The sequence below is a fragment of the Molossus molossus genome, unplaced genomic scaffold, assembly GCF_014108415.1.
Source record: "Molossus molossus isolate mMolMol1 unplaced genomic scaffold, mMolMol1.p scaffold_m16_p_9, whole genome shotgun sequence".
Lineage (NCBI taxonomy): Eukaryota > Metazoa > Chordata > Mammalia > Chiroptera > Molossidae > Molossus > Molossus molossus.
The window spans coordinates 31,362,758-31,609,784 of record NW_023425403.1 but is presented as its reverse complement, the minus strand read 5'-3'; the positions used below and the strand labels follow the sequence as shown (position 1 = coordinate 31,609,784).

The 247,027-nt window shown below is 38.5% G+C and overlaps 2 protein-coding genes, 1 long non-coding RNA gene and 1 pseudogene across 10 annotated transcripts; 1 reads left to right on the top strand and 3 right to left on the bottom strand.

Moving 5' to 3' along the window:
- Positions 1-5,469: 5,469 nt before the first annotated feature.
- Positions 5,470-9,405, bottom strand: LOC118622339 (annotated as a pseudogene).
- A 22,697-nt stretch (positions 9,406-32,102) lies between these two features.
- SLAIN1 (SLAIN motif family member 1) lies at positions 32,103-96,027 on the bottom strand. Of its 8 annotated transcripts, none has more exons than XM_036250191.1 (9): positions 79,877-79,989; positions 77,262-77,329; positions 73,248-73,317; positions 71,092-71,261; positions 48,126-48,275; positions 45,714-46,055; positions 41,302-41,457; positions 34,791-35,073; positions 32,103-33,188 (listed from the first exon to the last, which is right to left on the bottom strand). In XM_036250191.1, exons 3-9 carry the CDS (start codon positions 73,292-73,294, stop codon positions 33,113-33,115), a joined length of 1,224 nt encoding a protein of 407 aa, XP_036106084.1. In that variant the 5' UTR covers positions 73,295-73,317; positions 77,262-77,329; positions 79,877-79,989; the 3' UTR covers positions 32,103-33,112. The 8 variants fall into 8 exon arrangements, with proteins under 8 accessions (XP_036106084.1, XP_036106085.1, XP_036106083.1 ...); XM_036250192.1 differs by having other exon boundaries at positions 77,262-77,322; XM_036250190.1 differs by having other exon boundaries at positions 77,262-77,282.
- A 3,430-nt stretch (positions 96,028-99,457) lies between these two features.
- On the top strand, positions 99,458-104,547 carry LOC118622242. The gene is made up of 3 exons (XR_004958009.1): positions 99,458-99,522; positions 102,357-102,521; positions 104,440-104,547. It is a non-coding gene; the product is annotated as an uncharacterized LOC118622242 (long non-coding RNA).
- A 13,814-nt stretch (positions 104,548-118,361) lies between these two features.
- Positions 118,362-232,519, bottom strand: SCEL (sciellin). Its single transcript, XM_036249981.1, has 33 exons — positions 232,406-232,519; positions 209,795-209,856; positions 208,778-208,895; positions 205,512-205,571; positions 201,721-201,789; positions 197,116-197,184; positions 196,499-196,537; positions 195,155-195,235; positions 190,562-190,627; positions 172,975-173,052; positions 170,649-170,714; positions 169,140-169,199; positions 164,903-164,947; positions 163,669-163,728; positions 163,310-163,369; positions 162,626-162,685; positions 161,246-161,305; positions 158,281-158,340; positions 154,801-154,860; positions 153,927-153,986; positions 152,845-152,904; positions 149,876-149,926; positions 148,711-148,773; positions 144,803-144,862; positions 144,601-144,660; positions 144,402-144,458; positions 135,804-135,866; positions 129,543-129,635; positions 128,786-128,857; positions 126,819-126,893; positions 123,417-123,525; positions 121,292-121,394; positions 118,362-119,359 (listed from the first exon to the last, which is right to left on the bottom strand). The coding sequence occupies exons 2-33, from the start codon at positions 209,835-209,837 to the stop codon at positions 119,343-119,345; spliced, it is 2,097 nt and encodes a 698-aa protein (XP_036105874.1). The 5' UTR covers positions 209,838-209,856; positions 232,406-232,519; the 3' UTR covers positions 118,362-119,342.
- Between the last annotated feature and the right edge of the window lie 14,508 nt (positions 232,520-247,027).

Below are 247,027 nucleotides of genomic sequence, written 5' to 3'. Positions count from 1 at the left end.
ACTAAGAGTGACGTTATAGTGAGTAAAATGTTTGTGACTACCGCTGCCCCAGGGCCCGTGGCTATTTGGCCTTACATGGACTACCTGTGGGAGAACTAGGCCTGTGATGGACAGAAAGGACAAAAACGAAAAAGTAGGGTAAAAGAAAATAGGTGAAAGAAATACAAAAGGAGAGAAGGGAGGAAGGAATAAAAGAATTCAACTGATTCTCCTAGGTCAGACAAAAATAAATCATAGCTCTTTTGTTTTTTGTTTGCTTGTTTTTTATTGTTGAAAGATGTCCCCCTTTTTTCCCCATTGACCCCCTTCTTCCCACTCCCACCCCCCTCCTGCTTTCCCCAACATAATGTCTTTGTTGATTGGTTGTGCATATATGCATATAACTTATCTGGTTTATCTCTTCCCACTCCTCCCACACCCCATCCCTCTGAGGTTTGTTAGTCTACTTACTTCCATGACTCTGGATCTCTTTTGCTCAACAGCTTATTTTGTTTATTATGTTCCATAAATAAGTGAGAACATGTGGTACTGTCTTTCTCTGACTGGCTTATTTCACTCAGCATAACACTCTCTAGATCCCTCCATGTCGTCTCCAAGGGTAAGAGATCTCTCTTTCTTACAGCTGCATAGTACTCCATTGTGTAAATGTACCACAGCTTTTTTATCCACTCATCTACTGATGGGCACTTGGACTGTTTCCAGATCTTAGCTATTGTATATAGTGCTGCTATGAACATGGGGGTGCATATATTCTTTCTGATTGATGTTTCAGGCTTCTTAGGATATATTCTTAGAAGTGGGATCACTGGATCAAATGGAAGTTACATTTTTAATTTTTTGAGGAAACAACATATTGTTTTCCATAGTGGCTGTACCCGTCTGCATTCCCACAAGCAGTGTACTAGAGTCCCCTTTTCTCTACACCCTCTCCAGTGCTTGTTTGATGATTTGTTGATGGCAACCATTCTGGCAAGTGTGAGATGATACCTCATAGTGACATTGGCATTTTTTCATATGTCTCCTGGCCATTTGTATGTCCTGTTTAGAGAAGTGTCTATTCGGGTCCTTTTTCCATATTTTAATTGGATTGTGTGTCTTCCTTTTGTTGAGTTGTATGAGTACTCTATATATTTTGGATGTCTTTTGGTTTTGACAGGCTGATTCACAATTATCAAGCATAAAAAGTTTTTGTTTATAGTAGCACACAATAAATAATACCCTTACGAGAATTCCTGCTCACTTGAAGGTAAGGCTAAAATATACCTAGAGCAGATGCTGCCCTCCTGTGGACTAAAATGATATTGTTAACTGTCCTGTAATAATTTTAAGTAAACTTTTGAAGATTATGTATTTGTGGTGGATCCGCCACATCTATAATTTAGTCCATATTAATTTATTCTGAAATAATTATTTTGTATAAATATATTTGAGTAATCTTATTTATAAAAATTGTTTTCAGATTACTAATTAAAATAAAATTTGTCCCTTAAGACCTTGTTTATTAAATCATGGATCATGAAATCCATTTTGTGAAATTTATTTTGCGAGTCATGATCAGCTTTTAAAAAAAAAAAAAAGTTTTAAAACAGAACAGAAAAGAACAAATAGAAAATATTAGAGAGGATTGCACAGATCCGTAGTAAGGACCCCTGCACACTGAGAAATGGTCACTGTGAAGTTAAGTGGTATAAGACCCAACTGATGGGAATGTGATAAATGTACGTCTTAGCTAGGGAAGCCCTTTGATCTTTTCTCACTGGTATCTCACTTGATTTTCTGGCCTGTGATAGTTAATTTGACTACGTAATGAACCAATGAGGTAGGCGGCATTCTAAGGTACCTCCCCCCAACATTGCTGCCCCCTCGCGCACACTTTGTATAATTCCCTCTTGGGTGCCTTCTGAACACCTGTGTAAAATGGAGTATCCACTTCCCTGATGAGATTACTCACCTGTTACCTTCTGAGCTAATCAAAAGGAAGATTATCCAGGTAAACCCAATCCAATTAAGCCAACCCTTAAAAGCATTCGGGCTGCCCTTGAAAGAGGTTTGAGGCATGAGGAAGGAGTAAGCCGCATGACGAATTAGGACAGTTAGGAACTGAGCCGGCCCCAAACTGACAGCCTGCAGAGCAGGGCCCCAGTCCTACAGCTGCAAGGAAGCAAAGTCAGCCAACAGCACGAATGGGCACGGAGGAAGACCCCAAGATTCAGAAAGGAAGGCCGGCCATGGACATCTTCATTTCAACCTTGAGAAACCCTGAGCAGAGAACCCCGACTTCTGACCTATACAAATGGTGAGATAATAAACTTGGGTTGTTCTAAGCCCCTAAATTTATAGTAATTTTTTTAGGCAGCAATTGAAAACGAATGCAGTGAATATTCCACAATCTAATTTTCTAGTTTACAATTAACTGTGAAGCAAAGAGCAGCAAAGCTTTACCCTCCGGCTGCAAAAAACAAAAACAAAAAAAACCCATCAGGACTTTCTTTCCACTCAGTTTGGTTATGAACTTTCAGGGTACTTATTACAACATGTCCCAAGTTCTTAATGATTTTATGTGCTTTGTGATAGTAGTTCCGTTGTCTTTCAAATTGATAGCTTGTTAATAGAAGGTATGAAGAACATGCAAAATACAGAGATATGATCAAGTTCAGATTTAACTGCTGGTTCTAAACTATAAAAGCTGTATTCTAAGAAAAATGTTGATTCTAATCAGAAAACTGATTTTGAGTCTCATTGTAAAAAGCAAGAAAGGGTAGGATTTTAAAATCTCGTATTTGTTTATTTTTGCATTGTTTCCTTTGCTTTTGGTATCAAATCCAAAAATCATTGCCAAGACCTAACGCTTAAGTTTTCTTCTAGGAGTTTTATGGTTCCAGATCTTACATTCAAGTCTTTAATCCAGTTTGAGCTCATTTTTCTGTGTGGTATAAGAAAGTGCTCCAGTTTCATTCTTCTGCATTGACTGTCCAGTTTTCTCAACACTGTTAGACAATTTTTTCCCATGGCATACAAGGTGAGGCAAACGTAGGTTTACAGTTGTGAGTACAAAAAACAGTTTATTCTTGTGTTATTATTTATTACTTATTGTATTATGTTTCATATGAACATGAGTAACCTAGTTTCCCCCACCCTGTATTCTGGGCTCCTTTGTTATAAGTTAATTGAACATACATATATGGGTTTATTTCTGGGCTCTCTATTCTGTTTCATTGATCCATGTGCCTGTTCTTATGCTGATGGCACTATAACTTTGTAATATAGTTCTGTTTATTTTTAATCTTCACCTGGGAATATGTTTTTATTGATTTCAGAGAAAGAAGGAGAGAGAGAGAGAGAGAGAGAGAGAGAGAGAGAGATCAGTTGCCTCCCTTATGATCAGTTGCCTTCTGTACACAACCCAACCGACTGGGGATTGAACTCAAAACCTAGGTATGTGCCCTGACCAGGAATCGGACCCCCAGCCTTTTGGTGTATGGGATGATGCTCCAACTAACTGAGCTACCTGGCCAGGGTTGTTAATATAGTTTAAATCAGGGAGCAAGATATCTCTAGCTTTGTTCTTCTCAAAATTGCTTTGACTGTTTTGGGTCTTTTGTGGTTCCATACAAATTTTAGGATTGTTTGTTGTATTTCTGAGGAAAATGCCATGAAATTTTTATAGAACCTGCATTGAATCTGTAGATTGCTTTGAGTACTATGGATAATTTAACAATATTAATTCTTCTAATCCATAAGCCTGTAATATCTTGTCATTTATTTGTGTCTTCTTCACTGTAGTTCATTAATGTTTTATTAGTTCAACAGGTATTATTTTTGAAGCACTTGTATATGGGATTTTCTTAATATCTCTTGTTATTAGTATATGAAAATACAACAGGTTTTTGTATATTGATTTTTTTATTCTCCAATTTACTGGATTCATTTATTCTAAGAGTTTTGAAGTAGTCTTTAGGGTCTTCTATATATAATATCATGTCATCTGCAAATGGTGGCAGTTTTACTTTCCAATTTAAAGGCCATTTATTTATTTACTGCCTAATTAACTCTGACTAAGACTTTCAATATTGTGTTGAATAACAATGGCAAGATTAAGCATCATGCATTTTTTCCTGATCTTGGAGGAAAAGGTTGAGTATGATGTTAGCTGTGAGTTTATCATATAAAGCCTTAATTGTTTTATGGTACATTCCCTCTATACCCACTTGGTTGAGAGTTTTATCATAAGTGGATGTTGAATTTTTTCAGATGCTTTTCTTCATCTGTTAAGATTATCATATGATTTTTATCATATGATATGATGGTTATGGTTAATGTGGTATTTCGAATTGACTGCGAATCTTGCATCTCTGAAATAAACCCCACTTTATTATCATGTGTTATCCTTTTAACGTATGACTGAAATTGATTTACTTATATTTTGATGAAAATTTTGGCATCTATGTTCATCAGGAATATTGGCCTACAATTTTCTTTTCTTGGAGTATCCTTGTCTGGTTTTGGTAGCAAGAGAATTCTGGCCTAATAAAATGTGTTTGGAAGTGTTTCATCCTCTTCTATTTTTTTTAGAGGAATTTGAGAAGGATTGGTATTAATTCTTCTTTAAATGTTTGGTAGACTTTATGAGTAAAGCCATCTAGTTCAGGACTTTTGTTTGTTGGGAAGTTTTTGATTATTGATTCAGATTTTCTATTCATGTTTCAGACTTCTGAGGTTGTATTTTTCTAGGAATTTATCCATTTCTTCTTTTTGTCATACAGTTGTTTATAGTAGTCTCTTATAATCCTATGTATTTCTGTGGTATCAGTTGAAATGTTTCCTCTCTCATTTTGATTTTGAGTACTTTCTCTTTCTTCTTGATGAGTCTATCTAAAGGTTTGTCGTTTTCTTTTCACAGAACCAGCAAATTCATTGATCTTTTCTATTGTATTTTCAGTCTTACTTTTATTTATTTTTGCTTTTACTTTCTTCTAACTTTGAGTTTTATTTGTTCTTTTCCTAGTTCTTTGTGGGGTAATTTTAGTTTTTTTTACATTTGAGACCTTCTTTATTTTTTTGATGTAGGTATTTATTTCTGTGAACTCTCTTCTTAGAACTGCTTTTGCTGCATTCCATAAGTTCTGGTATGTTGTATTTTCACTTCACTTGTTTCAAGGTATTTTTTTTATTTCTCTTTTGATTTGTTCTTTGATTCACTGGTTGTTTAGTAGCATGTTGCTTACTCTCCACATATTTGTGAATTTTCCAGTTTTCTTCATGTAAGTGATTTCTACTTTTATAACATTGTGGTCAGAAAAGATGCTTGATATGATTTCAATCTTTTTTATATTATTACGACTTATCTTGTGTCTTGACAAGTGATCTATACTGGAAATTTTTCTGTGTGCGCTTGAGAAGACTGTGTATTTTATTTATTTGGGATGCAATATTCCGTATATAGTTGTTAAATTCGTCTGTATAATGTGTTCAGGCCTCCTCTGAATGGTGGTCCAACAGTGCAAAAAAAAGGGGTTGCAGTTTGGGAGTAGGGTGTGGTTCTGGGGAACAGAGGTTAGAGCCCTTCCTGGGAGGTCCACACCCAAGATTGTTAGGTGGGCTAGGGGCATGGGGGTTCCTGATAGGGGAGGGCTGTAGGGGTATGAGAGCCAGGGATAGCAGCGCCCCCTGGAGCCTAGGGTTACTCTGATGGAGGAAGGACGCCGAGGCCTCTAGTTTACAGAGGAAAGAGCTATAACCACCGGGAAGGTAGAATGTTGAGTAGTTGGGGGGTGGGAGACTGGTCCCTAAAGCCTCTGCTCCTATGGGTGGTCCTGTCCTTGGGCTCCCAGCTGCCAGTCACACCGCCGCAGCTTCCCTGGCCAAAGTGGGCAATCGGTGCCCACGCTTTTGGTCTTGCACCATTGCCCGCACTTGTAATCGGGGCAGTCGCTCAGGTGCCAGGCCCTCAGCCACTTGGCCTCCTCCGCGAAGGGCCGCTTCCCGCCCACGGCACGCCCAGACACTTGGACATCTCCGAGTTGTGCATCTTTGGGCTTCCCTGCTCCATCTGGCGGAGCTGAGCCGAGCCCCACACCACGAACATGTTCGTGGGAGGACGAGGAGGCAGGGGGCGTGGGAATGAGAGGTTCCAGGCTCCAGGCCTGGCATTGTGAGGGGCAGGTGCACAATAGGGATGAAGGGAAGCCTTAAGAGGGCGCCTACAGGCCCTCTCCTCCAAAGCGAAACATTGATCCCTGAACCCTTGAAATGAAAGTGTTTTCCTAGTATTGAGTCGTTCCAGAGAAACTCGTGTCCTTAAAAAGTATATAACGTTCCCAAATTCAGAGTCCTTATTCTGGAGCCTCTGCTCATTAACAATTGTGCACTTTGGGAGAGTGGAGAGCAAGGCTGTCTGGTGGACGGCATAGCACAGGTTGCTTTCGCCTTTCCTCGTCGAGGTGCATTGCCAGACCCGGTCCTGCTCCTCCTGCCTGTGGCTGCCTACCTGCCGCTCCCAGCGGAGGCCGGAAACTTCCCACTCTGTCCAGAGCCTTGTACTGCCAGCTGGCAGCGCAGGTACCACAGCACCCTCACCTGGCCTCTGCCCCGTTGGTCGGCGGGGTCAGGGATAGTTGTTCCTTTGTTTGTTTGTTTGTTTGTTTGTTTGTTTGTTTGTTTGTTTGTTTGTTTGTTTTCAGATGTTTTATCATTAGTGTAAAGAAATACAACTGATTTCTGTATGTTGATTTTTTTTTTAATCCTGCCGCCTTACTGAAATTGTTTTTAAGTTCCAACAGTTTTTGTCAGCGTCTTTAGGATTTTCTAGAAGTAAAATCATGTCATCAGCAAATAGTGACAGTGTTATTTATGCTTCTCCAATGTGGATACCTTTTATTTCTTTGTCTTGCCTAATCATTCTAACTAGGACTTCCAGTTGTTCAATATAGTTATTGAATAGCAGTAGTAGTGAGAGTGGGTATCTTGTCTTGTTCCTGATCATAAAGGAAAAGCTTTCAATTTTTCTCCATTGAGTATAATGTGTGCTGTGGTTTTGTTGTATATGGCCTTTCGTATGTGATTATGTTTCTTCTATACCCAGTCTGTTTCAAGAATTTTTATCATGAAGGGATGCTGTATTTTGTCAAATGTTTTTCCATGTCTATTAGAATGATCGTGAGATCCTCTTTATCTTTAATTATATTGATGGGATATATTACATTTATTGACTTGCAAATGTTGAACCATCCTTGCATTCCAAGGGTAAATCCTACTTACTCATGATGTATAATCCTTTTAATAGGTTCTTGAATTCAGTTTGCTAATATTTTGTTGAGGATTTCTGCATCTATAACAGGGATATTGGTCTATAATGTCTATTTTTGTAGTATCTTTATCTGGTTTGGGTAATTATAGCCTCATAGAGTGAGTTTGGAAGTGTTTCCTCCTCCCAGTGTTTTGGAAGAATTTGAGGAGAACTCGTGTCAATTTTTATTTAAATGTATAAAAGAATCACTAGGGAAACTATCTATTCCTGGGATTTTCTGAGTTGGGAGGTTGTTAACAATTCACTCTCTTTATTCATTATTTATATGTTTAGATGTTTTCTTTCTTCCTGATTCAGTTTTGGTAGGCTGTATGTTTTAGAAATGTATCCATTTTTTCTAGTTTTTGTAACTTGTTGGCATTTAATTGTCATAGTAGTCTCTTATGTTTCCATGTATTTCTGTAGAACCAGTTGTTGATTTCTGGTTTCATACCATTGTGGTAAAGATGATAGATAGATAGATAGATAGATAGATAGATAGATAGATAGATAGATGATAGATAGATATAGAGATATATAGTTGGTATAATTTTAGTTTTCTTAGTTTTGTTTTATATTCTATTATCTATCCTGGAAAATATTTTATGTACACTTCAAAAGAATGTATATTCTAATGCTATTGGATGTAATCTTGTATATATGTCTATCAAGTCCTTTTGTTCTAAAGTATGGTTCAATTCTTTTATATTGTTGCTTTTCTGTCTAGACAACATATCCATTGCTGATAATGGGGTATTGGAGTCCCCTACTATGATTGTCATGTTGTCTATTTCTCCCTTCAGGTCTGTTAGTATTTGCATAATATATTTAGGTGATCTGATGATGAGTGCATATATACTTATGATTATTATATTTTCTTGATGTATTGACCTCTTTATCAAAATGTAATTACATTGTTTATCATTTTGGCTTGAAGTCTATTTTATCTGCTATAAGTATGACTATACCCACTTTCTTTTGGTTTTGGCTTGCTTGAAATATTATATTCCATGCCCTCACTTTTACCCTGTGTACATCTTTAGTGCTGAAATGATTCCCTTATCAATAGCATATATTTAATTGAGTCTTACTTTTTGAGTCATCCAGCCATTCTATGCCTTTTGATTGATGAGATCTATCCATTTACAGTTAGGGTAGCTATTACCGTGTAAAGATTTGGTACTACCATTTTATGTTTTGCCTTCTAGTTATTTTGTATCTCCTTTGTTTTGTTTTTTCTTCTGTTTCTGTCTACCTTTGTATATTGGTGGTTATCCCTGGTGATTTGCTCAGTATTCCCTTTTTTATGTTTCATGTCTCTATTCTAGATTTTTGTTTAGTGATTAACATAAGGCTTACTTAAAATATCTCATAGATAAAACAGTTTTTTGCTTCTGTTGATAGCAACATATCTTCTTTGTTCTATAAAGTTTCTACTCTTTACTCCTTGATTTTTATATTTTATGTCCCAAATCATATATTTTATGTTGCAGAGTTTAACAAATTATAGTAGTTATAGTTATTTTTAATGCTACCCCAGCTTTTGTTTGTCTTGGTAATTCTTTACTTCTCCTTCATATTTGAAGGATAACTTTGCTAGACAGTATATTCTTGGATGGCAGTTTTCTCTCTTAATATTTTGAATATGTTATTCCACTCTCTCCCAGCCTATGGAGTTTCTGTTGAGAAATCTGCTGATAGCCTCATGGGGGTTCCTTTGTAGTTTACTTCCTTTATATTGCTGACTGCATTTAAGATTTTTTTAAGTCATTGACTTTTGACAGTTGCATTATAGTGTGTCCTGGAGAAAATTTTTTTGCATTGAGATAATAAAGTGTTCCATTAGCTTTGTGGATTTGTATGTAGAGTTCTTTTCCCAGGTTTGGGATGTTCTCGGCTTTATTTTCCCCTTCTCCTTTTCTTCTCTTTCTGTTATATTCGTTATTATGTTGAATTTCCTGATAGAATCTGATAATGCTTGTGGTTTCTTCACTTTTTAAAAATCTTAATTGTCTCTCCTCTTCCACCTGAATCACTTCTTTATTACCATCCTCCAGCTCACTTATTCTCTCTTTTATCTGATCTGCTTCATTTCCAATGCTTTTTAATGCATTCTTCATCTCATTCAATAAATAATTCTTCAACTCCAGAATCTCTGTTTGGTTCTTGTATATAATTTTAATCTCTTTAGTAAAGTACTTTGTCTGTTCATTGACTTTATTCCTGAGTTCATTTAAATGTCTTTAAGAGTTTCTTGTAGCTCACTGAATTTTTTTCATAATGGCTATTTTTAACTGTCTATTAGATAGTAATTTCATGTCTTTGAGTTCTGTTGCTAAAGATTTTTCCTTTTCTCTTTGAGATATTGAATTACCCTGGTTTTTCACAGTGTTGGATGAAATGTGCTCTGCCATTACATTTGAATCAGCAAACACCATTCTTATTTAGAGATGGTTTTGTTTACTTTGATTCTAACATTTCATCAGGTTGGCAATTAGAAACCTTTCTTTTGCTTTCCAGAAGGTGGCACTATAGAACAAGTTTTTGGCTTGTGTACCAGAGCTGGCTGGCTGCTAAAATTGGGAGTGTGTGTGTTGGCATTTAAAAGAAAACAAAAGAAGGCTGGCAGCAGAGGGAAGTACGGGTTTAGCACTTGAAGTTTTGGGTGTGCCCACAGCCCAGGAGAGGGATCCTCAAGTGAGAGGAATTCCAGAGGTTAATTGGCAGACCTGTTGAAATCCCAGGACAGACGGCAGGAAACATGGTCCTTCAGTTCCCTGTCTGCCTTCTTCCCTTTCCCTCCCTTCCCTGTAGTCATGAAGGTCCCTCCTCAGGAAGAGCAATGGATTTCTCCCTGCCCCTGTCCCCCAAGCTGCAGTCAGAACAGCCCGGTATGTTTTCACTCACCACAGTCACTTTCTACCTCCTCTGTTAGAGTTTGCTACTGCTGCCAGCTGACCACAGCTCCCTTGGCTCTGTAACCTCCTCCAAGTTCCAATCCACCCATTCTGGGCTGCACAAATGACTGGATCTCTCAGGTGTCCTGGTGCGCTGTGCAGAGGCCTTTTTTTTTAATTATTATGGTGTCTGATTAATTAAAAATGGAGGAGACAGAAAAAAAGGAAAGGGAGAAAAAAGGAATATCTCATGACACCATGGTGCTGACATAACCTATAGTTTTTGTTTTAAAGTCTATTTCGTCTGATATGAGTAGAGCCACCCCAGCTTCTTTTGGCTCTCATTGGCATGGAATATCTTTTTCTAACCCTTCGCTTTCTGTCTGTGTGTGTCCTTACATCTGAAGAAAGTCTCTCATAGGCAGCATATAGATGGCTGTTGTTGTTTTTTTTAACCTATTTAATCACTTTGTCTTTTGATTGAAGCATTTAGTTCATTTATATATAAAGTAATTATTGGTAGTTATGTACTAATTGGCATTTTGTTCATTGTTTTCTGGCTGTTTTGTACTTTCTCTGCTTTTTCTTCTTGTCTTCATTTGTGATTTTATGATTTTTCTTTAGTGGTATTAGATTCCTTTCTCTTTCTCTTTTGTGTATTTACTATAGGTTTTTGTTTTGTGGTTACCATGAGTCTTATATATAATAATATATTTATAATAGTCTATTGAGAGTTAATAACAACATAGTTTTGAATAATTACTAAAGCTCTACATTTTTAATCCCCAACCCCCCTCCCCAATGTTTTATGGTTCTATATGGCATTTCACACCTGTTTTTACATATTAGTAAAATTATATTTGATATAAACTGTTTTTTTTATTTATTGCATTTACTAATCATTAGCTTTGTTTCATATAATTATATGGTGGAAAGGTGTACCAAGTGGAGATATTAAGTATTATTCCAGGTCCAAAAATTTTACAAATTAGAGCTCTGAGTAATTTATTGTATAAATATTAGTTATTTGTAGTAAGTAGTAGTGTAAGTTTTTAGTCAGAAGAAATGATCAAAATTTGACAAAGTAAGATTTTTGTTTCCTCAGATAATGGAATAAAAACATTTTCACCCCCTTCTCTTCTAAAAACCCTCCCCAAATTAGCAGAGAGAACAGAAAGAGAAAACAAAACAAAACTCTATCTTCAATGAAATTGAGAGACATCCCGAATCCAAATCACAGGATTTGAAAACAGCAAGTGTGCAGACACGTCAGAGGACCTAGGTGACTAGAAGAAGGTTTGTGTCCTGCAGACACAGCAGCAAGCAAGAAGACTGGGCGAGCAGATCCCAGATCCAGAGGGCAGCGCGAGGAGGGAGCAGCTTCTGAAAACAGGAAGATTGTTTACAACGTAACAGAAGAATCCGTTAGAGCCCCAGGTCCTACCCTCACCATACGCAGTCAACAGACTAACCATAACCAGAACGTTTGAGAGGAAGTTTCATTTTGGAGAAAATGAATAATAATTTATGTCCAGGGCCACCAGGCTCAGAGGAGGTAGGTGGTGAGAGGCTGTCCTGAAGCTGAGGATGCAATAAGATTCAGCATCCATCTCTAACTCAGTGGAGGACTAACCATCAAGTGTAGGACCAAGGCTAGAGGTTTGAGGGTTCCTCTCTGGAGTGACCAAACCACCCTAGAGTTTGGAAACTAAAGGGTCACCATCCAAAATGCTTCTGGCCGACCACTCATCTTTCAGAGAAGCCACCATTCAATTAGCCACTTCCACACATAAAAACCTTCCTGTCAGCTTACGTGGTTCACTGCTAAATATTAAAGTCAGTCTCCATCATGCTAGAGAAAGACCAAATAAAAAGAAACTCTGCCAGGAATAAACTGCTAAATTGGCTCAGACTTGAAACGAAAGTCTTTCTAGGAAGCCACCCAAGCCCTGTCTATTTTACCTTCTCTCTGTCCTTCATATCTTTTCCTCCCAGTCTATGCACTGTCCATGTGGCAAATACAATCATCTCCCTACACTGCAGAGGACAGAAAGGTGAAATCCTCCTCTATCAGACTTTCTTGCTACATGGAGTCCAAATGTGATTGAGGGCCCACTGATCAGATGTTCTTACAGTGAGAGATGACAGTGCAGGAGCATCAGATGTTTTATTGGCCAGCAGACCATGCAGACATTGGTTTATTCTGTGGAATCATTAACAGAGGTCCCCTTATCTGGTACTATATTCGATGGGGGACACATGGAACCTGTGGCCTGTCCACGTTTAGTTGGTACACCTGGAGGGCACGGTGACACAGCCTGGAGGCAGCGTCCTAATCCCTGGACTACAGCCAGGGCAGTATGTTAGTGGAGCCAAGGGTTCCCGTGGCAGCTTTCCACCCTCCACTTCCTTGTATCTGGCAACTTGAGCAGGTCTCCTGGTCAGCGATGAGATATGAGGAGCCGTTCACAGGGGCCCAGCCTGGCCCACCTGTCCTTCCAGTAATCTTGTAGGCACTAATTTCCTCCGTTCAGTTCTTTCTCCTTCAAAATAGAACTGTATGTGCTCCCTGCAGTGAATCCTGGCAACACAGTCGGACATGGCCTTCTTGCCTTCAGGTCTTCCCTCGGAGAAATCTAGTTCCCAGTAGTTACGTTGCATGGGCTGCAAGGCCTTTTCAAAATTAGATCCTTCCCATTCCAGTCCTTCAGTTTGCCTTTTTTTTTTTTTAATCCTTACCCAAGGATATGTTTTTATTGATTTCAGAGAGAGAGGAAGAGGGAGAGAGAGGCAGAGACAGAGAGAGAGAGACAGAAATATCCACATGAGAGAAAAAAGTCAATCCTCTGCCTCCCACACACACCCCAACCTGGGATCGAACCTACGAATTTTTGATGTATAGGACAATGCTGCAATCAGCTGAGTCACCCAGCCAGGGCTCAGTTTATGTTCTTACAGCACTTCCTTGCACCCTGCAATGCAGCTAAATGAAACAACCCTGACTCACCAAGCAGTTTCACTTCTGTTCTTACACCTACTGTTTCCTTGTATGTACTGCTCCCTCCACAAGGAAACCCACCCACCTTGTGTTTCCTTCCACCCTTGACTTTCTTTAATCCATTCTCCATATAAAGTGTATTTTAAATTCGCATTAGTTCAAGTTACTGTTTTTTGGTTAAAGCCTGACTTCAATTCCAAGTTCTGTCACTTACTCGCTCTGTGGCCTTGGGCAAATTGTTTAACCTCTCTGCTCCTGAGTTTCCTCTTCTCTAAAATGGGGATAACAGAGACTGGAAATGGCGGCAGAGTGAATGGAAGCTACACAGACCATCTCCCAGGTCCAAACTGGAATTACAACAAAAATAAAGACAAATCGTCAGGAAAAGGCAACCGAAAAGCAGCTTGGAGGACCACATAACCAGGGACACTGATTCAATCCTGGTAGGCTTGTGAGGATGCGAGAGGGGGCCGGGAGCCCACGGCCCGCAGCAGACTGGGCTGGGACCTGCGGCAGCCTCGGCCGGGAGCTACGATGCCCTCGGCTGGGAGCTGAGCCCTCGGCTGGGACCTGTGACCTTAGCTGGGAGCTGCGGCGGCCTCGGCCAGGAGCGACTGCCTTAGCTGGGAGCGGCGCCCTTACCTGGGAGCGGTGCCCACGGGTTACACTCCCAAACGGTTCCACAGTGCAGAGCCAGGACAGAGGCTAAAATAGCAGCAGCCACTCACCTTGGGCCCTGGCAGAGGGAGGGCAGACTGGAAAGGAACTGTATGGGGACACTCAGGATTTGGAGGGCTCTCAGAGCTTTTGCTGAGTTGCAGCCACGCAGGACTCTGGTCATCTTACTCCTTCCCAGGGCCCTGGGGAGAGGCGGTGACCGCACCCTCGAAGATTCAACCCCACCCAGTGGCCATTGAATGCTAATTGAGACCCATTAACAACCAGCATCTGCCCCACACTCGGGAAATCCTCTTACACTGAGCACCTGAGGGAGTTTTTCATTCAACTCAGAAACCAAAGTTCTTCAGGTGACCTCTACTAATAGCCTCCAGGCAAAAAAGCTAGAGGATAACTACCATTCCCTGGGCTAGCAACTCTATCCAGGAAAGTAAGACTTGACAGTGGTGATTAACTTGGGTCCTCTCTGCCTCAACCAAACCCAGGAGAGGGAGCCACAAACAGCAGAACACCTACACCCACAGGGAAAATTTGGCAGACTCCAAAGCCCACTGTGATAGCCAAAACAGTGAAACACAGAAACAAAAGCCAAATGAATGAACAAGAGACTTCTACTAAAGATGAGATAAATGAGGTGCAGTTAAGCAAGTTAACAGAACTAGAATTCAGAGCCATGATCTTGAGGAAGCTCAACAGCATGTGTAAGGACATGAGCACCATGAGTAAAGACAGAAATGTTGAAAATCAACCAGTTGGAAATTTAAAACCACCAAGAAGAAATGAAAAATGACATATCAGAAATAAAGAACACATTGGAAAACTAAATAGCAAAGGAGAGGAAGCTGAGGACCGGATCAGTGAATTAGAAGATAGGATAGAAAAAATCACCAATCAGAAAACCAAAAGGAAAAAATAATTTTAAAAAAAGGAAAACAGCTTAAGAGAACTGTGGGACAACTGGAAACGTAATAACATTCGCATCATAGGACTCCCCAAAGAAGAAGAAAATGAACAAGGGTTAGAGAATATATTTAAAGAAATAGTGACAGAAAACTTCCCTAATTTGGTAAAGGAAGAAGGCATTCAAGTTCAAGAAGCACAGACAGCCCCAAGTAAGAAGAACCCAAACAGGCCCACACCAAGACACATAGTAATCAAACTGCCAAAAATTAAAGACAAAGAGAGAATCCTAAAAGCAGCAAGAGATAAGCAACAGGTTAACTACAAAGGAAACCCCATAAGGCTCTCAGCTGACTTCTCAACAAAAACACTGCAGGCCAGAAGAGAATGGCATGAGGTAATCAAGGTCATGAAAAAACAGGATCTGAATCCAAGACTACTCTACCCAGCAAGGCTATCATTCAAAATAGAAGGTCAAATAAAGAGCTTCCCAGAAAAAAAGAGGCTAAGGGAATACATTAGCACCAAACCAGCACTGCAAGAAATGTTAAAAGGACTGCTGTAATTAGCAGGAGAAATAGGAAGAAAAATAGAACCACACTAAACAAAAATGGCAATAAATAAGTAGATATCAATAATCACCTTAAATGTAAATAAATTGAATGCTCCCATAAAAAGACACAGAGTAGCTGATTGGAAAAGAAAGGATGACTCATCTATATGTTGTTTACAAGAGACCCACCTCACAACAAAAGACTCACATAGGTTGAAAGTGAAGGGGTGGAAAAAAAATCTTCCAAGCAAATTGAAGGGGAGAAAAACCTGGGGTAGCAATACTCATATCTGATAAAATAGATTTCAAAATGAAGGCCATAACTAGAGACAAAGAAGGCCACTACATAATATTGAAAGGATCTATCCAACAGGAAGATATAACTTTGATAAACATATATGCACCCAATATAGGAGCACCAAATTATATTAAAAATCTTCTGGAGGACTTCAAAGGAGAAATCGATAGCAATACAATCTTAAGAGGGGACTTCAACACCCCGCTAACATCACTGGATAGATCCTCTAGAAAAAAAATTAGCAAGGAAACAGAGACTCTAAATGAAGCACTAGACCAAATGGATTTAATAGATATCTACAGAGAATTACACCCCAAAACTACAGAATACACATTCTTCTCAAGTGCACATGGGACATTCTCAAAGATAGACCACATGATAGGACACAAACTAAATCTCTACAAGTTCAAGAAGACTGAAATCATATCAAGCTTCTTCTCAGATCACAATGGCATGAAACTAGAAATCAATTGCAACAAGAACACGCGAAGACATTTGAACATATGGAAGCTAAATAGCATGTTATTAAACAATGAATGGGTTACCGAGGAGATCAAGGAAGAAATTAAAAACTTCCTGGATACCAATGAAAATGAAGACACAACAACACAAAATCTATGGGATGCAGCGAAAGCAGTTCTGAGAGGGGAGGTACTAGCACTACAGGCCTACATCAAAAAACAAGAAAAATCTCTAATAGACTATCTGACCTCACAACTTAAAGAACTACAGAGCAAACAAAGAGAAAACCCCAGGGCAAGTAGAAGGAAGGAAATAGTAAAGATCAGAGCAGAAATAAACGACATAGAGTCCAAAAAAACAATTCAAAGGTTCAATGAAACAAAGAGTTGGTTTTTCGAAAAGATAAACAAGATTGATGGACCCTTAGCTAGACTCACCAAGAAACAAAGAGAGAGAACCCAAATACACAAAATCAGAAATGAAAGAGGAGAAGTAACAACTGATACCACAGAAATACAAAAGATCGTTAACAACTACTATGAACAATTATATGGCAATAAATTCGACAATCTAAGCGAAATGGACAAATTTCTAGAAACACATAGTCTCCCAAAACTGGACCAGGAAGAGATAGAAAACTTGAACAGACCAATAACAACAAAGGAAATTGAAGATGTAGTCAAGACTCTCCCAGCAAACAAAAACCCAGGCCCGGATGGCTTCACGGGGGAGTTCTACCGAACATTCAAAGAAGAACTAACACCCATTCTCCTCAAACTATTTCAAAAAATTCAAGAAGAAGGAAGACTTTCAAACTCATTTTATGCAGTTAGCATAATTCTAATTCCAAAACCAGGAAAAGACACTACAAGGAAAGAAAACTACAGGCCAATATCCCTGATGAACATAGATGCCAAAATCCTGAACAAAATAGTAGCAAATCGGATCCAGCAATACAACAAAAAAATTATTCACCATTACCAAGTGGGATTCATCCCAGGGATGCAAGGCTGGTACAATATTTGCAAATCAATAAACGTGATACACCACATAAATAAAATGAAGAATCAAAACTACAGATCATATCAATAGATGCTGAAAAAGCCTTTTACAAAATCCAGCATCCATTTCTGATAAAAACTCTCAGCAATGTGGGAATAGAGAGATCATATCTTGACATAATAAAGGCCATATATGAAAGACATACACCCAACATCATACTCAATGGGAAAAAACTAAAAGTATTTCCCTTAAGAACAGGAACAAGACAAAGATGCCCAGTTTCGCCACTCTTATTTAACATAGTACTGGAAGTCTTAGCCACAGAAATCAGACAGAAAGAAAAAATAAAAGAGATTCAAATTGGAAAGGAGAAAGTGAAACTGTCATTATTCACAGATGGCATGATATTATATGTAGAAAACCCAAAAGTCTCCATCAAAAATCTACTAGACTTAATAAATGAATTTGGCAAAATAGCAGGATACAAAATTAACGTCAAGAAATCGATGGCATCTTTTACACCAATGATGAACTCACAGAAAGAGACACTAAGAAAACAATCCATTTATCATTGCAGCAAAAAAATTAAGATACCTAGGAATAAGCTTAACCAAAGAAATAAAGGACCTATTCACAGAAAATTACAGGTCATTGAAAAAATAAATAGAGGAAGATATAAAAAAGTGGAAGCACATACCCTGTGCTTGGATTGGAAGAATTAACATCATTAAAATGTCCATAATACCGAAAGCAATCTATAGATTAAATGCAAACCCTATCAAAATACCAACGACATACTTCACAGAATTAGAACAAATACTTCAAAAGTTCATATAAAACCAAAAAACCTCAAATAGCCACAGCAATCTTGAAAAAGAAGAACAAAGTTGGAGGGATCACATTTCCAGATTTCAGGTTATACTACAAAGCCACTGTAATCAAAACAACCTGGTACTGGCACAAGAACAGGCATATAGACCAGTGGAACAGAACAGAGAACCCAGAAATGGACCCAAGCCAATATGCTCAATTAATATTTGACAAAGGTGACAAGACCATAAAGTGGAGTAAGGACAGCCTCTTTAATAAACAGTGTTGGGAAAATTGGACAGCTACATGCAAAAAAATGAAACTAGACCATCAACTTACACCCTACACAAGAATAAACTCAAAATGGATAAAAGGCTTAAATGTGACTTATGAATCCATAAAATCCTAGAAGAAACTGTAGGCAACCAAATTTCAGACATCATACGCAGCAGAATTTTCACTGATACCATCATCTAAGGCAATAGAAACAAAGGAGAAAATGAACAATTGGGACTACATCAAACTAAAAAGCTTCTGCACAGCGAAAGAAGCAATCATCAAAACGGAAAGGCTACCCATTGTATGGGAGAGCATAATTGTCAATGATATATCAGATAATGGGTTAATTTCCAATATATATAGAGTGCTCATACAACTCAACAAAAGGAAGACAAAGAACCCAATAAAAAAAATGGGCAGAGGAACTAAATAGACACCTCTCCAAACAGGACATACAAATGGCTAAGAGACAAATGAAGAAATGCTCAACATCACTAATCATCAGAGAGATGCAAATTAAAACAACAATGAGGTATCACCTCACACCTGTCAGAATGGCCGCCATCAACAAATCATCAAACAACAAGTGTTGGCGAGGGTGTGGAGAAAAGGGGACTCTAGTACACTGCTTGTGGGAATGTAGACTGGTGCAGCCACTATGGAAAACAATATGGTGTTTCCTCAAAAAATTAAAAATTGAACTTCCATATGACCCAGTGATCCCACTTCTAGGAATATACCCTAAAAAGCCTGAAACAACAATCAGAAAGAATATATGTACCCCCATGTTTATAGCAACACTATTTACAATAGCTAAGATCTGGAAATAGCCCAAGTGTCCATCAGTAGACGAATAGATAACAAAGATGTGGTACATGTACACAATGGAGTACTACGCAGCTATAAGAAAGAAAGATCTCTTATCCTTTATGACTACAAGGAGGCACCTGGAAACTATTATCCTAAGCAAAACAAGCCAAACAGAGAAAGACAAGTATCATATGATCTCATTTATTTGTGGAATATAATGAACATAACAGTCTGAGGAATAGGATAGTCCCAGAGATGTGGAAGTGGGGTACAGACTGACAATCCCCAGAAGAGGGAGTGGTGGGGGAGAGATAAACCACAGAACTTATATGCATGTATGCATGAGCAATGGACACAGACAACAAAGTTGGGGGCAGGACAGGGAGGGAGGAGGAGGGGGGAATCAGTGGGGGGAAAAGGAGAAACATCTGTAACAAAAATAAATTAATTAATTAAAAAAAATAAAATGGGGATAACAGAGAAAAAGACAAATATGTATTCACTCATATGTGTAATATAAAAACAAAACCCAACCAACCAAACAACAAAAAACTAGATGTTTAGAGGCAGATAGCAGATCTGTGGTTACCAGAGGAGAATGGGGGTTGAAGGAGGGCAAAATGGGTAAAGAGGTCAATTGCATGGTGATGGGTGAAAAGTGGACTTTTGGTGGTGAGCATGCTATAGTACATACAGATGTCAAATTATAATGTTGCATAACTGACACATATAATGTTATGAAATATTGCCTCAATAAAAAATTCACAATTTAGCCCTAGCTGGTTTGGCTCAGCAGTTAAGAGAGTCAGCCTGAGGTCCAGAGAGATCAGGGTTCGGTTCCTGCTAAGGGCATGTACCTCGGTTGCAGTTTTTCCCTGGCCCTGGTTGGGTCATGAGGGTGACAGCCACTCAATGTGTCCCTTTCACATCGATGTTTCTCTCTCTCTCTTCCTCTCTCTCCCTCTTGCTCTAACTGAACAAAGAATGGAAAAATGTCCTTCAGTGAGGATAAAAAAAAAATAAGTAAAGTAAGCAAATGGGGATAACTGAAAAATAATTACCATGTGATCTCACTTCTATGTTGAATTAAAAAAAATCACACAAGTTCACAGATACAGAGAACAGATTTGTACTCACCAGAGGTGAAGGGGGGGGGGGGCAAATGGTAAAGGAGGTGAAAAATTACAAATGTATGGTTTATAAAATAAGTCATGGGGATATAAAAATAGAACAAAATGGGCCCTGGCCAAACAGTGGGTAGAGCGTTGGCCTGCGGTCCAGAGGGACCTGGGTTCAGTTCCCACTAAGGGCATGTACCTCAGTTGCAGTTTGTCCCCAGCCCTAGTTGGGTCGTGCAGGAGGCAGCTATTCATTGTGTCCCTTTCACATTGATGTCTCTCTCTCTCTCTCTCTCTCTCTCCCTTTCTCTTCCTCCCACTCTATCTGAACAAACAATGGAAAAATGTCCTCAGGTGAGGAAAAAAAATAGAACAAAATGGGAATAATAATAATAATACTTTCCTCAGTAGGTGTTCTAACCATGCTTTCTTAGATTCATTGTCTATTTGGCATCCATTTATCACGAAACCAAACTATTGACCAAAGTGTTGACCTCTCTACTGAAGGTCAGCATGCTTGTGCGGACCAGTCTATCCAAGACTGAGCCCCAACCCACCTCCTTATCCATTTCTCACACCCAACCAATATTTCCTCCGCCCTAAGTCATGCCAGGGCCAAGTACCAGGCAACTAAAGACCATTCCTGTAGCCCAAAGCCTGCCTGAATTATTCAAACTAACCAATCCTAAACTGTGTATTTACTGTCTGTCTTTGCCTTTCCTGCAAAAATACCTTGACTTTCCCCTCGCTCCCACTTCTGCCTCCTAACCAAGACCTGATGCTTCTCCTGCGGCCTGTGTGGTGTGACCTGCCCCTACCTCTCAGGAAATGTAAGTAATAAAAATCTCCTTTCAATGGCATTGATCGCTCTAGGTCATCACTCAGTCACCTCCATAAATTAAAATCCCACAGGTATAATTTTAGAACAATAAAGTTGTTTGGGGATTAAATTAGTAAAATCTAAAGGGTTTAGCAGTGTTTGGTCCATAGGAAGAGCATTATGAGTGTTAGTATTGCTGTTAATGAATGGCTGCCCTTTGAACTTGGAATGAAATTCCATCCTTACTCACTTGAGGCTTAGGATCCTGCCGGTGCCCCTTCCTCCAATAGTGCTCACTGCTCCCCCTCTGGCCAGGGCCGGCCCCGTGCACAGAAGGCCTCACAATTGGTTTGATGCTTTACTCTTGCCATCCAGATATTCCTATTGCACTTTTCAACATTCATTGTGCATTTTAATAATGAATTTTCCATTTTCATTTTGTATTTTCTTTTGGTCCTGGGCCCCATAAACTGCGGCCAGTCCTGCCACTGGCACACGGAAGTCCAGCCCCAGCAGCCTTCTGTTGGCCCTTTATAGACTCCAATTCTTTCCCATCTCTGCTTGAGGTCATCTTTCCTTTTCTCTTCCTGTGATACACTGCTATCCATCCTCAGCTTAAACATGTCCTTCTTACAGAGGCCTTCCTGGAGCTACCTTGTCCCCTTGCTCTTGCCCTGGACTGTTCTATATCTTAGCCCCTTGCTTATGTCTTTATAGGAAGTACATGCTGTTTTCTTTTATTTGAACCTAGAATTAGAATAATTCGCTAGAATTAGGAATGTAACTCCCATGAGGGCAGGAACCAGATCTTACTTATTGACTGTGGTATTCTCAGCATCTAGCACAAAGGCTGACAAATAAGCTCTCAACAAGAATTTGTTGGGTGAGGGAACTTGAAGCCTGGTTTATGATAAAAACAGTTGCAGCAGCTGGGATACTTGCTGACCTCACAGAAGCTGATCATTTCTTTGGTCCCACTGCTACTCTGTGTACCTTTCCCTAAATATCTTTTATGATACAGTGTTGTGTTGTTTATAAGGCTAACTCTGTTTCCTCTGAACTTCAGAGAGCCCAAAAATCTGTGTACGTATGGTCTCTCTCCCTAATCCCAGGCTAAGTCTTGAATTGCATGTACACCGATTAGATGTAAGGAGATTAAGGGTCCTTCTGTTGCCTAGAAGGATGGTAAAGATAAAAATTAACATTATTCTTTGATAGGTTAAGGATGCAAATTGTAATTACTTGGGTAACCACTAAAAGAATAGCAAAGTAGGATTAAGGTATAGTTGTCAAACTAATAGGATAGAAAAGTAGAATGATAAAACCACCTAAAGAAAGACCAAAAATGAGGAGAAAAGGAACAGATATAACAAGCAGAAAGCCCATAAGATGGTGATAGATTTATAGCTAAATATGTCAGTAATTATTTTGTATAATACTGACTTATCTGCTCAAGTTGAAGGGCAAAATATCTCGTATAAAACTAAAAAAATTGAACTAAAAACTGTTAAACATCAAAATGATAAAGGTGTAAAAGTAAAGTTTAAAAATGTGTATTAGAAACACTAAAAGAAATCTGATGAAGCTACTTAAATCAGAAAAATCTATCTTTCAAAAGTTTGGTTTTAGGGTATAAATTCAACCAACTTCTGAATATTAATTTTGTATCCTGATACTTCACTGAATTCATTTTTTAATTCTAGTAGTTTTTTTAGTGGATTTTTTAGTGTTCTCTATATGTAGTCATGTGATCTGTAAATATTGACAGTTTTACTTTTTCCTTTCCAATTTGAATGCCTTTTATTTACTTATCTTGTCTGGTTACTGTGGTTAGGACTTCCAATACCATTGAATAAAAGTGGTGACAGTGGACATCCTTGCCTTGTTCCTGATCCTAAAAAAAAAAAAAAATGAAAAAAAGCTTTCAGCTTTTTAACCATTGAGTAGGATATTAGCTATGGGTTTGTCATACATGGCCTTTATTAAATTAAGATATCTTCCCTCTAACTCCACTTTGCTGAGAGTTTTTATCACAAATGATGTTGGATTTTGTTAAATGCTTTTTTCCTGCATATTGATATTATCCCATGATTTATATCCTTCATTTTGTTTATGTGATGTATCATATTAATTGACTTGTGGATACCAGCGATGCATCTCAGAAATAAATGCTTCTTGGTTGTGCTGTATGATCTATTTAAATGCATTGCTGAATTCAGTTTGCTAATATTTTGTTGAGGATTTTTATATCTATGTTCATCAGGGATATTGGTCTATAATTTCCATTTATAGTGGTGCCTTTGTTGGATTTTGGTATCAGGGTAATACTGGCCTCATAAAACGAGTTTGAGGGCCTTCCTTCTTTAATTTTTTGGAATGGTTTGAGAAGAATAGATATTAATTCTTCTTTGAATGTTTGGTAAAATTCACCTGTGAAGTCATCTGGTCTAAGACTTTCTTTTTTGGGAGTGTTTTGATTACTGATTCAAATTCTTTAGTAGTTATTAGTCTGTTCAGATTTTTTGTTTCTTCCTCATTCAGCCTTGGAAGATTGTACGTTTCTAGGAATTTATTCTTTTTTTTTCCCAAGTTGTCCAATTTGTTGGTATATAATTGTTCATAGTATTTTCTTATAATCCCTTGTATTTCTATGGTGTCTGTTGTCATTTCTATTTAATTTCTGATTTTATTTATTTGGGCCCTCTCTCTTTTTTTCTTCACGAGTCTGGCAAAAGGTTTATCAATTTTGTTTATCTTGTCAAAGAACCAGCTCTGGGTTTCATTGATCTTTTCTATTGTTTTCTTTTTCTAGACTCTATTTTGTTTATTTATGCTCTAAACTTTATTAATTCCTTACTTGTATTCACTTTGGACTGTCTTTGTTCTTCTTTTTATAGTTCCTTTGGGTATAAAGTTAGATTATTTGAGATCTTTCTTGTTTCTAGAGGTAGGTCAGTATTGCTCCAAATTTCCCTCTTAGAACTGCTCTGGTTGTGTACCATAGATTTTCGGGGCATTATGTTTTCATTTTTATTTGTCTTAGGGTATCTTTTGATTTATTTGTTGATCTCCTTGTTTCGAATGTTATTTAGCCTGAAAGTTTTTGAGTGTTACTCAGTTTTCTTCTTCTAACTGATTTCTAGTTTCATACCATGTGATCAGAGAAGATACTTTATATGATTGCAATCTTCTTAAATTTATTGAGCCTTGTTTTGTGCCCTAATATGTCAGCTATCCTGGAAATTTTTCTATGTACCCTTGAAAGGAGAGTATATTCTGCTGCTTTTGGGCGAATGTCCTAAAATATCAATTAAGTTTATCTGGTCTAATGTGTCATTTAAGACCATGTTTCCTTGTTGATTTTGTCTGGATGATCTATTCATTGATGGCAATGGGGTATTCAAGTCCCCTACTATAATCATATTATGGTCGATCTCTCCTTTCATGAATGTCAGTATTTGCTTTATATATTTAGATGCCCCTTTGTTGGGTTCATATATGTTAAGGAGAGTTATATCCTCTTGTTAGGTTGATTCCTTTATCATTATGAAATACCCATCTCTGTTTCTTATTACAGTCCTTGTTTTAAAATCTATTTGGGGGCCTAATATATGGTGATGGAAGATGATTTGACTTTAGATGGTGGACACTCAGTATAATATATAGATCTTGTATCATAGAAATTTACACCTAAAACCTATGTGATCCTATTAACCAATGTCACCCCAATAATGTAAATAAAAATAAAATCTATTTTGTCTGATATAAGTATTGCTACTCCAGCTTTTATCCCCCATTTGCATTAAATATTTTTTTTCCATCCCTTTGCTATTAGTCTACATTTATCTTTCTATCTTAAGTAGGTTCTTGTAGACAGCATATGTACAGGTCTTGTTTTTATTATCCATTCAGCCACCGTGTGTCTTTTGTTTGGAGCACTTAGTCCATTTATATCTAAAGTAATTATTGATAGGTATGTAGTTATTGCCATTTCACTAATAGATTTCTGATTGTTTTTGTAATTCTTCTCTGTTCCTTTCTTATTTTTATCCTCACCCGAGGACAATTTTGCATTCATCTTCAGATAGAATGAGAGGGAGAGAGGGAGGAAGAGAGAGAAACATCAATGTGAAAGAGACACATTGGCTGGCTGCCACCCACATAACCCCAACCAGGGCCGGGGACAAACTTCAACCAAGGTACATGCCCTTAGCTGGAACCGAACCCGGGTCTCTCTGGACCGGGGGCCAACGCTCTAACTGCTGAGCCAAACCAGCCAGGGCTCTGTTCCTCTCTTATTCTCTTGCTCTCTTTCTTTGTATGTTGATGCTTTCTATAGGGTTATGTTTGGATTCTTTTTGTCTTTTATTTCTTGCTATATCTTGTAGATGACTGGTTTGTGGTTACCGTGTGCTTCTTATATATCAAGCTATTTTTATAGCAGTCTATTTTAAATTAATCACTTAAGTTCAAACACATTCTAAAATCAATACAAATTTTACTCACCTCCTCCAATTTATTGTCTTTTTTTTTACATCTTTTGTGTGTGTCCTTTAATTTATTGTTATTATACATTATCTTCCTACTTTTGCCTAGCAACGTCTGTGATTCTCGTCTTTTATTGTTTGCCTTTGTCAGTAAGCATTTTTTTTCTTTTCTATTTTCTTATTCATATTTTTTATCCTTTTATTTTTTCTAGTTAAATCACTTTAACATGTGTAATACTGGTTTAGTGGTAATTAACCTCTTTAGCATTTTCTGGTCTAGAAAACACATTCTCTCTCTTTTGATTCTAAATGAGAACTTTGCTGTGTAGTATAATCTTGGTTGTAGGTCCTTGCTTTTCATTACTTTGAATATTTCACGCCAATCCCTTCTGGTCTGAAAAGTTTCTGTTGAAAAGTCAGCTGACAGTCTTATGAGAGCCTCTTTGTATATAACTTGCTTTTCTCTTGCTGCTTTAAGAATCTCTTTTTTTCTTTAATCTTTGGCATTTTCATTATGATGTATCATGGTGTGGGCCTCTTTGGGCTTATCTTGCTTGGGACTCAACACTTCCTGGGCCTTGTATGTCTATTTCCTCCACCAGGTTAAGGAAGTTTTCAGTCATTATTTCTTCAAATAGGTTTTTAATCCCTTGCTCTCCCTCATCTCTTTCTGGTACTCCCATGATGCCAAATGTTATTTATGCTTGATGTCCCAGAGGTCTCTTAGACTATCATTATTTTTTATTTTTGCTGTTCCAATTGGGCGGTATCTGTTTCCTTGTCTTCCAGATTGCTGATTTAATCTTCTGCTTCATCTAACCTGCTGTTGATTCCATCTAATGTATTCTTTATTTCTGTTATCGTATTATTCACTTAGACTGTTTGTTTTTTTATGGCTTCTCTTTGTGCAAGTTCTCACTGAATTCATCTATTCTTCCTTTAAGTTCATTGAGCATCCTTAAACCTGTTTTGAACTCTACGTCTGATAGATTGGTTGTCTCTATTTTGTTTAGTTCTTGTTTGGGAGTTTGGTCCTATTCTTTCATTTGGGGCATGTTCCTTTGTTTCTGCATTTTGGCTGCCTCTCTATATTTGTTTCTTTGTATTAGGTAGATTTGCTAAATCCCCCCGTCTTGGCAAAGTGACATTATTTAGTACATGTTCTGTGAGGCCCAGTCATGCTGTCTCCCTGTTCACCTGAGCTGGGTGTTGCAGAAGTATCCCTTGTGTGGGTTGTGTGTGCTCTCCTTGATTGCTGTTGGCATGTCAGTTGGTGGGATTGACCCTCAGGCTCACTGGTTGAGAGGCTTATCCTCTACTGTTGTGGTCATGTTGGTGTGTGGGGGCTGGCACCCTGGAGCAGAGCTCTGGAGGGGCTACCCCAAAGCTTCCTTCCAGGTGCTCGAGTGGGGTAGGTGCTGCCTTGGAATGGCTCTGGGGCCCCTGCTGGGTGTTATGGAGTGGGATGGCCTTGGAGTGACCTAGGGGTGTGCTGGCCAGGAGGGGAAGGTTAAGTTTGGTGGGTCCTCAGAAGAAGTCCAGAGTGGGGAAAACTAAGTTAATGTTGAGTATCAGAAATGGCATCTACCAGTATGAGATCTGCTCGGTGGGTGGAAAGCAAAATAAACCAAATCAGAAGAAAATGGCACCCCCCACCCAATGCCTCCATTCCCAGAGAAAGCTCTGACAGATTCCTGCCCCTCCAACATGCATTGTTAAGTCAGTCAGTATGTGTGCTTTAGGTATGACCCAGACACTTTTCAAACAGCTACCTCTGCACTGGGACTCAGAGTGAGTGAGTCTGTGTGTGGGCCCTTTAAGAACAGAGATTTGGTTTCCTGTAGGCCCAGGGCTCTGGCAGATGTTAGCCTTATTGCTCCTCAAAACCAGATATTATGTGGGCTCCTCTTCTTGGTGCTGGTCCACTGGGCTGGGAAGCCTGTTGTGGGTCTCAGATCCTTCACTCCTCAGGGGGGAATCTCGTCAGCCATAATATTCTTCCCACCCATGGGATCCTACACTGAGTGTGGGTCCTGAGCAGACCAGGTCTCTGCCCCTCCTACCCATCTCGATGTGGCTTTTTCTTTATATCCTCAGTTGTAGAGAATCTGTTCCATTAGTCTTCAGGTTGTTCTCAGAGATAGTTGTTCTATATGTAGCTATAGTTTTGGTGTCATGGGAAGTGAGCCCAGGATCTTTCTACTTGATCAGAATCCATACCCTCTATTCATTTCATAAGTCTAATACTATTGTGATTTCAATACTTAATAGGGACAGTCCCAGATAGAAAAATTATAGACTAATTTTTTCAAAAATTGAACCAAATAAACTAAATAAAATATTAATAAATCAAACCCATCTGTCTTTTAAAAAATTACACATGATCAACTTGGAAGTATCTCAATAATTCAAGGTTGATTCAACATTTAAAAAAAATCTATCATTGAGTCAACAAATTAACAGCTTAAATGAGATCCTATTTTAATAGATGCAGTAAAAGCTTAAAATTCACATTCCTTTACAATATAAAGTACTCTTACAAACTTCAAATTTAATGTCAAAAGATAGAAAGCTTTCCTTTTGAAATTAGCAAAGAGAAAAAGTTACTTATTATCACCTTTATATTAAATACTGCATAGAAGAGCATAGGCAAGAAAAAGAAGAACTGTAAGAATAGGAAAGATAAGAATCTAACATTCATATATTTGACTGTGTAGACTTTAAACATAAATTTCTATAACTAACATAAATTTAAGGCTATTGAATAAAACATTCAAACCACTGAAAATAAAATTTTTAAAAATGGAATTTACAATTGTATAAAAATATCAAATACCTACAAATTAATCTGACGAAAAGGTATGCAAGTCTCTATGGAGAACCTGCATAATTTATTGAGATTAAAGAACATCTCAATCAATAGGATAGGTACAAAATGTTCATCGTAGATTGTAAGACTCAATGAGATGTTTTTCTGGAACTTGACCAGCTTGTTAAGAAATGTATGTGGAGGTGTGAAGGAACTAGGATAGCCAAGACACTCTCGAGGGAAAACAAGACAGCAGGACTGCTCTGCAACTGAGCAAAAATGAATTATAAGGCTACAGTGATTAAAACAGCATAAAAATCGTTCTGAAATAGACACAGACATACATAAAGACATTTGCTTTATGACAAAGAGAAACAGGATAAGGATGAAGTTTTCAATAAGTATTACCAAGACAACCAGAGATCCACACGGACAACATAAAATGCACTTCTAACCCTATCTAATACTATACCCAAAAATCAAATCCAGATGGATTATAAACTAATGTGAAAAGCAAATAAAACTTTGATTCCAACTTTGATTCCAGGTTAGGGAAATATTCTTTAAAGATATACAATGACCTTAAAAAATGATAAAATTACTAATTTTAATAAAGTACAATGTATCAAAACACCCCATACACATAAATGTCGAATTACAATCTTGTACACCTGAAAACTGTTATCCAATACTAACCCAATAAATTAAGTTTTTGAAAAAACCATAAAGAGGATTAACAGGCAACCTACACAATGTGAAGATATGTTTATGATACATACAACTGACAAAAGCCTTATAGCTGGACTGCATAAAGTACTACTATGTATTAAGAAAACCTCAGTAAGAAAACAGACAAAAGACCTAAACAGGAATCCATAAAAGAGCATATGCAAATGTTCAATAAACAAATGAAATGTCTTCAATCTCACTAGCAAAGAAGAAAATGCAAATTAAAACCACCAGACACTACTACACACCCAAGAGTGTGTAGCAACAGGAATTCTCATAAACTTCTCACAGACATGTCCAGAGGTACAACCATTTCAGAAATTAAGTTAGCATTATCCAGTAAAATTGATGGGAAGGCTTTGCAGGCAGCTTCTAAGATGGCCCCAAGGACTCTTTCTCCTGCTATTAACATTCTTGTGTAATAGTCCCATTGAACAAGTGCTGGACCTAATGAGTTGCTTTCAGTGAATAGAATATGGCAAAAGTGATGGGATATCACATCCAAGATTAGGTAATAAGACGTGATTTCCATATTGCAGGCACCTGCTCTCATTCTTCTCTTTTGCTCATTCTGATGAAATGAGTCATGATATTTTGTAAGTGCTCAAGGAGAGGTCCATTGAGAGCAGCTTCCAGTCAATGGCACACAAGGAAATAAATCCTGCCGGCAGCCCTGTGAGTGGGGTTGGATACAGATTCTTTCCTGGGCGAGTCTCTGATGTCCTGGCCAACACATTGACTGCAGCTTGTGGGAGACTGAGCCAGAGGATCCAGCTAGGCTGTGGCCAGATTCCAGACCCACAGAAACTGTGAGATAATATTGCTTTAAGCCTCTAATTTTGTGGTGGTGGTATGAAGTAGTAGCTAACTAGTACAAATGTAAACTACACTAGGTTGTCTTTGTTAACCCAGCAGCACAGCTCCCTTCCTTTGGCGAGAACTAAGTTTCTCGGGGGGAACTAACATAAGCTAGAAAGCATTAGCGTCCCAGGTCTCAGTCCTTAGCCTTTTGTATCTGTCTGAACTCACTTGGTGATCTCAGCCAGAATCATGGCTTTCCAATCTTCTCCACCACAGCCTTCCCCATCTGTTGGAGAAACTCCATCCTTCTAGTTGCCAGCCCAAAGTGCTTGGAGTTTTCTTTTGATTTTGAACACAGTATATCCAATCCATAAGGAAATCTTCTTTAGAATATGTCTTGAGGCCCACCATTTTTTATGATCTCAGTAGCTTTTCTTCAGTTTCAATTCCTCATCTCTTGCCTATATTACTTAATTTACATTTACCATCTTATTGTCTCTTCTCACCGAATTCCAGGTGATAAAAATAAGTCAAATCATGAACGGTGCTGATCAAAACCATGAATAGCTCCCATCCCAGAATAAAATCAGTTCTTACTGTGACCCCCAGTGCCCTACATGATCCTGCCCGCTTCTGATCTCATCCCTTCTACTTCCTCGTTCTCTCCGCTTACAGCCACACTGGCCTCTTTGCTCTTCCTCAAACGCACCTGGCATGCTTGTGCTGAGCCTTTGCATAGGTTCTTGCTCCTTCCCAGCAGCTTTCTCAAGGGGGTTCTGCAAATCGCCTAGAGGGCTGCTTTAGTAGGTCTAGGGAGGGCTTGAGAATCTGCATTTCTAGTAAGTTCCCAAGAGATGATGTTGCTGATGTGGGGACCCCACTTGGAGAACCACTACCCTAGGGCATTGGTTGTACACAACATTTTAAATTCTCTCCTATGCATCTGGAATAACTGTTAAATACCACGCTAGGAAGAATTGTGAAAATATTCACTAACACCATCTGTGTTCTGTAGGACTCGATACAAGAGGCTGTGGAAAAGCTTCAGGGCTCCCCCGCTCTGGCTCCAAGTCTTTGTTCAAGTCAGCTCATGTTTTTGCATAGCATTTAGGACCTAACATACTGTGGTTTACTTGTTTATGGTTTACTGTCTCTCTCTGACCAATTAGACTGTAAAATCTAAACTGGGGGGATTTTTTTTTTTTTATTCCAAGGGCTGGACAGATTTTTTTTTTTAATCCTCACCAGAGGACATTTTTCTATTTATCTTCAGACAGAGTGGGAGGGAAGGAGAGAAAGAGAAACACTGACATGAGAGGGACACATCAACGGGTTGCTTCCCACATGACCCGGACCAGGGCCAGGGCCGAAGCACAACGGAGGTGCCTGCCCTTGGCCAGAATCGAACCTGCAACTCATTGGTCCTCAGGCTGATGCTCTAACCGCTGAGCAAAACTGGCCAGGGCAGCAGATTTTTCTTGAATATAAATGAAACATGGGAATTGAAACTCAATTCAATCCTTTCATTTCCTCAGCAGAATATAAACTCTTTTTTTTTTTTTTTAATGTACTAATTTAACTACCCATGTTCATAGGGAGAGAACATAGTAGCGGGAAAAAGACTTGAGATCAGGTAAACCTGTTTCCTAGCTAATATGTCCACAAGGTTAATGTCCATTTCGTGAGCGCAGTGTCTCTATTGTTAAACTGGTGAAAACAGATGATTGTTAGAATTAGCCAAATGTAAACAAAATATCTAGCAGTCTTGTCACTAAAGATGTTTCATAAATTCCACTTCCCTTTGGTATCTCTCCTCCTCTAGCTCACATTTCATTTGCAGTACAAGCTACTTTAAAGCCAGTCTTTTAGTTTTAGATAGAGAATTATATATAAAGGGACATTTAAGAAGAATAATCTCCAATGACTTTAGGTAGAACTCTATTTTTAAACTTGACATTAAAACCTTTGTATAACCTTTCCATAATTGTACCTTCAGGTGAAAAGTTTTCCAACAAATATCATGTGGAATAATGATAAGAGTTTGCTATTTTACTGATACTGAGGAAGTATTTCGAGTTCAACTGCCACAAAATATTAAAATCTCCCCTGACAGTGTTCATCCATAAATGTGTTTCCAGGCAACAGGCTACTTGAGTTCCAGTAGTCCTTCTAAATGAGACTAAAAACTAAACCTTCCAAGTATTTTAGGGCAAGAAATAAGTTTTACAATTGTGGGTACTCTGTCTACCTGTTTTAGATATAAATGCCCTGCATGAGAACATAGCAACAATGACCACTTTCACGACTGCAGTGAAAAGTACATGGTATTCATACATTTACGCTGCACATTCATGCATGACCTGATATTGCTGAAATAGTCTTTATTTCTGAACATTCCAAAACAGCAGTGTACACAGTAACAAATATTAAGTCATATACCATAAGAAAAGCATTCATTAGTGCAAATGGGTTTTGTAAAAGGTCTATCAAAAAGATTTATTTGCTTTAAAATGCATTCATTTCCAGAAGCATTGTTAATAAAACATTACAGTTTCATCCTCTGTAATAAAGTATTGAAAATCAGTGGTGGTACAGTAGCAAACATTGCGGTATTAAGTGCAATGAGCTTGTGATGCCTTTATAAATATGAAACCCATGTATGACAATAAATTAACAATGAAAAAGATGAGACCATTTCACTTGCTGTCTGGCTATCCCCTTGCAATGCTTCAGATTACACTGTGCTCATTCAACACAAAATGATGTCTCTGAAACTGTATGATGGGTTTTTGCTGATATATCCCTAGAGCTAAAAAAATAGTACCTTACCACAAAAATATTTTTATGGCACAAAATTTAAGTTGTTCCATAGTGGTTCACGTAGGTGTAAAAAGAAATAGGCACAAAAAATAAAATTCCTGTAAACTATAAAAAAGTAAATTTCAAAGCATACATTGATCGAACATATCTGTAAATATGTAATGTATTAAAATACAGAACATGTAATGGGAAGATGTTTAGAACACATAAATAAATGGAACAAGTTCCTTTAAAAACTCATATGGCAAAGCATTATTGATACATCTCAGTTCTCTCAAAAAGTGTTCAGGTACGTAGCAGTTCTACCAAAACTTCTAGATCTAAGTGTCACGATACTGCAACCACGGATTTGAGAACACTGCAGTATCTCAGGCAAATATTTAAGTGCAATAATTAGTCTCTGGTGATTGGTCCATAAAAACAATGCAGTAAGTATGTTAAAACGCAAAGGGGAAAGAAAGAATATCCTGACATCCACTGTTACCCAGCCAGCTAGGTAATACAACCCTCATTTCCACTTCTTTCTTCCCATTCTTCAAGGGTACATAAAACTGCATCAGTAGCAGCCATCTCTCCAGTTTCCATCCCTCAGAGTGCTGAGTGAAGACAGAGGCTTTGGGGGCTGAAGGAAACTGTAAAGGTGAGAAGAGAGGAAACAGACTGTTAGTAACCCTGTGGGTCACACCACTTCCTCTGCTCCAGTAACCGTAGCCTGCTGGCACTCGGCCAGGTAAACCTTGTGTTTCACACTCTGCAGCTTGGCAACCTGCTCATCTGCTAGAAACCCAGTTAGTTCTCAGCACAGCACCTTGCACATTTTTTAATGTATAAAAAATATTTTTTTAATCCGAAAGAAAAAGTTAAACTCAACTTGAAGAAATTTTAAAGCTTATGAATAATCAAAGATTTGCCTATCAGATTGGCAAAGAATTTTAAGAATAATTCCCATGTTTGCCTACATTTGGGAAAACCTATCCTCTCAGAGTGTGGCAGCGGCAACCTTTCCAGGAGGCCCATTTGGAGATGTATATCCAAGGACAAATAGATGGTCCTATTTACCTATACAGCATATGTCAGATAACCTAGGTATGTTCTATTTAGCCACAAACACATCACAGCTCTGCATTTGCTGAAATAAACCAGAATTTACTGAACAAATATGCACCAAAGTTATTTCTATCTGGGTAGTAGGATTATAAATCCACCTTTATTTTCTGTGTTTTTCAATAGTTTCTGAATTTGTTTCTGATATGAGCACCGATTACTTCTAATCTGAAAATAAAGCAAGGCTATTTATACATACCAATGCATGAAGAAAAATTACTTGTTCCCACATCTCTTTCCAACTTTTACTGACTCCCTGCCTCTCTTCCTTCATATCTTGTAATAGTTGTCTAAATTTACTGCCTGCATTATCTCCTCTTTCAAACTCTCAACCCACTTTTATAGAATTTGTTTTTAATTATAAAACAGTCCAGGATATCTAAGTTCAAGCACGGTACTTCAGGACCATGAACTCATCTAAAATGTGCCCTGCAAGGAATCTAGAACTTTGTTGGGGGGTGTTACTTGGACCATAACGAACTTACCAACACAAGAGAACAAAACTCAGCTAAGTATCACAAAGATGCTTTTTAAACCATGAATGTCATGGGAGGGTGTGTGTGCACACATGCCTATCACAGTTGGGCTCATTTTGATAGAAAAAGTATAGATTCAGAAAACATCCACAGTCCTACTCTGTGCTGGACACAGCTCTTGGCATTAGGGACATATAGCAATGAAGCAAAGATCAACTACCCCTTCAGGAAGCTTGCGCTTGCATTCCAGTGAGGAGAGCCAGACCACATAAACTAATACCTAAGCAGACTGAACAGTCCCACAGACGATAACTGCTGCCAGAAGAATGGAAATTAGGAAGGAGTTATAACTCTCACAGATGATGCAATTTTGAACAAAGGAGGGAGAGACGGGGTGCAGGCCATGCAAATAACTTGGGGGAAGGAAAATGCAAGAGTTCTGGAGGTGAAGCTTCCCTGGTAAATTAAAGCAAACAGGGCATCAGGAGTGAAGTGATGAGGGAGGAAGAAGATGAGATCAGAGAGAGAGGTACCTGACCACACAGGGGCACTCACCCCTTTCCAGAGGAAGGGGGGACACAAGCCAGGCCACAGAGGGTAGTGTGACCTACTATTAGGGTAAGAATGAGACCAAGGAAAAGGCAAGATTCTTACCTTCTAACAGGTTGTGCAATTTTGCTTCGAGGCAGGTTACTCCCGTTTATTGCCAATGAAGGTCTTGGAAGTGCACTGCGGCCCATTATCCCAGAAGTGGCTGCTTTGTTTGGTGTGGGGATGCCAGTGTTGGAATATAACTGTAAGCCATTGGATAAAGGCGTGTTACTGCTGCCTTGAACGGTTGGGCTCACATAGGCTGTAGCTTTGAGAGGCTGTCGGACAGACACAGGGAAATGTCCCACGCTGTGGATTCTGTGTTGTAGCTGTCCTGGTGATGGAACTAGAAGAGAAAATGACGTTCACATGAGAGAAAAATTCTATCGCTCCCCAATTTCGGAAATGTTATATTTTAAAAAGCCTATATTGTCTGCAAGATATATGTATATATAAAATGAAATTTCTAATATATGTTAAATGTCATTGTATTTCATTATACAGTGTTGCCAGTTGACAGAGACTCTATTAGTATTGGAACTCAAATTGATTGATTTTTAGAGAGAGAGAGAGACAGAGAAAGAAACATCAATGTGTTGTTCTATTTATGTATGTATTTATTGGTCGATTACTGTTAAGTGCCCCGACCAAGGATGGAACCTGCAATCATGGCTTATGGGGACGATGCTCTAACCAACTGAGCTACCTGGCCAGGGCAGAAAAATTCTAATTCTTGACAAGAGAGTCTTCTATTCTGTCAATTAGCAACATTTGTGTGCCTAACTATATTATAGTATTATAACAAATTACTATATTCTAAGAACAACCTCCTTTCCTTTAACAAATTTGAGTTCTCTCAGGACAATTCCTTCCTTTCTTGCTTGCAAGACCTTAGGATTTCCTGATGGTTACTTTGGGGATAATTTCATGGGAAAAAAAAATAAAGGGACAATTTAGCTGTAATTATCAGCTAGGAAGACATTTTAAAACTTTATAATCTTTTCCTCCAAGGGAAGAATTCAATCACAAGTTTAACGGAAACTTACATACAAAACTCTGCCTGTTATTTGCTAAGTATTCCAACCTTTGCGGCCTAGTACTTACCATTCAGTTAAACAGGGACATACCCTGTTTTCTAAAATATTTTGATTTTGAACTTAAGCATACAATATACAATAAATAATCTTTTAAAAATAAAAACAGAGGAAAAGATATCTATAGTTTAATACCTCTTGAAAATATTTTCTTAATATTTTCTTAATATGAGTTTTGCTCATGTATACAGTAGTTGAAATCTGTAACTAGTAATGCTGATGTACATGTTTAATAGTCAAATTCAATAAAAAATAAAATCTATGTAAGATTCTGCTACAGTTCTGTTCCCATCAAGTTTTTGGGATACAGTAATCTTGTGTTAGTTGACAGATCATCTCTAACATCCTTTCCAACCAATTCTACAATTCCTTAATTTAGTAGCTTCCAAACATAAATATTTCAATACAGTGGCTTATCATTGTAACAAATATACCATACTAATGTGAGATATTAATAATAGGAAAACCGGCAGGGTAAGGGGGGCATGTGAAGATATATGGGAACTCTATACTTCCGCTCACTTTTTCTATAAAACTAAAACTGCTAAAAAAAAAAAAAAAAAAAAAAAGTCTTAATATTTAAGACATTCAATATATAAATGTGTCCCAATTTCTTAGGAAACAAAATATATAGTACATAAATGTTAAGTACATAAGTACAATAAAATTTCAAAGTGAACACACTCATGTAACCACTATCCATAAAGATATAAAACATTACCAGCACTTCAAAAGGCTCTCTCATGCTCTTTCCCAATTATCCTCCCCCAAAGGTAACTATTATTGTCACTTGCATCACCACAGATTGGATGTTGCTATTTTGAACTTCATATAAATGAAATTATATAGTATGTTCTCTTTTGCATCTGGCTTCTCTCCAAATGCTTTTGAGACTCATCCGTGCTGTTGCATTGTTACAATCTATTCTTTGATGATGAAAAGCTGGGTTATTTCTGGTTTGGAGTTTTATGAACATTCATGAATATGTGTTGGTGTTTGTATGCACTCATTATGTTGGGTATATTCCAAATTTGATACGATTGAATAAATGAAGTTAGCAAAGTCACTGGATACAATATCAAAATGCAAAAAGCAACTGTATTGCCCTGGGGACCAGAGAGTCCTGGGTTCGGTTCCCGCTAAGGGCACCTACCTCGGTTGCAGTTTGTCCCCAGCCCGGTTGGGGTTGTGTGGGTGGCAACCACTCAATGTGTGTCTCTCACATCATTGTTTCTCTCTATATAAATCTGAAGATAAATGCACACACAAAAAAAGCAACTGTATTTTTAATATCAGCAAACTAGTAGAAACTAAAATTTGAAAAAAACATTTAAAAAATCAAATCCTTAGGAATAAATTTAACTATAGATTTATAAAACCTCTACACAGAAAGCCATAAGACATTGCTAAGCCATGAAAGAAGATCAAAATAAATGAAGGTATTCATTTTAATGAATTATAAGACTTAGTACTGTTAAGGCATCAATTCTCCTGAAATTTATCTACAAATTCAATGAAATTTCAATCACTATCATTTGAAATGAAATGATACTATAACAGTTATTCAGCAAAATAGCTCTAATAATCCTATTAACTCTCCAATACACAATAACCACCCACCTTGATTTTAAAAAGGAAGAACCTTTACTCTAAAACTCTAAGACCTTGAAGAAAGAAACTGAAGATCCAAATAAATGAAAGGCTATATCATATTCACAGATAGGAAGAATTCACATCATTATAGTGCATACTACCCAAAGCAATCTATAGATTCAATGTAATCCCTATCAAAATACTAAGGGCATTTTTCACAAACTAGAATAAACCTAAAATTTATATAGAACCATAAAGACCTCGAATAGCCAAAGCAATCTTGAGAAAAAAAGAACAAAGTTGGAGGGATCATGCTACCTGATATTAAACTATACTAAAAGGCTATCATTATCAAAACAGCTGATACTGGCATAAAAACAGACATATAAAACAGGCAACCAGTCACTGTGTCCCTCTCACATCGATATTTCTCTCTCTACCCCACACCCCCACTCTATCTGAAGATATTTGAAAAAATATGTCCTTGGGTGAGGATTTAAAAAATAAAATCAACAAACAAGTATTGTTGGCAAGGATGTAGAGAAAAGGGAACTTCGTGTACTGTTAGTAGGATTGCAAACTGGTGCAGCCATTATGGAAAACAGTATGGAGGTTCCTCAAAAAATTAAAAATAGAACTACCTTATGAGCCAGAAATTCCACTTCTGGGTCTTTATCCAAAAAAATATAAAACACTAATTTAAAAATGTGCACCCCTATGTTCTTTGAAGCATTATTTACATTAGCAAAGATATGGAAGCAACCTGAATGTCCATCACTTAAACAAATGGATAAAGAAGATGGTACATATATACAATGGAATATTAGCCATGAAAAAGAATGAACCATTATTCATGTGGCAATTTGTGACAATGTGGATGGGCATAGAGGGTATTATGCTAAGTGAAATAAATCAGAGAAAAACAAGAACCATATGAGTTCACTTATTTGTGGAATCTAAATAATAAAACAAATAAAACAAAAACAAACTTATAAAGAATAAATTGATGGTTGCCAGATGGGAGGGGGTGGGGGTATGAGTGACAAATGTGAAGGGATTAAGAAGTCAATTGCCAATTATAAATATAGTCATGGGGATGTAAAGAACAGCATAGGGAATACAGTCAATAATATTGTAATATCTATGTATGGTATCAGATGGGTACCAAGACTTATTAGGGGAATCACTTCCTAAATTATATAAATGTCTAATCACTATGTTGTACACTTGAAACTATGTATGTCAACTGTAATAAAAACTGAAATAATTAAAATGAAATATAGAGAAACTAAATTAATAGACAGAATCCTAATTTTACAAGTGCGAAACAAGAATCGGGAAGAATACATAACCTGCCCAAGAGTTTAGGATTAAGATCCAAACTCAAACAATGAACACTACAAATCCTGTGCCATTCCTTCTATATCATGCTGCCTTTCCAGATTTCTCTGTCCTACTTTGTTCTTTCCAGAAAGTAAAATAGTCCAGAACTAGGAATCTTCATTATGTAAACTTAGAATGTGTAAAGAATATCTGCTTTGAATGCTTAGGAATAAAAATAATGCTTAGGAATCCTAAGATTTGAATCAAGTTTATGACTGACCTTCTATTACACATTAACACTCAGGTTTTTTCTCTCATTACAATGCTTGGCTACAAACAATGATTTTCCTATTTTCTTCATTTCTATTACCCTTTCATAAAAAAAAAAAAAAAAAATGTTTTTAAAATTGATCTTTTGAGAGAGAGAGAGAGGAAGGGAGAGGGAGAGAATCATCCAACAGCTGCCTCCTGCACGCCCCCTACTGGGGATCGAGCCTGCAACCCGAGCAGGTGCCCAGACTGGGAATCCAACTGGTGACCTCTCGGTCCATGGGCAACACTCAATCCACTGAGCCACACAGGCTGGGGTCTTTTACCGTTATTAATAGGAATTCTAACATAAAGAAGAATTTCCCCTATTCTCTATTTATTTATTCAAGTAAATAGAGACCTATGATTATTTAATCTGTGGGTTATAATCCTTTAATATAATTACTTATTCTGTGGCTCAAATTGTCCCAGATTTCATCATTGGAAGCTGCTTCAAATTGTTTCCTATATTCTTTTGACATGTTCTCATTATTTTTTGAGGCCTTCCATCAAAACTGGCCATTCTTTGTTATTCTCTTTTGGTTTACATACATTTCTCTGGCACTCAAATCATGCCATTAACCCACAAGTGAGAGTTAACAAACATCCCTAAACATCATCATATTTACTACTGTCAAACCATATTTTCTCATTCTGCGTTTATACAATTTACTTTTGCATTGAAGTACAGAACTGTGTATTTATGTCAGATATAATCATGGTCTATTTGGCCCATTGTCCTAAACTCCTGACCTAAAATTCATTAGTAGTCCTTTTTGTTTCCCACAATTAGTAAATTTCATAGACTGTCTTCACCCAAGTTATTAATTCAAATATTAATAAATCAAGCCCCCAAATGCAACCCTACAGCCTTCATTTATTCATTCATTCAAACATGTACTAAGAGCTCATTATGTACCAGGCACTGGGAACAGAAAATCAGATAAACTATGGTCCAAGCCCTGAGGGAAGTGACAATCAGTATAAAAGATAAAAATACTGACATTAAAGAATGACACACTCAATAACAGAGGTAAACACCAGATATCTAATACAATCTAGATATGTTGTAGGGGCACATGGGACAGTCTATTAAGGGTCATCAATGGGACCTTTTCAAAGGGAGAGGTATTGGGCTGTATTATAAAGGCAGATAGGAGGAAACTGGCTAATGAAGGGGAGAGAAGAACAGTGTGTGGGAGTCAGAATACCACGGTAGTTAAACTCTGAGGTAATCAGAACTGGTAATAAGAACTGTTTCCATCTCCATTTCTTCACCTGCGTGGCCTTGGGAAAACTGTTACTGAACCTCATCTGCAAATCGGAACTCAAACTACCTCATACGGTCGGCAGAACTAAATAAAATAATGAATATGAACCAGTTAGCACAGTTCCTATGCAGAGTAAATGTTATTTTGTCTTAAAAAATTAGGACAAAGAAATAAAAAACCATCACATGTTGGGGAAACACCACTTGAGCCCCAAAACTGGATACGAGGGAGAAGGGCGCGAACCACTCTGGGTGCAGACTTAACACATCTGGTTGGTGATGCTGCCAGCCCACTCTGAGCACACTCAGAACTCCCAGGCATGGGCACATCAATACTGCAACTGAGTCCGCTTCCCAGGGCTCAGGCTCAGACTAACCGCAACTACCCATATAGACAGCATGTGCAGGAATGGTGAGGGGCACCTGGAACCATCACACCCCTTGAAAAAGTAAAACCATGAACACCAGACTGAACACTCATTGCACTATTTGTTGCTGGGTAAAACACAGAAAATGAATGACAGACTGTGTGGTAAGCTACAATGGAGTAGGTAAATACTACTTTAGACACACTAAAATATAACTGCTTTTGGGGGGAAGCCGTGAACTGGTGAAAAACAATAGACAAAAGAAGAAGTGTGTTTTCGTCAGAGTAAAGGTATCGAGTTGACAGAAAGAGGCAGATCTATAAAGAAAATAGATTTTATATGATAAGTAGGCAAATTAATCACCATTTAATGCTTCTACTGCTATCCTTGGATATAAAGGACTACATATAATTTACTGACTTTTAATTGTTAACATAGGCACCGGTAAAAATACTACTCAACTTTAATGTGGGGGGAGGGGGGAGTCACAAGACAAGGAGAAAAGTTTCCTGTAGTATTTCCAAGAGAAAAAGAAGAAGAAATGGAATAGTAAGATACTTGTCTAATGGTTTACAACTAATTAAAAATTACCAAAAAACTAAAATTGTTGGACTTACTACAAGACTGTATTCTTGAAATCCCATTTGCAGCCCCGTGCAGGCTGGAGTCGAAGCTCTGACTGGTCCGCACGGTGACCGGAGAACTGACGTTGCTGCTGACAGCCGTCGTACTCGGCATCCGAGCCAGGTTGGGCATACTTCTTCGGAGCTTGTCTGGAAGGGAAAACATCTTTACTGGGTTCAAAATCACAAATTTTATGCCTACTACAATACTAGCTTTCAAAAGTACATTCAAACATAAATCATAGTTTGCTCAATGACAAATAAAAATTATCATGTACATTATGAATTATAAAACATTAATGGAATTAACTTTCTGTATAGGAAAACACACTCAGTATCTCCAGAAAGGTTCCACCAAATAAACTATTTTTTAAAAAAATGAGTTCTGTAAAAAGAGGTAGGGATTAAACAATTATCTATTGGTTCATATGCAGTAAGTGAATAAAATTGTGTCTAAGTGAGGTTAGAACATATTCTCACAGCCATTTGGTTTTTAAAAACTCTAGAAATTGTTACGTGTTAATAAAAACACTGGATCTTTTGCTAGCACATCATAATGGAAGAAATTATTAAAATTAAAACTTGAGATGTTTTGAGAAATCCACTGATCACATCAACGTGACCATATAACTTCTGAAAAGTTTTAGTTATCATGAGTATGCCACCAAACCTTTGGAGGTTTGAAAAGGAGAATGCTTCCATTTCTTTCCCCCTGCTAAGTACATCTTCTGCCACTTAGGGGCAGCAGAGTGTCAGGCAAAGATCTCAGTGTTGCAAGATTGCAACTGCCTAGTTTTCTCTTTATCAATACACCCTCTACACACCAAAATAAAGGAAAAAGAAAAGAAACACTAAAATATGTATATTCAGGTCACTCAAGCTCAGGAAACAAAGGCTATATTTAAATACTAAGCCAAAACCCATGCAAGTACAAAAAGGACTCATTTCTTTGTGTTTCACACACAGGTCCTTCTATATTACTTAGATCTGTTCATTGTAGCTCCGTCCAGAAAGCCACCTAATCCAGAAATCTACCGAATTTCCTAAAATTCACCTGTGTTTTTCACCCTTGACTCCAATTCCTCCTAATTCTGCCTCATAAATATCCACTCCTTCGGACATCATTATCACTCACATTTTCACAAAATCCTCTTAATTGATCACCTATGCACCCCATCTTGTTCCTCCAACCCATCTTCCATATAGCCAGTTCCATTCTTCCTATTACTCTCCCCCACCTTCATCTGAAAGTTCACGCTCCCAAGCATGGCCTAGAAGAGACTCTTCAAGGTATCAGCCCTATATACATACTTCTCCAGCCTTACCTCCTGCTGCCCTTGTCTCTCAGCCCACTGTCCAACCACTGTGGACAAAGGAAGCCCCAAATACTCCACACTCCCGTACCTGTGAGCATGCTGGTCCCCCACTAGGACACCATCCCCACTCTGAACGACCAAGGGAACAAGGACGTATTGTGTATACACTACATGTCAGGTGCTCTGGAAGATGCTGGGGATACCACAGTGTGTTAGACAGATACAGTCCTCAGCTTGCACTGAGTTTATAGTATAGACCATGTTTCTCAATCTATTTTTCCATATCCATCCTAAGGAGGAAAATTTAACATTAAATTTAATTTCTCTCAAATAAGACATTAAATATATTTTTTTAAAATAGCATTTTAAAAGATTGGGTTGAACTTTGGAGAACCACAAATAACTATGGGTTTTTTTTCACACATTCCAACTCTATTTGATTTTTTTTCCCTCACCCAAGGACACTTTTGCATTTATCCTAAGATAGAGCAGGAGGGAGAGAGAAAGGAAGAGAGAAACAACGATGTGAGAGAGACACATCAACTGATTGCCACCCACACTACCGCAACCGAGGCCGGGAACAAACTACAACTGAGGTACATGGCCTTAGTGGGAACTGAACCCGAGACTCTTTGGTCCGTGGGCCAACGTTATAACCACTGAGCCAAACTGGCCAGGGCTCTATTTGATATATTAATCTTTATTAATATATACCGTAAAACACTAATCAGAACTCACCACTCTGTAAGATTTAGTCATTTTTATATCTGGCAAATTACTCCAAATGTGCTTCTTTTCATTCTAAGATCCCTAGAAATATTACAACTTTTAAGAGCTGTCTCTTTTCAACCTAGGTTACCAAAGCAATAAACATAAGTAACACACTTCTGGTTTATTTTTAATTATTTTAAAGTGCATCAATGATTTAACAATTATTTTCTCCTATCTATATTATTTTGGTACTTTAGAAAACTCTTTGATAGGTAAGTTTCAGTTACCATTCTTATTTCACAATTTTGTTCAAATAATATCCCATGGTAACAAATGAAGGCTCTGATATCCAAGTCATATGTCAATAAAAGCTTTTTGTTTTTTTTATTTTTTTTTTTATTTATTTTTTTTTTTTTTATCCTCACTCGAGGATATTTTTCCATTTTTTGTACAGATAGCATGGGAGGGAGAGAGAGGAAGGGAGAGAGAGAGAGAAACATCGACGTGAAGGGACACATCAAGTGGCTGCCACCCGCACGACCAACCAGGGCCGGGGACAAACTGCAACCGAAGTACATGCCCTTAGCGGGAACCGAACCCGGGTCTCTCCGGACCGCAGGCCAACGCTCTAACCGCTGAGCCAAACTGGCCAGGGCGCTTTTTGTTTTTTTTAAAGGCAGTGGTTGGGGCGAGACAACCTTTATTCGCTGTCTTCACCACTTTTACTCTTGCCAATGTAACAGTCATCATTTCCTTAGTTTGGGAGAATATAGACCAGATGGTGTGGTGAAATCATACCTAAGTTTTCTAAAAGAGAGATATTTTGTTCACAGTTTATGGCCAGTAAAGTCGATGGTTAGAGCCATGAGAAACCTGTATAAGCCCTGGGTGGCAGGCAGGACTGGAACGCAGGGTCTCCTGGTGCATTAGAAGTCAATGCAGCAAATTGTGATTGTATCCCATTTCCTTTGTAGGGAACCAGACCTTTTAGGAACCATACAACTACCAGCCAGACACTAGGCGGTGATGGGCTCCCCTTTCCTTACACGGAGTCAGCACAGGTTCAGGGACATCTGATCCTTTTCACAATGGTATTTAATGTACGTTAAAACCACTTTTCTAAGGTCGGACAGTGATCCCATTTGACAATACTAATCAAGATGCAGAGCTAGCATCTGCTTGACGACTGGGATGTGATGTTCTCCGACACCTGACAACAAGCCCTTCAGAGGAAGGACATTGGGTGCTCCCTCCCTCAACTGTAAAATAAGGCTGTGACTGTCACTGGGCATATGGGATATGTTGTCTGATATTATTATAAGGCTCTATAAATTAGTCATTAGGACATTCTTTAGCTGCCACTATTTTCTTTCAAATCTGAAGGTACAAAAAGAAATTATGACTAAAATTTTCAATATTTTCAAATTACCTCTCAGTTAGCATTAATGACACACATACACAAAAAGAAAGGGTAAAAACTAAATACATGGTGACAGATGATCACAAATATGATTTATATTTAGCTTTGCAATGTTATAAAAGTACCTCCTCGAGCACTTCTGTCCCCAGCTTGGAGATATGATGCTACATCATCAAAAGCTATACTGTATAAATATGGTTTGCTTGTCCGTATTACATGGATTTGTGTGTCACTGGTCATTAATACAAAAACATACCAGGCATAGAATATTACATGACTGTTCTCCCTATAGTTTGTTGGAAGTCAAGGAGTGTAACTCCTGAGAGCGGATGAAGGAAGACAAATGAAGAGAAAGACAGAAAAATACACAAGAGGAGGATACATACTCCAACCACGTTGACATTAGGGCAGATCAACTTCCCATTAACATGCCAAATATCAGCCTCCATTGTCCTACTGCTACACAGATCTTAATTCTAAATGTCAGGATCAGAGGGAAAGACACATCCCAACTTCCCCTAAACTGGATGTGACAAACAGCATCCTCTCCAAGCAGCACTGTCCCCACCCCGCTACCCATCCACCACTCTGTGCTAAGAGCACGTAGTCAGAGGCTGAGGCTGGGGGAAAGGTGAGAAAAGGTGAATTAGTGCCCCGGGCTCCACGGAGGTCCACCAAGAGCCCCCAGCTGGCACAACCTTGCCCATCCCACAGCTGAAGGAGCAACATCAGGATGCTCCCATTTATGGCTCATCCTGTGCCAGCTACCTTACGTGGTGTTCTTGAAGCCCTAAGTCTATAAATCTGGGACATGTCATCAGAAGTCGGCCAATGACAGATTTAAATTTAGACCAAACTGACAAAATCTTGACAATGTACTTAATAAATCTGAGAAATGTTTACCTACTATTCACGTTGATCTTGAGGCCATTTAATACCAAAAGGGCACCGTCACCTACCTCCATTGGTCCTGTTTGGTTGCTGGTCTGGAGTCTGGGTTTGAGGTGAATAACACTGTTGCTGCTGGTAATTATTTGAAGGGAAATACTGGGAACTGGGGCTCCTCCGACATTCCCGAATGCTGGAGAAAGTCTGTGAATGGGGAATCCCTCTTTGGAAAGGTAAACATCTTGGAAGACGAGGCTGAGGTGGTGGCAAATGATCAAATTCTTCCTCATCCTCTAGACTGAATCGATCATATTCTTGGTCACTACATGTCCCCTTTTTTCCTGAACTCAGTGACACACTGGAACTGTGTCTTGACACAGATGCTGAAGTGGAAGCATAATCTTGCCTGAGACCTATAAAACAGCAAGAAATAGTACTATCTTAAGAGACTTTTCAATCTATCAAAAATTAAGTTCAAATATTAGAGGAAAATCTGTGCCCTATGACGTAAACCGGAGACCCATGATCTTGTTTAGTTTATTAAATCCCAATGTAAGAGATACATTTATCTATCAAACAGACATCCTGTTTTGCAAAAAGATTGCCCCAATTGCAGTGAAGATTATAGTACACACTACTATCATTCATCAATGTCTGCCAGTTTCCCCAAATGATCCCTTCTGAACTCCGAGGAGAGGTACTTAGGAAGGCTGCTTGAGAAATACTATTCATCATCATGATAAATCATTTGCTAGGAGGTAGACAATTGGCATAATCAAAGCTCTGCCCAAGTAGGAACTCCTGAGGCTCCTCACCCCGACTCTCAAGGTCAAAGTCAAGTCCAAAGCCAGTGGTACAAATATTTTCTAACAAGGTCACCTCTCTTTTATTCTTTTTGTCATGTATATTATTTTTTTCAAAGCATACTGACACTTCAATAACGCAATGGTTTTGGGTCATCCTAAATGATAACCATCTAAAAACAGTCAAACTGTAAGTTTCTAGTTATTCATCTCATTGTACTACCACAATTTTTTTTTAAAGTAGTCTATCCTTAACTACTTCACTTCTGAAAACTGACATCCAGTCTTTTAGACATAGAGATGTAGAGTTACTGTTAGTTTACTGTGACTAAAAATGACCAAAAAACTCACTTTTACCCTCAAAATGTATCTTATTAAATTCTGCATAAGTATTACCATGTTTCTCATAGTAGCCTTGACTAATTCTGAAAGCAGGAAACTGTGATGCTTAAATGATACTTGGCTGTTGCTACTTTTGTTGGCCTAAAAGATAAGTGCGAAACAGCCTCGCCCAGCTCCGTGATCCACAGCTTGTTGTGCCTTTTTATGCCATGAATATCCTCGAAGTGCTCACTCCCGGATAATTTATTGTAACTTGATTGCAGAACCAGGGATAAACTGCCCCATTTTCAATGATCTTCTCTTCCATAATTATTTATTCTGAGAAGTATATCAATGCATTTTAACTGAATTTTCATTAAGAAAACTATAGACCCACATGCAGTTCTAAGAAATAATACAGAGAGAGTTCCTTTGTGCACTTTGCCCAGTTTCCCCCAATGATAATAGTTTGCAAAATTATAGAATAAAATGACAACCAGAATACTGGCAGTGATACAAACCCAGTTTTACTCATGTATGTATGTGTGTATGTATCAGAATGAGTTTTATATAGGTTTATCACCTGTAGGATCAAGTGCCGACCACCAGTGTCAAAATACTGAACAAATAGTTCCAAACCCCCAGCAATCCCTTGTGCTGCCCTTCTATAACCATATCCACCTCCCTCCTGAGACCCCACACCCTATCCCTAACCCAGAAAAATCACTAATCTGTCCATTTCTAAGATTTTGTCATTCCAAAATGTTATATATATGAAACTATATAGTATACAATCTCTTGGGATGATCTTTTTTCACTGAGCATAATTCCTTGGAAATTCATCCAAAACACTGTATGAATCAATGGTCGTTCCTTTTTGCTGGTGAGTAGTGCTCCACAATGTGGAGGCACCACTGTGGGATTAAGCATTCACCTACTGAGATGTTGAAGTTCAGTCCAGGCTTTGGCTATTAGAAATAAAGTTGCTGTAAACACTCAGTACAGGTTCTGTGTGAACACAAACTCCCACTGCTCTGTGAAAAAACACCCGAGAGAAACGTGCTGGGCTTGTGGAAATCACGTCTGGTTTTTAAGAAACGGACACACTGTTTCTGCAGTGGCGATCGGGCAACGGTCTTCATATCCCTGCATTTCGATCAGACCTTGTCCTAACACCTAACAATGCTCGTGAGAATGTGAGAAGCAGTAACTGCCCCCCTACCAAGTAGGACAGTATCACAGAAAGAATCTAATTGTTTGCCCACTACCTGGGAAGAAATACCTGCAAACTCCCCATGTCCTTATGTTTCAAGTAGAAGCCTCTAGTTCAAAAAGTTTTCTAGTCTAAAAAGAACGTACTTTCTTCTTGCAGACGAGCCATGATCTGCACGTCAGTGAGGTCCTGTAACTTATATCCCATGGAGATAGAGTCATCCTCCAGTTCTGAAGTACTCAGCTCACTGTCTATAGATGACTGGGGACTGAGCGGGGAGCCCCTGGAAGTGTAACCTAAAAAAAAAAAAGACATACTTTTATTTAGTCTAAAGAACAGATATTTATGTTTTATAATTCATGTTATCAACAATCAGCAGATTTTGTCCTGTTTTTATGTCACCAAAAAGTGACCAATATAAACTGTAAAGAAGATAGATTTCCTTTTTTACCACAAAGAAAGAAAATCATTAATGCTAAAATCTGCATCTCATTAGATAAGAATATATCTAAAGGCATTGTATAAGAATACATATCTATGTTCACTTCTAATTAGTAATCAGATATGCTTGTCTCATGAGTAATTAGTATATATTTTAAAATTAAATTTTAATCTGGTCTGGGTGTTTTTTTTTAACAGGTACAAACGATAGTGCTACAAATGAGTAAGAATACCGCAAGTAAAAGGAACACATAACACACAGAAGCATCTACACCGCCTTCGAAACTGAGAGCAGAGCAGTTGGGAGACTGGCAGTGGCTCGTGAAAGTGAAAAGGCAAAACGGCCCGAGACACGAGGACCAAGGAAGAATGGACCACGGGGGGAGCTGCGGGAACGGAATCACACCAGTGCTGAGACAGACAGGGAAATGGTGACACCTTCATCCCACAAAAAGCTACCAGGTCTATTTTCTGTGTAGCCCTGGCTGCATAAAAAGCTACCAGAAAAAATAAAACTTAGAACAAGATATAAAATCCTTATATTCTTGGCTCATAATAAAAATGCCTGAACTGTGTTTGACATTTCATGTTAAGAGCACACCAGGCACCTGGAAACACGTGGACTATGCACATATACTTTGGCTGACTAGGAAGACCACCGCCTACACTCAGTGGAGAGCAGGTTCATGGTGTTCAGGTACAAATTAACCTTTTTTGCACCCAAAGTAAGTGTGCAGTGCAAACTCTCCATTGTGATATGATTACCCTCAGGCTTTTCCATGAAAGATGGATACTTAAGCTGTGTTTAGTAACTGAATGACAAAGCAAGCAGCTAGTCAAGAAGTTGAAACATTACCTGTTCTTTCAGGTGTTAGTATTGCTTTATTTGAGGTTTTAGAGAAGCTGGGAGTATTAATGCCATTGCTATAAGGGCTGAGTCTTGCAACAGGACTATAAGGAAAAGCCAGTGAGACATTTGAAGAGAAGAGACTCCGCCATCGGCTAGCTGTCACAGAAGCAGAAAATAAACAGCAGCAGTTAGCGACAGGGAAGCAGATGTTGACTTGTCAGGGGGAGAAAGGGAAGAGGTTACAAAAACAAAAACATGAAAAGACAAAGCAACTTTTCATAAGAATATTTTAACTTCCATTTCTCTTGGGGAAAATATGTTTAAAAAGGCATTTGTGAATTAGGGTCACATTTACACCTCCTTTAAGAAAAAGTAAATCAGTCTCACCTCAATTAAAGCCAATATGCTTGTATAACAATGAAAATTTGCTTTGAAAAATTCAAAGACACTTATAATCTTTAGAAATTGTGGGAAATGTTCTTGATGTTAACTATACCCAATCCTATAATTTTCCTAAAATCTTCAATTAATATCAGAAAACATTGATCAAAAAATGTTACAGAAACTTGTTCTTTAATTATGGAAGAAACTTAAAGTGACTATTGTGTTTCTGAATGGCCTTGAGTCCAAAACAAGATTTACACAAAAAAAGGATACAAAATCACAGAAGGGTATATACAGCAAAATTTATGCCAAAATTTTTATGGCAGTATAGAAACTAATTGGTGATCTACTGTTTTTTTTTCTTTTTATAAAAATATTTTCCAAATTTCCATTTGAACATACACTCTTCCTACAACATTTAAAGGTAGACCTTATACATATTACTACTTTAATACTATAAGATAAGGAACAAACCAGAATTTTACCTGCAATGGGCAGATAATCTCATTCTAACATTATCTCACCTGGCTAAGTAATGTATTCCTCTCCTCCAAAATTACTCAGCCCTTGCTATTTCTAAGTTCTTGGGATCATGAAAAAGATCACAGACTATAAAAACTTGAGCAAGTCACACCAACATCACTTCCTCTTCTTTCAAGGGATACAAATTACTGCACTAGTCAAAATCCGCTTTCCTAAAAAGCAATCTTTTAGACATATACTCAACAGGATGAGAAGAAATAAATAAAAAATATAAATGAGGGTAAACTTCACATTTAAGCAATAGATAGGTTTTTATTTGCTGGAAATTTGATAAAACCTGAAGAAAAACATAAAAAGGATTGCTTTGAAATGTATTCCCCAAATCACTTTTAATGAGCAATGCTAATGAACACACAGTTGAAAGTGTTTAAAAATGAGCAGCAGGGTGGAAAGAAAGAAACTATGGGATGTAGTTTGTCAAGAAAATAATCAGCTCTAAAACTGGGATTTCTAAGATCCTTGCAAAATATCACCAAGGTTATTTAAAAGAGCAAAATGTTTCCTTTTACTTCAGCAAGCTTCGAGATTTAAGTACCATCCCTTTACAACAACTACATAAAAAAATATCTTTTCCTCACGTAGGTAAAAGAACTAGACAAGGGGCGTCTACATTCACAATGATTACGCTTTCGGCATTTGGAAGCTGCATGAAGGGGACACTGCCAGGAAGCCTAAGTCCTAATTGACCCCAGTCATGTCACTTATTCAGTATGTCATTAACTGTGGTTAAGCAGCTCTTCCCAACCTGAGCCAGAGCAGAGCCATGCAGAGTGACACTCTCAGCTCCGTAATTCCTAGATATGTAAATCCAATCCCTAAATACATTGAAATAGGGCTTACTAGGCAACACACACTTGGTAGCTGTTGTCACATCGTCCATCTCTATTACTCGAAGTTTCTCATTAAAAATTCTGTGTGAAAAGAAATCAATAGTTCTTTGTGACTGTTAACTTGCTTAACAGATAATGTTATTTTATACCAGTTTGATCCTTCGCCAGGCAAATTACAGTGACTGCGTGTTCTCACCCACAGATGCCGGCAACAACGCATCCCAAGTAAACAGCATTCATTACCCTGCACAATAACTACTGTGACCCAGCCTCCCTGCACAATAGCACAGTGATTGTGGCTATGACAGCAAGATCCCAACTAAGCACACAATTACCATCTATTGCAAGAAAGAATGCTCTGCATTGTCCTTTGGTGTGAGGCTTTTAAGAGGGAGGAGGATTATTGTGGAGGCGAGCTATCAAAGCAGCCACGCTACATTAGTGCCCAAGGTTGCAGTGGAGGAGAGAAGGAAGCGGAAGCCCTCACATCCTACTTATTCTTCGCTATGTAGCTGAAGATTGTAACAGAAAGCACGTTTATCGAAAATAAAACAAAAACAACTTTTCATAAGGCAATTTATGTTTTGCAATCAATTAATTTAATGTATTTTTTAATATATATATATATAAGGATGTTAAATTTTTTGAGAGGTTCCATGATGATCAGAATGACCACAAGAAAGAAAACTTTGCTAAAAGAGAAAATGGATGATGAACTCCTGAGCAACAGTTATGTTTCCCTATACTCCTACTCCAAAGTTCTAGCTATAAAATAAAGAGCTTCTCATATTTGGAAGTGGTATGGGCTATATATATGTATTTTTCATTTAACTGCAACCCCTACAATAGATATAATGATACACTGATTAAACGTCATATTATACTTGGCAAGGTTTTCTTTCCCACATGCCATAATTTTTTTTTTTTAATCCTCACCAGAGGATATTTTTCCATTGATTTTCAGATAGAGTGGGAAGGAGGGAGTGGGGAGGGAAGAAGGGAGAAAGGGGGAGAGAGAGAGAGAAACATCGATGTGAGAGAGATACATCGATTAGTTGCCTCCTGCATGCCCCAACCAAGACCAGGGGTCGAGTCACAACCGAGGTACATGCCCTTGACCAGAATTAAACCCACGACTCTGGTCCGCAGGCCATCGCTCCAGTTGCTGAACCAAACCAGCCAGGGCCCATCTGCCTTAAATTAAACTGCCTCCCAGAACACTCCTTTCTGTACACTCTCCATAGTTCTACTGTAACTTCCCTAAGACACTTGCCACCTCCCACCAGATGACCGCAATCTGGTCCTCCGTGAACTCTCAACCACAGCACTGCCCTCACCAAGCCTTTTCTGAACACCACTGCCAAAGTTTTGTTAGTTGCATCCTATTTTAACTGTTATTGTCTTCCATTAAAGTTCTACAGTGGCTTTTCATCAAATACAAGATCTGAAAGGTACTGTAGATCACCTCACTAGCACCTTGATCCACTGCCACGTATCCCATGTCCACCCCTAGAGTGTTCCCGAAACTTCCCTGTTAAGAATTACACTCATAGCCCTGGCCGGTTTGGCTCAGCGGTTAGAGCGTCGGCCTGCGGTCCTGAGAGACCCGGGTTCGGTTCCCGCTAAGGGCACGTACCTCGGTTGCAGTTTGTCCCCGGCCCTGGTCGGTTGTGCGGGTGGCAGCCACTCGATGTGCACCTTCACGTCGATGTTTCTCTCTCTCTCTCTGTTCCTCTCTCTCCCTCCCACTCTACCTGAACAAAAAATGGAAAAATGTCCTCGGGTGAGGATAAAAAAATAAAATAAAATAAAAGAATTACACTCATATTGGTTAGACTTTCTACTTTGCTTCATTTGCCTAACGAGCATTTTCTAGTAAGATAAATGTTATAAATTACTAGGTTGTGCAATTATCTTAAAAAAAAAAAAAAAAACTGAGTCAAAGGTCTAATAATTTATTTTTTATACATCTTCAAAGTTGCATGCCTGAAAAATAGCAACATATCTATGTAGTTATTCTTGTACATCATTAAGTAAGGTATTACCCTCCAAAACTGATTTGATACATGCTCTGGTGATGATAATATCAAGGGATGAAAAAAATCACTTGTATGTTTAATAAAGAATCTAAATTTCTTTAATTCTCCACACTGAAAATTATTCTTTTGGCCACAAAAAAAGTTACAAGAAAATGATATCCCTACCATGTCTTGATCATCTTTGCCTAGACTCATAGTAAATACAATAAATATTCAAATGTTTAGCGTATCTAGGTTCCCACAGATGATCAAAATCAAATTTAAGAAAGCAGTATATAATTTACATACAAAGAAAGTAATTGATTTAATTAAAATTTTATCAAAAAGTCAGCAATGCATCAAGCTAAAAGAGTTCAAAAATAAAGCTACACTATAACATACTCTAAAAACAACTGTTTTCACTCTTCTCACTATAGAAACAGCCAGTTCGAAGGCTAAAGGAGTTCCAGGCCAGCAAACCAGCACTGCAAGAAACGCTAAAGGCACTTCCTTAAGAAGAAGAAATATAGAGAAAGGAACACAGACATAAAGAAAAAAATGGCATTAAATAAGTACATATCAATAATAACCTTAAACGTAAATGGATTAAATGATCCAATCAAAAGACACAGGCTAGCCAAATGGCTCAGAAAACACGACCCACATATATGCTCTCTACGAGAGACCCACCTCAAAACAAAAGATTCACACAGGACAAAAGTGAAGAGATGGAAAAAAATATCCCATGAAAATGGAAATTTAAAAAAACAAAAAACAGGGGTAACAATACTCATATCTGATAAAATAGATTTCAAAATGAAGGCCATAACAAGAGACAAAGAAGATCACTACATAATATTAAAAGGATTGATCCAACAAGAGGATATTACCCTGGTAAACATATATGCCCCCATTTAGGAGCACCAAATTATATTTTAAAACTTCTGGAAAACTTTAAGGGAGAGTTTAAAATCAGCAATAAAATCATAGTAGGGGACGTTAACACTCCATTAACATCACTGGATAGATCTTCTAGAAACAGAGTCCCTAAATGATGCACTGGATCAGGTGGATTTAATTGATATTTACAGAACATTTCACCCCAAAGTTGCAGAATATAGATGTTCTCAAGTGTATATGGAACATTCTCAACTATAGGCCACATGTTAGGACACAGACTAAGTCTCTAAAGTTCAAGAAGATTAAAATCATATCAAACATCTTCTCAGATCACAATGGCATGAAACGAGAGATCCGTTACAATAAAAACACTCAAAAACATTAAAATACCTGGAGGCTAAATAACATGTTATAAAAAAATAAATGGGTTACCTATAAGATCAATAAAGAAATCAAAAACTTCCAGAAACTAATGAAAGTGAACATACACCACCACAAAAATCTATGGGACACAGGAAAAGCAGTCCTGAGAGGAAAGTGCATACATAGCATTTCAAGCCCACCTCAAGAAATAACAACAAAACGTGTCTACTAAATTATCTAACCCTACAACTCAAAGAATTGGAAAGAGAACAAAAAGAAAAATCCAAAGTAGAAGGAAAATAATAATAAAGGTCAGAGTTAAAATAAATGACACAGAGACTAACAAGAAAAAAAAACAACAATACTAAAGATCAATGAAACCAAGAGTTGGTTCTTCGAAAAGTTAAGCAAGACTAATGAACCTTTATTTAGCCAGACTCACCAAGAAACAGAGAGGACCCAAATAAATAAAATCAGAAATGAAAGAAGTGAAGTAACAACTAACAGCCTAGAAATACAAAGGATTGTAAGAAAATACTATGAACAATTATATGCCAACAAATTCGACAACTTAGGCAAAATGCACAAAGTCCTAGAATCATACTATCTTCCAAAACGTGACCAGGAAGAGTCAGAAAACCTGAACAAACCAGTAACAACTAAGAAAATTGAAAGAGTAATCAATAAATTTCCATCAAACAAAGGCCCTGGTCCAGACAGCTCCACAGAGGAGTTTTACAAAACATTTAAAGAAGAACTAACACCTATTTTCCACAAACTGTTTAAAAAACTTCATAAGAAAGGAAGACTTCCAAGTTCTTTTTATGAGGACAACATAATCCTAATTCCAAAACCAGATAAACACACTACAAGAAAGAAAATTACAGGCCAATATTTCCCTGATGAACATAAATGCCAAAAATCCTCAACAAAATATTAGCAAATCAGATCCAGCAATATATTTAAAAAATTATTCATCACAACAAAGTGGGATTTATACCAGGGATGCAAGGCTTGTACAATATTCGCAAATCAATAAATGTAATATGACACATAAACAAAATGAAAGATAAAAATCATATGATCATATTAATAGATGCTGAAAAAGCTTTTGACAAAATCCAATACCCATTTTTTATAAATATTCTCTGAAAAGTGGGACTAGAGGCTCATACTTCAACATAATAAAGGCCATATATGACAAACTTACAGCCAACATCATATACAACGGGCAAAAGCTAAAAGCATTTCCCTTAAGAAAAGGAACAAGGCAGCTATGTCCGCTTTCGCCACTCTTATTCAACATAGTACTGGAAGTCTTAGCCACAGTGATCAGACAAGAAGAGAAAACAAAAGGCATCCAAATTGGAAAGGAGGAAGTGAAACTGTCATTATTCAGATAACAAGATACTATACATAGAAAACCCTAAAGAATCCACCAAAAACTACTAAATTTAATAAATGAATTTGGCAAAGTAGCAGAATACAAAATTAACATCCAGAAATCAATAGCATTTTTATACACCAATAATCCATACACAGAAAGAGAAACTAAAAAATCAATCCCATTTACCATTGCAACAAAAATAAAATAAAATACCTAAGAATAAACTTAACCAAGGAGGTAAAAGACCTGTTCTCAAAAAACTACAGGACATTGAAAAAAGAAATAGAGGAACATTTTAAAAAGTGGAAGCATATACCATGTTCATGAATTGGAAGAATCAATATCATTAAAATGTCCACACTACCCAAAGCAATCTATAAATTCAATGCAATCCCTATTAAACCACCAATGGCATATTTCACAAATCTAGAGCAAATACTCTCAAAGTTCATGTGGAACCAAAAAGACCCCATATAGCCACAGCAATCTTGAAAAAGAAGAATAAAGTTGGAGGGATCACAATACCGGATATCAGGTTACACTACAAAGTCATTGTAATCAAAACAGCCTGGTACTGGCACAGGAACAGGCATATAGATCAATGGAACAGAACAGAGATGCCAGAAATTAACCCAAGACATTATGCTCAATTAATATTTGATGAAGGTGGCAAGAGCATACAACGGAGTAAGTCAGTCTCTTCAATAAATGGTGTTGGGAAAATTGACAGGTACGTGCAAAAAAATGAAACTACACCACCAACTTACACCAGACACAAGAATAAACTCAAAATGGATATAAGACTTAAATGGCAGTTGTGAAGCCATAAAAATCCCAGAAGAAAATGTAGGCAGCAAAATCTCAGACATCACATGTAGCAGAATTTTCACTGATATATCACCAAGGGCAAGAGAAAGGAAAATAAACTCATAAATGAGACTACATCAAACTAAAAACATTCTGCTCAACAAAAGAAACCAGCATCAAAATGAAAAGGGAACCCAGTGTGTGGAAGAACATACTTACCAACAATATATCAGATAAGGGGTTAATTTCCAAAATATATAAAGTACCTATACAACTCAACAAATGAAGACAACAATCCAATTTAAACATGGGCATATATGTATAACACGGACAATAGTGTGGGGAAGGTGGGAGGGGCGCAGGATTGAAGAGGAAGGGGTCAATGGGGGGAAAAAAGGGGACATCTGTAATACATTCAACAATAAAGTTAAAAAAAAAAAAAAATGGGCAGAGGACCTGAGTAGACACTTCTCCCAAGAGTACATACAAATGGGCAAGAGACATAAAAAATTCTCAACATCACTAATCATCAGAGAGATGCAAAGTAAAACAACTATGACATATCACCTCACACCTGCCAGAATGGCTGCTATCAACAAATCATCAAACAAGTGTTGGCGAGGGTGTGGAGGAAAGAGGACTCCAGGACACTGCTGGTGGGAATGCAGACTGGTGCAGCCACTATGGGAAACAATATGGTGTTTCCTCAAAAAATTAAAAATTGAACTGCTATTTGACCCAGTGATCCCATTTCTTGGAATATATCCTAAGAAGCCTGAAACACCAATCAGAAAGAATATATGTACCCCTATGTTCATAGCAGCGTTATTTATAATAGCTAAAATCTGGAAACAGACCAAGTGTCCATCAGTAAATGAGTGGATAAAAAAGCTGTGGTAGCCCTGGCCGGTTTGGCTCAGCAGTTAGAGTGTCGGCCTGTAGTCCAGAGAGACCCAGGTTCGGTTCCTGCTAAGAGTGTTGGCCTGCAGTCCAGAGAGACCCAGGTTCGGTTCCTGCTAGGGGCATGTACCTCGGTTGCGGTTTGTCCCCAGCCCTGGTTGGTCGTGCAGGTGGCAGCCACTCGATGTGTCCCTTTCACATCGATGTTTCCCTCTCTCTCTCTCTCTCCCTCCCACTCAAAAAATGGAAAAATGTCCTCAGGTGAGGATAAATAAAAAAAAGCTGTGGTATGTCTACACAATGAAAATGCAGTTGTAAAAAAAGAAAGATTTCTTAACCTTTGAGATTACATGGAGGGACCTGGAGAGTATTTTGCTAAGCAAAATAAGCCAGTCAGAGAAAGACAAGTATCACATAATCTCACTTATTTATGGAATATAATGAACAAAATAAGCTGACGAACAAAACAGATCCAGAGTCATGGAAGTAGGAAACAGACTTGACAAATCTCAGAAGAAAGGGGACGGGGGGCAGATAAACCAAAGAACTTACATGCATATATGCAAAACCAATGTACAAAGATAACAGTGCGGTGAAGGCAAGGGGGGATGGGAGCTGAGAGGATGGTGTCAATGGGGAAAAAAGGAGAAACATCTGTAATATTTTCAACAATAAAGATAAATTTTTTAAAAAGACAGATTCCACATATAAGTGAGATCTTAACAAAAAATAAAACAAAAACAAAAACTAAGCTCACAGAAACAGAGAACAGATTGCTAGTGGGTGAAGGTGTCAAAATATACAAACTTCCAGTTATAAATAAGTCCTAGGTATGTAATGTACAGCATGGTGACTATAGTTAATAATACTGTTTGGTATATTTGGAAATTGTTGAGAGTAAATCTTAAAAGTTCATATCACAAGGAAAAAAATGGGTAACTATGCATGCTGATAAATGTTAACTAGACTTATCATGGTGACTGTTTCATAATATATACAAGTATCAAATTATTATGTTGTACACCTGAAAATAATTTTATGTTATATGTCAATTATTTCTCAATTAAAAATAAATAAATAATGATACCTATTCTGCAAAAACAACAAAATAGAAACAGCCAGTTCAGTACCTGATGCACACAATGTCTGGCACACCAGACATTGAATGTGGTAAAAATCTCAACGACCTTACTTCAAACCATTCTACCATTCCTACCTTGACATCTAAATGATTTTGCCCAATTTCTTAAACCTACTATAATTTAGTATAATATCTCTGAAGACAAAGGTTAGTCTAGACATTTCAGCCCAGCTAGAGGCTCAATGAAGAAATATACCTGTAGGAAGCACTTTATACTTCCTAGTAGTATTAAGTTGTTGACCTTCATGCGTGTGAATCTTCTGGCTTCTAGCTAAATAATTTTATATGTACTACTAATGACTAGGACCTGTGATTGGGGTAACTGAGGCACCAAGATTAGACAGGAGTCACCATCTAGGATGAGCTAGTTCCTACAATGCTGGGGTGCAGAGTTAAAGTGAAGGGCTATAACGAGAACACTAGTTGGCAGTAAACTTGCAGGAAGGCAATACATTTTCCTCAAAGTCTTGAAATGTTACCGTTTCTTATCATCAAAGAGATTGTTCACAAACAGCTGGAAGTGTGTTTAGCGAAATTTCTATTAACTTTACTTGTCAATAACAGAACACCTAAGTTGGTCTGAGTTGAGTAAGGAAGTCCTGGAGGCCAGCACTCTTACTCTTTCTAGTGGCTCCTAACACTACAACCACATTTCTATTCAGGGTGCTAAGGTCTGAAAGTTTGTGCCCCCCACTTGTATGTTAAAATGCTAATCCCCAAAAATGATGGTGGAACCCTCATGAACGGGATTAGCGTCCTTAGTAAAGAGGCTCCACAAAGATCCACAGGCCCTTCTGCCACATGAGGATACAGTAAATAGTCTACACCCTCGAAGAGGACCCCCACCAGGCCATAGTAGCACCCTGATTTCAGACGTCCGGCCTCCAGATCTGTGAACAATAAATTTCCACTTTTTTTAAGCCAACCAGTGGTATTTTGTTATGGCAGCCAAAATAGACTAACACAGGGAAGTTATTCTAGAAAACAAGCCATACTTTACTTCTATCCTTTTTCTCCTTTCTCACTTAAGAATAAGACTCTAAAAGGCAAAATCGCAGCTCGCAGAGACTGTGGCTTACTCTGATTTGCCACATTCTATTCCCTGTCTCTCACGCAGAGCGGGTGATTTGGAATGAGCCCTCCGGAGGGGTGGAACAATCGCAGCAATGAGAAGAAATCAGTCTAAGGCAGTCTTATAAATGTTTTCTTCTTCGGTTTTGATTAAGTCAGATGAAAACTCATTAACAACAAATTTTAGATTAGGTTTACTAAAATTCACAGAACTTTCTAGATAATTCATAGTTTTGTATTGCCTTGCTCATGTCTCTCTTTTTGGCTACCCAAATTCATAATCTCCTTCACCATGCCCTACCCCAGATTCTGCCTTGAGGAAGTGGCCAACTATCATTTAAATCTTTGAAGTACCCCTGAGCCAAAAATAAAAAAGTGAAATACTCCAGAATGATTCAGAAACCTTACAGACCACATGCAGCATCCATTCAACATTTACCAACAGATACCAAAACAATAAAAAAATTAAAAGTCAGTCTCTAGTAGTTATCCAAATATCTTCCATGGATACACACAACACAGTTATTTCCCCGCTCGGCAGTCATTCTGGGAAATCTACCTGGCCCTAGGCTCCCACTTGGTCTTTAAAATTCACGTCTCACCCAGCCAGTGTGGCTCAGTGGTTGAGCACTGACCCATGCACCAAGAGGTCGCAAGTTCGATTCCCAGTCAGGACACATGCCTAGGTTGTGGGCCAAATCCCCAGTGGGGGGCATGCAGGAGGTAGCCAATCGATGTTCTCTCCCATCAATGTTTCTATCACTCTCTCCCTTTCCCTTCCTCTCTCAAATCAATAAAGACAAAATAAACAAATAAAATAAAATTCATGTCTATTCATTTGAGTAAGCACCCACCACGGTGACTACAAAGTACCAGATATTGCAGATAGCCGAGATGTGTAACATATGGTTGCTTTTCTCCCTTTCTTCCCATTTCTAAAGACCAGCTAATACAGAAGACAGGCAAGTAAGATATGAGTGTGACATCATATGGTAAGTGTAACAAAAGCACCATGAGGTACTCTCAGAGTGAAGTGAAGACAATGATTCATTTGGAGGGGATCCCAAGACTCCACTAGAAGACATTGTTTAACATGGTTCTTGAGTGCTGAGGAGCCTATCTTGCAGGGTACAATGCCACGCTAGACAGAAATAACACAGGAGAAGCCATGGAGGCATGAACAAGCAGTGCCTATTTAGGAACATGCAAATGTAGTGAGGAATGAAGCACAGGGTGCACATGAAAAGGGTTAGGGCTGGAGAGGTTGATAGGCTCGATCTCTGCCCTGTCATATACAGTAAAATCTCTAACATTCAATCAACGTTTTGACCTGGAGGAAAAAGGTTTTTATGAAGATGTCATAAATAGCCATATAGACAATGAACTAAATGGGTGGAGACAGGTAACTGAGAAACCAGTTTGAGGCTTCATAGCAGAGCTGATGAGACATCACAAGATAGTGAACTCAAGTATCCGCAGATCATTTGGTAAGAACATGTTAAGCTACATCTGAGCTAACGTGGAGACATCTGCTGACCCAATGAATACAGGAAATAGAGAAAAGGAGGAATCCAAAGCTAACACCACGGTCTCTAAGACACTGACGCCATCCACTAGGACCAGGAACAGGAGATAAACATGCTTCAATGAAAGAAAAAGAGTTGAATTCAAGACAGTTGTAAAGCATGTCTACGTGCTGGTGTCCGGGAAGAGGGCTAGAGAGAAAGATCAGGGCACATCAACAAATAGGTGTCAGAAAAAGTCAGAGGCATCAGTGAAGTAACTCAAGGGGAATGTAAAGCAGGAAAGGAGAAGGGCCACAGGAAGAAACATACAAGAGTGGATAAAGGGAGGAATAGCAGACAGGTCACTGAGAGAATTCAGGAGGCTCAAGGATGGGTGGAGCGCACCCCCTTGCCCCTTGGCCAAAAAAAAAAAAAAAAGATAATAAAGAGTTTTGACATGAAAGCCATAGTTAATAGTGGGAATGACTACAGAGAAGTCCTATAGGATTGTTATCATCGTAATTAGCTAGTCACTATAATAAAGAGAATAAAAGGGAGGCCAGACATAATAAACATGGTCATCTGGGCAGCTCCACACATCCGAGGGAGCCACCGGTCCACTTCCTTCAGGTCACTGGGGAAAGGGATTGAACAAAGTGGGAGACAGAGCGCAGTAAAGTCAGGGCAGCATAGGAAAGGTGCCTGCCTGTCAATCTAGGCTAGGAGACAATGGCTTGGCTAGGGGTGGACCATCAAAAGTACGCAAAATCTTGGAAAATTAAAATCCCCAGTTTTTACGCTCTTGCTCTCTCGTTTGCTCTTGTGTGCATTTGCTCTCTTAATTTGTGACCCACACTCGCCCCTGTGCTGGCCTGTTCTCTCTCCTTAGCCACAGGGCCTTACGCAGCCACAGGGCCCATGACCATGCAGACCCCACATGCAATGGACTGCAGCTGGGAACACAAGCTAAGCTAGCCAGATGCTGGACTGGACTGGACTTTAAGATGGAACAAACTCTGGACACTGGTCTTTAGTCTGGCCCTGCAGAAGACAAGATTGGACATCTTCCATGGCAACTGGACAGAGATGGAACCTTTGAGAGGAACTCCTTTAATTTTACATCATCAATAACACTTTTCACAAAACCCCATCCTCCCATGGGGGCCTCAGGAAATTCTTTTCCTCACGGCACCCCAAGAGCTCTACTTCCACCAATAACAAGATGAAGACAAAAAAGAGACTATTGTCTAGATAGAACAACTAGGTCACTAAGAGCAGATTCAACAAAAAAGTTAAAGCAGAAACCAGTGTTAACAGGTCAAGCAGATATGAGGAAGAAGAAATTACTCTTTTTAGATAAGTGTGGTTATGAAAACTAAGAAGTAAGTTGCAGCTTGAGGAGTGTGAAATTTAAGGGAGGACAGTTTTAAGGACAAAGGAGACCTGCATATTTTTAGAATGAGAAGACTCTACAGAAAAGAGGAGGTAGAATCTGGGAGCTCAGAAGGAATGGGACAGAAAGATGGGGCAGAAGGAAGAGACAAGGTAGAGGGACAACCTTGGAAAACACAGGATTATTTCTTCTCTGAAACAAGCAAAGATAGCAGAGACTGCAGGAGATGGCGTGGGTTTCATGGCCTCTTATCTATAAATGAGCAGGCAATACTGTGCTGTGAAGGCGGGGCTGGAAGGCAGAACTGAGAACCACTGGGACAAGTAGGTGTGATTGCCCAGGTAAGTCTGGAGAGCATAGCTCTACCACAACACTAAACCTGAACAGAAATGTGACGATGTGAATTAGCAGTGTCTGTTCTATAATTCTGTAAAGGGCACTTATGTCTTATGGGTTTAGGTTTAGATGGTTCAAGTGTGGTGGTCAAACTGTTAACAGAGATGGCAAAGTGAACAACTTTGCCATAACTGATTTTTTTAAACACCCTAGTGACGGAAGGTTATTTGCCACTAGGGAATGTTAGAAATCTAGGATGAGAGCTTGGGTAAAAAGGGATAGATAGGGATCTGGAAGGGTTAGATGGCTGTATTCAATGCCAATGAAAAGCAAAGATCACAGCAACAGGCTAAAGCAGGAGTCTACACATGTTTCCTGTAAAGGAGCAGCTCGTAAATATTTCAGGTTTGCTGCTCACATGGGCTCTGTTGCAAGTGCTTAACTCTGTCATCACAGCATTAAAGCAACGCAGACAATACAGCAACGAATGAACATGGCTGTGCTCCAATAAACTTTATTTATACACAATGAGTTGAAATTCACAAAAATTATGGGCCATGAAATATTATTCTTTTGATTTTATGTTCAACCCCTTAAAAATGTGAAGGGGGCCATCTAAGAACAGGCAGAAGGCCAGATGTGGCCACAGTTTGCCAACGCCCGGGCTTATCGACAAGCCTGTTTTATAACATTCACTCTGAAACCTGCACAGGATTAGACTTTTATGGCAAGGGTATGCCAGGTGTTGAGACATTTCAAGGGTGGCCGATAGCATACTTCGTTGCTGCAGTTTTTCATGACATAGCGTAATCAAGATCATGGAAAGACTAAAAGGACAGTGGACTAAGAATCCAGACACCAGCGCTGCAGTCTCCACCCGCCACATCGCGCTGCGCGCTGGAGCCTGACAAGCCAAGGGCTCGGAGCTCCAGTGCGCCATCTGTCAGAGGGCAGTAAGCAGGGCTGTGGTGAACAGACAGGCTTGCAGAGGCCTTCTCAAACTGTAAAGCAATTTTTAAAAACTACTGACAATATACAGCAAGTGGTAGCAAAAACAGCTATAAAGTCTGAAGAAAATTGTTCTAGAAGTTAGGTGGGAGAAAGAGTGCAGAAATTTTCCACTCTTTCACTTTTCCTGATTCTTAGGTAGTTTAATCTGTTCTCTCAAAAGAAAGGGCATGCTTTTTCCATTATCTTTTTTTTTTTTTTCCAATTACAGCTGACCTGCAATATTAGTTTCAGGTGAACTACATAGTGGCTAGACATTTATATAATTCACAAAGTGAATCCCCTATAAGTCTACTACCCACCTGGCACCATACATAGTTATTACAATATATTACAACATATTCTCTCTCTATGCTGTACTTTACATCCCTGTGACTATTTTTATAATTCGCAGTTGTACTTCTTAATTCCTTCACCCTTTTTCACCCAGCCCCTCAACCCCTCTCCCATCTGGTAACCATTAGTTTGTTTTCTGTATCCATGAGTCTATTTCTGTTTTATTTGTTCTTTTATTTTGTTCTTTAGATTCCACATATAAGTGAAATGATACTTGTCTTTCTCTGACTTATTTCACTTAGCATAATACCCTCTAGGTTCATCCTTGTGGTCACAAATGATAAGATTTCATTTTTATGGCCAGGTAATGTTATGTGGTACATATGTACTACATCCTCTTTGTCCACTCATCTATTGATGGGCACTTATGTTGCTTCCGTATCTTGGCCACTGTAAATAATCCTGCAGTAAACATAGGAATGCAGATATCTCACCTAGACAATTTCATAGGCTGTCTTTCCTGTAATATTACCAGCTCAGAGACAAAGTACTGAACCTTGAATTTTCAACAGCTGATCAGACTAGGTCAATTGTTCTCACTAATTTACCCACAGACTATCTCAGAGGAAACAAATGTCCCAAATGTCACATTTTTAAGAAATGTGGTTTCTTCAAAACCACAGGCTAAGGTCATATCTTTGACTCTTTACCAGAGTCCTGAAAAGTAAAGAAAAAAAAAACAAGGAGAGAAGAACAAACTTTCAATCCTGCTTTTATTCTTTCCTTACACAACAGCCCTAAATTCTAATTCAACAAATTAGAGGAATTCAACTGTATGGCCCTTTACTAACACTAGTTGCAGAGTGGTCTGAGATCAGTGGAAGGATGGGAACGTCAGCTTTTTAAGTACTTTTATTCTCCCTTATATAGGCAGGAAGTTTAATTCAGACACAGCATTTCGGCCTAAACCTACAAACCACCAGGGCAGGAAGACCTTAATTTTCACAACCAGCCTTTCTAGTATAAAATTCTTAGGTGCTCATATTACTACATCGTTACATACCTAGATCCTACAGAAATGCTTGGCACACAGATGCACTAAGGCGTTTGGGCTAAACTTCAACAAAGGAATTATAGATCTCAGGCAAAAACAGTGTTTTACTACTTCACTCGTATAAATGCTTCACAGACTGAGGTCTACGTTTGTTGGAGAGGCTACACATTTTTATTAACTAAGCATGGCTGACTCGACTCTAACCTGAGCAAGCCCCCTGTGGTGGTAACATATGGCTTGCAGCTTATCTGATCCACTATTTTTATTGGGTAAACTTGAGTAGCATTAATTTCTCCACAGCTCTCTGTGACCTGATAAATAAGCATATGGGATCTAGGAAGTCCCACTATTACTTTGAAACAGGTATTCATAGCGTTCTTTCCCAGGCATACACAAAGTAAAGAGGATTTAACTAGTATGCATTTGCCAGTATATTCATATAAAGAGAATGGCTAAGGAACTAGTAGATGATATTCCTAATTGGTATATTTAGGGAGCATTTAATAATGCTAAATTAGTCATAATCCCAAATCTCTCAATCTTCAAATTATAGCTAGAAACATCTACTGGATTAATTTGAATCTTTTCCCACAGTTCTAGTTCATTCAACCTATGATGACAAATGTAATGATTTAAAATTAGTAACCATGACATATATTCACCTATAACCCCAGAACACTGTAGAAAATATTTCAACTTCATTTCATTCAAAATTTAATAATTTACAAAAATATGACTTCATACCACCTTTAAGAAACATCCAGCAAGAGTTCATATATCCATTTATATAATACCTAGAGCTAATCAAGAAAGTCACTTTCAACATTAGGATTAAGTTTCAAAATATATTAAGTTTGAAAGTTAACTAAGGGGTTATAGACCTCCAATGACTGGCAGATACATATCTAATGAATATTTATTCAATGAGAGTTACAAAATTTCACCAGGAAAAGTATTGCTTAATAACATTTATTCCACAGGGATAAGAGTTTTATCATAGTTCTTAATCTGAATTTAATAGGCCAACTGTGTCCTAGGTCTTAACAGTTGAAGTAATCTTACTGGCTGAAGTCTGCAGTCACCATCACTAAAGGATTAGATCTTTTTCTTCTTAGACCCAACCAGTGCCAAGACCCCATGTCACAGCACTTCTCTCACTGTCACCACTGGGTCTTTCTGTGGGTCTTCTTCGCCCTGGACATGGTCTAAGAGGGATGCTGACATGGGAGGGTTGGGAAGGGGAAGTCTATGGACTGGCAGCTTGTTTTCACGTAATCACTTGTCAAAATGAAGAAGAGCTTTAAGCGCACACGGACGGCCCAAGCACAGTGGCATCCAGGTCATCATCAGACTTCCCACCTGTAGTTAATAAGGGAGATTTTTTTTTTTTTAATCTCACTTTAGTAGTAATTACACTTCAAAGGCACATTTAAAAATTCCCTTTTATAGAAACCATTTTTCCCTTAGGCCTGACTACTAAGGCTTAAATCAAATTTAAGGACAGTGAAAATAGCCACAGAATGTGACAACAGGGAGTGTGTGCAAGTAATAACTTAACCTGCAAAGAATAAGGGAAAAGAGTGACCTAATAATCGGTCAACGATGTGATGTTGTCATGCAGATTTTAGACAGCTGCGTTCACTTAGACCACGGCCACAAGGCAGGCTGTGACAACCAGCTGGAACAACATCCAAGTTCTACAGTGCAATAATGGGGTGAGTTAAGAAAGATGCTACAGAATCTAATTCTATGAAGAAACAGGCCAGATTATCTCCTGTCTCAAAGTAGTGGGTCCCCCACCCCTAGAAACTAAGGATAGACTAGATAAGCAATATGTCTCCTGACCTTGACCACGTACAGTGTGGTAGGAAATCCAAGCCCAGTAGGCTATTAGGATGCACTAGAAGTTTCTGAACAGAGGAGTGGAAATGAAATTTGGACAATTCTTTCTTTTCAGCACCTCCTGGGCTAAATACTCTCCTTTCAGTGAAGGACACAACACATTGGCTTATATTCCACAGGCAGAAACGGCCTCTGACCCACTAACCTTGAGAGGTGGTAGCAAATAAACATAAATTTAAGAGTTGTGACCAAAAAAAAGACATGCTTTTTTGGGGGCCCGAAACTAATCACTTTCATGATTTTATTACAATATCTGCACATAGAAGAACACTAAAATATACATAAAAGTCTAAAACAGCCAGACCCACTTTCCAGGAGTTTTTCTTAGAATTGGGAGGCAATTATATAATTAGTGTCTATAAGTGTCACTTTAAGTAGACAAACAATAGCAGCTGGCACTCAGTGAAGAAGCTGGATGTCTAGTACACACACACTCTGACCAGCCACCTCCATCTCCAGATTGGACAGTTCTATTTTATACTGTCGAGGTTTATTCCATTTTCAGTCCATTCTCTCGTGATTAGGACAGCTGTAAAGTGATCATTAGATGGTAAACCATATACACGTGGCTTTTCAGTGTTTTGACGTAATGAGTATCACTTACTGAGACACTGAATATTGTAAAAGGACCAAGGGAAAGAAGAGCAATTGTTGGGTACTAGACTCTAACCACCAGGTGAAGAATATCACAAGCCTAGAGCCTCAACTCATTTTCTCATTTCATCTTTCTTGGCTTCTCCTAGGTCCCCTCAGTGGCCACTGTCCTCTCGACCTCAGGGATCCTTGTACTTTTCCACCATCAAAACAGGGTGTGCAAAGTAAAATTTTCTAAATCTTTGCAGAACTAAAACCCCCTTCCATTTGCCCCACAATTTATGTTTGTCTAGGTACAAAATTATAGTTTGAAAATAACTTCCCTTCCAAACTTGAAAGAAAATATTCTTTTTTTGTCTTGCATCCAATATTGCTTATGAAATGTTGGAGTTCGGTTACAATTGTAGATAACCTATTTCTCCCTTTGAACATTTTTAGGATTTTCTCTTTAAATTTAGAAAACTTGAAATTCAACCAGGAGATCTAGGTGCAGGTCTTTTTTTCTCTCTCCTAGTTCATGCTGAGGACTTGCATTTCTTCAGCTCCAAGAAATTTTCTTTTGTAATTTATTGGTACTTTCTTCCTCTCAACTACCTGTTCCTACTTCTAACACTATTTGAAATGAGAGGTTCTGGATCTGTCCTCCATGTCTCCTGACTTCTCTGTTTTGTTCTGTCTTTTGGGGAGATCCCTTTGACTACTTCGTGTGAGCAGCTCGGCTTTTAGTCTTGTTTGTTCTTTTTCCAGTATTCCCAAGAAATTAAAAATGACTTAAAAATGATTTGACTATTTCCCTAGCAACCTGTTCTTGTTTTAAAAGTGTATTACTGTCTTAAATCTAAGCAACTAATTTCTCTGTGCTCCTAAGGTACTCATTTCCTACAAAGTCAGTGGCTCTGCTTATTTTTTCTTGCTGTTAGTTTTCCAAGAGCACAAGCAAGACTTGTTGCTGGTTTATATTTATGAATAAAAACTAAGTTCATCTTAGAGGTAACTCATATGAGCTTCTTCTGCACCAATACAAGTATTACCCCAATGGGCTTCTCACTTGAGAAAACAGACAACAGGCACAATATAAAAGGTGGGTTATTCCCTGGCAAACTTTGCATACGGTGCTGGACATGCAACAGCAGAGTGGCTGAGGATCCTCACAATACAAAATGAGGAGGTCTTTATCCTAGTGGGGAGCTGCTCTAGAAGTCCCTCTACTCCTCCTCCCAGCCCCTGCTTAGGCTAATGTGGGCATCTGACGGCGGCTCGAGCTCTGCTCCTCAGTCAGCAGCAGAAAACCCACACTCAGATCTCTGCCTTCTTTGAGAACAGTATCTCATCTCATCCTGGAGACCAGACATCCCCAGCACTTGCAGTCACCACCCAGAGCACATGCTAGCGACTCCTACTGCTAGAGAATTCTTTCACGGATCCAACTTCCTTATCTAAAAATGCCATAAAAATGAAAGATCACAGACAATCATACAGCATGTACAACACACACACACACATGCTTATGAGTACACACACAATGTGACTATAAATCTGAATTTCAAAAGACACACACACACACACACTCCTTGAAATACAATCTTGCAGCTATGACAGTGGGAAAAAATTAAACTCCAAAGTAGAAACTAACAAGAGCTCCCAAACTCAAATACATGAAACTTGTTACTACATAAAAGTCTAAAGCTCCATATATTATAAATAAATGAGAATATCAAAGCCTCATGTTTTCAAAGTAAATTAAGTATCATGAAGAGGTTGGCCACATTTTAAACCACCACTTCTCACATGAAATCACGCAAGAAATCCAGATTAATGAGGGAAAAAAATAGAAGAAAGCATTTCCAAATGTATCTAAATTAAAGAATCCTCCTTTAAAAAAGGCTAAAGCCTAACTTGACTCACATTCCAAAAAATTTCTAAAACTACTATTTCACTCTCCACAGCTTTCCAGATTTCAAATAAGGCTCAGCCACATATTTCACTCTCCATAGCTTTCCTATCCAGAATTATGTCATTTCTTTGCTTAAAACTATTCAAAGGCCTCCTGACCATCTTAAGGTAGAGTCAAGGACCTTAACTGCCTTGAAAATCCTGCATACTTCTCTATTTTCATTTACAGCCACTCAGTTCAGGTCTTCTCCCTCTGCACCTCCCTCCATTCACCTCCCACCACATGGTCTGCCGGTTCGTCTCACATGAGTCTCATCCCATCTCGGGTCCCTTGCTCTGGGCTGTTCTGCTCCCCAAACCTCCTGTAGCAGTACCTGCTTATCTCTTGATGACTCCTCGACATGTCATGTCCTTGGGGAAAGTATTCCCTGGCCGTAGCCCTCAGACTCAGGTCCTTTAGCATCATCATACTTGTTTTAAAGGAAAGGAAGTAAAAAAGAGCAAGAGCTGCTATATTTATAATGTCTCCTGTACTAAACTGCATGCTCCAAAAGCCAGGTATTGAGTTCGTGTTGCCACTGCACCCTTGGTATCTAGCACCATTCCTGCACCGCCAAGTACTCAATATGTTTATTCCATGATCTAGCATTTGAATCATCTCTCTGATCAAGGCCCAGTATTTCAGAAAAGGAGAGTCTACAAATTCTTGCATGAACTAATTCTATTTTGTAGAGGTCCCAAATAACAGGCATGAACAGCTACCAAATAAATTTTCGCTGCCATGGAAGCAAATTTAATCAATTACCAAGGCAGTATGAAAACAGTAAACAACTACTTTGGGAGAATCTCTATTGTTTTATTTTCCCTTATTGAGGCAGGTAACAAAACAGCGTGTCAATTATATATTCATTATAGCAAACAGTATGTACACTGTCATAAGTTACTGCATTTTAAAAAGATTTTTTAGGGAGAGGGGAAGAGAGAGGGAGAGAGAGGAACATTGATGCGAGAGTGGAACACCGATCGGCTGCCTCCTGCATGCCCCTCTGCAAGAATCGCGCCTGCAATCTCACATGTGCCCTGACCAGGAATTGAACCAGCACCCTTTCGGTGCCCTGGACGGTTCCCAACCAACTGAGTCACACCAGCCAGGGCAAGGTATTGCTTATTTTAATAAACACCTTCCTAATCAAGGTAGAAAGGCAAAAACAAACAAACAAAAAACTACACAGAAACACGTGAAATAGAAACTGCAAATTTCACAGGAGCACAATCTCAATTATTTGTTATTCTGTACAAAATAACATTTCCAAAAGTGAAGCAAATGCATTTGGGGTTATTCTGAACATAAGAACAAAGAAAATATGTGACAGCAGCGCACAGCCATAAAATGTGCCTTCAATTTCCAGCACATGGGAATGTAGCAAATGTCAAGAGACCCTGTCTCTAGGCAAAAATTTCAGTATGGTTCCAGATTATTTTTCCGACAAGAAAGGGAGTCCTTTACAAAGCTTACCTAAAATGAACTGCACAGACCAAGTTTTAATTCTGTGTTCCAAATTTGACAGAGTACCTCGAGACTGGAAACATGAACTGATGGAGATAGCATCTTGGGCCACGCAAAGAGAGACTGGACAGGATCCAGGAGACAGACACTTAACAAGCTTCTTAAAGTCTTGGTTCAATCTGTGTGGTTTTTACAAATGAAAAGGCCACCTTCAGAGCACTGGATTAGTCGACAACTTTCTTCTTCATTGGCTAAATTTAGAGTAACACCCCTTCATAACAACCGAGACAAGAATGGGAACTGGTATCATATGAAGATAAAAGAAAAACTCAATAAATAAGTAATATCTATTCACACTTGCTTAGCATAATCCCAGAGGAAATAAGAGACAGTCATAGGGAAACATGACCCAAGATAGTAATTGTGCAGGGCTACACCACTCGTGAAAACTATACCCCTACTCCTCAAATGTGACCTGTCCTGATTCAATAGTTATGGACATTCAAGTATCTTAAGGCAAGATAAGCTTTTATTAACTGGCTCCAAATTAACTGAGCCACATATTGGGTGTTTCAAATTACTCAGATAAGCGTTTTGATCATTACTTGGTTATTTAACATCCTGCCTCATGACCTGGACTTAGCAAAGACTCTAGATTAGTCTTACTCCAATTTGGATATCATGTGAGTTAATGCTATCCATGAAAGTTCTATGGGTGTTTGTTATATTCTAAAGGGATCGGGGAAGTGGAGAAGAATATAGAAAAGCATGTCAGAAATGAAATACATATAGACCTAAAACAGAAGAAACAGACTAACAAGGTTGTCTTGAATTTTCTACTATTCTTGAATAAACCATACTCATAAAAGTTGTCCATTTGCGATTACTAAGTCTAACAAAGATTTTTATTTATAGATCGAGAAAACAGACACCCCAAAGGAAAAAAAAATGCTATTAGTTTTCTATAAAGTATAAATAGCTAAGTGACGAGGATTCCCTGTATTTTTTTATTCAGTTTCTGAATAAAGAAATGTGTCTCTATATTTATATAGCACTTTGTTTTTCAAAATAATTTCACCTTCAACATTGCCTTAAATCTTTCTAACAGCTCTGAAAAATCTGTTAAATGTCTCCCATAACTATGCAAAACCCTAGAAACAAGTGGCATGCCCTGACCATACAATTCAGTAGGGACGAGGCATTATAGGCCCTAAGTTTAACTACAAGACCAAAAACTCTCCACCATATCCATTCATTCTGTAATTAGCATTCAACACCTACAGTGTGATAGGAACTATTCGAGAGCACTGGGAGGGGGAGAGCAATGAACTAAACAGATCTAATCTCCACCCTCAGAACAAACACTTTAATGAACACCACCATATGTTTTTTCTTGGCTTGGCTACTCGGATACCATTTACAACAACAAATATTCAATTACTTTCTTTGCTCATCTAAGGAACTTAAATGTAGTCAAATAAATAAATCATAAAAACCAAACATTCAGAACTTAAAACAGATTGGAAAAGTTAAGCGTTTAATTCAGAACAAAATTGAGGAATAGGCCCCTATTCTCAGATGCTTCCAAATATAAAATAACAAGAGTTAGAACCATTTTCCAAAGAGGGAAAAACAACCAAGATATTCAGTTTTGTCTGATATTGCATATTCAAATCAGGGTTCTGTGTTTTTGGAAGGAAGGGGGTAAATCTCATTCTAGGCTTTCTACTCAATTTTATGCCAATAGACTGCAAATTTAGAAGTACCAAAAGATTTAACTTTTGACAATTAGTTATTTTACTTTTAACATTACTTTCTGTACATTACCCAAAAAAATCCATTTACATTATTCAAATATATTAGGAAAGAAATCTAAAAGTTAAGCCTTTACTATATCTGCTTTATAAACATTGTTATTTAATCCCTTACAACTCTATAAAATAAATATAAATGTAGAAGAGGCTGAGCAAGTTTAAGTAATTTTCCCATTTTGACTACTTGATAAATAAGACTTTATAAATTATAAAATTTTGGCATTAAAAAAACAGTTTGGAAAAAGAAAAATAAGTTTGGGTTCCACAATAAAAGTTTCAGTTAATTTAATTAATATTCAATTAATTTAACCTATGAGAATTTATCGGTTACCTGTAAGAATATATACATACCTTACACCAAAAACAATTCTCCTGTTGTAACTTACACATACACACATTTAACCAGTTGGCAGAATTGTAGCTGTGAAGACAAAGCACTTCTCTTAGCAATATCTTAAAACAGTCACAATACCCATGTTATCTCCCTAAAATATTAAGTCTTACAAAACATCACTGACTTTCCCTCATTTTCTTCAGAAAAGCAGACTTACAGAAGAGCAGGATTTCAATAAGCCTGTTCTCACAACCTCAAGACAAGACTTGAACATTTTCCATACATTCTCCCAGAACAGACCCACAGTCGCAAAGCTGTCAGATAGAGCATGAAGGCTAAGATCTCTCGAAGCAAAATTGGAGGCAGTAAAAAGAGTTAGAGGCCTTTTAAGAAGCTACAATCCAAATGAGCTCATCAGCAACTACACAATTAGAGACAATTTTGGGAGAAATGCTGTCTAATGTACCTACAGACAGCCTTACAAACCCTTGCTGAGATGTGTTCCTGGAGATGCTAATTTGTAAGCGAGAAAAGACCAGAAGCTAAGTTCCTAGGGTACAAGAGGGCATAAGAAAACAATAGAATGGGACATAAGAAACCGGAGGGCATATGAGGTCCCTCCACTAGATACACCTTGGCTCCTCATAGCTATGGCCCCTCTTCACATGTTCTACAGGGAATCATCTTTATGAGTAATTTTCTCCCCCAAAATGTCAGGGTCAAGAAATAGAAACCAAATATCTAAAATATTTGCTGTTTAAGCAGCAGCATCCTATCTGCAGCCCCAGGCTAACATTAAAGAAAATTTACCTATCCCTTGGAAAAAGGATGAGAGTGTGTGTAAAGAAAGACAGAGCCTGGCCAGAGTGGCTCAGCTGACTGGGCATCGTCCTGTGCACCAGAGGTTGCTGCTTCAATTCTCAGTCAGGGTGTATACTTGAATACTTGGGTTGCAGGTTCAATCCCCGGCTGGGGTGCATAAGGAAGGCAACAGATCAATGTTTCTCTCCTACATCGATGTTTCTCTCTCTCTCTCTCTCTCTCTCTCTCTCTCTCTCTCTCTCTCATTCTCTCTCAGCATATCCAAGATATATATAAAAGAGAGAGACAGAGATGGAGAGGATGACTTTGCCCTCTCTTCAAAGCTAATCCCTGGTCACTCCTTGTCACAGTACTAGATGGTTTTACTGAACAGTCTTTAAATGTCTTTAAATTCATGGAAATGTATAGAACCACTGATCATTTTGCAACAAAATGAGTAAAGTAAGTGAAAACTGATTATTTTAAATTAAACATGCTTATGAATGGGAAAACAATGCCTCAAGCTGATACTTCAACTGACGCCAGTCTTTCTTCTGTAAGACAGAGATGAGTAAGGAAGTGGTGAAAAAACTCCACCCCATCTTAAAATATCCAAAACCAAAACTGCAATTGTAATGGTAGTCATTGTGACGTTGAGTTCAAAAAGAAATAAAAATTCATTTATTTTAGCAACAGCATGTAGGATAGGTCAGGTTCCTTTCTAGCTGGTGTGATCAACAGAACAAAGGCCCTGTCCCTGAGCAATTTGAACTCAAATGAAGGGAAACAGGCCTGGTCTCAGAGAAAATGCTCAGTTATATCCATTACTTGAAAATGCTGATCGCTCAAGAGAGAAGTGAAGTCTAAATAAAAAGAGAAAATGCTTTATTAAGAGTTACTTAAAACTTCTAAAATATTGAATGTTCACATTATTTCAATTAAATATTTACACTATATTATGAATAAAGTTTACATTGAAACTATAATTTCTGGTATGTTAATTAGCTCTCATTGACAAAGAACCCCCTTAATTGGGAACCAGTTAGAATTCTTCGATATGAAGGACTAAGTATGAATTCTTATCTATTCTCTTGCAAACAATACTAGAAGGCAGCTAAAAACGTCAAGTCTTATAAACCCAGATGGAAGACTGAATAGGAAAGGAGACCCTATCAGACTAAGTAAAGGCATTTCATTTAGAAATGAGAAAACAGATGAACATTAAGTAACAGGCCTGGGTTTCAGCATTCATTGCTCTAAGGGCCCACAGTGGGGGATAATTCAACAAGGACCTAGAAGGTTCTAGAATTAAAGATGCAAAAGGTACCACAGAGGGTAAGGATCCTGGGGTGAAGCCAAAACAGGACGACTGTTTCAAAGTCTACTGGGAAGTAACGAAACCTTGGGCTCCCTCCCCTGCCCAAGCAGCTGCTCCTCTCCTGCTTTTCTCCAAGACGGGTTATTACTGAAACAGAAAGCTCTGGATTTAAGATACTTTACACAAATCAGGGTACCTTACACAAACACAGGAGGAGTAAGTGAAAAGTCAGTACATACTAGGACGAACCCTCGCAGGGACTTAACATCTGTTTTGATCACTTCTGGGCCCCATTATCCTCATCACCTACAGTGGTGCCTGGCACAGAGAAGGTCCTTAATAAATATGCAGCTAAAGAGTTTAGAAGAGGGCTTTTATAAATCTCCAAGGAAGTAGAACATTAAAAAAAAAAAAATCAAGGATAAAAAAACAGGGGAGAAAAATAAAAAGTGGGAGCAAGAAGCAGATTGGACATCTGATTACAAGGGGTGTATCTGGACAGACAGAATGGAAAAAGCTGGAAGGGAGAAGAGAATTACACAGAACTAATGCTTAAAATTTTGCAAAGCTACCATTTCTAGGTTGAATCACCCACTGACTGTCTAGCACAAAAATAAAATTTCAAAATACCAGGAAGAAAAGATTCTCAAATACCTGGGGTATTTTAAATAGAAAAGTCAAAAGAATCAGAAACAAGAATGGAACAGGACTTCAAAAGCAATCCTGAAGCTAAAATATAATGGAATAATGCCTTCTAAACTCGGTTGGAAAGCGTTTCTAACCTAGAATTCTATACCTAGCCCAAAAAACAATCCAATGTAAGAGTGAGGATACAATAAAGGCACTTCCAGACATATGGGGTTCTCAGAGTTTACCTTCCACATTTCCTCTTATCCTCTCCTACTCCCCCCAAAAGCAACAGGACAATGTATTCTGCTACAAGAGGGAATATATGGGCAAGGAAGTCTCTTGATCAAGGAAACAGGTGATACAACACTGAAGAGAGAGCAGGAGGATTCCCAGGATGGGGGCAGAAGAGCCACTGCGACAGCTGAGTGGAGGCTTGCAGAGAACCAGCTCAGCTGGAGTAAGAGAACAGAGGACACTACCAGGAGGGATGGTTAAAAAAAAACCTTGGTGACTTCATATGTCCAACTGTACCAAGGATGGTTCATTTGGAAAGTTTGGGGATAAATTAATAACAAAGATCAAATAAATAAGTAAGTGTCTTTTTACAATTAACTCTAGGAAAAACAAAAGGTAGATGAGAAAAGAAACGTAATGATAAAATACTGTATGGCTCAGATATGACTATTTCTATTATAATCAATTGATGTATCCTAAAATTAGTAAAAAGCTACATGGGAGAATATGTAAAGAAAAAGTATAAGAGGGTGGGAGGTTTTAAAAGAATTAAACCTTCACCATCCAAAACAGAAAGCCAATGGGTAATGTTTAAAATTAACAGCTCGAGCAATAGCCTTGTAGGCATGGAATTTATAAATAGAGGCAAACAACAAAATCAAAACAAATGGCTTTTGTTAAGTAATTTATATCTGGGTAATAAAATGAAAATGGAAGGATGGGTAGGAATTTGCTATTTTTCTTATAGTACCCATAAGACTAATATTTTCTAAACTACAGACATATTGCTTTCTAAAATACAAACTTCAAACAAAATTCATACAGTGAATAATCTACTGCATTACTTCTTATCTCACATGGAGAATATGGGTTTTTGGAACAAAAGCATTTGTCTCACAGCAAAAGATGATTCAGGTTTATATACAAATTTAGCAATAGACTGATTTTTGGCTTTGCAATGCTAATTCTCTACTTAACCTCTCATATAAAATTTAAATAAATTACATCATGAATAAAACTGCAGCTTGTCAATTCATTTGCTCCTTACCTCACAATTCTGCTTTAGCCGCTTGTCAATGAAAGAAAAATCAGATGATCAGGCACTTAGTCTAAAATCTCAAAAGCCACCAGCAATTAGGATTATTTACAACAAATTTGACAAAAGCCTCTCCCCTATTTTTTTTTTTTAAATCAGCCTTCTATGTCAACGTACCCTGTATGCCAATGAACGAAAGTAGGGGGTCAGCAAACTATGGCCCAGTGGCCCAAATCCAACCTGCCCGATTTTGTAATACCCACCAGCTAAGAGTGGTTTTTACATGTTTTAATGCTTTAAAAAATACAAAAAGAATATTATTTTGTGACACATGAAAAAACAAAGCATATGAAATTCAAATCTCAGTGTCTGCAGATAAAGATTTATTAGAACATGTCTGTGATCATTAACGTCTGCATCTATCCAAGGCTGCTGTCCGGTGACCAGAGATTGTGCGGCAGCAAAATCTAACCCGTTCCAACCGGTCTCTTTCAGAACAGTTTGTGAGCCCTGAGCTAAAGAAATATAGTTCTGAATTTCATTTGAATTTTATGTGAAATAAAATTAAAACAAAATTCATATATTTTTTTAAATGTACATATGAACAAAGTAAGCTGTTATCCAAAAGAGATTCAGAGTCAGGGAAGTAGGGAACAGACTGACAAACCTCAGAGGGGTGGGGTGGGAAGAGGTACATCGAAGAACTTCTATGCATATATGCACCACCAGACACAGATGTTAGGTCGGGGGAAAGCAGAAGGGGGTGGGAGCAGGGAGGAGGGGATCAATGGGGAAAAAAGAGGGATATCTGTAATACTTGCAACAATAAAAAAATTTAATTTAATTTAATTTAAAATGTACATTAAAAAAGTCCTCAAGCCCTGGCCGATTTGGCTCAGCGGTTAGAACGTCGGCCTGCGGTCCACAGAGACCCGGGTTCGGTTCCCACTAAGGGCACGTACCTCGGCTGCAGTTTGTCCCTGGCCCTGGTTGGGTCGTGCGGTGGCAGCCACTCGATGTGTCCCTTCACGTCGATGTTTCTCTCTCTCTCTCTCTTCCACTCTCTCCCTCCCACTCTATCTGAATAAAAAAATGGAAAAATGTCCTCAGGTGAGGATAAAAAAAAAAAAGTCCTCAAATCAAAGATAAGGAAACTTAGGCATGGTATAAACAACCTTGAGAGAGAAAAATCCAGAGGGATTAATTAAGTGGTTGCTTAGGGTCATCCAAGTTAAAGGGAACAGAATCAAAACTAGAGTCTCCTGACTCTGAGACAGTTGTTCTCTAAGATAAGCACCTGTTGCCAAAGTTTTAACCCCAATACTCCTTGGTTCCTGTTCCACACTTCAACTATTACTAATAACTTCATTTTAGTTAAAATGTTAATAAAGCATGCTTTTTAATTTGATTTTCCCCAAATATTTAAAAAGATTTCTCTTGAAATTTACTTGTGACTACACACACAAAAAAAGCAGTAGAGAATCCTGGTTAAGGACAGTCTCTGGCATCAGGGAGACCCAGGCTCTTGGCTCTGCCCCCGGGGTATCACTCTGGCCTCACAATCCTCTGAATTTCTCTAAACTTCACTTTTCTCTCCTCTAAAAGTGAGTGGAATACCTACGTCAGATGAGTGTTGTGAGACCGAATAAAATAAAGGATATGAAAAACTCACTGTATTGACTGTCACAGAATTAAGAGCTCAAGGAATGTTACCTATTATACTTTGCCTTATCACATCCAGACATTTTGTAACCATTCACTGTCCCTGAGTAGCTTCATAGTTAGGCGGTGGACTCAAACCTCAGGGCGCGGGAGAGCCCCACAGGGCACAGGCCGAGGCAGACTCCCTAGCCCTGCTCCCACCTCGCTGATGATTTCATCTACAAGGGGCAGGCATGTGCATTTTCAAACTCAAGTGACATTTGGATGCAGGTAGTCCATGGAACAGAAACAGTGTTCCTCGGTAATGAAACAGATACTGAGAGGTTAAGAGACCAGCAAAAGCTAAATAAGCACAGCTTTAATTAAGTAGTTGCCTTAATCAAAATAGCAAGGAGCTGAGTACTAATTCATCCCTTTGGCTGTTTTTCCTTTCACAACAAGTCCTAATTTTTTTTTTTTTTTTAAGTTTAAACTTGTGTTGGACTCCATAAGTTAACTAATATTACATACAATGCAAGATTATTTTCCAGTTTATAAAGGTGAGGACTTCCAATTATACAACCAACTAAACATTTAAGGACTCAAAATGGTCAGTACTCGGGTCCCAATGGAACCTCAGTTTTCTATCTTGGAATTCAGCCATATATCTCTGTTACCATCCCCAAAGAATTTAAGACTGACCCACTGTACTGTACTTATATTTGCACACAGAAAAAAAAAAAAACAGAAAAATAACACGTACTCTTACTTTATAATACAAGATAAAAAATCTGGCTGAAAACAAGCACAAAACTAGATATATTCTCTATTAAGAACAACCCCTGATGTGCATGTGATACAGGTAAAGTGAATTGCATGCAAAAGCCACACTCAGGGAAGGCTTTTCCTCCGTGTCTATTCCAGCGAGCAAACCCAGCCGCCAGCGGCAGCGGTCTGAGAGGGTGAACGCACAGGTCTGCAGTTACCTTGCTCCAGTCTATGGCACAGGGAGCGCCTTGCTGCTTCCATCTCCGGAGTCGGGTTATCTAGGACGTGTCTACACCACTGCAAAGGGCTCAGGGCTTTCTCTGATGACGAGAATGTCTTTGAAGAACCAACGTACAACCTTAAAAAGAAAAATCTACATTATAGGTATTATATAGGTTTATAGCGATTACCTGTCTTCTAGAGAAAATAACATTTAATAATTTTTACCAAAACTAAACTCCCATTTAAATAATTCCAATACCAAAATTACTTTTTAACAGGCAAACATTCCCAAATAGAATATGACACTCTGTAGCTTGGTGGGAAGAACCCCAAAAACTGAAAATATGTCTGAGAGTCAGATTGAAGGCTCTTATAATTGAACTAACTTGAACAGCTACCATGATAATCTGACTATCTCATTTACATTTCTAGAAATGAAATTTTCATCTTCTTCTTGGCAACAGAATCTTACATGAACTTGGGCTAATGCATGTAAACATGACATAAAAACACAAAAAAGATTTGGTTTGTTTGCTAATTAATCCTCACCCAAGGAGTATATGTTTTTTGTTTGTTTTTTATTGACATTAGAGAGAGAGGAAAGGAAGGAGAGGGGGGAGGGGGAGAGAAGGAGGGAGGGAGGGAAAGAGAGAGAGGTCAGTCGCCTCCCAAAACCTGGGTATGTGTGCCCTGACCAGGAATCGAACTCGAGACCTTTCTGTGCATGAGACAATGCTCAAACCAACTGAGCCACCCAGCCAGACACAAAGCAAATCTAATGTGCTTTTTAAAAGTGAATGTCAGTTGTTTGTTGATTCTCTAAACCTTCAAATAATCAGATATTTCTCTAGTCAAAGTCTATACTAAATGTGGTAAGTGCTTCTTATTAAAACCAAACAAACAGCTTTCTAAGGTATGTTAAGGAAGAGTTTACATACCATTACATAATAATGGGCAGGCCTCAAAATAACAAGGAGGCACTCTAAGTTAAAACAAGATTTCCTCTCAGGGATATACTGTGCTAAGGTAAATTTTAGAATTTCAGTGATAGGGTTATATAAAAAGGTTTATCGTGAGGGTTAAACAATAGTTAACTAAAAAACAGAAGAAAGAAAATTATAATCACTGACTCTAATAATTGACCTTACTTTATAAAGCTGTATTCTAATTATAAATCTCATTAAAGTAATATTCCTTTAAACAAAGTTACCATAATTACAATGTGTGTACTTTTTTGAAATAAAATACTTCATTAGTCACTCTTTCACTGTTTATAATCAGGAATCCTACCTATTAGAGTAATTTATCAGTTATCCAAGATGGTTGGGGAATGTATTCTTTGGTAAATTCTTCTTTTAAGTCAGGGGTTGACAAACTTTTTCTGTAAAGGGCCAGCTAGTAAGCATTTAGGCTTTGTCAGCCTGTCTCTGTCACAACCACTCAACTCTACTGCTGAAGCCCAAAACATCACAGATGATATGCAAATGAATAAGTCCCTATATACTTTATCTATAGACATTAAAAGCTGACTTTCCCTTAATTTTCACGTCATGAAATAGTATTCTTTTTATTTTTTCAATCATTTAATAATGTAACAAACAACAAGTGCTGGTAAGAGTGTGGAGAAAAGGGAACCTTTGTTACTGTTGGTGGGAATGCAGACTGGTGCAGCCCCTCAGCCCCTGTGGAAAACAGTATGGAGTTTCCTCAAAAAATTAGAAATGGAACTACCTTTTGACCAGTAATCCCTACTGTGTAGATATCCTAAGAATCCCGAAACACCAATCAGAAAGAATATATGCACCCCCATGTTCATAGCAGTGTTGTTTACAATAGACAAGATCTGTAAATAGCCCAAAATGCCTATCAGTAGATGAGTGGATAAAAAAGTTGTAGCCCTGGCCGGTTTTGCTCAGTGGTTAGAAAGTCGGCCTGTGGACCACAGAGTCCCAGGTTCAGTTCCTGCTAAGGGCACGTACCTCATTTGCAGTTTGTCCCTGCCCTGGCTGGGGTCGTGTGGGTGGCAACCAGTCAATGTGTCTCTCTCACATCGATGTTTCTCTTTCTCTCTTCCTCGTTCTCTCCCTCCCACTCTATCTGAAGATAAATGCAAAAAAAACAAAACAAAACTGTGGTACATTTACACAATGGAATACCACTCAGCTGTAAAACAAGAAGGTACTCTTACCCTTTGCGACACCATGGATAGACTTGGAGATTATCATGCTAAGTGAAATAAGCCAGTCAGAGAAAGACAAATACCATATGATCTCACACGTGAAATCTACTGAACAAAATAAACTGATGAACACAATAGAACCAGAGGCATGGATACATGGAACAGATTAATGAATGTCAGAGGGGAAAGGGCGGGGGTGGGGGGGCAGCTGGATAAATGAAAGTGAAGGGATTAGCTATGGAACACATATACATAGCCCATGGACATAGACAATTGGGGGATGAGGGCCAAGGGAGAGAGCATGGGGGCTGGGTGGAGGGAGGCAAAGGGAGAGAAATGGAGGACATCTGCAATAGTGTCAACAATAAAAATTGAAACTGAAAAAATAAAGTGAGTCTCTTGTGGACAGTATAAAAATAATAATAATAATGTAAAAATCTAGCTAACCAGCCACACAAACCAGGCAGCAGGCCCAATGTACCTGTAGGATACAATTTGCCAACTCCTATTACAGATGAAGATTCCAAAATATTTGTTTTAATCGATTTAATAGTCCTAATATATCATCATTACCTGAGAATGTGGACATAGTCCTGCCTTCATCAAGAGTGTATTGATTACTTTAAACCTTATATTCCTGGGTCCCACCTTGGACTACTAGGACAAGATTATCACCTACCTGTGTAAATCTATCCCATTCACCCTCCCCAGCTAACAGGCCCCTGAACTGTCCAGTACTAGGTAGCTCTATAGACCCAAGTAAAAGTTAGTCTAGACCAGTTGTTCTCAATCTTTAGCGCCTAGAAATTCTTAGAGGGCTTATTGAAACAAAAATTGCTAACACCTGATTGCAGGCAGGTCTAACCTGCCTGATTCAGTAGGTTTGGGATGGGGTAAAAGAATCTGAATGTCTAACAAGATCCCAGGTGATGCTGATATTGCTGTCTAAAGACCACACCTGAAGATGGATGCACTAGATTAAGCCAATCATATGAATCCATTATTCCTGTTTGCCCAGTGTCTGGTTTAGGCACAAGCCCTGGACACAATCCCAACCAATAAAAACAAAGGGGAAATATTCTGATAGGTATGTGCACAAGTGTCTCCTCATTTTCAAAGGGGTCACAAGCTTGGCTGGTGTGGCTCAGTGCTAAGCATCATCCCATGGACTGAGAGGTCCCGGTTCGATTCCTGGTCAGGGCACATGCCTGAGTTACAGTTTTGATCCCCAGTAGGGGGCCTGTAGGAGCCAGCCGATCGATGATTCTCTCACATTGATGTTTCTATTTTTCTCTCCCTTCTTCTCTCTTAAAAACAAACACACACACACACACACACACACACACACACACAAAACCAAACCTATTCGAAGGGGGTACAAAATATCCAATTATACGCTGCCAACAACATATACACTATATATAAACACACCGGTTAAAAGAATGGAAAATTACAAAAAACAACCCCCAAAAAAGTCCAGACTCAAAAGTTTTCACCACTGAATTCTACCAAATGTTTAAAGAATACAATTCTTCATAAAAAAACAGAAGAGGAAAAAACACATTCTATAATGCCTGTGTTACTGGCACCAAAAACCAGACACAGACCTTACAAGGACAGAAATTAAAGATCAATATCCCTCGTGAGCATAGAAGCAAAAATTTTAAGTATTTTAGCAAATTGAGTCCAACCGAATATCCCAGGAATGAACGTCTGGCTTACCATTCAAACATCAGTGTAACTTACCATAGGTACTAAAATAGAAAAACCATATAATCTCAATGGACAAAGACTAAAGCATAAAGCATCTATTCCTGATTTAAAACAAACAAACAAACAAAAAAACCCTCAGCAAATTAGAAATAGAAGCAATATCCTTGATCTACTTAAAAGCATCTACAAAAACAGCATCTGTAATGGTCAAACACCATGAATGCTTTTCCCTCAATATCAGTAACAAGTCAAGGACTGGAGGTTCTAGCCAGTGCATTCAGGCAATAAATATAAACAGTTACACTGAAAAGAAAGAACTAAAGCTGTCTCTATGTACAGATGACATATTGTGTATGTAAAAATCTAGGAATCTACAAAAAAAAGATACTATAACTAGTAAGGGAGCTTTCTAGCAAGATTGTAGGATACCAGATCAATGTATAAAAATCCATTGTATTTCTATATATTAGCAACAATCAGTATTTTTGAAATTTCACTTTCCACTTACAATAGCACTAAAATAAAAAACACACATAAAATGCCTAAGGATAAATCTGACAAAAGTTTTCAAGACCTATACACTGAAAACTACAAAATATTCTGAGATAAATGAGAGAAGATGTAAATAAATGGAGAGACAGTATCTATGGGTTGGGCCCTGGCCAGTGTGGTTCACTTGGCTGGGTGTCATGCCACACATCAATTGCAGGTTAGACTCCTTCAGGGCACATGCCCGGATTCAGCTCCATTCTTGGTGGCAGTGTGCAGGGAGCAGCCAATGGATATTTCGTTCCCACATCGATTGTTTCTCTCTCCCTTGACCTTCTCTCCCTCTAAAAATCAATTAGAAAGAAAATGTTTATGGGTCAAAAGATTAAACATTATTAAGATGTCACTTATTCCTAAATTGATCTGTTTCAAAAAAAAATCCCAATCAAAATCTAGGAAGGCTTTTTGCAGAAGGGTAACAGCTGATTCTACAACTCACATGGAAATAAAAGACCTAGAAGAGCCAACATAACCTTTAGAAAACAACAATGTTGGAGAGCTACTGCTGACTGATAACTCATTACAAAGCTATAGTAACAAAGACAGTTTCAATATGGCATAAAGATAAATAGATCAATGGGGGAAAAAAAAAAGAGATGGTCTAGAAACAGAACTGCACATATATAGAATAATGATGCTAGGCAAATTACAAAGACAATTCAATGAAGAAAAGATAATCTTTTGAACAAATGGTGCTGCAACAAATGGATATCCATATGCAAAAACAAGCTTTGATCCATACTTCCCATAATATCTAAAGTTAACATAAAACAGATGACAAACAGAAATATAAAGCCTGAAACTACAAAATTTTTAGAAGAAACCACAGGCAAATGTCTTTGTATCCTTGAGTTGGCAATTACTTCTTAGATACAACTTCTTATACCAAAAGCATAATCCATAAAAGAAAAAAAAAAAGATCAATTGAACTTCAAAGTTACAACTTTGCTCTTTGAAAGACACCATTAAGAGAACAAATGATGAACTGCAGATTGGAAGAAAATATTTGCAAATAAAAGAACATGTATGTAGAATACATATAAAAACTCCACAAACTCAATAATAAGCAACCCAATTTTAAAAAATGGACAGAAGATTTGAACAAACATTTCACCAAAGAAAATCTATGGATGGCAAACAACATATAGAAAACATGCTTGTCATTAGTCATTAGGGAAATGCAAACTAGGACAATGAGATACTACACATCTACTGGGGTGGCTGAAATTTGAAAAAACGGCCACAGCAAATATTGGTGATGATGTGGAACACCTGAAACTGATCCACTGCTGGTAGAAATGTAAAATAGCATAACCACTTTGGAAAAGATTATGGCAGCTTCTTAAGAAGTTAACATATACCTACTCTGTCCCAGCCATTCAAAAGTCATTAAGTATTTACCATAAGTACATGAATGCATGTGTCCATAACAAAGACTGACTTGTAATTGCCAAAAATTGAAAACAATCCAAATGCTCATTAAAAGATAAACAGATAAACAAACCATTGTGTGTCCATACAATCGAACAGCACTCACAATGAAAAAGAATGAGCTATTGATTCATATAACACAGATGAATTTCAAAATAATTATCTTGATTATAAGACACCAGATCAAAACAAATAAATGAAAAAGTGTTTATATTAGATGATTTCATTGCTCTAAAAGTATAAAAAATGCAAAGTAATCCAGGCTGAAAATAAACAGACCACTGGTTGCCTGGGTTGGAGGCAGGCAGGATCAGGAGAGAGGGAACACAAAGGGCCACAAGGAGACTCGGAATGTGGGGATACAGCCACTATCTTGATTGTGGTGACAGCTTTATGGGTGGATCCAAATGTCAAAACCTATCAAATAGTACATTTTAAATATACGCAGTTTATATTTCACCTTAATAAAGCCTTAAAAAAAGAAGTCACAAGATAGGAACTGTTCCTCAACGTTCTTAAGACTTGAGATTCAAGTTGCCATCTACCACACAGGTGAATCAGACAGAAGCAGGTGCCACAGCCCTGACACAAATGAGCCACTAAATTAGTCAAGTGTTAAACTTCCTTATCTTTAGATTTTAAGTTAACAAAATTTCCTCACTGTTTAATACGCCTACAAACCATGTCACTGTCAGAGACTTTGGTTCTCAAATCCTTCGCAGCTGCCGTATGAAACTACTAACTGAAGCACTTTCTGCCCATTACTTCTAGCATCACAAGGGACACCTGCTCATATCTTCTGCTACTAGGAAGCTTCCACCAACCAGCTTGCCTCAGGATTTCAGATACGCACACCATTTTTTCTTTTTGGTAGAGGTTTGTTTGTTTGTTTATTTGTTTTTGGCTTGTAGGGGAACTGCACAGGAAGGTTTTCTTAATCTCTTAGGGCCTATGTGATCTACTTGTTTTATTTGACCACACAGCCTCACAGCATATTCAAAAGCAATGCCCACTTCTCACAGGCACATTTGACTACTAAAGTGACTCACTCTGCCATAGTTATTTATAGGGATTTCTCTCTTTCATACTCCATGTCCATCCATGCTATTTGGTACTTGTCCACCCCTACCCTGCAGTTCCGAACATGGGGATGATCATGCAACTGAAAGCAGAGAAATCAGCTGAAAGTCTGTATAAAGGAGCAACTGGAACCCCAGAGCCCTTCCTCTACCCTTTAACAGCCAGTTCCCACCACCCTTTCTCCATCACAATCTAAGACCAGAGGCTTACTAAGAGGATAGGCTGACTCAAAGAAGCTCTGACTTCAGGCACACCAAATTTAGTTCAAGGAGGGATAAAGAACCTGACTGAGTCAGAGAAATGAAGTAAAAGTCTACCTGCTGCTAGTTAGAACCCTAGCCCCATTTCACTCTTTACATTCCTAGAACTGACCACCTCACTTATAACTTCCAGGAGGACGGAAGGTTTATGTCTAGAAAAATAGATGAACCCAAGAGAAAATCCAAAGGATACTGAAACTTGAACTGCTACCAACCCAATCATTGAGTAAAGTATACCAACCAAAAAACTCTATCCATGCAGAATTTTAGATCAACTTCAATACCTCCTTTGGGTGTTAACAGACAACAAATGATACCAGATATTGGAAATATTCCTTTTGAATAAAACCCTGAGACTAAAAGTAGAGAGTGGGGGAAAGAACTGAGAAGAAAAACAATGCAGAGAACAGATAAAAAATACAAGACAACTATAAAATATTGTCTCAGAGAAAACATTGCATTCATAAAACAAAAACAGAATATTAAAAAAGAAACAATTTCTTCATTTTTGGAAAATGAAACTATTATAGCAAAAACAAAATAGTGAGTTTGGAAAATTAAGTTGAAGAAGTCTCCCAGAAGCAAAACAAAGAAATTTACAATGAGAAAGAAGAAAATTATAAATGGGTGCACCAGGTGGGCCTAGATCTGATGACAAGTTCTAACACACACACACACACACACACACACAGAGAGAGAGAGAGAGAGAGAGAGAGAGAGAGAGAGAGGTTTTCTTAGGAAAAAGAAAAAGGGGAAAATTTCTGAGAGTTAAAGACAGACCATTGAGTTCAATAGTGAAAGCACCCACAAATGTCCAATACAATAAATTAATAGAGCCCTGGCTGGCTTGGCTCAGTGGTTAGAGCATTGGCCCAGGGCCCAGAGGGTCCCAGGTTTGGTTCCCTCTAGGGGCACATACCTCGGTTGTGGTTTGTCCCCGGCCCCGGTTGGGGTCGTGTGGGTGGCAACCACTTGATGTGTCTCTGTCTCTTCCTCCCTCTCTCCCTCCCCCTCTATCTGAAGATAAATGCAAAAAACAAAAGTCCTCAGGTGAAGATAAAAAAGTAAAAAAATTAATTAATAGAAAGACCCATACCAAGCTACAATGTGACATTGTACACTAGGGATAAAGAAAGAAAGCTAAAGAAAAAGTTTGGAAGGGTTATATATCCAAACAACAGTGCACTCAATCTCTAAAAAAATAAATTAGAACAAAGTGGAACAATGGCTTCAAACATGAGGAAAAAAAGACTGACTTAGTCTTTTATACCCAGCCCAACTATGAATCTCATATGAGGAGAAAATAAAAACATTTTCAAATATGCAGGATTTCAAAGTATATTTCTCATACATGAGCCTTTTCTCAGAAACCTAATGAAAGCTGTGCCCCACCTAGGTATAAGAATAAATGAGGGGGGGGGGGATACACCAAAGAACTTACGCATATAAGCATAACCAATGGACATAGAAGACAACAATGCAGGGGTTGGGGGCGGGGGCAGGAACCGGAGGATGGTGTCAATGGGGGAAAAAGGAGAAACACCTGTAACATAAATAAATTAATTAAATAATAAAAGAATAAATAAAATAGGAAGACAAATAATTTAAGAAATAGATCCTACATAGGCAAGAAACCTAAAGAATTTCCATGACAACAGCACCAGGCGTCCAGTCTAAGGAGCAAACAGTATAAAGACCAGAGCAATGGCCTCGGCAGGTTTGGCTCAGTGGTTACAGAGGTTAGAGCATAGGCCCACAGTCCAGAGAGACCCAGGTTTGGTTCCCACTAAGGGCACGTACCTCAGTTGCAGTTTGTCCCCAGCCTTAGTTGGGGTCGTGTGGGTGGCAACCACTTGATGTGTCTTTCTCTCTCATGTTGCTGTTTCTCTCTCTCTCTTCCCCCCTCTCCCTCATTCTATCTGAAGATAGATGCAAAAATGTCCTTGGATGAGGATAAAAAAAACTTAAAAAAAAAAACTGGAGCAATGAGCTTAGGAGTTCCCAAAGGAATGGCACTACAAAATACATTGTTAAAGACCAGGTTAAAAGAATATCAAATGTATTTGGCTTAATTGAGAAATTTTATGGCTCCAGTAGTGTTTGGTAATCAGTAATAATAGATTAAAGAAAGTGAAGGGGGATAAGAGAGACCGTTATTAACTCTTGAAGGAACAAAGGGATTAGAAAAAATAGATGTAACATACAATTAACAGGGCTCAGCTAATAATAGCTATAATCATTATACAGGCATTACAATGATTTAATACAAAAATTATGAAAAACATGAAAAGAGAAAGGAGACATGGTGGTTTGCGGATGAGGGAAGAGAGCGTAGTCTTCACCTTGCAAAACAAGTCTACAGATGTCTAAGTTCATGTTATATGAAGACCACTGAGAAATGGAGAGCAATAGAAACAGTAGAGGAGTATAAAGCAATGCCTATGTGGAGGATGCAAATGTAGGAAAGAAAAGACTGACTGCAGCTGTCTATGGTGAGTTGTGCTATGGGTTTTTGAGCTATGTACATCCTATTTATTATATTACTTTGATAAAACTTTTGAAGCACTATGAAAATATATGGTATTAAGATGAGTGATTATTTTCAGAGTCAGTCTCCAAATGAGGGTACCCCAGATACCCTCGAGCCTACTATTTCTATGGCTAAGGCCTACAGCTGAATTTAAACAAAGAAGAAAAAAAGGCAGTTAGAGAGATCATGCAGCTACAAGCTCCTTGAGTACAATGTATTTCTAAAATTAGATAAGCAAAGAAAAACCTGTATTTCTCCTAAATGGTTCTAATCTTCTAAAAAGTCATTTTTTAAAAAAAGAATCACCTCACTAGTCGTTACAATTCCAGTAACATTTACAATATCCTATTTTACCATCATTACTGCAACATACATCCTATTCTTTCAACTTCTATACTTTAATTGATGGTGTATTTGAGTCTGGAAAAAATATTTGAATTGTCACACTCTAATTTTCATTTTGTCTTCAATAACTTCCAAAAGCACATGACTGAAAATGTATCCTTCTCATAGAATCTCTTCTTTTCCATATATTTACTATTCTGGACCCCTTGACTTAAAGTGTGTGCTAACACTGGCAGGTCAGAAGTAATACAAAGCCAACCATAGCCACCCTGAATGCTTCGAATGAAGTATTACAAGTGTCTAGGAAAAAAATCTCAATTATTCTTAAGTAAATGTTTGGTTCTAAAGTCATCCTTCTGCAGATAACACAAAAACAAATGGTTCAGCAATATCTATCTATCTATCTGTCTATCTATCTGTCTATCTATATCTATCCATCCATCTATCTCTATATTATACCCCACCCACCCACCATGCACACACCTGTCACTAAAAAGTAATATGCAGCAATTTTCAAAGTAATTTAAAGCAAAATCAATCAAGCTCTAGTCAAATTAAAGTGTTCAAGTAACAAGCACCTGGCTAGGGTCAGACTGATCAGCCACTGCCAAAGAAACTTACCACCACTAAGCTATTAAAAGGATATATGAAGTCCAAATTTTAGTTACTGAACTGTCCGAAAGCAAACTCTCCCCTCTCCCTTCACAGCTAGGTCTAAAGTTCTATTTCAGGGTCTCCCTACAGTGTTTCAAAGGTACTCATTTTAAAGATACATCAGCACATTCTTCAGTCAAGTCCTTTGGCTCCGAGAACACACTGCTGTTTTCAATTAGCATTGTCAGAAAGTGAAGTACCCTCTGGTCTTTTCACTGAAAATCAATTATGCAAAAAACAGTTTAGGTGGTCTAATTTAGCTGTGCCATATGTACAGTACAAGGTGTTCAACAGCTTTGATGAAGAATTGGCAAGGACTTTAGCCAGCTGTCTGAGGTCTTGGTGTTACACATGGAAGATGAATACTCATTCATTAAATTTTCTTTAATTTGTATACATAAAATTGCTCCCTTATATAATTATGAACTTTCCTCCTGCCCTTTCCAGTTGGACAAGTTTCAAATCCCTGCCACATCCCTTTACACAAGCCTCAATATTCTGCAAATTGCCACTCCACTAAAATAAAGGTCTCCTTACATGACTGTATTTTATATATTAGCTGGCATGTTTTTATCTCAGCATATTCTGAATATAGTCTTGTCTTCCTGGTAGAGGTGTGCAAGACCTGACTTTCCCCAGAGCTGTGCTTTCCAACCTGTTTTCTCCAAGTCCATTTTGCCTTCAAACGGTATAAATTGGAGTTTTTCTAACTTTGACCATAATGCACAAATGCATTTACTATTTCAACCCAGGTCACACACATGTAAAACTAGAATAAGTTTAATCCAAGACAAGTTTGCATTGTAAGGTATAGTGCACTCTGATTTCATATTCTACTGTACTTCATTTTTTAAAAAAGAAAATGCTGATCAATCCACTAAACTGACTTTATAGCCCACTAATGGGTCACATCAAAGCTGAAGGGAAATATCAATGGTGTAAACACTTCTGAATCTGTGTAAACAATCTGGAGTTTTGTCTTAATTCTTTCAGTAACTGGAGGGACTTACATAAGTCATTTCACTTAAGAACTTCAGTGCTTTAAGAGTGAAATAAGGGAGCTGAAATACTACTGGACTATAATAACTAGATTTACAATAACTAGACTTATAATAACTGGACTTACGAATGAAGGTTCTGGAACTGCAATCAACTTTACTTTTCTGAGACATTTAATTCTAGCAGTACTGTGCTAAGATAACCAGGTTATATTATAGCAAAGTTAAATACTTTAAATTCAACTGAGATAAATACTTGAATAAATAAGAATTATTTTGTTTCAAAGCTTTTCATCAAAATGAGAAGCAAAACACATCATTCTTCTTACATTAACAGTTTGTTTTCTTTTGGTATAGATAGAAGATACCTATAGGTTAAATAATTATTTGGAAAAAAGACCTAAGAGACCTGTTAGAACACTCACTAACCAATGAAGTATCATCAGGCAAATACGGACTCTACAAATTCACTGTTTCCCTTCTACACATTATTCTCTTTCTTTTTTAATTTTTTTCCTCTATTGATTTGAGAGAGAGAGGAAGTGAGAGGGAAAGAGAGATAGAAACATCAATGAGAGAGAACATGGACTGGCCGCCTCCTGCATGCCCCCCACTGGGGATTGGGCCCACAACCTGGGCATGTGTCCTGACTGGGAATCAAACCAGCGACCTCTTGGTGCATGGGTCGACGCTCAAACAGTGAGCCACACCGGCTGGACTACACATTATTCTTGAACCAAATGTTGTCTAGGTTGTTAACAAAAGGTAAACAGTAATACTCTAATATTTTATTTGAAAAAAAATAGACTTACATGGAAGAACTTCTAAAATGTTCAATGATTAATCTACATTTGTGAACTTTTTTTCCCCCAAGACAGAACATCTTAGCAGGAACTACTGTTCTAAATAAATTACCAAAGAGCAATTTTGTTTAACTCATTAGAATGACATGATAAAAGTACATGAAAAATTGTAGGTGATAGTTAATAGCAACTTGGTCCTTAGTATTTTTACTTTAACAATGACGTAACTGTTACAGGGGGACAAAGATATCTAAGACAGTTCTATAAAAAGTATTTTTTTAAAAACCTGATGTATATATTGGCATATTGATTTGTATAATTATGTTTTTATCTTAAAGGATCTAAACAATGATAACAGGGTTAACTCAGAGTCATTGTAGTAAATTGAGGATAAGAGAGAAAACTCGACTTTATACTCACTCTTGTGTTTTGTCTTTTTTTTTTTAAACAATAAAAATGTAGAACTTAAGTATTTTTTAAATAATCAGGTGCATATTATCCACTACAATTGTTTCTTAATAAACAGGAATAATAAAAATAAGCTGCCTTCCTGTAAACATGCCAGGGAACCCAAATGAAAAGTACCCTATTTGTGAGACCACAAAACAGGGACACACAATTTTCAGTGAGGAAGAACTTCAGAGGGCTTTGCAAGCATTAACAAGTGAGTTAAACCTGGTGATTATTTGTTCATCAATAGGCCAAAATATTGCAATACAAAAATATCTCAATGCATAAAATGCTATGATAGAAAGGTTTCTGAAATGAGGTGACCATCCCACTAAGATTAATGATCCCTCTCTGTTTTTCCACCTGGGATTTCTATTCCTAGGTTTGTTTTGAGGAAGATATAGTACTCTATAAATACTGTCCCATTTGTCTGTAAAAACATTTGTAAAGTGTCAAGGCAATGATTTATTTATTTACCTATATTCTGGATAAGTAAAATTAGTAGAACCTGCTACAATTTAGATTTGCTTTGAACCCTCTGAAGTGCTAATGGGCTAATCCAACTAAGTAACCAATTTTTTTAAAAGTTATTTCAATGCTATTGTGATTAAAAAATAAACTACAAAGGGAAAATCTGGATATCAAACACAATACTTGGATAACTAAATATGGTAGAAGTCCATTAAAAAATAAAACATTAAAAGTGTATTAGCTATGTATACACTATTACCAATCCAATATACTTATAAAAAAGTATCATCATAATTTTTAAAAGCTGATATTTTAGACCACAAAATTAACCCCCATCAACAAATACACACAAGTTTCCTTCCATTATTTAAGAACATATCTTCAGAAAAGACCAAATAGGGACTAAATCAATCTAAAATAATATGCGAGTGGCATAAGGGCTTATGATTAGTGATAACCCAAGAACCATCAAGACAGCATTTTTCAGTACCATCTTCAGGCTGAAACTGAGATTACAGGACAGCCTGGGTTCCACAAAAATAAAGGTGCAGCTTCTAAAAAGAATGGCTTAAAGTTCCAGAAAGTAGTTGTTTTGACTTTTACAACTTGAACTACCACAGAAGAGTCAAGTACTAACTTGAGGAGGATGAATACCTCAAATGTGAATATGCTTCATATGTTTTGATTCCTAGAATCAAACTAATTAGTTAATATTCTTCACAGAGTTCTCTCACAAGAGTTAAGGTAAAAGAAACAGGAAACCAGTAAGGTTCTCCATTTCCCTCCTGTGCAATCATGCAACAGGAACACAAAGAAAGTAAAAAGAGGGTCTGATAAAAGAGGGACAACTACTCTTCATGTCACTGCTCTGTGGAGGAGAGTGCTGTTCATTTTCCCAGGCAAGAACTAAGTTCCACCCCAGCTGAAGCTTCTACTCACCTGACCATATCCCACCACCTCTAGTGACGGAAGAAAGCATATTATTATTACTCCATGAGCAAGTAGCATGAAAAATAAGCAATAAAAGAATTAGAACCCCCTCCAAAGTTACTGATTGATGGAAAATAGAAAGAGCTAACCAGATTTCAATTGAATAAATGCTGCCAGCCTCAGATTTTCTGATAACTTAAGGTTTCTGAAAAATACTAAGTTCCTCTAATAACACTTTTCTTAAATCACCAGTTTGATTTTTAAGATTAAAGTTCCATGGTTCCTAGGCAATAGAGTACCTTCAAGCTGCCCACCCCATTCCCGGAAAAGTCCCCATTTTTGACAACATTACTGATAGGAAAGCCAGTAAGGTCAGCACATTAAAAACAAGTCAGTCTCTGAAATGAGAAGCTATAATGAAATGCTGGGAATGAGGACGTACGACTGCACAACTCAAAGTGCCAGAACGAAATCTCTAAGAAGAGATCCATCGCAAGGCAGCGTGTTATGCCACGGGAGAAGGGACACACGCAAATGCCATCCAGCGTTTGTTTGGGAGGGAAGAACAGAAGCAGTCGTAGGCTGAGGCCAACCCCTACCCATCCGCCGTCACTACCAAAAAAGACTGGGGAAAAAGAGCAACACTGAGTAACAAAAAGATAAGACAGCATGGATTATTCAGTTAATGCTAAGGAGGAGCTTGGGACCCAATAATCAGCAAAGAGATCAGCCAGAGCTATTAGAAGAAGGTTTCCGCCCGCATGTTAAACCTCCATTCAGAGCCCCACTTGGCACCTGCCAGGCCACCACGTCCGGGGGCACTGGCAAGCACCCCCCCCCCTTCCTGCCCACGCCCGCCCCGCCGTCCCAGGGCCTCCGAGGCCAGGGTCCTCGGGCAGGGAGCGGAGCTCGGCAATACCAGGTGTAGTCGTCCTCGTCCTGCCAGGCGGCCAGGCTCTCCAGGTCCAGCGGTTCCACCTCGTCCAGCAGCGTGGGGGGCGGCGAGGGCGGTGCGGGGGATCCCCCCGGAGGTGTTCCCGCGCCCCCCGGCTCCGGCCCGCCGCCGCCCGCGCCGAAGAAGCCCGCGGCCGGCTTGAAGTAGACGAAAGGCGCCTCGGGGGGCTGCGCCAGGCTGCAGAGCAGGGGGGGCGCCGGGCTGGGCAGACAGTAGGTCCCCGGGAACGCGGGGCTGGTGCCGCCGCTGCCACCGCCGCCGCCACCAGCGCCCAGCGCCAGGCCGAGCCCCAGGCCCCCCGAGGCGGCGGCGGTGGCCGGGGGGCTCCGCGGACCCAAGGGGCTGCAGGCCCCAGCGGGGGGCGGCGCGGCAGGCTGCGGCGGCGGCAGCAGCAGCAGGTGCGGGGCGGCGGCCGCGCTGGCCGCCCGGCTCCGCAACTGCTCGTTCTGCTTCTCCAGCTTGCGCACCAGTTCCTGCAGCTTCTTCACCTCCAGCTCCGCGTTCACCACCGGCCCGGAGCCCGCTCCGGAGCCGCCCCCCGCCGAGGCGCATTTCACCTGCTCCGCCATCATCGTGAGCCCCCCGGGCGCTGCGGCCGCCGGGGGTGAGCACCGCCGTAGCGGCTCCTCTGGCCGCAGGGAGGTCTACGGTTCCTTTCCCGCTTTCCCTGCCTGGAGGGCCGACCACGCTGGCGCTGAGGCTGAGTCGGATGCTCGCATCAGCACCGGGCCCCAGCCTCGGGCCGAGGAAGCCACCGCCGACCAGCTCTGCACATGCTCAGAGCGTCTCTCCAGTCCCCTGGGCGCCGAGGCGGCTCCGGGTTTTAGCCGCGGCCCCGGGGCGGGGCGGGGCGCGGGCGCCGGGTGGGCGGGGCCTGGGCGGAGGACAGGCCTAGGGGTGCGTTACTTCCAAGGGGCGGGGTGGACGCCCCGCCCATGCTACCTAATCCCAGGTGCCTGATTGGACCTTGCCGGAACTTTCCCGCCATAGACACATCCTCCCACCCCTGTAGGGAGTGAGAATTTCGTGCACTGTAGAGCCAGGGGTCCGGTTCCAAAGGAGCCGCTGATGCAGGTGCGAGCCTTAGGGGAGTGCACCTAGCGCCCACTAGTTTACCTTCCAAGAACATTGTTAGGCTCAGTGACATTGTCTGCTAGCCACTGGCTAATGAAACCCGCGGAAAACCAAAGGACAAGGGAATGTTATTCTACGAACGAAAAGTAAATACAGAGAACAGAAAGGCTTTGAAACGATGCTCTCAATCCACTACTTGGTGATACAGAAACAAAATGGTGGGAGAGAGGAGGCCAAGGAGAAAACAGATATCCCCCTCACTAAGAGAGGGAGAGTGGCCAGCTGCTAAAGAGCCAAATGCTAACTTACATTTACTCCAAATTAATTTAATTTGAACTATTGAACTATTACCATCTGTGTTTGCCTCGATAAAACGCTCATTTTTTCATACTATATATATTCATATGTTCATTAAACAAAAGACTGAGCACCGAACTCTGTGCCTGACACCTTTCTGAGACTTGGCCATGCAAGCAGTGAATACAACGGATTGAAAGTCATTATGGGAGACACATGAGTAAAATTGTGTAGTGATCCACCTGTTAAATAATTAACAAGCTAGTAAGATCAGATCTACTGGGGGACAAAAGAAAAACAGAAAACCTCATAACTCTACCCCCAAACTCCTAATCTCACCTGCAAACCTGTTTCTTATATCTTGTGGAAAACATCAGTAAATCTGCTTTAAAATGGGGGTGGTGGGGGGAAGGGGCTTTAAGCAGAAGAATTGAATGAAGTTTTCCTCAATTACTGTTGAATTAGCATTTTAAACGTTTACCACAACCAGATGGAAGTATCAGACTTTATTCTGACAAAAAAACAAACAACTGGTTCTCATCCTGTGATACACATCAGGTTGGGCTGGGCTCAGGGACTTTGCATATCAATCTTCAAGACAATGTACAGAATAGCTCTGGAACTGCAAACACACTTACCAGTTGGTTTTAGATATGGCTCAGTGCCTACCAGCTCAGAAACACTTGTGTCTTCTCAGTTGTCAGTCTATACCTCTAACTTCTGTGTGAAGCGGGTGTTCTGTACTTAACTTGCTTGGTGAGAGCTTCAATAAATTAGATAAGCAAGTGTGATAACTACCCCCAAACTTTCCTCCCAGCTTGCTAGACCACCACCTAACCACCTGTATCACCCATCACCTTTCCAAGTTTCGGTTTAACTTCTGGATATTCTGGTTATGACTAAAACCTGGAGAAGTGGAATAAGACTACAGAAAAGTCCTAAGTAAAGAATCTATTGAAGGATTTTTTTCCGCATGCTCAGTGGCAGATGCGGGTAGCAGTATCCCTGCAACACAAAGAAAGGGAGACGACAGGCACAATGAGAACAAAGAGCTGCTGGGTTCCACATTAGAAAAGAAATTGGGTATAGGCACAGGCTAGTGAAGACAACAAGAATTAAGATGTAAAGAAAAGTAGTCACTTCGCTGCAAAATTTATACACTGTAGAGAAGGAGAGGAATAAACAGCCGGTTCCTCCCCCACTTACCCAATAGGGTCTATAGAATACATCCAAGCAACCAGTAGTCACGCTTTAGAACTGTGTTTTCAAAGTAACACTTATAAAAATCTTTGTTTCTTGAAAAGAAAGTATCCATTGAAATTTATACATAAAAGAGAGATGAAACATTCTGGCCTAAATTTCTGTTCTGCATTCTTCTGAAAAGACAGATTTGCCCTCTTTCTGTTTTAAAAGTGTGAACTGATTCATATCTAGAGAAATTTTAAATAATTTCTTTCCTTTCTATTAAAGCACCTCTTCTTTATCTCTTCTGTGAATTACACATGTACACACACCAAAGACACCCAAAATGGCACACAGAATGACTTTAAGTTGGTCTTCCCAGGATGCCAGTCTCTTTAACACATAATTTAAAAGGTTGATGGTGTCAAGGTTTGAATTAAGCAGTCTTGATTTTTTATGTTGATGCAAATGTGTAGGCTTTGTGTATTGAAAGAATTTCTATGCATAGTAGCTTAATTTTATTTAATTTTTTATTTTAAATGAGATACACAAGGTGATTTCAGAGGTTTACAAAGAAGATATGGGGGGGGGGGAGTACATGTCTCATTAAAAACTTCATGCTTTATGGATACATTTGAAATACCATAAGCTGATGAGAAACATCCATATGCCACACATTTTTTAGAGAGAAAGCAAATGTATTTTGATTTGTTGTTTTCACATATACTTCTAGTAGATGTATGGACATCAAATTGATGCAGCCACAGAACTGCAAAGCAGCGTCGTTTTTTCTTGAATTTGTAAATCTAATTCTCCAAGGAAATCTAGGAACAGCTTGTTATTATCCCAGTTTTATAGATGACCTAACAAGGGTAGATTACTTGTCCAAGTTCAGTCATGAGAATGATAGTTCTCAGAAGAGTTTCTAATGGCCCACCTACCCCTTTCCTATACCTTGGTCTTAGAGTACAGTTCCTCTAAGAGTAAGCCCCACGTGTTTGAAATGTAAATTTTCAATCAGTGCAGTGGGCATACCTTAATATGAGCACTACATTCATTCAAGTTGATAGATCCGATTACTGCCAGAGAAAATCACCTAATGTGTTAAACTGAGATCAAAGATCCCCAACTGTGTTTTCATGTTGATTCAGCCCATACTGCAGTATTTCTTTATTTGAGGGCATCTTGATGGAGCTTCCTGTTTATCCACACAGAATAGACTAGAACACTGCGGGTCCCCACTGTCCTTGTGTAGTGCCTAGCACAGTGTTTAGCACATAGCAAAGAAACATTAAAATTGATTTTTAAAGAATAAATGAATAAATAAATAAATCTCCAAGTTCTAGCTGAAATTAAGACAAGAACCTAATTATTTCCATAAACCTCATTTATCAACTTGTAACACACAGGGGGATCAGAAGGCTTTTTGCAGACCCCATAATTATCAATTATTTCTCATCTCACCCAATTAATAGCTTAAAAAATACTTGAATCTAATGTGCATATTTTTATGTAAAGGGATAATGCAGAGGGAAAACAAAAATATATGAAGCCGAAATTTTGCAAATACAGACATTCCTCATTTTATATGCTTCTCTTTATTGCACTCCACAGATGCTGCTTTTTTTTTTTTTTTTTTTTTTTTTTTTTACAAATTAAAGGCAAGACCCTACCAGCAAGAAGGTTGCATACATTTAGCTTCATTGTTGTGGTGTGGAACTGAACCTGCAATATCTCTGGGGTAAACCTCTAATCCTTGTGTGGGGTGCTCCATTCTGACCCCACCCAACTCTACCACTCCAGTTCATGCCAACAACCAATGTAATTATGCCCTGCAAAGTCACATAGTAGTATTTATAATAAGAAAAATAGTAATAATAATAGTAATAATTGTGTTTATGTGACAAGCTATACTTGTCAGAGCTCTTTATAATAAACAGTTATTACATGTCTGTTCAAATCACAATGGTAGCTGCTATTTTAGAAGTGAGTAAGAGTGTCTCCGCCACCAAGACCTTATCTAGGAGGAGAAAAAGAGCACATAAAAAAAAAAAACTAACTCTAGTACAAGACTTAGTGCGGTCAGCATCATGATGAAAATAACAGAACAGACTGACAGCTTGCAGAGGGGATGGGGTTGTGGGACTGGGCAGAAAAAGGTGAAGGGATTAAGCAAAAGAAAGAAAAAAGCAACAGACAATAGTATGATAGCCAGAGGGAAGGTAGGTGGGAGGAGGTGGACGAGGGCAAAGTGGGGATAAATGGTGGCAAAAAGAGACTTGACTTTGGATAGTGAGAGCACAATGCGGTGTGTAGATGTTGTGTTATAGAAATGCACACTTGGAACCTGTATGATTTTATTAACCAATGTCACCCCAATAAATTCAACTTTTAAAAAAAGAAAATACAAATCAGTGGCATAGAGAGTGCTCAAAAAAGAGCAATTGATTTTGGCTAATAATGTGGGGAAGACTTCATGTAGAAAGCATTATTTCATTTGGATCTTCTTACAAAGCTGCGAGGCAGAAGGGCAAGTATGATAGTCACTGTTAGACAGACTAGACTATATTAAAGCATCAATAGAACTGGGACACCGCATCCAGCTCTAGTTCCTAAGTTAGTATTATTGCCTCTGTGGTCAATTCACTTTGTTTTTATGAAGAGCTCTCATATCTAATATTCCCATTACAATAAAACTTTTTACAATTTATGTTAATAGTAGCTATTGATGCTCAGTAAATGCTAGCAATTATTCTAAGCCCTTTACTTGTATTAGCTTGTTCAATCATTGATCAACCTGTAGAGGTAGTTACTATTGTTATTCTTATTTTATAAATGAGGAAATTGAGGCAGAGAGGGGTCAAATAATCTGCCCAAAGTTACCTAGCCAGTAAGTGGCAGAGCTTGGATTCAGGGTTCAAGCTCATAAATTGCAATATCTCTTTTCTGGTCTTAGGCTGTACCCAGCAAAATATCTTCCTCTGGTCTTAGTAGCTTATCAATAAAAACTATTGACTAATGCAAAATCAATAGTCAGGAATGCCTGGAACAAAGTGTGATTCATTAGCAGGCAAATATTACTGAAACTTTAAAAGTCACCAAGCACATATTGGAAAACAGTAGGTTTCCAAGATCAACAAAGTTGCCAGGGCTGGTACAACCTTACAATGGCTATTCATTCAATATTTATTTCTGCTCAGGTAACAAAAGAGCATAAACCACCACTGCTTTGTTTTCCATTTCTAGCCATTTGGATTCTTCAAATGTCAACCTCTCTCACAACCCATGCCGGGCCTGAACAGATCCCCAAATGGCTTTGGAGGTATTTTAAAATTCAAAAATGTAATAAATAAATTCAGAAACTTTTTTCAAAATTTAAAACTTTTTTACCCAAAACAGATAAACATTTTTGAACAATAAGCATGTAAGATTCCTTAAACCATGCAGAATAACCTCATATTCAAAAGCATCTTTAATAAGTTTTTTAATTTCTTCAAAGAGAAAAGTGAATCTGGTATGACTTGAGTCCTGATAGCAAAAATTGGCAATTTAAACTACCATCACACTTGGTGTCCCCTAAATGTTTTATCATAAATGTCAATGTGGTAGAGTGCTCTTTCTTTGATTCAAAATAATTTTCTTTGATCCTTTCCAGAGCTTTTATAACACTCCCTTGCAAAAAAAAAAATTGCAATCACAATGGAGTGCTTACAAACAAAAGTCAGAAATCATCTGAAAGTCTGTATGGCACAACAGTGCAAAGAGCCCTCCTAGGATAGTGGACCCTTTAGTTCTCCTTCTAGGGACCAGCACAGCTGTGCGGCCATAACTGCTGGAATCGAAGTTCACGGCAGTGGAAGGCAGCGTACAGAAATAGTACAGTTTTCTCATGGGCAGATCATCACATTCTACAAGTTGTAAGCCAGCGAAATGGCTGCAAGTTTATTCAAAACAAATCATCAGTGAGTACCTAATCATAGTCTGTGCACATAATTAATTTTCAGAAAAGAATAATAATTATAACATAAAGCAGTGATCTGTGTTTCAACTATAAGAGCATGTTCTAGATCCTTACAGAAACTATGATTATAATGGTGTCACAAAAGAATTTGTCATAATGACAGATACGTTCTTATTTATCTTCAGAAATATTTTTGTTTATTTTCTGAAAGAAAGATGTGCATCAATTAGCAGGAAATAATTTTATTAAAGACATGGTTGCTTTCACCAAAACAGAATGCCAAAAGCTCCAAAGGTGAATGTACTCTGGTAACCAAGGGTAGAATGGGGGGATTAATGGCTGGGACAGTTTTTCAGCTTTGTAACTAGCTTAAAGCCTGTTTTCAGACACAGGGCTTTATTTGATTGTATTTTTAAGTACTTTTTATTAGTCTGTGGAAAACAGTGTCTGAAAGCTCCCAGATGCTACTAAAAAACTGGAAATAGAAAAAACAACAAATAATAAAACAAGATTTTAAAAGATCAGGCTCATTCGATGATTAGGCCAACAGCTTTCAACCTCAAGTCCCCCACACACCCCCAAAAAACTAAAATAATTTTGCTTGTGAAAGACAGAAATCCAGATAATAACTGTGGAAACCTAACTTGGAAATGAGGTGGTGGCAATCTGTCACCATGACGCTGTTGCAGTGCCCATGTGGACAAGCAGGAAGACTGGCGACCTCACTCAGGTACCTAGGCTACAGGAGGCTCCAACTCCATGCTTCCCTAATTGCCAAGGTAAGGACAAAGGATCTGGCCAACTGTTTACCAGTTTATAAAGTCCCTGCCTAAAACTGGCACAAAATTCCTTCCACTGATTTCATTGACCAAAGCAAGTCACTGGTTACACATAACTTCAAGGCAACAGTGTATGCACTTGTACCATATGACCAGAAGAACAAGACATATTTAGTGTAGGGACTGCCTACTAAATATTCTTCTATTTAAATTATTTCTGCTACTAAATAAAAGCTAAGATTTACTTTAAAGATTTTGGTTGATCCCCATAAATTTTGGAATCTCCTGCTTCTTGGTTGTTTGGCTGTAATTTTATTATTATTATATATTTGGTTCATTTGTAATTTTAAAAATATAATTTTATTTACTTGTGTGTATATATTTTTCATCATCTTTTACTACATAAATCTGATTCATTCAAATTTGATGAGACATCCTTCATGCCCTAGTACACTGTCAATATTTTAACATGTCCCATGTGTACCTGAATAGTATGTATATATTCTGTCTATTAAGTGTATGTTACATGCACACACATAATTTATATAAATAGAAATATGTAACACTTATCTAAATTTACAATATTTATAAAAATATGCATGTTTGAAACCATGTTGCATATATATGTTATTGAAATCTTGATTATCCCTGTATAGAGTTTATTCATTTTACTGAATTTTAAAAATTATCTTTTTCACATAATTTTTTATCTCTTTGGAATTATGCTCTTCCTTTTTGTATCTCCTTGATAACTCTAAACATACTAATCTTAAAGTCTTTTCAAGATGGCACATTTATTTTCATTTTGTCTAGGATGATTTCATTTCCCAATATTTTATATTTCTTGCTATCTTTTGTTGTAACCCAGGAGAGTCATCCTCACTCAGACATCAAGTAATTTTGAATATTAGGAACTTTATTACCTGCGCAGGGACTGCAGCCAACCTACACAGAGGAGAACTGCAGCCCCGAGCTCAGGGGGAGGGTTGCTTATATAGGACAGGGGTTACTCAAGAGTTTAGCAGAGCAAGCAAGCTACGTGTACAGAAGCAAATATCAGCAGTTAGTAGCTGTAAAAGTTGTTTATTTTATATTTCTTAACATTTACTAAGCCCTAGCCTTGAATGCCTCATCGTCCCGTCTGGCATCTCCTGATTAGTTAAGCTCATGGTCATGGCTGATCCATCTCTTCAAGAATTTTTGCAAAAACAACTTGGGCTCAAGGAACCCGGGAGAGGTTCCTTCTTCTAACAGATGGAGAATTACTGGGTTATAACACTTTCTTGGTGTTAATTTTGTTTGCATGTTTTGAACTTTTGGTTTTTAGATCACTTGCGTTGGTACAATCTTTCTTTTTCTCCCTCTTCCTCCTCTCTATTTAGAGATTTTTTGCTTGCCTCAGCCCAGCCCCAAAGACCCATAATCCAAAACCATTTCTTCTCTTGATTTTCTTATTCCACCATGATATTGGGAATAGTTTAAAGTCAAATGATAAATTAACTAGACTTGGTCATGAAGGTTGAGTCTGTCCCGGCATCTAACTTGTCTCTTGGACTCTCACAAGCTGCAGCTCAGGGCAGCACCTTTCTCTGCCTCTGCTCCCAGGGTGGGGGAAAGGAAGGTGGGGGCAGGGAGTGACTTGCGCTCCATCCCACTTCTCCAAGGCCCCGGGAAATTGTATCCCCTGTGTCTGCCACACAGGGACTGAGAAGGGCAGTCCTGTGGCTTCAGTCTCCCATTTCTCTTCAGTTCCTGGTCCACAAAAATGATTTTTTCCTTCCATTGCTATGTACTTGGATGTGGAGTCTGTGGGTAACTCAAGTGAACGTCATTTTAATATCTACACGTTTACCTATCTATTTAAAAACAAAACAAAACAAACGCTAAGTACATCGTACTCCCATCTCTGCACTTCCAGCTCCAGGTCCAGCAGCCCCTGCGCACCGTGCACGGTGCACCCTTCGTCAGCATGCCCATCCCTGTCAGAGAATCAGAGGAAGCTACGTGGTTTTAACTTCTCTCTTACGTGAAAACTAAAAGGTAAATTACATAAAACGTTTTCTCGTAAAAATGCAGGTGAGAAATTGTCGCTTTCATTCAGCTATAGTGATACGCTGTCTTGTACCCATCTGGGGGAGTCAATGGGGCAGAGGCTGCAGCTCACCTCCCTGCACAGCCCCCTAGGAAGCTTAGCCTCATTAACTCCTGTTCCCACATACTGGTCGTCAGCTGGGGACAGCTGACAAAGATGAGGCATTGGCTTGCAAAAGAAGAACACTTTAATATGAGTTGTAACCGATTTTGAAATCTAGGATAAATGATACTTTTAAAATAAACATCTCAGAATTACACTTGTGATGTTTTTCACCCCTTTTTTTTGGCAAAGAGTGAAATGGAGAAGATGAGGGAGGTTTACATTTGGATTTGTTTTAAATTTTAAAAAGCTGTTCTTTTAATTTACCATCTGCTACTTCATGCTTCAAAGTGGCTGTGGTAACCGGTCAGGGATACCAGACAGAACCATGGTATAATCTGGTATGGCTTGACCCCTGCTGTGCCTTTCTCATAGAGGGGACCAACTCATCTTGAGTCTTGTCACATTACAAGAGAGTTTCTCTGAAAATGTGTTAGCCCTCTGGTTAATGCACAGCAGAGACAAGAAGTTGTTATAGACATTCTTGTGACTCGTTTGAATTACCAGGTGGTAATTCTGAGCAGAAAGCTGTACCATCCTCCTTGGATGGCCTTCCACACATACAGTCATTCCTTCAGCACTTTTATACAGATCATAAATAACACCAAGTAAATGTGTTTAAGCATATAATTTATATTTGCTTAAGAAAGAATGGTCCATGCTGTCAGTTTTAGATACTGTCCCTTTCCTAGAGAACTTTTGAGTTGAAAAAATTTCTGAAAAGACACTGTTGATACTGGTGGTGATAAGGTGATTTTGAGACTGTATGTGTATCCTGTGGTGTAAAGCAGATAAGAGTTATGTTTGCTTCGCCGAGAACTGGTATTAATGACATGGGAGAAAAGAGATATCCACTAAGATGAACGAGTTTAACCTTATCATTCTGAACTGAATTGACTGGATTATCGGTGCAATCTCATACTTTTAGTGAGAACAAAAAAATCCTTTTTAGCACTATCCACTGAATTGGCCTAGAGATATTGACCAAAAATAGCAATGAATTACTCTAGTGCCTAGATTTTGGTTTTTAAATACCATTTTTCATAAAAAAGAGCCCAGGATTCTTGAATAAAGGGTACTGATCGCAGGACTAAGGCAGGAAGAAATGGACTAGATGAGCCTGGAACATTTTATCAAAGCTGTAAGATTGTGTCCAAAGGACTTGGAGCCAACAGAAATAAGTTCCCACTGTGTAAAAATTAGACTACTTAAGTGTCAGGAAGAAAAATAACTCCCACGGATTGAAACACATAAAATATGTTGAAATCTATTAGTTCAAAATGATACTGAAATGAATTGCTAAGCATAAAATGAAAGGCATATGTGCTTCAATGAAAGCACCCATGATCACTTAACATAGACTTCACACACACATACAATTACACACATACCGCCACACCACCACCCAACCTGAATCTGATTGAGTCTCTCAGCATAGAAATACAAGGGCCAAGAAACACGAATAAAGCAAAGCAAAACAAAAATACAAACTGCAGGAAATTATGAGACAAGTGACAGCTTCTTCTCTTTCCCCCTTCCTTCCCATTCTCTTCTTCTACAACAACAAAATTGCAAGTGGTGGGGGAGGAGGATAAAAGAGATGGAGAAATAATCTATAGATTACAAAAAACAAGAGCATCTTTAAAAAATGCAATGTACATAGCTTTTTGAATCATGGTTCAAACAGACTTAAATAAAGAGAGAATGTTTATACAAGAATTTGGGAAATGTATGCACTGCCTGGATATTTGAGATTAAAGAATTACATCTGATTGGGCAGATATATTGATACTGTGTTGTGTTATTTTAAATTTAAGCACTGTAAGTGCAATATAGCAAGCATATTATAATTTTTAAAAATTTTTATTTATTAATTTGTTTTTGTACAGATGTTTCTCATTTTTCCCCCATTGACACCCTCCTCCCCTTCCCCCCTACCTCATTCCCAGCTTTGTTGTCTATGTTCATTGGTCATGCATATGTGCATGTAAGTTCTGTGGTTTATCTCTTCCCCCACAAACCCTCTCCGCCTCTGAGACTCGTCAGCCTGTACCCCACCTCCATGTCTCTGGGTTAATTTTTTTCAGCAGTTTGTTTAGTTCATTATATTCCACAAATAAGTGAGATCGTGATATTTGTCTTTCTCTGCTTGGCTTGTTTCGCTTAACATACTCTCCAGGTCCTTCCATGCCATCTCAAAGGATAAAGGATCTTTCTTTCTTACAGCTGCATAGTATTCCATTGTGTACATGTACCACAGCTTTTTAATCCACTCATCTGCTGATGGACATTTGGGTTGTTTCCAGATCTTAGCTATTGTAAATAGTGCTGCTATGAACATGGGGGTACATATATTCTTTCTGATTGGTGTTTCAGGTTTCTTAGGGTATTTTCCCAGAAGTAGGATCACTGGGTCAAACAACAGTTCCATTTTTAACTTTTTGAGGTAACACCGTAGTGTTTTGCACAGTGGCTGCACCAGTCTGCATTTCCACCTGCAGTGTACTAGAGTTCCCTTTGCTCCACACCCTCACCAACACTTGTTTGATGATTTGTTGATGGCGACCATTCTGACAGGTGTGAGGTGATACCTCATTGTTATTTTAATTTACATCTCTCTGATGAGTAGTGATGTTGAGCATTTCTCCATATGTCTCTTGGCCATTTGTATGTCCTTTTTGGAGCGGTGTTTATTTAGGTCCTCTGCCCATTTTTTAATTGGGTTCTTTGTCTTCCTTCTGTTGAGTTGTATGAGCACTCTATATATTTTGGAGATTAACCCCATTATCTGATGCATCATTACCGATTATGGTCTTCCATATAGTGGGATCCCTTTCCATTTTGATGGTTGTTTCTTTTGCTGTGCAGAGCTTTTTAGTTTGATGTAGTCCCATGTGTTCATTTTTTTCCTTTGATTTTGTTGCCTTGGTATTGTATCAGTGAAAATTCTGCTGTGTATGATGTCTGAGATTTTGTTGCCTACATTTTTTTCTAGAATTTATATGGATTCATAAGTTACATTTAAGTATTTTATTCATTTTGAGTTTATTCTCATGTATGGTGTAAGTTGGTATTCTAGCTTCATTTTTTTTGCGGGTAGCTGTCCAATTTTCCCAACACCATTTATTGAAGAGCCTGTCTTGACTCCACTGTATGCTCTTGCCACCTTTGTCAAATATTAATTGAGCATATTGTCTTGGGTCAATTTCTGGGTTCTGTGTTCTGTTCCATTGATCTATTTGCCTGTTCTTGTGCCAGTACCAGGCTGTTTTGATTACAGTGGCTTTGTAGTATAACCTGAAATCTGGTAATATGATCCCTCCAACTTTGTTCTTCTTTTTCAAGATTGCTGTGGCTATTCGAGGTCTTTTTTGGTTCCATATGAACTTTTGAAGTATTTTTTCTAGTTCTGAGAAGTATGTCGTTGGTATTTTGATGGGGATTGCATTGAATCTATAGATTGCTTTGGATAGTATGAACATTTTAATGATGTTAATTCTTCCAATCCATACACAGGGTATTTGCTTCCACTTTTTTATATCTTTCTCTATTTCTTTTTTCAATGACCTGTAGTTTTCTGTGAAGAGGTCCTTTACTTCTTTGGTTAACTTTATTCCTAGGTATCTTAATTTTTTTGCCACGATGATAAATGGGATTGTCTTTTTAGTTTCTCTTTCTGTGAGTTCATCATTGGAGTATAAGACTGCCATCGATTTCTTGTTGTAAATTTTGTATCCTGCTATTTTGCCAAATTCATGTATTAAGTCTAGTAGATTTTTGATGGAGTCTTTAGGGTTTCCTATGTACCATATTATGTCATTTGCAAATGATGACAGTTTCACGTCCTCCTTCCTAATTTGGATGGATCCTCTGTATTTTTTCTTCATGTCTAATTGCTGTGGCTAAGTCTTCCAGTGCTATGTTAAATAAGAGTGACGAAAGTGGGCATCCCTGTCTTGTTCCCGTTCTTAAGGGGAATGCTTTTATTTTTTGCCCATTGAGTATGATGTTGGCTGTAGGTTTTCATGTATGGCCTTTATCATGTTGAGATATGATCCTTCTATTCCCACATTGCTGAGCGTTTGATCAAAAATGGGTGCTGGATTTTGTCGAATGCTTTTTCAGCATCTCTTGATATGATCATATGGTTTTTATCTTTCCTTTTGTTTATATGGCATATCACATTTATTGATTTGTGAATATTGTACTATTTTTGCATGCCTGGGATAAAACCCACTTGGTCATGATGAATAATTTTTTGATGTATTTCTGAATCCAATTTGCTAATATTTTGTTAAGGATTTTGGCATCTGTGTTCCTCAGGGATATTGGCCTATAGTTTTCTTTCTTTGTAGTGTCTTTATTCGGTTTTGGAATTAGGATTATGCCGGCCTCATAAAGTGAGTTTGGAAGTGTTCCGTCTTCTTGGATTTTTTGGAATAGTTTGAAAACAATGGGTATTAGTTCTTCTTTGAATGTTCGGTAAAACTCCCCCATGAAGCCATTTGGGCCTGGGCTTTTGTTTGCTGGGAGTTTCTTGTTTACATATTCAATTTCCTTTGTTGTTATTGGTCTGTTCAAGTTTTCTATCTCTTCTTGGTTCAGTTTTGGGAGGCTGTGTGTTTCTAGAAATTTGTCCATTTCTCCTAGATTGTCCAATTTGTTGGCATATAAGTGTTCATAGTATGTTTTGATGATCCTTTGTATTTCTGTGGTGTCAGTTGTTATTTCTCCTCTTTCATTTCTGATTTTGTTTATTTGGCTTCTCTCTTTTTGTTTCTTGGTGAGTCTAGCTAAGGGTCCATCAATCTTGTTTATCTTTTCAAAGAACCAGCTTTTTGTTTCTTTGAGTTGTTTTTTCAGTCTCTATGTTGTTTATTTCTGCTCTGACCTTTACTATTTTCTTCCTCCTACTAGCTCTGGGTTTTTCTTTTTGTTTACTTTTAAGTTCTTTAAGTTGTAGGGTTAGAAAATCAATTAGGAATTTTTCTTGTTTCTTGAGATAGGCCTGTAGTGCTATGAATTTCCCTCTCAGGACTGCTTTTTCTGTGTCCTATAGATTTTGTGTTGTTGTGTGATCATTTTCATTTCCAGGATGTTTTTAATTTATTCCTTGATCTCATTAGTAACACATTCATTGTTTAATAATATGCTGTTTATCCTCCAAGTGTTTGAGTGTTTTTGTGTGTTTTTATTGTAATTGAGTTCTAGTTTCATGCCACTGTGATCTAAGAAGATGCTTGATATGATTTCAATTTTCTTGAATTTGTAGAGACTTGTTTTGTGTCCTAACATGTGGTCTATCTTTGAGACTGACCAATGTGCACTTGAGAAGAATGTATATTCTGTATCTTTGAGGTGAAATGTTGTATTAATATTAATTAAGTCCAACTGATCTAGTTTGTCTTGTAAGTATTCTATGTCCTTGTTAATTTTTTGTCTAGAATATCTAACCAGTGATGTCAGTGGTGTGTTAAAGTCACCCACTCTGATTGTGTTGCTATTGATCTCTCCCTTGAAGTTCTCCAGAAGTTTTTTAATATATTTTGGTGCTCCCGTATTTGGTGCATATATGTTTACCAGGGTTATATCCTCTTGTTGGATTGCTTCTTTTAATATGTAGTGACCTTCTCTGTCTCTTATTATGGCCCTTGTTTTAAAGTCTATCTTGTCTGATATGAGTATTACTATGCCAGATTTTTTTTTAAATTTCCATTTGCTTGAAAATTTTTTTTCCATCCCTTCACTTTCATCCTGTGTGAGTCTTTTGTTGTGAGGTGGGTCTCTTGTTGACAGCATATATATGGGTCATGTTTTCTTATCCAATCAGCTTTGATTGGAGCACTTAAACCATTTACATTTAAAGTAATTATTGATTGATACTTATTATTTGCCATTTTAATTTTATGTTTGTGTTCCTCTCTCTCTCTCTATTTCTTCTTCTTCTTACAATAGTCCCTTCAGCATTTCTTGCAGTGCTGGTTTGGTGGTGGTAAATTCCTTTCGCTTTTTCTTATCCGTGAAGCTCTTTATTTCTCCTTCAATTTTGAATGATAGTCTTGTGCTTATTTTGCAAATGGTACATTTACACAATGGAATACTACTCAGCCATAAAAGTGAAGAAAATCTTACTTTTTGCAACAGCATGGATGGACCTGGAGATTGTTATGCTAAGTGAAATAAGCCAGTCAGAGAAGGACAAGTACCATATGATTTCACTTACATGTGGAATCTAATGAACAAAATAAACTGATGAACAAAATAGAACCAGAGGCATGGATATGTGGAATAGACTGACAGCTGTCAGAAGGAAGTGTTGTGGAGGGACTGGACAAAAGAACATGAGTAGCTAAGCAAAAAAAAATATATATATATATACATAACACATAGATGCAGATAACAGTGTGGTGATAGCTAGAGAGAAAAGGGGTTGGGGGTAGGTGGAGGTGGAGGTGGGCAAAGGGGGATAAATGGAGGTGGAAAGAGACTTTGCTTGGTGTGGTGGGTGCACAATGCAGTGTACATATGATGTTCTGTTGAGTTGTACACTTGAAACCTGTATGATTTTGTGAACCAATGTGACCCCAATAAATTCAATAAAAATTGACCAAGAATTGTCAAAATCATATGTTAAGTAGGAGTTAGCAGTAGCAGTGTGTCACAGTAATTTTAAATGTTAATGAAATCCTGAATTATCTAAATAAGAGAATGGCATGTGAGGCTTCGTCTGCTGCTGTGTTCTGTTCTTGCGAGATAATTTTTTGATTCATTGTATTCATTTTAAATCCTCATATTTAGTGAAAGAGACTTACTTTTTGTTTGTTTTCCAATCCTAGCTCTGCCACTGACAGACTGGCAATATTATGGACATGTTCTGGAACTCAGGTCCCTGACTGTCTTCATCTGCAGATCCTATAAGTTGAGGGCACCAGGCCAGAATCATTCCAAATGCCACACCGATCTCAAATTCTTTGTCCTTCAGGAAAAGACATTATTAGCAATGACTGGAGGGTCGAATCAAAATGTCTTTGTGTATACAGAAAGACATCTTATAGGAGACCCTGAGCTACCATCCACTGGTAAGCTATCACAGGGGACAGGTCAGGAGCCTTAGCTTATATGACTCTGTGCTGAGACATCAAGCTGCTCCCACAATCCATTTCTTCATCTTTCTTTGGAAATAGAAACCTCAACATGTGTGAGCAGACACATGACTAGGAGCGACATTTCATAAACTTCCTTGCAGTTAGGTGTGGCCATTGAGATATGAGTATCAGGAATGGGGGAGGCTTCTTCACCACATCCTTTTTATTTTATTTTAATATTATTATTTTTTTATCCTTACCCGAGGACATTTTTCCATTTTTTTTGTTCAGATAGAGTGGGAGGGAGAGAGAGGAAGAGAGAGAGATAGAAACATCGACATGAAAGGGGCACATCGAGTGGCTGCCACCCGCTCGACCAACCAGGGCCGGGGACAAACTGCAACCGAGGCACATGCCCTTAGCGGAAACCGAACCCGGGTCCCTCTGGACCGCAGGCTGACTCTCTAACTGCTGAGCCAAGGCACCACATCCTTTCTTTCTCTCTTCCCTCAGGCAGGGACAGTTAGGGGGCTGGTGCACTAGTGAGATACTAGGATATGGCAGCACCACACTCTGCTGTAGACAACTTTATAAACAAAGAGGCTACTTCTGTTTTGCTATGACCAAGAGAAAAAATATATCTCTGTCTGTCTGAGCCATTGCATTTTAGAGGTTGTTTGTTATAGCCATTTGGTTTGGCCCTAACTTATTTGGAAACTGGTACCAGAACTGGTGTGCTATCAAACAAGAGCCGGAAACACATGGTTTTGGCTAGTTGCTTGTGAATAGGGAATGAGGAAATAAATACTGCCGGCTGGAAATCCGATGACTCTTGTTATGCCATGGCAAAATATTTGGCATAGTTCTCACTTACCTTAGCTATGAGGCCCATTATTCTAAAAGAGATTGGAAAAACTTAGAATATTAATATATGTTAGCTGCTCTTGCTGCTTTTAACAAGATACCATGAGAGAGATGAAATAGGGCCTAAATTAGCTGGTTTGCAAATGTAAATGTTTAAACATTGTTGTTCGTCTTTGTCAGAGACCAATAATCTGAATTGACTGAGAGGCCAGTGATAGAGGGCTTAACCAAGCTAGAAAAGCCAATTGTAACTTTATGACAAGAGATAACATTGTCTCAGAAATGGTAACAGGGTCTTCTGTTAAATGCTCTTCTTCAAACAATAGGAATCAACACAATTGCAATGATCGTTTAATTGAAGGATCTTACTAGGAGAGAGGGACAAGCCAAGCACAAAAGCCAGTAAATAAGAGAATCAGCAGACACAACTACCACCACCTTTGCTAAGGTTACTTTCATATGGAACTAACTAGAAGCAAATAGACTAGGCCTTTAGTAAGACTGTTTCATGCATTTGTAATACAGATGAATTTATTTGTTACATTCTGCATTCCATCCTGGGATCCCCTGCCCCTGACCATCTAAGTGAGATTTTTTATTTGCATATTTGTACTATAAAGTTCTATGGGTTTTGAAAAATGCATAGTATTATCTATTCACCATTATGGTACCATACAGAATAGTTCAACTGTGCTAAAAAAAAATTTAAAAATCCCTGTGCTTCACCTATTTAACTCTCCATTGCCCTGAACTCTCATCTATTACATATCTGCTTGAATGTGTATGGTTTTGCCTTTTCCAGAATGTCATATAAGTGGAATAATGCAGTATAGACCCCTTTTCAACCTGGCTTTATTCATTTAGCAATATGCATTTAAGAAGCATTCATGTCTCTGCAAATTGAATAGTTCATTCCTTTTTATTGCTGAATACTACTCCATTACATGGATGTACCACAGTTTGTTGAGCCATTTGTTTATAGAAGGGCATCTTAGTTTATTACAGTTCTTGATGATTATATAAAATTGCTATATACATTCATGTGCCGCTTTTTATATGGACATGCTTTCATATTTGTTAGGTAAAAACCTAGGAGCATAACTGCTGAATCATATGGTAAGACTATGCTTAGGTTTGTTAGAAACTGTCAAACTATTTTTCAAAGTGACTGTACCATTTTGCATTTCCATTAGCAATGAAGAAGTGTTCCTGTTTCTCTAAATCCTGACCAGCAACTGGTATTCTCAGTTTTTAGTTTTTAGAGGCCTAACATAGTCTCTCATTGTTAATTAAAAATGATGTTGAACATCTTTCTTTCATATGTTTATTTGCCATCTGTAGATATTTGGTTGTGTCTGTTCAGATATTTTGCCCATTTTTAATTAAGTTTTTGTGTTCTTATTGTTTAGTTTTAAGTTATTTGCATATGGGGACAAGTTCTTTATCAGGTCTGTTTTGCAAATATTTTCTCCCAGTCTATGGCTTATCTTTTCATTCTCTTAACAGTGTCTTTCACAGAGCATACGTTTTTAATTTTAATAACATTGAACTTACCATTTTTTTCTTTTACATGTCTTGCTTTTTGTGTTGTATCTAAAAATTCTTCACCAAGCTCAAGGTCATGTTGATTTTCTTCTATGTTTTCTTCTAGCAAGTTTATAGTCCTACTTTATACATTTAAATCTACAATTCATCTTGAGTTAAGTTTTGTGAAATATGGATATAAGGTCTGTGTCTGTGTTCTTTTCTTTCTTTCTTTCTCATATGGGTGTCAAATTGTTCTAGTACCATTTGTTGCTTTTGTTGAAAAGACTGTTCTTTCTCCATTGAATTGCCTCTGTGCTTTTGTCAAAAATCAGTAGACTATATTTGTCTCAATATAATGTAAACCCATTAATGAAATTAATAATATTCCATAATATTTTAATGACACAAATCTAAAAGGATAAATGAATACTACTAATTGTCACCATGTATTTGATGATGTAAATTTTTCATGATCCATTATGAAAGGAACTACCATGACCTGTCTCTTGCCTGCTTCTTCAGCCTCATCGCTCAGTGTTCACAAATTCCAGCCCCCTGGCCATCTTTCCACTTCTAAACCACACCAAAGTTGCACTTGCTTTGGGGCTGAAACACTTTCCTATGGGAGACTTTCAATCCAATTTGCTGTTATAGGCCTGAAGGCTCTTGAAGCTCCTGATCTTTCTTTTTCTCTTGGGCAAGAATATAAAATTAACAAATTGTGAATGTCAAGAAAGTTACACCAAGATCTGAATGTTCCTTTCCACCAGATACATTATTCATATTGCAACGGGAGAACATGTAATGTTTATAAAATTCCTGTGAGAGGTTCTTCCTAGATCTAAAATGCTGCTGCCTAACCTTCTAATGCTTCCATTTGGAAAACAGAAAGGGACTTGACTCTTTGTGCCTTAAATGAGGTGAGGAAACTGCACCTAGCCCATTGATTCCCCACCTGGGTGGGGCTGTCTCAGACCCTCCTTTGACTGCAGTCACCAGAGCATGCCTAGGAGCTCCTTTAGTCAAGTGAGTGACTTTAGTCTGAGGTCTAGGAGGACACAGCCATTTGGTATAACTCGCTCCATGGCAGAGAATTGAAAGCTATCTGAATATTGTCTAGTATGAGGAAAGGAGGAAGCTTAAAAATTATTTGACTGGTCTTTGTTTCCTGGCATCTTGGAACTTCTAGTTCATTTTGTTTAAAAGAAGTGAGGACAGGTTTAACCTAGAAAATGATCTGATTTTGACTATTATTTTCACCACATTATTTTGAAAACTCCCCTTCACTTAACCACTGTAATTTCTTACTTTCAGAAATTATTGTGTTTTCTGTCTTTCAAACTACTCCTCCCCTGTCCCTTTAGAAAGTAAATTTCATGAGGAAATTTGGCTGTTGGACATCACTAAGATCTGGAACATAGGTTCTAAATGAAGATTTTTAAGTTATTGAATAATAGAACAAATGAATGAATGAATGAATGATGGTAGATTATAAGCCAGGGTTTTCTTTTATGCATAGCCTAGAACAATTGGGCATTTCAATGTATTAATGAGAAGAATGTATCAAAGAGAATACAGAGGCAATGAAGTAAAAGGTCCTTCCCAGATGACGTTTATAAGGCAATGATGATGTTCTATTTTCTCTCTCACAGTAAAAAAAAACTGAAACCATTACCTAATTCATGTATTTGAACATTTCAATAATAATCTCTCAGAAATGGCAGGACAAGGATCCAGTATATAAGATTCAGTATGGTGCCCAACTTTTGTGTCGTGATAAAGTTAACATGAAATTTTAAAGTATATACAAAACAATGGACAGCTCTTAGGCACCTAATAAAAGAGACCATCTAAGAATGGAACAGGAAGAGATCCATTCAATGGGTGAGCTTGTGCGTACGTTAGAAAGCCAAAACTCTAAACCTCCAATTTTAACTAGCAGGGAGCAGGCCCATAAGGGAAATGGCCTACCCAAGTGAATGCAGAAACCTATGGGTGCCTCTGGGAAGTGTTGAGTAATATCGAATAGGTGAAACTCTAAAAGCCATTTATTTACATTGTGCCAGAATAAACAGTAAATTCAGGGGTACCAAGAAAAAATTATTTGTCAGTTTTCCATGTTGTAGACCAAACAGTCCCTTGTTTCGGTAAAGCTCTGGATCAAGCACTCCTGATTTTCTATTGTAGTAAGCAAGTGAGTGAGTGAACCACAGGGAGAGCTGGACCCTTTCCTCACTCAGCTCTGATTGTAAAAGTGATTGCAACCACACAACTAAGGATGTACAGATTACTTCTTGAATAGATTGTTATTTCTCAGCTTTATTAAAATAAAGAATACTGCCCTGGCCAGTTTGGCTCAGCAGTTAGATCATGGGCCCACAGACCAAAGAGTGACAGGTTTGATTCCAGTTAAGTGCACGTACCTCAGTTGTGGTTCGACCCTGGCCCTGGTTGGGGTCATGCAGGAGGCAACCAGTCAATGTGTCTCTCTCACATCAATGTTTCTCTCTCGCTCCCTCTCTTCCTCTCTCTCCCTCCCACTCTATCTGAACAAAAATGGAAAAATATCCTTGAGTGAGGAAAAGAAAGAAAGAAAGAAAGAAAGAAAGCAAGAAAGCAAGAAAGAAAGAAAGCAAGAAAGAAAGAAAGCAAGCAAGAAAGCAAGCAAGAAAGCAAGCAAGCAAGCAAGCAAGCAAGCAAGAAAGCAAGAAAGCAAGAAAGCAAGAAAGCAAGAAAGCAAGAAAGCAAGAAAGAAAGAAAGAAAGAAAGAAAGCAGGCAAGAAAGAAAGAAAGAAAGCTATTTTAACAAATTCTATTTCTGAGATTATTATATTTCTTCCAATTTGCTTTTTTAGAAGGATATTGTCCTATGGAACAATTAATTGCTCTCAGACACATCTCTCTTTTTTAAAAAAAAATCCTCACCCAAGGATATTTTTCCATTTATCTTCAGACAGAGTGAGAGAGAGAGAGAGAGAGAGAGAGAGAGAGAGAGAGAGAGAGACATCAATTGGTTGCCTCCCGATCAGAGCCAGGACCGAACAGCAACCAAGGTACGTGCCCTTGACTGGAATTGAACCCAAGACTGGTCTGCAGACTGACGCTCCAACTGCTATGCCAAACCGGCCAGGGCTAGAGACATCTCTGAATTGGCTGTTATATAAGGGGATCTTCCAAATTTAGGGATCTGTCATTCCTATGGTGAGAATAAACCCAGACATGATGAAGCTGACTTGAATCAGAAGTCCTTCTCTTTCCACTTCACAATTATTCCATTTTCACAACAGCTTTTAGTTTAATTTAATACATTATAGTAGAAGAAAGGTCCATTAAAACAGCTTCAGAAAAATAAGAAATATATTTCTTTTAGGGTTTTTTAAATGAAGTATTATAAAGTAGAAGAATTTAAAGATGACATTCAAATGATTCTTAATTACTACAAAGGCATTGAGATGTTAATTCACTTTGTATAAAAGAGGGGATACTAGTCCATCCATTCTTTTCTGCCACAAATTCCAACTCTAAGAAAATTATTTCTTTTGATCCACTCTGATAGCATGTAATAAAAGAACAATAAAACATATGGCTCAATTACCACTGCTTCTCATCTTGCATAAATTAATGAATATCACATTATTATTCATTGTTTTTTCCTGGCTCCTTTTGATAGGACAACAATTATTCATTGCTGAATTTTGATAAGCATTTTGTGTTTAACACTGCGGACTAGTCTCAGAGAAGAGCAGATGCTTGAAATCATCATACAGAAGAATATTCTTCAAATTTATCAACATTTGGAAAATACATGATTATCTTTTTTAATCTCCCTAGTTTATGTCAGTTTTTTACAACTGCCTTAAAGTTCCCCCAAATGCCCCCCTCTCCTCAATGTTCCATATGCCTTCCTTCAAGAAGCAGTTGCTATGTACACATAAAATAGTTTATAAGTTCAATTTCTCAATCTTAACAATAATGCTAGTTTCTCACATATGATTATTCAATTTTCAACTCCATAAGAAAAGTTCTTTAAAAATAAAAGCTATAGTTGGAGCAGCTAAATAATTAAGTGAATCAGTGTGGTCTAGAATATAGTAAATTGTGATCACTATAATTGACAAAACCGATGCCAGTGAATGATATTTATAGACATGCCACAAAAAGATTCTGTCACTGAGTTCATTTTATTGTTATAAGCCATCTGTAAATAGAAAGTATATGTAATATGAATAGATGTAACATGTTAAAGAAGTCCTTATAAGTCCATAACCATGATTTTCTCATATTTATATACCCAGATTTTGAAATACATGCAAAAAATTAACAAATTATAATATGTAAAATACATGTCATATAATTTTACCCATTACCCATAAATCAATGTCTTTCTGTTTTTTAAAATTATATCTGCAATAAAATAAAGGATGACACTAAGGTTAAATTGTTCAGATGTCCTCTCTAGTTCAATATGATTAACAAACATATTCAGATATATTTCTAGAAAGTGAAAACAACAACAACAACAACAAAACTTGCCTTAGAATAATTTGAGGAGCAGAAAGGGATCTTAGGAACAATTGTCAATGCCCCTCGTGTTACAGGTAAAATCACAGAGACCTAGAAAGTTCAAATGATTTTCTGGGTTCCATATAACTTTATGTTACTATCTTTCTGCCAAATTTTATAAGAAAATTACTATCAACATTTCTTTTGCACATAAAGGAAACATAGCTTGCCTTCTCAACAGTTTGTCAAGATGTCAATAATGTCTGCAAATTCAAATTCTTAGGGAAACAAAGGTGAGAAAATGAGAAACTTGTTTGTAACAGAAGCCATGATGCACAGCCTGCATATGGAGCTGAGGTGGCCCTTGTAGGGGTGACAGTGCTCACAGCCATCAGGAACACCATTCCCTTCACACTGGTAACAGAAACCACTTGAATTTTTGATGACTGAATCTAGCCAGATAACAGATGGTTCCCTTTATGTATATGACCTTATTGAAGGCAATTAGGTTATTTATGCAATAGCAGAATTGTTCATTGTATATAAAAGTCAATCTCCAGTGTAAAAGCTTTTCTGAATTACGTATTCTTAAAATAAAAATTTTAATTCCTTAATGAATGCTTTCAGCTTGATTTCCATGTGCCAGAATTATTGAATCCACTTTGCTGAAAATTTAAAAGAAAATAACAGTTAGATATGCAAATTTAGCACAAAAATAAGCCTGTAAGTAAAAATGTTTTAAGTAATCATTCATCAAGGGGGTCATAGTAGATTCAGCATTTTACTTAGTCCTTCTACTGCATTCATCACTATGGTTTTTGGTCACACCATAGATATGAAGGACTGATGTCTGGTAGTCACATTTATGAGATGCCTGAGAGTTTTGTCTTGACAACATAAATTTACTATAAAAATGCAATGCCACCCTGGCTGGTGCCTCAGGAGTTTCATCCCAAACATCAAAAGGTTTCGGGTTAATTCCCAGTCAGAGGTCAGGGCACATACCTAGTTTGCACGTTAGATGTCCCATCAGGGTGCAGATGGGAGGCAACCAATTGATAGTTCTCTCTCACATCAATGTTTCTCTCTCTCTAAAATTAATAAAAACATATCCTCTCGTGAGGATTTAAAAAAAATTGCAATGGCTGTGGAGTGCACATGGACAGGGAGGAAGACACAATGACTCTGAGTCTTTTGGTGGCTACACCTCCTAAGCCATAGCATGGACTTCCAAAAGACTGAAAGTTTTAGAGCTGCCACCATACACATCAAGGCTCTTGATATAATACTGGATCATGATAAGGCTGCTAAATCAGGGAGAAACTGGACCATGAGAACTGGCTGGGGAGAGCAGAAAATAGAAGGTAGAGTATGAGTATACTTAGGTTTGTTCTTGTAATTGATTCTGCAGTGAATGAAATGTGGTTTTCTTAATATTTTTCAGAATATTTTCCAGATATAGCTGCCTAGTACCTCATTTATATTACACATTTGTCACTAAATTTTATACTTTGGATCCCATGTGAGAATCACAAACAATCCTCTCTCATTCACCAGGAAACTGGCCAGTCCTGTAATAGTGCTGTTGACCAGCTCCCCGATATCATTGTGGTTATTCTATCTATTTACTACAAATTGAAAATAAAATATTGATGCTGGCTTTTAAAAAACCAATGAAGTTTTATAGAATTTTAGCTTACTAACTTACTGGATGCTGTGCATATCTTTTAAATAAACTTTTCAAGCTTTTATGCTAATTTTATAAAATGTGAGTTTAAAATGCAGGTCATTAATTTTTTTTTCTTACATCATTTATGCTAATGAAGAACCCACATTATAATAATGTTGATCTTAAACTGATAAAAGTATATTTAAAATTTTATATATATAGCATATATAATTATATTTAATTAACTTTAAATTTCTCATTTTAAAAGGCAGTTAGCATAATAATCAAATTAGGTAAAAAAAAGTATATTTCAGTACAAATATAAAAAGTCATTCACAGATATGGTCTTCAATTCCAACAATTATTGGAGCAGAGAATATCCATTTTTGTTTGGAAAAATAAAAAGTTTTCTAAAAAGTTTTCTATAATAAATAACCTCCTTGTTTAGTTGTATCTATGTGTAGTAGGATATCAAAAGATAATATAAATGTTTACTGGCCCTGGCTAGCTTTGCTCAGTGGTTAGAGCATCGGCCCAAGGACCAAAGAGTTGTGGGTTCGATTCCGGTCAAGGGCATATACTTGGTTATGGTTCAGTCCCCCGCCCTGGTCAGGGTCTTGCGGGAAGCAACCAATCAATGCGTCTCTCTTGAATCATGTTTCTCTCTCTTTCTCTCTACCCCCAACCCCATCTGAAAATAGATTGAAAAATGTCCTTGGGTGAGGATTTTAAAATAAGTAAGTGTTGACTGATTTTATACCATAAAATAAAATACATCTATACTATCTGCAGCTGAATTCTTAACTAAATATAATAAAATATTTTTTGCTTTATTGAAAACAATAAATTTCCATTTCCTTCAATTTCAACTATATTAAATGCTCAATATGAGCAAAAGTAACAGTTTCTTACAGAGCTTAACACTTACCCACAACTTTGGAGTAGCAAGGTTCACAGTGTATTGTCTGTCTGTAAATCCAAATACTGTCTCCTGCTCTCAGGTTTTCCAAAGACTGTTTGCATATTTCACACTAAAGGAAAAAATATATAAATTTTCATCACAAATAAAGTCTAGATTCTTAGTGTAACATGATAGAAAGACTTTTCAGTTCATTCAGTACTATTCTTCATATTAACACTCAGATGCAGCCTCATGAGAATCCACAGGGCAAGTGAGAGTGTACTTGTCTATAATCCACATGCAGAACTTTCAAACATATTCTCACAGCGTCCCTCTACTAAGCAGGTGTGCATTTCAGGGCATATCTACCACTGAAGTTTCTCCTTCACTCACTATAGAGCAGATACAGATTTTCAAAAGTTGGTTATGCCAAGGACAAGATCACCACTTACTATCTCAAACAGAGACCTGTGTTGTCCAGGCATACACACTGGACATTACGCAAACATTGAGCAGAACACATTTCTGATCTCACATACAGTATAGGGGAACCTGGTTTTGAGTTGTGCTGGTTAGGAGGCAGGATAGGGTTGACATCTGCTGTAGACCTGTGTTCATGGGAGCAAGTCCAGCTGTTGACTGGCTGACTTTCAAACATGAGGCTGTCACTGATTGGTTGGCTTTTGGAGGCCAATTCATTGAAGCAAATTGTCATTGATCAGTTCGACATGTTTAAACCAGTCCACTTGGTTCTCTATTGTCGTGGCTATAGAATAACCCAAATTTTTCTAGAAGTGTAGGTACATTTTTATTCTTAGTAGTATTTTATAATTAAATTGAAAATGGAAATAAATTATCCAAAATACAACAAATAAATTATTCGTACTTACCAAAAGTAAAAACAAGAATTCCCTTGTTTTAAAAAGTTTGCTGCATACTAATTTTAAATAAAGAACTACAATTAGCCCTGGCCGGTTTGGCTCAGCGGTTAGAGTGTCAGCCTGCGGACCAGAGTGACCCGGGTTCGGTTCCTGCTAAGGGCACGTAGGTGCTTCGGTTGCAGTTTGTCCCAGCCCCTGGTTGGGTCGTGCGGGTGGCAACCACTCCATGTGTCCCTTTCACTTCGATGTTTCTCTCTCTCCTCCTCTGTCTCCCTCCTGCTCTATCTGAACAACAACAATCAGTTGTCAAAGTATTACAGCTACTTGACTGAATTAGATAATTTCCATTAAGTACAGAATGTCAGCACAGAAAGAATCCATAGATTTAGGCAAATAGTTCTCAAACTGGCTTCCCATTAGATCTATCTAGGAGATTTTAAAACACCAATGCCTAGAAATTATCTCTGAGATTCTTGATTAAATTAGTGCTGATCCCAAGCATTGTGATTTTTTCCTAATCTCCCCAGATGATTATAATGTACATTCATGGTCAAGAACCACTCATCTGGTCAGCTTCCTCATTTTACAGATGAGAAAACTGAGGACAAGCTAAGTTAGATGACTGTCCAAAAGTCACACAGCCACAGCGATTGACAGACTTACAATTCAAACTCAGACCTTCAGATTCCCAGTTCAGTGCTCATCTAGTTACACCAAAACCTATAATGTTGACCTACCCAATATTCCTGTGAGAAGTAAAAGCAATAAAATACGAAAACACAGACATACAGCATTCTACTATGTAAGCTATTGTCATTACAGTAAGTAATTATGCTCTCGAAAGCAGCAACTGTCAAGCCTTTCAGTCCTAACGTCATGACATAAGGAGCTGCTAGCTTTCTTCTCAACAATTTCTTTTCCTTTTTTTTAGACGTCATTATATATTTTATGCAATGCATGATTTATTAAAATGTTGCAAAAACTTTTATAAAGAAAACAAGTGTTTATCGTCTTATATGTTTAAATCTCCAGGGTAAGAGGAACAAATGCGTCAGTAACCAAGTCGCAGCCTGACGCCAAGACAGTAATTATAAACCTTTGAGGTTGGGCTGCAGAACTCTGAGGAATATTTAAGCATTGCATTATTAATGTGGATGAGAGCGTTTCTGAAAGCTTTAACTTCGTCTCTCATGTATTTCATTAAATAATTATTTTTATTCCAGTCATTATGCAACTTTACATTTAGTTAAATACGATAAACATATCCTTACCTTGAAGCAAGTGGAATGGCAGCAAATTTGTAATTCATCTAAAATCATTTTGGTTTTTGTGCCCAAGGGTTTTCGGCAGTAAGTACACATATCTCTTTCAATGACAGACCTATAGAGGTATAAACAATTAAAAATAAATTTGTCATTATACCAAAGACAGATGTATTTCCCATAAAGTCATGTGGAAATACATTAATTTTGTTGATACTTGAGGAAATCATGTAAAAATCAAGGAAAGTCTGGGATTTACTTATTCTAGTAATGGAATTGATTCTTCTAGTTACTTAAAAATAACATCAAAGAATTAACATAAAGGAAAGTCTCAAATTATTAATTCATTAGCAATCAAAAGTGCATCTGGGCAGGGCAAAGATAATTACAGTTTCCTAATTGAACTAATTCATAAGTGCCCCTGGAAGCTCAAAGAGGGTTTTGAATGATTAATTTACATATATCAAAGAAAAATTATGTTGTAGATTAATAGAAAATTTTAATCTCAGAACATTCAGTAGGACAAAAATAAAAATCCATTCAAGAGTGTGTTGGTAAATTCATAAACTATGGGTCCATAGTACCCTAGAGTCTAGGGTCTAAAGTCACCAAAATGCTCCCCTATGACACTACTCTTGGTGTCATTGTAAGACAGAATTCTGCGCTACATTTTATGACAAAATTTATATTCTCCAACATGATATAACACCCCCCCACACACACACACAAATTTGATGAAGAAAAAGAGTTTTATTATTTGCTTTGGAAAAATGTTCAATAATAAATTAACTGTGGGTATTTAATCAGCAAGTCCAAAAGAACTTGGGTCACACCACAGCCTCGACTGTAATTCTTTTCCTAATGAAAAGTCTTAGGACTGTCTTAACTAGCACCTTGAGGACTTTACTAGTTTCAGGGTGTTGGCATGCAGGCTGAAATTTCCAGAATTTGGTATATAGTGGGGTGGTCCAATAAAAATAGCCAGTATGTATATAGTGCTAATATGCTCACTACGTACATATATTTTCCATGCACTTTGCTTATTTAAACTCATTTATTCTTCTCAACATCTCTGAGAAGCAGATGCTATTGTTTTCATCATCATTTTACAGAAGAGGAAACGGAGGCACAGAAGGGAACCTGTCATGCAGCCCGTGAGGAGCAGGGTCAGGGTCTGAGTGAAGGCCACCTGGCCCAGGGCTCCTGTGCTAACTTAGGGCCTGCCCATGGGGACTGCCAGACTGGCTTTGCTGAAATGCACGAGCCATGCTCAGGAGCCACCATCCTGTCATCCAGCCCAGGACGAGAAGCAGAGAGGAGGGAAATGGCAGGGAGGAGGAGGTGGGAGAGGAAAGGGATTGGAGTAGATAACCTTGTCTGGTTTTACATGTTCAGTCTTCTAGTAACCTCTTCCTAGCCCTTATGTATAGAGATAACACTTCCCTCTTTCACCTCACTCTGTAGCTACTTGCTTATATACTCCTGCAGATATTTTCCTATGGATTACTCATATATACATACACACACACATACATACATATGTACACACACAGAGAAATGTCCCATGCAAGCACTTTAAGAGTAGAACACAGGCATGCTCTATCATTCTTCCAGAGGCACTAAGTTAGGAGCGGGAATATAAAGAAGAGAGAGACAGCCTCCTCCAGTGAGAAGCGTCCTGTCACTGGGGTAGCCAGGTGTGGGATCAGATGGTCGCGGCATATCACAGACATGTGGAAAGAGCTAGGAGAGACAGCCAAGGGAGCAACCAAACCTGGGCAGAACGCAGAACATGCTTGTGGAAAAGTATTATGCGACTCCTTGAAGATGAAGGAGCTCTCAAGGTGAGCTCAGCAAGGTGGGGAGGGGTGATGGGGGATTCCAAGCATAGTGAGCAGGTGGTACCAAAGTGCTACTCAGTGAGGGTGTCTGGAGTGATTAACCAGCAGCCAATATGCAGGAGCAGATTCTGAAGGCCCATAAATAGTGAGCAGAGGAGTTTCTCTTAATCCTGTAAAGTGGGAAGCCACTTTAAAAGGGATTTGCATGCTTAGATAGGAACTGTGGGGACATGGCTCATTTCACACAATAATCAACAGAAAAAGTTGCTTGACTGACTGGTCTTAACAGAAAATTAACCTGTGCTCTGAGCACTAAGAAAAATTTCAAGGACCACTTGAACAGGACTGAAATTCCTCATATTAAGAGCACTATTTCTGTGAAGAATGTTTTCTGTCCTTAAGTTAACAATACAAATATAAGCCCAGGGAAAGTTCGGATGTTGGTGCTGTCCTTATTAAAATCATACTGATAGTCAAAGATGTTTTCTAAGTATCATTAGGACTCTAGCTCTGGTATTTGGTCACCTTGACCATATCTGTGTCTCATGCATGTGCAGATGACTTCACTCCTCAAAGAGTGACGACTTAAAGGCAAGACACTCAAAGAGCACTGTGGATGGGCAAGATTTTATAAAAATGACAGAAAGGGGATATCATTTTGATGCTGGGTCCATCCATGTTTCCCTTAGCAAGCAAAACACTGGGTCATGTTTTTCAGAAAACATTTCTTGAGTAATTGGTCAGTGTCAAGCACTGCATTACAAATTGAAGTTGTGCATAAAATTAAGACATGTTTTTACCCTCGACGAGCCTTATTTCCAGCCCCTTCTACAGAGAAACACCATCAGCAGACTATCGGACATGTGCATTAAGGCTGGTTTCCAGGGGTTATTGATTTTCATTTCCTCCACTGGAAATCTGCTGGCCACACTCTCATGAGTGCCATCTATGTGCACCACTGAACATTAAATGGTAAAAGATGATCACCAACAGCAAAGCCTGGGGTCAGTTTACCAGCACAAAATTGATACTTATTGTAACCCCCTCCTGGGAACGGAGTGTGGGCCCAGAGTGGGCCATGACAGCATATCCACGCAGCTGTCTGTAAGGTGAGATGGCTCTGGGAAACCACAATGAGGAAGGGCTGAGGGCACAGTCTAGTGAATCCTAGACTCTGATAATGTGGCGGTCCCGGGGACTCCTGGGAATCAGCAACAGCAGCTGGGAGGCAGCCAGAAGGCACGGACAGCTCTATTGGAATACAGGGCATTAGCCACAGCCCAGAAGCCAAGGAGCACATTCCCCATGCAGAGGTGGTTGTACTTCACACACATACAGGGTGGGGCAAAAGTAGGTTCACAGTTGTTCATATGGAAAATAATACAGTAATTAATAAATAATAATACAAGGATGAACTCTGTGTTTCACATACTCACAACTGTAAACCTACTTTGCCCCACTCTGTGTATAACAATCACCAGCAGGAACATCATCTCCAAGTACAATGGACAATATCATACAAGTGTGTGTGTATATAGACTTTTCTGTATGGAAATATAGATATACTTACCTATCTGAAGTTGAATAAACAGTTTGTATGTATTTTCCAGAGATACTCTCCTGATAGCCATCCTTTGGTGATTTACTAGAAGCAACACATATGGACATGTGAGACCTGGGCTATTTCCCCAGTATTCATGTATATACCCATATGCAGGTGAGAAAGCACACACACCTCCTCGTGCAGCCTTATTATAATAATCTTTGTGTCATTACAAGCCAGGACAATATACTGATACCTTTTTATAATCTGGAGAAATACTGATACACAAACTACCTCCAACTTGACAGAAGCTGACATATCTACCAAGTATGTAGAGAATGGGTCAAGGGTGCACAGCAAAAGACGTTGTCATTTCTCATTAAATGTATGCTCACACCTTCCGCATTTGTTTACCAAAAGAAAGTTCTATGTGATCTAACATGAAGGAAATACATAAAATGAGAACCAGGGCAAGGACATTTACATAGACACCATTCACACGAAGAACCAGACTCTTCAACTTCTACACAAGCTATAGAAGTTTTTTATTTTTACTTGAAAACCCAAGAAAGCAAAATATATATATATACACACACACACATATATATATGTATATATATGTGTGTGTGGTATATGTGTGTGTGTGTATATATATATATATATATATATATATATATATATAATTTTAAAAAGTTGTCTTTGTTCCATTTCTTCAATGGTTCCAGTTTGTAAATGTCACTCTTTCATGGAGACAAATGAAATTTGTAATGCACTAACCAACTGGCCGCTCATAATTGCTTCCCAAGTACGTATGCTACCTGTGAGTATATCAGGACTGGAAGCAATATGCTCCTGTTATTTCATAGTGTGAGCAATAACTCCACCGCCCTCACTTGGGATTTTTTTCCATGAGAAATCTCTCTTTCCCTCCAAACTGCCTGTAGGCAGACTGCCGTCAGAAATAGAATCTACTTTATGAAATACACAACCCACAGCGATAAGTAAGAGTTTACACATATTTATGCATGACACATGTATCATCACTCCCATTGTATTGATGAGCAAACTGAGGCTTGAAGAGGATAAGTAGCTGTGCCAAGGCCACACAGTCAGTGAATGACAAAGATTCAACCCCAGATCTGATTCCAGGGCCTCTATACCACATTGTACTGTCAGAGTAGACTTTAGGGAGAATTGGATTCAGTAGAAAAATCAAATGTGGGGGTTGTATTTTACAAGATAAATTATGTGTGGAGTTAAGAGACTTTTATTTGTTGTTCACCTTCTGACACTGAATGTACTGAATTTCCCCGAGTCCCCTCCCCCTGGAACCCCTCCAGATGCTCTGCTCTTTGGTTTCTTTGAAATGGGCTCTGTTTAACAGGTGTCACCCATATCGGCTTTTGTGTACCCCACCATCACATTATCCCACAATTAGACTGGTTCCTGTTTTTATTCTCCTTGAAAACCAAATGGATAGTAAATCCCTGACCTTAGTTGATGTTTTCCTCAACACCCATCAGACAACCACACATTCCGTGGGACATCAGTTTCTTGTAATTTGGGCCAGAGTATATCTACCAAAAGTTATACCCTTTCTGTCAGATAAAAGGTAAACAATAGTAGATAGGACCATTTAATTAAAGTGCAACTCCAAATTAGCATTTTTGTGTGATTTTAAGAAGGTAATTATAAACATATAGTCACATTCTCACATAAACATATATGAAAACTTTCAAATGGCTATCCTGTTATGTATACATGTGCTATATTAAAATGTTATCTCGTCCATCAAATTAATTTTTATGATTTTTTGACAACTATTTAATATACAAAACATTATAAAGAATTATATACCTAGAGTGTAATGTGCTTTTAGATGGTCTTCTATTTGCAAAAAGCGAGCATACTCTAAAATAATACCATTTCTTTTTAAACAGTGTTCATTTCAAAATTGTAAGTATAGCAAAATATTTTAAATGAACTTCCAGTACCTATTCTCCACATATGTTCTCGTGTACACAACAGTATCCTTTGGTCCCGCAGGCCTGGTGTCGGCATTGGAGCTGGGGGGAAACATTCACTGCATGTTTAAAGTGTATGTACAGGAATAATTAAAAGTAACAAGGCTATTATTCAACCCAATGCAAAGATGCTATATTACTTCTCAACTATAACCTTTGAAATAAAATTGTTAGAGTGGTTTTAATTCATTTGTGCAAAACTGCCGTATGTCTCCCATTTTGTTCCTACCTCCCACTGTCTTGGCCTTCTTCCAGAATACTACAGTGAGAATTGGTCACTCACTAACTGTTGTAGAGCATGAAGGTTATTTTGAATATTTGTGTAACATGTTTTAGTGTCTGTTTCCCTGACATCCCATTTCCATTTCCAAACCACACTTGCCCCACAAACCCCAAACAAAAAAGGCCCTTAACTAACATAATAACATCTGGTTAAATGAAACTTCTAAGCCTACCTAAAGAATGCCAACACCAATGTCACAATTATCCTTTAAAAAAACAACTGTAGACTTTTCAAGGAAAAATCACATTTTACACTTTCCGATTCAGAAGTCACAACTTACCAATGACCAAGTTGCTAATTCAACACCTTTATGCGAGCCTGCTTAGCTACTAATAAAATTAGAAATTTCTGCATTTCTAAAGAAGGATCAGGTTGTATATGTGATGCTTATTAGAAACAGAAGAATAGTCCTGTCATTGGTTTCATAATTGACCATGGTAGTACCTGAAGTTCTTGCTGGCTTCATAAGAATGGGCAGTCATTCTAGTGGACTGGTTGTTTGAAGCATCAGTCGACCCACTGACTTGGCCATCTAGCCTGAGAAAGGAAACAAATATTTGGCGCTTAAAATCAAAGCCAGTTAGAATTTTTTTTCTCTTAATTTTTTTTTATTTCATTAAAATTCTGTTCAAATAACATGAACCTCTTTGTGTTTGCCTGGTATCCACACAGGTACGCAAGTAGACTACATGTCCTGTTTTCCTTCTTCAGAGACCACTGCCGTAGCTTTAAGAAAGATCTACAGGCAAATGACACATTCTCTAATGCTAGGACAGAATACTTTTTATTAAGAGTAGGGATCATCGGAAATTGGTTCCAGTAACACTTTCACAGCAGCAGTGCCATTTCAGAAAGCTTTTCATATACAATATATCTGAGAGTTTATCAATTTAATGAAAATTATCCAGAGGTTGCTTGGAGAAATTCCAGCTGTTGGGTTATTTTTAATGGAAAGCAATACTTTGAAGATTGTAGAAGAATGTTGACCTAGATTTCTGCTAATCTCAGAATGTCATCATGCTTAACAAAGTCGAGGCATATTTGTTTTTCCTATGCAACAGAGAAGAGCTCTAATGCAGGAATAGCAAAAGGTTTAGCTCCTCTTCCTCCTCCAAGTTCTTAAACTCTAATATCGAAGAGACATGAAAACCAAAAGAAAAGTTTCTCTTTTAATCATGCCTTATTATTTGCAAACATGCCATTCCTTCCATTTTCAAAAAGCTCTTAAAGGAGAGGAAAACATTTGTTCACATATTATCATCTCTGGCTTATGGAAAATCATCTGGTTTTAAGATAGATGCTTCACAAAGCATATAGCTGAGTTAAGATGATATTAAGTAATGAGAAAGTAGACTTAATATTATTAGAAGGTTTTCTAATGTGATTATTAAAATGTCATTCCAGGAATAATAAACCTCGCTAGGAATTGTTTATATAATACAAAACCCAATTTTAACAAATAGCTTCAAATGACAAAGGTTGTCAGTGAATTCGAAATGTGTTTGCATGGTCCTTAGCAATGTAAAATCAAATATCATCAGTTTGTAAAAACTGAAAATAGAAGAGGGAAATAATTTGCAAATAATGTTATGGACTAAAATGTGTTCCCCAAAATTCATATGTGGAAGCCCTGATCCCATTGTGATTGGGAGACAGGGCCTAAAAGGAGAGAATAAAGGTTAAAAGTGAGGTCATAAGGGTGGATGGAGCCTTAAACCCATAGGACTGGTGTCCTTATGAGAAGAGGAAGAGACCTCAGAGATCTCTCTGTGTTGTGCATATACAGAGGAAAGGCTATCTCAGGACACAATGAGAAGGTGGTCATCTACATGCCAAGAAGTGAGGCTTCACCAGAACCCAAGCCTGGAAGGACCTTGATCTTGGACTTCAGTTTCCAGAACCGGGAGAAAATAAACTTCTGTTGTTTAAGCCACTCAGCCTGCAGTCTTTTGTATGGCAGCCTAAACAGACTAATAAAGGTAGCATTTCCTAGTTGGGTTTATAAAAAGATTAATGACAATGCCTTCATGGAAGATATAATTTTTCTAATTGTGAGTAAAAACCAATTGTCAACTCATAAATTTGGAATGCAGAACAATAAACTCTGATAGATTTTGCTCCTAAAGCAGATTTGGAGGATGATAGATTTTAAAAAATGGATCTCTTGTTTTGGAATAATTTTAAGTGCATAGAAAAACTGCACTGATAGTACAAAGAATCCTCGTATACCCTTCGCCCTGCTTCTCCTAGTGCTATCTTACACAGCCATGGCACATTTGCCAAAACGGAGCAGTTAACATTGCTGCAATGCACTTAATTAACAACAGAGATTATTTGTATTTCATCCAGTTTCCCATCGATGTGCTTTCTCACTTCCAGAATGCAAAATCAAGAAACCGCTTCCACATAATCATCAGGTGTCCTTGGTCCCCCAAGGTCTGTGATAGTTTCCAAGTCTTTTTCTTATGGAATGGTGAAAGATTTTCCAAAGGCAATTCTATCTTGATGCAATCAGTGATGACACTAATATTTTTATTATTCAGAGCCATAATAATAGTTAGATAATACTTTGACAACCAATGAAATAACCTGTAGTGCTTTTTAAAATGCTACTGGGTCCCACATCCAGATATTCTGATTTAATTAATTTTAGGTGCAGCTTGGGCATTGGGATTCTTATCATCTCTCCAGGGAGTCTGACATGCAAGCCAAAGTTGAGAATCACTGCCTTAGAGGTTGGGCAGTCCAACACCTTACTCAAATGAGCACAGGCTCTTAAGGTGTGGTCCCCAGACCAGCAGAGATGGCGATGTACACTAAAGTCTGGGAACCAGTGTTAACAGAGGACTCGCTACAAAAGTATTCTTCTGCCCTGGCTGGTTTAGCTCAGTGGTTGGAGTGTTGGACTGCAGACCAATGAGTCACGGGTTCAATTCCAGTCAAGGGCATGTACTTCGGTTGTGGTTCGACCCAGCCCCTAGTTGGGGTCATGTAGGAGGCAACAAGTCAATGTGTCTCTCTCACATTGATGCCCCCCCCCATCTGAAGTTAAATAGAAAAATATCTTCAGCTGAGGATCAAAAAAAAAAAAGCATTCCTCTCAAATGCCTTGAATAATATTCATAAAAGAGAATTCATGAATCACAATGTTTGTCCCTTGGTAGCTTTATTGTTAAGTTATCCTTCAATGAAACCAATTGCAGAATTGTAAGTTCTAATTAATGGTCATAGTGTTGTTTCTTAATTAAATAACAACGCTATAAAATATAAACCCTAACATTAGGTTAGATATTACAGAATCCAAATGGATTTCACTTGAGAAAATGTTTCCCACAGTGGAAACTCAGCTTGAAAATGTACCTGTCTGTGGCTCTCACCCCCTTCTAATGAGAACATCAGATGATACAGCTGATTTGCTAGTCTGTCAGTTTCTGGAGTTGTTAGATAAAGAGTTACTATATACAGCAATTCCCCTCCTAGGTAGTATATACACAAAAGAAATGGAAGTATACCCCATACAAATGTTTATAGCAGTATTGTTCACAATAGTGAATTATAATCCAATATTGGAAATTACCCAAATGCCCATAAACTTATGAATACATGAACAAAATGCTGTATATCCATACAGTGGAATATTATTTGACAATAAAAAGAAATAAAATGCTGATACATGCTACAATATGGGTGAATCTTAAAAACATTATGTTAAGTAAAAGAAGCCAGTCACAAAGGAGCACTTATTGTATGATCCCATACATATGAAAAATGCAGAATAGGGCAATTCATGAAGACAGAAAGTAGGTCAGCAGCTGCCAGGGCTGAGGGGTTGGAGGAAAATGATGTGTGACTGTTAATGAGTATGGGATTTCTTTTCAAGGCTATGAAAATGTTCTGAAACTGATTGTAGTAGTGGATGGGCCCAGGACTCTTATTTAGATTTCCATTGTTTTATTACTTTAACCTTAACAGCCTGAGATTAAACAGCAAGATCAATTTCAACTAATAAACATCCATATCACTGCAAACTTTATAAGTCTCATTTGCATGAAGAATAAAGCTTATTAAAAGTTTACCATTTGTATCATATGTGTTAGGGCTTACTTCTATAAAACTGTCAAGGTCTTGAACTCTTATAAAACTTAAATATGTTTAATATATAAAAAGAACTATTGTGGAAAAGAAGAGGAAGATTTAAGGCCAGAACATTTGGGTCCATTCTGCTGCTCTAATTTACTAACCTGATTGTTTCTCTTACTCTCTGATCCTCAATGTTTTTCTGCTATTTATTCATTTTGAGAGTCAATCAAACTTGCTATAGCTAGAATACACAGGTATAAAAATTGAGGCCAAAGATTTCTTCTTTTCTCACTCTTTCAAATGAAAGATTTTATTATAGTTGTTCTGTCAGTGCTTGGACAGTGGTTGCATTTACCATTTAATTTGTAAATAGCAGAACCACAAGAAATCATACCTGTACATGATCGTGACAGAACTAAAGGAAATGAATACCACCTGCAAGCAGAACTCAGGATCCATTGCAGTAGTGGTAGTTAAAACCTCTGGACATGGTAACTGAATGTGATGATCACCCTCCCACTGGGGAGCGAGTGGGTGCGTTTGTGAATGTGGATGTGATTGTTGGATTATGTCCAGCAGGAGGCGCAGACGAAAACGCAGACAGGGAAAGGAGAGGATGCGCACCTTTGAGTCCACCCTGGTGTTTTCCATTTCCATGTCTCCTCTGCAGATGGCCAAACCCACACTGCATTGCTAAAGGGCACCAGACGCACCATGGAAAGCTAGAGTAATCTGGAGATGTGAGGAAGCAGGAACTGGGAGGCAGCAAGAGCTCATGGTTATCAAACAGATCAAGAGTAAAGCATAAGGCCCTGGCCAGTTTGGCTCAGCAGTTAGAGCATCCACCTGTGGTCCAGAAAGACCCAGGTTCGGTTCCCGCTAAGGGCATGTACCTCGGTTGCAGTTTGTCCCCGGCCCTGGTTCATCGTGCAGGTGGCAGCCACTCGATGTGTCCCTTTCACGTAGATGTTTCTCTCTCTCTCTCTCTTCCTCTCTCTCCCTCCCACTCTATCTGAATAAAAAATGGAAAAATGTCCTCGGGTGAGGATAAAAAAAAAAAAATAGTAAAGCATAAGGAAGCCAATAAGTAGAGAAAAGAGCAGGAGAAAAATAAGCAGAAGCCAGCATTCAGGAAGTAGCTAAGCTATATTAATGACAAAAACTAGGGTGAATGTCCAGGGTTTCCTAATGGAATGTCCTCCCTTCCCAGCTCAGGCCTCTGTGCAGCCTAGCCATGCTACCATGGCTGCTCTTGAATTTTGAAGGAATTAGTCCTTCCAATAAAACCCTGATCCATGAGCAAACCCACCTCTCAAATATTAGTAAATGGGAGGGAAGTTCCTAAATTTTACTTAATCATATACTTGTTTGTTTTTTTACCATAGTCATTTCCAAATAATATTTTAATGAGATTGGTTCATTGTAAGCCCTACCCTGTTTCCAAAATAGTGAATGTTTCTCCAAGATAAACAGATCCTATTGAAAATTGATGCTCTCATTTCATCAGAGGCTTGCTTAGTACCACAAATAAAGGAAGGCAGATGATTTGGAGAATTAAGGGAACAGAAAGAAACTATCTATTAGATTCAAGAAACTTTTATACACATTGGGGAGGGGGTGTAGTAACCCAGCTCTTTTCCTGGGTTCCTATTCTCTGCCAAAATATCAACAATATCATTTCTTCATATTAAAAAAATTTTTTTTAGCCCTGGCCGGTTTGGTTCAGCGGTTGGAGCGTCGGCCTGCGGTCCAGAGAGACCCAGGTTTGGTTCCCGCTACGGGCACGTACCTGGGTTGCAGTTTGTCCCCGGCCCTGGTTGGTCGTGCGGGTGGCAGCCACTGGATGTGTCCCTTTCAAGTTGATGTTTCTCTCTCTCTCTCTCTCTTCCTCTGTCTCCTTCCCACTCTATCTGAACAAAAAGTAAATGTCCTTGGGTGAGGATTAAAAGAAAAAAAAAATTTTTAAACAAAAAAAACCAACTGAACCTTAGGAAGATACAAAATAAGACTCTATTGTTTTTAGGGTACCCCCCCCACCTAGATATGTGGGAGAAAGAATTGCTAAACATACAATCGTTTCTTTATTCTTTCCTAATTTAATTTCAACAGTCTGTAACAACCACGAAGTACAGTTTCTACCCAAACCTTCCTGTAAAAGCAACCGAGGTACAATAGTTTTAAAGCCATTATACTGTGTGGCGTAAAGAAAATTCAAAATTAGGTCCTGTTTTGTGGCTGTGATGAATTTGTATATTCTTTTGGCACTAGGTATCCAAGGAAGATATTCTCAGGGCGCTTTCTGCACCACTGAAAACCTACCAAGCAACAGTAAGTAAAAATAAGTCTTCACAGACCAAGTGCAGAAATTTGAATTTTCATGATGCCTTTTAACTAAGCAATAAAACAACAGGCCTTTAATCAGAAATTTTAACAGAATTTGAATTTTGACCATTTTTTTCTATATCAGTTTATTAATCACCCTGTACATTATTCTTTAGTGTTCAGGTGGTTTTTTATTTAAATACCATACTATCGTTCAGTTCTTTGGAAAACATTCCAAGTTTACATAATTTGTGCAGGTTTATATAGAATCATGAAAGAAAAGTAAATTATAATAAGCCTTACCTTCCATTCTTATTTTTTGACACAGTAGAATTTACTTCAATAAAATTGTCCAGGTCCCGATCTCTATAGAAAAAAAAAATTTACATATGTATTTTTAGTTACAATATAATTTTAGGGAATAAAAAAACAGAATAAAAACTTTAAAAATCAGTACATAATTTTAGACATAGTCGTGGTAAAAAGATATGGGACATTGAAAATCTAACATTGAGCTGGTGATCTCTACAACTCAAACACGAGAGTGTGATATTGAGACACAAAGAACTAATTTTTGGAAGGTTTGAGGAGTCTGGCCTGAAAAGAAACGACTGATTGATGTTCACATTCAGCTAACATGCAATGAGCACTACTTTGTGTCACGAAGCACTAATTGTGTATTTCCACATGGATTAAGTCACTTAGAACGCACAAAATCCTGCAGGACAGCATCTGGGGCTCAGGAAGGCTAAGTGAATTTTCCAAGGTCAATTAGCTAATTTGAAAAAGAGTCAAGATTTGGGGTGAGGCATCTGTCCATCTGAAATCAATTCTTGGATATTTAATTAGAGACTTCATTCCAGCTTTTTGGATTACAGAAATATGAAAAATCAACCCATAATTTGAATCAAGAATTCATAATGTGCAAAATAAATGGGACAATTAGACTCTTAAATCTTGGGTTACAATTATGATATGGCATACTTTCATAAGCTACAATAAACATCCTTTGGTATGTTACTTATATATTAGCTATTTACAGTATATCTTTGCTATAACACTGGTAGTTCTTGATTTTTTTTTTTTTTAATGAATTTGGAAAGCCTTTGTCACAGCCCTTGTTGGTTAATAGCAGGGCTTAAGCATCAGAGTAAGGCCAACAATTCCTCTACTTTCCTCGGGCAAGTCTGACAACCGTTCTAAGCTTCTGTTTGTAAACTAGGATAATACCTACTTTTACTAGGTTGCAGCAAGAATAAATGAATTAGTGTAAATACAATTTGTGGGCACAATGACTACAATTGCACGTGAACTGAATAAGTATAAATAAATGATAGGTAATAGAAGTGTAGTGACCCAGCAATAGGTGCTATTGATTTCCAAAATTTCAAGGGAGCACTGTTTCATTTTTCTTTCTACCCCAACTTTTCCCATCTTTAGAATTAATTTCAGTTTTTGTAAATCTCCCTTCTGATCCTGAATAGTAGATTTAAATAAGGTTATTTTATATTGGATCAGTATAAGTACTCTCATTCACAAAATTAATATTGATAAGGATGAAATATATTTTAAAAGTTATCTTATATGTGGAATAAAATTTAATGTTCTTTTTTATAACATCCAAGCCATCAACATCTGATAAATCTGCAAGTTAATCAGCATTTCTTAGCTACTCTTACACCTCATATTTCATATACTAGCTCACATTTTTAGTGGGAAATATGCCTATTAATATATGTAAAATGTACAGGATTTCAACAGAAATCTCTCAGAAGTATCAATATCATTTGATTTTGTAACCTGAATATATAAAATTCAAAAATGACTTCCTCAACCTAACTGCTAGAACCATGTAAGGAAACCTCCTAGATCACATCCTCCAAATTCAGAAATGGAGACAGAAGGCTTTGCATTTATTTGCCTAACACCTGATGGTCCCTCACAACCAATTAAAGCCACCTTATTGGCCTCCAGGGCCACTGTACTATCTTAATAGCCTAGGCGTTAAGCGATTCCTCCCTTAACATCTAAAAATAACACTTAACTAAATACTTGGGGATAATGGAATAAAAAGTGGAGTGTCATGGTTTTCCATAATCCAGGTTCCTTGGAACGCCAAAGGGATAGCAGGTCATGGTAAGTAGTGAGAGATCATCAGGAAAAGTGAATCTTCAGAAATTATAATTTCGTCCCAGGAAGCAATTCTCTGCTAACTTTGGATGAAGTGAGTATGATTTTTTTCTTTACAGTTTGAGAGTAGAGAGTAGAGAGTAGAGACACATGACCATGACCTTACATCACCTTGCACATAATAGCCGATCAAAAAATAGTGGTGGAAATTAAACTAAATTAATTTAAATTCTCTTTTTCTCCTTCTCTAGGGGAAATTTACTATTACCTTACCTAGCTCTGGAAAAGAGATTAAAGAAACCCTAAAGGGCAGACATTAGACCCTGAACCTTTAAGCAGTCAGCTGTGCCCACATCTAGGTACATAGCGTGTACCACAGCCATATAGAAAAGATCAGTAGAGCCGGTGATGGACATTTCACCTCCTTTCCTTTTTCACACAGCTCCCTTATTTGGGGATGTTGTCCTAAGTTGAACTGTGCCCTTCCACCACCATCATCATATTCATACGCTTAAGTCCTAATGACATTATGTCAGAATGTAACTTTATTTGGAGAAAAGGTCTTTAAGGAGATAATCAAGTTCAAATGAGGTATTAGGATGGGCCCTAATCCAATGTGACTTGTATTCCTGTAAGTAGAGGAAGGACATTTAGACTCAGACACACACAGGTGGAAGACAACGTGAAGGCACAGGGTGAAGACAGCCCTCTACAAGCCAGGGAGAGAGGCCTAGAGTCAACCCTTCCCTCGTGGCCTTCAGAAAGAACCAGCCCTACCGACATCTTGATCTTGGACTTCCAGCCTCCAGAACTGTGAGAAAATAAAATTCTGTTTTAAGCTAGTCTGTGGCTCTGGTTACAGCAGCCTTAGCAAACTAAGACAGGTCTGCTGCTGTCCTCACAACACGATTAGGTTTGGTTTCTCAGCCTGGTGGTGGACATCCTCACTTTCTCTGGCATTTTTCACTCCTGGCTGCAGCAGACACTGCATCTTTGGCCTGTCTATACCTTGTCCTCCAACTCCCACCCTGCAGCGCCACTTCCCTACCCCTTCCTACACCTTTACCAACACCCCCACCCCACCTCCCAAGTCTTATTGACATTAGCTATTGTGACAGCACATGAGATTTGAACCTGAGGAAAGAGAAGAAACTAGAATCTTACAAATGCAATAACTATAGGTATATCATTCAAAATTGGAACCTATGCATGTCTTCAAAGAAGCACACTCCCAAAGTGTCTAAGAGTGAATCATCAAATAAACCACAGTATTAGTGGTGTTTTCATTAAAGAGTGCCACATGTCAATTTGGTAGGGTAAATTACAAGATTTAATCCTGAACAGTCTATTCTAAAATTTAAAGCAAAATAAAAAGTTCTAGAATGTGTAAAGTACAAAATGTATATTTGCTTTGATTTTTCAACCTGATTGATATCACCAGCTAGAATTGAAGAGCCAATAAAAGTTCATGCCCAGCTGGTTTGGCTCAGTGATTGAGCATTGACCCACGCACCAAGAGGTCACTGGTTCAATTCCCAGTCAGGGCACATGCCTGGGTTGTGGGCTTGATCCCCGGGGTGGGGGGGGGGGGGTGGGGGGGAGGCTGCAGGAGGCGGCCAATCGATGTTGATGCTTCTCTCATGGATCTTCCTATCTTTCTCTCTCTCTCTCCCTTCCTTTTTCTAAAAAAAAAAAAAATCAATAAAACATTTTTTTAAAAGTTCAGATAGCCCATAAATTTCCCAAGCTGAAGGCTATAAAAATAAATTTTATTCTTTAATTAAGACCACATCTATTGCATCATGTCTTTTACACTGTGGCAGAAAATGAGGAGCTGTGAATCAAAGTGTGAAAAAAAGATTTTTATAGAAGCCCAGCCAAATGCTTCGGGGTCTAGCAAAGGCATGATTCCAAACGCTGTTTGTGTCAGTTGCACCTTATAATTGTATAGTTTATGAGCAGCTGGAATTAACTCAAAGAAAAATCATCACTCCTGTGTGGATACAGTGAAACATGCAAAAAGGAAATTTTGTTAACCAGAGCAACTAAAAATGCTTCTCTTCCTGTAAATTTCAAAATGTTTGGGAGAAAATATGAGTTGTCTGTTATGTAGAGTCATAGCACAGATTTCGTATATAAGTTTTATCTATGTTGTCATTATGTTAATTTTATTTTCCACTGTCCCGTTAAAGAATATAACACTCCTTTACAGAACAGACTAAGGGGAAAAGTAGAGATTTGGGGGACTTAGGTATTATTGTTTCTCTCTTTTTAAAAATATGTTTTTACTGTTTTTTTTTTTTTTTTTTTAGAGAGAGAGAAGAAGGGAGAGGGAGATAGAAACATGGACGTGAGAGATAAACATCAACTGGCTGCCTCCTGCATGCCCCCTACTGGAGATGGAGCCCAAAACCCTGGCATGTGACCTGGCCAGGAATCGAACCAGGATCTCTCAGTCCATGGGACAATGCTCAATCCACTAAGCTACACCTGCTAGGCTTATTGTCTCTTTTTTTAAAATTAAATTTATTGGGGGTGATATTGGTTAGTAACCAATAATATAAGTTTCAAGTATAAATTCTATAATTCATCACCTGTATATTGCATTGTGTACTCACGACCTAAAGTCTAGTCTCCATCCATCACCGTACATTTGACCCCCTTTAATTATCGTCTCTTATTATACAACTTTTCCTAGGACAAGACTGTGTGAGAGAAAGCTATTCGCTCACTCCCAACTACTCTTCCTCTCTCATATGACGTGGGAGGTATTTATTAAAAGCCTCAATATGTTTCTCTCTCTGCAGCTTACTTAAATTGCTTTTGTGGAGTATCAAACACATTTGCAAAATTAAGAGTCTTCATGTAAAAATTTTACCATGGTGCTTCTTTTATGCCAAGCACTAAATCTTAGGCTTTAACTTTAGTTCAAAGGAATATTTGTCTCTCTGAAAAGAGTATTGAATATAGTGAGATAACTGTATAGTTCTTCAACTGAAATGACCTCACCAAATGGGCCCAGCTTTATATATTTTTATAATTATCTTCAATGAGGGAGTTTTAAAGATTATATATTAGAGAAATTAACAGTTCCACAAAGAAATTGGAAAATTTTGGTATTTTAAATATAAGATGTGACCAAGAATGTTAATGGTTCTAGTTCACCACAGTTCACTGGAATTATGCCATGAGCAGGAGACAGTCATTGGCTAAAGGAGACCATTTAGAAGATACCAGATTTCTTCATTATGGAGCTCAGAATGTTAGAGCTGGAAAGCAATAGGCTTCATCTAGGTGGGTGATTCTAGGGTCTTGATTAGTTTGAGATTTAGTTGTGAATTCACAGAATGTGTACTAAGCACCTAATAGAAGCCATGCATTGAACGATGCACTGTAGATAAAGAAGTGAACAAGGCAGACCCAGTCTTACCATTTAAAATCCTCTCGTTGCAGAGAGATGATTAAAGAGTCATTTCTTCTAAGAGACAAATGCTATGGGACAGAAAGGATCAAGAGCTTGAGAACAAAGGACCCAATGCAGATGTGGTGGTGGGGATTGGGGGTGCTTTCCAGAGAGAGAGAGATGCCTCAGCTGAGACCTAAAGGGTAGGGAGAAACGACCCACACAGTAGAAATGAAAGAGCAGTAAGGAGTGAGCTAAGTTAGGGTGTGTGAATGGAACTATAGGGGATGTGGTGAAAGGCCTGTGGAGGCAGGATGGGTGAGCTGTGGAAACCGGGTTAAGGAGTACGGCCATTATCCAATGACAATGGCAATGGGAAGCCACAGAAGAATTTAATTAGAAGAATGATGTGATCAGATTCGTGTTTTAGAAAGATCCCTCTACTATGTGGCAAATGGACTAAAGGGAGTAAGTATGATGGGCAGCAGGGGAACTAGTTAGGAGACTGGCCGGTGATCTAGACTGCAGAAGCCGTGGGGATGATGAAGTGTCTCAGTTCCTGAGATAATTAGAAGCATCCAAAGGACCTATTGATTATGGGGAATGAAGCAATGGAGTCAGTGTCACCCTCTGCCCCGACCCTCCACCTTTTTGTCTGGAGGAGAAATATGAGCCATATGCAATAGGAAGGGGATCTTGTTGGAATACGAAAAACTTGGAGGTATGTCTCAGCAAATAGGATGCCCTTAAAAAGATGGGAATATAATACTTCCCACAGTTCAGAGTATTTTTTTTTCTACCTCAGAGAAAGGATGCTTTTTCTTTTTTTCTTCATTATTTTAGAGAGAGAGGAAGGGAGAGGGAGAGAGAGAGATAGAAACATCAATGAGAGAGAACATCGATTGGCCACCTCCTGCATGCCCCCCACTGGGGATCTGGCCCATAACCTGGGCATGTGCCCTGACCGGGAAATGAACCGGTGACCTCTTGGTGCATGGGTCAATGCTCAACCACTGAGCCACACCTGCTGGGCTGAAGGATGCTTTTTCTAACTGTAAAGACCTAAGTGTCACTAGATGCTTTTCAACCTTCATTTGGGGGAAACAGTTTATAGGCTACACATAATTCAATATCTCCCTTTAATGCCTCTTAGTTCATAATATCTCTTAGCCACACAGTTTCTGCCTGAATAGATGAAAATTCTGTGCACATCTGCATTTGTTCAGGCTGTTGTGTTCTTAGAAAGAGCTCAGAGACACCTGCTTATGTTCTGATCGATGACTGAAGTGTATTCCGCCCCCAACTGTGAGTTAAATATACAGCTGTTGGAAACGTCAGCAAAGTCACACAAAAAGAACTCTGATGCACTGCTGTTACATTATTAAATAATCAGTGTTCACATCCCAGTGAATTGGATGTAAAGGTGCCTTGTGGTTATTATTTCCACTGGGAGGCATTTTAAAATGCCCCTCTCTTTACCCACTAAAGGCAAGCAGGCAGAATAGATACATTACAGACACAGGTGGTTGAACCAACCCAATGAAGTCATTTTTTTTCAAATAGGCAGCTCAATCTTTCTTGCTTGTCAGTTCTGGGATAATTCTTGAACATCCCAAATGATTATCATGAAATTAGGTGTAAATACTAAAGAACCATCAGATATCACTTAGGTTACATTTGTGGATCAAGCTTCCATCTGAAAACAACATGATGGCCAATGTTTTTAAATTTGTTGAATAGAAATTCTATCTGGGTAAGGAGAATGTCTTATGCTCATAGATATGTTATTAGAAGTTGCTGATGCAAACAAGATTTTTATAAAATTAGCCTATTCTAATAAAAGGCAAAACTCTTATGAGAAAGTTACCATTGTCTATCGACACAGCACATTTGCTAGCGGAAGAGAAGGAAGGAGAACAAAGTTAGAAGGAGGTGCGCGAGGAGGGAGAGGGAGCGAGAAAGGAGGGAGAGAGAACATTTTATGGAATGGTCCCCCGAGGAAACGGTTTGCTAGAGTAATCACATGTGGTTATTAAACCTAATCACTCCTAAGACTGTTGCTAATGAAAAGAAAATCCGCAGCACAGTACACTGTGAAGACATGGTTCTACTTAACAAAGATATTTCCATACAGTTCTCAGTGGCAGGGGCAACAGCAAAAGTCTGCTGGTATTTCAGCTGTTGGGAAAACTCTGAAACAAATACTTCCTCTCCTCCCTCTCATTTTAACAATACTTTTCTAGAATCAATGTTTGTAGTCCTTTAGCTGCAGAGGTAGGAGGGGAATTAGCAGGGAAGGGACTATATGGAGTCTGAAGAATTAAAAGAAAAGGAGAGTATGAGCTGTTTCAGCCACAGAACTTTTGTTTTTCTTGTAGGTAGTGACGTCAGAAGGACCTGCGTTTAGATCTGGGATGTGTTTTCTTTCTTGAGAAGGTTATTTCATATCTGTGAGCTATCACTTCCTCTTTCATAACATAAGGTGTATGAATATATTTCTCATGGGGTTGTTGTGAGGATAAAATGTATATAAATTGCCCATCACACCACAGGTGCTCAATAAATGCTACTGTCTAAGTAGCAACTGCTTTTGTACCTTCCTGCTTCAAAAGCCCCAACAACAGATAAACACATGCAGACAGAAAATGTGAAATAAAGCATTCATGGAGAAAACAGACTAGTAAGATCTAGATCAATGAGGATTTGACCCTGTCCTCTTTCTCCTGGTGGATTCTAAGCACTTCTCTCTGTGCTAATCTGCTTTCTTAGAATATTGAGACTATGAGTCTCATCTATATATTTTGTATGATAAAATTTCAAGTCAGTAGAATGATTTGGATGTCTATTAACTATGAACAAAGCCCTTTGGGTGAATGATACGACATACAGATGGTGAATTACAAGATATTTGCAGAACTCAAATGGAAATCCAAGGCTGAAGTTTTCTGTGAACCCTTGAAGACCCTGAATATCCTTTCTTATCTCAGTAGGTAGCTACGTAAACCATAGTTTGGTTAAGCTTCTCCAAAATACTTCTCCTTATTTAATTTCACTCATTTTTCATTTCAGTTCTGATATTGTCTTATTACCCAAAGACATGGAACACAAAGTTATCTGAGTGCAAATACAAAGTACAGAACTGAGTCTAAAATCAAGCAGTTGATTCCAGAGAATGCAATATGTTTCCTTGCTGAACAAGAGACACGTGTGTTATAAGTGGGTCCCCATTTGACACTAAAGAAAAACGCAGGCTTCAGGAAGGGAAAAAAAAAAAAAAAAGGGAAGAGAAGAGAAGAGAAAAAAGAAAAGAAAATACCTAACCCAGAACCTTGAGAATATGTCAAGATAGTTAGGAAAAGTCACTTAACCGCTCCGTGTTCCTGAGAGCTGAAGGTTTCACTTGAATAAGATCGCCCAAGTCTTGGCTATTCAAAAGAGAAGACAGTAAGTTCGGATTAGTGATAGGTTTTTTGGTGGTGCTAGTTCAATACACCAACTTTATAAACCAACTGCACGCAGTGGCAACAGACCCATGAAAACATGAAATGACTGCTTTTATGTGATTACCTCTGATTGCTTCTGATTGCGGAGGGATTCACTCTGATGAGGTTATCAAGATCCTGGTTTCTTTAAATAGAAAAATAAAAAGATTGCCGATTAATGATAAGTTTCTTTTGATAAGAAATTAAGGTTATAAATCTGCTTAGAGTACTAAAAATACAAAATAGTCTTCTTGACTGAAGCACAAAAAATAATATAGTTCTATTACTTGCGGTTGTTGGTGACAGTTTCAGGATTCACTTTGATGAGCTTGTCAAGATCTTGATTTCTTTTAGTGGAAAAAAAAAATTAAAGCAGCTAGGTTAGAGATCAGAGTTTAAGTTGGTTGGAAATAGGAAGAAGGGATTTGTTATCTTATGTGTAGTTTGAGACATATTGTTTTGGCATAGAACAGCCTTGAAATAAGTTTTTTAATCAATCCAGGGGAGGATGAAGGACGATGCATCAGAAAAAAAAAATCACTCTGATTCCGCACCCTCGATTGCCAGAGCGTGTCTTCCAGGGCACACTGACGGTATTCACAGCAAACATCCGGTGATTCAAAAATTTTCACTCTGAAATGCTTTAACTTTATGAGATATACGCTGATGCTAATGTCCTTGTTATTTTTAAAATCCTATTCATTAACTAAATATATCTTAAAAATAGTAAGCTCTAAAACTGGGATTATACTTAAGATTTGGCAAAAAGAGTTCCAGTAATCCATCAAAATTGAATTTTCTTCCCTCTCTGATGACTGAAAAGCCAAATTAAACTCAGTTGCTCATGGCCAAATTAGTGACATCCTCTGAAAATGTCTGATTCCTGTTTGAAGTCTTACCAGTTCCTTTTCCCTGTCACAGAACAGCATTTGCTTCTATGTGGTTTGCTATCGTTCACTGCCTTGGTATAACGCCTTGTTTTAAGGACCAGAAAGTTGTGATTTTTCAAATTGTTCTTCTAACCCTTTTTTTTTTTTTTTTTGTATTCAAAGAAATATAGCAGCCTGCATGTCAAGAAGTCACAGGACAGATAACATTTGCTTCCAGTATCATCTTGGACAGTAACCTGCCTGTACCGTCTTCTCTCCAACAACCCTTTATAATCATATAAAAATAAAATAGATTTTACTCATTAAAAACACTGATGCGCCCTGGCCAGTTTGGCTCAGCGGTTAGAGCGTCGGCCTGCGGTCGGGAGAGACCCCGGTTCGGTTCCCGCTAAGGGCACGTACTTCGGTTGCAGTTTGTCCCCGGCCCTGGTTGGTCGTGTGGGTGGCAGCCACTCGATGTGTCCCTTCACATCGATGTTTCTCTCTCTCTCCCTTCCTCTCTCTCCCTCCCACTCTATCTGTACAAAAAAATGGAAAAATATCCTCGGGTGAGGATTAAAAAAAAACACTGATGCAAGAGAAGGGGAGCCACTTAGAGGCTAATCATCAAAAAGGTCTGAGAGGGGCCTGCATTCGCCTGTCCCAGCCCTCACCCTTTCCATAGGGTGTGCTTCCCACCCAGCTCACAGATTCACTCAGTTTGATCTCTGCATATCTTTCTCAGATCTCTGTGGTAGACAGAAAGCGCCTCACTGAATTTCACTGTTTTGAATGACCCTCAATAATAATATTCTCAAAGATAATCAATTGGTATCTACAAATACTATTAAAAGCATGATTAACATGTGAAAACTATCCATTGCAGAAAAATCTTATGATTGCAAAATCTGTCTTAGAGCTAAACTATGCCTGAAAGACAACATCTTTAAAATTAAGTTAATGTCATGTGTTAGAAGAGAAAATACAAAGAATAACACTTTGTAGAGGAGATACTATGTTGAAAAGCCACAACCTTTCATTATATGAAATTAACCGCAAACATGAGAACTTCCATTTTAACTGTTCTACTGAACATAGAAAGTTTGATTCAATTACCTAGAACAGTGATATTTAAACTATTTTATAAAGCCCACTAAGAAATATATTTTACATCACAGCCCAATACTCTCTTTTTTCAGACAGACAGACATACAGACATACACACACACACACACACACACACACACAAATATAAAATTCATGAAATAATACCCCCACTACATAAGAAGAACTCTCATTTTCTACTCAATTCAATCCATTTTATGTAATTGGGGGGAAATGTTGATTGGCACTTATTAAATAATTACAAAACACTTTAATGGGTTGTAACCCACAGTTTGAGAAACACTAACTTAAAAACCATAAACGTACATTATGTTCTACCCGTAGTCTTAAAACATGCACAGTAATAAAACAAGGATCTCAGCAACAGTTCTGAATTTCCTTGATCGAGAGCGTTGTGCAATTTATCTCAGTGAGTTGAAATCAAGAAATTTATAGACCTTATTTTCAGGTCCTGGGTTCCTGCAAACACAGGAATCTTATATCTAAATGTTATTCAGGAAAAGTCTAACTTTTTTTTCTACTCAAGTTACTGCTTTCATTTATTTGACTTTAAGGATGTAGTAAAGAGATACATTAAAATATTAATACCTATCATTACTTCCATGTAGTTTAAAAGCTGTGAAGTGATTCACACATGTGTGCCATTGTCCTCTATGAGGTCATCATTCAAGTGACCCTATAAAGCAGGAAAAGACACATCCTGGCTGTCCCATGGTAAGAGCAACAATCAATCCTATAGGAAACTCCTGTAGGTCCCTGACGTTCTCAACTAACTTTCATTTATTTTAAGATCAAAGTCTGTGTGCTATGGTTTAAAGAATGGGAGTTGGGCTGGGAGTTAGGCAAGAAATTAGAAGAACGCACGGAAGACAGATTTTTGCCCCTGGCCTTAGTATTCTCATCTGTAAAATGAGGGTATTGGATTGTATCGTCACTAAGGCTCTACCCATCTCTAACATCTTCTGTTCCCAGGAATCTATGAATCTGAAATGTACTGCTTGTCATGTTTATTAACTTAGCTATTCAATGCTTCTTTTTCTTTTGATATGCAACGCACTAACAATGCATTCTATATCCAGCAAGCAGTACATGAGTATTTCAAAATGTAATATATTAAATTGACAATCTATTATTGTCTTGGAATGACATCTCTGTGCCCCTGGTACATAATTAGCTTTAATCTATGATAATTGCCTGTTGTTAATAGGATTCAGTATGTCTACTGAATTCTCTTTTTGGCTTCCATGGCCTATAATTATTTCTAGTGTGCAACTCATGGTACCTACTTGTAAGCTTCAAGCCCAGTAGGTGCTCAGTAATTACTCACTGCCTACCAGACCACAGAACTATCCTTCTTCCACTGGTTTTCTCTGCGACCCTGGTCAAATCGTGTAGCCTTTCTGAATCTCAAATTCCTCTTCTGTAAATTGATTAGGTTCAACTCTAACAGAGGTTTTCAAAATTGTTCAGACTAACTGGGCCATGAGTTCCCTGAGGTTCCTTCATTTCACCTCTAAAAGTTTGTAATTTTCATATGTACCAATTAAAGTTAAGAAGAAAAATTATAAAAACATTAAGATATATATATATACATATATATATAATACTAGTGTATAATTATATAAAAATTTTCATATAACCAGAGACAAAAAGTGAATTTCATCATGTTACAGATACTACTCAACGAATTATCAAAAGGTAGGTCTATAACTTTTCTGGTAGCACAAACCATCAAAGAAACAGTAAACCTCATAACATTTCCACTAACTACCAGAAAATACTCCTCAAAAACAAAGGTGAATGATATTTGTTGGTAATGAGTCTAATGAAGAACCTAGGTATTTTAAAAAATTGTTATTAATAACTTTTAATCACTTTGAGAGACAAAGGTATTGATATCAGTTCTCCAAAACAAACAGCACATAGAGTAGTTATGTTCCTACCACAGTCACTCTTCAATTGCTTTACTGAAGGCTGAAAAAAGTAAAGCCACCACCACATTTTTTTTTTCAGCTGCCTTTCTTTCTTGCTATTAACCAATAGATAATCTAAATTTCCAGGGACATATAAAATTGTGACGTTTTTAAGAGAATTATATTTAATTTGTAAATGGAATGATTTTAAGTCATTTATATTCATATTGTGCTTAGTTAAGGAGAAACAAAGCAAAACAAAAAGAGGAAAAATAATCCTTCTCTTACCCAGCCATGTTTTTGACAGCCTTGGGACTTAGATGAATAAGTTTATTAAGACCTTGTTCACTGCTAAAACAAAATAAAATAAAAGGTCAAATTCATTTTGGAATCAGCAAATTTTATGACTGGTATTTTTTTTTTTTTTTTTGATGCTTGAATCATTCAATAAAATCCTGAAAGTGATAAATTTATTGTTTCTACTTTGTATACATTAGTTACAAATTAGAATTTTCAAAATTCTCAAAACAACCTAATAAGATGTATATTACCATCCCCCCTTAATAAATAAGTAAACTGACTTTCAGAGAAGTCAAGGCACTCCTAGGGGCCAGGTACCTAAGACGTTACTGAGGGTGAACCCCATGCTCCTTCCTGCTAACACTCGTCCTCTCTTTCTCTTCATAATGACTCCTTACATCTGCACAGTGCTTTCGTCAACATTATCTTCAGAAGGATTGAAAAGTAGTTTGGAGTTGCTCTGTCTTACTTTGCTTAACTTCTGTTTCATTGTATAATGGGTCTTAACTTCTCAGGAAGACAGAAACATATTCAATGTAATACAGAAATATTCTAATCAAGTATAAGAATGTTATGCAGCTAATTTTCTTAGGAGTCATTTTAAAATTAATCCTTGGGTTTGTGAAGGAGTCTAAAGCCAATAATTTTTAATTTATTTAGTTTTATAAACTTAATATTAATTAACTACAAATTTATAGTAATAAACTCATTTTGCTATTTTGTGTCAAAATAAATTTCTCAAGTAGTAATTATACACAATTAGCTTCAATATTATCATTTAAAACAATATTCTAATGAAATAGATAAAAACAATAATTAAAGAAAAATCTATACAGCATTGTTGTACATCAACAAATCAATTTGTTCTCTTTATTTATCATGTCCCCTTTCAAATTTCCTTAGTCAAATAACTAATCTTATTTTTAGGCATAAATTGGAGACTTTCTCAGGAGTCTTTAATAATCTTTTTTTAATTGATTTATTTTTGTTACAGATGTTTCTCCTTTTTCCCCCACTGCCTCCCTCTTCCCCCCTCCCCGCCCTGTCCCCAGCTTTGTTGTCCATGTCCATTGTTCATGCACACATGCATATAAGTTCTGTGGTTTATCTCTCCCCCACCACTCCCTCTCTTGAATAATCTTAATACGCTTACCTGCTGTTTGCTGAGGGGGCCACTCTGATATGATCGTTCAGGTCTTGGTTCCTAAAACAATGTTGTAAGTTTCACTAGCCAGTAAAATCAACTAAAATCAATAATTTGTATGCTTTCTCAACCTTAGTATTTAATTAAATAATTGTTGCTAATTTAATTTCTTTTATTGATTGATTTTAGAGAAATATCAATTTGTTGTTCCACTTATTTACACATTCATTGTTTGGTTCTCATTTAGTATGTGCCCTGACTGGGGATCTAACCAGCAGCCTTGGCGGATCAGGATGACACTCTGACCAACTGATCTATCTGGCTAGGGCTGATTGTTGTTAATTTAAAACTTCATTATTACTTAAATTCTCTTTTTAGTCCTAGAAAAAAGCAGATTGCTGCTATCAATTCATTTCTTGCATAATTTTGTACATATGAAAATTCATTTTCACTTTATTCTTGTTTCTTTAAAGACAACTTCAAATTTAAATTACTCATGCACTCCTTATTATCCATATTATATTATTATAGTAGAATTAGCAGTTAGAATATTTTTGGAGGTTTTAACAGACAAGAGAAAAATACTAAATTGCTCATCATTTCCTTGTATTCCTTATTTCCCTTCCTCTTCTCAAAAAAAAAAAAGGAGTTATTTTCTGATTCTAAGGTATATAGGTAATACACATAACATGAATATGTAATATTGAGATTACTTTAAGATATAAATCAAATCACTTCAGAATCATACTTCATGAAATGCTAAATCAGAACTGGTAAGACTTTAGAAAATATAACTTGTTTTTATTCTAAACATTCAAATAGGCAATCATCGTTCTAAAGAGACATTTCAATTATTCTGCTGGGCTTTCATACAAACCCTAATACCAAAAACAAGAAGCCTAATTCGATATACTTTGTTGTGGGGACAGTGTTATACATCCCGAGGAGAAACAAAGTTTGGAAAGGCTTACATCACTTAAATAATTTTTAGAATTAGCAGTTCCACTATGTTAAGCTATATGGAATTGTCATTTGGTGGGTCAAAATGGTTTAATATCAATAATTTCATAAGGTTCAACATAATAGGATGATTTCTTTGCTATCTTCTTTGAATTAAGCAATGAGTAGCGCTACAGAGACCCAAAAATGAAGAAAAAAATAACAGTAACAAAAATACCAATAGATAATGTCTAATAAGTACTTGAGCACTGAGTGCTTTACTGATTTTTATAGTAACTTTTGAGGAAGGTAATGCTTCCAATCCTCACTTTACAAGTAAAGAAGCTGAGGCTTAAAGAAGATTAAGGCATTTGTGCAAGATTGCGCAGCTATTACGTGTTGTCTTTTTGTTGTTGTTGTTGTTATTATTAATCTTCACCTGAGGAAATTTTCCCATTGATTTTTAGAGAGACTGGAAGGGAGGGAGGGAGAGAGGACACATTGATGTGGGAGAGACACATTGATTGGTTGCCTCCCTCATGACCCCAACCAGGGCCGGGGACCAAACCCAGGTTTATGCCCTTGGCTGGAATCAAACCCTCAACCCTTCGGTCCATGGGCTGATGCTCCAACTGTTGAGCAAAACCTGCCAAGGCAGTAAGGGTTGTCTTAACTTAAAAAATGTATTATCGATTGGAAGAGATGGACACATGATCTAATGCAATACATGGTAGGATGTGGGTATGAAAACAGAGGCTCAAATACCACACAGGAAAAGTCCTATGATTAAGGCCATCTTCAACTTTAGAAACTAAGTCCTCTTGGAAGAGGAACAAGGGAGACCGAACTTTCACTGAATCTTAATCTGCAATGTTAAGTATTATATAGTCTCTAGATTCAGTATCTGACCCCCCAGATGATGACAATAATGTTATATTCTTATTTGGTGGGGGAAAAAAATCAAAGGACAATTTAGCATTAAATATTCAGATAAAAGAGTGATGAAATTTTGGGGTAACCATAAAGTGAATGAAAATATATGCAAAGGGTGGGGATGGGAGGGTAGCAGGTTGTGCTTTGGAAGGTGCCCCAACTACATTCAGAATTCATCTTTCCCACCTACATAAACTACTGTCTTGTCCAGGGGTCAGCAAACTATGACCCTCAAACTAAATCCAGCCTGCAGTCTTGTTTTGTAAATAAAGTTTTATTGGAACACAGCCACACCCATTCATTTATAATGTATTATCTATGGCTGCCAGTTGACTAGTTAAAACAGAGACTGTTTTGGACCCCCAAACCTGAAATATGTACTGTCAAGACCTTTAAGCGAAAGTTGCTGACCCCTGATCTGACCTAAGAAATTTTAGATAACTACATAGTGTGAAAAAAAAGAGCATTTCTATATGCAAAGTAAGATAGGAAATCTATCAGAAAGAAGATATATCTCTTAGTATCTTTTGCATTTAACTCATGTTCAAACTATCATAATAATGTATGTTTATAGCTTCATGGTTTTTGTCATGTTTTTGCTTAGTGAACATGATGTGTCTTAGAGAAAATTCTCTCTCTATAAAAGACAAATGTCGTTTTTTGTATTCCTTATTATTTCAATGAACTAAGAATAATTTTTTAAATGACCTAACTAGTGTTTTTGAGTGGTAGACAGTAAGAGAAGGGAATAGATGAAGGAAGGAGAAGTTTTCTTCACATGAAAACCTTCTTTAGACTGCTTAGCTCTAGGAAATTGTTTTGGGATGATGATTCATATCATGGGCAATTCATTTTGAGAAAATCCCAAGCATGGAAGGCAAATCCCATACTAATAAGAGATAGTTTAAAGAATTCTCTCTCCTCCACTAAAGCTCACATCCAGGGAGCCCTGAGCAAGGACTTAAATATCAGATTGCTGACACAGAGTTGATTTTGAGGCCCGTCACTGGCTGTCTCCATGATGCGACAATAAATTTTATCATTTTTTTTTTTCAGTAGAATAGAAAAAAAAAGAGGGAGGAGAGATAGACTTCAATGAACCTCACCTTTGGTTAGTTCTGTCTGTTTCAGGAGCCACTTTGATGAATCTGTCAAGACTTTGGCCCCTTTAAAACATTATAGAAATGATCAGATCAATGGTCAGTTTACATCATGCAGTTGCAAATATTTATGAACACTTAGAAACATTTTTATTATAAAAATATTTTATTATGAAATATTTATTTATTAAAACAGAGGTATCTCCAAGGGTTGGGGTTTTTCCATGCTGACTTTGACTGTATATATATTTTGGCCCTGACTATAACTACATAAAATTAATAAATAATAACTAATGCTCTTCAGCAATTTGTGACGTGCCAGGCACTGTTCTAAGTGATTTACTTAATTTATGTGATTTAACCCTCACATCAACTCTATGACATAGGAGAACCATCATCCTATCTTCATGAAGGGAAAAGCTGAGACACAGAAAGATTAAGGTTTTCCTACATGGCTGCCTCCTGCATGCCCCCCACTAGGGATTTCGCCCACAACCTGGGCATGTGCTTGGACCAGGAATCGAACCAGCGACCTCCTGCATGGGTAAATGCTCAACCACTGAGCCACACCAGCCAGGCAGCAAGGTTGGAATTTAAAGCTAAGTAATCTAACTCCAGGATGCATGCACTTTCTATTACTCCAACCATCTTACTGGGACACAGTACACGAAATTAGTGTTTGAAGTAACCAGAGAGCACTTGGTCCAACTTCCTCACTTTGAGGATGAGAACACTGAAGCCCAAACAGGGGGAGTAACCAATCCTGTTCGCACAGCTAGTGAGGGCAGACCCAGGCCTAGACTCACAGCTACGGGCTCCAGTCCAGTTCTCTTTCCCTCTCTTGTGCCATCCCTCTGCTTAAGGAAAATAAACAAATCAAGCAATAAAAGCATCCTATCCATCCTGGATTAACAACGCTTCACTGAATTGACCAAAATTGTTAACATTTTAGATACAAGGTTGTGGAGGTTACATGGCTTTTCTTGAACTCTCACCGAGTCCAGTGTCAGTAAACTGAAGTCATGATTGAATTCTATTTTCAGCACTGGTCAGCATAAAGCAAAAATGAAGAGCTTATTAAATCTTACCCTTGCACACTTCTTTCTGTTCTTGGATTTACTTTGATGAGGTTTTCAAGGTCTTTGGAACTTTAAAGAAAAAAGCAAACAAACACACAGAAAGTAAAAATGAAATTAAATCAACTAAGTAGTTTAATTTAAAGAATACGTGTACTCAAGATGAAGTATACTATTAAGTTTTGGTATTTCAATTAATAACAGTCTGTGCCCTTCATTTAAAAGAGTATAAAGAAAATTGACTTGTATACAAATCATTGACACACTAGCTCAGTTTCTCATTTACCCTCAAAATAAAACCATACACGTAGGCAAGATTGAGTTTTTAAAAAATCAATTCAGGAATTATATAATGATTTGCCAAACACTCTCACCTGGCCCTTCTAAATATTCCATCTAACACTGTAGCTATACTCTATTTTGTTATTAATTTATATTTATGGTACATTTTTGCTTTAAAGGGAGAAACATTATTCCTCAATTTATTTGCCTTTTTAAAAATTTTGTTTTTATTTTATTTTTTTACAGAAAGAGGAAGGGAGAGGGAGGAAGAGATAGAAACATCGATGTGAGAGAGAAACATCAATTGGCTGCCTCCTGCCTGCTCCCCACTGGGGATCAAGCCTGAAACCTGGGTATGTGCCCTGACCAGGAATTGAACCCATTACTTTTTGGTTCATGGGACAACACTCAACCAATTGAGCCACTCTGGCCAAGCTATTCCTCATTTTATAAACTAAAGAAGCATAAGTGCAGTGTGTTCGAGGCACCTATGTGACAAATAATGGAGTCCAGACTGTCTGTTCCCAATTCAAAGATTTTCAACACAGCTTTTCCACAGATTGATGCAGAAGGAAAAGGAAGGAAAATAAGACATAATTCTCACCCTGAGTTACTTCTGTTTACTTCAGGAGTCATTCTGTTGAGATTGTCAAGACTCTGGCCCCTTTAAAACATTAAAGAAATGATGAGATTTATGAGAGATTAATATAAGTGGGTAAAATTATTTATTAAAATTCAGAAATAGTATAAACACTTTCTGAGATCATGTCAAAGAGTTGAAGATTGTTAAAGGTGACTATGCAGGAGAATGTAAAAGCATATACATCTCTAAAAGTCACTGAGACTCTGCAACACAATATTTTAATCTTGGAGCCATTAAGCCAGAAGCAAATGCTGTACTGGGCCTCTGTTACTTTAATGACTGATTTAATGCTATACTCTTAACCTTTGCCAGGTGCACTAAATAGTGTGTGTGTGTGTGTGTGTGTGTGTGTGTATCTTGGAACATTCTAGAAGGCATCCTCTTAATATCAAACTTCAACGTGCTGTGAGACTTTCAAATCAATTTTGGAGAATACATATTTTGTAAAAGGCATTCTTTAGCAAGTTTGCTATTCTCTACAATGGGATAAGATTAATATACCAGTTTGTTAAAGTCTGTAATCTATAACCTGGTATCTGCTTCTGGTACTTATAATTGTGTGATAAAACTACAATTTTTGACTAGTTCTGTGTTGGCAACAAACAATAAAAAGATTAAAATCTATGGAGTTATGAAATATAAAATATATTTAGTGCAATATAAAACTCAACATAGTCACTGAAGACACATCAATACTTTATTGCTACCCTTTAATAGACCTGCTTCTGATTTTAATGGAATTTTGCTTTTCTCACCATTTCTCCATGCCCTGTGGCCCTACTAAGATCATATCATAAATTCTCTGTGGTTGCGTGTATACATCAAAGATACAGATATTTGGAAGCAACCAGAAGTTCACTCAAGTTTTTACTTGTATCCAAATGTCTGAGAATGTGTATATCCAGGCTAAAAGCAGCAAAAATAATTTTTGAACCTTTTTCATACAAACAATGAAGCAATTAACCCAACAGAAATAGCCATTCTACTCCAGAATATCTCTTGTTGATTTTTTAAAACACTTTGTTGGTTTTTGCTTAAACAAAGTATGTGAACTTTAAATGACAGTGACTGGAAATATAATTCTTTGGATTCTATGTCCAGATTTAAGTACTCAAAAGAACAACCCAACAATCAGCATTGTAACTCCTCCCGTGTAATATTTGTGTTGGTTGTGGGATTTGCCTTCATTATAGGGCCAAGACCTTGATCTCTTTGAACATATTACATAAAGTACATATCAGTGTAAGGTTATGAAACTTTCAAAGTTCTTAAAGTCAATGAGGCAGGAATGAGCCTGGAAGAGAAAAAGGATCAATTTGGTTGAACTTTATTGAGTAAGTAAAAGGCCATTGCTAAGGGTTAAAATTTTATTCTACTTGAATGAGATAACACTGAGAGTTTTTAATAACGGAGGAAAAATAATTTTATTTTACTTTTTAAAGGTCTACAGAATACTGCACACATAATCATACACACATGATTCCCCATAAACATGTGTATATGTGCACACATGTCATACACAGGCATGCAGGTACACACATACACACCAACATGTGGAAAAAAAAAAAACAGGTGATGATTTGAAATACTCTAATAGAAATTAGAAAGGAAAACATGGATTTTTCTTAGAGAGTCAAAGTAAATTAAATATTTGAACAGTATCTAAGTCATTAAGAAAACATAATTCACCTGATCTTTATTACTGCTAACAGTTACTTATATCTAGTATGTCCTAGGCATGATAGTATTATGCTTCCTATTTTATAGATGAGTACATTGAGGCACAGGGAGACAGCTAGCCAGTGACAGTCAGAATTTAAATTCAGGTCTTTTGATTCCTTTTTCACATTCACTATCTCAAGTTATCTCCCTGAACCACCCAACTAGCCAAAGAAATCAATGCTTTCTTCTTAATCTGTTGGTTACAAAATTGTGTAAATCGCTAGGCCTCTGACCAAGCCAGGCTGCTGAGAACAGGACAGGCTGACAGTGAGTGCCCCAGCTGGCCAAGTCCTTGCTCTCAGACTGGCCCTGCAGGCAATGGTGACACATTTTAGAATCTAATAATATCATGTCCTGAGTTAACTGAATGGAAACGAGTTCAACTAAAACCACATGGAATTATTTGGTACACTGTTTTTAGCAACATGCCAACAAGCTCAGTTTCAAATCTATTTCCATCTGCTTTTTAAAAAATAAAAAGCAGAGGACATGAGTTTTCCAGAATCACTAGACAATTCACGGGTAGGAGAACTCTTAATGAAGTACATTTTGTTAAGCTCTTCATCTTACACACCATGCTTCACACGCATAACACATGCTACCCGCAAATACACTACAGATGTGAAGACAGTTCACATATATATACACATATATTACTTACACACCCATGTATATACACTACTGATACACACACGTGCGTGCATGCGCAAACACACATATACTTATATATGCACACATTGTTATGGTTAATTGCACGTTTCCACTTGACTGGGTCGCAGAGTGCCCAGGTATTTGGTTAAACATTATTCTGCATGTGTCTGTGAGGAGGTTTTGGACGAAATTAACATTTGAATTCATAAACTGAGTAAAGCAGATAGCCCTCCCGAACATGACCAGACCCCATCCAATCAACTGAAGCTCTGACAGAACAAACTGCCTGAGTGAAAGGGGACTTCACCTGCCTGACTGCTTAATCTGTGACATCGGTCTTCTCCTGCCCTTGGACTAGAACTTATACCATCTGTGCTCCTGGTGCTCAGGCCTTCAGAGCTGGACTTGGAACTACACCATGGTCTCTGGCTGGCTAAATACAGAGCTGGAGATTTCTCAGCATGAGCGAATTCCTTAGAATAAACCTCTCTCTCTTTCCCCCATCTATCTATCTATACCTATCTATCTCTTACTGGTTTTGCTTCATTAAGTAACCCTAATTAATACATACACATACACTTAGACACACACACCACTTATATATATACACACATACACATAGTACAGGGTGGGGCAAAAGTAGGTTTACAGTTGTGAGTATATGAAACAGTTTATTCTTGTATTATTATTTATTAATTATGGTATTGTTTTCCATACAAACAACTGTAAACCCACTCCGCCCCCCCGTGTATAGATGCACTACACATACATACATACATACATACATACATACATACAAAGAAATAAATCATGGCTCAGAAGAGCTCAGTCAGAATTCCCATTTAATATTTAAAATTCTACCTGACAGCAAACTTCACCTAAGAACAAAATGCAAGAGATCATTTCTGTGTATCAGTTGTATAGAATTGCTTAATATGATATGTTTCAGGGAAAGAGAGTTCTGTTTTGGCTTAATTTGCAATTTACTCTCCTGAATGCAAGCACTCAGAATGTTAATATGCCAACAAATGCCAGACAAAGGGAGGGAAAAGGACTTAAATGTCTTACCTCTTGATATTTTTATTTGTTTCAGGATTCACTTTAATATGCCCATTGAAGTCTTGTTTTCTTTGAGTAAGGAAATAAGTGGTATTAAAATAAAACACTAAGCAAGTGAGCAATGCTTGGAAAAATTAAGTGGTAAATATACAAGTTCTCTATCATCGTAGTTTTTCAAGCTCTAAAGGCAAATGAAAATTCTCTTATATCTTGAGCAAAAGACCATGTAAGTTTCCTTTTTTGTTAACAAGAAACATGTTTTTGGGATTTTTTTGTTCTCAAAATGCGTAAGTATATGTGAAACTTGTTATTTAACAAAATCAACTTTGCCCTCAGATATACCTTGTAAGAATACTCAAAATGGTCAGCATTGAAATGAGATAGAGTTCTATACTAGATCCAGTCAGAATATAAATTTCTACTCAAGAAATCACATATAATTTCCTATTCTGTTTTTTTAAATAAGAGTAATGTGAATAATAATGATAAGTTTAAAACATTAAAACTAATAAACATTATTAATAATAAATATTTTTAAATAATAAGAATATATGCTTTTAGTTGGCCAGTGTGGCTCAGTGGTTGAGTGTCGACCCATGCACCAAGAGGTCGCCGGTTCAGTTCCCAGTCAGGGCACATGCCCAGGTTGAGGGCCCGATCCCCAGTGTGGGGCATGCAGGAGGCAGCCAATCAATGTTCTCTCTCATCAATGTTTCTATCTCTCGCTCCCTCTCCCTTCCTCTCTCTAAAATCAATAAAAGGAAAAAGGAAATTTTAAAAAGAATATATGCTTTTATATAAACTCAACCATTCCCTGAACTCAAACCTTTTAAAAATAATTGGGTTATGGTGAGTTACAAGAGGGAAAAAAGTACTTTAGATGGCAGAAAAATTAATGACTCACTTCTCAGAGGACATATGTTCCCTCGATTAAAATTCATTGAGTAAGACCAAAAGGAACAGAACCTGAACCCACAAGGAACAGCAGAGAATGGCGAAAACACTGTGATTAAGTACTGCTGCCATGTCCACGAGGCTGGAAGAGCAGCAGGAGGATGTCATTGCTCCAGGTGTGTGTACTTGCCCAGCCCCTCCACTGGCTGCCTTCTGAGACCACTACCCTTAGGGAGGCTTATTTATAAAAGTTTTAGTCAAACTCATGCTTGGCTACCTTTGTCATTTTGGAGATCTACTCTGAAAATATGTTCTACACTGTGCTTTCATTGGACACAAGGATTCAATTTAGTAACTCATCCTTAAAAACAAATCAAAGTCCAAAATCTGGGAGAAAAGGCAACATTGGAACAATTCCTCAAAAATAAGTGATTTTGTTTTTAAAGCAAGGAGAGAAGGTCATGTAGTCCATTGCTATTTTCCAATTCCATGCTAATAAAATATGTTTGGAAAGTTAAAATGACAAACCATTCTGTCTTATTAATAGTCACTTACAGAAATCAGAGCTTAATCACTAAGAAGTTTTACCCAGTGGTATTTTCACTTCCTCTGGGATTCATTTTAATAACACTATCAAGGTCTTCATCTCTTTAAAAGATGTTTAGATCAGTTTCAAAGTATTGTGTGTGTGTGTACGTGTGTGTGTGTGTACAATTATTAATGATTAATTCTAGATTTAAAATAATTATACTGATATTAAATTTATTTTTATTATAAAATTGCCTATAAATAATATAGTTAAATTAATCTTTGGGATTTAATTGGGCTACATGTAAATGTAAATTCACATAAAATGTACTGTGGACTCTTCACAGTGAAGGCCAGGGCAGTAGGGATCAGATACAGAAGAGAGAAAACAAACTTAAAAGATGTGACCCCTCAACATCACTGAGATCTAACAATTAATCTGGTTGAAAACGACCAAGGTTCAGAACCATCAAAGCAGTTCTCATTCTGTTAGTGTTATCTGCTCTAGCTTCTGCTTGGATAATTGTTTCAAGATCTTGACTTCTTTGGAAAACCATGGAAATGTTATGCCAGTTAGGTCACATCTGAATTTTACCTGAAATCCACATAAATAAGAATGTCCCTGAAAGGGTATCAGATGTTTCCAGGGCCAGATGAGCTAAGGATAAAAAGCTTTCATGTAGTTATCCTTAGCTTATCTTTATTAATTCCCACAGCAGCATTGGTTTTAAGTCGGTTTAGAACAACTTGCTCACATATCTCTCACTTTGTGATTTTTGTCCTTTATATATATATATATAATCCTCACCCAAGGACATTTTTGCATTCATCTTCAGATAGAGTGGAAGGGAGAGAGGGAGGAAGAGAAAGAGAGAGAAACATCGATGTGAGAGAGACACATCGACTGGTTGCCCCCCACATGACCCTAACCAGGGCCAGGGACAAACTGCAACCGAGGTACATGCCCTCAGCGGGAACCAAACCCAGGTTTCTCTGGTCCGTGGGCTGACACTAACCCCTGAGCCAAACTGGCCAGGGCTGTCCTTTATACTTCTTAATTTCAATATAAAATTTGGCTCATTTTAAGAAGATACAGAATAAGAAATTATATAGCAGGTTTTCCAGAACTTTATTTAAAAATATTTTTTTTCTTTATTGATTGTTTTAGAGAGAGAGGAAAGGAAAGAGAGAGAGACAGAAACATCATGAAAGAGAACATCAACTGGCCGGCTCCTGCATATCCCCCGCTGGGGATCGGGCCCTCAACCTGGGCATGTACCCTGCCTGGGAATCAAACTGGTGACCTCTTGGTGCATGGGTCAACACTCATCCACTGAGCCACACCAGCCGGGCTCCTGAACTTACTTTAATGTAGCTCAAACTTGCGGTCCTATGTAAACAGCATTCACCCTATGCCTGCCTACTATCTCCAATAAGCCTAAATGTGCAACTTCATCTGTGACAGAGGGAAACATAACACTCTCATTTCTAATGAGGTGTAAAAAGCTAACGTGAAAAAAAGAGAGCCCATTAAATTAGGAGTTTTACTTACCCTTTCTCGTTTTTGTCAGTCCTTTGATTAACTTGGATAAAACTTCCAAGGCTTTGGTTTCTTTATAACATGGCGGTGGGGGGCAGAGCGACAGAGAAAGAGAGAACAATTCAATTTCTTACAAGGATAGCAGATTTCTCACAACAGGTGTAAGATGTTATCAGTACCTAAAGCATCAGGAGTCCTTTAGAAATACTTAATTCAAGTGGCTCTACTCATGCAAAATGCTGATGAGATATAGAAAATATCCTAACAGTAAGGTCCTAATCATTCTCCAGTTATGGTTAAATTAATTTAAAAGCATAAGTCCCCTCCAGCTCTCAGCTTTTTCTTTTTTTGTCCTTAATGGGTGAATTGGTGGGAACCTAACTTTAATATATTTTTTGAGACACTGTCTCCTTTAAACATGAAAATCATTCACATCAGGGGTAGAAATTAGATGATCAACATTTTAAATCTAAACACGCTGAATATTTAAAGAAGTCATTTTTAATAAAAAGTTCAAGCTTCTGAAGTAATTTTGGAAGAGTGGAAATTACTTCACGATGGCTCTAGTACTTTATATGAAATGACCATAGCCAATACAATTTTCACATGCCAATAGCATAAAACTATTATGAAATATAAGAACTTATCCCTTTCAAGTTCCCAACTGTCCAAGCATTTCCCTTTGCTATTTTCATCTATCTCTGATTCCACTGTGGTAAGACTACTGGCATTTCCATTTCTTTCAGTATAAAAAAGAAGGAGGGGAGGAAGAGAGGAAAGGAACTATGAACTCCCCCTACTACACCAACAGGATCAGTCATTCCCGTATTAAATCTCGGTTGCTACTAAATTATCCCCACATTACAAATCCCTTTTCTTTTCTCCTCCTTTCTAGCCCACAAAATGATTACTTGTGATGCTCCTCCTACTTTTCCTATGCTCTACTACTTTTGTGGAACTTTCTGAACTTCATTTTTTAAATATCTGAAACCTCATCTTTTCCTGCAGGTTATATAACCACTTACAGAGACTTGACTATTTCCCCCATTTCACCTGTTATCCACTTGAAAACAATTAACCTGGAATAATCCTTGCATATGTACATTATAATTGTTAAAAAGCATTCAATGCTGGTGGGATTATTATCGTAACCACTTGCACCCAACAGACTTTCAGTGTTCTATGCTCGAGAAAGTCAAGAATGCACCTGCCAAGAGTGGCGTGGGAAGCCGAAGTCCATTCTGTATGCAGATTGGCACAGACAAACAACTCTCAAAGATAACCAAGACAACAGAAACAATTATTATGTTAGGAAGGCAAACTTAAGGACTGACTAAATCCAAGGTGAACAGCCAACATGAGGAAAAAAACAGAGCTCTCATAAATCCTTACCCTTTTTCATTCTTGGTTGTTCTGGGGTTTTCTTTAATGCCACTGTTGAGAGTTTGGTGTCTTTCAACATGAAAAAATAATATCAATAACATAAGTCAATTTTCAAGTACATCAGTAAGCGTCTAGAATTTATAACTTAAATGCCATCAGTTGAGTTACTGATCATTCATTAACACTTTTTATGAAATAAAATAAATAAAAGCATAGCTCTTGACTTTGAGATATTTATAATAATATTTGAAATATACATATGAAGTGACTCAATCAAGATTTCAACTGAAAATGGCCTTAGTATATCATAAAGATTTCAGTGGTAAAGGGCTATGCTCCCAGTTTCAAATGTCTTATAATATATTTAGTTCATAAGCTAGTCTATTGTCCACTACATGTATCCGCCAGATTTCTTCCATGCATTAGATTAAAAGGGAACTTGGAGGTCATCTAGGTCATAGCCTTTGTTTTATGGGATAAGGAAACAGAGGTCTCCAGAGGTTAAGTGATTTGCCCTGGGTCACCCAGATTGATGTTGGTGGCAGAGCCAGCTTCAAGATATGCACCCATCTCCTGACCCTGACTGGGGGCCCGTTCCACCAGCCTTTCTGACCCTTGTTCTGAGCACGCAGTCTCCCCCTGCAGTCCAGGACTCAATCAATGAGGCTTGGAAGAGTCTTAATCAGACCTTACCCTTTGCCATCTTTGTTTGCCCGGCTATTCAGAAAGATGAGGCTCTCAAGGCTCTGGGCTCTGTAAAAGAAACAAAAATTCAAATAAAAAACTGCATATTGAAATAAAACTGTGTGGTATCTTGAAAGGTCAGATACAATAAACACTCTTCATGAATTGCTCATTTATTCTCTGTGAATAAAAGCAGAAATCCTTCTAAGCAATTATGTCTGAACTAAATGTACAATACTGAGGGCACTACCCCTTATACTGGTTCATTATCATGCCAGAGGATACAACTCCCTTCCAGCTAATGTCTGAAAGAATTAAACAAGCACTCTGGGAGGTCACATTTCCAGGTTAGAGATAGATGCACTTACCTTTTCTCCATGTGCTCTGCCCTAGGAGTTGCTCTGAAGATGCCATCAAGACCTTGATTTCTTCAAATGTATTAAATAAAAAACCTTGTCAGTAGTAGTAATAGATACTTGACTCTATAGAAACATAGACCAGTTTACATCTAAGACAGGAAATAGAAGCTTGTGGGGAAAGATGAGTCACAATACTTGAAATTACTTTCTTCTAAACGGTTATTTTCGTAGACTCACCATTTAAATTGCAGTGGATCTTACAGAAAATAAAAGTTACAAATTGGGGACACACAACCTATAATAGGTACATAGATGTGTTGTTTGGGTTCAAGGAGTGTTTTTCATTTTAATGTGATTCAATACTGACGAGATGGCCACGACATACCGAAACCTCAACTTTCAGGACCTCCTGAAAACATCCTGCAAGGCTCAGACCCTCATGGGGCAACAATCAGCTGGAGCTGGGAAGCAGCAGGGCTCCTGGGACAGGGCATTCCCCTCTGTTTCATACAGTCAGCTCCCTTCACCCATTCACACCTGCCTGGCCTCCATAGGCCATGGAGTCTGTGATTCATGACCTAATACCCTCTTCTCTTTATAGAGAAAACTAAAAAGAAGCCAATTGAATCGAGTTGTCGATAGTCAATCATGTGGATGGATTATTGTTGTCAGATCAGGGTATGTAAACCACATCTCTTAGTCAATTAACCCATTTGACATTTGCTTTGTTTCTCCTTTTCTTTGGTTACTGTCCCTTCAGTGTGTTAGAATACAAAGTAACAGAGAGATAACCAAAATTCCACATACCTCTATCACAAACCTCAATTTTTATAATCTTTAAAGTATGTAATTATGAATAATTCAAAATAAGGAGATAATGCTACCTAAGATAATAAGTGTTTTTTATAATGGTTAAAGTTACAGCATTTAGTGATCAAACCAAAACTCATTTACATACTAACATATTATTATTTCAGAAAGAGAAATTTGGTCATTTATTTAACAACTTCACTAAACAAATGGAGTGTGAACATCAAAGTCACTTGAACGTTAGAAACTTTAGGTTGTAATAACCATTCATAATAATGATAAAATGATGATTTCTGCAAGGTTTTTATTCAAAATTTGTAGGATAATTTTCACTAGCCCAGAAAGTGTGTCCTCATGCTCAATACTAAAAAAACATAAGTGACGATATGTGATTCAGTAATAAAGCAAGAAAAAAAATGTTTTTAAATCTTACCTATTCAAGCTTTTGTTCTTTTCGATGATATTATCCAATTCTTCACTTTTGGAAGAGAAAAAAATAAATCTCATTTCAGTAAAAGCCTGCCCAGAGTCAAAGGGCACATTCACCTTCAAACAACTATTTCTGAGTCTTCTGGAATACAACACATGTCCTGCCTTATCACCTGTGAAAATCCTGCCTATCCTTCAAAGTTGTCCTCAAACACCTATCTCTCCAGGAAATCGTTCCCAGTCTTCCAAATGAATAGTCCCCTCCAAGTTCTAAAATATGTTTATTAATTTTTAGAGAGAAAGGAAGGGAGAGGGAGAGAGAGAAAGAAACATCAATTGACTGCCTTTTGCATGCCCCCTACTCAGGATGCAGCCCACAACCCCGGCATGTGCCCTAACCAGGAATCAAACCAGCAACTTTTTGGTGCACAATGCACAACTGATTGAGCCACACCAGCCAGGGCTAGTACCCTCCATTTTGGGGATCCTTGCAGCATTTTGTCTCTTTGCATCTCCTTTATAACACTTACATTACTATACAGGTAAGATAGCAATTGCACACTTGTCTCATATTATTGCCTCTGCTCCTACACATACAAGCACACACAGGCAGAAACACACACACACACACACCAGTTAAAATTTAGAACTGTATTTTACCTCAGATCCTCTTCAGTCCTTCTATACTGTCTTTCATTTGGTAGATGCTTAATACAGGTTTTTAATGAATCCACAGATTCAGGTACATTGACTAATTATAGATTTTATTTTTGCACAGTGTACTTGCACAAGGCAGCTATTCAAACACGCTTGTTCATTGGTAAGTCTGACTACTTTCTTGAGTTCTACTCAACCTCATTCCAGGCCGGCTGAATTTGGCATCCTATTTCCATGTTTGAGAACTAACTGTAAAGCCATTACTGGCTGCTTCTCTGGGTGCAACCTATTTAAGTGAACCCCCTGGGTTCCAGAATATCTCTTAGAACCGCAGGAGTCGGCTCTCTCCCGAAGAAGGCAGCTTCAGTGGGCTTCTCGTTCCTCTTCGCTCCGCCCAGCTTGTCCTTTCCTCTCAGGTCCACCCACTTTGCTCCCATTTCCCTTGTGTTCCTCATGTTGTTTTTCAACTCACAAATTTTGGTTCTCTCTGCTTTCTGATCTAGAATCACATGTTTTTTACACTTTCTCTTTTTTTCTTGATTCATTACTGGTGTTAGCCAGGAGGTTGTGAAGCCCAGGAACTCGTTCAGGCTCCCAGTGAGGGACACCTGGATTCCAATGCAGAATTCACCATGTGTTAGGTGGTGACTGTGGGTGAGTTACCTAACCTCTTACTGCCTTCTCCATCTGTAAAATACGAATATTAATTGTATCCACCTCAGAGAATCATCAATAAGCTATGAGTGTAAAGTGCTTATTATGGTGGCTTGCAAACCATAAATTAATTTTGGCCATTAAACAGTTCCCAGTTAATACTAAAATTATCATTAATAAATGGTTGCTATATTTACTTTTTAACTGCATTTAGAGATGCCAAGACTTTGGATTAGCCTCAGAGAGGTATAGTTTCTGAATCACTTTTGTGCTTTGAAGATCCCTAACACAAGGTAGCAACAGAATAGTTGTTGGGGCAATCCTCTTGGGCATTCTTTTTTTTTTTAATCCTCATCAGAGGACATTTTTCCATTTTTTGTACAGACAGAGTGGGAGGGAGAGAGAGGAAGAGAGAGAGAGGGAAACATCGATGTGAAAGGGACACATCGAGTGGCTGCCACCCGCACGACCAACCAGGGCCAGGGACAAACTGCAACCGAGGTACATGCCCTTAGCGGGAACCGAACCCAGGTCTCTCTGGACCGCAGGTGGACGCTCTAACCGCTGAGCCAAACCGGCCAGGGCCTCTTGGGCATTCTTAAGACACATTGAATCATGTAGATGAACCTTTCAGGTAATATTATGTATTCAATGATAGGATTGAAGGCTGAGAATAAATACTGAAATACAAAAGTTACTGACTGAAAAAAATTTGATTAATTTTGTATCCTTATGTGGGGCAAACATTACCCAGTCCCTTGACACAATACCCCATTGTCTTTTGCTTGGAATTCTATCTTCCAACTCTGAGGCTGTGACTCTCTCTGTGTCCCCCAGGGAAATTACAAACCTAAGAATCCTGTAAATTTTAGCCACAGAGCTTTCTGACTGGTATGAGTCACAACGATGAGATTATCAGGATTGGGGGTTGCTCATGTTTATCACAAGAAAATTAGCATAAATCAGGAGGAGACACTCTGTGGTAAATTAAATAAAATGGAGATTACATCCTGAATGAAGAAGTTCAGCTTCTAAAATGACCTCAAATTGATGAAAGCTTTAGATATTAAGTTTCTCCATTGCGTTTGCAATAAATTAAATGCTCTGAATCAGATATGAGTAACAGCTCATTTCACAAAGGAACATCACAAAGAGCAGCTGAGATGAATACAGTCCCTATGAACGTCTCGCAGTAACAATAGTCAGCTATGGATGCAACACCCCCTCTCCCCCCCAATGAAAGCAGCAACTTCTCTTTGAGAAGAATGTAAGAATGTATTTGGCTGTGGAATTCGTGCATTGTGCCTGGAGAGAGCAGACAGAAAAGTTCAACCAACTGCAGCTCTCATTGTTTTTCTTTGACTTAGGACAAACCATAATTTCTCTTCAGTGTCATTCACCTGTCTCTCTCTTAAACATCCGTTTCACCCACCCCAAACTGTTTTTAATCCCTATTAAAAACAAAATATTACCTCAAACAAAGATAAATGAATAAAATTAAATAGACGAGAAAAGAATTGGAAAAGAAACATTCAGGATACTCTCTAGAGTTCCCTTCTGGATTGGAGCTCCTCTTTCATTTGTGAATTTGCACAGAAGAGCTGGGTAGCACTTCTGTTTCTTCTCCGCAGTTCTTTTGACTGAGACTGCAATCCCTACTAACACTGGAAGCATTGCTAAATCCCATTAAGCAAAATAATATGTAGGCACAGGATTTAAAATAGGAAATCTTTTTACTCAAGGTTTTCTCACTGCCCATCATTATCTTCCCATACTCTATAAACACCTACTTTGCACAAAGCACCAGGTCAGACCCAGAAAATGTCATATGATGAGTGAGAAAAAATATCTGCTCTAAGATATTTAAAGATGATAGAGACAACGAGATGAAATAGCATCAAATATGGTTAGTTGTTATAAAATATAAATAGTGGAGCTCTAATAGCTTAGAGAAGTAGAAGTCACATGTCACTAGATCACTTGGGGAAGATTTCACAGAGGAGGTGATCTTTGACCTGGACTTGAAAAATAGGTAGAACTTGAACAGACTGATATTGTGATCTCGAGGCTGGAAATGGCTGCCATTGGGTAGAATGGCAATAAACAAAGGCAGAGAATCTGGAAACTATAGAAATACCAAACTTTAATTTGTTATTGAATGTAGGGTAACTATAAAGGCAAAGTCAGAAATAACTAGAATGTTAGGGTGGAGCCAGGTTAGCAAGGGCCTTGAATGAGGTTTCATGTAATTGAGTGGGCACTGGGCAGCCAGGGGAGTCTTGTTCCAGCAGAATCTTAAGAAGATAACTTTGGCAGGGATGGGTAGTAATGGTCCAGTGGGAGCAGAGACTGGAGGAGTGTAAGTAAATCTGGACAGCTACTCCAATAACCTACGCGTGAGTCAATGAGAGTTTGAACAGGGGTAAGGCCATGAGGGCATGAGGGACACCTTAGATGTTTAATCCATACATTCCTGATACCACATAGAGGGAAAAAAAACCATGGATAGATCAAGATAATTCCAGAAAGATGAATAATAGAATAGAGGAGAAGTCAGGAAATAGACTCTTTGGGAAGGAAGAATATGGCCTGGGACGTTCTAAATGGGAGTGCTGGGGAGACTGATAAATAGAGGTACAGACAAGCAGGACTGGTGTTTTGGAATGAGGTCAAGACCGTGGATAGCTGAGGTCATTAGAATGTATACAGTCACCAGGAGAGAAAGCAGCAGAAGAAAAGTATCCATAAATATCTGTACCACCCAATTTTCAGGGACACATCTATGGACACTGATTCTTTTTTTCTTCTTCTTAATTTTATATTATAAACAACATTGAAATTTTGTTTATAGTAGGAACTTTAAGGTACTGGTTAAGCATTCTGAAACACAGACAGAAGAAATAGCCAAGCTCAAAGCTCTGAGATCTCACCCTTTGTCGGTTTTCTGAAGTGAAGTAGCCACTTTGACGATGTTCTCAAGATCCTGACGCCTTCAAAGAATGAAAAATAAATAAAAATCAATGCCAGTAGAGCTACCTTTGAAGCAGCTAAAATGTCTTACCTGTTCTAAGTAAAGAAAGCGATAGTTCATGTGTCAGTTAGGAATTATTGAGTCTCACCAAATAGCAAAATAGTTCTATATTATCTGCTCATGGCACACACACACACACACACACACACACACCCCACGCTCTGTCATTCCACCTGGGCACGGGTTCTGCCATCTAGTGCTCACTGAAATAACTACAGTTTCTGCTAAAGACTGAATTGGCTACTACCAAGTTCTATGCCTAAAGAAGGCTATGGAAAGAAAATACAGTTAACTGAACAAGTAAACACAGAAGTGTGTTCAGAACTCTTTCTACCGGAACCAAGAAGCATTAAGCAACATATGCAGCTGATTAACTCCTCCCTCACATGAGGTGAAGAAGTGCTGTCTTCTTAGGCTTCCAAAGGGGAGGAAAGTATGTTGTAAATGACAGGACCAGGTACACAGATAGCTTAAATCCTCGATCAGGAACAGGAATAATGGGGACATCCTTATCGGTTTCCCTGTAATTAAGATCTCTGTGTCACAGACAATGCCTGACAAAGGTTAGGATTCCGTGATTAAAAAATGTTGTAGTCTAGTAAATCTGGGAAGTGTAACCAACTTTTGGAGATTCAGAGATGCACGTGCATACTGAAGGCTTTGAGAAGTCATGTCAGAGAGCTCGAGCTGTATTTCCTCAGTCTTGAGGAACATGCATGGACAGTGGGTGGCACGTGGGACACAGTCTGGGAAAGGCTGGCGAGCCTATATACTAATATACTAATCAGTAAATATACTAATCAGTATTTATTTATTATATATATGCTCTTTTTATTTCTAATAAATTCTGAGAAGGTTTGTTTATATTTAAAAATAAATAAATAAATCGTAACAATATATCCAAAACAAATACGAAGCTCGATGAGATGTGCAAGATGACAGGTGTAAATCACGACTGCCATGGGGAGACCGTCCCCCAAGTTGTCAGTGTAATTTGTGAGCCTCTTCCTGCAGGTAGAGCTGGATGTGACCTTATTTTACAGTCAATTCTAGGCAAAGCTTTTGTAGGGCAAGTTCAATAAAAAATAGGTATTTCCACCTATTTATTTATACATCACCACCAACCTTGCAACAAGTGTTGGGAATGAAGAATGTTTTTCTGTCTAAGGGGTTTAATCTTATTCTATTATCATGCTCAGACAATTCCGGTTGTTTTCTTAATGTAAATCTTAGAATAGAAATTTAAAAAATAAAATTCTTAGCTACATATAAAAATATTACCAAGTATATTAAAGTCAGCTGGAAAATTGTCTATTTTATTATTAATAATTTTGTATTTTTATGTGTTCTAATTAAGCATACTTTATTATTTCTACAATTGCATAGATATAGAAATAGTTCTTTATACCTTATGTTTCTTTCAGCAGATCTGTTGATTTCTGTATATACACTTGCTTTAGGTGGACAAATCTGCCTGTATTTTAAAAGTTAAAGATAATGTTCATTAGATAAAACACTTCTCTGTGAAATTTAAATTTATAAGAAAACATTTATGTTCAAAATGATCAAAATGAATTGAAACACTATTTGAGATGACAAACCACGAAAACTCAACCACATATCCTGTTTGAGGTTATAGACTCCAATATACTAACTTTGCAATTTAGCCTAGCTCATTTAATATATTTTTAACGATTAAATATGTATAGAAATATCTGTTCTAAATATGTTCATTTTATGTTTATTTTATTTTAGTTTCCAGTCATCAATAAAGCATTTTCATACTTATCTCTTTTAGATAATAATATCATATTTTAAAAGATTAATGATCATTTTTTGTTATTAAGCATCACAGGGATAATTTTTTAAAGACATTCCATTTGAATACTATCAAGAAATATAATCGCTCATCTATGATGGAAATTATTCTTAAATTTCCAGTATGCCCACTATATCAACCACACTGAGTTGACAGAATTAAATTTTACGATGTTAGGTTCTATCACAATTTATGATATAAGGCTTTTCTCTGCTCTTTTTCCAAGTATCTTATTGACCTACTTACACATTCTTGCTGTTCTCAAGAAGCTATATTCAACTACTTTTTTGTACTCCTGAGGACATGTGTTAATTACACAGGAAACACTTCCCTTTCATAGTCTTTCATTAAAATCATCTTGCTGTGATTAAAGTATTCAGGACTTAAAACATGTAAGTCGTCCTAATTTTATTTTTAAGATCATTGGTGAAAGAAATAAATCAGAGTAGTAAAAGTGGATTAGAACAATTCCCATGAAATTTAGTTTGTTTGTTTTTTTGAATCTACGTAAGTTCACTGCTCTAGAGTCACTGATTTTAAGTTAAAATTTAGGAGGTACTAAATCCAATTTATTTTAGCCCCCTAAAAATGCTATTAAAATTAAGATTTAATTGTTCAATGTTATAAAAGAAAATATAATGTAAGATAAAAAGCTTGAGAATTTATTTTTAAGAGTGTAATTACAACCATTGTACAAATAAATAGTTGTAAATGTGGCCCATATCTTTAATTAATTCAGTGAAGTATTCTGTTGATTCATTTAAAAATGTATCCTCTTATCCTAAGGACAACATTTCAAAGGCCCCCTGGAGTTTCACTGGATAGAAATTCAGACCTGGGTTTTTAACTCAATAGGATGTATACTTAATGCTACATAGCTCGGTTGTCTAATTAATATTTTCTATCTGAAGCTACCTTCTTAGTGAAGGTAAGTTCTAGAATTGTCTTATGTGTTGTCAAAAAAAAATCACCATCAAAAAGCAAAAATAGCCCTGGCCAGTTTGGCTCAGCGGTTAGAGCGTCGGCCTGCGGTCCGGAGAGACCCGGGTTCGGTTCCCGCTAAGGGCACGTACTTCGGTTGCAGTTTGTCCTTGGCCCTGGTTGGTCGTGTGGGTGGCAGCCACTCGATGTGTCCCTTCACGTCGATGTTTCTCACTCTCTCTCCCTTCCTCTCTCTCCCGCCCATTCTATCTGTACAAAAATGAAAAAATATCCTCGGGTGAGGATAAAAAAAAAAAAAAGCAAAAATACAAAAGAATCAAAGGCGGGCATGAAGTGGATCTGATGTACTATCTCCGTCGAGACACCATTTTTTAATTTCACAATAATAGAAATGTACAATGTTCATTTTGAAAAATGCTTTGAGATTATTAAACAGTTTAGCAGAAACACATGCAAGAGTTTCAGGTCTCTGAATTTGTTTCTCGGCACTAATTATATAGTGTCAGAGATTCCAAGTGGAAAAGCAGTCTGTCTTTTGTTCCTGATTTGGAGACAAGTTAATGAGAACATTTTTCGAAATTTGTGATAGTTTTGAAGTAAATTACAAACTCCTTAGCTAAGACAAGACTAAGAAACTACCCAAAGGTATTTCTAACCTAAGGAAGGTGTTTAGTAGTAACACAAAGTTCAAAAAACACCTTTTATTAGAAAATGTAGCTCTTAATGGGAAACTTAACTATGCGTGAATAGAAACCAAATATATATGTATGTATATTTGAATACATATCTATATATATACACACATATATTTATATGCAAAGAAAGAGAAAAAGGGGGGGTGCCTTGCATATTGGTTCCTAATACATAAATTAGAGGATGCCTGAGCTTAAACCCCTCCTGGGCATGGAGAGTGTTCAGTTTCTATCTTGAAAGTGTAGCTCCAAAGACAAGTAAAGGTCATGCTAGGTCTTACCTATTATCCCGTCTCAGCTGGTTAGGAGATAAAGCAGAACTGGGCTTTGGAGGTATTGGAGGGTGAGCAGCTGGTTCCCTTTAAAACAGAACACAGCAGTTCATTTCACCATGGAAACATGGTCTATTTTAGCATGTATTAATCAAATGCATTTATTACCTACACAAAAATATCTTGTGCATCTTACAACTCCCCATACATGAGGTAACTGAAAGGTCAAAATCTACAAAGCACTAAACTTTAAAGAAGTCAAATACTTAAGTTGTGAGTATTTTAAATACCGAATCAAATTTTTGGAAGTCATATCTTCTTTAACTGTGGTTTGAAACATAATTTTTTCTTTAAACAGCTTAATATTTTGCTAGGCTATCTAGCTCAAGTCATAGCATTTTGGGTCCGAAGTGCACGAGCATAGTAAATGGTTCTTGGGCATTAATATATAAGCTTCTTTAGGAATTAAGTCAACTACCAGTCTGCAGCAGAAGCGGCAAGGAAGGTTTTCAATTCCACAGACCTTGAGGTAAAGTTGATTTGGAGCTCATTACTAAGTCTGACTTAAATATCGTCAGTACAGGCCAGTTTGATGCTAGAAAGTAGATATCTATATCTATCTATCTATCTATCGATCGATCGATAGATAGATAGATAGATAGATATACATATCTATATATGAGATAGATATAGATATAGATATAGATATAGATATAGATATAGGTATATATCTGTAGATAAATATAGGTGTCTATATATAAATATATATAATTTATATATATAAAATATAATATATAATTTATATATAAGTATATAGTTTATATACTTATATATGTAATTTATATATATAAATATATACATCTACATATATATATATATATATACTTTCAGCCTGCCCTGGCCGGTTTGGCTCAGTGGTTGGAGCATCGGCCTGCGGACCAGAGAATCCCGGGTTCGGTTTCTGCTAGGAGCATGTACAAAAAAACAAAACAAAACAACTTTCAGCCTAAACTTTGTAACAAGTGCCAAGGTAGCCTCTAACTTGGCCTGACTGGATGACCTAGGAACTGGAGTCAGGCAATTATGTGCATATTTTAGATGGGGCCAGCATCTTACCCAGGGCGAGGCACCCCCCTCACCACAACCACCCCAGTCGTTCCGTATTATCCGCAACATGAATTCCATATCTAGTGAAAGTAGCTTTGCGATCTAGACTCCCCATGCCCCTCTGGCTTCTGCAGCACGCTAGGTGACCTGTGCGCTCTAGGCTCGGGCTGCCTGAATTGTCGTCTGTGTGACAATAAGTTAACCTGATTCAGGTTCTTCGTCTATAATAACCCTTCTAATAGGACTGCTGGGATGCTGTCAGAACTGAATGGGATCATGCTTTTATTTAACAAACATTTATTGATAGTTTTCTATGTATAAGGCACTCTACAGGGTGGACCATTTTTCTGTTCCCAAAAGGCTTTCAATACACAAACAAATACATGACAGATGGAGAAAAGTGCTATGAAGAAAAATAAAGCAGGGTAAGGGGATTCAGAATGGTGGGTGGGAATAGTATTTTGTATGGAGTGGCCCGGGAAGGCCTCCCTGTGAGGTAAAATTTGAGCCAAGACCTGAAGGAAGTGATCAAATGAGCCATGCGATCATCCATGGAGGAGCATATAAATATGATCAGATTAGAGGTAGTGCTTAATACTTGACACTGGACAAGATCACCAAGGGTGACTGTGTAAGCAGAGACAAAAAGTCGGCCAAGTGTTGAACCTGGGCTCTGCAATACTTTTAGATGTCAAGAACATGAGAAGAAAACAGCAGAAGGCTGCAGGGAGAACTGGCCAAGGAGAAAAGAAACATGAGGGTGTGGTATCGAGGAGTAACAGCATTTCACAGAGTAACTGGCCATGCCAAATGCTACTGATCAAATAAAACAGGACTGGGACGTCACCCTGGCTTTGGAAACACAGTGGTCACTGGTAACGCTGATAAGAGCAGTGCTGATGGAGCAGTGGCAAAAGAAACATGATAGGAATGGATTGAAGAGGCAATGGGAGGTAGTGACATCGAGGTTTTTACACTGAGAAATGCATATAGCTGCCTGAAGGTTGATAGGTCAAGGAAGGTTATTAGAGTAGGTAGATATGATGATGAGAATGATGGTGGCTCCTCAGGCAACACCAAACGTTCATTTGAGGATAGCACTCATGGAATTAAAGTCAGGCTAGTTAACACTTTCTTATCTTGTTGTATTCAGCTGCTTTGGGGGCAGTAAGAGAATACACAGAGAGCTGGATTTAACTGAGTTTATCATGCACCCAAGTGAGTACAACAGAACAGTAATGGCAAGAGAGGGGAAGGGGTACACATGGAAGGGGTTACATGAGGGACTGTGAGATCTAAGATGGACATGGAGGGAAATGAGGATATGGTAGGGTAGGTGAGGAACCCTGAAATGATGGCAAAATCGCTGGATTGGTGGTTATGGTGGGGTTGAGAAATTTCTGGAATCAGAAAACTGGAGGTAGAGAGCTGGAGAGACAGACAGTAGAAGCCAGAGAAAGCTTTGACACTGAAAGTCTGTACTGGATGAGGTTACCTACAAGGGTCAGACCTATGGGTATCTCAGGGATGGTGAAGGACAAGGTCATTAGAGGTCAAGAAAATGAGAGGCCAGGGTGGGAAAGGATCCTGATGGAAATCACCAACCATTATTACTGGAGGTATGATTGTGAGAGACAATGAACCTGGTGCCAAAATCTTCAAAGAGTGAAGATGAGTGACTCAGAGACCTTCAGGTAATTCCAGTGAGGAGTGGAAGTTCATAATGACATGGCTCAAAGAAGATGAGGAAGGCTAAGGAGGAGCGAGTTAAAACTGATAGGCAGTAGCCATGAGGAACAAAGAGAACCCTGTGACACGTGGCGTTAGGAGAAAACAGTGGGAGCAGGGTCTTCTAGAAGAACCCAACAAAGATGCAAAACATCACTCATTCAGAGACTAGGTTAAGAGCAGAAATTTTTTTCGTTTTTGTTTTTTGTTTTTGGTACATGCCCCTAGCTGGAACCGAACCCGGGACTCTCTGATCTGTAGGCTGATGCTCCAACCACTGAGCCAAATCGGCCAGGGCAAGAGCAGCAAGTTTTGATGGTGATGGACGACCCATCCAGGGAGGCACTGCGGAAGGGTTTCAGAGATCAGGATGATGTTGAGTGATGCACAGAGTTTTGTGGGATGGTCCAGGTAATAATTATCTGACTACAGTTTCCATGGGGATCCATGGCCCCAAGGTGCAGGATGTAGTTGGTCAGTCCCAAAACTTTCTCGAAGTCTGTGCTAGTGAGACTGCGGGTGATAGGCGGTGGAGCAGCAGAGGAGGAGCATGGTAGGTTTCCTGACTCTTGTGTTGATGGCAGCCCTGGAGCCAGGAGAGGGCATGCAAAGCATTCGAACACTGCCTGGCCCACTGTAAGTGCTCAGGAATTGTCTGGTGCTGTGGCTGCTGTTTTTACCCCACAGGAACCCAACACTGTACGTGTGCCAAACTACTTACATGCCCTACCCCCACCCCCATATTCTGGCTCCGCTCTGGATTACTGACTTCTCCCTTCCATCTGGATACCTCCTCCCTGCCATTCAGACTTTGGCTTGGGTGTTACATCCCTGGAGGTACCCAGTGCTGTGCTGGATACATCGCTGTTTCCTTAGAGTACAACCTCTTCACAGAATGTATCATGCTGCTTTGCAGTACACAGAAGTTTCTGTCTCCACCCCGGACTGAAAGCTTCTAAAAGGATAGTTATATCTTAAGTACTAGAACTATGCATGACATGCGTGTCCAATAAGAATGTATAAAATAAATGAAAGGAGTGATTAAATAAGTTTAAGGAGAAGGAGATAGGTACTGAAGAGAGTCTGAAACTTCCAAAACCTTCAAGTTTAGCTGTACCATAGGAGCAGTCCATTGTTGATTCCACTACTGAGGAGCTAGGAGGTGCCTGTTGCTCAGATGAGTTGTGTTACACGATATGCCAGGGAAAACTGTTCACATCAACAGGGTCTCCCCATTCTGGCCCAGAGTTAGAGTTTACGATTTGAGAGTAATTTATTTGTGTGGCCATCATCTTCTCTTCTCAAAAAATATCTCTGTTTGGGGGATGATTTGGTATCACTCACATGATAATGTGTCCCTTATTATATCTGTGTGTATTTGCTGACTATATGCTTTTCTCCCAGGAGCACAGAAAAGGGGTAAGAAGGTGGTCAATCCTGCACAGTAATAACAAATCTGCACAGGGCACTGGGTACCTGAGAACAGGCAGGAGAGGGCTGACAAGATGAAAAGGAGGATTAGAGAAGATGATGCCAAATGGTGCTTATGCCAGAAGCCCACTGATGAAAAGCTGTTTCCTCCAGTTTGGAACGGCTAAGGCCTCAAAGAGGCTGGTGAATTCTGACTGGGTGTGTCTGGGAGGCAGAGATGGGAAGAGAAGTGGATCTGAGTAGCCAGTGCAGAGATGGTTTGGCATATACCCAGGAAAGAAAAGGTGGGTGTGTAGTTGTCAAGGCCGGGCAAAGCAGGGGAGTGCATTTATGTATTCATTTCCGAGGGTAATGCATTTACATCCCCACTGGGCAGGGGCCAGATGATGCCACATTGACTTCAATTCACCTCAAAGGATGTTTTATTTGCATCTCTGCGATGACAGCCCCAGATGACAGAACCCCAGCCCTGGGGGAAATGAGAGAAATCATTCATGCCATGCCAGGAGCTCGGTGTGATGCCAAGGAGGGGGATTAAAATGCAAGAATGAAGCAGGAAGCTGTGGCCTGGAATGTTTTGAAGAAAAGGAAACAAGAGACATTCATGTGGAATGATCCTGCTTGAACACCACTCTGAGACACAATGTTTAAGCTTGGATAAATTGATTGTCTCTCCCCTCTGTTCTTCCCTCAAGCCACCCCACGAGCAGCTACAGTTGTAAAGAATAACTTTCAAAGGTAAAATGGCAGGGCTCACAAGAAATGTGAAAACTTGCAGATGTAGCTCAAGGGCCAGAGATGATAGAAGTAACATTGTGAAACTGTTCATATGTTACTTCATTTTCAACTGCTACTGTACAGATCACTTCTTCTCATGATGGCTTTTTTGAATAATAAACTTCTACTCAAAACTGACTTTGTGAAGAATATTTCTATTATTGCAGTGCTGGTCTAAGTTGAAACAAGAAAAATTGACTCTAATATTTAATTGTGAGTTTCATTTTCACTTTCCATTGTGCTTAACTTTTGTAGCCCACAATTTTTTTTTATTGCAAAAGTACAAAAGGAGTTGATACTTTTATTGAGTTCTAGAAACATGCCAGTTTTCCAGGCTCTTATATACGTTATTTTATTTAATCCATATATCTATCCTGAGGAGTATATATGTATGTATGTATGTATGTATGTATGTATTATTATGATTATTATTATTCACTGAGTCTCAGAAAAGTTGAGAAATTTGCCCTGGATCACATGGCTAGTCAGTTGCTCAGCCAGGGTTTCAATCTATTCTTTCTGATGTCAAATCCTATGCTTTTTTTAATGTCCTATTATATCTAACCCATACTTTTCCAGGTATTTCCAATGAAAACCTAGTAAAAACAGGTTTTCTTGCATTATTTCCCTGCACAAGTTAGCAGTCATTCACTCAACAAGGACTTAGTCCACAATTTCTCCAGTGATACTGTTAGGACACACCACAGTGAATGAGGCAAAATTGGTGATTCATAAAAAGGTGTGGTCCATGCTGTCAAAGAGCTTACATAATGCAAGGGGCACCTTCAGAAGCATGACTGCTGTTGATGTCTCACTTTCCAGATGCCAGTGGCCATTTCAATAAGTCATAACACAGCAATGGAGCATGCAGTCGGCAAGAATTACAGAAACTTAGGTTCTAGACTAGCTCTGCCGCTAACTTTCAGATTCTTTCTAAGCCTCTGCTTATTTATACATAAAAGGAAAAAATGGGGCCAGACGTGTGGTTTCAAACCACTACACAGCTATGGATAGGCAAAGTTATTGCAAGGAATCCTCAACTCCACCAAGCCCCAAGTACTAGCTCTAGACTAAGTACCTTGCACATTCATACACTGCACCTTCCAAATGTACTTAGATGCTGTTGTGGCTAATAAAATCTCAATTAGTATAATTATGTTGGGTCTATAAGAACATAGATAAACTTTAGCTGGTTAGTAGACACAAAAAGACACAGTTTTTCAAGTATTGGTAAATTCATAGCATCTTTTGATTCTTAGATATTTTCTTAAAGACATATTAAGAACAGTCCTACCATTATCAGATGAAATTGTAATCATTTTCAGCATTAAAAATGAGTCTACTCGAAATGAATCATAGGCCTACACATAAAACATTCAACTATAAAACTTTCAGAAGAAAAATATTTGTGTCCAGGGGCAGGCAAAGAGTTTTTAGGTACAGCACCAACAGCTCAGCTCTTTTTTTTTTTTTAACTTGACAAATTAGACTTAATTAAATTAAGAAACTATTGCTTTGCAAAAGACATTAAGAGGATAAAAAACAAGCCACACGTTAGGAAAAATAATATTTGCCAGTCACATATATGACAAAGAACTGGTAAACAGAACATCTTTTAAAAACAGCTCTCAAAAGTAAAAAATAAGTAAACAAACCACCAGTCAAAAACATAGGTATATGATTTAGAACACATATTTCACCAAAGAAGATGTACACAAGACAAACAAGCATGTGAAAAGATGCTCAACGTGATTAATCTCTAGGGAAATGTGAATTGAGACCATGACTACACATTGATTTGAATGGCTAAAATGTGTTCTTTAAACTGACACTGTTAAGTGATGCTAAGAAAGTGAAAACATTTGAATTCACATTGCCTGTGGGGATGCAAGCTGGTACAGCCACTTTAAAAAGTGTTTGGCAGTTTCTCATCAAGTTAAACACATACTAGATGACCTAACAATCCCACTTGAGGGCATTTATTCAAGAGAAAGAAATACATATGTTCATATGAAAACCTGTATGTGAACATTTAAAGCATCTTCAAAAAAAAAAAGATATGTGACCTAACAATCCCACTTGAGGGCATTTATTCAAGAGAAAGAAATACATATGTTCATATGAAAACCTGTATGTGAACATTTAAAGCATCTTCAAAAAAAAAAGATATGTGTTTTGACTGGTGAAGAGATACATGGACTTTGAATCTCCATATAATGGACTACCACTCAGCAATGAAAAGGAATGAACTGTTAATCCATGCCCCCGCGTAGATGGATCTCACATGCAAAGAAGCCAGATTTAACTGGCTTTCAATGCTGTGTGATCCCACTTACATGACGTTCTGCACAAGAGGGAGAAGAGAGCTGAGAGGGAGAAGCGCCTTCCGTTTGCAGAGTATGACAGTCCTAAGTAAGATGTTGGTCCTTGCACGCCCACCTGGTATTCCCACTGTCTTCCCCAAGGCTCACGGAGGTACAGTCACTATGTGACAGTGCTCCTGTCACCACAGTATCCCACACCCTGGCTTCCCTGCCTCCCAGGGCCTGCTCGCTCCAACGCCACTTCCTCTGCACAAAATCCAAGCCACCGTTCCCTCAGTGTGCTCCAATTCTGCCCAGTCTTAGCAGGAAAAAAACCCTGATTCACGTTATTGACACTAAGATTTGAATGAGCATAGACAGCCCTTTAGCCTGGCAGATGCTCACGCTATCAACTGAGGTGAGAGTAGCCGTCAGGCAATAGCACTAAACGGTGAAATACAGTCAAACCTCGGTTCTCCACCAAGCTGTTCACAGAAAAACATCTTGGTTGTTGAACAAAACTTTGGTTCTCCACCTGACAACCTTTTCATGCTGATATCTATGTGATGAGACATGTGTTGCTCAGGTGACAGACAAAGGAGAGAATACCGTATGAGAATACGGTACAGTTTACCGTAACACCTCTAGTTGCTAACATCTTAGGAAATTGTGCTGTGAAAATAATTCCTTTTTTTGTGTGTGATTCTTTTCTTTTTTGTTGTGATTTTTTTTCCTTTGTGATTCTTTTCCCTTTGTTGCTGCTTACTATTATGATTAAATACATACAGTAAGTCACCATGGGTCCTAAGAAGGTTAGTGATAGTAGCAAAGTGAAAAGGAAAGTTGTGAGAACAATAGAACTTAGACACATACAAGAGAGATTTAAAAAGGAAATAATTTGGGGGTCCGGAATGGATTCATTCAATTTATATTATTTCTAATAGGAAAAAGTGATTTGGTTTTCTAGCAAATCGCGTCTCAAACAGATTTCTGGAAGAAAATAAGTTTGAGAACCAAGGTTCCACTCTAATTTTTTTGTTGTTGTTGTTCATGAAAGAGCTTGGTTTGCGTGGCTGGAGCAGAGGGAGCTGTAGCTTGGAGGGTGATGTTTGGGGCAGAGAGCTTGCGCCAAGGGACCCTGATTCTCACAGTTTCTTCTTTGCTCCTACTTCTGAACCTGAGGCTCCCTCCTTTGTCATATTGCAAGGCTCCCTGTCAACCGTAGAGGCAGCAGGGGCTCCATGGGAGGAGGGGCAGTGGGAAAGATGTTTTTAATTTGTTGTTGTTGTTTGAATGTAGGAGTTACTTAAAACTAGTGTTAGGAGGTCAGAGACTGTCTATGCGGACCCCACAGGACTGAGGGAAAAGCAGCGGGCTGCTAAAGGTTCAGACCTTTGTTTCCACGTTGTGAATTTGCTTCCTCCTCGTTTTATTTGAACAAGACTTTTTAACAATAATAAACCTTAACTCGGGATAGCGTTTTATTTATTGTGAATGTTTTGAATGGGCATTCTAGGCATTCAGAAAAGATTTTAAAATCACTGTACATAAGCGTTTTACTGAGTATATTGGGATCCTAGTTTTTGCAAAAAAGATCTTAGTTAATGTAAAGAACATTCTTTTGTTGAGATAAAAATAAAATACATCGTTTCTATTTAGCATGACAGCAAACTTTGCAGAGGGTTTGGTACCAAAAGAGTTAAAAACATTGCAGCATAATTAGAAAGGTTATATTTTACCATTTATAGTTACAGAGAGAAAAATATAACTGTAGTGCAAGGTTGCCATGGCAACTCACTTCTCAATCAGGATTTCTTTTTTCCAAAATCTACCAATCAGCTAACTGAAAATGAAAACCACTGAAGGAGAAGAGTTTGAAACAAATACAGATGAGAAATTATGAAAGAGCATAACAAGCAAGCATTTAACTATATGGTAATTTTCCTAGGTGTGTTTTCACAAGTTTAGTTTTATTAGATATTATGTATTTTGTTCGGTCTCTGCAAATGATTACAGAAATAACAACATTGTTTTTTTGTTGTTACTGGTGGTGATGGTGTCATTGTTAATCCTGACTCATTAAAATGGATAAAAATCATAAACATTCATATTGCCTGTTAAGCAAATGCCTTAATTTGACTTCCGTGAGCGTCACATGGCATTTAACCACTGAATCTCTAAGTCACCTCAATGCAAAGCCAGAAGCATTGAACTTACTATAGACAGAATATCAATATTGAATGGTAGGCTCTGAAATCAGAAGCAACTTCAACATCAACTTTCCAGAAATTTTGTTTCCACATTTTATTGTGATGCGTTGAAACAGTTTCCATGAATGGCACCTAGTATCCACTCTATTGGTTCAAGCCTGGAAAATGTTATCACTCTTGAAGGACTCAAAGATGAGAAAAGGTTTAAGAACTTGAAAATTAGACATATACTGTTGATTAGTGACACATTATTTTGCGTTCGGCTTTTTAATAAATCTTGAAATGAAAGAAGGGGGAAAACTCACTGGCTCTGACCTTCTAGTAACTTTCCATAATGATTGTATTTGTACTTTATTTCATATATTTCCCAATCTCTCATACATTCAGAGCTCAAATTACATAGCAGCAAAGCATTAACTCAAAACAGAAATGATTCTGAAAAGCTACGTAAGCTTATCACAAATTATAAAAAGGGTATGTCTCCATAATTTCTTATATTATATAACATTTTCCCACTTGACAGCAAATTGGGAATTACTGGATTTCCTGCTACCACTAAGCACAACTGATAAAGGATGAATGCAGAGAAGGCAGCTTCTGGTCAGAACCTTTGCTCTCTGGCTAGAACCTTTGCTCCTTCTCTTTCTGCTTCGAATGGCCCCATCTTCATGTCCCCTCTGCACCTGGCTTACTCTTATCCATTCGTTAAGGTTTACCTCAGGTAGCTCCTTTTTGGACCCTGCTGCACCTCACACACTCCCTCCATGGCCTGCTCTCCATGCTTCCACATGCCTTGTGGCTGCCCCAACCTTTGTGCCCATCACACCCCCAAGGAGCTGCTCAGTCCATCACAGCCTTCATGTTCAGCACTCCTGGCTCCGAGTGACCCCTCCACATTCACTTTGAGCTTCTTGAAATAGAGACTGGGTTTTACACATACCTGGATTCTAGCAAAGGGCTTTCCTAGCACATGGTCAGAGCTCAACAAGTGTTTGGGGGAAGAGAGAGAGACAGACAGGGGGAGAGAAAGAACACAAGAGCAATGTGTAAACAGTCATTATAACTTCAGTGCAAAGAGAAAACCCTTACTACAGAAAGACAAATCTGATCATGGATTGAGAAAAGTGTCTTGAAATATTAATAAGGGACATTAAAATTAATTCATCAATATGTACTTATTAACAAATTACTATGGACAAATGTATTGATGATTCAAAGGACTATAAGATGGTGCTGTCTAGTCTATGAATAAACCTCAAAAGTAAGTAATGTTTTAAGGTCACGCACAATGAATCACCAAGTGAGGATTGCAGACAATAAGCTTTCTGAGTTCAGGTGACAAAGACAACCCCTTGGGCTGAGAAGCTGTGTAGAGGAAGTAAGACCACACCAGACTGAAGAATGGGCTGGTTCTGGATGGTAGAAGGCGTGTACTTATCCTCTCGTCGCACCTCACCTTTGCCACACAACTGCACTAGTTAAGGTCTCAGTTTCTGGGTCCTCCTCTACCACCTCAATTTTCAACTTTCATTCTCTTCCTGTTTAATATTTTCTCCATAGGTAACTTCACTCAGAAAATACCACATTTAAAATTTGGGGGCTCATTCCCAAAGCGCATCTCTGGCCAACCTCTTATCTGAGCATCTTCCCCATTCCTTACTGCTTGGAAATTCCCTCCACAGACATATCCTTCCAGTATCCCAGGCTCTACCTGCCAAATCAGTGCACATTCAGTTTTGTAAGACCAGTTGTGAACTCCTCATTACGCTCCCATCTCTTCCTACACTGATTGGTGATATCACTATGATTAAAATTCAAATCACATTGAATGATTTCTGTCCTCCTCCCAGCTCCCAACCTCTTTCAGAACTTTTTCCTGAATCCCTTGTTAGAAGTTCTCCATTAGCACATCAGAGCTCCCAGAAAATATTGATGCTTTTCTCATGATCCCACATTTGATCCTATGTTATAGCTACTTGGGCCACCATATTATCCAACTTTCGGAGCCATGAAAGACCCCACGCTGCTCTCACCCTCCGGAGTTCCCTGACCCAGGAACTACCCACCATGCTGCCGAGGGGCATCACTGGATATGCAAGCCTCATATCTGATCCGCTCTCCCTCGGGACTTTCCTTCTTCTCTCCTTCTAAGTGCTGGCCCCTGAGCAGTTGCCTTTGGAGAGTCTCATGATGCTGGGACTTCCTCCCCATGACAACCTGTCAAAGCACCATCCAAATGAAGCCTGCAGTACACTACTGCCACCGGGTGGTCACATCTTTTCCCTTGATCAGCATGTCCCTCAAACTCCACAATGACCGAATAAAGGTCATAAGGGAGACAAAGAGGTCAGTGATCATTTTGACATTTTAAGTGTGTGTGGATGTGTATATTATTGTGACATGAAAACATAATTTTATTTTTAAAGGCAGCATGGAGTGTCTCCCGAAGAGTGAGCATACCCTTAAGTTTAGTTATGAGATAAGATTCTGTGAGGCTAGCCTGGCACAGCATACAGAGAACTAAACTACCTGACATAAGTAATTCGTAGGAATTGGGGGATCAGGTGAGAAGAAGAGAAGAAGAGGAAAAGAGAGATGGAAGAAAGAATAAGTGAAGGGCTGCTGAGCAAACTAGCAACAGGGTCACCCCTATAGAGAAATGCCAGCCGATGAGAAATGACCAATATCAGGTGTGGCCGAAGAACTTACAAACAGGAATTTGTAATGCAGCATTTCACATCATCTGATCTGGGTATCTACACTGTGTTACCACCACTCCCACACCCCACATCTTTATTAAAACCTGATGCAAAGGGTATTTGGACAAGTCAAGGGAAAGAAGTTGCCCATGCCTGAGTCAATGTGGAGCAGAGAGAACAGGACAGAGATAAATCAGAAGTGACGTTTCGAAGTCAGGTCGAAGCCTGGCCACAGAGCGCCAGCGCCCTGTGGGGAGAAGACCGCTTCCCGGGCAGAGGAAGCTGTGCGGGCAGAGGCTCCGCAAGGCTGGGACGGAGAGCAAGGGGGGCGCTGAGGAACTTGGCTTCAGTGCTAAGGACTGGATCTTTATTCTAAGAATAAAGTCACAATTGTTATGAGACGTGATAATGTTCTAATTAACATTTTATAAATATCACTCCGTGTAAAGAAGAGATCAGGGAAGTGGGTATCAGCGTCGAAGGGAGACTAGGTAGCTGCAGCTGTGGTCCAGGAGCACTGTGATGATGGAAATGGAAGGAGGTATATAGATTCAAGAGGCATCTGGGAAGTAAACCCACAGAACTTATTGGTGGGGTCAATATCGGTGGTTAAGACTGGAAAGGTATAAAAAATAACTTCAGGTTTTCAGTGGTGCTGCCTGGCTGAAGGGTAGCACTGACTGACATAGAGAACCAGGTTAATGTGCAGAGCTAGGAATTTCATTCTGAACATGTTGGGTTTGCAGTACCCATAGGATATTCACAGGAAGGTGTGGGGTAGGCAGTGGGCTGTCCAAAGGTAACTCAGCGTGGGCATGGAATGCACATAAAAGGAGGAGTCGGGAGCATACAAATGACCAGTAGAGTCCCGGACATGGATGACGCAGTGGAAGGTCAGGGCACAGACTCAGAAGAAGGAGAAGAGAAACTTGGAGACTTTAGGAACATCAACGTTTCATGGCTTCGCAGAGGATGATGAGGTAGTAAAGGAGCCTGAGAAAGAATGGCTAGAGAAATAAAAGAAAATCCAGGAGTGTGTGTGTGGTGGTGGTGGTGGGGGGGGGGGTTCTCAAAAAACTACAGACCTCGAAAGCTGTGAAAAGCCAGCGGAGCCTTCTGAAAGGTCACGTGTCACAGGGACCCATCCCTCAAACAGAATTTATCAGCAAGGTCATTAGCGATCCTGGGAGAGCTGTTACCATGAACTAACTGTGGCTGGAATCAGAAAATGAAGAAGGAAAGTATCATCAATGCTTCTGAGAACTTTGTGAGGTGTGTGTGTGTGTGTGTGTGTGTGTGTGTGTGTGTATGATTGGGCTGCTAATTTTTAGGATGAAAGGGATTTGAACACGGAAAAGGGAGAAAAACAGTGAAGCAGGGGTTTGATCAGAGAGGTAGGAAGAGAGACAGATGCATGTAATGAAGACTAGTTGAAATCTTGATTCAGTCTTGATTAAAATAAAAAGAAACAATAGGTTTGGATGGCCTTTGCGAGAAGATTTTGGAGAAAATAATTTTGTTGAAATAGGTTGCTCATTTGAAACATTATGCTGATTGTTGCTCTTCTCAGCAAGAGAAGAAAGAGGAGGTCAGAGAACATGTATATCCCGGTGCCCAAGGAGCTACCTTCGAAATCAGCTAGAAGAGGTTGCATCCGAGTTCCCGACTGTGCATGCTATGTCTTGCTAATGTGAATTACAACTCCTCTCTTTAATCTTGTTTTCTCAAAAAGGGGGTAAGAGGCTTTCAACATGATTCAATTCTTAACTCCAAACTTTTGTTTGATCACACAGCTCTTAACCCTTTCACTGAAAAACTAATGTATAGCATACATAAAATTATACTAATTTTAGGAAATTGCTTTTGTTCTTTGGCTATTATTTAAGGTTATTTTAGAATATTAAATTTTATCATTTAAGCTCTGAATTCACCAGCCTTATATTAATTGAATATCTAGTATTACACATAGATATAGATGTGGATATAAAAATAGATATACACATAAACACAGACTTATAGGTATACATATAAATATGAATAAAGGTATGATATCATAGATTCTTCTGTTAATAATAATAATAAATAAAAGTTTGAGACCTTTTGGGTGAAGCTTACTTATAGTATGCCTGTATTAGATTTCAATCCAAACACAACTAAATTTGATTGTCCCACACTATATAAGTCAAGACATGAACAATGAAGGGGGTGGGGTGGCCCATGGTTTCAAAGATCAAGGGTTAAAACATTCAGTAAAAAATATTCATTCCTATAATGACTGGGAAGTCCGATGATCTTTTCAAATGTGCCTCACAGACAGGGGTGTGTGGGAGAAATGAAATCTCTGGAAAAATTATACGATGGAAAAAAAATGAAGGTTCACAAAGGGAAAAACAAAGCCGAGATGAAGAGAGTCAGTATCGATGGAAAATTCCTTTCCCAAAGATGGGATGGTAGAGAAAAGGGAGAAGAAAGCCAGTATATAAGTGAAAGATAAAGGAAAATAAGATTAGCATTGAAGTATTAGCTAGAATTTAAAAAATCATATTTTTGCCCTGGCCCAGTGGCTCAATGGATTGGAGTGTCATCCCGTACACCAAAGGTTGCAGGTTTGATTCCCGGTCATAGCATGTACAGGAGACAACTGATTGATGTTTCTCTTTCATACTGATGCCTCTCTCTCTCTCGCTCGCTCTCTCTCGCTCTCTCCCTCCCCCCTTTCTTTCTCTCTAAAGTCAATTAAAAAACAAAACATATCCTCAGGTGAGAATTTTTAAAAATAATATTTTTAATCTGTTTTTGACCTATTTTCATTTCTTTGAGCTCTTTGGGAACAAAGATCTCTTTTTGAAGCTTTTGCTTTCTTTCATCATTTAATAATTGCTTCTATTTTTCAGCTTTTACTAAAAAGGCTATTTCTCAACCCTAGGAATGCACCGGTATTAAAGGTGAGAAACAGAAGCTGTACTTTGAGCTGTTCCAAAGAAAAGCACTTTAGAAATCAAAGGCATTGCTATATTGTGATTACGCTCTTCTTGCTCCAAAAACTTGGCATGACATTGGCTCTGATCCTCACAGAGAAGTCTTTCAGCTTAACCATTATATTAATAATCTGTGCTCTATAAAGGGAACGCATATCTAACTGATCAACCTAGTCCAATCATCCTCTCTTTTCCCCAGTTCTGGTGCTATGGGTCTGAGCCAGGACTCAGAAACAGGAGCATTTTTATCTTCCATGTAAATCACACCCAGCAATGCATTCATGGTCAGGGCACACAGCCAAGAGCTGTCAGCTCCGTGCAGAGACCCATGAGCTCAACGGGCATTGCAAACGTGAGATGCCAACTCATGAATAATCCTTCCACATTTTCACACAGTTACATAACCAGTTGCTTATTACAATGATCGTTAACATTAATATTGAAATACCAACTAGAAGACAAAAATAAGAGGTTACTTTGGAAATAAGTAATATATGTTTCTAAGTACTAGTTTTTGTTTATCATGTCAAAGTTAGATGGATCTTACAATATTCGGGAAACAATAACAACCAGTAAAACTCCTAGTTAAAAATTTCCCCACTTAGGTAGCTCCATGAAAAAGGTATCACTTATTGAGAAATCTCTAATCACAGCTAGAGGGGAGAGAAGGTTTGAAACTATAAATATAATCCATTCTTGGCAGTTCATATAATTGGATATCACCTACTGATGAGCAGGGTTTTAAAAAAAGCATTTTAACAGAAGGTGGATATAATTTCAACTTGTGACTACTCCGCATCTCTCTCTCTCTTTCTCTCTCTCTCTCTCTTCCTTTCTCTCTAAAGTCAATTAAAAAAACAAAACATGTATATGTTATAATAGCTATAAATAATATAATACACACATACACATACAGATACAACAACAGGTATGAGAAAAGCCACTTCAGTTCTTTGTGTCTGTTCCTGAACTAAAGCTTATATCCTTATAGATCCAACTTAATTTCAATAAAGACACTTATTTTCAAATATTTCTATTATTTGGAAATAAAAGAGACATTGAAAGCCTGCACAGCAGATGAAAATTTTAAGAAATAAAACAATCAAATATTAAACAAGTACATCATTCAGTAAATCTCTTCATTAATTGCTAAATTTGGGAAAATACGTCCTATTGAAACATGGGAATACTGGTAAAAATATTCTAGGGGTTGAAAATATGAAAACAATTTCAGACACCCTAAAGTCAAACCAAACAGGAGACCTGTTTTCTTCACATGTTAGTGAGGACATAGGTTATAGGAGTGTCCACACTTGTGTCTGCTTCTTTGAAGGCCAGTGTAGACTCCATGCTTTGTTCACTGATACATCCCAAGATCCTAGAACCACACCCGGTGCACAGTAATCACTTATTCAGTATTTGTTACATTAAACTGTTGCTGGCATTCCTGTAGGAAAATTGTAGAACAAGCTGTCCCCAACATGGTCTATAATTTAGTTTAACTATTGCTCTCAACAAACACAAAATAAAAATAGAAAATACTCATCTATCGCTTATATTTTACAGAGAACTTGCCACACCTGCCCCCATACAGTCATCTGGGCTCACGACAGACTAGAAGCTGCTGTGCACCAGGAGCCAACACGGGAGGCCCACCTGGTGCTCGACTGTTCTCTCCTCTGCCGTGCTTATGAGTTAAGTTGTGCCTCCCCTCCCCCAATTCATATGTTGAAGCCCCAACACAGTGCTTCAGAATGTGACCTCATTTGGAAATAGGCTCATTGCAGACGTAATTCGTGAAGTTGGGATTAGGTCATTGGGAGTAGAATGTGCTCCGTATCTTACATGACTGGTGTCCTTATAAGAAAGAGAACTTTGGACACTGACACACACAAGGAGAACATCCTGTGAAAATGAAGGCAGAGCTCAGGCGGATGGCCATACAAACTAGGGAGGGACAAAGATCGCCAGGAAACCACCCGAAGCTAGGAGAGAGCATGGAACAAATTCTCCCTCCTCGTCCTGAGAAGGAACCAACCCTGCTGACACTTTGATTGTGGACTTCTACCCTCCAGAACTATGAGACAGTACATTTTTGTTAAGTGACCCAGTGTGTGGTACTTGGTTACAGCAGCCCTTAGCAAACCGATACTGCTACTTACTTACCCCTTACAGCCTGTCAGATTTCTGACCAGGGCACTTGTACCCTGGCCTCCCTCCCAGCGAGCACTGTCTTTTTCATGCTCAGAGTTCACAAAATTGTCTCCAGTGTATTCCAAAGCATCCAGAGTTATTCATTGTCAATATCTAACACATTCTCCCCTCAAATGACATAGCAATCAAGGCTGCCATCTTTCCCTTACCTTCTGCTTGCTCCTGTGCTTGGAGTGGCGTTATACCCTGGAGGGGGTGGTGGGAGCCAGGACTGTCTGTTAAGAAATGACATCAGTTATAAGCATGGTGCTTGAAAGGCTTGGTCCCACTCACAAGTCTATAGGAAAAGCTGAAAATAATTAGAGTAAAAAAGGCAGTAAGATGACTTTTCTACAAGGCCTCAGACATAAAATAAAAGCTTTTTTATAAAGGTACTAGAAAGTAACTGTCCTAGATTTGGGGGCTGGGGGGAGGTGGGAAGAGATTAACCAGAGAACATATTTGCATATGTGTGCAGCCCATGGACACAGACAATAGTGTGGTGAAGGCCTGGGATGGGGCAGGGGCTGGGGGGAGGGGAGGAAATGGGGACATCTGTAATACTGTCAACAATTTTTTAAAAAAGAATAAAACAACAACAACAGAGAAAGTAACCATCCCCTATACCAGGCTCTCTGGTCTCCTTCGAGAACTCCTTTCCCCATTTCCTTTAACACTGAACAAGTTGGACATTCCTTTAAAAAGAAAGCTGACGGAAATCTGGAAAATACTAACGTTTTCCAAATCTAGATAGTAGGCCCATGGGTGTTTATCATAAAAATATCTTCTTTTCTCTCTATTTCCTGCATATTTGACATATTTCATAATAAAAATAACAATAATCTTATGCTCTACTCAAAATATGGCTTTAGAAAAATCGTGATAGAAAACTCTGACAAGTAAGAATATTGACAACATAATGAACATCACAGCAATGCTAACCTCAATGTTATATATATATGTTTATATACGAATACATATATACCCAATTAGAAAGATGTTTTCCCATTATCGGGCATAATTTTATTTGGTAGCGACAGCTGAGGGCTGCCAAAGTGACAAAGGTATGAGCCAGAACTGAGGTTGTTTAGGGGAGAGTGTCAGAGCCTAGAGCAGAAGGGACCTGGACAGAACAGAGAGTTGGCTTCAAATTCCTGAAGCACGAGGCAGAGTCAGGGTGGCACAGTGGCTAAACTCTGAGTTCACCTCCTTCCATGAACACGTCAACATTGCCACTACATTACAGAACCATCGCTGAGCACCACCCGAAGACTAGCTGCACAGAATTCCTGTACTGAAGGATATAAAGAAGCCACGTGAAGACAGGTAAGAGGGACAGAGACACAGTCTAGGCAGGTCCCACACCCACGATTGATACACAGGAGGGATATCTCAGCTTCAGAAGTCCTCCAGGAGGAGCACTAAGTCTGAGCCCCACCCCTGGCTCTTCAGCGGGGGGCACCTGTACCAGGAAATGAAGTCCCCAAAACAGCTGGCAGGAACTATGTCTGAGAGAGAAAAAGGTGTCTGGGCAACTGAGACATTGACCTTAAATGGTACGCACACAAAGTCATGAGCTCTAAGCTCCAGCTCAGAGGTAACAGTTGGAGAATCGCCTTGATCAATAGGGAAAGAATTAAACTAACTTTAGGGTGAGGACAATGACTGTTGGGAACTCTCTCAAGGACACAGTGCTGGCAGGCTCCACTGTTCTTTTGCTGAGCTCTCCTCCTCCCTAGCTGTCCCTGCACAGGTGGAGAATCTGTCACTCCCCATTGACCTGGCTAACACTGTTTTCCCAATTCCAATGATTCCCCGAGACCTGCCCTGCCTGACCCGCTCACCCAGCCAGAGCCTCTCCCAGGGGCTTCAGACCCTCTGCGCACACCGCAGTCTCTTGCAAACACCCCCAGGCCCCACACACATGATGTTGTCCTCAGCTTGCACAACAGCTCCCACCGAGCAGCCCCAGGACCCGCACAAATGGGGCTGGCCTCTGCCCACACAGGGCCCCTCTCAAGATGCTCCCTTGCGTGCTGTTGGTAGAAATGTAAAACTGTGCAGCCACCATAGAGACAGTATGAAGGCTCCTCAAAAATTAAAAATGTAATAACCATATGACCCACCAATCCCACTTCTGAGTATTTGTCTGAAGAAATTGAAAACACTAATTAAAAGAGATATATGCACCCCTATATTTATTATTTACAATAGCCAACATATGGAAGCAAGCCAGGTGTCCATCAATAGATGAATGGATAAAGATGTGGTACATATATACAATGGAATATGACTTAGCCATAAAAAGAATGAAGTGTTGCCATTTGCAACGACATGGGTAGACCTCAGGGGAATCATGCTGCGTAAAATAAGTCTGAGAGGAGACAAATGCCTTGATTTCGCTTATTGTGTGGAATCTAAAAAGCAAAATACACGATCAAACAAAACAACACAAAAAGCAAACTAATGGTTGTCAGGTGGAAGGGGGTGGGGAGTATGAGAAAAAGGGGCGAAAAGGATGAAGAAGTTCAAACTGCCGGTTGTTAAAATGGTCACAGGGATGTAGAGAACAGCACAGGGAAATAGTCAGCAATACTGTCATCACTATGTCGGGGCCAGGTGGTGATGACTCTGTCAGGTATATCAATGTCAAACCACTCGGCTGTACACCCAAAACTAATATAATATTGCAAGCCAACTAGAGTAGATAAACAAACAAACAAACCAACAAAGTTCTTCCACAAAACCAAGTTGAAGGTACAAAAGAAATCACAGGGTGGGCCCCAATCTCACACACATACATCGGAGGTTTTCAATGCAGTGTCAAGGTCTGCAAGAAACCACCAATCAGACATCTGTTTTTCCTTTCTAAGTCCTACCTGTTTCCTTCACCACCCTCTTCAAAACACCCTGAAGGAGATATCTATATCATGAGGTCAAACTAAAAAAACAAAAGCAAAAAAAAACAAGAGAGAAAGGAAAGTAAGACTTAGAACAATGAGACTTTTATTACCCAACAGTCAGGAGCATTTTAAACATCCCTCATTATCAAGAGAAAAGTGAAGCCAAGTGTCTGATAGGAAGCTCTGCACGGTGGAATAATATCCATATTGTCAGGACTTCGGACTTGGGCAGTAAAAGCAACTGACTTTGCACCGTGGTCCACGAGGGCTTCAAAGCTGCAGCACGAGGACTTGTCTAGAGTGGGAAGGATCGAGACTTCCTGCTATGTACAGTGGAGAAAACAACATCTGGCTTATATTTGGAAAAGGAGTGCCCAGTGCGTCGGCTCTGCTGGTCCTCAGCAGCCTGAACTCAGGCCGCATTCCGTCCTGTCTAAGAAGCAAGCGGGAACTTGAACAGCATGTGACATGTCATGGAAAGGGAGCAGTGAAATGCCCAGGTTTGCAGCCAGTGCTGAAAGCTGAACCTTCAGAAACCTCAGGACTGGTGGGTTTCCTCCCTTCGCCTTGTACTTCCTGTATGTCCAGGGCCGACTCAAAGGACCTTGGTCTGGAGGCAGAGAAGTCCCACTCCCGAGAGAAAGCCTGTCCTCTAAGCATTTCTTGTGTCATTAAAAAGGACGTACTAAAAACAAAATAAAACAAAATTCCTGAAGCAGGTGTATTCTCTGAGGCACCACAGGACCAAACCAAGATGAGATGGGAGTAAATCAAAGCAGATTTCACCTAGTGGAAGTAGTAGATGCTACCCGTGAGAGCCAGTGACAGGTGTCGCACAGAGTGAGAGTCCTACTGCTGGCCCCAGGGCCTGCATCCAGGCCTAGACTGTCAGAGGAAGGACTCCTGCCCTGGGTACAAGAGTGCACTCACTGACCTTAAATTTCTTCTCCTACCTTAGGAATCTATTTCTAACCAACAAAGGGTTGGGGCAATGTGAAATTTGGGTCCAAGAGAAAAATGACCACATTTTCTGAGACTCTGCAGATACGAACAGAATTCCATGTGCAGGAAAAACAGAATCAGCCATTTCTCTCCGGGAGGACTATGGCAGCACCATGGTCATCATCAACGGACACTGAGCGCCCGCCCTGCACCAGGCACAATCCTAGGTGCAGGCAAAGCATTGAGGTTCTCAAAGGTGTGTTTTCCAATAGCGGAACGATGCACTAGCACTGTGTTCTCTTCAACATGCACAAAATCGCTTCCCACAGTCTGTCTGGTGGAGAAGATTCTGCCACCACAGGTCCAGCTACTGCTCTGTGCCTACTAGATGAATGGAACTCAGCAAGGACAAAGGGGAGGGCCACGCAGGAGAAGTTGGAGGAAGAGGCAATGACCACACAAGCACAGGTCACCCTCTGGAGATACGCCTTTGACTCTGCTCGGAAGGAGGGTCAGCCAGTCCACAGAGCAGAGGCGGCGGCCACAGGGCAGGCTGGTTTCAGGTGGATGGTGGCCACACAGGTCATTATTTCAGGGTCAGACAGTCCCTGTACAGGACTCTATTAAAATGTGGTACCTGAATCTCTGGGCTCTGTCGTCAAAAACAACACCTAGATATTCATGACCCTAGGGGAACTGGAGAAAAGATGGCATATTTGAAAAGGAGATTGGGGGAAAGACTGAAGTTTGCCGACAGCAGAATTGGATCCCTGGAAAGGAGAGGAGGGAACCAGGAGACAGGGCGGAGCAACTTCAGAATGCTGCCTGGGGCCTTGGTGGGGGTCTGGTCCAGCAATTAATAAAGAAGGATCCTTGAGAGAACATCAGCAAGAGGCTGACACGGTGAGCCCATTGTACCTCTTTTTCTTTACGGGGACTGTAGCAGCAGTGGAAGCTGGGGGGCTGGTGGTGTTCGCACTGACAAAATCTCCAGGTCGCCTGTTAAATCACAAAAAAACACACAAATACTCACATTCCTGAAACTTTTTCATTCTATCCTGCCTTTAAATGTCTTATAATCTTATTATTATAGGTCTTATTATTAAAGGTCTTATTATACTCCCAACTGCTCTCCATCCACCACAGATGGTTTCACTTGAAGGTAGAGGAACAACAAAATTCTTCCTCCGTTTGCCCATTTTATAAGTTGACAGGTTCTCATCTAAGTAACTAAAACCGAGGGCACTGAATAAAGATATTTGTTTTATGACATCAATTGTGTGTCCGAAATCCAGATCTATCAATTCGGGTGTGCTATGGAGATATATATATATCTCCATTAAATAATACATATAATATTTTAATCCTGTAAATATATTGTAACTGAAAATTAGACTGCAATGTTTTTTTGCATTAAAAGCATTATTTTGTTTAAGAAAATATTTAAGAATGATCCCATTTCTAATCTCTGTTTGGTATTTATTAATATACACAGGCCTTCAAAAAAAAATAGAAGTGACCCAGGTCTGTTTCAACTATTGAAAGATTCAGTCCAGTGTAAAAATTACTTTACGTGTAAATACAAATTAAAAAACTAATCGAGTTTTCAAAAATCTGCCTAGTTTGGCTCTGGCCAGGTAGCTCAGTTGGTTGGAGCGTCATCCTGTACACCAAAAGGTTGCAATTTGATTCCCAGTCAGGGCACATAACTAGGTTGTGGATTCAATACTGGATGGGAGGCAACCAATAGATATTTCTCTCTCACATCAATGTTTCTCTCTTTTGCTCTCTGTCCCCCTTCCTCTCTCTAAAATCAATGAATATTTCCTAGATTAAAAAAAGCTTTTTTAGTTTATAAATGCCAATGGTATATTCCGGGGAAAACATATTTTATCTAAATAGAGTGTTAACAAACCCATGATTTCATGACTCAGGTGAGTTGTAGATGTAATGGGTGTTTGGAGAGGCATGTGAAATGCAGGGGAAGAAAAGAAAAAAAAAAGAGTTAAGCTTTGTTGTTTGGTTAAGAGCAGAGGTCAGCAAACTTTTCTGTTCAAGTCCACATAGTAAATGTTGGAAGCTTTGCAGATCACTTCAGTCTTTCTAGTTCACTCTGCCTAAGCAGGTAGGGGTGTGGCTATATTACAATTAAACTTTGGCCTGAGGGCAGTATACCTGGGGTTTTTTTGTTTGTTTTTTGAACACATACAAAGAAATACACTCTATTCTACAAATGTAATTTCAGTTAGAAAATTTACTTACATTTTTGTTGCTTCTGGTGATCTAAATGTGGACATGTGTCTGATAAGACAAAAAAGGCAAAGTTTTAGCAGCAATGAATAATTAATATGTACTTGTATCTATTTCAAATTGTCATGAATTTAGAATTTTGACGGTTAAGGGTTAGATGTTATCTGCGAGAAAGAAAGGGGAAGCATCAGTATTTGAATAAATTTGGTGACATGATTTTATAATCTTTTCATGTCTTGTACTATCGCAAAAGGAATTTTTTTCTTTCAGGAAATTCAGTATTTTTCCAATAACTTTGTTTAGCAATAAGAATAAAAATACTGACATTTCCATGTATTTCATAATCTTTCCTTCAGGATCACTGAGACAGAAACAGAAATGTGGAGAGGATGGCGTGAAGCAATGCGTTCTCCTGATTTTTAAGCCAGGCAACAAGATTTCATTTTTCTCTAACCATGAGTAGGAGTGAAGGTTTTTACTCCAGACTTTTGTGTTTAAAAAAAAAAAAAAAAAAGAGTATAAGAATGTACTGAAAGATATTAAGTAGAATTGAAGAAATGTAAGTAAATAAGTAATGCTTAGAAAAATATTAAACTCAAGCCTTTCCCAAAGTTAGTAGATACTGGTACCTATTGGTTAGTTGGTTATCCAAGGCATTGGCCTTTTGTGTTTTAGCAGCATCATGTCTGTCTGAGATCCTTTATAAAGAAACAAGACAAAAGAGTGTATGAACATTACATTATTAAGCTTCCTTTAGACTTCTTTTATGCTAGAATAACTTCAAGATATAACCTTTCTCTAGTAAAAAGAAATGTTTTTCAGGTGTTACATTTTAGAAAATTTTACAATAAAAAAGCTACTTGTGGCAAAAATCTATTTATGAGGCAATTTTTATAGCGTTTGGAATTTTTAAAGTTCATGCTTTTCAATTAGCCTTTCTGATTCATTGAGCATTTTTATTTAATAATACATATAGCCACTGATGGTACCTTTTGTGATGGTAAAATACATCAGGGGAAGACTTAACTATTTCTCAAATGTTTTGTGGTATAGACAATGCTATATGTTTGCCAAACTCATTTTATTTTCCTCTGAGCACAGAGAAAGACCAAATTCCTCAATCTTTTTCGCAATTAATTTGGGACCATGTGATTGAATTCTAGACTAAAAAATTGTGGGCAGAAATGTTATTTGCCACTTCCAGACACATCCTAAAACCTCTTGCAGGATACTCCATGCTTGTTATTCTCCTTCCATTGTAGATTTGTGCCCATGGATTGAAGAAGGCAGCAAGAAATCATGGAAAGAACGTAGGTCCCTGAGTCACTTTGTGGAGCAGAGACATTCCCTATTCTTCCAGCGAATCACATTGAACTGGTGAGAGCAAGCTGTAATCTATTGTGCTAAACCATAGAGATGTGGGGCAAGAGAGGGAATTTGTTAAAAGTGTTACATTACCCTGGTGAATTAATTCACTTTGACTACTACTTTTCGTTAATAGGGCCTACTGACCATTAAAGGGTTAATCCCTCTAATCTCAGCTCTCCTCAAGGAGAGTGGGTCTGGAAAGAGTGTGTTTGTCTGTCTCTTGGGTCCAGGAAAGACAAATTAAAAATATAATAGTCTCCACGCCCATGGTGGGAGCTCATGACTGCAACCCCTGTTTCTTCCCTTCTTTCCCTCTCACCAGGTTCTTCCTGGGATGGGGGCTGTCTTCACAAAACTAGGATGAAGCAAAATCAGGCTCAGGAAAAAAAGGCCAGTGAGACTCTTCTGTTGACCCCACACTGTGGGTCTACTATAACTTTCTCTAAGCTTTCCCTTCACTGTCAACTTTAGTACAGGGCTTTCTATCAACTGTTTCTGGGAAGATGGACACTATGCCTCACACTTAAAAACATGTGACCTAATGGTCATTTGTTTAAAATAACTTAAATTTCTAGATGTCACATTGACATGTGGGAACTAAAATATTGTGTAAATAATGCTAATACATTAACATTTTATGAGTCAACCCCAAACACAGTTTCTGTTTGTGGTAAATAATGCCACAACCTGATAACTTTTGAATGCAAAAGGGAAGGAAAGTTGGAATCCTCCAGAGGTTCATATTCTTAACTGAGTGTTCACAATGCAGGCATTAACATGCAGAATCCTAGAATCCACGTATAAAAAGCTCCTATGGTGACCATCAGGCAAAGACGGAATATATCCCCTGCACTAACTGCTACTGAGCCTGCAAGATGTTCCTATTTAAAGGACTCCGCAGTAAATCCCTGTGAATACCAGAAGTAAGCTGTCAGGTAATCTTCAATCTTAAATGTTCCTGGGAAATTCTACTCAGACTTTAGAGCTATTTATGAGAACTTCATATAAAATAAAAACCATCTTGGGAAACTGCTACTCTGGAACACTGAAAGCAACAGTCAGTTTAAAGCAAACAGAACCTCAAAACCAAATCTTCTCAAAGTTTAAACAAAAGTTCTGATGATAATTTCATCAAAATTTTACAGTGTAAGCCTATGTAGTAAGAAATAAGAAAAAATAGCTATCTATTACTCTTTACTGCTTATTTTATACATTTTCATTTACTCTTCAGGACATCCCTACAATATAAGTACAATGATTTTTATTTTATAGGTGAAGAAATGGAGTCTCCAAGAAGGTGGGTAACATTCTTTTAGCCACGACACTAATAAGTAATCTACCTCCAAACTCTTCCTAGTAGGTCCCCATGTCATCATACACCTGACTTCGTTGTGTGATTGTTCCAACACTCATATCTTCCTTCAGTTATTATTCTTCACCTCCACTATCTCTTCCAGTCTGTGAATAATCATGGACAGAACTCTAAACTACCATTCCAATTTATATCAATGTCTTATTACTTACAGAGATTACCTTTGTGCTTTTCTTGGAAATTAAGTTTCTGACAACTTGTGATCTGAAATAGGTTGTTTAATAGGAATTGTCTTGGAGACAGGAAATACTCAAATCATGCTATTAGCAGTATTATTTTAAAAGGGGGTTACACTTCCACAACAAAACACTAGAGGTCGCCCTACTCTAGATGTTCCAAATTAGTCATTAAATCACAGTCAGGATTTAGATCATACAACATGTTACATACACTATTATTTACTTGTTTCTTTAGAACACTTCATAGTTTTACCTACATATGTAAATTTTAAAGGAAACTCTTCAAATATAAACTTAGTATTTTTATTATTTCATTAAAAATAAATACATTATTGAAATGTACATACATGCACACACCAGATATACTTTATCACCTTCCTTCTAAAATTATTTTACATCTTGCATTAGGAGTGGCCGGCATTCTGGGGTCAAACTCCTACTAACAGGACTTGCTTTTCTGTACTGACGCCTGTGTCCTCTCCCTCCCTTTATTTCCACACTGAGAGATAGAGATTACTGTTGGGAGACAGGACTGCCTGAGAAATGAGTTGGCCAGGATATTTTTTCCAAAAGTGCCACTGAACTTCTGTGTAAATAAAGTAGGTAACCTCGGGCTTTATTTTCTAGCATATAAAATGAAGGATTGGGGTTATGATGGTGGTTCTGAATTTTGGCTGCACATTAGAATCGTTTCATAAGCTTTTTAAAAAATGCCTGGGTCCCACCTCAGACTAATGAAATCTGAACTTGGGGGGTGAGAAGTGTTGGGACAAGTTATCAGTGAAGTTTGAACGCTCCCTCAGTAATTCTGATGTGCAGCTGGGGCTGTGAGGGGGGCTCAGCCAGGGTGCCCGTGTGGTCCGGTGTGGTCCACGCCTGATTTCCAAGGCTCTATCTTGACTGGCCTGATAAACTTTCAAACACAGAGCCTACAAAGGCTTACGTCTCCCACATATTTACCATTCTTGAGGTATAATGTCTCATTTTCAAGTTCATTCCTAGAAAAGACATTTTCTTCTCATTTAATGATGCAATAGGACTTTGACTCCTGTCTCTACTCAGTGCTATGGAGATGAGATCTAGCACATATACTTCTATAAACTCATCTCTGTCAAGGCTATTAGCTACAGGAGAGGTACTTAGAGATACCAGTGCAGAGCATCCTCCTTTAGGGAGACTGACTTGGAAACCTATGACTAAAGCATATACATTTGCTACATTAATTAACACTGGCATAGTCTGAATATAGAACAAATTCATCCCATAAATTTCAGCATATCAGCTTTAAATGCAGCCGACAGTATCTTTGTCTACAATAACAGTACATCTTTAGTACAGGGAGTGACCTCATCTGTCAATGGCCTCAGGTGTTGAGGCATCAGGTGCTTGGCCTCATCCCCCAAATTCTAGACTCCAAGTGAAGATGTTAACTTTGCTCTTGACTTATGCTTACTTGCATCTCTACCAAATACAAATGTAAATGTGATTTGTAGCACTGACACTTGAACTCAAATAGACATTTCTCAATTTTCTCTATAGACATGAGCCCTTTCCTAACAACAGGAATAGCATGATGAGCTAATTTAATGAACCACATGGTGAGTAGTTTCACTCTCTAAAGTAAAGAGCTAATGTCTTTATCCTAGAGTGGATCAAAACTATCATGTTATTGTCCGGACAGCATGGCTCAGTGGTTGAGTGTCGACCCATGCACCAAGAGGTTGCTGGTTCGATTCCCAGTCAGGGCACATGCCCAGGTTGTGGGCCAAATCCCCAGTGGGGAGCATGCAGGAGGCGGCCAATCGATGTTCTCTCTCATTGATGTTTCTATCTCTCTCTCCCTCTCCCTTCCTCTCTCTCTAAAATCAGTCAAGGAAAATAAATAAATAAAAACTATCATGTTATTATTTATATTCTCTCCATAAAGTACTCATGCAGAAACTATTATTTCTCCACCATCAGGATTGAAAGACCAAAAGTTGCAACAAGAACTGAAAACTCATCTTCACAAATATTATATTCTCCACTTTAGATTGAACAGACTCCACACAATCCACCCTACCTATACTCAAGACAGTTTCTACATTTCTTTCCTATCAATCCACTATTAGCAGGATTTTAGAAATACAGTGTTATCAAGTGAAGGTTTTCTGTGTTGAAGAAGATAATGTAATTCTTGTATCCCTTCTGTACCTGCATATAAAATAACATGGTTCAAAGCTTACCTTGGTAAACAGCTAAATACCTCATGCTTTATAAGAAATGGGATTTAAGATGTGTTATGCATTTTGATTACATAGTTCAAAATGCCTTACCTGTCCAAAGTGTCATCAGATCTGTACCGGCTGATTGTGGCTTTTCGCTCATTTAACTCATTTGCTTTCCTATAGCAAAGACAAATCAAATAAATTACCGAAAAATAGTTTATAAAACCTATCATGCATTTGGTAAAATTCTGACCTATTTAGTAGATGTATATGTTATCAATAAAAGACAGACTTGAAGTATCCAAATATTCTAAGGTTATGATTGGGAAAAATAAATTATGGCAAACTCAATTCCTCGTGCTAATAAAGGAATTCTTTTCTAAGTCCACTTACTTCTCACTGAAATGTAACATACTCCGACTGAGGAAACCACACTACATGCAAAATGTTAAATATAACTCTTGCCAATGTTGTCGATGTTTGCATAATAGAAACTCAGTCTCTCACAATCAAGTACATTTTGTTTGCAGAGTTTTAGCCGCACATAAGGCAGCACAACAGGTCAATCACAAATCGCTTTATTTAAAGTTCAGCACCGAGGACAGGGTTGGAAGATGCGAACATACTGGCAGAGGGAGGGAAGGAGAGGAAAGAAAGAAACGAGAAACGGGAAAGTTGGAAAGAAATAAAAAAGAAAGAAAGTGGGAGAAGAGAGAACAGATGGCTGTTAGAAGGAGAGGAGAAAGGAAGAGAGATAGGGAGAAGCAGGGAGAGAAGAAACCAAAGACAGAGAGAGTTGAGGAAGAGAGAGAAACAAATAGGGAAGAGAGGACAGAAGTCTCAACGGTAGGAATTACAATCATCGAAGGAGTGAAACTATCTTGATCAGAATGATTACTCAGAAAAAAAAAAAATATATATATATATATATATATGGCCTATTTATTGCCTTGTATAAACCCATGGTACAGGGAAAGCAAGCTCATTGTGTGTTTGCATATTAAAGCATCATTTTAAGCTAACAGATCAAACGTATTGAATCAGTAAAAAGTCCTAATACAGTATATTTTAGATTTAAGTTTTAGCTTGATGTTGTATAGTTTTATTAAGCAAATATTTGGAAGTAAACTGCCTAATGCACAGTGTCAATGACTATGAGAAAATTAAGAAAGAAATAATGGTGGACCCTACACACACACAGCTAGAGGGACAGACTAGATACCTTTCTACACCCACAGGTAGGAAGTGGTTGTATCTTAAACGAGGTTCAAGTAAAGTACAAGGGAATTCTAAGTCGAGAAAGCTTATTTCCAGAGGTAGGAATCAGAGAAGTCCTGTGGCTGAGGTGCAGTTAGAGTGGGACCTTGGAGGACACATAAAGGTGGACACAGTAAAACAGAATAGAGAGAGTAGTGTCCATTAAGGCAGAAAGAAAAAGGAAAATGCCTAACACAATTCCTTAGGTTCTTAAGGAAACTAAGAGTAAAAGCATGCTATGGTTCATCCCTGCATATAATGCATCAGTGCAAATAGGTTCTGGCGACAGGGCCATCCAACCCCTTCCAGAAGCAGCCCCTTCTCAGATGCTGTCACTTGAAATCTCATTAGCCGGCTTTAATCTTCCCAGCAATTATCACAATAGAACATATTATACTGGGTTTATGTTTTTGTTTTTGTTTTTTTCAGTCCCTGCCTCCTCCATCTTCCACTGGGATGCAAGTTCTACAACAGCAGGGATTTTGTTTTGCTCCCAGACCTCACAAAGGTATCTGGCTCAATGTAGTCATCTGTGCAAGTATCATTTGTGCTTATTTGACATGTTTTAATGATCTGGCAGAGATCTACACAGTAAAATTTCCTCACCTGTGATAAGAGGAAGCTTGTTCTCTGGGGCGATGAGGATGTGCTATTGTCTTTCTTTATTTTCAGTCTCTGCTCATGAGGAGCTCTTTGCACACACTGTAACCTCTGCAGGGAGCACATCTTCCCATGCCTCATGCCCATCAGCCACCCTTTCCTACTTGGGAATTTTTCCTCCCCATCCTTCAGCAGCAGCACCAACACCAATGACCATGTCCTGTGTTCAGGCAGTTAGTCTCTCCCTCCTCTCTAATCCCCAAAGCACTTGCACACACTTCTATAATACTGCCTTCCATGGTAACTTTTACTGAGTATTTTAGTTTATAGAGCCATCTCTTTTTCATGAACATGAGAGCTCCTTAAGGCCAAGGGTGGTGTCTTCTGCATCGTCATATTCCAAGCAGCTGGCACAACGTCAGCACCCAGCAGGTACTCCAAAGTGGTGTTGAGTAAACACCAGAGTGGATGCAGCCTCTGCAAAGAGGCCCAAAATGTCACGTGGGCGTCCATTTGAGCAAGTGCAAGGAGAAGTCATCTGCACTACTCTTTTGGAAAATGTAGTTTGAAACACTAGATGTAGGTCAAAGAGAAAATGTCTTGGGCATAAAGATTTTTTTTGTTTTGTTATTGAAGATGAAAGCTCAGTGCTGCTTAAGCCAAAATGCTGTCCACCAACAGGAAGGTTTCAGGTAACCAATATAGTTTCACATATAAAATAAGCACAGGCCCGGCTGGTGTGGCTCAGTGGTTGAGCGCCAACCCATGCACCAAGAGGTCGCTGGTCCAATTTCGTCAGGGCACATGCCCATGTTTTGGCCCAATTCCCCAGAGAGGGATGTGCAGGAGGGGCCAATTGATGTTCTCTCTCATTGATGTTTCTGTCTCTCTCTCCTTCTCCCTTCCTCTCTCTCTCTCTAAAAAAAAAAATCAATAAAGAAAAAAAAAGCACAGAAGACATTAAGCTTTTGTTATCCTAAAACACAGAGACCATAAAGCTTAGTTTAACCAGTCACAATTCAAAACAAGTACGTTTGTTTTTTGGCAGTTCCACCGAAGGGCCATTAAAATGGAGGGAGCAATTTCCACTGGTGGCTGGACTCGAGGGTCAGGCTCCCTGTGTTTGGTGATGTGGGGCCCATTGAGAACAAGGCTGTGATCTTGAAAATCATGAAGACCATGGAGAAGGCACAGGGAGCATCTGCCGAATCACAGAGCAGTCCTTCAGTCAGGTCAACTGAGGCTGGGAACCGGGAAACCAGATACTGTGTGCAGAGGGCTATAAGCTCAGGACCCTGACAACAGGCAAAAATTATCACCAGGTTTTAAAGAACTTAGAAAAATTTACATATAAAATTTCCAAAATAGTCACCTTCAAGGTGTCTACTTAACTCTCCAAGGACCACACGGCGAGGCGATCGCACTCCTTCACTAGGTACCTCATGGTGACACACAGGCTACCGGGCCAGATAGGACTTCTGTCCGATAAATAACTGCATTCTTCTGATGGGTGTGGTTGTGTGTGCTCGTGTAAATGTGTTCTAATGAGGATGTTATCTATTTATTTGATCAACATTAGATTATTTAAATCATTATGATTACTAGTTTTGTCTGAACTCTTTTACTGGTTTGTCGTCGTCAGTCTATTTGCCACTGAATATCATTTACTGGTTTTCTGCAAACCTAGAAGTGTCTAACGAGGACTGTACTCTCCCAGAAAGCAAGTGAATTCTGGAGTTGCTGTGTCTGTACTTCAGGGTTCCTTTCCCTAAGGTTCAAAGGTACCGCATCTGGTCGTGTCTCTGTGGACGCCCTCTCCCTTTCCTGCCGGGAGTCCAGGGTTGGTTATTCCACTCTGAGCTGTGGCTATGCAGCAGGGCGCTGTGGAAACCACGGATGACATCAGAGTACCCTTCACGTGCCCAGAATGTCAGGGAAAGCCCAAGGGCAGCCGCAAATATCCAGCCTGTCTTAAATAAGTCTTCCCAAAAACTACCACCTTTGTGCTTCTGCTGATGATGTAACTTGTCTGAAACACTCACCTGTCCAAGGCATCATGGGAGTTATGTCGGTTGAGCACCACCCTACCATAATTTTCATCTCTGCAGAGAAAGAACAAAATGAAGTCATATGAAAAGTTACCACAGTATTTAGTAAGCACTGAATAAGGGAGACATAAAACAGCTCACCATTTTTGGCAAGGTTAATTCATTTTACTCCAGGCATAAAAACACAACTACGTATTTATTTTAACCAGTCACTACTTGAAAGCGCATGGTGGGAAGAAACAAGTATGTCAGTACAAATGATCATTATTCTAATTTATCCCACGAGACTTCCATGTGATTCAACAATGGAATAAGTGTTTGTTGCTTTGTTTTGATTTTCCATTAGAGTGAGAGAACACCAGGCCATCCACCTGTGGATGTCAGGAGAGTCACTTTCTGCAGGAAGGCAAACATTTTTTATAAAAATGTTCTGCATTTCATTGAGCCCATATGTCAGGACATTGTCATTTTATGGACTTGATAGTTATCCTTGACAAGAGTCAAGGAAAATAGTTACTACTATTTGGTAATTATTCACAGGAGATTTAGCTCGTTTTGAACCATGAGAATACAAAGTCTGTTCTGTTTGGTCTTTAACCCTATGAATTAGGCAGGGAAGACACTATCTTTTCCAATTCACACATAAAAAAATTGACAGGGATTTTGTGGCTTTCTTTTTTATCATTATTATTTTTTATTTTTAGACACTTTATATTTTAATTTATAGCTTTAAAATAGCTCTCAAAAATATTAGTAAAAAAATTTAAAATTTAATAAAAGTTCTTGTTCGGTTTGTATGCTTCACAAAGATACACTCTTTGTGGTTTTCCTAAGGCCAAAATGTTAGCAAGTGATAGAGATCATTTTTCTCCAAACCTTTGCATTTCCTATTGGTCAACCCTACAAAAGAGCACCAGACAGAAAAGCCCAAAGCCATGTCCTTCTTACTTTGTACAGCAGACCTGAAAATACAGGCAACTTCAGAAATGTCAAAACATGTAGTAGAGCCTTTGGTCTCGAGCCAAGGCAGAGTAAGTACCTGAACCTTTCTCATGTCAACCCAATCAAACCTGAAATACTACATTTCTCCGGCTTCTGTTCCATTAATGTTACTCAACACTTTAAAACCATGTATAATAAAGATGTATTTAAAAAAAAAAAAAAAACTATAGTAGACGATTAAAAAGAAAGCACAGCAAAAGAGCTTCAGCAAATATACACCCTCAAAAATCCCAAGAGAACTTTTTTCTCCCTGTTAGTAGCCTTCTCTAAAGTCATGAGAGAGAAGCAGACACCAGGAATGTTGTCACCTGAAGAAAAATTATAACACATGGCCCAGAGCTGGGCCAGTGGGAGTAGGAGACACATCAGAGCCAATTTCTCCTCATTCAGCAGCTGCCATTCCACCCGAGCTGGCTTCCCTGGGTCTTTTGAAGGAGGCATGCTTGGCATAAAATCATCATTCCTGCCAACTGCAATTTGTCTTAGACATCTCTATCTTCACCCATCTGTGCAAATATTTGCAACCCCAAATGTATGCTCTACATTTGACATCACTCTACCATTATGAAAAACACAGAAATGCCATCGTAGGCTCTGACAGAAGTGACAACTGTTGCTTCATGGAAGGAAATAATTGCTGCTCAAGAGTGTTAATTCTAAAAGTTAGTGTGCGTCTCCAAATACCCCTGTAGTCCCTGAACATAATGGTCAATAAAGTTTAGTTGTAAATTTAGAGTAAGTATTCCATAATGCAGGGTCTCTGAACTTCAGTGCTACTGACATTATGGGTTTGATAAATTTTTGTGTCCTGTGCACTATAGGATGTTTAGCAGCATCCCTGGCCTCTACCCTCTGGATGTCAGGAATACTCCTTCTTTTTGACAACTAAAATGTCTCTCTTAACCTTGCCAAACATCCCTGGGGGTAAAATTGCCCTGATTGGATTAAAAGCCATTAGTATAATGGAAAAATAATGGTCACAATATCTCAACTCCAGCTCTGGCAGGTAGCTCAGTTGGTTGGAGCCTTGTCCCAATGCACCACAGCTGTGGGTTTGATTCCCTGTTAGGGCATATACAAGAAGCAACCAATGCCCTGGTCAGTTTGGCTCAGCAGTTAGAGCACTGGCCCTCGGACTAAAGGGTCATGGGTTTGATTCTCAATCAAGGGCATGTACCTGGGTTTTAGGTTTGACCCCGGCAACAGTCACGATCCTTTGGAGGCAACTAATTGATGTGTCTCTCTCACATCATTGTCTCTCTCTCTCTCTCTCTCTCTCTCTCTCTCCATTCTATCTAAAAATCAATGAAAAAATATTCTCAGGTAAGGACTAAGAAAAAAAAAAGAATCAACCAATGAATGCATAAATAAGTGAAAAAAATGAATCTCTCTCTCTCTCTCTCTCTCTCTCTCTCAAATAAATCAATAAAAAAAAAAAAAACAGAAAAGAAAAACTCAACTGCACTTAGTAGCAGTGTGCCATTGGACAAGTTACTTAAGTTCTCTGAGGCTCACATTTCCCATCTGTGTAATGAAGATATAAAACCCATTTGTGTGATTGTTGTGAGATTTAGTAATGCTTGATATGTAAAGTACTGAGTGTCAAGCCTGACACATAAGAGGGAATTAAAAAATGTGTGCATATGTATATACATAATTTATAATAAATATATATCTGGGATGGACAAATGTCTATTGTAAATCTATGCTGGCAAGAAGGCAATATGCCTATGATCATAGCTTTAAAATCATGCTTAAAGTACACAAAACTTTCTGAATGGTAAGTCTTTTTTCTTATGAAGTAATACCTTATTTACCACCACCTAAAGGTATATCTAGTTGGGACTAAAATAAGTAAAGAATTTATTGACTTTAATTGTGCATAAACTTTATTTTAAATTATTTAAAACTATTATTACATGTGCAAATGTGCAATCATACTATTCCGTGTTTGTTTTCACTGACATAATCAACATGCACTAGAAATCTCCCTACCACAAACATCTATTTAGTTATAACAATGAAACACTCCTTTCTCTTCCCAGTGACTCACATCCTCTTAGGTATATAGACATAGAAATGGTAGTGATGTTCTTAAAAACCTATGTCACCAATTTATGCTTAATAAATCTTACCAAAAATTAGGCCATGCAACCAAGTGTTTTAGAATGAAAGCATTCACTTTTTATATGGCCATTAGCTTCCCAAACAGAGAATGGCTTTCTCTCTACTCATCCACCCACTCCACACCCTCTTACCTTTCTTCTTCAGGACGGTTCTTTATCCAGCTGTTGTCCTGTAAGAAAGTCCTTCTTTTGTTCACCTCAAGAAACTCCTGTTGTCTCTTTGTGGTCCCCTGAGTAGTATTCTTCATAGCTATCAACAGAAAAATGAAAGAATGGGAGGTGTAAATGCACGGAGTTGGGTGTGGGCTTGTTAACCTGGAAATCTCGAAAGGTGCATCTGATTGGCCAACATCAACTTTCTAGGCTGGCAAGTCCAGTACTGCCTCAAAGTAGGATGCACCAGCAAGAGAAAACAAATCCCACACCCTGTCATCAAAGATAACATATAAGTGCTCAGGTGCCAACTGAAACTGCCCATGCAGCTCCCGAGGCCCCGTCTGGCACCCGAGAATGTAGAACCACCAGCCTGGGGTAAACAAGGGCCGGGCTTAGTGGGTGGCATGCCACTCAAAAAAGAAAGATGCCTCAGAATTACACAGAGGACCATTTTAAAAGCAACTACTAAATAATAGTCAATAAGTTCTGGTGCTTTTGATTATAAATAAGTCAATTCTTTGATCTCATGGGAGCCAGAAACACAGAAGGTCACACATAAAACATGATATTTTTACTGATTTTATTTTTTAAAATCTTTGAGCCCTTTCAGTGAGTCTCAGTGGATTGAGCATTGTCCCATGGACTGAGAGGTCCCGGTTCAATTCCCGGTCAGGGCACAGGCCCTGGTTGCAGGCTCAATCCCCACGAGGGGGTATGTAGGAGGCAGTCGATCTATGTATCTCTCTCACATCAATGTTTCTATCTCTCTCTCTCTAAAAACCAATAAAAAAATTTTTTAAATCTTTGAATTGCAATTATATGAGTAAAATCTGTTGCATTCTCACTTTTTTTTCCAGCCTAACTTTAGCAATGCTAATTAAATAAGATGGTTGCTTCCAAGCATTCAGTATCTATATAAAATAATTAGGGCCTGTGAGTTATTTTCCCGAGACGTTTCAGTTTTCTGAGTAAGGGAAAAATCATCTACGTTACCATTTCCTGTTGCACGCGTTGTCCTTATGGAAGAATTGGACATGCTACCTTCCAGTACAGATCTGAAAGAAAAACGGGTGGGGACAACACGATGACTCTAGGCATCTACAAGGGACTCTTCCATTGCTAACAACACACGTTTTTCAAGGGCATTGGCAGTCTCAGGACCTGATGTAATGAATACAGGACAGAAGTGCCCCCCGGGAGCCTGAGCGTTCATCTATCCCACTGTGTTCATCTTACAGAGGAAGAAACTGAGACCCAGAGTGCTTAGTGTCCCCATTGTTATAGAACAAACAATTGGCTGAATCAGGCCATTAGTTAATCCATTTATTCAATCAACAAATGTGTGTAGGGGGATGGGTGACATGTATAATACTGTCAACAACAAATAAATATATATATACATACACATACACATATATATGTGTGTGTGTGTGTGTGTGTGTGTGTGTATATATATATATATGATGGTGAAAAATATAACAATAAAAATAAATGTGCATTGAATGCCTGTGATCTGTCAGACACTGAGCCAGGAGCTGGGGACAAAAAGATAAGTAAGCTAAGTGTCTGGTCATGTCAATATAAGGAGGCATGGAACTGCCCACACACTAGAGTTCCCCAAGGCAGGCAACCGACGTGAGGCCAGAAGGGAAGCAGCTGGAGGCATGGCAGTCGCCGATCTGGGAAACGGGGATTTGAGGTAACCACTGCTTGGGAAAGCCCGAGGTTTCTTGGCTGCGACCAAGCACCACTTCTAAGCTGTTAAGGGTTATGGCAGCCACAGTCCCGCTCTGCCCAGAGGAGACTGGGTTTCCAGGGCTGAATCATGGCTTTGTGAATCCTGGGCGCTTTTGCTTTCATGGGCTTCCTCCTGTTTTTAATAATAATTTTTTTCCCTGTAACATACATTTTTAAATTTCAACAGATAACACACCAGGACATATCAGATTTTTAGAAATTTCCTTTACACACGCACTTAAAAATGATATTTATGACCGTGTTAGTATACAGATGAATAATAATCCAGGCTGGCTTCACTATTATATGTGTATTACTATTTCTTTATATTCATGTTTTTCTTCTTCTGGCAAAAGGAATTAGAATGAGAACCCTTTAGTGGGTCCCTAAAGGTGTCCTGAGCCCTGGGCACCGCCTTTTCTGTTTGGTGGATAAATTGGCTCTGGGATTCCACTAATGTGAGACTTTCAGTTTTAAAACTGGGAAAGTCCTGAGCAGCGATGTCCGCCCACCCTAGGGAAGGGGTGTTCTCTTCTCAGAGTCCAGCCAGCCAGCAGGGGAAGGAATGGCGGGGGGACTTTAGGGCTCCTGCCAGAGCACACTGCAGGCCCTGCCTTGTCACATCGAAGTCCTGAACCACTTCGTCTCCCTGTGGGGTGCGGCTGAGGAAGCCTGCTGCGGACTCCATGAGGTGCTTGTGATGACAACGAGTAATGCACACCAGAATACCTTTGTTAAATAACAAATACTGCATGGAAGCAGGGAACAGACTGACAAACTTCAGAGGAGGGGGGAGAGGGGGGAAGAGATAAACCAAAGGACTTCTATGCCATGTGCATAACCAGTGGACATAGAGAACAATACTGTGAAGGGTGGGGGACGGGAGCGGGGAGGAGGGAGTCAAGGGGAGAAAAAGAAGAAACATCTGAAACAAAAATTAATTAATTAATTAAAATAAATAAATAAAAGGCAGGAACCACCCTGTCTGGTTTTTCCCAGTGGTTAGAATGTCTGCCCTAGTCTGAAAGGTCGTAGGTTCGATTAAAAAAAAATAATAATAATAATAATAATAATAATAAATGCTATTGGGACTTGAGGTGCTATTATCAGACAGCCATTTATATAAGGTATAACCTGGGGTTCCTGAAAGCCCTCAGCTCCCACCCTCTGATACAAAAGTCTCTCTTACAATAACTGGTCATGGGACATGAAAAGGCCAAGATGCATTCCTTTGGATCAAGGCATTGTTTGCCCTGGAGTCAGTGAGAAATGGAAGCTATCAATGCCCAGGACAGCTCCCCTTCAGCAGTCGGGTGCTCAGGGGCTGTGGGGCTGCACCTCCTCTGGGGTCTTAGCCCCTACAACCTGCAGCCTGTGACAGATGGCTCTCTCCTCAAGGTAGAGCCAGCTCAGCAGGTGATCTGTGCTTCAGAGCTCACTGTGGGGTCAGGCTGAAGCCAGACCAGCGGAGAGCACACCGGCTGGGTTCCTTTCCCTGCCGCCTCCTCCTCTGTGTTCTCCTGAGAGCACCCCCTCAGTAAGTCACAGACACCCTCAGGCACTGCTTCTAAGGACCCACCCTAAGACTAACAACCAGGGCACCCATCGTGGCTCCATCTTAACAGACGCCAGCAGCTGTTCGCTGTACTAAGAGCTGAGTCTGAAGGTCTTTTTGAAGAAAGGTCTGCATTTAAGGTTGCTATTTATTGACTGTGTCACTTTGGGTATGTCACACAGTTCATTCAGCCCCACATCTGTAAAATGAGAATAGAGCTGTTTTGAGGATTAAATTCGATGACCTGTAAAGTGTCTAATTATTATTGCCCAACACACAGTAAGTGCTCAGTAATTCTTTACTTCATGCCTTGATCACCCTGGAAAGCAGAGAGCAACAACATGGGGTGGGGTGGGGGTGGGGAGGGGTTGGAGCCGCCTTGTATTTGGCCTTTTAGGCACACAAGGAGTCTGGTTAGCCTCTGGCTCACTGTGTTTGGAGGTTGCTAAAACTTTGGCAAAAAGAGAGGTAAAAAAGCATCTAAAGGCAAATTTCAATCTCAGCTACTTGTTCATTTTGCCTCACTCTGGACCTGGTTTTCTGAGTTCTTGCCTAGTCTATTTCCTGTTTCTAAAACAGGCTCTGATAAATTTTTCTCCTCTTAGCAGGTGAAGACCTGTAAAGTTAGTAGTTGATTGAATGGGGTTACTGAGAGGGTCAAAAAGCTGAATGTATATTTAATGATACATTTGCAGAGATTGCAAATTCAATCTTGAGACACAGGGTAAAGGAAGAAAAGACATTTTATAATGATCTGCTTTTATGTCCGTCTCTCCCAAAAGACTGTCTCCTGTGGGCAAGGTCTAAAGCTTCCTCTGCTGTCTTCCCAGGGTCTGGGGCAATGCCTATGTCTTCCTCCTCTATGTTCACAGAGCAGGTGGTCCCTAGGTGCTGTTGTGGCTGAACTGTGTCTCCTGAAAATCTGTATGTTGAAGCCCTAACCCTTAGTACCTCAGAATGTGAATGTATTGGAGACAGTGTCTTTAAAGACATGGTTAAGTTAAATAAGGCCATCAGGGTGGGCCCTAATCCAATTTGGTTGGTATCCTTGTAAGAGGAGGACATTTGGACACACAAAGACACACCCGAGATGTGTGTGCACAAAGACAGAGCCACACAAGGACACGGAGAGGTGACCATCTGCAAACCAAGGAAAAAGGTCTCACAAGAAACAAAACCTGACAACACCTTGACCTTGGACTTCTAGTTTCCAAAACTGTGAAACTACAAATTTCTGTTGTTTAAGTCACCCAGTCTGTGGTATTTCATTATGGCAGCCCTCTCAAACTAATAGAATACTTATGGGGAACGTGATTTAAACGTTTCTAAAATAGCTAACTCATTCCAAGAGCTTTGTACCAAACTGTCTCTGACCTGTGCCCTTTTGTCTTCAACTATCCTCTACATAAGGCAATTGTGAATAATGCAAATATCCATTAGCTGAGCAGCGTCTCTGAACAGGTTACCTCAAGGCATTGTCTCTCAGACACAAATAAACTCTGCAAGATAGTTACTGTTAGCTTCACCTCCCAGATGAGACAACTGCAGCTCGGGAAGAGTATCTAACATGCTGAAGGTGATAAGAAACAGAATCTAGCCCTGGCCAGTTTGGCTCAGCAGTTAGAGCGTCGGCCAAGGGAACCAGGGAGTCTTGAGTTCAGTTTCAGTCAAGGGCATGTACCTTGGTTGTGGTTCAGTCCTTGGCCCTGGTCGGGGCCATATGGGAGGAAACCAATCGATGTGCCTCTCTCACATTGATGTTACTCTCTCTCTCTCTCTTCCTCCCTCCCACTCTATCTGAAGATAAATGGAAAACAAATATCCTAAGGTGAGGATTTAAGAAAAAAAACAGAATCTAGCTTCTAAACCAAAGCCAACTCCTTCAGCAACCAGAAATGATGCTCATCATGAATCTTTGCAAGTCCAGACTGGTGCCCTGGCATTAGAGTGAGGAAGGGAAGGTAGACAGCAGGGGCCTGCCTGGCTCTTGACCTTTCTCTCTTTGGAAGTCCCATGACTTCTGCCTCTAGTGCCTGGCAGCATGGGAACCAGGAAGCCTCTCAAGGAATCACTGCAGCAGACAGACCTTCACAGGCAACTGTCTGTGTACTCTCTGATATGCCCTGAGCCTATGTCCACACAAAAGCTTGTGCACAAATGGTCATAGCAGCATTATTTACAATAGCTGAAACATGAAAACAGTCCAACTGTCCATCAAAGAATTAATGGATACATAACAAGTGGTATATCCATAAAATGGAATATTACTCCGCAATAAAGAAGGAAGTACCAATACGTGTTACAACATGGATGAAGCTTGAAACATGCTAAATGATGAAAGAAGCCAGATATAAAATATGACACATGTATGATTATATATGAATGTTATTTTTAAAATTTTTCTTGGTATCCCACCTCAATTCTCCCTTTAGGCTCTGCTGGGTGAGGAAGAGAGTTCAGACAATAGTAATACTTATGATGATTTTATAGTAATTTATATTTTATCTCATTTAGTTTTTACAACAGCTTTTTAAGAGGGACAGAGAATCCCCACTTTGCAGACACAGAAGCAGAGGACCCGCTTGAGTTGCTGATGAGTCGCAGCACCGGGACTCAACCTGGGCTTTCTAGCTTGAGGCTTGTCATCTTTCCTCTGCCAGAAACTCCAGATCGGCAGCACTTCCTGCAGAGAGTTGTCTAGAGAAAAGCAGGTATCGCCTCTTTACCTTATATTCAGGGCTGGCGCTAGTCAGATCCAACATCCTGTGAGTGGGTCTGATATTTCCATGCCTTTGGTAGCTAGGCATTCTCCAGAAGGCCTAGCTAAATGGAATCAAATGAGACAAAACTTCCAAACAATCTCATGCTCTTAACTCTTTCTGCCTGCCAATTACTAGCCTTGAGTATCCTATAAGCACCTCACTAGCTCCACCCCAGAGTTTCTGATACATTTTCTGGGAGTAGTTTCCAACGAATCCACTTTCTTTCCAAGTTTTGCCTTGCTACCTCTCCCATGAAGTCCCTTGGCCTCTTGACTTCACCCTCCCCTTCCCTGAAACTAGGATGGCCTGCAGAGAGTCGGAGGAGCCACCTTGGGACTGTGGGCTAACCACAGGACTGAAGTCACACACTAACAACGGCAGAGCATAAAGTTAGGAGGAGCCAGGTTCCTTGACAGCACCGTAGAGCTGCCACAATCGCCCTGGATTATCTCTCTGAACTTCTCCTTGCAAGAGAAAGCTAAACCTGTTCAGGGGACAATATTTCCATTTTTCAGTTACTCAAGCCTAATGTACTTTCTACCTGTTATGAGGCCACTGTGGAGCAAATGGAAGGTCTAGAAGCCCATGGTGGTCTGCAAAACATAAGACATTAGTAACTGTTTATTAGTAAAATACTATGTCTAGCAACATGTTTATCCGTCCAATGTTCTCATCAGGGGTTACTTGTTGAGCCTCTACTATGCATTTCAGATTGCATGTACATTATCTTATTCAGTTCCTCCAGGTCAGTGTTATTATAGTTAATTATAGAAACCCCAAACTCGAGAAGTTAAGTAACCTGCCCAAGGTCACACAAGAAGTGGCAGAACCAGGAACTATAATTAGGTCTAAGTGACTGCAGCCCCATGGGCTCTTTCCAGTACACATACTGCATGTTGCTCAAATTACCATCTGATATGCTCAATACCGGACACTCAGGGGAAGGCCTTGGAGTTCCAAAGGATGGACGATAATGGGAGAGCAGCTGGGAGGAACAGCAGTAATGCATGACCGCTCTGTCATCCCTGGACAGCTCAGGTTCGAGCTCCACACCTTCCGTGGCCACACTAAAGCCATAAACAGTCTGGCACGGTCTCTCTCCCTAGATCTATCTCCCTGCCAAGTAGCTTGATAACATTTTATGCTCTTTCCTAGCCCCACCGTATTTATTGACAGAAGGTACATGACCAAGGAAACTATAATGTATTCTTGTATTCGATTTTTAGGTGATAATAGTTTAATAAGTATGCAGGAGTTTTTTGGTTTGTTTTTTTTTATCCTCACCCGAGGACATTTTTTCCATTTTTTCTTCAGATAGAGTGGGAGGAAGAGAGAGAGAGAGAGAGAAACATCAGCATGAAAGGGACACATCGAGTGGCTGCCACCCGCACAACCCAACCAGGGCCGGGGACAAACTGCAACCAAGGTACATGCCCTTAGCGGGAACCGAACCCGGGTCTCTCTGGACTGCAGGCCAACGCTCTAACTGCTGAGCCAAACTGGCCAGGGCAGTATGCAGGAGATTTTTAATGCAAATGACCAATATGTGAGAAAATAGAATGTTTCTCAGCAAATCTATGTGTTTCTCTTGCATCTCTTGCATGACCTCCCTCTGCCCCACCTACCCCACCTCTCTCCCTCCCACCTGCATGACCTCCCTCTGCCCCACCTACCCCACCTCTCTCCCTCCCACCTGCATGACCTCCCCCTGCCCCACCTACCCCACCTCTCTCCCTCCCACCTGCATGACCTCCCCCTGCCCCATCTATTTCCTTACAACACATTGGCCAGTTCACCCTAAACATCTCCTCATGTCAACCCTTTGAGTGGCCCCAGGACCATGTTTAGAAACTCCAATCTAAAACTGCTAAAGTGCAAACCCCTATTTTACTCATCTCTAATTCCAAAGGAATTTCACTGAAATGGAACTCTTTTCATCTTAATCAGAATATAAAGCAATATCTTTCATACATGGATATTTTTTATTACTAAAAATGGATCAATAGCATATGTCTCTGTGAATAATGCCCTTGTTAAAAAATGGCCTTTTAGCCCTGGCCGGTTTGGCTCAGTGGTTAGAGCATCGACCTGCGGTCCTGAGAGACCTGGGTTCGGTTCCCACTAAGGGCGTGTACCTTGGTTGCAGTTTGTCCCCGGCCCTGGTTGGTCGTGCGGTGGCAGCCACTTGATGTGTCCCTTTCACATCGATGTTTCTCTCTCTCTATCTCTTCCTCTCTCTCCCTCCCACTCTATCTGTACAAAAAATGGAAAAATGTCCTCGGGTGAGGATTAAAAAAAAAAAAAGGCCTTTTATAGAGTACATTAGAGATTACAGACCTCTCAAATTGTTAGTACCAAAAATACATGCAGCAAAATATTAATTTTATTTTTATCGAAAGGAATTGCTTATTTAACGACTGAAGTTATCCTGAGTTTCAAATCTACTCAACACCCAAATAATGACAGCTTAGTAGCCTCCATTCAGCCTTATTTCTGAGTGCCATCATTTGGTTTCATTCTAATTAAGTTTTTAACTTCTCACAAGAAAGATGAAACTCTAATCTTGGCTGTTACTGGTACTTATGACTAACAATGGCAGATACTAGCAACTGCATTTTATTTTATTTTTTCTCTTTTATTTATTTTTATTTAATATTTATTTTTGTTACACATGTTTCTTCTTTTTCCCCACTGATTTCCCCCTCCCCAACCCTCCCCGCCCTGTCCCCAGCTTTCTTGTCCATGTCTATTGTTCATGCACACATACATATAAGTTCTGTGGTTTATCTCTCCCCCACCACATCCTCTTCTGGGGATTGTCAGTCTGTACCCCACTTCCACGTCTCTGGGACTATCCCATTCTTCAGACTGTTATGTTCATTATATTCCACAAATAAGTGAGATCATATGATACTTGTCTTTCTCTGTTTGGCTTGTTTCACTTAGGATGACCAAACTTTCCAGGTCCCTCTATGTCATCTCAAAGGATAAGAGATCTTTCTTTCTTACAGCTGCATAGTACTCCATTGTGTATATGTACTACAGCTTTGTTATCCATTCATCTACCGATGGACACTTGGGCAGTTTCCAGATCTTAGCTATTGTAAATAGTGCTGCTACAAACATGGGGGTACATATGTTCTTTCTGATTGGTGTTTCAGGCTTCTTAGGGTATATTCCTAGAAGTGGGATCACTGGGTCAAATGGAAGTTCAGTTTTTAATTTTTTGAGGTAACACCATATTGTTTTCCATAGTGGCTGCATCAGTCTGCATTCCCACCAGCAGTGCACTAGAGTCCCCTTTTCTCCACACCCTCGCCAACACTTGTTGTTTGATGATTTGTTGATGGTGGCCATTCTGACAGGTGTGAGGTGATACTTCATTGTTATTTTAATTTGCATCTCTCTGATGATTAGTGATGTTGAGCATTTCTTCATATGTCTCTTAGTCATTTGTATGTCCTGTTTGGAGAGGTGTCTATTCAGCTCGTCTGCCCATTTTTTAATTGGGTTCTTTGTCTTCCTTTTGTTGAGTTCTATGAGCACTCTATATATATTGAAAATTAACCCATTATCTGATATAGCATTGGCAATGATGTTCTCCCATACACTGGGTAGCCTTTCCGTTTTGGTTATTGTATCTTTTGCTGTGCAGAAGCTTTTGAGTTTGATGTAGTCCCATGTGTTTATATTCTCTTTTGTTTCTGTTGCCTTAGGGATGTATCAGTGAAAATTCTGCTGTGTATGATGTCTGAAATTTTGTTGCCTACAGCTTCTTCTAGGATGTTTATGGATTCATGAGTCACATTTAAGTCTTCTATCCATTTTGAGTTTATTCTTGTGTAGGGTGTAAGTTGATGGACTAGTTTCATTTTTCTGCATGTAGCTGTCCAATTTTCCCAACACCATTTATTGAAGAGGCTGTCCTTACTCCATTGTATGCTCTTGCCACCTTTGTCAAATATTAATTGAGCATATTGCCTTGGGTCTATTTCTGGGTTTTCTGTTCTGTTCCACTGGTCTATATGCCCGTTCTTGTGCCAGTACCAGGCTGTTTTGATTACAGTGGCTTTGTACTATAAGCTGAAATCTGGTAATGCGATCCCTCCAACTTTGTTCTTCTTTTTCAAGATTTCTGTGGCTATTCGAGATCTTTTTGGTTCCATATAAACTTTTGAAGTATTTGTTCTAGTTCTGAGAAGTATGTTGTTGGTATTTTGATAGGGATTGCATTGAATCTATAAATTGCTTTGGGTAGTATGGACATTTTAACCATGTTAATTCTTCCAATCCATGAACAGGGTATGTGGTTTCACTTTTTTATATCTTCCTCTATTTCTTTTTTCAATGACCTGTAGTTTTCTAGTCATTAAAGGACCGAATAGGTCCTTTATTTCTTTGGTTAAGTTTATTCTTAGGTATCTTAAATTTTTTGCCGCAATAGTAAATGGGATTGTTTTCTTAGTTTCTCTTTCTGTGAGTTGATCATTGGTGTATAGGAATGCCATCAATTTATTGATGTTAATTTTGTATCCTGCTACTTTACCAAATTCATTTATTAAGTCTAGTAAGTTTTTGATGGAGTCTTTGGGGTTTTCTATGTACAGTATCATGTCATCTGCAAATAATGACAGTTTCACTTCCTCCTTTCCAATTTGGATCCCTTTTATTTTTTCTTCCTGTCTGATTGCTGTGGCTAAGACTTCCAGTACTATGTTAAATAAGAGTAGCAAAAGTGGGCATCCTTGCCTTGTTCCTGTTCTTAAGGGAAATGCTTTTAGTTTTTGCCCATTGAGTATGATATTGGCTGTAGGTCTTTCATATACGGCCTTTATTATGTCAACATATGATCCCTCTATTCCCACCTTGCTGAGCGTTTTTATCAGAAATGGATGCTGGATTTTGTTGAAGGCTTTTTCGGCATCTATTGATATGATCACATGGTTTTTATTCTTCATTTTATTTATGTGGTGTATCACATTTATTGATTTGCGAATATTGTACCAGCCTTGCATCCCTGGGATGAATCCCACTTGGTCATGGCGAATAATTTTTTTGGTGTATTGCTGGATCTGATTTGGTAGTATTTTGTTCAGAATTTTGGCATCTATGTTCATCAGGGATATTGGTCTGTAGTTTTCTTTCTTTGTAGTGTCTTTTTCTGGTTTTGGAATTAGAATTATGCTGGCTTCATAAAACAAGTTTGGAAGTCTTCCTTATTCTTGAGTTTTTTTAAATAGTTTGAGGAGAATGGGTGTTAGTTCTTCTTTGAATGTTCAGTAAAAGTGCCCCGTGAAGCCATCCGGGCCTGGGTTTTTGTTTGCTGGGAGAGTCTTGATTACATCTTCTATTTCTTCTGTTGTTATTGGTCTGTTCAAGCTTTCTATCTCTTTCCGGTCCAGTTTTGGGACACTATGTGTTTCTAGAAATTTGTCCATTTTGCTTAGATTGTCGAATTTGTTGCCATATATATGTTTATAGTAGTTGTTAATGATCTTTTGTATTTCTGTGGTGTCAGATGTTACTTCTCCTCTTTCATTTCTGATTTTGTGTATTTGGGTTCTCTCTCTTTGTTTCTTGGTGAGTCTAGCTAAGGGTTCATCAATCTTGTTTATCTTTTTGAAAAACCAGCTCTTTGTTTCATTGATCCTTTGAATTGGTTTTTTTGGACTCTATGTCGTTTATTTCTGCTCTGATATTTACTATTTTCTTCCTTCTACTTGCTCTGGGGTTTTCTTTTTGTTTGCTTTCTAGTTCTTTAAGTTGTGAGGTTAGATAGTCTATTAGAGATTTTTCTTGTTTCTTGAGGTAGTCCTGTAGTGCTAGTACCTTCCCTCTCAGAACTGCTTTCGCTGCATCGCATAGATTTTGTGTTGTTGTGTCTTCATTTTCATTGGTTTCCAGGAAGTTTTTAATTTCTTCCTTGATGTCCTCGGTAACCCATTCATTGTTTAATAACATGCTATTTAGCTTCCATGTGTTCAAATGTCTTTGCATGTTTTTGTTGCAAATGATTTCTAGTTTCATGCCAGTGTGATCTGAGAAAATGCTTAATATGATTTCAATCTTCTTGAACTTGTAAAGACTTAGTTTGTGTCCTAACATGTGGTCTATCTTTGAGAATGTCCCATGTGAACTTGAGAAGGATGTGAATTCTATAGTTTTGGCGTGTAATTCTCTGTATATATCTATTAAATCCATTTGGTCTAGTGCTTCATTTAGAGTCTCTGTTTCCTTGCTAATTTTTTGTCTAGAGGATCTATCCAGTGATGTTAGCAGGGTGTTGAAGCCCCCTGCTATGATTGTATTGGTGTCAATTTCTCCTTTGAAGTCCTCCAGAAGATTTTTAATATATTTTCGTGTTCCTATATTGGGTGCACATATGTTTAGCAAGGTTATATCTTTCTGTTGGATAGATCCTTTCAATATTATGTAGTGGCCATCTTTGTCTCTAGTTATGGTCTTCATTTGGAAATCTATTTTATCAGATATGAGTATTGCTACCCCAGCCTTTTTTTCCTTTCTGTTTACCAGCAACTACATTTTAAACATGGAACCTGATATGGCAAAAATGTGTGAAATCTATGTGTCTCTGTTATGCTGGGAACTACAAAACCTTTCCCTTTAAAGCACTGAAGTCACAAGTTGGAAACTGATGTGAAATCATGACGTCGAAGTCAATTAGGATAGAGGGAAAACTAAACCTTTCAACCTCTGGCCCACTACCTACAGCTTCTGCCCAAAGACATCTGTCTTTAGGTTCCAGATGAAATCACTCATCTGAAGTTCTCAGTCACAAAACAACTCAACTTTCTTAGTGCTCTCTGGATGTATTGGAAACTATCGAACATCTCCTATTCCTTACATTTGTCTTCTATTCAGTTTTTCTTTATCTCCTTATGATCATTCTCAATTTCCTTCAGTATATTTCTATTTTTATTATTTTTTAATATTTTTTCTATAATGATTTTTACAGAGAGGAAAAGAGAGAGAAAGATAGAAACATTGATGAGAGAGAACATCGATTGGCCGCCTCCTGCATGCCCCCCCACGGGGATTTGGCCCACAACTTGGGCATGTGCCTTGACCAGGAATCAAACTCGTGACCTCTTGGTGCATGGGTCAGTGCTCAACCAGTGAGCCCCACGGGCCGGGCTCTATTTTTAATAATCGCACTTCCCTGGGATCATTTAGATCCATTAGATAATCTGCTATTCCCATAGCCCAATCCCAGCCTTATCTCCTTCTGTCCCAACTCCAAGAATCCCCTGGGTCAGTTTCCAACCAAGTTACAATCTTATTCTTTAACTTTTGAGTCCTCCTGACATACAAACTTTGTAGATCTCACTCTTTTCTTCCTTCTCAAGGACAACGTGCCTCCTGACATGCCTTGTAATAGTATTTTTACCATTCCCTGCTCACTTTCCCTTTAAAAAGATTATATAGACAAAGAAACTGGAATTGGGTGGGGCAAAAGAAAAGAGAATAGAAAAAGTAAGACAGAAAAGGGAAAAATGTGGAACAAAAACAAATGAACTAAATAAAGAATGAGAGAAGAGGAAAAAAACAATAACAAGAGAATTTCATTCTTACTGCTGATACTTTGGATCATGTGATAGTTACAGCTATGTGAGCTAAATTTCATATGCATTATTTCATTGAAGGCTCACACAAAGCTTTAAGGGTGACGCTATTATTATTCTCATTGTATACTTAAGTGAAACTTTATGACCAATGATTTCAATGAAGTCAGAGTCTTTTTATAGAAGGCCAGGGCAGGAGTTGGAAGTGGGTAATACTAGCTCTTTCTGGAAAGAGGTTTTAGGATGAGTAGTTTGCCTAAAGTTACATAGCTAGTGCACCATTGGGATTCCAACCCAAATCATCCGGACACCAAAGTTCCTGTCCCAGAAGCCAGGGAAACAAAAAGGGGCCAACAGATGCAAAGTTACCAGACTAAAAGGAAGGGTGAGAAGAATGACTTCCCTTTGCAGGGGGATCTGTGATGAACCTCGAGCAAGAATGAGATTTGGAACAGCCCTTTGATCATTTTACCAAAGTCTCATGAGATGAGCACAGACTGATAAGTGAATATTGTAACAGCTCCAAACTTTTCCAATCAATTTATCAAGCTTCTAATATACTTACATAAATTGATATCTTTATGGAAAAGACCAAATATGAAGTCTTTAAAGTGATGGAAAGTATTAAAAAGCCAACATAAACTAAGGGAAGACATACAGCAAAAATGTCCAGGAAATGGCACATGTACATGCCCTGGTTTTTGTGAATGAAAAAGTCTTGAGGGTTTTATGGCCCAATAATGGTGTCATACCCACTAGTATTTGAATTTCAGAAATCACTGATAATAATGAAAACTCTTTAAAAACTTAAAAAGGACAAATTTTGTTAAACCATTTTCAATAGAAGAGTAAGTGGGGTCCAATAATTACAAACCAATAAATAGATGCATTATCTTCTAAAAGGTAAATAAAACCATCAAACAACTAATTATCACCTAAAAGAACATGAAATATTACGTAAGGTGAAAACAAATACGGCTTCAGGGAGCATAAATGTCAACAAGTCCATTTAAATCAATGGACTGTGGTTAGTCTAAGTATGCAGTGTAGAAGGAAATCCAATATAATCAGGCTGGCAGACTGATTTAACTTGCCGCAGTGGTTGTAAAATTACTATTTTTTTAATCACATAGCCTCATGGTCTGAGTGTAACATTGAGAAACTTGTTTACTGATGGTGAAACAGTCCAGAACGTAGCAGATTAAATCTTTTAGCTAGCCAGAGATCTATATGCTACCTATTTTCTGAGTCTAATAGCCACTAACCTTAAAATTTTCTTCCTGTTGGTTATTTTTAATATAAGATCCTCACCCACCCTTGTTTCCACCTATCTTTTCTGCAAAATGATAACACCAAGTATTAGCATAAAGTGCCCTACTGTCTGGGACAGTTATCTGTTTCATTTTGCAAAAACACTGGTCTAATATTCATTAATAAGAATCCTATCTAATAAAAAATGATCTATCACCTGAACCCCTCATAAGTTATTGCCAGTTCTAACTGAAAATATTTTTAAATGAGTGAAAACCCAAATTTTGATCACTGACCAGGGCCAAAACACTGTTACCTTAAATATTTTATCATATTTTATATTCACAACAGCTCTGTCATGTGGTCCTTTTTTTTAATCCCAGTTTTATATATAATCTTTCTCTTTATATTAGTAATACATGCTCATTATAGAGAATGAGGAAAATACAAGAAAGCACAAAGAACAAATCAGACACCTTTCACCAACCATTGTTATTTTTTTGCTTCTTAGATCCTACAGGTACACATTTTTCAATGCCACTTAAAAATAATTAAATAATTATTTTTTCTGAGACTACAGAAAAAATATTTCACGTTATGTGTCTAACTATCAATATAATGCAATTCCTTTTTTTTTTTTCAAAACAAAACCATACAAAAATTATTGAACATATTTCTGATTATGTTCTTTGAATGGATCCTTAAAGTTAAAATTACTTGCCAAGGGGTATAACTTTTAAAATGTTCTTGATCGATATTGTCAAATTTCTTTCCATAACCCTTACACCAACTTATAATCCACTAGCAACATATGAGAGTTCATACATTTGCCAGCATTTAGAATTATCATTGATTAATTGCATTGATAATTTAATAGATGAAAGTGTTATCATCTTGTTTCAATTGCACATTTTCTAATTTTATTGGTTATTTATTTTGAAAATAATTTAATTATTATTATGAATTTCTGATTGCTTTCTTATTTTCTTTATTTATCAGAGATATTCATTTATATTTCCCCATTTTTTCACTGATCTTCTAATTATGATTATTTTTGATAAGCAGTTTTGTATTTTACATATCTCTTTCCCCTTATGAATTCTTCTACTCATTAAAAATTCCTGTAGCCCACCCATGAACCTTCTTTCTGACCTCAAAATCTATGTAATCCCTAAATTCTATAACTCTATTTCTACATATCTCTTGATTGCATTTCTTTTTATTTTAAGATACCAATTCAAGTTATCATAATCTCACTATTTTAACAGCTTCCCAGCTACATTTACAATCTCTAGATTTGCTCTCTTCTAATCCATTTTCACTGGTGCCACAGTAAACGTCTTGCCTAAAACACTTCAGTGGTACTCTATTTCTGTTGGGACAGAATCCAAAGCAATAAGGCTTATCAGTCTACACTCTCCAGCCTCATTCCTTCCCACTCCCATTCCTCAGCCACATTCTAACTCCTTCGGCTACAGTGAGTCATTCCAGTCCCTTGAGGGCTTCATCCTTTTTACCACCTTTAAGCTATTGTGCTCACTCTGTGCCTTGTGCCTAAAACATTCTTATTTCTGAGCATTCTTCACTACTTAATTTTTTTTTCAGGAAAGACTTTTATTGGAAGTCATGCATTAGATATCCTCCCAGACGCATTTGGTGACATTATCCCAACCTGCCCCATGTCTACCTCCATGGGCTGAGTTAAGGGCCCTACTAAGTACTCAAACAGAAAAGGGTACTTCTCTATAACATTATCATACAGACTACCAGTTTGTGTGCCTGAATATTCTTTCCCCACCCCCAACACACACACACACACACACACAGTAAATCTTGAGAGCACAACCAAGATCATCTTCCCCACAGATGTATTACAGCATCTGGCACATAATCAAATGTAGAGAAAAATTTAAGTATTTACATTTTTTTCTCCTAACTTTTTAAAATACTCACCTAGGGATAGTTTTCCATTGATTTTTACAGAGAGTGGAAAGGAGGGAGGGAGATAGAGAGAGAAATATCGATGTGAGAGAGACACATCAATTGGTTGCCTCCTGTACTACCCCGACCAGGGCCAGGAATGGAACCTTCAACCCAGGTACTTGTCCTTGACTGGGACTGAACCCCAGACTCTTCAGTCCAAGGGCCAACACTTGAACCACTAAGCCAAACTGGCCTGGACTTCTTCTAATTTAAAAAAAAATATTTTATTGTTACATGGAAATTGTAACCCATATGTGTTTATTTACTTTGGTTATGGTAGAATGAACACCTTGCTCCTTGATACATGATTCTTCGCTTGTCACATATTAAGTTCTAATATAGTTTAGAATGTGCTTCGTGATTGTCTGTTCTATTTAAGAAATCTGTTCATTATTCTTTAATTTATCTTTACTGTTGAAAGTATTACAGATGTTTCTTCTTTTTTCCCCATTGACAGCCTTCTCCCTAATCCTACCTCCCCCACCACCTTTACCACACTGTTGTCTATATCTATTGGTTATGTATATACGCATATAAATTATTTGGTTTATCTCTTCCTGCCCCACAACCCCCTTCCCACTATGGTTTGTCAGTCTGTTTCTTACTTTCATGTCTCTGGATCTACTTCGTTCATCTTTTATTTTGCTCACTAGATTCTACAACTAAGTGAGATCATGTGATACTTGTCCTTTCCTGACTGGCTTATTTCACTTAGCATAATACTCTCCAGGTTCCTCCATGCCATCTCAAAGGATAAGAGATGTCTGTCTTTTTTATAGCTGCGTAGTATTCCACTGTGTAAATGTACCACAGCTTTTTTATCCATTCATCTACTGACGGGTACTTGGGCTGTTTTCAGATCTTAGCTATTGTGATTTAATAATGCCTTTTAATATCTAGTGCAATCATCCCTCATTAATTTTCTTTGTAGACTTTCTACCAAATTTTTTGCTCATTTGTTTCTTTCAGATAAACTATAAAATCATTTTGTCTGATTCCAAAATAAATATTCCATTGGAACTTTTGCTTAGAATTTCATGAATCCTATATAATGGTTTTGGAAGTGCTGACATTTGTGATATTCAATCTGTCCATGCAGGAACAGTACTCAAAGAAGGTTTTACTCAACAAAGTCTTTATGTCTTACAATAAATACTTTTATTTTCTTCATCTGAGTGCCATGTTTTTCTTGCAGAGATTTTTTTCTTGGTGCTGTGAGATAAGGGTAACTTACAAGTTACCCTTGGCCAAAGTGGGGTCATGATTAAATCCACGTCCATCTGGATTCCAGCCTCCTGCACTTCTTTCTATATGAATTCCTTTCAAACTTTTAACTAATGGCACAAGAGAGTATACTGGGAAGGAGTAGGGAAGAAGCAGTTTTAGGTGAGCAGTTTCCTGCAAATCCATTCAACTAAAATCAGCTCTCAATGTAGTTGTACCATGCTTATCTTGTGACTTCTGTGCATTTTCTAAAATACTGCTATAGTCTGTCCGAATCCTACTTCAAAACGTGTGATTTACAGTTCACTATTTTCCCCAAAAAGTTTCAATATAAATGAAACTTAATCACATTTTAGTCCAGGGAAAGTAGATCTATAAACACAGAATAACTTGTTTAGACACTTAGAGCTCTCAAGTATACAATTACAGTGAGTATTCAGGACTATTTGTTCTCATGTCTAGAAGTAAGCCAGTTGTCTTTAATGGATAGCTATAAAGTGCACTCTTCCAATTACTGATTACAATGAAAGTATGATTTATGTTTCTAAACAGTTTAGCAACTAACATAAAATGAAAACCTAATAAATGTAGTTGCCATTTGACAAAGCATCCATTTGAGAAAATATCTTTCCTAAATTCTAAAATCATATGGATTTTTACAACAGTAAACTAAAAACACTTGAATATATTTGGTAAAGACTTTTGATTAAAAAGTGAACTTTGAGCAATTGCAGACAGGTACACAGCAATTAATACATAAAGCCCTTATTTCAAAGTTCTCAGCAAAAGAAAAAAAAAAATCAACAAATGGCCTAGAAGCAGGAAAATATCTGCAGATAAGCTGTGTGAAACCAATAAAGATCTTCCTTGGACTTCCTTCTTAACTAATGTTTCCAGTTAATGGCTAAATCATATGCGATATTATCAGTTAAATCATGTTTGCTTAAGTTAAGTGCTTCGTGAATTATATGGTTTTATGCAGTTCATTCCTCAGTATGAATTCGGTCATTCAAAGCATATCCTCTTTGTTTTGTTTACAAAGTCACCAGAAAAATAAATCTCTCAGGTATTTCAGTCAAAATTGCTGTGGTTAATAAAAAACCTACCAACAAACAAAACTCCAGGACCAGAAGGCTTTGCTGATAAATTCTACCAAACATTCAAAGAAGAATTAATATCAATTCTTCTCAAACTCCTTTAAAACATAAGAGGAAGGGACTCTTTCAAATTCATTTTATCAGACCAGCATTACCCTGATACTAAAACCAGACAAGGACACTACAAAAAATTAAAATTACAAATAAATAACCCTGTCCCTGAAGACATAACTGCAAAAATCCTCAATAAAATAATTAGTAAACCAAAATCAACAACACATAAAAGGATCATATATCATGATCAAATATTATTTATTCTAGGGATGCAAGAATGGTCCAACATTTGCAAATCAGTTGATGTGATATGCCATATTAACAAAATGAAAGATACAAATCATGTGATTATCTCAATAGATTCAGAAAAAGCATTTGACAAAATTCAACATCCATGTGTGATAAAAACTCTCAACAAAGTGGGTACAGAAGGAGTGTACCTTAACATAATAAGGGATATATATGACAAGCTAATAACTTATGGCATACCCAAAAGTGAAAAACTGAAAGCCTTTCCCCTACAATCAGGAGCAAGACAAGGATGCCCATTCCCACCACTTTTATTCAATATAGTATTGGAAGTCCTAGCCACAGCAATTAGGCAAGAAAAATAAATAAAAGTCATCCAAATTGGAAAGAAAGAAGTAAAACTGACACTATTTGTAGAGGACATGATAGTATATATTGAAAATCCTAAAGACTTCATCAAAAAATGGTTAGAACTAATAAATTCAGTAAAGTTGCAGGGTACAAAATCAATACACACAAATTTGTTGCTCGTCTATATACTAATAATGAACTATCAAAATGAGAAATAAAGAAAACAATCTGGTTTATAATTACATCAAAAAGAATAAAATGTCTTGGAATAAATTTAAAGAAGGAGATGAAAAACGTGTATATTGAAAACTGTAAGACATTAATAAAAGAGATTGAAAAAGACACAAATAAATGAACAGATATTTGTGCTCATGAACTGAAAGAATCACTATTGTTAAAATGTCCATACTACCCAAAGCAATCTATACATTCAATACAATCTCTATCAATATTCCAATGGCATTTTTCAAAGAAATAGAACCAAAAATCCTAAAATTGGAATGGTACCACAACAATCCTCAAATAGCCGAAATAATCTTGAGAAAGAAGAATAAAGCAAGAGGCATCACACTCCCTGATTTCAAACTATATTGTAAAGCTATAGCAATCATTATGTAAATAGTATAATATTGGCATAAAAACAGACACTTAAATCTTGGAGCAGAATAGAGAATCCAGAAATAAACTGATGCATAAACAATCCACTGATTTATGACAAAAAGTCCAAGATATACAATGGGGAAAGGTGGTCTCTTCCATAAATGGTGTTGGGAAAACTGGACAGCAAAAGAATGAAACAAGACGACTTTCTTATATCATTGACAATAATGAACTCAAAATGGATCAAAGATTTGAAACCATAAAACTCTAGGAGAAAACATAGGCAGTAAACTCCTTGACTTAGTTGTTAGAGACGATTGTTTGAATCTGATATGAAAAGCAAAAATAAACAAGTGGGATTACATTAAGCTAAAATATTTCTGCATAGCAAAGAAAACCATCAACAAAATAAAAAGGCACCCTACTTTGTGGGAGAAAATATTTGCAAATCATATATCTGATAAGTGTGTGATATCCAAAATATATAAAGAACTCGTACAAATGAATAGCAAAAAAAAAAAATGATTATAAAATAAGCAGAAGGTCTGAATAAACACTTTTCCAAAGGCATACAGATGGCCAACAGATAGATAAAGAGATGTTTAATATTCCTAATCATCAGAGAAATGCAAATCAAAACCACAATGAAATATCACCTTACACTTGTTAGAATGGCTATTATCAAAAATGCAAGAAACAACAGGTACTGGTGAGGATGCGGTAAAAGGGAACCCTTGTACACTGTTGGTGAGAACGTAAATTGGTCCAATGGCTATGGAAAACAATATGGAGGCTCCCGAAAAATTTAAAAATAGATCTACCATAGAATCCAGCAATTCCACTTCTGGGTATATACCCAAAAGAAACGAAAATAGGATTATGTACGAAATATATGCACTCCCATGTTTTATTACAGCTCTATTCACAATAGCCACGACATGGAAAAACCTACACATCCATGAACAAACTAATGGATAAAAATGATGTGGATGGATAGATAGATAGATGATAGATAGATAGATAGATAGATAGATAGATAGATAGATGAAAATTATTAAACCATGAGAAAGGGGGATGTCATGCCATTTGCAACAACATGGATGGACCTTGAGTACATTATGCTAGTTTAGGTAAGTTAGACAGAGAAAGCAAGTACTGTATGACATCATTTTTTAAAAAAACAAAAACTTATAGATACAGAGAAAAGTGGTTGTCAGAAGCAAAGGTGGTGGGTGGGAGAAATGGGTGAAGATTCAAAAGGTAACTTTTTACAAATTCCAGTGGTTGGAGAAGATAGCCAGGCAGGCAATCTGCACCTACGGAGTAGGTAAGTAGTTGAGGTGAGCATGTCCATGATTGGATGTACCACACCTCCACTCATATTACCTTCCTACAGAGGGGCTAACAGTTCCTGAGATTAAACCCTATGAATAAAATAAATAACAAGATTGACGTCATAAGCCACAAATTAAAAATATATGCCATATGGTTATACCATATTCCATACACATGTAATACATTTTTAAGTATCACTGGGTAAGAAAATTCTCACTTTCATATCATTTGTAGTCCACTTATAAAGCAGAAGAATGTGCTCAGTTATTGCTACTACATATTTAATGTGAAAGGAATTTGAAAAATCATCGAGGAAATTTAGTAAGACAAAAAAGTCAGGTGATCTGACTTTTCATTTAGGCCTGTTACTCTGATCTTGGCAAGTTGCTTAACATTTATGTTTTGTTGTCCTCATCTAGAAAATTCATGAATTATTCTGGATGAGCCTATATGCCTTTTCCAACAGAAACTTATGCCAATTGGATCTCAGATTTACCTGAAGCTAAAATTGTAATAAAATTCCTGGCCAGTTTATCTACATTCTCTATCCTGACATTTAGAATCAACCAAATGATTTAGTGAAATTTTTACTGATGTCATATCTCAGTTTTCTCCAATATTTTAAACACTGGAGTACAGAAAATATCTGAAAGACTATATCTGCCTTATAACCTGGACATGAAAGCCAGTTTTAAATTCAATCACAATCCATGAAATGTAAAATGATAATTCACAAACATTAAACGTTTGCTCTCTGATTATTATAAATGTATGAAAGCAAAGTTACAAAATTCTTCACTAAACCTCCAGGAATCAAGCTCTAATGCCCCGAGACAGCACATCGCCTGGCCAGCAAGGGAAGCAGAGAAAACCCAGCACTGGGGAGAGCCTGGTGACAGTGTGGGAAACGCCCCCTGAAGGACATAATGCTGCTGGCTGCGCATTTCAAGGGGCCCCGCATTTGACCCCTGCAGTTCTGTATCACAAATGGAAATGGTGGAGGAAAAAAAACACAAGTCCAACAAGTCAATTTACCTATTATTTAGAAAGGAAAAATCTGACCGCAGTAACTTTTCTATTCTTATCAAAGGGCTTCCAAAACTGGTTTTTCAAGACTAGAATATGACTAGAAATTGAAAATTGGCCCCATACACATGATTCGATTCTCAGGTTAGAGCTTCGGGATAACCGAGAAGCAGGCCAAGTGCACACGAATCCCTGTGAAGCCACCCACTCCGTTTCACCCCACCCTGCTCACTCCTCGGTACTTTAATGCAAAATATGTGATTTCCTTCACGGGGAGTGGGTTCAGTACCTCTCTCACAGCTCAGTGGCTTGTAATGTTTTTAGCAGTAAAAACAAACACAAAACAAATATAACATTATCTATACAACAATCGGGTTCAGCATTTCACTAAAAGCATCACCTGTGAAAACAGGGAGAGCCATTTAAACAATGGTTTTATAGTCAGTTCAGAAAATAGACCAGGGGGTGCCAGTCGCTTGACTTAAAGACTTCACCACCCTGTGCCTGAGAAGACTCACTAGCTGACAGCCCCACGCAGAAACTCAAAGTGTTCGCATTTCTGCGATGCCTGCAGATGTGTGCCATTGCCAGGAAGGTCGAAGCAACAAGATCTAAATCACAACAAGAACAACGAGCTGCCGGCAAGCAGAACAGCCCATTGGAAGCTGTCAAAACGTAACTGGAAAAAAGACAAAGTTAATACAGTAAGTTCGCATTTTAATAATTTTCTTAGAAAACACAGAAAGTTACGCAAATTAAGAAGACGTGTGTATGTTAGCCAACATAATTCAACTTACCTCTTAAGCAGGAAACTAGGACTGGTTGAGTAAACAGCCTGCAGTGATTCCCCAGCTGGATCCCGCTGAACCGTGTGTGTACCTGGAGTTTACCGAGTGTAGTTCCACTGCTGCCTGACCGTGCTAATGAGCAGTGCAGAGGCTTCTCCCTCAGTGGCTGAGTCATTCAGGGAGGAGGCGGGTGTGTGAAAGAGGGTGTCACCGTGTACAAATACCAATTCAATTCAAACAGGCTCACTCATGGACCTACTGTCTTTGTCGAATTCTTCATATAATTTATAGCCTTGTTTGGCCAAAAAAAAGAAAAAGAGAGAGAGAAGCATTGCTGTTATCTTGTATGATATCAACAACACACATAACTACATCAACAGCAAAGTGGCATAGTACAAAACCTATTTTGGATACTCTATTATTATTATTATTATTATTATTATTATTATTATTATTTTGGTACATGCCCCTGTAGGAACCGAACCCGGGACTCTCTGGTCCACAAGCCGATGCTCAAACTACTGAGCCAAATCGACCAGGGCTGGATACTCTTTTAAAAACACAAAACAAAAGACTCAAGGTAGGAAAAATCTCTATCTGCCCACAGTGTCTGAGGCTGGGGCACAGATACACCCACAGGAAGTACACTGCTCATAGGAACCAAGATCCTTTAGGAGAGAAAAGTCCCTTGGAACCCTGGGATCAGAAACTATGAAAAGGATCTGTTACACAAATTCTATACATGGAGTATTTTGTTAAACTATCAGAGGAAAAATACATTCTGAAAATAAGAGTTCTGATCCTTTCATCAGTTCACCATGTACAAAAATGTGGAAAGGATGCTTAAAACTTCTTTCACATCTGAGGGCATCAGCAGACTCCACTGTCAACACCTGCTCCTGGGGAGGAAGGACCAGTGCAGAAGGGCCCTGCGAGGTGGGGGCTCCTAATATATGGGTTCTAAGATGCACCTTCCATAAGGGCCAGAGAGGCTTTAGCGAATCTGGAACGTTGCTGAGAGAAGCTGGGTCCTTAGAATTTCCTGGGTCATCTTCATTCATCTGTCACACCAACAATTAACCAATCCTCCCAGTTTCAAGACAGCTCCTGAAACCTATAGTCCAACTGAGCGACAGTCACAGAAGCGACTATAACAAGAAGGAGAAATATTCTAACTGGAATCAAGCAGTTGCAATATGCAGTCACTATGAACTGGGACATTACTTCCTTAATGTGCCCTTACTCTAGGCTGAGGAATTTGAAAATATAAAACAAAAAACATTCTTTAAAATATACGTGTGTGTGTGTGTGTGTGTGTGTGTGTGTGTGTGTGTGTGTGTTTATTCAGCCCTTTTATGAAATTTTATTTAGGCAAAATATCTTAGAAATATGTTTAAATTTCTGTGATGCCCATAAATGTTGGTTAGATTGAGGTTGGATATTAATACTACAGATGAGAAAGTTAAAAAAACAAGAAAGTTTAGTCCTGTGACTGGACTAAAAAATAAATAAATTAGAAGTTATATTCGGCATTCATTTAGCCAAATGAAGGGCTAAAATAGGTTCAGAGCTGGCTTGCAGGGACAAGAAGTAAGTTTCGTTGAACATATGTTTTTGTTCTTCATAAAGTATAGAACCAGAAGAATAAGTTTTTACCTTGTAATGAAGTAAAATACACTGCTCAAAGTACATTTAAGGCTTTGGAGCTTTTAAGCCATTATTTCTGCATGTAATTGAGGGTTTCTCTTATTTGACGTACCAGGAACCCATACCACAAAACCACACCGGTGTCCTTTCATTTAGAACCAAATCTTTGCTTCAGAAAAAGGGCTACTTCTAAACACTTGGGGAAAATTCAGACCTCCTTACATTCAGCAAATGTCAGACCGAACAGACATTCAGCAAAAATCTGCCAAAAATCAAGAATCTCAAAGTGTGAAGAGGTCAATCAAAAATGTGCACGGGCGTGGAGGTGGCCAGAGAGGTTTGGCCTTGGTTTCACTCTGGCCTTGAACGGGGAAGCCTTGAGCATACTTAGAATAACTTGATTCCACCACATCTTTGTCACCGGGAGCACTGGAGTTCCGGAAGTCTGTTTAGAGCTTAACTCCTAAGCTAGGGTGGAAGATGTTTTTCTCAGGTGCCAGTGCCAACTGCTTGGTGCTGGCTGCCAGGAGGAATAGCATGAGGTTTGTAAGACAGCTTTGGACGTACACAGGAGGGTGCCATGGTTACCTAGTGATGTCTGCCACAGGTCTCAGATGGGGGCGTGTTTCTTGACCCTATCTCTTAAAACAGGACAGTGCTTTTCCTATGTGTTGTGAAACAAACAGCCAAAGTGAGCATGGATTGTTACTACCTAACAATGAAAACAGTAAAATTTATATAACACTTTTAATATGCCAGGCATTTTTCTAACCACTTTTCATATATTAATGTAATAATTGTTATTAAATGATAGTTTCCTCCTGCTATGGTCTGAATGTTTGTGGTCTCCCACACCCTGACATATTTATATGTTGAAATTCTAACCCCCAAAGATAGTGATGTTTGGAGGCGAGGCCTTTGGGAAGTGCTTAGGTCGAGAGGATTGAACCCTCATGACTTGGGTTAGTGTTCTTATACAAGACCTTACAGAGCTTTCTAGCTCCTTCAACCAGGTGAGGACAGCCAGAAGGCCCAGCTATGAATGAGGAAGAGCATCCTCACCCAAGCATGCTGGCACCTTGATATCAGACTTCCCACCTTCAGAATGTGAGAATCAAGTTTCTGTTTTTTAAGCTGCCCAGTCTATGGTATATCATTAAGCAATTTGAATGGACTAAGATACCTCCTCACTCCATAAAGATTCCAAAAATTATGCTAAAAAATCAAACAAACAAGCAAAAAAACAATTAGAACAAATCAGCATCTCTAATCTATTATGCTGGGACTTTGAGGGGTTGAAAGATAGAGGGTTCCTCATTTTCCTCCTACATGGATAAAATAAAGGTTATGTGCATGTTAAAATAAGAGATATGTCATTATGGTGATAATTACAGAATCAATTTCTCTTTGGCTGGGAGTAGACAGATGCCAGAATTAATGAATTACTGTCAGTGCTGCAAGAGTTGGTGCATTGCTTGATACACTTCGAAGGTGCCACCATGACGCAGGTGCAGAGCACGGCAGAGAGCCCTCGGGAGCCTGAAATCCATTTTCTCTTTAGACCCACTATTCATTATGGCAAATCTCTTCTCCTGTGCCCAGGTCTTCCTTGATTTAGTAAGACCAATGAGACCAGTCTCTTTATCAACTGGACAGATTGCAATGACGATATCATTTTAAGGTGTTTTAAGCCAGGACTCCAAACCTGTACTCCAATAGACAATATCAGGAGGAACCAAGAAGACTCAGGCCTGAGTTCCTAAGTGAGGCTTTCTGAATCTTCTCCGTGTTCCAAACAGGCAAACTAATTCACCCAGAGAAATCAGCAGAGATTAGGCATGGCAGATAATGATTATAATGATGATAATAAAATAGTAATAACAACACAACATAGTTTTAGTAGGTGCCAATCACTACTAAATGCTCCACGTGTATTGTTTCATTTGACCCTCATGAACACTCTACATTATAGGAACTGCTGTTATACCCATGATAGGGATAAGAAAACAAAAGCTTAAGGTCACACAGCTAGGAATTAGATGTGTCCAAAATTCCAGCCTAGACAGGCTCACGCCAGAGCCCACATTCTTGGGTGTGAGGGTCTACTGTCTGTCCCAAGTGCCAGAAAGGAGCACGGGCACTTGCACCCGAAGACTGTTGCCAGGCTACAGGGCGAGCTAGATCTACAGCAGGCCTGAGCCCAACTAACAGGTGACAGAATAGAACAGTGGTTTCTAACAGGAAATGTGTGTGTGTGTGTGTGTGTGTGTGTGCGTGCGCGCACACGCGCTAATGGATGTATGCACCTATACACTCATAGCACCAAAAATAATATACCACAGCCCACATACATTAAATCACAATGTCAGACCACAGAATGACCATGAATCACTTCAGAATGTAGGGCCCTTTAATGATAGTGTAAATGTAACTCACTAGTGTTTTGTTTTTGTTTTTCTTTCAAATAGACTATATTTAGGGCAGTTTTAGGTTCACAGCAAAATTGAGAGGAAGATACAGAGAGTTCCCATATACTGTATTCCTGCCCTCATACGTGCATAGCCGCATCTATTATCAACATCTCCCACCGGAGTGGCAGGGACATTTATTACCACTGATGAACCTACATTGACACATTGTAGTCACCCAATGTCCATAATTTACATTAAAATATCACACTTGGTATTGTACATTTTATGGGTTTTGGTGAATGTGCAGTGACATATATCTGCCATGCAGATATATTATGGTACCATGCAAAAGTCCTAAAAATCCTCTGTGCTCTGCCTAATCCCTCCCTACCCCGAACCCCTGGCAACCACTGACCTTTTTACAGTCGCCACAGTTACGTCTTTTCCAAAACGCTATATAGTTGGAATCACACAGTAGGCAGCCTTTTCAGATTGGCTTCTTTCCCTTAGTAATATGCATCTAAGGTTCCTCCATGTCTTAGTAGCTCATTTCTTTTTAGCACTGAATAATAGTCCATTGTCTTGGTATGCCACGGTTTATTTATTCATTCAGCTAATGAAGCCGTCTTGGCTGCTACCAAGTCTTGGCAATGTTTATAAATAAAGTTTCTATAATCCCTCATATGCAGTTTTTTTAAATCCTCACCTGAGGATATGTTTTTTATTGATTCTAGAGACAGAGGAAGGGAGAGGGAGAGACAAAGAGAAAGAAATGTCAATGTGAGAGAGAAACATTGATCGGTGCCTCACACACACACTAATTGGGGATCAAATCTGCAACCTGGGTATGTGCCCTATCTGGTAATTGAACCCGAGACCCTTTAGTACATGAGACAATGCTCTAACCACTGAACATACTAGCCAGGGCATATGCAGTTTTAAAAATATTTATACAATATTTTGAATTGATTATTTATTTATATTTTTCAAAAATTAAAGGTATAAAAAGGCATACAATGAAAAGTTTTTCTCTCCCTTCAAACTTCAATGTCCAAATAAAAAGCAGTTATTGGTTTCATCTGGTTCCTTCCAGAGACATTTATACATATATAAGCAAATGTATGATACAAATATTTCTCCATTTTTATACTATTTTTTGCCTATAACATTGTCCTGAATCTTGCTTTTTTCCTTTCACCTTATATCCTGAAGATCTTTTTACATTGTGTTTTTCACAGTTGCTTGGTGTTCCACAGTATGGATTTTCCATCAATATTAGTGGACATTTTCATTATTTCTAAGCTTTTGCTAACAAACAATGCTGTACATAAATATTTGGCACATGTTTACATGTACTTGTGGGATTAATTGTTAGAGATGTAATTGCTGGATCCAAGGATTTGTATATTTTAACTACGGTGGATAAACATTACCAAATTGTGCTCTATAATGGGTTTACAAATGTATCCCTCTTATTCTCACTAGTTTCTTTCATCGTCTGTTCATTTAACAAATATTAGGCACCCAATATGCTTCTGGTATTGTGTCAGTCCCAAGGGACAGAAAAATTAGTGAGACCTGGTGTTTGCTGCTGAATTAAACAGCTATAATACACCAGAATAAAGTAACACAGAGCCATTTTCAAGGCTGGGTATGGCATAGTAAAAAGACTGAAGAATTCTACCTGGACCTGGGAAGTAACGTTGACTGAGTTTTAAAGTTTGAGTGGACAGTAATTAAATGGTCAAGAGGAAAAATCTGCCTTCCTGAGTCTTCTTAACACCTTCCAGATTTCTGCTTAGAGATATAGTTCACAGTTTGGCAGTCTGAGCAACTACTAATCTTCCCAATTAGTGAGAGAAGTAAGTAGGAGCAGAGCTATAACTGGGTAAGCAAGACTCACAGCCAAACTCCCCCAACAGTGCCAACGTTGAGAAACCCTGCTTGAAAGTGTTTCCACTCATTCCTATGCCCACCAGATCCAGCTCTGCTGCAGCCCAGCAGTACTCAGGGGTATTTTCCTAGTCTCATGGGCTTCTGTAGAGAAACATGAGATACACTGCAACTATCCTGCGATCCTCCTGGCCACAGGCTGAAATAAGTAATTTCACAAAGATTGGAAGAGTATTTCTTTCTCCCATAGAGAAACTTAGAAAAGCAAATCTAATTTCATAATTAAAAACTTACTTCTGTATCTAGAATGTTATTTTGTAATTTCATGATCATCACTTCTGATTGTTTCCATTTGCAGTCCATTCTGGTGCTTCACACTAGTCTCTTCATCACCAACTGTTTCATAGTATGTTATCACAGCCCCTTGAGATCAGACACCAGGCCCTCAAATTTGCCTTTATTCTAAATACATGGCACAGTTCTTGCCCGGTCAGTGTGGCTCAGTGGACTGAGCATTGTCACATGGACTGAGAGGTCCTGGTTGGATTCCTGGTCAGGGCACATGCCCAGGTTTGGGGCTTGATCCCCAGTGGAGGGCATGCAGGAGGCAACCGATCAATGTGTCTCTGTCACATCAATGTTTTTCTATCTCTCTGCTTTCCTCTCTCTCTAAAAAATCAATAAAAACATATTAAAAAATAAAATGAATAAATACATGGCACATTTCTTGACTAATAATAGCATTCAGTAATTGTCCATTGAATGAAGGAATAATGATCATAAACAGTAAGTGTGCATACAAAAAGACTATTCACTGTTCGCCAAAACCCTGGTATATCTGTTTTATAAATCTGCAGTTCTTATCAGACATTTCTATCCCTGGCTAAACTATAGACTATAATAGGCTAAACTAAAGACTATAAAATCAGCTCATCAACTCACCAGTAACACTCACTGTTCTCCTAAAACAAGAGATTTCTCTAGATTATATAGAGATTGCTCAAATAATAATTACCTAATTACCATGGAAGAATTTACTGCCCAAGGTTGAAACCTCCTCCCTCACTCTCTTCACATCCAATTAAATGGTCTCTGATGCATCACTATTTGGTCTACCTCCCAATTCTGTCTAACCCTCCCCTCCCTGTAGATTCCCAACCCCTGCTTTGCTTCCAACCTCATCATCTTGAGAGAACATGACTTCAATCACCTGCTAACTGGGCTCTTCCCTGTTCAAATCTTCCCCCTACTTAGTCCATCTCTTTCAGGTTGTAAAGATCAGAGATAAGCTCTGGAAAACTCAGTCAAGAGGAAAGATAGGAATGCACTAACTGAGGCAGTTCAACAGTAGCGAAAACAATAATACCTAAAAATATATAGTTTATTATAGGAAAGAAATGCGATGCAGCAGTCACATTAAGGATAAGCATCACAGCTAAAGGCTGTTTCACAGTAAAAGGTCAGAGAAGTCACTTGCAAGCTTCAGTTGACTTCTCTCTGGAAGTATCTTTTCAGGATCCACTTTCTCTGATCAAGAACCACTGACTTCATTTGAAAAGATGCATAATAAAAGAGAGAGAGAAAGAAAGAAATAAAAAGGGGGGGAGAAGAAGTAAGTAAGTAAGTGTCAAAAAGGAAATTTGAGGGAAAGTCTGGAATATTCTGTACCTTTCAATTGGTAGAAAAATGTCTGAATTGTACACTTAACCCCCAAATCAAACCAGTTAAAGTTTTCGCCTCATGAAAAACAAACAAACAAAAAAACCCCAGTAACTTGTGAACAGAACAGCCACATCGAGCCTCAGCTGGAATTCCGTACATGCTGCTGGTCACATAGGCACATTCCTGCTATGTGACCAGGCCTTCTGATTTCTATCCATAAACAATGCTGACAAGTCAACCTGAAACTCTGGGGCGCATGGTTGCAAAGCAATGCTACAAATCAGTATGTTTCAGATCAGAGCTGTGCATATTCATGTCTTATTTTTGTAAAATAACTAAGACTGATGAACTTCAGCACAGGGAGTTTATTATAAAGATTCAAGGGACTGAGAGGCAGACAGGGCACAGTGTCAACAGCCTTTCTTAGAAATTAAATATTTTCTGCTGGTTGCTTTGCACAAGCAACACTAGCTGATTGGTGCAACTCTGGGTGCCGAAGAGCAACTCTATGAGTCTCCCTAAAATGACTCAGTTCCCCTACTTCTGATTCTCTTCCTACTCCTTCTTTCCACCATGTTACCAATTTATCATGGACTCTGTATGTGTCAGTGTACATCCTGTAAGAGAGATCTTGCTTGAGTTGGTCAGCCATCACCCCATACTCAGTTCCCACAGGTCGAGCTCTTGCACCAGGCCACCTGGTGGGCTTCTGAAGAGCTATACAGCATGGTTCTGCTCAGACACCTACCCTACAGTCAGTCAGCTGTACCCAAAGCAACAGCACTGCATGGTTCAAAGCACAGCTCCCCTAAGCCTTGCAAGTGCTCAGAAGTGGGTTATAGGCATAGCACACACCGAGTTACAACTCTCTCCCTAGTAAAGATACCCCTTAACGTTACTTTTCCAAAACAAATGCAATCATGTCACTCCCCGTGAACTCATCATAAGTTCCCCATGTCCCATAACATTGAAACACCTTATATTCATATAGGACTATGTTGTCTAATGCAGCAGACACTAACCATGTATGGTTACTTAACCTTAAATTAATTCAGTTTTAAATTAAATAAATAAACTTTAAAATTACATTCTTAACTTGTACTAGCCACATTGCAAATACTACATTGGAAAGAGCAGATAGGATAAATAGAAAGTTGGTCTAGATGCCTTTTTAAGCTACTTTCAACTATTCCAGGTTCATCTTCCACCACTTCCCCACCCCCCCGCATCCTCTAACCTCATAAAATCGCTCACCACATAAGTCCTTGCTGTTGCCCCAACACACTACATAACTTAAGCTTTAATATTTGTCCTTATACCATTCCTGTGACCTGAAATGTCCTTGCCTCTTGCCCATCTGATAATGTCTGCATTTACTTCTAAAGGCCCAGCAAACACATAACTTGCTCTGCGAAGATGTCCTACCATCTCACTTCCCAATTACAGGCAGGTACCCCCTTCCTTTCTGCTCCATGGCAACTATACATGCCTTTATCACAGTACTTAACTACAATGTACGATAAACTAGCTGTACCCGGCATACCACATATATTTCTAAAAGACCTTAACAGTGAAGATGGTGTGGCGAGGGCTTAAGAGCACAATTCAGGCATCTACCAGCGACTACTTGTGTAAACCTTGTGCTAGTCATTTAGCTCCTCTTGTCTCAGTTTCCTCATCTGAAAAATGGGGATAATAAAATAATACTTCCCACATAGGGTCATGGTGACAATCAATTGCACTAATGTAGAAAAAGCACTTAGAATAGGTCCTGGAACTCAGTAAGGTGCTACCTAAAAATTAGCTAGTAGTAAAATACTAATGAATTTTGTTCATTCACACATGAAATGTGTCTGAGAACAAGAATAAGCATAATTAAGAATTCCACTCTTCTAGATATATGTACTGTATCAGTGGTTAAACTCTTTTTTTTTTATCCTTACCCAAGGATATTTTTTTTCTATTTATATTCAGATAGAGTGGGAGGGAGAGAGAAAGAAACATTGGCATGAGAGGGACACATCTACTGGTTGCCTCCTGCACAACCCCAACCAGGGCCAGGGATGAACTGAAACCGAGGCCCATGCCATTTGACCAGAATTGAACCCACGACTCATTGGTCTGCAGGCTGACGCTCTTCTGCTGAGCCAAACCGGCCAGGGCAGTGGTTAAACTCTTTAATGAACAATGTATAATTAGTTGTCTATGACTAAAGAGAGGTTTTCAAAGGTGTATGAAGATCCTGAAAAGAAGCGGTGTTTGCAATCCCTAAATATGCCTTTTAAAAAATTATGGTAAGTTGGTTATTTTTAAAATACAAAAGACTCAAGAAGAGCCTGATACCACCCCCTTACCTCTCTAAAGGAATTCAGATAAAAAAAAAAACCTGCTTAAAGGAAGGGAGCTGACCATAAAATGATATGAACTCAGTGAGGCAGAATCTAGCACAGGCTGTTAGACTCCCCTCTATGTCCCGTTGTTTCTGGGAGGTGTAGCTAGAATTTATTTACCAAACGTTTGCTCCTTCTCTTCTACCTATGAACTGCCTACTTTTTCTTTGAAGTCCAAACCACTGTCTCTTTTCTCCTTAGCTCAAAACGGCACACAAGCCTCAACTGTCTGATTTGTCCTGTATTCTTATGGAGCCCTGAATATGTAATAAATTTGGTCATTTTCTCCATTTAATCTGTCTCATGTCAAATTGATTATTATCAGCCAATAGAATTTAGAAAGGTAGGAGAAATTTTATTTTATTTTTTCTTACAATCTTTCCAAGAGTCAATCCCTGGAACTTATTGATGAATTACTGATAGATTTATAAAAGGCTTGTCATGCAGGCAACTTTTATCTTTTGACTGAGAAAGAATTATTTTATTTTATTTTATTTTTTATCCTCACTTGAGGACATTTTTCCTTTTCTTTTCTTTTTCTTTTTTTTTTTTTTGTTCAGATAGAGTGGGAGGGAGAGAGAGAAAGAAAGAGAGAGAGAGAAACATCAACGTGAAAGGGACACATTATCGAGTGGCTGCCACCCGCACGACCAACCAGGGCCAGGGACAAACTGCAACCGAGGTACGCACCCTTAGCGGGAATCGAACCCAGGTCTCTCTGGACCGCCGGCCAACGCTCTAACCGCTGAGCCAAACCAGCAAGGGCTGAGAAAGAATTATTTATAAACAATAGAATGAGAGGTGCTTGTGTGTATTGCTGTGTTTGCTGTAGTATTAAATGATTTCTTTTTTCTTTAGATAGCAACTTGTTATTTACATTCTCTTCTATTGATTGGCTTGGCATTTCTGTCTTCTTAGTCCTAATCTTTCTTTCCTTTCTTCTGTGTTCTTATATCTATCATGGCAGTTTTGTTTTTTTCTTGAAACCTACTTCATCTCTCCTCTAATAATTCACTATTGTATTAGTTTCCTATTGCTACTGTAATGAACTGTCACAAATTTAGTGGCTTAAAATAACACTTATCTTACAATTCCGGAGATCAGTTTCAATGGGCTAAAGTTAATGTGTTGGCAGGGTTGGCTCTTTTTGGAGGTTCAGTGAGAAAAATCCATTGAGAAAGACAAGCAACACATGATCTCACTTATTTGTGGAATCTGATGAACAAAAAAACACTGATGAACAAAATAGTTCAGGAGACATGAAGTAGGGAACAGACTGACAAGCCTCAGAGGGAAGGGGGGTGGGGCTGGGAAGAGATAAACCAGAGTACTTATTTGCACATATACATAACCAATGGACACAGACAACAGTGGGGTGAAGGCAGGTTGGGGGCGGGAGTGGGAAGGAGGGGGTCAATGGGGATAAAAAAAGGAGGGACATCTATAATACCTTCAACTATAAAGATAAATTTTTTTAAAAATCCATTTCTGCCTACTTCAGATTCTAGAGGCCACCCGCATGTTTGGTCCACAACGCCTTCCTTGCATCTTTCCAACCTCTTGCTCTGTTATTACACCTCCTACTTCGGACTCTGATCCTTCTGCCTCCGTCTCATAAGGACACTTGTGAGTATGTTGGGTCCACAGATAACCCAGGGGACTCTCCCCATCTCAAGACTAGTTTAATCAGATGTGCAAAGTCCCTGTTGTTGTGCAAGGTGACATAGTTACAGGTTCCAGGATTAGGATGTGGACATCTTTAGGGAAACATTATGCAGTCTACCGCACCTATCACAGTTTTACTATTTCTCAGTGTCCTCTATAATTTTGTATATTTTTACAATTTAAAAAGTTAAACATTTTGTTAAGTAATCAAAAGTTTAAAATGTATGCAATTATTTGATTTTGTGAATAAATATTTTTAAAATTTATGTTTTTAAAAACAGGTGCCATCTTTAGGATTGCATCTAAAATTCTATATGTTGAAAATCTTATAAAATGCTAGAAACACATGCAATATTTTAAACAGTTATTCTCTACATTTCACTCATGAGTATTATAAACAATATTAGTTTAACAGGCATGTTTTCAAAAAACCAGTGGATGTTTGAGTATTAGTTTCCAGCTAAATCTTGGGGAAACATACCTAAGTTGTTTATATACTTAAGTACGCATATATATATATGCATACTTAAGTGTATATATATATATATACACACATATATATAAATACATACACACCCCTCCATTTATGTATATTTGAACATATAATACATATATTATATTTATACATATATCTTACATATATTAGATTTACACATATAGAACACATATATATTAAATTTATACATCAACACACACACACACACACACACACATCAATAGCTCTACCTGTATTTATCTTCCCTATTAGAATGTGTCTTGAGGGCAGGAGACCAAGTGTCTACACTGGGCCTGAGCCAGCTAGTTCTCAGGACTGTTCATAGATTGAACATACTTCCATTACTGTGTGACACAAGGGAACATGGAATAGAAGACCTGACAAGAAAATGAAGTCATCAGACCTTTTCTTCTCTTGTATCTACCTTCTCAGTATCTCAGCTTTCTACAGACCAGATTAGAGGAATGAGGTTCAAACAGATCTCCTCTTTCATGCTTAGGACTCTGTTATTATTTATCTTTACTTCTTACACATTCTAATTGAGTCTCTCCCAAATTTTGCCCTGCTCCCTCTCTTCACACAATATATCTTCCAAGTCCGCCTGAACATACCTTTCGCCTCTCTCACTCACTTCCTGTCCCCATTCTTTCACCCACTTCCTCCTCCTCCCACATTTCTCTTCACAATTCATCTCTAAATGGTCTCCTGTTTTCTCTACTTTGTATAAGCAAAGTATAAATTCTGCAGAAGAGAGCAGACTTTCTAAAAAAATTTTAATGTCCAAACGTCATTTAAACTAATGGATTATCCTTTGCTGAAACAAGACTCAAAATATTAGAATGTCCCTAGAAAACAATGATTTTTAAATACTTTGGAATTGGTGCAACTTATTATCACTTTGATTTCATAACAATTCCCTCCTGCCAACACTCCAATCCTCTCCTTAAAAAAATTATATATGGCCCAGCTGGTGTGCCTCAGTGGACTGAGTGTTGTCCCATGGACTGAGTGTTGTCCCATGGACTGAGTGGTACTGGTTCAAGTCCCAATCAGGGCATATGCCTAGGTTGCAGACTCAGCCCCCAGTAGGGGGTGTGCAGGAGGCAGCCGATCTATGTTTCTCTCTCACATTGATGTTTCTCTCTCTCCCTTCTCTCTCTAAAAAAATCAATAAAAATACTTTTTTAAAAATTATATGTTTATATATTTAGATGTCCACCACAAAAGCAAATCTTGACTTTTACCAGTTCTACCACTAGTACCTAAAGAAGAGAAAACAAAATGAGAAAATTTTCAACTAACAAATGAGTCAAGTCCTTAAGACAAGCTAAAAAGTAATCTAAAGACTCAAATAAATTTATTTTTATACATAAAAGGCATTACTAACCTATAATTCCAAAGTCACTGTGGTTTAAAATATGACAGTTACCTATTAAATCACCAACAGCATATTTCATAGATCTAGAACAAATACTCCAAAAGTTTATAGGAACCATAAAAGATCCTGAATAGCCACAGCAATTTTGAAAAGAAAAGAACAAAGTGGGAGGGATCACAATACCAGCTACAAAGTCATCATAATCAAAACAGCCTGATACTGGCACAAGAACAGACATATAGATAAATGGAACAAAACAGAGAACTCAGATATTTATCCAATACAGTATGCACAATTAATATTCGACAAAGGAGGTAAGAGCATACAATGGAGAAAAGACAGTCTCTTCAATAAATGGTGCTGGGAAAATTGGAGAGCTATATGCAAAAAAAAAGAAAGAAAGAAACTAGACAACCAAATTACACCATACACAAAGATAAACTCAAAATGTATAAAACATGTCAATGTAACCTGTGAAACCATAAAAATCCTAGAAGAAAATGTAGGCAGAAAAATCTCAGACATCATATGTAGTGGGATTTTCACTGATCTATTGCCTAGGGCAAGTGAAACAAAGGAAAAAATTAGTAAGTGGGACTATATCAAACTAAAAAGCTTCTGCACAGCAGAAGAAGCCAGCATCAAAATGAAAAGGGAACCCACTGTATGTAAGAACATTTTTGTCAATGATACATCGGGTGAGGGGTTAATATAAAAAATATAGAGAGTACTCATACAACTCCACAAAAGGAAGACAAACAATCCAATTAAAAAATAGGCAGAGGACCTGAATAGACACTTCTCCAAACAGGACATACAAATGGCCAAGAGGCATATGAAAAAATGCTCAACATCTCTAATCATCAGAAAGATGCAAATTAAAATGACTCTGAGGTATCACCTCACACCTGTCAGAATGGCTGCCATCAATAAATCCTCAAACAACAAGTGCTGGTGAGGATGTAGAGAAAAGGGGACTCTAGCACATTGCTGGTGAGAATGTAGACTGGTGCAGCCACTATGAAAAACAATATGGTGTTTCCTCAAAAGGTTAAAAATGGTATTATCATCTCATCCAGTGATGCTAAT

Coding starts and splice junctions, on each gene's coding strand:
- SLAIN1 (XM_036250187.1), bottom strand. CDS start 95,800: ATGATGGCGGAGCAGGTGAAATGCGCCTCGGCGGGGGGCGGCTCCGGA. Junction 80,017..95,192: donor GACGAGGACGACTACACCTG/GTATTGCCGAGC, acceptor TTTCTTTTTAAG/GTTGTACGTTGGTTCTTCAA. Junction 33,189..34,790: donor ATTGCACAACCTGTTAGAAG/GTAAGAATCTTG, acceptor TCACCTTTACAG/TTTCCTTCAGCCCCCAAAGC.
- SCEL (XM_036249981.1), bottom strand. CDS start 209,837: ATGTCCAATTCTTCCATAAGGACAACGCGTGCAACAGGAAATG. Junction 163,729..164,902: donor AAGAACAAAAGCTTGAATAG/GTAAGATTTAAA, acceptor ATACATTTGAAG/AAATCAAGGTCTTGATGGCA. Junction 154,861..158,280: donor ACAAATAAAAATATCAAGAG/GTAAGACATTTA, acceptor AATGTTTTAAAG/GGGCCAGAGTCTTGACAATC.